Raw genomic sequence first — 288,358 nt, 5'->3', positions numbered from 1 at the left:
TAAAACACGTTCAGGCAGCAGCTTTCCTGGTGTGTTAATTTCCGCCTGGGTCCACTTTACATTGAGCACCTATTGATCTGCTTGGACACGCATTTAAATCTCTAAAGCTCTGTTAAGACAAGACTAAATGTCTGCTACATATTGATGGTGTGTAGATCATGCAGTGGTTCACACCGTATAATTTCGAACCTCTCAAAGGTGGCAAAACACGTCAGTAACACGGTAACACATCTGTTCCCATGACAATAAGGGTAATCCACTGCTACTCTCAGCTCTACTGTTAATTGGAGCCCTTTACTACCCCGTTATGTCATGGGATACACATATTACAGTGTGACTTTAGGGTTTGTATTTGTACATAAACACAAACCGTGATTTAGTGATGCAGCCTGTAAAGTCTCATTGTTTCTCAATCTGTTTACAGCTCCATTTCTTACCCAGGTATGAGCGGTGACATGAAGATGATTTGCCGTCACATGACTTCTACCCCTGAGTGCTTTGTGGCTACTAAATTATGTCAATGAGTAAAAACGCAGCGAGACTAATGATTAGGCATCTTGGCAGGGCTGCAAGGCGCTCTCTAATCAAATGCATTCAGAGTTTATCAGCGATGTTTATCAGGCTCAGCACTCGTGATGTTCCGGGAGGAGGATGTGAGCCGGGATATGAGGCTGATGGTCACAATCAATCACTGATAGCGTCACGAGGGACTAACGAGGTCTCCTAACGAAGGAACCCGGAGAAAGGGATGTAATTGGGGAAAAAAATCACAATTAACTACTTCAGAGATGGATTCAGAGGGAGAAAGAAGGTGAAGCGAAATAAGGTCAATACCAAAACACTGTGAGGCAGTGAAAGGTTTCAAAAGAGCCAAACTCCAGTCGAATCCCCTAGAGACATCTGAAACCCTGTGAGGCGCTGTATCTCTCATGGAGGAATTAAAAAGCAAAAGTTGAAAAAGGCTGATATCCAGTATGGGGAAAAGCAAAGTGTACTTCTGGCTTGACAGGAATGAAAGAAGGTGCAGGATACTAGTAACAATGTGTTTTTATGTAGGCCAAGTTAGCTTGAAGTTAGCTTTGCATGGGCTCCTTCAACAAAAAGCGATGGGATTTTTTCATTGTATTTTGGAAAATTGCAGAAAAAAACTTCTTTAGTAAACGTAATGATTGCTAACAAGTTGTGTTCAGCAGGATCAACCCCACTTAAATTCAATTTTTGAAGCTTAAATGCAATAGCCAGACAGTAAAAAGCTAACGTTAGGCTATGAATGAACCAAATCACAATCACAAGGCTGCGGGTAACCACCGCTAAGCTAAAGGCGGCTAATGTTCGGTGAGGACATTTAGTAGTCTCATTTAGCCCCTGGTTAGCAACCTCCATTTACAAGCTTTGGACTGTCACTGCTTTGGGGTGTTTACTAACGTATTGGATGTCTTAGGACAAAACATGAACAGCTATTAAGCTTGTTTTAACCCTAATTCTTATTTCAGGCTTTTTAAATCAAACATGTTTAAAACCTGTTGACCTGGGAAGACGAGCAGGTCAACACTTAATCATTTCTGGGTTTTAATAATAGTTCCTGCTCTTCTATATTGGATGTCTTCTTAGTTATGTTGCTAGCATTGCTCTGAACAACCCTACCATACCAATACTATACTCCTGATACATCCCATGTTCACCCTCTTGTGTTTTGTGTACATTTTCTTAATAGAGGTTGGGGCATAATCCTAAATGGACAATTCATCTTGTAAAGATATAGCAAAACTACTATTAAAAAGGAAAGGCAACACATTTTTCTTACTCTCTTTTCCCAACTCACGGAGCAGCTCCTCCTGGGAAGAACATATTCAGGCCACTTCAGCTGCTCAGACAGGCCCGACTTTGATCTGGGAATACACACACTCTTCTGTGCTGACAGTTTCTGTAAACAGCAGATCCCAGCCTGTCACTCAGATCAACGTTACTTTGGGGAAAGACAAGAGAAACATGGGTGTAACAAAGCAAGATAAAAAGACACCGACACATGGAGCGTCTCAATTGCATCAGTGGTGGAGATTGGGTATTTCAAACATGACACAACAGTCAGAGTGCAGTGAAGGTCGTGGCAGAGCGGGAGGACTTCCCAATCTTTATGTGCTTCTGCTCTGAAGGGGGAAGTATATAGTGTCCAACTGGAATGACTCCTCTTTCTGAGGACTCATTTGTTAAGAGGTTAATGACTCGAAATGGGAAATTAATTTAACGTCGGATGGAACATTCACTGTAAGTGTGTGTGTGTGTGTTAGGGACGCTCCACCATCGGCCTAATGTTCTTCAAAGTCAAGATGAATGGACCTTTCTTCAGTGAACTCCATTTCTCTTATACCGATCATAGATATGGGCTGTTGCCTTTTTCACGGCCAGATTCAATTTATGGTTTAATTAACATTTGGAGCCAAAAAGGCCCTCTCACGCCTTCAATAGCGCATCTGGCGAGAGATGTATTGATGTATGTAGTGAATTGAAAATGAAAACACGGAGAGATTTCGACTTAGAGATTATTTTATGATTTCACTGTGCAGCGTATGGACTCACCCTTCACAGCTGGTGATGGATTTACGTAGTGTCGGCGTACTGTTACCTAAAAGAAAACCACAATTTCTTTTCTCACTTGGGAGCAATAAAAGCAGATGGCAACTAAGATGATCCATTCCTGCAGCATGATGATGACGTCTGATCATAATTTACCCCGAGCTCATCACGGTAATGTTGTGTTTGCAAAGTGCTTAATTCCCTTTTTGATTCAGTGCCATCGTAAAATGACAGTCTTTGTGGAAGCGAGCACTATTTCAGTTGTCAGGCTGGCTAAAGGCTTACTGTCACTTATATTGGCCCCGGCGCTGATTAAAGCTTTAAATTTTGATCAGTGGTGATTCGGGCTCGCGAAAGTGGTCAACGGAGATTAAGCTGTCACTGCAGGGTGAGGTCATTAAAGCTTCCTGGTAATGATACACATGTTTTTCATACCCAATGGTGATTACACTGGCGAACTCGAAAAGTGCTGGTGTGTCTCGCCTTCTCAACATAGAAAAGTTGAATCTCAAACGGTTTTTCATCAGCTACAAGATGGCAGCAAAGATAACCAAAAGGGGGTTTAATTGATCTCGCATCCTGTTTAACTTATACCTAACGTATGGGGTGTGGAATCAATCTCACAACCAGACAAACAGTTCTACATGTCAGCTTTTTGGGACACAAGGAAAAGATGTGGACTGCAACAGAAAATGTAGGCTTGTTTTTAGTCTAGCCACTTGTCGGAAATTACTTTCTCTACTGAAGCAGTAACAGAAGGTCCTTGAGTCATACAACAAAAATAAATAAATGGGATGAGTCCAAATGTGGTTCAGAATCTTTGCTGAAGGTCCTCCCGTTGCTATCCACCTCTATGAACAAAGAAAGATGAAATGCAATATGAAAACATGATGGCTAATGATACAAAATAAATGGATGTGCCTCATTAGCTAATTAGCAGCTAGCATTGTTCATATTATAGCACAACTTTGTTCAGTTCCTAAGTCTTTAAGGACCTGGCTTGGGAAACAGGTTTAATTGACTAACGTTAAACAAGTCGCAGGTTCAAGTACAAATCGGGTAGCTGGAGAGGTGCCATTTCACCTCATGGGCCTTGAGCATGGCGCCAATTTGAGAGGAGTTTGAGGAGTGATTCTCTCTGATATTACACTGTTCAACACATCACGTTGAACATGAAGTGCTTCCATTATATTTAACCCTATACTGTTGTGCAAGGAATATACAGCAGAATAAAAATAGGTTGCTTTAAGAGGGCATTATAGAAGGCCTTGAGAGATGGCTAAACAAAAGACTACATGACCTCTCACAAGCACTTCATACTTTTTTCAACACGTTTTCTGAAGTATTTATTCTCCTTTACTGACCCTGAATGATGAACTGTGTGACGAAAGTGAAGCACAGCTCTCCGCATTGTATGCCTGAATGCTGGGATGTTATTCATTACTCTCTGAAACATGCTCAAATCACTGTACATCACAATTGTAGCTCACTGGAGACGGGGGGGGACAGGACAGATATAGATTGTTTAGATTTACTACGATGCGGAGGAATAATTAAGTTTCTAATTGCGCCGAGTCGAGCTCTCAAGGGAGCAACACTGCTCCAAAACAAAGAAAGATTAATAATGAGACGGGGACTATCAGAGGATGATGTTCTGGGAGGGGAAGCTATGATTTAAAGATCTGGACAAGCTAAGACTTAATCACTTTATCTGATTGGTATTTGAAGTCATGAATCTCAATTAGCAGGCATTAGGATCTTTGATGGCAGTATTATGCGCCATCCAGCCCCAGGATTGCACCCTGCGTGCCTGTCGATAATGTGCGGTTAATAAGTTGTATGCAGTGGTGGAAAGTAACTCAGTACATTTCATAAAGTACAGAGGGTGTAAAGAGGTGCTGCAGCACAGCCAGTATGAGAAAAGTAAAGAGCGTTTTGAACATTAAAGCATGGAGACATGGAATAGATAGAATCGGAGGATGAAACCCTCTTTATATGTCACATACATGCACACAGCAGAGCACACACAGTGAAATTGGTCCAAGGAAAATCATCTGTGACTTTGTGAGCTGTTGACCAATAGTTGCTGTTAACAGTGCTACTGATGTTTGAGTGCATCAAGCTGCTGTCACATGATCAGAAGAAGAATCGGAGGATGAAACCCTCTTTATTAGTCACACACATGCAAACAGCAGAGCACACACAGTGAAATTTGTCCTCTGCATTTAACCCATCCTAGTACTACGAGCAGTGGGCAGCTATTGTGCAGCGCCCGGGGAGCAATGGGGAGGGGGGATTGGAGGTGTCCGGTGCCTTGCTCAAGGGCACCACAGCAGGGCCTAGGAGGACTGGACCTCTCCGAGTAGCAGTCCACTTTCCATATTTTCTCAAGTCTGTTCAGATGGGAATACCTCTTCCACCTCTGACTTCATGGATGGAAAACCTTTGAAAAGAGCCAGAGAAATATGTCACAAGATGTTGATTTAGATTCAAAAATACCAAATCTGCCTTTTATTCACCTTCATTGTTGAAGGGCTTTTTGTCAGCTGCTGTTTTGTCTTATAATGAATGATTTCCCATCTTTTGCTGCTTTGTCATGAAGCTTTGTCTCTCCATGCGAGCCACTGTGTACTATATCCTCTCGCCTTTGTGCGCCTTAATTACGACTGAATTGGAGACAATGAGCCTTTTAACTGATCGGCCTTCTTCCAGGTCCTCTATCAATCCTCGCCACAGGTCCTCAAAAATGGCTTCCTCCAAACCTTAATTATTAACCAAACTGTCGCCTTGGTTACCTGCAGATAAGCAGCCAGGCTAATTCCGTTATCTTATCAGTCGGAAAGATGCTGGGAAATCACATAATTAGCCACTTTGATGTATTGTCCCTTTGCAGGACAATACACAATCAGCTCAATAGATTAGCTCGCTGCTTACTCCACCACTGAACATCAATGTGCTTTTTTTTTGTATTTTCTTTTTAATATTCACATTCTGATCCCCCATTTTTTTTCCTTTCTAGGCGCACAAACATTCACCAGCTTCCGCGGAGCCTCTGTAACATCACCTGGGGTGATTTGGAAGGAATGCTCATCTAGGATTCAGTTTGATAATACATCTATGAAATATTCACTCTTCTCCCGCCGTTCATTTTTTTTTGCATCCTACAGTAAGCTGCGAGCTTCCTCTTTGCGGCGGCGTGTGTCTGATATTGGCAGTGGCTCTCGGGGAAATATGCTCGCATGACATCGGGGGAATCGCTCAGACGAGTATGCTACTTGACAGTTGCTCGCTGCCATTGAACGCCTCTCACCTGAGGCACAGGCACCAACGTCCTTCAGAACCATCTGCCTTGTCTTTCACTGCTAATTGAGTTGTCCTTGGATGGAGATTTCTAGGAATGCTCTCGGGGAAATATGTTGGTTTTTTTTGACAGATGTGTGCTGTTCACGAAAAAGGGTGTGGCCTTAAAGATGCTTTTCAAGGCCTGGAGGTGAATTACTTGTCCTTGTGATGCGTTGAGTTGCTTAAAGAAAGCGGCAGGCAGCATGAATGGCTTCCCGTCTAAGAAATGCTGCAGTCTGTTTTGTTTTTAAAGCACATTGAACTCTGCAGTACTTCTCTTTTGCTCTCTGTGAGCTCCTCAACTAAGCCAGCACTTCTCGCAAGTCTTTAGGGATTCATGCCTTAATGCAATAAACACTTACACAGAAGGGGGTGGCCTCCATGTCTTTTAGATCCAGCTTCCGAAACACTTTCCCATCACCAATGCCAGAGGCACTAAAATCAATGGCATTGTGTTTTTTGACACATCATCATGATAGCCCACCCTTGGGGCGAGGAACCCTTTTCCCCCAGCAAGACCAGAAAGGCAATAATTAATTCAGGAAGTGAGAATTTATTCAAAAAAGAAAATGCTGCGAGCGAGGGATTCCTCCACATGTGAATTTCTTTGCTTTTTTTGCATAATTGCACACAAAACCTTACTGCTCCCGCCCAACAGATTCTGGAGAAATTTAGTTTATCATCAGCTTGATAAGATATGTGAAACTTTAGGTGGTGAAATTCACAGGTCCTCTCTAAAGGGATTTTAATGAGAAAAAACACATAGACTTATTCATGGTTCATCATTGTCATCTTCCAAAATCCTGAAAATAAACAATACTTATTATGCTGCATTCAAGTGTAATGGACATATTTTAGGGTGAAAAATTAAGTAACTTTACATGTAACTTGATATTTCACCAGTAAGAAGCAGCTTCTCCTGCCACCTTCAATACCATAGACTCCAACATATGTGAGACTCCTTTTCCCCCAGTGTTGGAGTGAGCGCAGATTTGAACTGCCCAACAATAATTGGTAGTCTGGATATTCCCTGGTGCTTATATCGAACACTGGAGCTAATGTATTGGTGTCAGAAAAGGTTAAATGCCTACACCGACATTAAAATGTAATTAAGCTCTTCCCCCAGTATGGAGCACAAACCGGTGTCCCATAAAGGCTTTTAAAAATTACATTTCATACAGTTGTAGAAAACTAAATGAGGACAACATGAAATCCTTAGATAGGTGTAGGAATGAGTCGTAAAACCAGGAAATGAGTTATCATTTTCCACTTCCAGATTTCCTTTTTGCGAAGTTAACGTTTTTTTGAATGTGTTTTTGGTTAGATACCTGAAATAAGGTGCTTCATTTTGTAATACTACATAAAATATGTCAGTAAATACCCCACAAGTCAATGTTTGAGGCATAAAAACAGGGGTTGCCTACAAAAAAATAAATGAGAAGACTAAATGTCATCAGGCCGAGCATTAGCCGCCTTTAGCTTAGCAGCCATGTGACTGTGATGTAGCCGCTAGCTGCCGTTAGCTTTCCACTTCTGGCAATTGAATTTATGCTTCCGAAATCAATCAAGTGGTGTTAATATGTTGAGATTATCCTGCTTGACAAAACATGTTAGTATCTTAATATGCAACGCTAACTTCCTCGTTAATATGCAAATATGCACCACTGTAATTGAATACTCGATTCTAGTCTAGTACAGCACAGTGCGTTCTGTTGTTTCCGTATTGGAGATGGCTGATGTATAAAACAGATGTCCTTCTACGGAAACAGTTCTGATTCAAACTCTGAAGGAGGTCGACAATATCTTTTTAATTACCGAAAACATTTTGAGTCAGGGTTTTTTATTTAGCCGTGTAATAAGCGGGGTGCTATTCACACGGGGGTCCTTTACCATCCGTCAAGGTTCATTTTGCAATAATGACCCTCTCACCATGCATTATCCCTTACATATGCTTTAGTAAAATAATGCTACTTGCACAACAGCATCCCTTGTTGGAGCACAAACATCCAGCAAAAGAGTCCCTTGGCCATTCTCGAGGCACTAGGTTTTAAAAATGCAGGTTTAATTATTTGATCGTACCTGTGATCGCTTCCCTCGCTAACCTAATAACGGTACGAATGTCTGCTGGGGGTGTTCGTCCAATCCTGGGAGGCTGTGGGCTACAGAAGAGACGATTAACCATTTGCATTTAGATTGTGTGTTGACACACAATTTAGACATATGGGCATGTGTTTCAGACATAGGGAGGGAGAGAAGCAGGGCCCCCAAGAGATGGAAGATGTCTATGGGGGCCCTTCTTATGTGTGTGTGTGTGTGTGTGTACATGTGTTTCGATGTACACACACGGTTGAGGTGCTCCGGTGTTAATAGCCATGTCTTTCTCTCTCCCCCTTGGCTTTCCTCAGGTCTTTCCTCTATCAGTGATGAAGGATTGGAGGATTTGTAGCATTAGCTTCACTGTGGCTCGCTGCCCTGAGGAGAACATGTGGGTAAATATAAGGGGGATTTGAGGAGGTTCCATCTAGTGAACGGATGGATTACATGATTATAAAGAGCCCTGCAGGGAGGCCAACATGTTAGGAGACGCAACCAGCTGGGGACAAAAGGCAAAACATGAACATACAGTAAGCAGAGGAGGAGTGATGGGAGGAGGAGGACACCTTGAATGTGCACCGATGTAAAAGGAACTTAATTCTGGGCATTTATTTCAAGTGTCACTGTATCTGTTGTGGTGGTAAATAAGATGCCTTTCAACAATCTGGCCCCTCATTTTTGTAGTTATGGCCTTCATCTCCTCTGATTTACATACAGGGAAGTGGCACCTCTGTTACACACGCAATATGCCGGCTCCACCCACTCCCAATGAACAATATTGGGAGCAGGTGTGGAGAGCAACACACCTGGACCTGATCTCCACAACAAGGGAGGAAAAGGTGAACCGGTTAGCTGTTAGCGACATGGCTAATACGTTTTGTGCTTTAATGACTTTAAATCTGCATAAAATGAAACCCTTTTTACTGATAGTTGGACTCTTTTTTGCTGCATCTCCACTTCTCTTCCTCTGCACAATCCTGCAATACAAAAATGGACATTATGAGTAAATGACATTGATAAATTAGCAAGCAGTTTTTATTTACAAACCCAGAAGACATGGAGCATCCTTCATTCATTCGGAGTTGTATTTCTTGCTAAATGTCCTCTGAGCTTTGTTTTGGTCTCCACGCACTGAATTATTTGAGGCTCTTTATCTAATAAATCCTCCACTATGTTGACCAGATATTTACCAACTTTAAGTGTCTAATACTTAGTTCATTTAAGTACATTTTCTCAATTTACATTTCTTATTTCATCCCTGAATATAAGATTAGATTGCATATATATTTAAATCCATTTCAGAAAGAAAACCCTTGAAAAATGTACCCTTGCTTTGTGTAATACAAAGTGATAGACCTTCTCTTCATCAACAAAAGTAGAACCTGGCTTTGTCCAAAGTGTAGCTCTTGTTCTGGAAATGCATCCCATATTTAATAGGAAAAGGCCTCATTCTCCTATTTCCTATAAAACCACGTAGAATAATTGTCTTACTGTTTGCATCAACTGTGAAAGTTTTGATTACATCTTCCAGATTCAGAAGGATTGTCTTCCTTTATATACTTCACTGTTTCCTGCACAGTGCTTTATCCAGAGACGCTTCTGCAGCTTCACCTCGGCAAACGGCAATTACTTATCAGACTATTACTCCATCAGATCATGAGAGGGCCGCTCTGGCAATTATTGAAATCTGTCGACGCCGTCCGATGGTGATGATTTACGTGACAAATTCTCTCATGATAGTGACTCGATCGATCGGAGCGTGCAGCATGTGTAAGTTTGTGAAGTCAGTGCGGGAGTGCGATGCAACACACAGAATGTAAGACGGTTTGTCTCTATCGATTGGTTGTTCGGGTTGATATTTACAGAGCTCTGCTGTGTGAAACTGTTAATTAGCGTAATCGATCACAAAGCAAACACTTCTTTGTCATGCTGTCAACTAAGCTGCTTTGGTCTAAAGCTGTTTTTATTGATATTCCTCAATGTTTCTAGTGTTCTCTTTTTTATCGACTTACTTTTTTGCTCAGATAAATCTTTAGTTTCACCTTCAAAACCCCGCCTTTCCTTTGCTTCAAACGTCTATAAGTGTTCTGTATTTTGTTAGATTTTATGTGGATTTAAGCCTTACTGACTAACTGCGTCAGATACACTCAGAGTTAGCCTTTCATATCACATTTAGTCTAGAAAGGATCAAAGTTTCTTGGATATCGTAATAGATTTATGATCTGAATGGACGACTGATTGAACGGGACAACACAAAATCAATAGAACCTTCTGATCCTCATCAAACTAGAAAGCACTGGATGCTAACTTTGAGTTTGACTTTAAGACAGTTTTGCTTAAACTTACCATTGTTCATTTTTAATATATTCTCATTCATGTTTCCCAGAGGATGAACCCTACTGACTTGTGTGATACCCATAGCTCTTCCTCTTGTTTCATGTTACATTTCAAGTATGATATCTGTATCAACGTCCCACCAGCTACACCAGAGATAGCCATGAAATTCGGTACAGACATTCATGCTCCTCAGAAGATTATTAGGTGCCACAAATGTCCCTTTAAGTGCCATCATAAAGTCAACATTGTTTTGGTTTATGTCCAAAATAACTGCAAAACTAAAGGAATTCCCATCAGTGCTAATGCTAGTAATGTTAGCTTGCTAATATGCTGAACGGAGAGGATGAAAATGATTAACGTTCTCAACATCGTTGTGTTAGCATTGTCTTTGGAAGAACATTAGCATAGGTACGTTAGCATGGAGCTCACCTGTGTCTCAGACCCACAGAGCTGCCAGCTTTTCGATCACACCTGATGTTACAAAAGAAGAGATTTAAAGTCCTGTCTTTATCAAACAACGTGTCCAGCAATGAAGATGGCCTACATTTATCTAATTTTTGCACAAATAAATAAAGCAAAGAAAACCTTTAAGATATTTCTAATGACTTTTTTTTATGGTAAACAAACCATAAAATAGTCAGCCACCTACGCTACCCTTTTTCTACATGACAAAATAAATCCAAACAATAATGAGATAAAACTGCTGTTGACTACAAAAGGATAAGTTCATCCACCCTGTAAAAAATGGAGTTTATTAGTTGACATTGTGCTGATGTGGTATCATTGTCTGTTTGTACTGGCATCCTGAGAGAATATGACTTCCTTTTTAGATTAAACAGCTTTCATTGCTTCCCTGTTAATTCACCATGGGGCATTTTTAAGCCTCCTTTCACCTCATTGTTCCCCGCATGATTGGCCCACAGGTCCCAATGAAGTGACTGCAAAATCACACTGCAGCTTCTCATAAAGCCACATCAATTACTCCGAGCAGGACCTGAATCTTGTCTCCTTTACTGTCACAGCTTCACAGGGACTGTAGGGGAAGGGAGCACCATCTGTGCACGTTTCCCCTCCTTCCACTCCTTGAAAAAAGAAAAACACATCCTCTCTGTTTAGGATAATCTCATGGAGGCACTTGTGGAAATCCTCTAGCCACTGGAATCAATTTGCTTTCATCAGGCCTCATAACACTTGCTTAGGGAGCTGTTCGAGGAGGATGAAGTAACTTGTTGAAAACACTTCGGTACCCAATGATCCATATGGTCAAAAGACTTTCCTAAAAGGTTCAAAGAATTGCACCATCTTAGTTTAGCCGTGTGGAACGCTATCTTTTGCCAATTAGCGCTAACACTGAGTACGGCTGAGGCTCATGATAGCACTCGTGGCGTATTAAAACCTGCTATCAATCTAAAACTGATCAGTGATGTCTAAAAATAACTCGAAGTTAATATCCTTTCCTGATTTATTTGTATGAAAACACTATTACTAAGCACACTACCACCATTGTCTCCTGTTATGGCCATGAAATGGAAATAAATCTATTAAAAACAGCTAGTGAAGACGTTCAGCTGTCTCGAAATGTGTGTCAAACAAAGTGTTAAACAGCTTTTTTATTGCAGTTTTTTTCCGTATATTACATGACTTACATCCTAATTGTTAAATGCATATATTAATTGAAACAGTTGAGTTCTTTTGGTGGCAATTAAGAGGTTAAACACAAGCAGTAGCCTGTTGGAAAATCCATCACTTAGTGTCAAGAATACATTCTTTTAGGAAAAGATTAAATGTCTTCTGGCATTATTTGAAATATGAGATTAATGGATATTTAGTTTTTGGTATTGTTGTAATAACCTGATGTTTCTCCACATCTTTAGCTCTGCTCAACAGAGCTTTGAATCCTCGCAGCGTGGGTCACAGATTGTATTCTCAGCACAACACTCGAGACCACTGAGCCACCCAGTGTTCTGCAGTAAAGCCGTAATAACGGGGGGAGATAAGGTGCAGTCAGCCGGATCAATAGTGGAGCACATCACCGCTAATCAAAGCCCTCAACATTCAGGAGAGCCTGACACACAACGGCTCGGTCTTTCAGGATAATCCAGGTGTCAGATCGGCAGGATTATGAAACCAGCTGCAACCAAACGCTACTGAATGACTGTGAAAACAACTGAAATATCCCCAAATGACACGTCTTACTTGTAAAATACAGCAAAATGTTCCCAAAAAATCGGGATTGATCCTTTTTAGTTTTGATTTTGTATGTTTTGTAATCTTTGTTCCTTTTATTTTTGTGAAGTTATCAGTCCCTTTGAATTTGTAATTTAGTACATTTTTTACTTGATACCCAACATGAAATGGACTCCTTATGAATAAAACACATCCTAACTCAATGGGACCTTTCTTGTTGAATAAAAGATTCAATTAAACATTTGACAAAGCAAAAGAATGTAATTACATTTTACTGGAGGTATCGTTTATTTCCCTCAGCTCTTGAAGCTTTTATTAAGACTCTAGGAATTTTAAGATTTTGTTTCAATTAATAAAGGCTTTTATTCTGATTGAAACAGGTTCATCAACCTCACAATATTTCTGGTAAAATACAAAATAAATATTGAAAATCATGAACAAAATTCTCTAAATCATACACCAACTAGTCCTGCCTCAGAAAATGGAAAACCATTGGCTCCTCTCATTTTATATACAACATTTTCACAAATTGCAGACCTTGAAGAAAATCATGACAATGTAGCGTCACAAGAAGAGGAATTTAGTGGTACCAGCAAAGACAATAATACAAGTGTTGAAATGCCTGTGTTTGAAACTGATCCACAGGAGTAGTTAGCTGTCCTTCGTGGGGAAAAGACAGTAAAAAATATCCATGTAGTTAATTGAATCTGAATGAGCCATTACTGCATAATTGAGGCCATGAACGGAAAATGATCAGTCATTACCCTGTCCTAATCAGTCATTTATTCCCTAATAAGACACAACTCTTGATTGTGCTGCGTATTGAAATGTATGACTCGGCGAACAACTTTGATTGATCAAATTTGGCTCGTAAGAGTTTGCATCGCTGATTGTTTTATTTCCCCTTATCGGCTGGGCATGGATGCTTTTCTTCTGCATTGTAGTAAGACACATTCACACCTGGGAGCAAAACAAAATAACCAAAGCTTTACAGTGTTTGGCACTCACTAACTTCACTGGAGCAATACGGGGTTAACTGCCACGGTCATGCCCTGGCAGGTGCCGAGCTAGGAGGGATCATCACTCATTTTAACTGAGGTTTTATCACAAGATTGGTTAAACTGGCACGTTGACAGGTTGAATTTCTGCAATATGAACTAAAGAAACCTTTACAAAAAATCAAAAAACAAGCTCACACCCTTGAGAAAATCGATGAAAAAAAATAAACAGTTTCGACAATGACTTTTTTAGTCAAACATGCATTTTTAGCATTATTTTGCTAGCTGGGTGATAAGCTAATAGCATTTTCCTTGATTGGTTTTCATTTCCAACCTCAAAATTGACAGGATTCACTCGAAATGAGAACCATTCTGTTATTTTCTGTGTGAAATCCATAACGCATAATAAGCTTTCAAAGTAAACCACAGATTTAAAGTGTTCAATCTTCAACCGATTTCCGGTTCCAGCTTATGCACCATGCTCAAACAGATGCAGTATCTAGAACTAAGGTTTCTTCAAATAAATATCATCTAAATCTTGCTTTAAATATTCAAGAAAGATTTAATAATGCCCCGCTAATGGACACACAAACACAGTCAACACACACACACAACGTGTCACCCACATTCCATCACGTCGTCTAAACCGGCGCATCAGCAAAGAACACCTGACTTTGTTCTAGTCCCGCTCATTCGCAGAGGCTTCAAAGGCCCTGTTAGATTAAAGAGAGGCAGGATATGCTGCAGCACTAGGTAGCGCTCAGCTGCTGGAATTTGAATGAGACAGATATAGATGAGAAGAACTGTTGAAGTCAGGATATGTGGATTTCACATATTTGTGTTTTCCTGTTTCGGGGCGAACTCCTGTTGTGTGCAGAATTCATCAAACATTGACCTTAAACTGAGTAAAGAAAAGAAATCCCAGATATCTTTGTCATGTAGTTTCAGTACCTTGACACAAAATCAATAGATGTTACCCGGACTGAACCCGCTTTATTTTCTACATGCTGCTTTATTTCTTCTCTTTTTCCCAGTTTTTCCTCAGTTTGCTAGTTTTCTTCTGGTGAGTTTTTTCAAATAACCCTCAAAGCATCTATGAATGTCGCTTCCATTGAAGAACCCTTTAGACATTTTTTAAAAATACACTTATTCCTTCTCTTGCAGAGAGTTTATACCACCGTCTCACATCTGAATACAAAGCTACAGCAGTTAGCTTAGCTTACCATCAGGAATAAAAACACACTTTATACAAACTTTAGTTCTCATATAGATTCAATTAAATACATGATGTTATATTTTGACCTTTAGTGGCATGTTTGAACTAGCTAAAGTTGTTACCTTTAGGTAACTTTCATCTGGTCTTTGTGCTAAGCTAAGCTAACTGGCTGCTTGCTAGCTTTGTAATCGACTTTTAGAATGAGAGAGCCATTAATCTGCTCGTGTAACTCTTGGCAAGCAATACCATTCTTTAATCTAAAGCTATTCCTAACCCGTATCCACACATTACAACCAAATGTGTGTATGCCTTCGACCAGAGGCATTATTCTTTACAGAGATATTCATACAGCAGTGACTGCGTCCATCCAGCGGTTTCCAATAAAGCGTTTACTATATAGTTCTTAAGTGTCTAGCATAAAGAGTTTTCATTTTTTTCTAGGTTTTGGCGCTCACCTCGTGGTAATGAAATATTGAAGCAAAGGCAGCGATACTTTGAAGAAGGGTATTCCACTTTCACCAGCTGTTTTTATATATTTATATCATATCTTTATGCATGAACCAAAGCCCCTATGCCTTAGCATCAAGCTTTGTATTTTTGGTCATGCCATTGCGCTTCATACTTGTATGAAAATGCCAGCCTATCAGGCCTCAATGCCATACCATCGTAACCTATCAACAGTCAATTATCTTTGCTGTGCACATCGGGATTAATCATTCATCATACTCGGTTGACTGTGAGGAATTTTTCTTCAGTTCTTGTGCCACTTCTGTCACACAGATATAACCAGTTGGATATTATACTGGGAGATGGCTAGCTGTGAGGAACGTGGGTGCAGGGCTTACCTGATTTAATACTATGCATAAATTCCTTGGCGATGCGGATGCCACTGTGATGTCGCTCATTAATTCTTCAGTTCAGTGGGCTGTGGACAGACACAGCAGATTGACAGGGGATGAGGAGACTTCACCGGCGTCTCCTTAATGCCTTGAAATCGGAGTATAGTTTAGCTTTGATGCCTCCTATCACTAAATGGACATGCACCCCCCCCCCTAGACGCACACAGCACCCGTATCCCACCCCCCACACACACAGTGTCAGTCAGTCATCCCACTGTGAATACATGAATACTGTAAACGGAAGCGACAGGGTAAATTACTATGTGTGCTATCAAGCCACAAGACATCAAAAATCCTTTATGACTTCCTGTGAGAGAGGATATGCAGATGAGGGGGCTTCGTGTGGTTCACTTTGGGTTAGTTTTTCAGGTGTGGCATCATCGCAGTTCCCATTTAATTCTCACGTGTTCAGTTGGAAATAATTTTCCTTATAACCACTCAGTTTTGAGAGATTACCTCATTGCACTGTATTGATCAAGATTGACGCAAGATGTCCCTGCAGGTTGTGTTAGATAAATAACCTCTTCTTATGTATTCCAGCCTTGCCTGGCACCACACACAAAAGCACACAGGATCAAATGTGTTGTTCTCTGCAGGAGACAATGCCTTCTTTTCACACGAAAAAACCCCCACATTTTTTGATGAGCAAGAAAGTGTTACAGTTGTGCCTCTGAAATCCAAACATGTCCTGCAGTCCACAGTGTGCATAATGCAGGCTGCGTGTGCCACATTCAAAGTGAATCCCAAGAAACGTAAGAGCTGTGTGTGTTTGACACTCACAGGAGAGATAGCAGAAACATGACATTGCGGATATGGATTTTGTCAGCTAAGTATTTTTATTTCCCAGGGATGTATAAAGAGAACTGCACACAGCGTCAGAGGAGGGGCCTTGTTCATTCTTATGAAAGTTGCTCAGTGATGCATGAAGCCAGAAAAATAGTAACTGGATTAAAAAATGACCCATGGATCATCCTGGGACTTGGGCTCATAGAGCATGCACACTTGAGAAATTAAGCTCCGCATCCGATCTCCCGCTCTCGGCAGCTTTTAGTGCATTTTATATCTTTCAGACCCCTAATGGTTTAAACTAGGGCTATATAAGGGTTCATACTGGTCTACGTCTTTCTCCTTATATCAGTCAAAGGGACCCAATTATGTCACAGATAGACACGACGTTTGGCCACAAGCCCAGTCTCAAACACACACATTTTTAAATCAAAGCTAAACAAAAACACAGCGAAGCTAAAAAAAAGTCATTGTTTGAATTAAATGTTGACATGACACAAACACTATGTTCAAAAAGAGACATTTTGTCTGAACTTTCATCTGAGCATTATTGTTTTATTACAAATATCACCATCAACACATACTGAAGTCAAGGCCTCTTCAATTACCGTTACAGTGAGAAGCAGCAGGTTTGAGATGACAGGCTGCAATCTGACTCCCCTTTCAAGGGCAGTCACTTAATGTGGAACATTTATCAGACGGACCTTAAAAATTAATTTACAATAAATAGAAACAATAACAGTAAACAATATAAATATGAATCTATTTAACATTTGTAACATAATTCACACATGTATGGTTTATAGTAAGGGGTCAGGTTGACTCGAGGGTAAAGTCAACCATTCAATTAAATGGATTCAACCATTTCAGAGTTTGGACTGTACTGTGAGGTAAAGCAGCTCAAGAACAACATGAGCTTTTGAGATACAACTTATACTGTGAGATGAGTTCAGGGGATTCAGAATTTCTCTTTGATGGTCTGGAATACAATGCAAGCGACAGTACAATCACATAGTGTCAACGTGGACCATGATGGTTTCGTGATAAATAAGAAATTTCAATCAAATGTTTACAGTACAATGACATTCAGGGTAAAAAATCGTTTACAAAAAGTTACAGAGTTTACAAAGCGTGAAAAATATCCTAATTTTCCCATTATAAAAAATGCCACCTGGAACGAGGCAAGTGAAGTCGCTTCATATGCAATGAAACACAAGACATAGAGACAAAACATACAGTAGTGTACATGGAGTTATTGTATTGGTTCTGCACTATTATCAGTTCAAACCAATATGCTACAAAAAATCATCTGCTATCAGAAGCAAGTCCATTACCAAGTGACCGAAAAGCCAGTGTAAAAATGGTGAAAGGTTTTAATGGCCGAGGTCTTGAAATGATAGAGATAGAAAACCTTTAAAACATTCTAAGAGAGATACGAAGTTGCCATAGAGATGCTACAGAAGTCCTCAGCAGTGACATTTGTAACTTGTACTTCACTAACTGAACCTTTTTTCACCGAGCATTAGTTCCTGAAATGCAGGATCTTAGAGAACCTACAAATCTGAAGTATCTGCTAGACCGTTGTGACAGAAAGGAATGCACTGTGGTGCACTTTGGAGTCCTCTGGGACTCTAGCCCCATGACTCATGAGCTCCTGGATGGTCATCCAGTTATCCAGGATCTTTTTGTTCCGTTTCTTCAGCATCTTTTTGTGACTGAGCTCCAAGATATTGATTTCCTTCCTGCCCTCAGCTCCACTGGCTGGCCCCTCCTTCAGACAATCGAGGCGGCTCTTTTGCATGAACTCCCTCCTCTTCCTTTGCTCCCTGGCACGCGCCAAGTGCTGCTTCCTCTCCTCTTTGCTCCAGTAGCGGCCCATCTTCATCTCGCTCATGGCATCGTCATCCGTGGTCATGCCTCCGCTCCTCTCCTCTCTTATCCTTAGCGCACGCTCCCTCAGGATGCGGTCGCGAGCAGGCCTCCGCGCCACGTAGCGTGTGCCGTCAGCTCGAACCTTGACCTTCCATTCGAGACGGGGTTCCCCAGGGCGTCCGCTCCGGTGCACGGGATCTCGACAGACACTGAGCAGACTCAACTGGCTCTGGGAATACTCCAGGGACGAGTGCTGTTGTAGCAGCTGCATGTAGCTCTGAAACATAGAGAACACTGTAAGCACAGGATATCTTCGGAGGTGCCTCATTGGTCGACTCTTGATCTACTTGATTACACCTACCTGCAGCTGCCTGGATCCTCCCTGGCCTGGATGTGGGGTTGTCTGATAAGAACCATAGGGAAGCCCCCTCCTGGACTCTCTTGTCCTTCTTTTCTTTTCACACCTCTCATCATCTGCTGGTAGGGCAGGGTCTGACTCGGATCGGGAAGGGTTGCTCTGGTCCGGGCTGCTGGAGATAACAGTGCCTGGATCTGATGGTCTGTTATGACTCGGTGTACCTTGTGGCTTTTGGATCGCAATGGGGCGGGAGGGCGTGGAGGAAGCCAGTCTGAGGTTTTTCTGGTTTGTGAAGCTGATGTGTCTCTGCAGTGAATGATCAGGAGATCTCTCCATACCCAGGGGTGTCGACCGAGCACTCTCAGCTGTGTTGTAGGCACTGGAGCTGTCCTTCTCTCGGATCCTGTCATTGTCCGACCGTTCTGGGTGTTCGTGGATGTCGGCCAACCTGCCGTGCCGCTTGTGTCCCTCCTTCGGGCTCCGTCCCGGTGAGCAGGACGCTGGCTGTGAGAGATTTAGCTGGTTTTGACGGAGTTGGTGCGCTTGCATGATGCTCTGGCATTCAAGCTCAATGCTGCACAGTTCCTCATTCAGCATCCTCAACTCCTGCTCCACTCCATTCCCTCCTCCTCTAACCCGATCTTCGCCATCTCCCTCCACCCCTTGCTCAGTGACACTACACTCTATACTGTGTCGAATGGAGTACACCCCACACTCGCCTCCATTGCGGATTTGACACTTGAGCTCTAGGAGTTGCTGGAAGCGATTTTCTAAACCAAGTATCCCGCCTCCACTATTACGATTATTGATTCCCCCTTCCTGGCTGTGACTTTTGGACCTTGTCCTTGGACCTTTAGTTTCCTGCTGAACACCAATCCCTTGTTTTGCGTGTGGGTGATCTGCCCGCCATCGCTCTCTCAGGCAATGAGCTGGAGACCTCCTGTTGAGTCCAGCCAGGAGGGGTTGGTGCTCTGGACTGTCTGTACTGCGTCCAAACCCACTGTCTTGATTCGTGGAGGAATATGTAGCTGTGTCTGTTGTCATGTCTTCTTCAGCTAGATTCTGGAGAAGGAAGAAAGATATCAATAGTTACTTAATTTTGATCGATTGCTTCCATCATTTGATGCTATTCCTTATTGCTTTGGGAGAATGTACAACCAACGATCTCTCGGAAATACGTCCATATCGGACAATTCCGCACCTCCCAATTTATGCCCAATGCTAATGTTCAGTGCCAGTGCAGGAAGCAGTGTAGAGATGCTGTAGGCTAGGGTGGTTCATAGTCTTAATGAGACTTACTCAACAGCATTAGCATCCAGTCTACCTGCCTTTTTTAAAGTGAGGCTGTCCCTCCCTACCCTGTTACCTTTCCTCCCACTATCCCTGCCATCCTGCCTCTTTTATTTGACGTTTTGTCTCCTGCTTTGATGCATTTCTCAAGTTCACTCTCTCACCTCATCTCCCCTGTCAAAGTTGCGCTCCTTCTGCTTCCTCCTCTCCTCCAGGATCTCTTTCTTCAGCTCCTCCACGAGCTCCTGCTGCTCGTCATCCAGCCATACCTCCTCCTCGAGCTGAAATCACAACATCTTGTCAAGAATCCTGTCTTTGTGTGGATGTGTAGGAACTCAAGACAATCACACTGACAGTTCAGAGAAAAGCAAAAGGCACTTAGCAGGAAGCTTTTTGAAATGACATGGGGTTTTCAAAATAGGGCAGAGGAGCCTGTCTTGGCGTGTAGGAGTGTTTACCTGGATTTCTGGTCTTGTCACCAGGAGTGTGATGCTTCTTGCTTCTTCACTTGATAACAAGGCAACAGCTTTCTCTCTGTCTTGCACTTCAAAGCCATTTATCTGTACACCAAAGACAAGTATAAATGGTCAAGTTAAGAGGAGTGAACTTGTAGAAAGTCCCAACCACACACCTGAGAAAGGACCTTTAATTGTATCACCATCGTCCATTTCACTGTCATGTATGAAATGATGAGTGTAATACAACTTATATTCCTATTCCTGCAAGACACACCTTGAGTAATTACACACTGACACCTTTTTCCTCTCTCTTCTTTCTGCCCATTTTCTACCTTCATTAGTCTATTTTTAAGTCTTTCTTCTTCAGATCACGCCATCAGTCTTTCTGAGTCATTCCCATCACTTCCTCCACTCCACGCAATCCCTAAAAAGCCATGGGTAGGCTTGCACGCCCAGGAGTCAATTGCGAGTGCGTAGTCCGACCTCATAAGAGTGTGCTCTCACCACACATCCAGACACACAATTAACTGGTCTCTGACAGGTGGCGTTCATCTTTTCCTCACTGGAGTAATGGGGCTGTCAGAGGAAGATAATAGGGCCAGCGGTACAGCAGGCCCTGCTCCCCACAATCACTCACACTACTGAGACACAGAAGCACTACGGTGAGAAAAAGAAGGTAATCAGCGGATACTATGTACAGCAAATATGGAGGACAGGTAATGTTGGGACACTGTCGTTCAAACTGGAAGCAAGTGGACATGCAGTAAAATTCCCCTAAACTATATTTTAGCGAGGTGTTTAAATGGGTGTCTTTTTTTCTTGGGGTTTCCAAATAATGGGCCTTCGGAACAGTGGCATCATCAGGGGTGGGCGGCACACCACTTTCGTCACTGTCAGCGGTACACAAGTCATCAAGGAAGAGAAAAATGCCGAAACAATGGGGGACATCCCAGCCGCGATCCTTTTCTCTTTGTAAATGAATAGGCTGACCTTCCCTACGCTGTGCAACATACTTTCATATACTTTCTTCAGGTGGGCTAAAATCAGAGATTACACAATCTATCATTAAGATTTAAAAAGGTAATCTCAGGTTTTTATTCTAATTGAAATGTAATTACTGGATTGGTTGATATATGTGTTGTTTATCAGGTCACAAATAATGTGTCACCAATATTTCAGAAGGTGAAAAAAGCGTTCAAACAATAAAACTGTTAGCATTCGAACTTCCTCCATTATTTGCCAGAGCATAGCTTATTTTCATTCCCATTCGTAGCTAATAAACACATTTGTTTTGTGCTCATCACCTCTCTCTGAAGACATGTTTTCTTACATTGCCATTGAAGTAAAAGCTGTAGAATGTTCTTTTTCAGCGAAGCATGCCTTTTTAATTTAGTAAAACCTACACCAAAACAATACTGTCTAATATAAATGTAGTTCTTTAAAGGTTTTGTCACTGTTCCCTCTCTTCCTAACAAAGCCACCTGGCTAAGTTCTTAACGAGTGAGTGTTCACCTTGGCTACACACACCTGCTGCCAGTAATGGTGCGTCTGGAGTCAGGAGAGCAAAGCTTTACACTTAGTTAATCCTGTATTTCAGTGGGGAAAACACCGGGCACTTAAACTACCTTGTATCTGTAGTAAACGGGATACAGATACAAAGTATGAAAACGAGAAACTGTGACATATATAAGGTTGCAATCTGTTGGTGTTTAGCGAGAACTACTAGGTGTTTTTGGTGAGACAGAGAAAGACTAGGAGGGTTAGAGGTGATCTACTGCTTGGTGTAACTGCCAGCAAGAGCTTTAATTTCCCTAGTAAAACGAGGTAATTAAAAATACATATGCTGGCCCAGACTGGAGACACCAGCTGCTGAGCTATTCTCTAAAAACACTACCTCGGGGGATCTGTCTAGGCATGTTTGTGTGACGCAGAAAAAGCCACAGGAAATGGCAGAACATCCTGCCAGTGATGTAAAAAATATCAAGGATTAAACTAATATCAATCACACTTTATTTATTTAGCACGTTTCACACGAAAGTGCTTCACAAATAATACAAAATAAAGCAATACAACCCTCCTTCCCAGGTAATAACTACCAAATACCACATCAATTGGTTGATAAAATAATATAAATAATAAAATAAATGAACAAATAAAATAAGAGTAAAATGAAAAATACATAAAATACATAAAATAAATAAAAATATGTGTGAGTTTATTCTTGGTCGCTGTGATGAATAAGAAAACGCACCTGTAGAATACGATCTCCTTCCTTGATGCGCCCATCCCTCGCTGCTATGCTGTTTGGCTCCACCTGCACAAAATAACATGAAAATCATTGCTGACAGCCAGTCATTGTGTATCTGTTTACCCCCCCCCCCCCAAAAAAAAACACCTGTGATGCTCCGCTCTCTCCAGTGCTCTCTCATCTCTGCTGTCAGGGGAAAAAAAGTCTTGTTTTTTTCATACAGAAGAAGATGCTTATTTTCTCCCTGACAACATGCTATTTTTTCATTTGACAGGTTGGTTCTTCACAGGTTCTTAGTGCTGACGTGTTTTCGCTTTATCCTGAGTTTATCGACTCACACTGACTGAGGTACATGCACGTTCTTGACACTATACACAAGAACATGTGAGTTATACATGATAAAACCCAGACAAAAACAATAGTTTTTTATCCCACAGAAATGATTCTATTTCAGTTGAATGAATCTCATGTTTTTCAAAATGCATCCCAGTGGATATGCACCGACACTAGAAGCGCTCAATAGCCCTTTTTCTAAACTCTGTTGTTCTTGAAGATCAAGAGCAATAGACACATGTGGGAAACAAATAAAAAAAACCTTAGTGGAAATGGAGAAAAGAATCACGCACTTCCCAAAGTTGCACCGATGCTATCCATAAATACATTTTAATGAGGGAAATTAGCATTTTCCTCCTTTTATCAAACACACAGTCTGTTGTTGGGAGACCGTTTTCACAATCTGTTGCGCTTCGGCGACTTTTGTATTCAGATTATTCGTCTAGTTCAAGAACAGCAGAACACAGGGGAAATAGCTGGCAGAGTTCACACATTGATATACCTGCAATTATTTAAAGACAGCAAGGCGCTAAATACACTGCAATTATGACATTTATATCCTTAAGGCGGCCTTTTTATCCCCATAGCAGCTCATTTTGTTCATAATGGGATTGAAACTGCACCTGCAGTCAGATTTTCTCTTATTCAGTTCATGGTGCCTAAAGCCCACATAATTCTATCATCCATTCGTTTAGTCTTGTCTTTGAAAGTGTCATTTTTCCTGATCCCTAAATGTGCAAGAGGAAGTTTTATTCTAAGCGGCAGATTATTAGAAATGAAAAAATGATCTCTGTAATAAATCCCCTCTTTGTTTGGTATTTAGATGGGCTACAGTAAATGTGTCATTTAACATACTGTGGTGAGAAGGTTGTAGCTAATTAAAACCTTCAATTCTAGCTAGTCAAAGGAGGAGGAAGGAGAATCGCAGGACGGGAATGGCATTTCAAACCTGACTTCCTCTTTGGCCATGCGTGGCTCATTCAGAGTTGATATTTGACTGGCAAACGCTTTTTTTCTCCTTCCTCCCTAATTCAGTTCCACATTCTCCTTGCTGCGGGATGTAATGATGGGAATTCAAATGGGTTTTATGCCATATTTTAATAACTTCCTGCTCTGAAGGAAACTAATGATGGGAGTTTGATTTAACGAACAGGCAGCCCCGTCTCAACCAAACCTCATCAGGGAGTAATTGTGTGACTAACCATTAAATCGTCAAAAGAAAATGGTTAAATGTTTTGACTCTTTTTCAACTATTAATGAAGGGGAAAGAACATCTGTCCCTACCTGGCTGACATAGATGCCGCTGTCCTCCTCATCGTCGGTCCTGTAGCACAGCGTCAAGCCGAGCTTCTCCTGGCTGTTCTGCCTGCACAGCTCCACTTCCTGTATCACACGCACAAACCGTTTCAAACACAATTATTTTTCCATGTTTTCAGCTCGTGTTATTCCCCGGCAGATCTGATGGATTCCAGAACCATGCCATTTCAAACCTGGAGTTTACACATCTGCTGTTCAAAGCAGCTGAAACAACACCACCCATGGGAGATGAGGTCCAGCTTTATTTTCTATGCTCCACGTCCCCGTCACTAATCACTGCACAGTGTTTTGTTGTTCTGCAGAAGTAGTGTGATTGCTTTTGGCTAAATGGAGCTATAGTCCCTAACCCTAACCCTAATCCTATCAATACTAAGTGCACACTAGTACAGAAATATCAATTCAAAAGAGAGCATAGCCATGATGGTGCCATCTCTAAAGTCGTTCTTCCGATAACCATGTGCTCTACAAAGGACATACTGTATATAGTAGACAAAAATCAGCTGACTATCGAGAGCAAAAGTATGTCTATATCCGGCCCAAAGGAGCACATGTTAATCTCACAGAGAGAGAAAATGACTCTCGATGCGGCTTTAAGCACATTTTAAAACTTTTCGGAACATGATGATTTAAATAAGGACCGTTTATATTTCGTACTGAGTAGTTGGTTCATTTTGAAATCTGCTAGACTACATATGTCTTTTTCCCCAATGTAAGTCAATGGGAAAACTTCTTTTTTTGGCCGAATGACGTCAGGGACGTTGTAGCACCTCCGTTGGGCAATTAGGAAAATGAGCTTCAACGTATGGCGCACTTCCTGGGGGTTTGGTTGTCGGTACTTGAGTGACGACAAGGCAAAAATAAACCATGTTCCAAAGTTTTAGCCAATATCACGAGTTGGTTAGGATTGAAGAGCTGTTCAAATGGATTTTCTGGAACTCATTTTGAATGATTACGCAGCACAAATGCGGTAATAATAACAACACATGTTTCCTCTAGGATGTGATTTTTAAGAGATATTATTGACAAACACACACACACACACACACACACACACACACACACACACACACACACACACACACACACACACACACACACACACACACACACACACACACACACACACACACAGAACTATGGACACATCAAACAAATACACAAAGCCCCAGCGTGTGTCCTGTACATCAATGAAACGAAAGCCTGCTAGTATCAGACCGAACCCAGCATGTGGCGGCATAAAGGGGCAGGTCGGTGATGCCTTGAGTGATGAAGGGATTTCATTGGCTGAGCCCTCCCTTTCCCACAGGAAATCTCTCTAAATTTAGCCCGCCTCACTACCCGCTCTTTTTAATCTCTGCTGTGTATAAAAGGTAATCACATGAAGATAACTCAAGGGTTAATCTTTATTAACCCCATGCTGCAAACGTTCATTTGAGTGCTGTGAAGTTGAGGGGAGTGGGGTAAAAAAAGGGGGGGACGAGGGTTCGGGGCATGAATTAAGCCCCAACCATGGGAAACCACGATAGCAGAGATTGACAGGGGAAGTAATTAATTTCTGTGGCATTTAACCCCCTGTGCAAACAGACCTGACCTTCAAAGGTTGGGTTGTGTTATGAGTTTATAATATTGTTACACCACATTTCTCACCAGTTTAGTACGCTGGTTGATTTCAACAAAGCCTGACAGTGAAATAGCAGCAGCATGCAGTGAGATCAGACGGCCTTTATGTCAGTGCACACTGGGAGGTACGCTGGATTACTGGAGTCGGTTATTGTGGCCCACTAGTGAAGATGCAAAATACAGCCGTAGAGAGGCTGTATTAGTGATGATTGGATCCTAAACTGTGCCACTGTGGAGATAAATTACGGCACAGCAGTGCAGTAAATCTAATTTCATGTGGCTTAAAATGCATTGTGAAAATTCATGGGATGCATCTACTTAATTTACACTATGTTGTCGCTCAATTTCAAATGGAAGAGATCACATTTACCACATGCTACTAACATATATAAGACATGTGATAAAAGATGGCGTGCCCCATTAAACATCTGTTGGCAACATTGCAGGCTAATATGAACCCAGCAGCTACCAATGTCTCATTCAAAGGAAATGAATGCTGCTCATTGTTTCATTGTTTCCACATTACAGAAAATAACATCCTTTTCAGCTGACATTTTTACAGCAGTGTTTAAAGGGTATTGAGGATCATTTAATAAGCCGGGGAAAGCTTTGATATGAGAGGTGTCTCATTGATACTCAAGATTTTTTCATCTCATTCAGTGCTTTTTTTGGTCCAAATGAACCACTTTGGTACGACTAAGTAGAGTAAGACAACCTCAACACAAACCATTTAGTGTTGGCAGGGTGGTCGCTCTTTTAAATGTTACCTTAATGGTGTCATCCGGGTCGTCTTGGATTATTTTCAAGTATAACCCTAGTTGGTACCTAGTAGGCCCATACATGAAATGTCCTTGCCTTCCAATAATTACTTTGTTTCTTAGGAATTTTAAAAACCCCAGCTTTCTATGATTGGCATCCATTGTGGATCCATAATTAAGATATCTTGTTTTGAATAATTTGGCTTCTTTCTGGCAGACTGCAACCACTTCATTACGACGTGCTGTGTAACCTGGAGACCAAATAGCTTGTTCATTAAAATCCGTCATTAGGCAACTCCACTTTGCCAAGGGAGTAGACACAAATATCCAAAAGATAGAATCAAACAAATAAAAACAGTTGGCTCTAAAACTCTTTGCACATCCACTGTCTGCTACTTGGCAATATTAAAGTCAGACAGATTTGGCAGAGGTAGCGGCGTAGTGTTTTGACAGCAGGAGTACCCATGTGGACAATCAGCCGGAGTGAAGCTACCTGTCAGAAGTAATGCTTTGAGGAACGGCAGCGCCATTCTGTTCCATCCAGGAGGAAAGCCATTCATGTTTCAGTTAGATACACATGGATGGACAGAGGTAAGTGGACGGCTGATTTGGTGTGTTGTATGTCTGGTGGGAGTGGGGATGGGGGTGTGTGTTATATGTGTGTGAAGCCGACCTTGTTCTGTTACTACTGCTATTACTGCACACAAGCCCTCCACCCCACACACACTGGAAAACTCGTCCATCCACTATAAGGCGAGGCCACAGCTGGCAGCAGAGGAATCCTAATGACCCACAATGCAGTTCACTGAACCAGGAAGTGCCTATTAAACCAGGGAGGAGCATTGAGGGTAGCAAACGTCACCCATCACTGTCACCTAGCATGACCCCGAGGTACTCTGTGTGATGCATCTGTGAGGATTGAGACACCTGTCGGAACAGGGAGTTAGCAAATGTTAGCCTTAGAGTGCTAACATGCTAGAGTAAGATGATTAAGTGGATCAGGTTACCCGCTAGTACAGTAATGTATTAAACATTATCCTAAAACATCGTCTCATGTTCAAAATGTGTGTACTAGGGGAAATGTACGTCTCAATTGATTAAAATATATAATTACATGAATCAAAAGTTCAATTTTTCTGCCCTTTTTGGATTGCATGCCTTGCCCAGCTCTGTTAATACCTGGATGACTTATAATAAAGGAGTTTTCTTTAAAGATACTTTGGTTTCCTACCTGCTATGCTCTCCAGCGTGACAGGGTTCAGGGTTATTATTTAGTCAGTATTTCCAGACTGAAGTCCAAGCATACAATAGATAAGACTCATTTAAGAGATATACTATAGATGGGAGCAGCCACAAATGAACATAATCTAATTTATTATATCAGTGCAAGGTCTTGTACCATTGCTCACCCAAACGAACAGTGCAGTGCTTGCTTTTCACCACATGACATTCACTTTCACATCTTCATCTTCGCTTGAAGTGCCTGTGTGAAAAGTGGACTCGTAATTTCTGAAGGACAGAGCATGATGAAAGGGAAACTAACAGCCTGTGACTGAAACACACTGGTAATGCAACAGGGAGGCTCTACAGAGAGGGATTTTCTTCTGTACGGGTGCAAAAGAGTGGCTCCCGTCTTAAACCCTAGGTCTTTCTTAAGCTCCGCGGAACAAACGTATACCTAGATGCAGCTTTCACTATTATTATAGTGTGCCTTTGTTCCTGTACTTTTGTGGGACTGTGAGAAAAAACGCATTATGGAGAATCTTGGATCAACTCCTGAAATAGTGTACACAACCGTGGCGTTTTGCCTTCAATCTACGTAGAAATAAATAGCCAAACATTTCCATTGCACAAGTATTATACTGTGTGCATCATGGTGCATCATTGGTAAACTGATCATTCTGCAGGACACTATCAGTACATCCTTTCCAACACCCATGTAATGAAGGTAAAATGAAAGCATCAAAGGAAGGATAAAGAATTGTCCAAAATGGTAATGGTTCATCCTCTGGGGAGCCTAAACCTGGTATATTTGGCTGTTAGATTAGAGACATTGTATACCTTCATTGGACATGAACTAGATTAAGCAATCATCCTCTGTGCATCATTACATTGCATACCAATGAAAATATAGTTTTCTGGAACAAAGTTGTGCACAGATTGTCTGAAAAGCAAAAACATGTTGTACTGTCGCTGTAAATTACGCTCATTATGCAGAAAGATGCAAAAGCATACCTCATACTCATAATCTTCAGTCCTCTCCACCTCTGCTGGGATATTGGACAGGTACTCTGGACATTCATAAAACTCATGCTCCATGGTGTGGATGGAGTGACAACTATAGAAAAAAACAAGAAAATAATCATTCAATGTTTGTTCACATTGTCATGGTTAGTATCCATTATTTGAAATGAGACGATAGTGTTCGAATGGCTTTGGCAGTGTGAATATTATGTTCAGACCCAGTTGAAATTCCTTCTCGGAGAAAAAGAAAACACAGACAGCAGACGTAGTCATCTCACCTTACGACAAATCTCTGAACAAGCAATGTAAACATCAACCAATCTCCCCATAAAAGCCATGACCTCTGTACATTGTCACCGTGATAACTGCCTCTCCATAATCATCGACGCAGACTGCCAGACTTGCGGTTTTATCGGACAAATGGATTTCATCTACTGCTCTGCAAAGCCCTATAAATAGCCAACGAACGGACTTAGCGCCAGAATGCTCGCTCTATCAGCCCATTGGCTTTTAATCGCCCGGCAAAAGTGCCCATTAAAGAAAATGAATGTTGCACAAAGAAGCAATTATTGCACGCGGGTTGGGCTCCGCATAATGATATCACAGGGACAAAAGTACTTAGCTAGTCTGGGGGTTTCCACAGTATGATACAACTACTCAATTACTGCCATGAAATGAGACAACACAAAGGGATGCTTGACGTTCATCTGGGGTGGAAAACATTTCTTTCCTGATTCCAGTCAACAAAATATGTGGGAATAGTTGTCAACCTGTCCATAATATTTCAGGATGTACCAATAACATTGTTGGTTCCACACCTGAACAGTAATTGTTTCCCCTCACCTGTCGGACAAAAGGAAAGGACAGATGTCAGGAACGGGCGGAGTCGCAGGCCGTAGCTTCGCCAGCGCCATAATGTGCTCGAAGGTGATGTCCGTTTGCGTGCATACATCCACCACACACACATCCTGCTGCATGCAGTTGTGGTTGTGTCCGACAGCGGCCGTGGCTCTTGTGGGTGTATGCCGGAGAACCTGGACAACGATGGGGTCTCGCCTGATGGCCTCCACCACTGCCTCCTCATGTTCCACCTTGGAGAAGTTGCGCCCGTTCACCTGTGGGATAGGGAGACCAAAATCTTTAGGAACCCTGTCTGTCTTCATGTGGTAAAAGGAAGCATACAATATCATATTCCAATGTCTGAATTCCCTGGTGATTGCCAATCGACTGATATAGAAAGTCTCCTTAAAAAGTTTAAAGGGCACACATATTATACCCTCATTTATCCAAGCATTATCTGACAGGGAGACATGCTCTTTTCAGAATCAACCTGTTTCTCTTTCACACCTGGGAGCCTCACGATACTATTACATGTCTCCACAGTTAGGTGGTTAACAGCTTCCAGTAAAGCAACTACGAGTGAAGAGCTTTTTCTAAAGGGCACTTTGTCAGTGAATCTTGATGGAGGTAGCACCTTGCATGTTCTCCTTGTTTTTCATCCACATGGGTTCAGACATTTTAACTGCTAACCAGCTACTCACAAATGTGCTTTTCCAACCTTTTTCCAAGGGACTGTATAGTGTAATTGATTGCAGCATTTGCTGACGGAGAAAAACTCTTTAATGAGGTAGTTTTATCTCAGTCTGTTTTGCACCATCATTCTCGTCCAAATAACTCAAATCCATTATTTACATTGCATCCTCACGATCAAGCCCATTAAACCAGTTTTTAGAAATAAAACTGATTTAAGCAAATGAGCAGCAGTGAGGAGGTTGGGGATGGGGGTATACACTGCTCCATTGGGAATGTTAGTTTTAGCAAGCAGGGCTTCTTAATTTGCAACCAGAAAAGGTTCTGCCAAGTGGGAATCAGTGGAGAAGAGATGTCACACTGACAGCTGTCAATGTGAGAGCACACACACCATGTGTTTAAGTGAAACCCAATTAGTTTAACCTCGATATGCCAAGGGTGTGAAGTTCATTTTCATCCTGAAATTGATTGTCCGCATTGATTTCAGATGTCTTAGAGTGTCAGAGAATTTGTCAAGGGCTTGAAATGTGAACGCATATGCCGAATGTCAGGATCATTATTGGGAGAACAAATTAGAAATATGCAGAGGAATGGTGTCATATATTCTAGCCTCGTTGAAGGGCTTTGTAGCAACAAATTGAATGCAGCATTATTTAGTTTTTTGCTCTATGTATAGGCCTTCTAGACCTTGCATGGTAAACAGATATTCCAAATGTTCCAAAGGCTTAAAGTGCCCATCAATCCCCATGTGCCGCCATATGCAGCTATGATGGCAATTAACCAGTGGCTGCATCCAACCTGTGACTTTCCTTGTGTTTCCGGCACAACAAAGTTCTCCTCCACCCATCATCCTATGTCGCTGACAGAGAAATGATGGAGAAAGTCTCACAACCTTTTCAAATTGTAATGAGGTCCAGATGGACACATTAATCTCCAATCAGAGGGAGCGCTCTGGAAAGCAGGAAGTGATTGCGCGGGTACACCTGCCCGCGTGTTTACCTGCTGTTCTTCCATTCAAACTGCCTGTTGACGAGATAACTGGGGGCTGATTAATAGCCGGCAGATGTGACAAGGACTGGGGATAATTGCTCAGAGTGTTTATGTGTGTGTGTACGTGTTTGTGCGCTACACACATTTTCTACATCTTATGGAAAATGTGCTCTAAATGAGGATACAAAGAGGATGTTAAAGAAGGGTAGTTAAAGAAAAATGAGGAGTGAATGAATCAAAAATGGTTACAAATCCAAATCTTTTACATATTTTCATTGTTTAAATGAAATACCCTATTTTGCAGATGTCTCCAAGAGCTTACCCTAACCCTAACCCTAACCCGGTTTACCCATAGTGCTTATAGTAAAGATTTCCCGCTCTATCTTCACATATTTGAGTGGGCAAGCATGCACAGATGCTACTTGCCATTTCTATATCCATACTGAGACGTGTAGGTGTGCGGATCACATCAATATCTAACGGTAATTCCATTTTGATTGCAAGTTCCCCTTCTCATTACTCACCTGTGCTTATGTGACCAAGCTGACGGAGAGACAATATCGAGTCATTACTGTACATCACCTGGTGTAACACGGGATAGCTGCCCAGAGAACACTAAAAATAGTAGAGTTCACGTCGGTCCGTTGGGACAACTGTAATAAACCAACAATGCAGCCTCCATATCCCTCTCAAGTTAAAGGTTACTATTGCCAATAAAAATGGGTTCCCAGTAGCCCTAAACTACAGCTTCTTGTCTGCTAACACTCTTCTTTTAAAGGTCGAGGTTCACAGTGGTGAGATACAGTTTGGGAGGGCAGAATAAACTACGTGTGTGTGTGTTTCTTCTTTATATGTTTGGTAAGCTCAGTGTGTCATCATCGATCTACAGCCTTTACTGAAAATGTCATTTGCTGGTTATCGACCCATTGTATGTTTGCTTTCTTTGTTTTTTTAATCCATCCATACGAGGGGTTTGTTCAACAGCAGCAGTTCATTGAAAACTGTGTAGAAAGAAGCAGGCACTGATTGCATGAACCTTCACAGTCTGACTTAAACCTGAACCAAGCCATGGCTATATTCACCATGCCTGTAGCTGCAAACAGCTCCTTACATAACATGTTGGAACCAAACCACTGAAACCCTTCGCATGAAGCCTGACAAGATGGATTTTAAAGTGAGGTAAGGTCTAAAAGGAAGTACACAGTTTGGCTGGTTAGCTAGGCAAATACTTTTATGTAAAATAAATATTTACCAAGACATAACTAAAGACTTGTCTCATTACATTGATGTCTTCACACCTGTATCGATGTGTTACTTTTGCATGAACGCACATTTGCTATTTATAATTTCACACTCTGACCTTTTGCACTTTCCCTGGATAATATTTTTGTCTTTTGCAGTGTCTAACTTCATATTGCTTTAGCTGTTTGGTCTTTGTAGCCAATGAATTGAGCTTTTATAACAAAGAAATAGAGGTTTTCTAAGTACTGTTTAGCCTCATTTTATATAGAAGACTGGAAATAGGTTAACTTTGGCTTTGTAAGGCAAAAATATGGTTCACCACCTTCATTTGTGACTCCATATTTTTTTGTATTTCCACTTCTTGACACCACTCTACATAGACTATTCAGGTCACACAGATAGCAAACAGCAGGGCTCCACTACATTTTGCTGCCTGTGATTTACCAATTACATACATCATCGACTATGAGGGGTTACTACAAGCCCAAGGTGTGGAAATGGATGGTAGACAACATGTGTTGGGACCTGGTTGAAAGTAACAATCACCTGAGCCTGGGCCTGAGGCTTTCAATATGCTTAAGAAAGTCAACCTTTAAATGTGTCACAGGGTTGAATGAGATGGCCACAAAGATGGCTAAATGCTGTTTTCACTCTTGAATACGAGCGATAACGGAAGCCAGGAGATAAGACTTTGTTTGTTTGTTTGTGTGTGTGTGTGTGTGTGTGTGTGTGTGTGTGTGTGTGTGTGTGTGTGTGTGTGTGTGTGTGTGTGTGTGTGTGTGTGTGTGTGTGTGTGTGTGTGTGTGTGTGTGTGTGTGTGTGTGTGAGACCGGATGTGTTTGCTACAAAGAGATAAGAGGGTGTGATGGAAACCACTCAACGTCACAGCTAAATCGGATAGATTCAGTGTCATTGTGAACAAATGCAAGCACACACACACACACATACACACACACACACAAACCCAATTTACATCAACTCCCCACAGGCTTACAACAGCTCTACAATGTGGTTGTTTGCATTATGTTCGACTATACAATGGCAGTTTTTCAGACTGAATAGGCTTACAATGGGCAACGAAACAATCAGCTGCGAGAGACCCTAGCTCCATTCAACAAACACCTCGTCTGCCTCTGAAAAGACACCAGCTACCTTCCATAAATCCCCCAGATCATGATTTTTTGTGAACTTCAGCTCAATAGACGTCAGATTACATTGAAATTGGCATTACGGGATGCGAGAGGAAGCGCAGGTGGCTCGCACCAATCATCTGTCAAATCTCATTTCTCTTCCTCCTTCAGCGGCATTGAGATGCTTCAGGAGCAGGCTCTCATGTGACAAGCGCTCACTGTCATAAATGTCTCATTTCAATAATAACAGACGTGCAATATCACCGGTGGCACAGAAGATGATGGTTTTATACATTTGAGTGGCAGGCTGTGCAACCGGTGGGTCATGCTCGGTCAACCGAATCACGTTGACCCCTCGCCTCGTGCGGGATGAGAATACTATGATGCTTTTGATGCTTGTGTGACAAACTGCACAGTGATGGGGTTGAAATAATCCTTTTTTTTTGCCCCCTTCTTTGTCTCCATACTTATACTTTATCTGATGTGAGCAATACGTTAAGTGTAATATTATTTCATAGATATAAACTATTTGAAAATGCTCAATTAAGGGTTTGGGGAGAAATTAAGCCGTTGTGACGAAAAGAGAGCTGAGTCAGAAGGCAAAGCTCTCTGTCTACCGGGCCATCTTCGTTCCTACCCTCACCTATGGTCATGAAGGATGGGTCATGACCGAAAGAACGAGATCGCGGATACAAGCGGCCGAAATGGGATTTCTCCGCAGGGTGGCTGGCATCTCCCTTAGGATAAGGTGAGAAGTTCAGTCATCCGGGAGGGACTCGGAGTAGAACCGCTGCTCCTTCGCGTTGAAAGGAGCCAGTTGAGGTGGTTCGGGCACCTGGTGAGGATGCCACCTGGGCGCCTCCCTAGGGAGTTGTTCCAGGCATGTCCAGCTGGGAAGAGACCGAGGGGTAGACCTAGGACCAGGTGGAGGGATTATATCTCTTCGCTGGCCTGGGAGCGCCTTGGAATCCCCCAGTCAGAGCTGGTTGATGTGGCCAGGGAAAGGAAAGTTTGGGGCTCTCTGCTGGAGCTGTTACCTCCGCGACCCTGACGGAAAAGCGGGAGAAGATGGATGGATGGATGGAGAAATTAAGCTAGCTAGTTTGGTTAGCAAGATGCCCTGTATGCTAAATAGTTCCCTTGTAATTGGTTAGAGTCAGGTGCTAAATCAGGAGGCTCACGTTTTGTCGGACTTAGAGATTAGTTTTGAACTTCTTAAGTAAACTTAAATTCCTTTGTGAAGAGTTTGATTTTTTTCTCTCGACCTTTAGCACTCCAACGTTAGCGCTCCTTGGGTTAGCTCAAATGTCTCTTTGTCACAGAACTTTTGTTATCAAGGTGTTGGTGTATTACATCATGCTTCCTCAACTAGAAGACATCACTGAAGTTTAGTTTTTCTAATTTGTGCTCAGCAGTCAAAAAGTGAAAAGACCCCTCTATGATAACCCCTCTCACTTTCCTGTCCAATTACAGCACCTGTCATTTCAAAGGATATAGAGAACCCAATTGCTTTGTGTAAGATGTGGCCGCGAGTGGCTAAAGTATATAATTCACCACAATTATAGCCAATTTACAAGCAGACTATGATTACTCTGTGGGGTAAAAGGCTGCTGTTATGCTGTAATGTGATACATTTGAGCCAGGGGAGACACATTTTGAGGCGCAAGGATGGTTCATCAGTTCCTCAGTGCATACATCTACACGTGTCACTATGTCACAATGTCACATTTCAACCTCACGTAACTCTCCCAACTGTGCCTTTTTCTTCAGGAATCAAAAAACCCTGAGTCAACTTTTAAAAGTTTGAGAAATCTCACCTCTGTTTTGCATTTTTTAGCCTGGCTCCTCGTCGTTCCCAATCAGAAACTGTTCACTATGCATTGTAACGCTCTGCTGTTTTACATTTCTGTATCACGCCAATTAATCAAAGTGACAAGGTATTTAATGAGAGGCAATTAGAGTGTTAACCAAAATGCAAATAAGATGGAGATCGAGCGTGGAAGCGAGTGCGAGAGATGTGTGTTTGTGTTGCTAGCAGTAGTAGCGGCGTTGGCTCTCGTATATGTGTGTGTGTGTGTGTGTGTGTGTGTGTGTGTGTGTGTGTGTGTGTGAGTGTGTCTGTGTGTGTGGTAAACTTTGGCACAGGGTTCAAGGAGATTTCGCTCAGTGCTCTTATTAGGTCCCTTATTTACCAGATAGAGTTCAGTGTTTATGTGCTCGCCTGCATCCATGATTGCATTGCCTACGAGTGTCTTTACAAGTTGTAATGAGTGTCCTTCACAGTTTTTCACAGACATGGGCTCCCGCACAACAGGCAAAAACAACCAATTAGTTCTGCGTGGAGGGACGACCGCGTGACAACATGAAACGTGGATTAAATTGCGGCTGTCGGTGCGGATGTTAAGTAGCCCGCTCGGGTCAATCCCTTGTACATCACACAGTATCTGTGCGCGGTAGATTAGACTGTGTTTTCTCCTGGAATCGCTCTTCACAGGGCTCGCTTGTTTTAGGTTTTTAGATCTGAGCTTCAGAGGGAGCCTTAAAAATGTTTAAACCTTTACCAATAGAGTGTCTTCAAATACATTGTCACTGTCTCACAGCAACAGCAGAGACCAGTGCTTCTCTCAAGTCCCTCTAAAAGCATGTCTGCTAAAAGTAACAGGATATTGTACTGTCCTTCAGCTGGTTATCCTGCGTTTAAGCCCTTCATCATGGAGTATCTGCACTGCTGAAGCGTCCATCAACAAGATCGGCTTTGCTGCCTTGCATCATAATCTATTACCTTCCAATGGAGGGCTAAAACACAAAATCATTTCTCAGAATTATATCTTTATTCAGCCAGAATTTGCACCAACGATCCCTTTCAATTTATTCAATATCTCTACACTTCAACATCCCTACGCCCCTATGTCCAGCATGTTGTTGGTATAACTACCAAATTACAAAATGTATTAGTTACAAAGTTGTCTGGTAATAGAGAATGAAACATGCAAAACCTTCTCATTTAGAATTATGGAAACGCTACGAAGACCAACAGAACAATAAGTCAGTCGTTCAATTAAATGTATATAGTAGAAAATAAACACTATTTTTATGCTGTGATTGCATTCAAATCTCATCGGCCGTTGATCTTTTGAGCCAGTTTGTGCGGAAATATTATGAACCCCTCATTCTCTATTCTTTGTCTTACTGGGTTTATTTCTGCTTGTGTCTATCATTGTCCCTCTAAATCAGCCCATTTATTTGAGTTTCAGTGGTTTAAAACACTGCATATTGTCACAGCACTCTAAAAACAGACGGCTTTCTCTTTCAACCTATGTGTTTTGTGTGTCTCGGGGGTGTTTTCTGCTCCAGCTCTTCTCGCATGTCTGTCTTCCCAACCCCAGCGTGACAACAGCAGCGGTAGAAACAGGCTGGCAGACATCAGAGACCGTTGACTTGTGACTGTCATTCCAAGCAGCCATTTCTGATGTAAGTGAGTGAAATCAAAGGTTATCATCCACCAGTGAGAGCCATCTCATTTCCTGCTCTTTGTGCCACTTCCACATGCAAGGCGGGCTTCCTTTCAATTATGTTTCATGACTACAGAAACTCCCCACTGGTAAAACCTTGAAATGAAATAGGATTTGTCTTGTATTCTGCTTTTATGGAATGACAATATGAGTATTTACTTTTATTCAAATGGCAATCATGTGCTACTATGTGATAGGGATACATCAGGGATGACAAATGCCTTCTGCTTGGCGCGCACATACATCATGGCCGGGCCAATGTGTCTGTGTTTAACTAATAGGCTCTGTGTCCTCAAGCAGCCGCGGATGGCACGGGTTATGACAAACTGCATCAACAAGACATTCATTACACTCAACATCCTAGCAACCAAATCACAATTACCCCGATCCACGAGTGGAGCATCCAGCCACGCTCTTGTTCCTCGCACACCATGTCGGGTGATGCATAAATTATCCTTCTTTTGTCACATTGGGGGGTTGGCCAGTTTGTGAATTAGCTCAGTTTGTTTTCCTTGAGAGGATCAAGGTTGCGCCGATAGCAGACGACTGCAAAACTCCTTCGCTGACAAATCTTTTGTTTTCAATCTGCATTCATCCGCACATGAACGATGTTCTACATTTTATGCATTGTGAGTACCGATGCAGTCCTGACTGACTAATGTACTTGGCCTGTGCTGTGCCAGGTCTCTATTGTTGCGCTGTGTCCTCCCTACAGTCGTTAGATTGCCATTAATCTCTCATCTGCCATTAAAACAACAGCCACTGAGCTGGGCCGAACAATACAGAGGCCCTTCCTCCAACCCCTCGACATATACTTGCAATGAGTTTGAATTAGATCCACATTATTCATCCAGACCGCTGAGTTCACAAGGAGGTTATGTGTTGTATGGTAAAGCTGAACATACATTTTCCATCCAAGCATTTCGAAAACAAGACTGGAGTTATTCTTAAAGTCAACAAAACCAATGATGGAAGAGGTGTAGTAGACTGACGTTCCCTTTGTGTTATAAGATCTCCATTATCTTCCAGAAAATAACTCACAAAGCTCATCAATGACCCTTTACTTAATTACCAACTGTGCCTAGACCTGTTGTTGTTTTTTTGCCAATCCAACACATTTCAAGTGAAATAAATGCCTTACAGTGCAGACACAATGGCCCAGGTTTAAGAAGAGCCATGAAAGTGACAGCTCATGCAGCCCAGAGAGATAGAATTAAGTCTAAATGAATGCTGACTGAATACATTTGAAATTTGCATAGCCTCTCAACGCTTGCAGCCTTTTGTAGACTCATAACTATGTAACAGAAAAACATCGCCACGTTTTGTTATTCCCTCTTGAATTAAGACCAGATTCCAAAGGGAAAGTCTTTGGAAGTTGGGCCCAAAGTTATTCAGTATTGAGTTATTTACACCATTAATCAGTGAGATAAGGGTTAATGTAAAATTCAGAAAAAAGGGGGGCCTCCGTTTTGGTTCAAGGCAAAAAGAGCGAGCTCCGGATGCAGGGGCATAATTAGCAAAACATGCTAAAGCTTGGAAAGTGAAAACATTTTATTGTGCAAAAAAAAGATTTATGTGCTGCTTTTTGCATAAAATTATATTTTTTAAAGACGCCTGGAGTGTGAACTCTGCTTTTTTTCTCTCCTCCTACCAAACCTTCGCCTTTTTCCTTTTAAAGTGACGCATGTTTATGTTCACTTGAAGAACCTCATGCATTAGCATTATTCATAACGTGAAGCTTTCCCAGTCCTCCCCTTTGCTGGAGAAGAAAAACGACCTCACACTGTGTGTGCCGAGAAGAGCTCATCTAGGAATGAAAAATACCTTCAAGTGCACGGTTGGTTTGTTAGGTGAAAGACACTCTGGTGCAATTTACCTTTGATTCGACACCGTCTCAATCAAGACTCAAAATATATTCACAGTTCCAGGAAGTCTACAATATGACGGAGTGAAGGGCTAATCACATCCGCCACCAACAGTTATCAGTCGTATGATTAGTGACTGCGTTCAGTCTGTGTCACAGATTGACTCTAAATCAAACCACTGTAGTGATCAGGTAGAGATGCATTTTGTATTGATGATGACTGACTGAAGAAGGTTTGCATACGGGAAGATTAGACCGACCTCTTTTTATAAAAAAATAATCAACCATAGGGTCAGACGAAGAAAATACTGTCAGGGTCAGGGTTATGCATTTAGACCAGAGTTTCCAGACTATGCTACGAGCTTAGCCACCACCCTTACCTCCCTGCCTCTTGCTTTACTGATGAATCATCCATGGGAAAGTACCGCCTAGGACTACTGACCTAGAACAATCTGTGCAGATTTGGACAAAGAGGGAAAAAAGACTGTATCATGGGAGAAACAAAGCATAGGTTGTGTGTTTGATTACCTTAACTTAAAGCAAAACTAGAAACATTGTTTTTGGAAAACTTCTTAGAGAAATAAGTGTTGATCCGTTTGAATTTAAACTCACAGTCCAATCCTCAAACTTACTACAATCTTTTCCCTTTGCGTTGACAAGACAATCTCCAAGGTCCACTTACTCACTTGTTTTGACGTTAGAACTGAACTGTCAAGCTAAACTCCTAATACTACGATGGGTTAAATGCAGAGGACCAATTTCACTGTGTGTGCTCTGCTGTGTGCATGTATGTGACTAATAAAGAGGGTTTCATCCTCCGATTCTATAAACCTGAGCGCTAACAATAACAGCAAGAAGAAGTTTTGAAAGTGCCAGGAATGATGGATGTTCAAATGTCTGCAGTTTTGTAAAAAAAAAAGTGGAAGCTGTTGAAGACTTGAAAGCACTAGAGACACAGCTGTGCCTTCAGTGTATATTGTTTGTTAAATTCTACACCTGCCAGAACTTTAACCATAGCTTTGGCAGATGTGAAAACAGTCATTTTTCCCAAAGGGCCATCAGATCAGGGAGAACATATTGGTCCAACCGGTCAGACTCAATTACTTTTGCTGCAGAAAGCTGTGTTTTTTAGTTCCGTCTTCTTACTTTCATACTTCTTTCATTAGGGCAGAAGAATGAACACAGTGTTGGATTGTTCTTCAGGGTTTATTTTCACTGAAATACATTTCTCTGGAGGATTTCAGCTTGAACAACTCTTGACATGTTGTGAATTTCTTTCGACGTGTTGCTCTGTGCGTTGGGGAAAACAGGCAACACACCAAGACTGGATTAGTTAGAGATATCCCTCCACCAACGTTTGTGAAATGTACAACAGAGAAGCATGTGGTCGTGGTGATATGTAGATATTATAGCCATAATTTACATCCAACGCCTTGTAAGATTTAAGGAGACTGCACCACAGACGAGACAATCTAATAGCTTTCCTCAAACCAACAACAACAAAGAGAGCTTCCTCGATCCTGAGGGCATTTTCCCATATCAACACAAGGCTTGGTTACACCCTTTGCTAAATGTAATCATCCCCCCTACTATGCAGATGGTTTAGTGTCATTCTATCTGTAACTGGACTCGATTCCAGGCTCTGAGTGGGCCTAATGACTCCAAAACCCAAGTTGGTTAAGTGGGAATTCAAAACCATCGCCCTGCTGTAACCTAATCTCCCTTTGGACCACCTGGACCCAGCATCCACCCTGTGGGTTCAGAGCACACTCGGCAGTGGCGGTGCAACAGTGCATTAGCATTTTTAAGCATTTAGCTAACAGCCTTATCAAGACTCATACAAATTATGATGCCTTGACAATATGTCGTAGAGCAGATGTCACGGTGGCTTTCCGGGCAAACATCATCAATGCAACATGCTTTAAATGTTAACGATGCTGTGTAACTGTTCCGGTATCAAAGACCCTGTCTCCCCCCCATGTGTGATTCTTGGCAAACAGGAGAAAAAGCAGCACAAAAAAAAGAGGTGCAAGTTTTCTTTTTATAGTTTAACGCACGTTCAGTCTCAGATGCACCTTCGCTGGTAAAGAACTCAAACAAATATCTGCCGGAGAGAAAATGTATGCTAATTTTTAGGATGTTTTTATGTCTCAGAAGAAGAGTTTTAGCATTTCTCCCCATGAAACGGCTAAATATCTAGGGGAAAGTTTTGTGCACTTTTTTGTAGGGAGCATTTTTCTAGCAGCAACATATCCATAACCTCTCCAGATGGTTCTCGGTAACATCTGTCTAACCTGACAAAACATAGCCTGCAGCGTGTGCCATGAGGTGCATTATTGGGTTAATCCGGCACAAGGTTGGCTTCAGACCGTATAACAATCACTGGCTTAGAGCACACACACCGAGGCATGGACTCCCTCCCAGACATGACTGTCTCTGAGACCTCCATCTCTATATTTTTCTACAAGGGATAATTTGAGGCACCTCAGAGGGCGGGGTCACGTATTAATGAGTCGAATAGACAGGCAGCAAGCAGCAAGACACACAGGGGCAGTCGGATGGAACGGACTTGAAACTGTGTTTGGCGACTGATAAGTGACAGCAGGGGGAGGGGGGCGAGACTTTTGGAAAGAGGCGAGGTTAAGAGGGAGAATGGGGGGATTTAAAGGAGTTATTGATGTCTCCTCTTCACCGGCTTTGCTTCTTTCATCTCGTGCTTTACTACCACAGAATCTTCCCATTATTTTCTTTCTTCGTCACACCTTTTTCCCCTCATCTACCTTTCCATTTTCCCCCCACCCTTCTCTTTGCCCCCTTCTCCCTGTCCCTACCTCCTATCATCTTGGCCAGGCCACTTGGCCGGTTGGTGAGTATGGTAATCGGCTAGAGGCTGATAACAACTGATAAGTCCTCTTGTCAGGCGCTGAGAGCTTGAATGACATTTTTACACAGTCGTAAAAAAGAAAAAACGCGCCGTAAAACTGATAGATGGACGGACCCTGTGAGATCTCCCTTCTGTGTGGTATATGAATGTACACAGGAGGAGCAAATAGCCATATCTGCCACTGGACAATGCCATGTAGTTGTGTAAACATGCATCATGTCAGTGGGAGACAGGAGGGGGGTGGGTGAGGAGTGTCACTGCCCACAGAAAGGGCTTTCATCATGGGCTTATCAGAGCCAACGCAGGGGGAGATCGTTGGCTGCTGGAGCAGAGCGGCGATTGTTACTGTGTCCCGCTACATGCCGGACCCAGGTTTTTTTTGTTCTTGACTTTGGTGATTCCGCACCCACATCCCAACCCCACACACATGCACTCAGGATGAAAGTGGCTTGAACGTCACCCACTGCAAGGAAACACACACATGCAACAATTCATTTACAGTAAGATAAAATAACCAATCGTTTCCATATTTCTAATAAGTAAACACACACACAACTACACAAAGGTGCTGTTTCCTCCTTTAAGTGTTGCATTAACCTGTCTGTCACCCATTTCCTGTTTCCAATTTTGGCCGGTCACCAGAAGACGTGTTACCCACAGTGCTGGTGACAGGGGCATATGAACCTCTAAATCATGCGCCATGGTGCGCTCCAACGAGCAACTGTAACCATGATGGAAGACACCACATGATCTTAGTTCAACAGCACGCTTCATTTGCATAACACTAACATTTTACAGGGGGGAAATTATGACTCAAAGTTTATAATTTAGTAACTCTAAGCTGTGAAAGTGTGATCGTTTTTCTCCTTTGTGATTGATTTAGATGAAACAAGACCGACCACATGAATCAAATGCGAGTTAAGAGAGAGAAATGTGTTCCACTTTCTGACAGGCACTACAAAACCGCCACTCAAAATCACACAATCCAAGCACCAGTGAAAGAAGAGAGAGAGACTTGTCAAGTGGAATTACAATCACAGGTGAAAAGGTCAAACTCAATGACCCCGACAGACAGGAAGACAAGCTCGGGAAGAAAAATTGAAAAGGTCACTTCATTCTTCGCTTTCGGAAACAGCTCAAATCTCAGCAGAGAGAGAGAGTGAGAGAAAGTGAGGAGACCAGGGTTGAGAATCTGATAAGTGAGCAGCTAATGAATCAGGTAATACCACCTCCCTTCACACCCTGCTTGTCATCGAAAGCAACTTTTAGAAACCAAAAATTGAGAGCTCTGGGAGCAGAAGAGTATATTCATCCCAGATTTCTGTCGTGCTCTGATCTCATTATAATCCGCTGAGAACTTTGGAGATTTTTTCCAACACCACTTCCTTAGCCTACATCTCTTCCAAACTATGTCATCTTAGTCTACAAAGAAAATACCACATCATTTTTCAGGGGATTTCTGGATTAGGTTTGGTTTTTGACACAGAAATACATGTGTTATCATCGTGGACATTGGACCTCTGAGGAAGGTTTGAAGGATGGGTGTAAAAACACCACAACTCTCACCCAGAATACGACTGCTTGTGTCCTGTTCACTTATTCTGATTTATGCTTGTAGAAATGTTACAAACGTACCTATTTCAAATCAGCTTGTGTTTTACTTGACATAACCAAGTCAACGGAAAAAGGGTTTTTCCAAAGCAACCCACATATTCCACATCCCTCTCTGGATGTAGTTGTGGTCGAGGACCGGTGGCCATATGGAGGTGACGGCTGTGCGGGTCTGACTGCAGCTTCCCCTGCTCTGTGTGCCACTCTCTGGCCACCATAGGAGGTGGGATGTAGAGGTGACTGTCTAGCCCCCTCCATGCTGTCTACCAGGCTGGACATGTGGCACAGCACCTGTCTCCGGAGGACAGAATCACGCCCTGTTTGGGCCTGGGTCACAACCGTATATTATTTACATAAGGGTGAAAAAAAGAAGGTAATATCCTTGTAAATGTGGTACATATGAAATGCATGTTTTGTCTTTCTAGTGAAGTCCAATATTCTCATTCAACCGTTTCATATGAATTCCTTGTGCAAGGCTTTGGAAATGATTCCCAGTAACACTGAAAACATAAATAAGTTGGAAGATTTCTGGTTATACATTAATAATACAGGCTTCAATATAATGAATGCCTCAAGTATAATAAAACAGAGGTTACCTGCAACATGCAGAAGCAACATGCAGAAGCCACAGAATGAAAATGAACCAGATCGAACTTAATTGCCATAAAAAATGTTATGCTTTTGTTTAGTTTCATATATTTTAATCAGGAAAACTGCATTAATATCTCCAGTAGCAGAAAGAGGTTTATCTACAGAGGAATTGGTGGCTAGTTGTGTTATTGTTTGATACAATAGGGCTGACTTTGGTACAACTAAAAGGACAGAACACACAGGTCCACTGAGGCTCTGTAGGACAATTTGACACAATCAAAATACATGGAATGGCAATCGCTGCATCCAGAATAAACCCCCCGAGGTGCGAGTGTGCAGAGACACACACACACATACACAACATCACAAATGAAATGTTGAATGTAAATTGTCCGACAAGAGTCATAAATCTCTCAGTAGCCACTGGGCAGCAGGGGTTGGGCAGCCAGCGCTCCTGTCACAAACGTGCAGCTGTGTGAACAGAGATAGCCACTGTAGTGCTGGAGACACCGAGGCAGGCCTGCAGGCTCAACACTGGAATTGGCCTCTGAAATGCTCTATTAGTTTTACCAATGGGTGGGGATGCTGGACATGTCTGTTCCACACATATAACCATTTTGAGGAGGGGAGCTCATTAAAACATGTCCAAAATAGCCGCTCTCCCTACCATAGAAGCTTCTTTGTGGTTGTTAAAATAAAAATCCCCCCTTAAAGCCTCGCCCACCTGCATTTCTTTAAAAAAAAATGTGGTTAGAGAAGCTTTAGTCAAGTTGAAGTCAGGGTATCAGAGCTGGGAATGACGTCACATCTGAGTTGAACTGAGTTTGTTGCAGGACAGGGGAAATAAAATGAAAAATAAAGAAAATACAGCAATATTCATCGCTGACATTAAAGGGGAGTGGCTAAACGAGCCACACCTGAGAGGTGGAGGAAGCTCATCAAGACAATGAGTCACACCTGTGAGGAGGAAACACAGATCTCACTGGACTACAGAGGAAGAAAGAGGTTATTGAACCTAATTGGATTTCTTGGGGCTTTTTCTGACCACTGAACCCAGGAGCTGGTGGGGTGAAACAATTCACCTTCAACACCGTCCGTTAACCTGCTTTCTCTGTGAGCTTGATGGGATTGAACCCTCAGAAGTTTTCTCTGCCTCTTTTCAGAATTCCACGTTCCAGTACTACAAGTCAGAAAATCGTTAGCCTTGTAGCCTTTGTTAGCATTAGCACCAATAGCTAGCCAGACCGCACAAAAAAAAAGAAACCTTTACTTGGCAAATAGCTTAGTCGCTGTCAATAAGTAATCGTGTTACTGTAGTTGTGTGGATCAAAGTTCACCATCTACAATTATTGAATTGTACCATAACATATATCCAATTGAATGATGCTGTGACCAGGCATTAATCAACATTATGCTCGTCTTAAAATATTGGACAGTTCAATTGGGTCTCAGGCAGAATTAATAGAACACTAAACAAGAGAGCTGCATCACATCTAGTATCCAGGGACGAGTGGAAGAATTATCCCAACAGTTCGTCCAAAAAGCTCCCGAAAGTGCCATGATGCACCTGCTGTACCCCTGCTTCAGCTACAGTATCATCCTTTGCTTTACCACTGGTTTAATGAGCAGGTGGTGTCCTAGTGTGTAGCACTGTTGGAAGTACGACGGGGGGAAAAAAAACAGTTTTAGAGTCTGTAGTGTTGTGTGAGCGCTAAAATAAAATCAAAGAGGGGAGAAACAGATTGCTGAGAGCCAGAGAGCCAGAGCGGGAGGAAGACTAATGAAGGTTATAGAGAAGGAGAAAGTGTGAAAAAGGATAGGAGAAGAAATGTGTCTGGATTTATAAAAGAGACATGAGACAGAGGGATGGTTGAGGAGTCTCCCTGGACTTGCAGAATCCCCTCCGCATCAAGTTTCAGGACAGAGTCACACTGACACACTTACTGCCTGATGCGCTGTCTGTCCTTTCTATTTCTTCCTCTCACACTGGTAATGAGAACTGTAGGTGTTTGCCGACTGTCGCATGCACACAGCAGTGTGTTTAACAGCTGCCTGCTAACCTACCCTAACTAAACCAGGGTTTCGCCCAAGAATGTGATGATTCAGGATGTGTGCACTTGCATTTTGTCTCCAAAAGGAAGGCGAGTCACCACTGTTTGACAGTAAAAACTATCCCCTCTACACGAGTATTACAAACCACTACAGACAAACAAACATAGTATTTTTGGACAGAGTGCTAGGATATCTACAGTTTGATGCAACGATAGGAAGAAACCATAGGCTATTTTTCATGTTCTCCTTAAAACCACCTTTCTTTATGATACAATCTGTTATGCCAATAAAAGATGGCCTCATTTACAGATGCTCGATATACAGTATTTCTATATTCTAATGCCACATGTGCAGTGTAGTTCAGTCCAAGCAAACACAGTACAGTACTTTATCTACATGCTAGTTCTTTAACATAGGAAAGAATGCAAATGTATTTCATGATGATGATGATGATGATGATGATGATGATGATGATGTATCATTATAACTAAGTCATCCATACCCTTTTTAAATAGGCACTCAATTGTTCCTATACTTATCCCTTTGTTCTAGCTAGGGTTTTCAATTTACATCAACGGTATTAAAGGAGCACGACCTCCTAGGATTTCCTTTAACTGACAAGGTTAATTTTCTAGCACTCCACCCACCACAGACATCCACCATCTCATTAAAGCACGGGCCATTTAGCCGGAGAGCGTAATGAGCTTGAGACTCTGGTGCTGTGAGTAACGTTCATAAAAGCAGCGTGCGGCAGCGATGGACCTGTGGGGTCGTGATAATGTATTTTCTTAAAGAAGAAACCATACTTTCATTATTATTGGAAACAGTGTGAGTTGATTTCCCACAAGTGTATGCTTTACATTTCCAAACTAACGAACAAGAGAGCTCATTATACCGTATACAGTTTCCCCGCTGTCTGTAACCATGCAAGGTACTAAATGATGAATGAATCGTGGCGTCGTATTCGCCCCGTACTGTACTTCAACAACAGAGCAAACCCAGAGCACGTGTTTCCCCACTATCAGCTCCACACGCTGCTGTAAAAATACGAACCAACACTTCAGGTTTATCTCCCTCTGTGTTTAAATTTAAAGCAATCAGGGAGAACAAACACTTTTTCGTCCACATTGGAAAGGACTCCTTTTCAGTCGCAGTTGACACTTCCCTATCTAATCAACACATACCAGACAAGCCCGGTACCATATGACAAGTTACACATTCACAGGCTTATAATGACAATATGAGACGTGACAGCAAGAGTGTCAGGGCAAACATCTTCTCTTTCCCTTCTGCTTGTATATTGTTGTCATGCAGCACAACATGTGATGTAGTTTATTGTATTTCTTTGGCAAAAAAAACAAGTCCAGTTCTGACAGACTACAAAGCAGAATGGATTTGCTGGTCTCTCTTTCTACTGTATTGCTTCTAGACAGTCACAGGCAAGAGGAGATGTGATGAATTCCCCTGGAGCCAGAGCAGGGAAAAAGAGCTGAACTTGTTCTCACATCTGCTGCTGCTGAGGAGAAATAACTAGCTCCTCTCACTTTGATGGAGAAAGGAATACACACACACACACACACACACACACACACACACACACACACTGGCTCTCCGCCTGGCTGCCTAGAAGTAACTCATTTTTGTACATTTCCCTTTTCCATTTCTTCCCTCGCCCTTCTCAAAAGGACTTTTTTCCTCACTTTTTTCCTCTCCTTGGAGGGAAATCAGTCCTGCCATCATTACCACCATTGCCTCTGGTGTTAAGTTTATCACGGTGATAATTCCCATCATCACCCGCACCAAACCTCCTCCTGAAGTCTCACTTACCTGTGCAATCTCATACAGCAGTTTGTAGTGTTCCTCCCGTTTCTGCAAGGTGCACAAATTGCAGCCCATTCTAGTTGTCAGGGAAACAGTGCAGAGTGCCTGCTGGCGTGTGTGTGCTGTCTGCGGTGTGTGTGAGCTCCCCCCGGGGCGAAACACACTCGGGCTCCTCTTCCTTGGCTTCCCCCACTCCTCTTTCTCATCCGTGTATCCTCAGAGATCCCCTCTGTTGCCTCCGAGCGCACACACACACACACTGACACACACCCACGTGTATCAGCTCACTGCTCTAGTAGAGTTCCTTCAGAGTGTGTGTGTGTGTGTGTGTTTGTGGGGAGTGTATCAGTGGTAAGATGAGTATAAAGCACCTGGCTCCTCTTTCCCTCTTGCCTGTCACTCCTTCTCTTGATTCTCACTTGCATGCCTACATACACCCTCTCTTCTCCACCACCTCTTCTCTCAATGTGAGCTCATGCTGGTACACACACACACTTTTGGCTCACGGAGACACACCTCCTCCTGTGGCAGGCTGCCTACACTTGCCTCATCCTACTCCGGCTCATGAATAGACACTGTTCTCATTGGCTGTTTGGAAAAAAAGGGGATGGAGGAAGAAGGAGGGGACTTGTCTTATCTTGGCCAGGTTTACCATCTGAACATCAGTGTTGTTGCCTGCAAGGGAAGAGAAGAGAAGGGCCATGTGTGTTTGTGGATCTGTGTGTGTGAGTGCATCTGTTTGCGTATACACAACACAATCCATTCCAATGCTAGAAATTCAATACAAAAAAAAGGACCTAAAATGCCATCCCTGCAGGTAATGAAGTTACTGAGAGGGCTATTCGTCTGCACCCACATTTGACAACTGGATTTGGCATGGCAATCAATCTCATTTAGATTCAATCAGATAGACTTTTGCACTCAGTACAATGCTTGTTAAAGTGGGTAGTGATTAGTGGCCGCCATGGATTTACAGTCAGAGAGTGACGGTCACCAAACAGATGCTCCCTCTCCCTCTCTGCCGGCAGGGAGACAAGGGCACCGGACTGCGCTGACACAAACAGGAAGGAACACAGACCCGTATTGATTGGCTTCAAATTAGCTTCCAGCCCAACTGGTCTCTCTCTCCACAGGGGTGAGGGAGCAGAGGAGGGAGTGAAGGAAGAGCAGAGAGAAGAAGATGCGATGCTGTTAAGATGGATTGAGAGAGCAGTGTTGCCGTCACATTAGCAGTTATGCTGATTTGCCATCGCAAATGTGTTCGGACCGAAACGTAATTATTGCCAGATAACAGCGTGTCAATTTCAATAGCACTTAATTTAGGACTAATATTTGCATTTTATTATAAGGAAATCCAAATAATACTGCAGTTATTCTGCATATCATTCACTTATTTAAGAGAGGTCCCATTGTTTGTGGACCTATAGTCTTCAGGTTGGTATTTTCCATGGCAGTGTTTGGAGATGCGTTATCATCTTTCATAGCCCTTTAGCCGATAGCCTTCAATCATTGATCAGATATAGCATATTCCATATTTAACAAACCTACAAACAGTAACATTGGAAATGCTGCCTCTATACAACATTTCATAGGACTGCTTTAGTCTGCATTGCACTCTGAATGTGTTGCAAACAAAAGAACAATCAGCTAGGTTTGGAAAAAGATAAGTGCGTTTGATTCGTTATATACTCAATTTCTATTATGGGTTGAAATCAGTCGCCTCTTTGTTTCAACGGGACACAAACAACGGGTAAAATCTTTATGTTTGTTCGACATATCAACTCCAACATCCTCCAACTCTGCTATATTTCTGTTATGTTTTGTCTTTATTACTGAAGCACATTTGGCATTTAACAGTGGGACTCTCTTTCGAACGAGAGGATGAAGCATGGGGATTGATGAAGTGCAGAATACCCTGAGACAATCACCACATGTGGCCTATTTTGTGAGCGAGGGGTTAGCCCAGCAATGGGAGAATAGAGATCACAGTCTTTACAGAGACCTGCTTCCAACGTGGCGTTCCTGATCAAGCGTCTACGCGTGGACCACATGGCAGAGAGCAGGACTCCAGTTGGAAGTGAGGTTGAATGAGTATCAATGACACTTGGTGCTCAGACTTAAAAACTGGTGGGCAATGCGTCCCTGATGTTGAATTTTTAATGGTAAAGATGCCAGTCACATTATCTGCGCTCAGAGAAATCACCATTATTCATTTGCTGATGCGTATTACTCCTGGCGCAAAATCAAAATGCACCACCGGGACTGTTTGTCTGCAGCATAAATGGAATAAGCTACAACTGTAAGTGGATCTTGCAGCTTCCAGCGGGAAACGTGGAATATTTCTATCTATTATACTGTGTTTCCAAACTCCAAAGTACAAGTTCAACGAACATAAACTCTGTTAACTTCCACCCAAAAGGCATACACCCTGTCTGCATGACGAACAGCCGTCACTGCTAAGACTATGAGCGACCGCGCAGATGTGTCATCCTCCTTATCACCAGTCATGCAGGTACAAGGACCATAGCGGTTCAGTCAAGGGCGTCAGAGCAGATCCAGATACAGCCCCCCAGATAACACTTAACCCTTTCTCTCCGACCATACTTGTCCATCTCTGATGAGGTCAGCGCCTACCCCGTCGACCCCTGAAGGTGACTTCTCGAGGATGACATCACTGCCCTGATGAACTTAAGCATTTATTTGATTTCTTTTCGTTCTATTTCCATCAGTCTCTCCCTGTTTACCAGTGTGGATGTGTGCAGCAGGGATTAGCAATTCTACAAGACTCTGGTTTTACTGCCACTGTGATCATCCCTAAACTCATATTTGCTGACACAGAGAGCTTAATCCGTGTCTAGACTCAACAAAAACATGAAAACTGTATCACTCCACTTCTCACTGAAAGAAAATCTTGGATGCACAATGTTCTACGGGAGGTGACATCAGCATCGAAGCCATTTATGGCCTCTCACCAACCTTTTTAGTGTTAATTTAATTCTATCACCTTTTATTTCTCTCCATTTCATCACTCTTTTTTATACCATGTGTAAACTGGACAATCTCAGAAGTTATATGAAGGACATTGCACAGACTAAATGCGCTTTAATCGACTTTGATGTCTGACAACTGGACTGTATGTGTAGGTTTTGCATGTTCAATAAATTCTTTAACGTGTAGTTAACGTGAGAGTAACCATGTCCGAGGTGGGTTCAAAAAGCTGTACCGCTAGTCATTTCATATTCTATGCTAAAGTATGTCAGTGTGATCTGCCAGTCAGTCAAAGGTTAACCAAAAATAGCTTGCTGCAGGGAGAAAGTGTTGCACTTCAAAGGAAGTCTCAGACGCCAGATTAGCATAATGTCCTATATGGCTGTGATTGAAAGAAAATTGGCCGGTCCGAACGTTCCTGTCTGAAAATACAAACTTGTTAGATAAGCTCTGAACCATTTCAGTGTTGAATCTACAGAAAAACGATATAATTTGAACTTTGAAAAAGAAAATGCTATAAAAAAGTTCTGGGTATAGCAGGTGATTACAGCTCCCCGACATGTTCAAAGGCCACAGCATCTTTGATGACACACGGAGCGGTGCGTCACGGGTGGAGAGAGCAGATCTAATCAGGAACGATGATCACGTATTTGTTCTGTGATCAAAGGCCTGCCCTTCAGAATACCAACAACCTGCTCCAAAATAAGTTACTAATGCAAACTTTTTCCTGTAAAGCACATCGACATAGACACATCCCAAACATTATCGCATAAAACACCTCCAGGAGTCCATACATCTTGATCCTACAATGATTTGAGAGTGTCCTTCATGCAATGTCATTTATGATCATTTTAGTCTAAGCTGTTGATGTCGAAAACAGCGCTAGATTCTGTCTGAAATAAAGCACGAAGAACATCTCTGATTGGTTAGCTGGCTACCTTTGTTGTGATTGGTCCATCGCCTGGAGATCTGTCGGAAATGTCCCGCCCTTAGCCTATCACGTACAATGTGTCGGAGCGCTAGCCAATCGAAGTGTCACATAGTGATGTCATGAAAGTAAACAACGGAATCCAGAAACTTTGGGATTTTAGCTTTTGCAGACCCTTTACATGCACTTAAACCTATGTTATACTATACAGGAAAGGGAAAACCCCAAAAGGCATAACAGGACCCCTTTAACAGTAGTGTGTATTTCAATTTCCAGTTTCCCTGGTGGATATGAAATGGCTTTTGTAAAAGATTCAATCGATCTCAATCACCTGTGGAGATAAAGTTTGCTTCCACTGTGACTTTTAGATATCCCGCCGTTTATGGAAAGATCAATACTAAACAGAAGCATTTCTGGTGCTAGACAGCTGGGCGTCTCAAAGCCAATGGCGTGAGAAGAGCCTGAGGGCGACCCACACACGGCTCTCAATAGCCATAACGCATACATTATTTAACGCTCTGAACCATTCATCTAGGTAAAAACACGATTAGAGTGCTACTTACAGCACAGAGCTAAAGGCCGAGGGGAAATGATGGTACGTGATGGTAATTGAAAAGCGGCATCCTTTGCTGTTTTTTTGTTCTCGTAATTACATTGTAACTATTCATTACTGTCTAATTACTTTGCAGGAGGCCAGCGTTCAGATCCAATCCTCATAATGACTGTCTCCTCCACTCATTGTCTCCTGATCCCGATTGTTGAAACAAAAATGACTGACTCGGTACAAAAAAAAAAGGCGCCTTGAGTGACTTCACTCATTTAATTATCAAATAATGAGCAGAGTAAGAAACAAAAGACAACCAATGTAAAAAAAAATTAAAGAGAAATCTGGGATCCATTCAACCCAACACACAGGGACCTTTTGTTCATAATTTGCACAGTGCCAGTTAAGCAAAAATAATTCATCAGTGAGTTGTTGTAGAAACAATATGTTTAAAGCCCAATCTTAGTTATGTCTCCTTTGTGCTGCCAGGCGAGGCGAGGTAGACACACACACATTTACACTTAGACACCGGCGGACAGTGTGTGATAATGGAACCGCTAAGAGCTTGGCAACAGACGAACCGTGACCGACATTAAAACGAGTCCTATCGCTGTCGAATCAGTCGCTAACACATTCGTTGCCGTTGCTCCATTAAACAAGGCTATTTAGAAATGGTAACAGTTCTCGAACCACATACCCTGAGGCTGTGTTTCCCCCTTCTCTTGCCCACTATTCCATACATACAACAACTTAACCACCACAGTGCAACATGACCGGGGGGAATATGAGACCCTGATCGCCTCTTTACTCAATAAGTAAGCAGCCAAACTGGCGTCTGACCAGCTGACCTCACACCAAGTTGTCTCAAGAGGGTCAAGTAGCCCATAAGGAGGGAGTTGTCCTCAGGCACTGGGACACAGGTTCAGATTTCCCGCCACAGCTTTTGAGCAGCTAGAATGAACTAAAATGGGAGCTGCGAAGCATGGAAGACCTTTGTTCCAGTGAAAGCATTTACATCCAGAATGAAGTATCAATTACTCCGTCAAAATGATTGGAAAACTAAATTATTTTGACTTTGTGTCTTTGCTCTACTTTTTCTTAAGTAAAGAGCTCGATTTTTGCACCCGCTTTTGTTTTAGTCATACTTTGGGGGTTTCTGTGCTTGATCTGTAACAGCTTTGGTTCATTGATTTAAAAAAATAAAGATTGAGCATTATAGAGACATCACTATCTTAGCTATAGCTTCAGGGTGTAAATAAATACAGTTAGTCCCTGTAGGCGTACATACACATTTACACAGGAGTGTTGCTGGCCTTTGGGCCTGACCCTGATGTGTTAACCCAATAGTGTAGCTCCAATAAAAGTGATTAGAGAAGTCTTCCCCTGCTGCTCCCAGGTCCTGCTGCTGGACTAATGGCACAATCGGGCCTCTTAATCTTTCTACAACATCTGTGCCAGTATTGAACCATAGGAAGAGATGGAGAACCGGGGCTACGAAAGCATCTGTAGCAACCCACAGGAGGGAGGAAGACAGAAGCAGAGGATAGAGCAATAGATGTGTTTCTATTTGAAGTTGCTGTGCACATCATCCTATCCTTCACTCAATGCAGAGTGCAGGAAGGCCAAGTCAGCTGTTCCTCCATTGTCCAGGTGCTTAACAGGATTACAAGGAGGCACAAGGCCAGCCTCCTCCTCCACACACACATATGCAGACACTTCTATACGCAGACTTAATCTAAAACTTCCAAGGCAAACAGAGAAGCACAAGGGCACATCATACCTCGACTTTATGAATAAAAAATGGCCTCATGCTTGGGCTAGCATGCATATGTTGCAGATATTTAGTCATAAACCGCAGCAAAGATATCTTTGAATAGATGATGGAACTAGCTTAAACTTCAAGGGGGTCACCAAAGTTATTACAATTCGTCACGACGGGGATATAAGTGTCTCTACCAAATGTCATGGCAATCCATCCAATGGTTGTTGCGACATTTCCCGAAAAAAAAGCCACAAATGTCAACTACATGAGGAACAATCAGTGGATCCCCAAAGTCATTAGGATTTATCATGTGTGCAGCATGGATAGCTGTGCAGAATCTCCAGGAAATCTATCCAATAGATATTTCAGTCGGGATCAAAGCGATGGACCCACCGTCGGGCTGAATGACATTGCCATCGTTAAACCTCTATCATGGGAGATGAATCTAGATAGAATAGATAGAACCGGAGGATGAAACCCTCTTTATTAGTCACATACATGCACACAGCAGAGCACACACAGTGAAATTGGTCCTCTGCATTTAACCCATCCTAGTACTAGGAGCAGTGGGCAGCTATTGTGCAGCGCCCGGGGAAGGATCTACAATATGATCTCTAGTGGTTTCCTCACACAGTAATGCTCATCCCTGCTTTTTGTCTCTTTCTGTTATTTGTGTTATATTGGAAGTCGTGCCTGCCTGGAGCACTTTTGATCTGTATGACTGGCTCTGTTTGGTTTTAAAAAGACCCTTTATACACTTTATATTGATTTTCTGGCTGATCTACAGTATCTTCTCGCCCTCTAACCTGTTTCTTTACTTGGTTTTAACAGCAGTATAACAGTTGAAGTAAGTGTTTGCAAAAAACCTTTCACAATTACCTTGATGCATTTGTATCTTCTTTACAACTGGGATGCGCTGGTTTCCTTTTTCCAAATGTATAACTCCCTTTCTGCCTGCCACTCTTATTCCATTCCATCTTTCCAATGAACATCCTCCCATGGCGGAGCATGGCCCTTTCGATTTCTATCAGTGCACCGGCTGGGTTTAAAAGGGCTTCCCCGTTGTGAATTAATGTGGCCTTAATCTGGACCCCCACACAGGGTGATAAAGCAGAGTAAGAGACGGAGCGTTTGGTAAGAGGACACAAGATTAGTCATACGCCACTGAGCTCAAATTGGGGCCTGCAATGTCGCATGCCGTCTCACTTCCTGGTTCCAGCTGCTAGTGGCCCCTTTTCCTGTCTAATTCTTACTAAGGACAAGTGTCCATTGTCTCCCCCACCCACCTCATGTCTGTATTTTACGGTGCTTCTTGTGTCAAAGTGGCAACCTGAGGTGTGGTCCTGGTAGAAAAGCAATGGGCACAATAGATCCATCTGGATGCCAAATAAAAAATCATTTAAAAACCACATGTTGTCATTGTACACAAACACTTTAACCTTCCATTTTTTCCAAGATGGTCTTGTATTCATACACACAAATGATTGGTTCACGTCAATTCCTTTACAAGGCAGGAGGAGCCCACCTTGGGTTTACATTTGAATGCTTCGAGTGTGCTACATTGCGTCCATAACAACAGGGGCCCCGAGCCCATGCGGTGAATAAGCGCACGGTATTGATTTGGGGCCCTCTGTGGCTTAGGGTGTGGCTGTCTAACTGGCAGCGGTTGGCCTTACAGTCAATATGCTCAATAAAGTGCAGATTGTAGAACATACAGTAATTTGGCAAATCCCAAGAAACACAGATCTATATTGGGTAGATCTATACAGCAGGTCAGTGGGGGCATTACTGTTACGCAGACACACGTCTCCTTTAACCAATTATTGGTTCAGTTCTTTAATCACAGTGGGTCTTATCCCCAGTGTGCATTGTTTTTGTTGACATAGGAGCCATTTTACTACAGTTATGTATAATCTTGGGATTCCTCCTACAAATGTGGAGCAATACTGGACTGACAAGATGTACAAGTCTTTGAAATGCTACACACACTGTTTGAGTTGAAGGGTAAACTGGTATTTGAGAAATGTCTATTATGGGAAAGGCCTTTGCTAGGATTCTCTCTCTCATTGAAAAATGTAACCGTTGCTCTTTCTCATTCACCTCAAAGGTATTGTTCGTTGTAAGAGCAATTCATCTCAGAAAATATGACCCAAAGAGGAGGGAAAATATCTTTTAAAATATGTGATACATTTCTACAGTGAAAGGATGAAAGACATAAAATAGATTAATAAATATGCTTTAGAAATTATTTGTAGAGCAGTAAGGGTTAAGGAGTCAATAGAATAATTGAATGACCTGTAAAAGTAGTTTTATCTTTAAATGGTTTGGGGGTGTTATTGGTGAATGAAGCCTTTCAAATAAAACCAAACAAATAGTCCAGGTTGTTGCTGCAACATTAGTGCGATAAAAACCAACAGATTTACAAATCCAAGCAGCCGTGTATTTCACCGAGCTGTTCCCCGATCAATCCCACAGTGCGTTTTATTTTACGTGTTACATCTGCTGACGAGCCACAGGGCGTCCGGGTCTACAAATTGTCCATGTTGCTGTTGCTCTACAATATTGCCAGATTTTTTTTTGTCTTAAAAAAGATAGAGACACAAATAAATGTGATTGATTGCTTGATTGACTGGGCGTGCCGAGCACCCTGCTGGTCCCAATCGTCGGCAAAAGTGACCAATAAAAAAATTAACTATCCCCACGATGGCCATTCAACGGAGGAAAAAAAATGGCTTTACGAGGAGAAGATGGCCCATCACAGTCCAATTGTATGGTTTCCTTTCCTTCTGTAATACTGTGTATATAGTATGAGTTAAAAGAAAGCATTTTGATCTTTAAAAGCTCAAAATTACCAACTTGAACAGAGAGACTAAGCGCATTCGTTTTGGTTTAATTCTAGGATGAACCTTACAGATTTCATTTAATCTACAAATAAAGGAAGACGCCTAAAATTAAAATGTATACAAAAAGACAAGTACGTAATTAGCAAGGTCTTTTGTAAGAAACACCAACCATCTGTTTAGCATTGACATTCAAAAGATTTCCTAGATTATACACTGCTACATGGTTCAAAGCAGCCTGAACACAGAAGGCACACAGCTTTGACACCAGCTCAGTTATGACCCCAGAGGTCAAAGGGATGCAGGGATCAGATGGCCTCAGTCTTTACAATGCTAATGAGGATAGCAGAGGACCCCTTTTTAGTAGGCTACTGGGTATAGCAAACCAGACACACCATTCTGTAGCTCTTCCACATTAGTTTCCTGACCCTTAAATGCTCTAAATGTAAAACTCTGAAAGAGAGTCTGAATTCTCACTAGTACAGTCAAGTTATCGTTTGCGTTTCAGCGAAGCATTCCAGTCTAGAAGAAAGGTGGTATACGGCAGTGATTACGCAAGTTAGTTTGTGCTAACTCGCAAGCTAGCTGGGCCTGAGCGAGGCAGTCACTGGTCTATTTACTCACCCCTAAATTTTGTTTACCATTGAACACCATTTACCCAATAAAAAGGTTATTGGAGTTGGCAAAGTGATTAAAGCTTAAACAAGTATGCTAATGTTAAGCTAGCAAACAGACAGCTGACTCAAACAGAGGAGGTTAAAATAAAAATGGTGGCTGCAGAACCGCTAATAAATAACAATATCTTCCACCAAATAGCCTCTGGCTCACCTGTCTTCACATGGATGTAAATGACCTATTTGCTCTGCTAGGTATGGCGTTGAGCTTTGCATTAGCAGATTGTTGGTTTTGTTTCTACGGTTAGCTTCATTGATTGTGTTGTTTCTGGATACATCTAATACAGCTGTCATCTCCCTGGTTGGGAGTCCAAAGATCAAGGACAAAGTTGACATGAATTGAGATCTGAGTGCAGTGTTCATTAGCAATTTTGAGCTATCGCTACGCCAAGGGTGAGACTCCGAGCTAGTTATGGGAGAACAACGGCACTGCTAGCACAAAGCAGTTCTGCTGCTGATCCATCCAGCAGTGGCTCAGTCAGTAGGGGCTTGGACTGGGAATCGTAGGGTCGCCGGTTCAAGTCCCCGAACAGACTTGAAAAAATATGGAAAGTGGACTGCTACTTGGAGAGGTCCCAGTTCACCTCCTAGGCCCTGCTGTGGTGCCCCTTGAGCAAGGCACCAGACACCTCCAATCCCCCCTCCCCATTGCTCCCCGGGCGCTGCACAACAGCTGCCCACTGCTCCTAGCATTGGGATGGGTTAAATGCAGAGGACACATTTCACTGTGTGTGCTCTGCTGTGTGCATGTGTGTGACTAATAAAGAAGGTTTCATCCTCCGATTCTTCTTCTGATCATGTGACAGCAGCTTGATGCACTCAAACATCAGTAGCACTGTTAACAGTAACTATTGGTCAACAGCTCACAAAGTCACAGATGATTTTCCTTAATAAACTGAGTTAATTCTATTGTAGTGAAATGATTTAAACAGCACTGGATATGTATGCCTCGACACTCACAAGGGCAGAGCTGCAAGAATGTTTACACGCTGATGTTTACGGCTCTCCTTCCACCTTATAAACCTCCTGTTTTTCTAATACAACCTCAGCCTTGTCGGTTGTTTATGATCCAATATGAAGCCATTCTTTTTACAGCCTCAATGGACAGTGAAAAAGCACAGAAGGTCAGAGTGAAGGTTTTTATTGGTAGCCTACATACCAGTGGTGTGCGTCATAATGCTGTCAAAAGCTTTTCACTGCACTTTAACTGCTTGTTAAAGACGAATAAGCGTGTCGGATATGATTTCCCATATTGATGAATTAAGTCGCACACGTGTCATTTAATTTTATCAAATCAATCTCTCGTAGTAAGGGGGGCTTGGCACAATAGGGCCTTATTTGTTTCCTCCATCGCTCGACTTGACATTGTGCCGTGGTTGTCATAGTAACGGTGCAATATGACAGCGCTGAAGACGGAGGAGCGCTAAGCAAAGATCTGTCAATGAAATGGCCTCATATGGTGGAGCCATGCTATAATGATGGTCGTACGTGTGTGTGTGTGTGTGTGTGTGTGTGTGTGTGTGTGTGTGTGTGTGTGTGTGTGTGTGTGTGTGTGTGTGTGTGAATCCACTACTACTTCTGCTGCCGCCACAGAAAAGCCAAATGAGAAACAGCGTTCTTCTCTGTCCACAAACATGACAAAGAGGAGATGTCAAGTGTGTTTGGAGATGGTGACATACTGTATATTGATGGAACACAAAAACTAATAAGGTCTATGTGGATGTACTGAGAGGAAGGGTAGAGGAGTGATAGTAGCCAGCACAAAGACAGACATCTGACAAACAGTGTCTAAGGAAACTAATTTTGTTGTCTAATCAGGTTGTTTTTCAACCAAAAAGCCCATTGATGTCTCTTCTTGATTAAAAATGCAACTACTGTTAGAACTCAGGTAAAAGAAATGATATTTGATCTGTTTTTTGTATCAAAAATGCAACGTACAAGCACAACGAGCATCATATTCTAGCCTTCTCCAGGAGGTCTCTCTTTCATAATGGAGATTGCAGAAAAATAAAGTTTGCCCGCTAACATTTCAGCATAAAAATCTATTCGTTCTGGCAACCATTAGATATTTGTGACAGATGCAACACTTATTTAATAAACGGTTTGACTAGATAAGCGTAGACCGAGGACCAGGAGCAGCATGAATTTTTTAATCGTATCGTGTGAACTCGAGCACCCTGTGGTAAACTTTGTGCAGTGTATTTTCACGGCTCTTACTGTGAAGGTAAAACAGAATATTGGATCTTTTATTTTTTGTATCTTGGTTTAGACAGTGAGGCCTTGGAAAAGAGACTTACAATATGTGTGTTCTTTGTGAACAACTTTTCTAAAAAATATCCTCTTCTGCAAGGCCTTTTCTTTGGTTGCAATTTTTAAATGTTGAGTTGGACTTCATAAATCACTATGAAAGACCCGAGACCAGAGATAAAGATGCATCACATCATGGCAGATGATTTCTCACTTCAATCTACAACACCCTGGCCAAGAAGAGTCACTTTCTTCATTGTTGACCTTCAGTGGTCAATTCGTCAAAACGGAGCATAAGGGCATGTTCCGGTCACCCTGTGTCCCAGTGGGGGTCCTCTCCGGTCAAAAAGATCAAAAATGGTTAAGAGGCTTAATCTCATGAGAGGGGAGCTTGTTTAATAGATCCGAGGTGACACAAGGTCAGGAGAGTGTCAGAGTTCAAAAGGCACCACTCAACCTTTGATTCTTCTTCCTCTCTTTTCTGTGAATTTTGGGGAAAACCACCCGACCGAGGGTCTCTTTCTGAGAGTTACTACGAACAAAACAGGTTAAAACATGCTTGCGGCACAAAGGAAAAATTGGGAATGGTTTAAAAAAATCTTGAGGAGGGTTTATGAAAGTTTGACCAGTTATGGAAACAGGGGAAACACAGATGGTGATATGGGGGATTTGAAACTAGATTGTAAAAAGTGAATCATAATATAAATAATGTCTTGCAGATCTAATATCGATTTATATTACAGGTATTATTTAACATTGAGGAATCTGTATGCATGGTTACAGGTCTGATCCCATCAGCCATCAATCTTTCATATCTCTGTAACATTTTATAACATCCTGCTGTGTTGGAGCAACCATGGTGCATTGCATCACATTTTCCCATGTCCTTTAGCAGTTCATTATTGTAACACATCCAGATTTATTGGGATATGCATTTTCGTAGGGCAGCTGTACTTCTGTATGTTTGTGTAAAATAACATTTGAACTCACTATTATTCATCTTGGCCCTTTCCCACAGATACTACTTAGAGAAACTGCTTTTAGATTTTTGATTGTTATGCTTTTTGTGCGATTTAACAACATATATAGTTATACCTGTGCATTCAATATGATGGAGCTAATTACACAAATGAAAAAAGTGGAAAGCATACAGACAAAATTGTGCAAAACACATCCCTAAGTATCTGGTGTTTGAGTGGTTACTTAATCCAAGATGGTTTTATGATAATGTCAGCTTGGTCAGGGTTCACAGCATCATGAGTGCCTTCAAGACCACTCAAAGCTTTTAAAACATGTGGGATAAACAAAGTGCAGGGCCCTCTGAAAGAGCCCAGCATCCAACCAGGCCTAGCAAGGGGTCTTAATGGGAGAATATTCTGTGAAATGAGCACACCTCTTTAATGGTCAGGTCTATTTGCTTCACCAAGCCATTACTTTTCCATCACTTTGCAGGCATTTTCAGTATTAGTCATTCATCCATTCCCCAGAAACTATTACAGTGTTGACACAGAGAGAGAAGGACTGGGAGGAAGAATGGCCACAAATAAAACGTAATTGAAAAACCAGCGAAAAGTTAGTCTGTGAGGTGAACCGTGAGATTTCATATCATACGTTGACAGCCAAAATAATAACATTTCTTCGCCCTTGATTAAATATTATTTCATTGTCATCAGGACCCGAGCACAGAGCTGTAACATGATCACATTGATTGTTATATTCAGTAATGTAATCCTGCCACTGGGGCCCAAGATAGAACACATTCACAGACTGCCAGTCAGGGTTGGGAGGGTTGGAGACCAGTTAACCTGTTAAAAATGTAAACTGAGTATCAACATATTAAAGTAATGTAACCTGATTACTTTCCATTACTTTTGGATTAGCTCTTATCAAATGCTATTCAAATAAATAAATAATGTGTTTTTTACCTAAGTGTATCTTTCCATGCTTTAATGTTCAGAAAGCTCTTTATGTTTCTCATACTGCCTGTGCTGCAGCACGTCTTTTCACCCTCTGTCTGAAACCAGAGCCCAGTCTGCTCTGATTTATAAGCTGGCCGGCTGTTCTGTTGTGATTGGTCAACCGCTTAGAGATGTCCCGCCCCTTAGCCCTTTCACGTAAAGTGTGTTGGAGCCCTAGCCAATAGAAGCAGAGTGTTACATAGTGATGTCGCCATGTTACAAAGAGTCTAATGGAGGCATTTCAGGCAGTGGGGTCGAGTGTGAGAGAGAAACTCACTCTGGACGGAACACCGGGATTTCAGCCTTTGCAGACCATTCACATGCATCAAAACCTATAGCAACACACTACAGCAAAGGGAAAACCCAGAAAAACAAAATAGGGCCTGTGCACAAAGTAGTTGTAAATCCTAATTCCAACTAGGCAAACATCCTTGAAGATTTTCTAAAATTCCCTAGCATACATAAAGAATTACCATAGTAAACCTTCCGTAATGGATCATCTAATGGATCCCAATCTATGAATAATAATTATGCCTTTTCCTCTCGTCACACCCTTTGTTCTGTTGTGTGGCTCTACATACTGTATGACTGACATCTGAACAAAGGATTAGTGCGATAGAAAATAGCTTGACCGTTAAAATCTTGATTTAGAAGGTTATATGATGTACTTAACAACCTTACTGACCACTATGGCTCACTTAATAGCCAGCATAAACGCTGCCTTGTCTGAGGGTTTTTATGTACGGGGGGCCATAAAAAAGGAAAAGTATATTGGGATGAATTGCAGAAAGAGAGAGCAGAGAGAGAGGAATGAATAGGGGAGATATGATAAAGGGGAGAGACGTTAAGCAAGAAGGATGGACGGGTGAAAAATTCCATTCATCAAAACAAAGGGTTGACTTGTCCCGCTCTGGTTGAGACAAATAGCAATGGCTCTTTCAGTATCAAGTTCAGTGTATATATATGTGTCTGCCCGTCATGCTCCCCGGCTTCCAATGCATGACAATTATCCCACTCCACACTGTGTGACAGTAAAAAAAAACAAGATGATACTCTGCCGGGGTTGTTGCACAAAACTTTCTGTCAACAAGTGTGCGCCTGGTGCCCGAAACAATTCTTCTTTAGGGCTTTCCTGCTGGTTTGTGTATGGCATGACTTCATCTCTAAAGCTCTCAAGCAACAACACCGTCCTATTGGAAATACAATGGAATTATTCACATTGTTCTAGACAATGAATTGCAGTTTGGCGGGCCTAGACATGTTCCTATCCGCAATTTTTTTTGACGCACAAAATTCAGACATGGTGTCAATTTAAGGGAGATAGACGTCTTGTGAAATGGGCGTGGCAAAATGGCTCAACAGTGCCACATAGAGTACAGCCATTTAGAGACAATCGATACGAAACATAACGCCAAACACAAAACATTTGTTACTTTGGAGTACCCTTTTCATCCTGCTCCAAACTTCGCATGAACGATAAGCGACTTTCTGACACAAGCGGACAACTCTGTTTTACCTTTCCCAGGAACATGTCGTCACTGATAGCTGAGTTTAAGTTGAGTTGAATTTAGGGTTAGGGTTAGATATCTTAACCCAGGCTCCATCTTCAGTGACCTTAGACACCAAATGGGTATGGATGTAAGGAAGCAAGGAAAATACAGATGAACTGCATATCCATTTATTTTCTAAAGCTCCACCCCGGCTAATATATGTCAATGGAAAAGCAATTTGTCCTGGCCATTGGTAACTGTCAAATATAAAACATAGCACCTCAAAAAACATTCAATAATAAATAATGGGGTTGCTCCAATTATCCCCGTCACATTGTCTAATATGGATTTATGGCTTTGGTCAGAAGCCTTTGTATCCTTTCACAGGTCATAAACTGTGAGCTCCGATATCACTGAGGTCACCTCGAGACACATCCAGTCCACCTTCTGCAGCTCAGACTCATACAGACAAATTTGGGAGAATTAAGATACATAAAATTGGTAAAAATACCTTAAATAAGAAACTTTTGTAACTTATTGCAATGAAAAAGCAGTTGCAGAGATTTCATAACCTCTAGTGACCTGTTCAGAAGCTATGCTAAAAACTCAGAGCTGTAAAAAGAATTGGACTGTTTCTCAATTAAAAAGCTTTAAAGGCGGCGCTGCACGGAATTAGAAATGAGATATTGGATTTCCCCACTGATGAAAAAGAGAAGAAGAGCATTATAAATGGATTTGTTGTATTATTTAACGTGTTTTTCGGCTTCACTTTATATGATTTAATGTTTTTACTTTCCTTTTATTGGACAAATGAAAGTTGGGAAGGGTTATTTAAGTGGCAACATAAATTACAATTACTGATTCCAATTATCTGGGATTGGTTTCACCTCCATCTCACAAACAATGACACAATAAAACGAGCTCCATTAACTCCCACACACACTCTCTGGCTTCACACGGCATACACAAGCAGAGTGGCGGCATAGGACTGATATAATCTTACAAATTGAAGTAATTATTACAAATACTAAATAATACAAAGCAATTTGGAGGCAATAATGAGAAGCTCATGTTAATTAAACAACACGGTGAGGGTGGGTACATTTTACATCGTCTGAGGAGAAGTAACAGGAACCCCATTGAAGACTTGCTCTCGAAATGTTATTAATATGATGTTGACGGTCATTTTAAATGTGTTGATATGTAATAAATGTGTTAGATCAATCACTGCAATCCTGTTTGCACCTGACTTTCCTAAAAATGTCTGTATTTTCATTTAAATCGCACAAAAGACAACGAAAATATTGTCATTTTTGCTGTCTGACCACACAGCAGTATTCTATGGCAGAGGTTCATTCAATAGTATAAACGGGTTTGGACTTAAATTGGGATTTACTCATTTAGATTTATACATTCAAAACCCACAAACTCCAAAACTAAATACCTATTTGGAATACTGATTGTAGCGTCTAGAAAAGCAATTACAAGGAATTAAACCGAACGGATATTATTTATGAAATATTTGTAAAGGAACGACTCACTTCTTTGTCGAGGCTTCGGGAGAATACATTTGAAGAGTCTCGGAAGCGACATACTTCCTTAGATTGAATATGCTTTACTCCCTGCTGAATTTCCTTTCTCTCCAAAAATAACCATTGTTTTGTTTTTATATTTACTGGAAAAAAGTAAGTAGAAGATGGATCACTGTATTGATTGAACTGAAGATGGATGTGCAAACTTTAACAAATACGAAGAGACTCCAAACAAAAAATGCAGTCCTGAATCTTTCCTTTTAACTTCCTGTAATGTTTCATTAGGAAACCTATTTAGAAGAATCATTCTGGAGCTGAGTAGTGCACTCATGCACTTCAAAGGGCAATACAATGAATAATGACTGAACCAAAACACTGATTTTTACACTTTGCTTTGATGTATTCTCTTGAATAATTTTCCAATATTTCCCCCTCAGGTTAATCTTAAAAGCTAGCCTTTTTGCACCAAAATCTTGAGTTTTCCACATTTGTAAATTTTGTAATTTATTATTCCCTTGGACACTTTTTGAAAGCACTCGGTTACCTTCATTCTTGCAGTCACATTAGCATACATGGTAAAGGCACATAGGAGACACAGGGAATCCAGTCTGAAATTGCACAATGAAATCCATGCCTTATGTAGGGCACATAAGAAAACTCCTACACACACACACAGACACACACACACACAGACACACACACACACAGAAACTGATCGATAGCACAGTTATGGTGTGCTGGTCTGAAGGTAACCTTGTTTGCACAACTACAGAGCGGTGGAGGCTGACAGAGAATCGTATTATTTGTTTCGCTTCATCCTTGCACAGAGGACCTGTTGACCCTTCCGTTGAGCTGCTGATTATCTTTTCACTGGCAGAGAAAAATATGTTTCTCATTACAAGGATTGGGGATTGATTACGGTCTTCTTGCTTCTGTGCGGTGTGTCTGATTGGCCTGCTGTGGAGATAATTGCAAAAGTTGCCTTCTGAAGAACTGGGTGTCGGAAGCAGGCTTGTCAGTCTAGCTGCTCAAAAACAGAGCGTGGTACTTTCATCCGTCTCAGGGGTCTTCAGGTTATGGTTTGATTGTTCACTGCACATGCAAATATGTCACCTATGAACAGTACTTCCTATCTTAGTTGAAATAAGGGCTACAAAAATACCAGTCATCATAGAGTGAAAGGTTGGATGGTGGTTCGGCCTGCTAGCTGGTGCTAGCCGTCAACCGCTGTCTTCTCTTTTTCCCTCCTTGATATTCATTTTTAAATACTTCACTCTCCTATTTATCTGCTTTATTACTTACTATGTGCTAAGTCATATCTATTTATATATATATATATTATATTAAAAATGTCCATGTTTCTATCTTTAAAGATGGTCTTAGTGTTCAGTTAGCTTAGCATAGGGCAGCCTAGCCTATTAGCTTTGCAGGGGGATACTTCCTGTTGCCCTTCTTTAAGTTCCTACAATGTTTTAAAGTTTGGCTTTGGAAGTTTTTCATCATCAGAATCCAGGGCGTTGTTGGTGAACAGATTGTATAGCTACATAAATTACATTTAAATTAAATTAACTAAATGGTAAACAAAGTGGTTGTTCTCCATGAATGCACCCAAAACAAAACATCTGTCTTGTGAGCAAAACTTTTTTTAATGTTTAACGTCATAACTTCCTGACATTTCAATTTTTTCAGGCTAGTTCAGTCCAGATGCTACATCTAATTAACAACTGTTTCAAAAAGCTCCACACGCACCGCAACAGCTTTACCTATCAGCCCCCAAATTGTGATCTATCAGACATGTCAGCCATTTTCAGTGAAAAGCTCTGCATGCAGCACCTGGCAGATTACACTGTTATCTCCAAATGATGTGACAATGTGCAGCGATCTGTGAAGTCAGGTTGTGTTTGCTATTTTGCAATTTGGGATAATTAATTAATTTATCCTGAAAGTTTGGGTGTGCTATGCCAACAGATTCAAGCCCAGACAGTATGTAATATGTAATAAGGAACTTATAAAACCTGGAAGAATTGGTGATCCTGCGACTTGGCGACTTGGTTGGTGGAATAAGGTGCTGGAAGAAAAGAAAAATTGGGCATAATTCCAAATAATTCATATAAATTCACATTAAAAAAAAAGTGCCCAATAAATGATTATTAGGAATAATACATTGTGCATTTTACCATCCCTTTTTTGAATCCTTTACCCTCCACTGACCAGGTGTCTCCTGCTCGCTAACAGCCATAATTACTCATTATCGTTCGTTGTTCCTCAGACTCATGTGTGATTAGGGTCATTCTAAAGGTTAAAGGTCACTAAATAAACTCCCTGCTCCACTGGTATTTCTTTCTAGGAGCATCTTTAATCAAGGGGATACTGTGACAGAAGCATGCCCCCTTAAATGAATCATTTCAAAAGCTATAGAGTGAACAACATAAATTGACTATGATGTCATACTGAATGAACAGTATTGAATGATAAACAGATCAAAGTTTAGAAAACCTAAAAGATCTCGATTGTCTGACTAATCCCTGACCTTTATCTCTTAAGATAATATTGGTCCGCTGCTCTTCTTTGGTTTTCCAACAGTTCCTCAAGAGTTGTTTGCACTTAGGCTACAGTAATGTATCACTGTCTGACCCTATTACCTCAAAGCTCCTGCCCTCTGACCTTTAACCTCATCCTGACGTTCCCAAACTCACCCGGGTCACGCCCTCTGTCCCCGATTGTCACTTCTCTAACCCTTTGAAACGGACAAGAAACTGTATTGGTCACAAGAGGTTGACAAGCCCCACTTGTTAACCTTCATTTACGGTGAAGTACTAGGAGTGTTTCTTGGGGTTTTTCTTTCAATGTTTCTCTAAAACGATGGTCATCAACCCATCACTTCCAAGCACACAATGTGTTGCCCTAGTCTTATCACCAGAGCGGACACTGTACATTTTAAGGAAAGTGAGAAATGGGTTCAGGAATCAAACCTGACAAAAGTAAATCTAGAAATCGATGGGCGAGGCCTCACTGTCCGAGGGGTTAATGGTTAATGGGATCGTACACATCATGCTTTTGGGGATTTTCTTCTTCTCTCATCGTGAACAGGGGGGAATGACACTAGAGGTATGACAAAAACACGGTGTCATGTGCCCCCAATCATGGACCAAACTCAAAAGTTGAGTCCTTTTCCATTTTAAGAAGCGTACATTTGAAAAACCTAATAAATGTGTCCTTGTGAAGTGCCTGTAAGTAAGACAGTAAATCCCTACACACTTCTTCAGGGTGACAGCTAAATTCCAGATCTAAAAAGTAAAGAAATCCCCTCCCTTGGACGACTTCGCAGCCTACAATCTTTTATCCAAACAGAGCAATCCAAAAGTGGAACTGTATATCGCTCCTCAAAGAAGAGGCTTACTCCTTCAAACAGTGGCTAATCTCTCGCAGAGGAGGCCTGGTGACATAAGCAGGGAGGGAGCTTAGAGACTCAGCTAATTTGGGGGGTGTTCAGGAACAATGGAAAGCGGGGCTTCACTGTGTCATCCGTCAGTGAGTAATGCAAGGCTGTAGAGTCATCTCTCCTAGGAATTCATAATGGGCATGGTTCCTATTGTCTGAGCTGCGTTCTTCTACGATGAGGCGGTGAAGTCATACTGGGTGCATGCGTCTCAAAGCTGTCAAACATTTTCTTTCTGGCATCTTTCTTCGTTATCCTCCTACTCTCGCTTTAGCATTTTAGCGTCTTTTAGCTCATTCTTTTATATACCGCCTGCAACTTTAATGTTTTGGTTTGCTCCCAGAATTGTAATCAATCACGTTACAGATGCTGCAGACAGCTGTTTTGAGCAAAAAGCTCATTTGAACACATCGTACTGGTCGCCCCAATGTGGCCCATACAGCACCAAAAAGCCGACTGACAAAGCTAGCTCCATTTAGTATAGAGTATTTAGCATTTCAAGAACCAGACGTCACCCTCAGGAGTTGGAGACTTAAACAGAGCTGGGAATAGAGAAAAAATCTGACTTCATTTATTTTCAGGTGACTAGAAACATACCTCCAAATCAATATGGTTAATGATCTATGTGTAAAAAGGCAAATGTTAGCTAACAGGTGTGCTACTTTCTGTGTATCTGTTGAGCTGCGCCCCAAAAAAGAAAATGATGCAGCCAGTTTGACACTTGTTTTGGACTTGGTGGTCTTTGGTGTGGGACAAGATAATAAATATCTCACATTTTTATGGATCAGAATCGACATTTCTATTTATTTAGTTTGTTAAAATATAATATAACAGATAAACAATCACTATAATAAACATCTAATTATAATCAGGTGTAGAAAATAAATTTTGTTGGTGCATTCACCCCTGCTGGGTTATTTTCTGTAGGTCTTGACATCACTTTCTTCAGCCTATGCATCCCATCACTCACGAAGACATGCATAAACGGAGCACAGATGTTTCTACCACCAGTTTGCGGGGATGTCATTAAATAAGTGACATTATTGCATGACAGGAGCACAGTAAGCATCCTTGTGCGGAGCCAAACTGGCAGGATTCTCTTGGAGTTTGGTATAGGAACTAACTAAAAAGCAACCCAAGCATCTGTTATGCTGTTCGTTTTAGCACCCAACTGTGGCACAGTCTGCAACCTACTGTAACTCCCCTGAGGCTTCCCTTTTACAGCTGACAGATGGCAGCGGAGGAAATCAGTCTATTTGTGTGTGTGTGTGTGTGTGTGTGTGTGTGTGTGTGTGTGTGTGTGTGTGTGTGTGTGTGTGTGTGTGTGTGTGTGTGTGTGTGTGTGTGTGTGTGTGTGTGTGTGTGTCCGATCATTTGCCCGTCTGTGTGTGCATATGTGCAAACACATTTGTGTACTTGTGTTTGCATCCCTATGTTGTGTGTTTGACACAGTGGTCCCTGAAACACTGAAATGTCTCTGCTTTGATGAGGCTGATTCTCTCTAGGTGTAAACTCAGAAAAACACACCTGACACACATGATGGGAAATAATGTTTTACTTGGTGATGAGTTTTATTTTCTAAGTCATTAACAGTCTGTATTTCCGAAATGCTTTAAACGTTAACAAATGTGGGTGTGATACAAACCACACTAGCATTGTCTGAATTAGAAATGAACCTTTCCAGCTTTTTAGGAATAAAACTAAGGCAGGTTAAAATATTTCACCAAGGGGGAAGCACATTAAAAATCAGCAAAGTCCGTATTCAGCAGCAGCGCCATAACCATTAGCATTTCCCCTTACTTAGCATAATGTGATGCCTCTCTTGCTTTAAGCAACACAGATGCATTAAAAATGCATCCATCTCAATTAACTCTTTACAACACATGGCATTTTTCACCTCTCGTGAAAAAAGAATCCTAGGTGCATCACAGGTGTTCAGCTTGTAGCTTAATTGAGGTTTTATGCGATCATAATGGAGAGTGAATTAGGATTACTTTAAGTGTGACTCCACTGATTGTAATGTCAAAGCCAATCGAGATTTGTCACAGAGATACTACACAGCCTGTGGAGATAACATATTTTATCCTCATAATGTATTTTATTAAGTTATTTAATTTAAGTTGGCCTTCCATAAAGGGAATAATTTTAGTAAAACACTGGGAAATTACGCCGCAAAGAATAGAATAGAATCGGAGGATGAAACCCTCTTTATTAGTCACATACATGCACACAGCAGAGCACACACAGTGAAATTTGTCCTCTGCATTTAACCCATCCTAGTACTAGGAGCAGTGGGCCGCTATTGTGCACCACAGCAGGGCCTAGGAGGTGAACTGGGATCTCTCCAAGTAGCAGTCCACTTTCCATATTTCAAGTCTGTTCGGGGACTTGAACCGGCGACCCTACGATTCCCAGTCCAAGCCCCTACTGACTGAGCCACTGCTGGATACGAACAACGCCTAAGGGCAGGGTTTGTACCAGGAACCCCCTTTACAGTCACTTTCTTTTTTTAAAACATGTGCATTTATACATAGACAGTGGGAGTTGTCATTTTAGCTTTTAATAGAAGTGGTTGTGTGTATTGTTGTACTGTATGAACATTGTTAGCATTTTGGCGAACCAAACTTAAGGAGGTAAATGGACTGAATTAACATACCGCTTTTTCTTGTCTTAGTCTCTTTTTTGTCTGATTGTATAATTTAAAATCATTCTGTTGTAATATTTATTTGCTGTTGTATGATTTTTGCCTTTTAAATGTATTTTCTCTTTGTGTCTTGTCTGGTTTTACTTGCTGTCTTTTTGTTTTCCCACCTGACTTCTCTAATTGTGTTTACTTGCCGCCTCTGTGTTTCACCTCCTCTCTCCAGCTCTGTCTGTGACTAGTCTTGTGTGTATCAATGAAACAACTACTGTAAAACAGTAACAGTTGTTTTACCTGGTTCCCCTGTTTTTGTGTCAAACTGTCCCTATCAGCTTTTGATAAATAAAAGCTTGCGTCGTGGGACTAATAAAGGAAAAACCTATCATATCTTAGCAACCACACAGTGCCCTGTACAACACAAGTCACCTCTCAAACGCACACGTTCAATCACAGAGGCTACAATAGAAGGTGTTGTCATTCATCTCACAGAAACACTCTCAATCACTCCAGCTTTAGGGTTCAGTATCTGGTCCAAGGACACATCAACATGTAAACTGCAGGGCTCAGGAACGAACCACTTTCTGATCAGCTGACGTATTTAGTACACATTTTGCAAAAAAACATAAATACTCACATTTATCAGCCAATCATCAGTGTTACATACTCAGACAAAGAAGGGGGAACCATCGTTAAAGCTCACAAGGTCAAAGGTTTGTTACTATTTCTGGAGAGTCATCATTTGTAGAGGGTGACACATTTACTGCTGTGTTGTTTTTTCAGTGGTAATCAAATTTATGACACTTTCTTGTTAGGACAGTGTGTGCTGTGTTACGGATGCGTGTAACACAACACGACACAATGGGTCTGTCACCTTTCTTAACAATGCCACACCGCTAATGACTGTTTATATAACCGCTGTGTTGACAATAGAGCCTGTCTCCTTGGCTGAACCTGAGACACATGATGCAATCCGCCAGCTTACCAATGGAGTCTGTTTGTGAAAAGGATTTTAGATTGCTGTCGCAGAAAAAAGTGACTTTGAATTGTATTTTAGTTGTATGCTTGAAATCTGTTTCTGAATTGCGTGATAAATCCTGTCATTATTCCGCGGTTGTGAGGAGAGACTGAAGAGGTGATGATGTGGCCTAAAGTGCACTGAGTGATGCCACATTATTTTGCGGTGTCTTTCAAAGGATCTTCTTTCCCTTTTCTCAAATATCTATCGCCTGCTTTTTTTTCTGCCAGCGTGTTTCCTGTCTCCGTCTGCTTCCAGCTTTCCCTTCCTGACAGCACAGGTATCACATTCCTCTTTCATAAGGCTGACATGCATCCGTCACTTCATGGCCTCCTGTGTGACAGCTGAGAACGCACAACACTAATGGCTAAGGCCTTTCTTTCCTGTCTACACCTGATACCAGGGCAGATTTTACGCTGAGCAGGTAGAAAAGAGCTTGTGCAAAAAAAACAAAAAATGTTATATATTAAACCAAAGTAAGTTGAAAACTGTCACAATATATTTATAAACCTAACCTGAAAATTGAAAATAAAATCATACTATAGTGTGTATTTATAAATGCCATAGAATAAAAAATATATATATATTTTAACATGTTTAATTATAAAAAAAAGTTGTAGTAAAATACATTAAAAATTCAGGAATAATGATTGAAATGAATTCATTTTAAAGCATGTCGAAACAATTGGAAAAAAAGGCATATTTTAGTATATTGTTAAAAAAAGGAATTGTATAGTTTGTCAAACATATCAGAAATGAATACAAAGTGTAGTTTGTCTAAAATAACACCAAGCAGAGAAAAAACATACAAATTCAATAATATAGTGAACAATGTGAAAACGAGTCATAGTATAGTATGACATTTTGAAATATGACATAGTTGTGTTTCGTATGGACTGCCCATTTCCCAATTTCAGTAATCAAACTGAATAAACCTCCCAAAATGCTATAAGGTGTTCCCAGCAATAAAGGCTCCTGGCTCCAGACATACTGCTGGTAATCTTTAATTTGACTCAAAGAGGATTGGAAGCAGTTTTTCTGGCATCAGCAATACCAAGGGATGGGTCTGCCAGCACAGAACAGGGAGGAAGAGAGAGGATTTGCCAGAGCAGACTGGGGGGTCCTGGTGCAGGGAGAACACAAACTTGGCAGCATGCTGGTGATCCACACAACCAAGTCACACAACAATACAACCTGCCTGTCTTTATTTCCGAGTTTAGACAGAACTGTGTATCCAGGGAATATTTAAACAATGAGGTTTCCCAATTTAGCCAATGGACGGGAAAAGCCTCTTCTGTGAGAGAAGACAATGCTCAGTAAGCAATCAATTAGCCCTTAGTGCCACACAATGCGGCTAAAACGGTTCCCTTCAGCCTCAAGGTACGGTCTGCCCACCATCAGCCTGATAAAGCACCGCCACCAGAGAGAGGGGTATGCGAAGGAGCTATTCTTCACAGGGTAAACTAGGTGATAAACTATCCATAGAAGAAGCAATTACTTCCTGTTCTGACACCGCAGCCCATTTCAGCCAATCGACCAGCAGGAGGGGCCTCCAACTGCGCTCTTAAAGGCTGCTAACCTGGTTAACTGAGCTGCTAACACGGGCCAACTCTGCCACGCCAAATTGGCCTGGGAGATTTAGTGTGGCTCTTTCCAAACCTGGAGCCATCTTGATGTTGCTCACTAGGCTCTCCGCACGGTTGGACCAGCAGGAGTGGCGTCTCCAGTCTGGGCTAACGAGCTAGCAAGCCAGGGGCCCCAGCCAAATGTATGTGATTTATAGGCCAATGCAAAGGCTTTGCATATGTCCTGGTTTGGCTGTTCACTGGCTTTATTTTGAACTTTCCCCTATATTTGTGCATGTAGTATTCATAGCATTCCCCTTGGTGCTGCAGCGCCAATTATAGAAAATTGAAATTGATAGCATGGCGCTATGCAAAAACAAAGCCCCTTGTATATGGATAAGGATAGGAATGATTCAGAGAGCGGAAATTGGGTCGAGAGGGTTTGATAAAAATGCAATGAGTGCCTGTGAGAGGTAGGAAAATCGCACAGACTCCACTCCCTTTGAGCACCTAGGTCTATTATTAAATCTATTTATGTGCTCCCACCATCACAGGTCCAACCTTACAGCCAGAGAGCGTCTTCTGATCAAATGGAAAGCAGCAAAGGGAATATCTAACAGGTAAATAATAAGCTGCATGCCACTGCATCGTGGGACTTCATCTGCTGCATCCGACACCTGGGAATAGTAGACGCTGGAGTACAAAAGTAAAGTCATTGGTAAAGAACATGAAGAATTAATAATGTAGAATGGTTATTGAGTAATGGATGTAGCCTGTCAAAGTTGATCCTATTTTAAATATGTATGTTAGAAAATGTAGTTTAAGGGTTAGGGTTAGTGTCACACTATTGCATTTTTAATTACACAATTATCAAAGCAAAGAAAACACACAATACCATTATTATAAGCATATCTGTAAAACACACACAAATATGTTATTGTGTGTGTTCTTGTTAAGCTATTAAATCAGAGGAATTAAACACAATTTTTCCATGGGACATTTGGGGAGTCATATTTGGGGAGTCATATTTTTAGAATATTACAGTTATTGCCAACCAGTATTTGGGACAACAACATATTTCATAACAATGTAATTCCTTTTGTTTGTAAAAGTCAATCTGTAGAGTAACTAGACACTAAATCTGTGGAATAAATGGAGTAAAAAAAGAATAGAATACTTAAAAAGAAGCCAAAAATAGGTCAAACACAAGTATGTGAACACTGTGCTGTACAGTAGATTAATTGAATTGAATTAGCTCTGTATTTAAACCCCATCTGCCCAACGATGCAGCGTTGGCACGTCCACACAGTGTGCTGCAAACCACAGGGTGAGCACCACTCTGTGCCGATGCATTTTATTCCGACAGTGAAGCTAAATACAGACTTCAGTTTGCATAAGCATCCTTCATCAGGGGAGTTAACCCATCACCTTTCTTATTTACGGTAATGGCTATGGGAGTGTTGCGCTTCCTTCACATATCTTAGCTCAATATCAGCCAGAGCCACCACAAATCCACTCTAATGACACATAAGCAGCATTTCAAGTGTTGCATGCGACTGTGTTGACCAATGTAAATGTCCAATTTAGCAAACTACATGGGGTTAAGTGCCTTGCTCAGTGGCAACTCACACAGGAATGGTCCTTTTGAAGTCACAGGGGCAAAATAACATTTCTGAGATGCAACATTCAAAACATTTCAAGCCAACGAAAAGCTGATTCTGTCTAAAGGAATACTAATTCCCCTGCAGAGGAGGACTCACCTTAGTGCGTGTGCTTTGATTGCCTGTAAATGACGGCAGCATTAGCCCCACATGGGATATTTGTCTGTGTCTCGGTAATCTGTTTTAAGGACAGGAGGTAAGATGAGGGAATTGCCGGAAATGGAGGAGAGAAAAGGAGAGATAAAAGCCTCCCACACAGAAACAATCAAGCCTGCTTCAAAGCACAAAGGCATACAGAGATAATGAAAAAATAAAACACTCATCTTCATTTTTCCTGAACAGCATTACAGAGGAATAATGGATATGCACACTTCCTTATTTACAGGGAATAAGAAGAAGCAGAGTATGTGAAACAACATGATGATGACAGCAGATGTGAATAATGCTTTCATTCATTTTTAATTAATGCAGTGATGCAAACATTCATATAAAAAAAACTATTAAGGATAAGATGCATGTCACAATGACTATTTTTAACGTGAGATCATGCCAAATGATACAGGGAACGGTGTTTAATCGCATGTAGACATACTGCCATCTGCTGATTGAAATCACACATCACATTTCAGTTTGCAGGCATGACATTAAAGTACTTCCTGAACTCCAAACACTGGATTGGATAAATTGCAGTTGCCTCAAAAAGGTGGATTTTCCAACATATTTGAAGTTCAATCTTTTCTTTTTAATCTGAGATCATGTTGAAGGGAACACCTGTAATTGGCTAATTAAAAATGGCTCAACCAATGACACGATACAGATTGTTGTACTCTGTTTAATGGTTTTGCAGCCTGACATAAAGTAAAGTAGCATACATATACAGTGTGTGTGATATACAGCTATTCTTCCAACCATGGCTTCATTTACCATCATCAAAGTGATATGGGCTTTCATCGTTGCAGCTCATAACTCTTGTTGTATATGCATATGATACTAGGGAGGATGGAGATTTAAATGAACAATTTAGCAAGCATCGTCTCTACCTGTAATACAGCACCATGGAACAAGTAGAAACGAAAGGGATTTTGAAGAATCAGCTTGTGGGTGATGCTCAAAAAAAGGGAGAACAACATGAAATCCTGCTCATTCCGAACCAAATGCAGTGATTATCATACAGCTCTTTAAATAATTGTCACTGCTTGACCCTGTGAGAGATATTCTACCTGCTTTCCAGTTTCAACTCCCACAGGAAACAGTGATAAACATAAAGGAAGTCGAATAAGAAGAACAGGACGTATAGTATTGGTGATAGGACAGTTCAATTGAAAACAACTGGTTCCTGAATGCCTTATTTTCTATCTGAACACACTGTGTGTAGAGCTTAATCACAATATCTAACAAATAATTATCGGTTTCATTCATTTTAGCGTTTATCTTGAGACATATCAACCAGTCCAGAAGTCTTACTCAGTTAAATACACACAGTTTTGTTCATTTAGAAGATGAAGCAGGTCCTTACCAGAGCTTTCTTTGTGAAAAACAACTTCCTGTTGCAACAGAACAGATGCGTGATTTTAACCAGTGTGACAAGTGTTTGGAAGTGAAAACTGGATCCCTTCTATTCAAATGTACTTCCCAGAGTCTGTTATATACATGTCGCTTGAGGCAGGGCTTATATTTCCAATCCCATAATGCCGAGCGCCAGCAGCACCATAGATGCCAGGCTTAGAGCGGGTGTGATGATTGGTGCCCCACCTGAGGAAGAAGACTAAATGAGACAAATGGACCCAAGAGGAGATAAAGTATTATCTATATTTATGTTTTTAGCCTTACCCTTAATACTAATCATCCTGACGGGGCCATCCCCTCCTTCATAACGTCCGCGTACCAACAGCTCAAAGTCTCCCATCTGAGGCATGGGGAAGTCCATGAAGTGCCAGCCAGTCATGTAGACTTTCCCATAGATGTATCCTGTCTTTCTGAACATAACCTTGAACACAAAAAGTAGTTTGGGTTTCAACTTTTCCATTTAGACTCTGGAGTTTGTATTAAACCCAATGGAAAAATGTATTTTCATAGACTTGAGAGATAAAAAGAAGCATTCCACACTCACCTTATAGTAAAGAGGGAAGGAAATATTGCCAAACCAGTCATACTGGATATGATCCCACCACACATACAACCACTGTCCTGTCCAGGTAACGTAGCGCCACATCCTGGGAGGGTCTGGTGGTGCTGGAGACAAAACACAATCATAAGCTAGGACCATATCTATACCATCACTGTCATTGTAGGTGTTTAGAGTCCATATTTCCTCTTACGTGCTCTCTTTGTGAACATCTCACAGTGTTCACCAGGAGGTCCGAGGCCCGCTCCATTGAAGGCACGGACCTCGATTAGGTAGTGAGAGTCTGGCAGCATGTTCTCCAACCGGGTCTGGTTGGTTGAGGCTGAAACAAATATACGGTGTGCTCCCGGCTCCGGATCATCGTACTTTCTCCAGTATTTCACCTGGAGAGCAAGAAACCCAATGATTTGTTAAAATAAAATGTTAGTAACGTAATGTCGTCATAACTGGATAAAGAGTGAAACTCGCAGCTACGATGTTCTCGATACTCGGCTAGCTAGGAAGTCGATGCAATAACATGTAGAATGCAGGATAACTAACAAGACAATCAGAAATGTAAACTGGTTATGATACTTCTTAAAAGGGCACTATCTGTCCTGTAAACTCCAAATTTCTGGTTTCTGCGACCAGAAGTAAGTTTGAGTTTGTTGCATTTAGCAATCGCTATTAGCACTGCAGTTTTTGTTCATTTAATTTCACTATGAGAAGGCTAAACAAGGCAGCTATATCAGCAGTTTGAGCATAAAGTGTTGCAAAGGATAGCTTAACTTCTGGCTAACTTAAGGATTTGACTTACTTTTATTCCTAATTACCCAATATGTTAACTATTCAAATGTTCTTCTGACAAAACAGCTAATGCTAGCTAGCTAATGTAAACAATCTATAACAAATGTGTCTCCTTTACTGTATTGGAATTTAATTTCCCTGGTTCTGTACTGATAAAGTTGTACCGTAATTAAAAACGTTTGGTACAATTTGATAGCTTTCAGATCTGTTATCATAATCATTTCATTTGTATTAGGACTACACATTTCAAGTTTAATGGTTGCTTCAAGTAAATCGCTTCAAATGTGAACTGTTTTTACAACCTAAATCCAAAGTTTAAAGTGTTTACTATTAATAAAATGTGCCAGTATGTCTCTACTTAAACCTCAGATTATTTATTGTACGTCTTTGAGACCGAAAGCTTAAGTTGGTGCATAAAACGTATACCAGTAAAAGCCGTGTACCTGGTATCCCTCAATGTACTGCTGTAGACCTGTACCAGTGTCCACCACAGGCAACCACCAGACCAGAGCTTCAGTGGAGGATACCGGCCTGGCATAGATATCTGTTGGAGACTCTATGGGTTCTGGAGACAGACAAATGGAAGAGAAACATTTGAGTCAACCCCTCTTAGTTTAATGTCATCCCTTTCTTTTTATAAAGGATTACACCATACGGAAACTAAATCCTCACCCTTTCTTGGGTAGTAGATGACCTTGGTGAGGCTGTACGGTCCATCTCCCTTCACGTTAAACGACTTGACCTTCACCTGGAACTCTTTGACCTGGAAATCCTGTTCTGTGGGTTTGAAGTAAGTGTCCTTGTGAATGTATCGCCTCGTCTCGGGGTCCGAAATGGTCTGGTACCACCAGTCGTAAGCATCATGAGGCTTGAACGCCACGATGTAGCCAAATTTTTTGCCGGAGAAAAACCAAGGCTCCACGGGCTAAGGGGTCAGGAGAGGAAAGAGTATAGGAAAGGAAAAACAACTTAGACTTTGTAAAGCAAGTCTTTTGAAGTCACATACGCAGGGTGCTTACTTACAGTCCATGTGATGACGATCTCACCATTTTTAATGCCATAACCATCAACATCAGTGGGAGAAACCACTGGTTCTGAGAAGGAAGAAAAGCCTTTTTAATATTCTTTCTTGACTTAAAATAAAATGTCAGATATAGGTATTCTCTTCTTACGAGCATCCCATGTTTTGATCTTGAGGGAGGGGATGCTGGCCTCTCCGGAGCCGTGCTCGTTGGTGGCGATGATCCTGAACTGATACTCCAACCAGGGGTACAGGTCGGTCACTTCTGCCCTCTCAGTATGGCCATCCAGAAAGGTTGGAGCTGAAGGAAACAATAAATGTCTTTAATTTTCTGTCTCTAGTTAGATGCAAGTAGATTTCATTTGCAGGTAAAGCAGTCAGAAGGCTGGATTTAGCGCAAGTCTGCCCCCTGCTGGCAGTGAGCAGTACTCACAGGTGTTGGCGTCCTTCCAGTCGTCTTCATTCAGGGACCAGAAGTGTCTGGTCTGAATGGTGTAGGAGAGAATAGGGCTGTTATGCTCTGATCCTTTAGTCCACAACAGCTTCACCCATGTGTCCCCAATCTCTTCCACTCGGATCACCCCGGGGGGTCCAGGAACACCTGGATCAGAGAGGGAATACACATGGATTATTCTTTTTTTGCTCCGGATAAAAATATCTACCGAACAATGATGACTGGCGTGATAAATAGAACAAAATAACTTCCTTTTGATATAAACTACACATCTGTAAAGTTTTGTGACTTTATTTTGTAAGGTTTCAAAGTTATGGGGCCAAACTAATCTAAGGACACACACACACGCACATTTTCAAGGTGAAAATAATGCCAACATGGCTGACGCTGCTGGTAAATATTAGCTATGATCCTTTTAGGCAAAGCATGCTGGGACGTACCAACAATCTTGAGGTCGGCGTACGCAGAGTCGCTGTCCACCACTGTCTGAGTGGTGCAGGCGTAGCGACCTTCGTGCCAAATCTGGACATTCTTAATTCTCAGATCACCGCTGCCATCGTCACTCTGAACCCCAGGAAGCAAAAACATGGAGATGAGAGGGGAGGGAAAGAGTGAGTGCAGGAGAAAGTATATCTGGCATCAGCTGGGAGACGTTAAAGAAATGAGGCTACCTACCAACACGCGTTCGTAGTGTTCCCACTCGGAGTGAAAGTCGATGACCCTGAAGTCGATGGTCCAGATGAATGTGATGTCCAGCATGGGGTCGTAGGAAGCGGCGCAACTCAGGATGATTTCATCACCTACCATGGCCTCAGTGTCCTCCGGTGGTAATGTGATGCTGGTAGCCTCTAGGTAAACAAACAAGAAAACAGTAAAGATTTTCATATGACATTTTGTTTTATACGTTATGTTTAAACTTTGTAGCCAAAATACAGACACTAATACCCTTTAAGAACAAAAATATCCCATTGATCCCACGGCCATTACAGCACAATGTAAAGGTTTCTATTATATCAGGATTACAATCTAAAGCCTTGGTTTTAAAACTGTACGTATACTTTTTTCCAACACACTTTTTTCTCATCTGTGCCCCATGAGGCAAAACCATGCTTTTTCCTTTGTTCACACTAGGGTTCTGCTGGTGTAAAATGGAGCACAGCAGTGCATAGCAACTAATTATTGACCCATGACCCAGACTGTGAGAAAAACAATCCCCCTGATTTAGTGTAGAGAAAAGAAGTAAATTCTTCATTAAACAGCGACATTATATAATCAAACTGGCACTTAAAGAGTTGAAATGTAATACATCATTTAATGGCATTCTTTTTTCCACATTCAGTACTAGTTTTTTTTTTAAGTTACCACCAGGTTGCATAGTATGTCCACAGACCTGTGATAGTGAGATAGCCGGAGCTGTTGGCCTTTCCCTTGTCGTTCTCTGCCAGGCAGGTGTAGAGTCCTGCATCATTTTCCGTGGCGTTCTTGATCTCCAGACTCCCATCGAACATGATGGAAATCCTGACGATGAACACAATGAGTTAAGCTACGCAGCGGGCATCGACGAGTGGATCTGGGATACATACTTTAAACACTGTTAATGGAGGGTTTACCTTGAATTGTTGTATAGGAGCTCCTTGCCTTTTGTCCAGGTGAACCGAGCTCTCGGAGCAGCTCGGGGTTTACACTCGATCACCACGAGGCCATCTTTAGCTCCGAGAAGCTGCTTCCTCACGGGGTTAAACTCGAAGGTAGGAGCACACGCTGTGGGAAACCATAAGGGGGTCGTTTAGTGATAACTTCTGATGTGTAACATACAAATGTGCTTCCTGATATTAAGTCATTCATAAAAGGTTTCCACAAAGGTCTCACTGATGACCCGCAGCTCGGCGTTGGCGTATTTGATGCCCCAGTAGTTCTCGGCGAGACACTGGTACATTCCTGAGTCAGCAAAAGTGAGGCTGGAAAACTTCAACTCCCCTTTCCCATACTGGAAAACACACAAACCCCTAAGTCAATACCATGTACTCTGAATTTCTTTAATGTATGACAAAGTGTAGGACTCTTCTCTGACCATGTATCCGTCTTTGTACCAGCGGATGAACGGGAAAGGCTTCCCCGATGCCACGCAGCGCATGGTGTGCTCGGAGCCGATGTCGATCTGAGTGTTGTTGATGGTTTCCGCCCACTCCGGAGCAGCTGAACAAATAACAGGGATATAAAAATGATAGATGAACCCCGATATTCAAACACATGGACCATACAGTGTTGAGTGGTCAGCTACTTTTTAAAAAATTATTTCTAAATCCTAGTCAAAGGTCAAATTTCCTTGTTAGATTTTAGATGGATGGATGAATTTCATATGAACAAAATGTAGTGTTTTTATAGTCATCGAGATATCAAGTGTTTTAATTTAATCTTAAATGTGCTTACATTTGTAAAATAAAAAAAGGGGTTTCTTGACCAACATATACCATCATTTTGGTTAAGGTAAGAACCCTGGCATCTACGTTTCTGTGTTCAACCAACCACATCTCCGTACTGCAGTAAGTCTACGCTCTAGAGTCGACTCTAAACTTTATAGTATCGTACGCCTCGAATGAAATCACTTACACTCCACATACAGCCAGGCCTTGTGCCAGTCCTTCCCTTTGGTGTTGATGGCTTCACACTCGTACCCCCCCACGTCCTCGTACTGCACGTTGTACAGGTGAAGCACGGCTCCTGATTCGCTGATCTCATGGTTGGGCGGCAGGTCCGTGTGGTCCACCTTCCTCCAAACAATGTCAGGGATGGGGCTGACAGGGGTGGGGCAAAGGAAGTGAACAGGTGCCAGTATATTAATCATGAGCCCTCAGACCTCGTTATTTCAGTCCATTGAGGAAACAAAGGAACATACTTTCCCAGAGCGAAGCACTCCAAAGTTATATTAGAGGCCAGCATGGCAGTCGTGTCTGGAAACTTCACCCTGATGTCCGCTGGGTATTTTCTCTCCTCACCTAAGGAACAAAAAGATAGTTTGCAGAGGTGTAATGCAACTAAGTGCCTTTACTCAAGTACTGTTCTTAAGCATTTGAGCTACTACCTCAGAGGAAAAACCATGCTTTTTACACCACATTTATTTGACACTATTGTGGTCATATGAAATGTATTGTTTTTACTTGTAATTGAAGTATATATTTAGAGAAATTGAACGAGTAAGAATCTTAAATAAGGTGATGATAGACCACAAGTTCCCTGAGTATAAATAAAGTACACGGAAAGATAATAGCAACATTGTGGAGCTGCATTTAACAATTATGACGCATTTTCTCCTAAAATAATCAATTGTTTTGTCAATAAAATCTCGTTTTATGGAGTAAGTAGAGCTAGTATGTGCTCACCATCCTCGGGCGGTAAGGGGATGAGGGGGATGAACTTGGAGAAGACGCTCTTCCCAGTGACGGGGCTGGACACGAAGCAGGAGTAGTTTCCCGCATCCTGAGCTTCCACTTTGGAGATGTACAGGTTCCCGTTCTTCTGGGAGACGAAGCGGCGGCGGTCCGTGTACAGGAACACCGGGAACTCGTTGTAGATCCAGCGGTAGGTCACCTCCACTGGGAAAGGGAAGCACAGAGGTCGTTATTGTCATCTCATCTCCACAAGACGGTTTTAACTGAAGGAGACGTGAAGACATGAACGTACGTGGCCAGACTTTGGGAGGGGCACACAGGAGGACGGCGCCCTGTCCTTCCTTCACATGAACCGGGTCTCTTTCCTCCTGTGGAAACTCCTCCACGACTAGGAAGAGGAGAAAATAAGAAAGGCATCAGACGATATCATTTTGATTCCCAAAGTTAATGACAATCATCATTTTTTCTTCAAATGGTCCGAAAATATTCTGGAATCACTCATATCTTTTTTTAACAAACAACGCTTAATATGCTCACATCCAAACTTGACCCTGGCCTCCTTGCTGATCACGGTGCCGTAGGTGTTCCTGGCGACGCAGATGTACGTCCCAGCGTGTTTCTTCTGTTTGGGGTTGGTGATCACCAGGTTCCCCCCCACCAGGCTATAGTGCTCGTCCGGCTGCTCCATCAGCTTGATCTCCCAGTTATCCCGGCGCCACCTAGCAGCAGGGGCAGAAGAAACATTGAGATATTAGTAAAATAGCAATACTACGATGTAAAAATACTTGAATGTCAAAGTCTCCAAAATGTTTCTTAAGTGCACAACACAAACAAATAAGTGTGTGTGTAACCTGTATGTAGCAGCTGGGTTCGCCCGGGCTCTACAGTTCATGGAGATCCTGCCATCGGGGGAGTCCTCAGTGTACACCACATCCACCGGCTCCTCCTCAAAGATGGGGCCGTATCCAGTAGCATCCTCTGACAAAGTGTACATAAACAGTGAGCTGACACACTCTGATTTAAAAAGTCACCCTGAAACGTCTGCTCAGAAACTGAAGGAAACTCACCTCCGTAAATTCTAGGCTCATTAAAAAGGACCGCCACTGCAAAGCAAAACATAAAGTCATGTCAGCCAACCACAAGTGTTTAAGGGGATTTATTTTAAAAGCATCTCGGTGCCTCCTACCTGTGAGGGAGACTGATGAGGAGAGAGCCAGGAGTAGTACGGCGGCGGCGGCAGCCATCACGGTTGTCAATCAGACTTATTGCAGCAGCGTGATATATAGGAGGATGAGCAGAGGGACGCAAAGAAGAAGATGATGGACAGGACATGAACTGGAGAGGGCTGAGGAGACACAAAGAACAGATTGGAGAAACAATTTAAAACACTCTGAGATATAACACCACACTGATGACTGTGCAGGATTTTCCACACACTGCAGATGGAATCTTCCCTGCTGCATATAAATGATTAAACATGTGAGTGACTCAGCAGAACACTGCACATGCATCTGCAGAGACACAAAGCGTGTGTGTGTGTGTGTGTGTGTGTATGTGTGTGTGTGTGCACAACACGCAGGGGAACACTGCAGTACGTAGACAGCTCCTGCTGCTGCGTCACACATGCTTACACATCACTTCTGCAGGATGAATAGCAGCCCTGCTGAGAGCGACTGCAGTATTTCAGTCTCGCTGTCAGACAGCAGCACAGGGACAGATGTTTAGAGACATGAGGAATATGGAGATACAAAGCAGGATGATCCACATGTGTGGGAGCCTAACATGTGGGGGGAAACCATGGTTTAATGCCATCAAACACAGTGATATTTTTGAGTTAGGCATGCACAGACTTAGCAAGAGGGGCAGAGGTATGGTCTTGACTCACATGACTTGGTCTTGATTTGACAAAATACAAAAAATGTTGCCACTCAACTTGGACGATAACAACAATAACATCACCTGGACTCGAACCTTTAAAAAGGAACACCTTCCCCCCATCCTAAATAGGAAAAGTATGTCATTTTAAAAGTATAGCACAAATCCATACATTTCCCTCCACTTCCTGATTCAACTAGTGGTAAAACTATTCTATCAAGTCAACACTGATTCCCAGATCGGGTCAAATGTGTTGAATTAGGTCAACTATAACATCAGCTGTCAAATTACCCCTATGATACAAAGTGCTCGTGAAATAAGACCATAAAACAGTAAAAGACACAACAACAAAATCAACAGACCTTAAAAAAACACAAGAATTACAAACCCCTCGAGGAGAGACAAATGGCACTTCACATAAAAAAGTTTTCAGCTGCTTTTTACACGTGTCAACAGAAAAAAACACTCTGGCAATTTGGATATTTCATTGATCAATTTCGACTTCGATATTCCGATTAATTGTGCTTGGGACTAAACCGTTAAGCTTAACAGTCAGCTCAAAGCTCAGCCTTGATCTGAAAATAATCTAACAACAAAGTCAGAGGTTAAGGTCGATCAGAGACGCTGAATCGAGAAGAAAAACAGCTTCCCTTTAGATGATTTTATTATAATAAAGGAAAGAAAACATGCTTGTGAAAGGATCCCCATTAGCAGTAGCATGAGCATTAGCTATTCTTCCTGGGGTCTGCACACACACAGTCAAACATACATATAACAGCTCACATTTCATGTAAATAACAATTCAGTATGAAGTAAAAACAAAAAAGATGTATAACCATCATTGGGCCAAATATAAAATAATGCAATCAGTTGTAAATGTTAGTATTCATTTCAAGAAAAAGCTAGTTGTTGAGCTAACCATTGTAGCCCTGTGTATCCTACAGCACATTTAGCCTTGATAGGCATCTTTGCAGTTGCTGAGTCATTGTGGATATGAGAAACAGAAAGGGGCAGACAGACTTCCCATGAGCCTCAGCATGCCTCAACCAGAGAGTACCCAGTGTACAGCACATCCACACACACTGCAGCACTGACTCCATAGTGCACTCGTGATATACGACAGTATTGCAAGTGAAACATATTTCAAAAATCAATAGTGCACAAGCTTCCGTGACACTTTCATATGCGGCTTTTGCTTCTTAGATTAACACTGCAGCAATCTGTCCCACCACTAACTCTGATCAATTGATCGGAGTGTGTTTTCATGCGTTTCCCCAGAGATAATCCCATCACAGATCCTCTTTGGACAGAAATTTAGGTCAGCTCATGTATTAAGCAGTGTCTCAGTGACCGTCCGAACAACAATGTTATGTGGGTTTGGTGGCCGCACACACAAGCACATTCAAAGCCACGTTTGGATTCAACAAAAGCATATCCCATGATGCCTTTTTAATCTGAAGTTTTCTAAATGTGGGGCTACAGTAGTTGATTGAAGTATAGGCAGGGATTCCTGTTATAAAAGCTTAAATGTGTTATAATAAAGGCATGATTGAAGATGTGATAGAGGGGGGTGGCTAGGTTAGTTTTGGACTCCTATACATGTTGTTTCTGCTATGATTCATAGAACAGGGGGAAGGCAAATTATATATATATATTTATGCAACTACATCATCATTTGCACTATTGATCTTTAAAACTCAATAGCTGCATATTTAATTCAAACACAGTACAGAAACTATATTCAAACAGGATTTGAAGGGAGTTGCCCCCTCGCCCTTGAAGGACAGTTTGCCCTTTACCAAAAAACACATGCATGATCCATCATCTCTCTGCACCCTTGACGCATGCCGTGTGCACACTTTCACCTTGCCTCTGCATTAACAGACATTAGGGAAGCTAAATGCAAACCTTTGCTCAAACAGCGCAGTTATTCGGCCTGTAAAAGTAGCTGCGCAGCTGCTTACATCACTTCAGCCTAATGGCGAGAGTGAGCGGCACCGGTAATGCACTGCTCTGCATTGCGGTACTCCTGAGCCGGTCCATTTCACCTCTCCATCTACATCCCACCTTTCCCCCACTCAGCCCGGACAACGAGAGGCAGTTTTAGGTCATGCACGCTCACTCGCATGTGGTGTCGTTTCTTACCTTTGAGGCAGAATGGGAAATCTCAGTTCTCGGTCCGCATGGCACACCTGGATCCAGAACCGCAGCGCCCCGCAGCCCACCCGCCCGAGCTGTCCCGTTCAGATCGAACTTTTCTATTGGAGGAGAGCGGCTGAGTGACACCTCCGTGTGGCAGCGAAAGCGAGGCTGTGATTGGTCCTCTGCAGGGAGGAGGGATGGGAAGGATGCGGGCATCATGCTGCTGCGCATCCCAGACATGCAGATAAATCCTTACATGGAAAATCATTTAGGTTGCATGTGCACGTCATAGAAGAGTATTGGATTTCTTTAATACCACAACAGGAAGAACCAGTCTATCCAAACCTAGATGAGAACTAAGGAATATTAAGGTTGGATATAATAGTAGGGATAGTAATGATTTTGTCACCCCTAAAATGTCATACACAAAAACACAAAATGAAAATCCTCTTAAACACTGGGCAATCACACACATTTAAGTCACAGTAATTGCAAAATGTTATGTTTTGTAACATTCTCATGACTATTATTTCATATGAGTTAATATCCATCCCACTAATTGTTTACCTGTAAGTCACAATTTTTTTTTTTAAAGGAGAAAATTCCCTCACAAAAGGATGCTTCATGAAAACCATATGTTATTGCGACCGCGTGCTGTGCATCATAAATGACCTCCAGAGCCATCTATTATTAATGACACATTCAACACCAGTTATATCAGTGACCGCTTTTTCCCCATGAAAGCCACATTGTGAGGAAGAAGATGAAGAGGAAGAGGAGGGGGAAGAAGAACAAGATAGAGTGCAGGATAAACAGGCGTATACTAATATTATTTGAATGATTTATCTTTAAAATGTCTTCTCTTCAGTTATTTCAGATAATTAATGAAGCATTATTTATTGCACAAGTGATATGAATAGGAGGCAAATAATACCTTTGATTTATGGATCTTACATTTATAATGTGAATCATCAATGTTTGCAGATTTAATCAGTTGTCTTCTTGGAAATAAACCATCCCAGACAATGAAAGACAAACGCACAGATCAAGATTAATCCAGGGATTAATTGTTGCTGGTTTAGCTCTGTGTTTTTTTTCAGATAAAATCATTCCCAATTTCGTACACTAGATGGTGCTACACACACACTCTTACATGTTGACCTGCATGCATGACCCTAAAAGAAAACCAGATTTGAAATCCTGAAACCAACATTTATTTCATTTTTTTTAAACTTCATTTAAAATACAAAATATTTTGCAATATTATACTGTTGAGTAAACCATTTCGACAGCCTTTCATGCTTCTCATGTAGCTTCAACATTAACCAGAATGTCATATTATATCATATCATATACTGTATATTCTACTGTATGTCCACCAGTCACTAGAACATTGTTTCCATGGGGATTCACACTCCGATGTGCCGGTCCGCATAAGCGTCCTCCTTCAAATCACAGTTTTGTTTTTAGTTTTTTTTTAAATGCACACTCTTAAAAAGGATGTTGTGTAATTTGGAACGACAGTTTTCCAGCGTCGTAGGACTAGATGCTCAGATGTGTTCGAAATGACACATCCTGTTTAAGCGAGTGCCTTTTTATAAAAAATACAGAAAAGGTGCATGAGCTGTCTGAGACAGAAACAATACAGGTGCCACAAGAGCTCATTCACAAGTTAAACAATCTCCTTTTGTACCTGATAGGCTAAACATTTGCAAATTCACCTGACAAGTAAAAAAAAAAAGTGAAGAAATGAAAAGAAATTCCACAGCAAATGAAGAGTGAAAAGTGTAAATAGTCTCGTCTCACACACCGCCACCCTAACCCATAATGCACCAGGGCTGATTGAGGTCAAGCTCTCACCTTTGACCGCAACACCTCCACTCTCAAGTCAAGCCGTTATTTACAAGATACAACAGAAATATCTACACGAGGAAAGCTGACACATCGTAAAAACTTGATGCAAGTTATGATTAACCTAAGAAGTGAAAATCTGGAAGGAGAAAAAAAAAAAAAAGCTCTTGGATTTCCTGTTGAGTAGACATCAGAATAATAGACCATCCTCCGTGGAAAAGCGATATTATACATCACGCACGCCTAACACAGTAGCATGCATGTGCTGCACACACACACACACACACACACACACACACACACACACACACACACACACACACACACACACACACACACACACACACACACACACACACACTCGTGCACCCAAGCATTCACACATTCATTTACAGGAATAGAAAAACTCACCGAGTGCTGCGCTCAGAACGTGACGACACACAGATATAAGGTTAAATGCATGAACCAAAGTCACCAGTGTGTTGCAGTGAAACAAGCAATATTTTCATTCATATAAACACGTACACTTTTTTCCACATTCAGCATCATTTTTCCCACCCCTGCGTTTTTCTAAGTGCTACCAGTGACAGTTCGCCCCGCTCTTAAGAGGAGTCTGCTTCCTGTTGGCAGTTACCTGGTGAGTGTGTTGGCAGTAGTTCAGTGCTGTTGGAGCGACATGACGAGGAGATGACGGCTTCTCATGAGGTGTCCATGATCTGACTCTGCTTCATTTGATCCTTCCAGACATTTCCTTAAATTCTCAGCTGCATGGTGTGATTTGGTGGTACGATAAGGGTGTTTGATTGTCAACAAGATCATAATAATCTAGAGCTGAAAATTAATCCTTGCAACTAATGCCAGTGTATGACCGCCACTTTTTAAATCTTATATGAAGATGTAAGAGATAGACATATTTGGATATTGTTATATGGTATTAGAAGTGTTTCAAAGGCTGCATAACAGAAGAGTAGAATCTTATTGGTTCAGTATTTTGTAATAGCACCAATAGTCAACCCTATGTCATCGACACAATATCGGATTTGAACTAATTGGTAAAAACAACGTAATGATATTTGATATTCTCCATTCTACGGTGGCCAACAGCAGTAAACACGTAACAGCGTCCCCAAACACTTACATTAGGAGGAACACGCTGAAGTCTCATATGCTTTATACTGACTAAACACATACAACTGTGAAACAGACTATCTGAGCGAGAGTATGCATGTATTCGCATGTTTCATCAAGTTGGTGAATATTTTCTAAATGCTCTTCCACATTTGCATGTGGTTTGGCATATTTGGGTTTTTCTATTTGCATTGTTCTTGCAGCTGCTGCACGTCTCTCCTTATGCAAGTGTTTTGGGTCGCTGTAGCGTGTTTGCACCTGTTGCCCACATGAACTTTACTTACTCGTTGACCATAGCTCAAAATAAAGGATGTAATCAGCATTTTATTCCCAAGTTGTCTTTTGAGTGGGTTGGTATTGTGTATGCAAAGTATTAATGGACTCCTAAGAGCACTACTGATCCCAGGTCAGTGTGGTGTTTGGAAAGTGATGTAACTCTATGGATCTACGAAGGCACTAGAAACCGTGCTGAGAGGTTCTCAAAATCTAAACATCCCAAAGTGCGTACCACTCAACCCTGTTCAGGTGCATTTATCATATGTAACTGTGTCCTTTTTTCTGCCATTACAGAAAGTCGGGGGGAAATCGTTGCTCTGGCAGTACCACGATACCAGGGGTGGAAGCGCTTGACACGACACTGGCCAATCACAGCTCGGCTTGTGTTCAACAAGTGCTCGGTAGCAAAGGTGCAAAGAAACAGATTGGAAGAGGAAACAAAAGCAAGCAAACGTTGAAAAATCATGAGGCTGAAAGCGGGAATAAGTGTGGGAGTACTAGTTGTCTGGCTGGTGACCGAAGTGTTTGAGCCAGGTTTCCAATGAATACAAATGGACAACCCCGACTTTGAAATATAATTTTCTTCTTATTCTATTACATATGTACAAACAGTTCATCCGTCTCAAAAAGACTAGCTACTTAGTGTCACACTGTTCCGCAGCGCTGTCAGACAACGCCGCCGTTTTTTCTCTTATTATATCATACGCCATTTAACACTTTGACTGAAGAAACGAAACAATAATACCCAGTCGCTAGTAGGCGTGCACCATATACAGTCTCAACAAGCGGCTCGACTCTGCATAAGGGGGAGGGAGGGGGGAAAATGCTTAATAGAATCATGATTTACTCCATGCAGATGTTTTGACTCGATGCCTGCCTGCGGGTCATGTGGTGTACTTTGATAAAATATATATTTGGATACATCGTGTTTGAAAAGGAAATGGCACTAACACACACTTCTGCCGAGTCTCTGGTACATTCCTTCTGCTTTTCTATATTGCTTCTTCCTCTTCTTCCTCTCCTTCCCTCCTCACGTCCCTCGCTTCACACCTTCTTTTAACGCTTATCATGTGGGATGTGTTTGCTTTGTTGAGTGTGTGTGTTTCGAGGAGGTCACAGTGTGACAGACAGGGGCTGGCAGGGGGTGTGGGGGGGGGGGGCAACTGTCACCACAGGGATGGTCACATTTGCCAAGGTGACAAGGTGTATCGCAGCCAGGCCCGCCGGGGGCCCTTCGGTTAGACGAAGGAGTTCATGGCGTTGACAGGCGACGGGGCCTCCGAACTCTCGTTCCCTTCGTGTGTGTCTTTCTCTTTCTTGCCGCTGTACTGGCCGATGAAGGAGCCGTCCTCGTTGAACTGTCCGTCCCCGCCCTCCCCGTAGTCCACCAGGCTGTCGTCGCTCTCGTCCCGCCGCACCGTCCCGTTGGACGGCGTCCGGCTGCCCTTCAGCGGCTTGTGGTCCTCCGTGTCGCTGTGAAAGGGATGGAAGAGGGTTAGTGAGAACATCATTTGTGGGACATGGTTTGATCTTTCTGCAGTGGTCAGAAACCCTGATGCCTCAAAGAGTAATCTGGCTTTTCCACTGCACGAATACCCCATTTACCGTACGTCACTACAGCATATTTATTGCTGATGCGTGCACAGTTTGCTGCAACGTCAATGAAATGAGGAAGTAATATCTATAATTGACTACAATTGATATCAATACTGAATCTCACTAAATACTATAAAGGCTTACTATACTGCACAGTAACTATGGGATGCGTGGAACATCACTCTGCAGGGAGCCTGTACAGAGGAGCAGCTCAGCCACATCTATAGCATGGTATTATCTACACTATAGTGTTAGTGCTGCTTTCAGTCTGGGTTAGAGTTGGTGACCACTGCTAGAGAGGGTTTCCCAATGCGTGCTGTTCAGTCTCTTGCAATACTTTACCTTCAAATCAACCAATATGCTTTCAGTTGACATGCAATCATCCAAAATGCACTTATTTTTCAATCCTCCCCCCCCTCAAAAATCCCTTTTGGTTAATACTCGGCAAGCTCTACAATCTAAATTCTAATATATTTCAACTTCATTTTCAAGCTCAATGCATTTGTATTCAATTAATTAAATGGAAGACGCTAAGGAAGTAGAATTTGTTCATGTTAAGTGTTAATGATATAACTGTGGTTATGGTGTTGACTATCAGTCAGTATGATGACAGATCGGTTGCTTTTAGTCACATTGCTTGAGGTTTTATAGAATTGCATGCTGGTTTTACCACATCTTGCCTTACCTCTCCATAGACCTAAACCCGGCAACAAAACAGAGATAAGAATGGAAGGACACATGAAAAGCAATTCATGAGCCACAATGAGAATCTGTTTTATGAACAGACAAGACACAAGCTTGCGTATGGGGAACATTTAAAGCACAATGACATCCATGACAAGTTAAAGAGGACATATTCTGCTCATTTCCAGGGTCATATTAGTATGTAGTTCCTCTCCTGGGACATGTCTCCGTGCTTTAATGTTCAAAAAGCTCTTTATTTTTCTCATACTGCCTGTGCTGCAGCACCTCTTTTCACCCTCTGTCTGAAACCAGAGTCTGCTCTGATTGGTTAGCTGGCCGGCTCTGTTGTGATTTGTGTGTGGAACTTTTGGATTTTAGCCTCTGCAGACCATTTACATGCACACACACCTATATAGCACACTACAGGAAAGGGAAAACCCCCCAAAAAGCACAATAGGGCCTTTTTACTCACAGAAACTACTGTATGTTATCTTTTAGGGTTTTACAATCCTGGAGAAGCCTGGGGCTCTAGTTTGATAGCATGGTTTAATAAAATGCATAATAAAAGGGAACGATTTTTAAGATTTTGGCTGCAATTTCCGGTTTCTGGAGTCCCAAGGTCTGAGTGTCTTGTGTTTTGGCTGCACAGTTTACTATAGACTTTTAGCAGCTGAGGTTTCAATAAAGTCTAAATTGTCCCTGTAAAGCTCGAGTGAGGAAGAACCTGAAACTCTCACGCAGTTGTATTATGGGACATATTTGGCATTGCACTAAAAGCCTTTGTTGATGATTTCCAGTGTGTTTTGGTCAGAAAAGAACACAGTAGTGCAGAGTCCCTGCCTCTATGGAGTGTTTAGTAATAGAGTCTGGTAGGAACCGTGTCCTTGTAGCTGGGGAAATGTTCTTCATGCAAAAAAGTCGAGTCAGGTCTCAAAGAATGAGCAAAGAAAATAATCCTCGTAAACCATTTCTAATCTTTGCTGTATTTCAGTGTTCTCTTTCCTCACCTGTACTCTCCAAATGTCCCATCATCCTCCTTCATTGGCTGGATCTCTGGGTCTTGGTGAGCGTCTTCTTTCTCTTTCACTGTGGATTACACACATGTTTGATGAGTTTCTCTCAAATGTGCATACATCCATTTCTTAATAAGGTAATTGTAGGAAGATATAATATTTACTTCACTTAATAGTCCAAATCTACTAAAAAATACTGTTAAACATTTCTTTTAAACCAGAAATTATCCAAATTTGCATCAAAAATATCAATAAGCATGAAGTTCCAGTACATGCTGATAATATGTGCAGTACCTGGATATTTGCCACCCTTGTTTCTCTTGATGAAGCACACTATGAGCAGGACCAGGATCAGGAGAGCGATGGCACACATCAGGCCAATGAACCAGCCCTGGGTGGCAATGTCTACCTGCCGACTGGGTACAGCTACACACACACACACACACACACACACACACACACACACACACACACACACACACACACACACACACACACACACACACACACACACACACACACACACACACACACACACACACACACGGACACACAGGGGAGGGGGGAATGGAGACAAACAGGAAGCAGAGCCGTCAGTCCAGATCTTAATCTCGGCTGCTATAAATGATGACTCAGCCTGTTTTTCATGCGGAGCCACACTGAGATTAAAGGAAGCTGTAAAGGAAGAAATTAAAATGATTACAAAATGGGTTAAAATGCAATGATGAGGTCATCTATTACCACAGAAAAATGGTGTTTAGTGGTGATTTTAAAGGGTCAGTACGACTTTCGGACGTGCTTGTACACTAACACTAACGGATGTCGGATAATGAGAACAGAAAGAGGGATGGAAAAATGTTTAAACACAACGATGGTGGATCCCGAGGCATGCCGCCTCACCTGGCACCGCCACCAACACCTCGTCCGTGCTGTGGACCGTCGGGTCGCTCGGGTCTCTAGCTACCACTCGCACCTTATAGGACGTCCCTGGCTTTAACCCCTTTATCATATGCCAGTGGGAGCCGTTTACCAACTCCTTTTTCCAGTCGTCTTTACCTGATATCGGTGGAGCGGATGGAGAGGAATCGGATTCAAGGGGAAGAAAAAGAATAACTTCAATGGTGGCATTTAAACGACTTATACAACAGCCGTTTAACGCATGCACTCATGTCTTTGAGGTACAAATGGAAGCCTTACTGTTTTCCACAATATATTCCACATAAACATTCTTATGGTGTCCAAAGTAATCCCAACTGATCACCGCACCGTCCTCCGACATGGACGTGTTAACTTTGCCGAACGCAGGGCCGACAGGCGGCGCTGAGCACACAGGAGATGGAGAGAGAGAGAGAGTCGTAATTTAAATGGAAAGTGTATCAACTTTACAAAACCCTTAATATGAAATTCAACTTTTCAAATACTGCTATTGAGGACAGGAGGGAGTAGAAATACCATTTGAAGAATACATTCAATATGCCAGTTTTTAGGGTAAATCTGCTATAACCTGAGGTCTACCAGTAAACTCAGTTTCTGCTCACAGCTTTGAGGTTTTTCTAAACTGTGCGACTGACCAGAGCCTCAATTTACACAATAATAGTATACAATACACTGCTGAAGAGGATGAGTGCCACACCTGAAATATTTTGAGATCCGATCAAAAGAGGGTGACGTTATTGTTCACTTTTGGTCAGATCTCATAGGGGTTTTCACACATGGCCCAAACACCATGGCATAAGAGCTGTGATTGCAGTTTTACGTCGAGTCAAAACATCAAAACAGTTCAGTTTTATAGCTGCAAAAAATGGCCATCTCACTGAGGACTTCTATTAATCCTCCTAAAATAACTCGAAGAAGTACCAGTTAGAGAAAAATCCAACAGAAATCCAAACATTTCTTGATAAAACTAATATTTAAAACACTTTCTTTTGCTGAGATGGACCATTTTTTGACGTGAACACATTCTGGGAGTTAGAAGGGGAAATACAGGGAGTGCTTATACCCTTGTGAAACGGGGGAGGCGGAGGCTGAGTGACGGGGGAGGTTGGGTGAGGGGGCTCTGTAGGGCCTGAAAGGACATTGAAAAGAGTGAGACAACACGCATACAAAACACAGGCGACAGCAAAGAGTGGACTGCAGAGGCACTGATTTCACAGGGAGAAGCTGCTACTGACATGCCCAGTTAAAACCTCCTCACAGTCAACTTCAGAGAGGCACTGCAGCATGCATATCATCTAAATCCAATGCTAGTATTTATATACAAAATGATCCGTTTGTAGCATTAGCAGGTCAATAATGTGTTAGTACTGTGAGGCATTCATAAGCGTCATGCGTGAGGCTTCCAACGAACACAATGGAAGAGGTAAAAACTGCAAGCACAACTAGAACGAGCTAACGTTTTTAAACCTATGATTTCTCAGAAGAGGAAACGAGCATGGTTTGCCTGCAGATGCCATGGAAGTCTGTCTCTCAAATCCTATTTCTTCATGCTATTATGAGTAACATGCATGGGTCATTTAACTATAGGCTATGCTAAGCTCTTATTCTGCGGTGTGAGTAACATGCAGGTGCTTCCAGTGGCAAACTCTGGTTACCTTTGCCTGTCTCTACAGTGGGCTGAGTACGAGCTTCAGAGAGAAAAAGAGAAAGACAGGGTAAAGGGTGTGAAAAGCAGTGTGGGTTTTAAGCTCACAGGAAGCCTTAATATCTGTCAGGGCACTGTGACTCTAACCCTCCCTATTGTGTTTCCATAAACACCACTGATCCAGGACATTGAACGCCTCCTGCTCGTGTTATAAGCTATAGATAACTCACTTGTGTCCATGACTGTGAAGGCCTCCCCTGTGATGATGGGGCCAGAGCCTTTGATTGTCTTTGCGCTTAGGTAGAACTTGTAGAGCATGCTGGAGTTCAGGTTGCCCAGGGTGAAGGTGGTCTCGTTGGCCGGGAACGACATGATCTTCACCGGCCCCAGCTCCTTAGTGGTGTTGACTGCAGACACAGAGTCACAGGAGCCATATTGTTAGGATTAAAACGTAAAAGGTGCACACATATTTTTGTTTGCCTCGTAGCTGGAGGGCCGACCTGGGTGGTATTTCAGTGTGTATCCAGCGAGGCGTCCATTGTTGTTCATCGGTGGGCCCCATTCCAGAGTGAGAGAGTCCAAACTGGGGTGAACGACATTCAGAAAGGATGGAGGCCCCGGGACTGAAAGCACAAACAGATCCACAGTCAGGGTCTGGATATTGACCATTCATGAGCATTTATATTGAAGGTGAGACGGTGGTTGTGTAGCAGAACATGTGATTGCTTTTCCACGCAATCTTTAAGTTGTTATACCTCCTTCAGGGGTCTCAAACTTCTTGCTGGGGCTCGGAGGCCCTTCTCCTTTGCTGTTGAGGACCCTGATGGTGAGGTTGTAGAGGCTGTACGGCTGCAGGCCCGGCAGGCGTCCCTCGCTACGATTCCCGCTGAACGTCAGGACCTGCTCATTCTGATCTGAGGCCTCCTCTGTGTCCTGAAGGCTGTGCTCCCGCCGGTAGTAAACCTACAGGAAACACATGAGGAGTTACTTCTTCTTAGCTTGATTTATGGGCCTCATGCTCGTAATTTGAAAACAAGGTACTAATAAAGCTATCCCCTTTAAAGGGAAACACATAAAACACCCAGAATTATTAGGTTATTTTATATTGGAAGCTAATTAACGGTTGCCATTCGTCTGGCTCATCATCCTAAGAGGCTAAACAAGATGCATTTATTACGCCTCATTGGATAATTTTTGAGTCGTCATCTATTTTCTGAAGTGAATACACAGCTTATGCATCATTTAAATGGTAAGAACAATACCTTGTATCCCTGCAGTTTCCCTCTGACAGAGGGGAAGTCGACGGGCTCCCAGTGCACTTCTGCCAGAGTGCTGTTGTGAACCATGACCTGCACTATTTCTGGAGCAGACAGAGGCACTGCATAGAGGAGGAAGGTTTAGATTAAAGTCTCTCGACTATTAGCATGAAGGTAATGGAACATGGAGCTAAAAAGGATCAGTCAATGTTCGAGAGTAGTAAGTATGATTTATACGGATTAAAATCTGAGGTACAACGGGAAGAAGATCCTTTCAAGAGGATCTCTGCTCAATCTACGCCCTAACCTGTATAGCATTGTTTTGGAAAAAGGCTCAAAGTGATCTTTAAAAATCCTCTGTATAGCTCTGTGTTCACTCACAGTCTTCTCCAGAGAATCCAAACACTGTTTCCGGCTCGGGGGCGGAGCCATAGTCATTGAACGCTTGAACCTTGATCTCGTAGGACACGTAGGTGGGAGTTCCAGTCACCACAAACTGGGAAACGTTGGCCACGTTCTTTGAGCTCCAATCGTCGTCCACGTCCTTCTGTCTCCACTGAACCCTGTACTCCAAGTCGGGCCCGTTAGCCTGGAATCCGGTCAGCGGCTGAGGAGAGAATTATTCTGTCATTTGCCTAAAACCTTTAGATATTTGAGAAGAAGTTTTTGTGATAAAAGCAATCTTACCATCCAGGATATGACTAAGTTCCCAGGCTCTGACCCTTCTCCACGCACATCTGATGGATTGTCATCAGGAGCTACGAAAACCCAAACAAATATAGTTTAATTATTGGATATTTTTGAATATTTAAATACAGCAAGGTATTGTTAATCACCTGCAGGGCTGGTTCTGTATTGGCTGGAGGGCTGGCTCGGCTGGCTGTATCCGACGCGGTTCACAGCCAGCACTCTGAACGAGTAGTAGACGTACGGAGAGAGCTTCAACTGCGCCGTGGTGCTCGGTACAGAAACATCCGTCAGGTTGATCCACACTCCCGGCTGGTGGAGCAGATCCTCGTACTGGATCAGAAACTCTGGGGGTTGAGGAAAGATTGAATTACAGACGCTGACTTCAAATAAATGGCTTGAAAAAAAAGAGTATATACCATTTTTATTTATTTTTTTAGGAAATCTAAAATTTATTGGAACTTTGGATTCTGAATAGTTTTTGGACGTCAGTGAATATAGCGTTCATCAGTGGTGTAACAGTGAAGTCGTACTCTCTGTGGGACTGTTGTGTTCGTCTCCGGGCGTCCAGGTGAGCTGAACGCTCCTGCCTGTCTGGTCCGTCAGCTCCAGGTCTGACGGGGGATCAGGTTTCTCTGCAACAACAAGGAGCCCACAGAAAAGTGAAAAGTCTTTCCCTGGTTTTTGATGAGAGCAAGGCATTGTTTAGCTCCACAATTTGACCATACAAATAAATGATATGCAGGGTAATTTAATCAGATGCACCATGAAACTTTTTGGGTCAAAAATGACCATCAAATAAAGCTGAGCAATGGAAAAAATGTGATGTCTGACCCTGGATTCAATAATAACCAGCAGGAAATTGGTATTTTTTAAAGAATTGTATCAATAAACTTGTGTTTGTTTGTTGTTTTTAAAAAGTGCATTCTTTTTTTTCAATTCAACATTTTATGACCATGCAAACCAACACAGGTGTTTCCACTTCTCGCTGATTAGACCTCTGCACATGCTCACAAACACCTGAGAAGGGTCTAATCAGGCAGGTGAAGTGAGCCATTTTATAAGAACATACGAGAGAAAATAAGAGAAAATGAGAAATCAAAGTAAATTGTAAAATGCATTCATATCAAATGCTACAATATGGATTAAAGAGAGGGAAAAATACAACGTAAATGCAATATCCAATCAGAACTTGATGGTTGGGTGGAGATAATGAAAGCTACGTATCCTTATTGCTGGACATTGTTTACCGTAGACAATAGCTGGAGTAGGGGTAGCCTCTGAGACAGCGACAAGCAAGAGTGAAGTACAAGGAGAAGATGTTAGTGAGAGATATTAGAAAAACAGCAGACAAGCAGGGAAAACACTGACGTTATTACTGAAGACAATCAGCTGCTGTAATGTTGAAGTGGTGAAAAGTGGTTTTAGTGCATTTCAATAAAGACTTCTGGAGGAGAAAAGCAGTATTGTGTGATTTTACTCTGGTGTTGAGTCGAAGCCACTACCAATATTTGTCTAAAGAGGTCATTCATCATGTTCACTTCAATTGCAAATCATTTAAAAACATATATGCAGGCCAATGCAGGATTTACATTGTGTGATTTCACTCTCTCTGCATTCATATGGGATCGTTTTATAGGCCTGGAGGAAGAACGCCCCCCCCCCTAATGTGGTATTAACGACCGTAAGTGGAAATGTTCTGAAAGCCATGTGTGCTAATGTCAGAAATTGCAACAGAGGCCATGGAAGTTCATTTTTCAGTGTCTATAATCTCAATGTATTGTCATTTTAGCGCTTTATGTCTTCGCTTTCCTTTGCGTTGGGTTAGCCGCTTGCCAGCTAGCTAAATTGTTAGCCTTATTTGCATGTAGGCAACAACAGCAACGATTCCCTAACCTCTGCTAACGGACCCTTGAATGCATCGTGAACGTACCTACGACCGTCAGCATGGCACTGGCCGAGTCTTGATCCAGGGTGGTGTTCATGACGCAGGTGTAGGTGCCCTCATCTTCATCTTCCACGTCTCTGATGGTCAGACTGTCCACGTCCACCTGAAACCTGAGGGTCGTACGGAGGGTTATATTCCTGTTTTTAAATGGGATTACACACATCTGTCTTTATGTCTTTGTACCTGTCATCTTTAGACACTTCTGTATTGTCTTTGAGCCAGGTCATGGTGGGGATGAGGGTGGGGTCGTGTTTGACTTTACACTCGAACACAGCGCTCATTCCTCTCTGCACCACCTTGTACTCCGGCTGCTTCAGGATGCGAGTGGGCTCTAGAAGACGGAAGAGTTAATACTACTAAATAATATATTGTTTGATGTGGTTATAGAGGCATAACATTTCATTTATCAAAACTATCTGACCTTTAACCTCCAGGAAGACATGGTTCTCTTTGATCCCCAGGATGTTGGTCGCTATGCAGGTGAACTTCCCGCTGTTCAACGGTTGGGCCACATGGATTTCCAATGTGCCGTTCTCATGGATCACATAAGGGTCTCCATTCTTAATGCTGGTCTGACTGTCTTTGAACCTGGAAGGAAAGGACGGAGCATTTAATGGGAGGGTGGAAAAATCAACAAGAATTTGAATGAAATGAATGGAAACCTGATCTGAATCGTACCACGTGATGGTTGGTATTGGCGAACCAAAGGAGGCGCAGTGAAGTAACGCAGGGTTGTTGGTGATGACCTGGTACACTCGGTTGGGTGGAGTGAGCACCCTCGGTGGCTCGGCTGTGGGAAGACGTTAAGTACATCAGCATCTCTACAGGACTGTAAATCTAAAATGTACTTTTATTCGCTTCACTCACCAAGAACGTTCACAAAAGCGTTTGCCATCAGGTAACCAAACTCATTGGATGCGTTACACTGGTACACAGCGCTGGACCCTGATTGGACGTTGCTAAGAATCACAGTGTCATCGTCTACCTTCCTACTGTGGTCCTCAGGTGCGTCTGTTATAAGACAAAATAAAGGATTTAAGGTTCAAATCATAGAAATATGAATCAATTCAACTGAACCATTAAAGTTGAAACATATAAATTCTGGCAAATTTACAGAATAATGAATGAAAAAGCATGGTCTCATTTTACTCACTCTCTAAGGGGACTCCGTTGACGAACCAGCTGATCTTGGGTTTGGGTTCTCCGTTCACTCGACAGGTCAGGATGCCGGTCTCGTTCGGGGCGAGGACCAGGTTCCTGGGGGCGCTGACCCAGAAAGGAGCGGCTGTGGAGGACACGAAGCGAGAGTTTTGAGAGTGACAAAAACAAATGTTGAGCCTTTTGTTTATGATATAGCTAAATGATGTAGCCACATGAGAAACATTAGCATCTTTGTACAGTACATGTTACATTAGCATTGTTTTGCCAGCTTGGTTGATTGATTGAAAAAAGTAAAAGTCCAGGTTAAGGTGCGTACCTTTGACGGTGACTTTGATGATGTGGTGAGCGGTGCCCAGGTTGTTTGTGGCGGTACAGCGGTAATCCCCCCCGTCGGCTTCGTTCACCTCAGAAACCTTGAGGGTTCTCTTAAAGTTATAGAAAGACGTCCTGGTGCTGGGCAGCTCTCCTCCGTCCTTCTGCCAGGAGATCTCTGGAGTGGGCCTGTCACAGAAAACACAGGATGTTTGTTTTGGTGCTATTTCTGCATTCTGTGCGGTCAAATACATTTAGATATTTCAGTGGTGTTCCAAAGTCTCCACGTTATTGATAGATTTTGACTTACAGCCCCTCAGCGATGCATTCCAGCTCCAGGGTCTCTCCTCTCAGAACCATCTTTGTGCTGGTGGCGCCCAAAGGCGTCATGAACTCGGGGCGGCGCTCCCCCTCTGGGCTGTCTGAACACATGGGGACACACAACCACATCAGAACCACACACATGATACACAAACTATGGGTGAAGCCAAGAGCTCAGACGGCCAGTTTTATTCTCATGAAGGATAGAAGGGATAGAAGATGAGATGACTCAACATGATTCATTTTCAGTAAAGGCTTATCATATTCTATACAAGCAGGATCCCTCAGAATCAGAGAGCAGGGGGAATCGCCCTGAGAGGAGTAGCCCTCGCTTTGTTGCTATGGCAACATTGGGGTTTTATCTCGGCTCTCCATCCACACATACAAGCCTCAGAAGTTCCTCATAGAAGGATCTGGACTTCTCTAACATCTCCTCGGCTGAAAAGGTCAGAAAGTACAGATAATGATTCCCCTTCCTCTAATAGTAATAACATGCTTCACATCTTGGGTTTGCTTGATGGAGCAGGTCATGTGATCAGTCCCGAGTGCGTTGATGATTCCTGGGGAGATGCAGTTAGTGGATATTAAATGTTGCATGCTTACAACCCCCCTGGCTTTTTATCTGCATGAAGAGGAGATATGTGTTTTGCCATGTAATAAACATTGGGTAATGCAATACAGGACCAAGATCTTCATCATTAAACCCTAATCTGCATGAACAAAATACACCGATGATATGAGCAGATAATGAGCTAACGTTTATTAGCATGTAACAGATATTAGAGTTAGGACGCAAATAATATATGTCAATAAATATACAAATAAATGGAAATGTATATTATATGATAATGAAATGATAAGAGATAAAGAGTCTTTATTTTTGTTACTAATTGTTAATTGAGTAAAAGCTGAGGATTCAATATTTTTTCGTAAATCTCAGCCTTTTTTCCTCCTTATTAAGAGGCCGGTTACTATTAGTTGCATGTATTGTGTATCCCTTAGTAAAGTGCACACAGTTCTGCCTCTCTGCTGCTTTTAGTATGGCTAACATACACAAATTAAACTTTGAAGTGATGCCACAAATACAAAATATACCATAATCTCTTTCAACTAACTCAAAAACCTCCCTTAATGTGCACTTTAGCTGTCTTTAAAAACCTGATCACGCAGAATTGGACATTGCAATGAGGATAAACACTCAATTTATTGTGCAGGCGTACTACGCAGGCATAGAGATGAGGGAGACCCGAGGAAGAGTGTGTTAATAGAGTTGAAGGTGAGCGTGTATGTTGGGCACGGTGAGGTAAAAGCAGGGCTGGGTTCACGGTGAGGGGGCTGAATGGGAAGAAACCAGCAGCACTCACCACTATAGAAATCAGTGACATTGTATAAAGCAGCCACAGTCTCATTCATTGTTTCCACTGTAATATAACAAAAAAGCATAAGCATGCAAAGCTAGGAAAGAAAACAGGAAGTGTGTTATTTTACAATTTACCAATGCATTAGCTTGTGTAAAATGCATTGTGGGAGGGGCGATATAGAACATTTTTTGACAAATTACGGGTATAGCACTAGAGTAACACTATTGTTATACCACTAAAAGCACGCTATAAAGCCTAGGAAATGTAGAATACAGGGAAACACTGCGAAACTAATAGTAATTAATCATTCTTTTGATCAGAAAATGTGAGAAAATGCATATAAATGTGCAATTAAGTGGGAAATCTGTGCAATATTAACAAGAAAAGAATGACAATACACAATCAGAAAGCTTGAATGTGCCAGTATAAAAACATATTGGGTCAAAAGTATTTGAATATACATTTTTGTTTGAATTCTGCAGTAAAATCAGTGTCTTGGCTTACTGTTCAGCACGGTGACGGAGATGGGCTGCTTCTGCTGGATGGTTTGTGTGTGAGGGAAGCGCGCATAGCAGATGTAGTCGCTCCTGGTGTCTTCTGGGAGAACGTTTGAGAAGTACAGGTCTCCATTCAGAGCCTGGGACACACGCTTATCCAGCTGCAGCCTCTGGAAGTCTGAAGGATGGGGAGACAAAGAGAGTCAGACATGGAAAATAACTTGGTCAATAAAACTAGCTTTTTTTTATTTAGTTTTTTTTTTAAAATACATCTTTGCTTTTCGATAGGGTCAGTAAAAGCTATATATGCTATAGTGGCTTAATGGTGAATTCATATTTCCAGTATGCATTCCTTTGTCTTTGTATTCTATAGGGTGTGGGAATTTTCCCTCCTTGGAGCATGTGTTCATATATGTATGAATGCAAATGACTCACTGTTATCCATCCAGAAGATGACCGGAGGGGGCAGCCCTGCAGGGGGTCGGCAGTACAGCACCAGGGAGACCCCCATCTGCACCACGATGGCCTCATTTGTCTCCTTCGACCACAAGGGGGACCCTGCGAGTCACACAAACGTCAAACAAAAGGCACTGGAGGCTTCCCGTAGCTTCACAAATAGTCTGGATTACATGACTTCATAGATACAAAAGTGGTGGGGTTTTTTAGGAAGTTAGATATTAAGGAACAACGTTTGAATCCACGCATTTCGGAAAATGGTAAAAGCAACTTATCTGTTTTAATAAACGTATAAATAAATGAAGATTTTGGATTCCAAGCCTTTAAGATCTTTCCTGTTTTTACAGAAAGCAAAACTAAACCTTGTATGTTTGTTCATTCCTTAATCCGTTCCAAAATGTAATGGATTCTTCATTGGTCGATGCCACAGATGTACAACCCTAACCCTATTACCAAGTTTCAACTGAACACAGTCTGAGTTCTTACTGGACTGCCGGATGACGATGCTGTTGGACACCGCGGTGCCGTGCTCGTTGTGCGCCGTGCACTGGTACGTTCCCTCGTAGGCCTCGGCTTTCTCCCCGCTGATGTCGATGACCAGAGTTCCTGAGCCGGGCTTCATCAGGACTTTGGAGTCTTTCTCTACATCAAAGTGGGTCCCGTTTCTTGTCCATGAAAAGCTAGGGATCAACAAGGAAGGTCATTATCGCTTGATTATCTCGGCTAGAAACCCACGGGCAAACACGAAAGAGAGGATACGACGACTTTGGGGGATTCTAACTGGATTCAGGAGCTGGTGGCAAACCGAAACTGTGCCAGGTGTTTCTCAAGTGGTGTCCATGACAACAGTCGCCATGGTGATTCATACAGTATTTCCCCAATGCTCCAGAGATGCCCTCAAAAATACATCTTTAATTTCACACATAAAACTGAATGGAAACAGATGGCTCTTAATTGCTGAAACTCTCAGGCTGATTCTTTGGCAGGACATCATTCCACAAGCTTTTGCCCATGAATGATGCTGCTGTAAAATTATTCATCGACTTGGATTTGTCTTTCAAGTACTCTTTTGCATCTAGAAGTACCGAGGAGTGAGTGTCTCACCTGGGATGAGGCTTCCCTTTGGCCTCACAGTGGATGACGATGTTCTCCCGCGGATCAAAGATGTAATCCTTCGGGGACTGTAGCGTTATAGTGGGGGGTTGTGGCACTGGAGAAACATGAAAGGAAGCAAACTTCATCCAGGGAAATGTATACACCACTCACTGGGGGCGGGGTTATAGAAACAAAGATATGCATGCGACAAGCATTCAATCACATTGTAACACGGTCTGCAAACAGCTATCTGATCTGATGGTAAACTCACCAGTGCATGAACTGACATAAAACAAGCATCACTCCAAAGAAACAAGCAAGTCACTTCACACTGTTGAGAAAACGGCATGCATCTAACATTGCTAGAACACACCAAAGCAAGTTTCTAGTGCAGAAAACTCAGTGTTCGAGGCAACTTACATCCTTCCAGCACTTTAGCTTTTTGTCCACCATGACACGCCGTACCACAGTGACAGAATATTGAGGAAAGGTGTTAGTTTTGGAAAGGAGTAAAGCACAGGTTCAGGTGACAGAGTCGCACGTTCAAGTAATTTTAAGCATTTTGTTGAGCCTGCCTGAAGCTCGGGAGAGATTTCCCCATCTTATGTTGTGAATACTTCAATTGGGCAGGTACAAGTAATGCAAGAAAAGTAGTTGAAGACATCATAATGTCACACAGGAGACGTGAAATAGGGAGACTGAATTCTTAAAAACGTAATTTGAGTCCATGCCGAAACATGCAAAGCTGAAACACAATAAAAACTGCTGCATTTTGACATTGTTACGCAATAAAAAGAGCTGAATGGGATTTAAATAACAGTTCTCAGAGCTTTAAGTTTTGATGCTAGCGGAACAGTTAATGCAAAACTTGACTATTTTGGTAATCATAGTAAAGGTTATATCTATAAAGACAATGCTTACGATCAAGAGGCACTTCCAGCGCTGAGGTCATGTGACTCAAGAGTGTCAATAACACTGCTCCGAAACCCGGTACCCACTTCCAGCTCCTGTCCATGGTTGACTCTGTCGCGATGGAAATTCAACGGCTCAATCAGGGAGGTCTGGATCCACACTACAGAGAGGAACAGAAATATAACAATTACCTCATGGGTCACTTAAATAATACTGTTGATTTTAGTTTATTTTTGGTAAATATTGGAGAATATACAAGTCTTAATGCATACAAGATCAGTGCTTTAAAGAGGCTCTATTGTGCTTTTGGGGTTTCCCCTTTCCTCTACTGTGTTAAGTAGGTTTTTATGCATGTAGGTGCTGCAGCACAGGCAGTATGAGCACTTTTTGAACATTAAAGCATGGCAAAATGTCTTAGTAGAGGCACAAAACCAAACTAGGAACCTGAAAATATGCAGCACAGGGCCCCTTTAAAATTGAAGATGCAGGGGTATGATGAATATTTTCATTACATCATAAAGAATAGGTTACTTTGCTGCAAGTTCATTGACATTCTCAAAGCACAACAACCAACTAGGGTGAGTAAGTCATGGATCACAAGACATCCTTGCAGCGTAATAAGTCAAACCAAAGTTGATTCCAGCCCTAAAACCTCAACAACTTAAGGACATGTCCGTCGCTTATCTACATTTAGACACTCACTCATACAATTTTATGGAGTTTTTAGTACTTGCTGCATCCGCATTGCATTGCACTGCATACTAGGACATCCCATGTGCATCACTGAGAGGCCACGCGTTTGCCTGTAAACATATGGCATGTGAGTGCGCTCGGTCGGAACAATCACAACTCTGCCGCGGAGATACAGCCGAACACAGCTTGGCACATGCATGCACCAACACACCACATTAGTGAAAGCAACTTTTCACAGTGCGTCATACGGATGAGGTTCCACATGAGAGCACGCCCGCGAACGCTAGCTTCTGTTGCGTGGTTTGTTAAAAGGAGACACAGATTGCTACGTACTGCCGTCACAAACACATAGAACCGTGTTGGCCTTAATGGGCTCCTGTGAGCGTTACCGTAGGGAGTGGAGAATGTGTGTGTGTGTGTGTGTGTGTGTGTGTGTGTGTGTGTGTGTGTGTGTGTGTGTGTGTGTGTGTGTGTGTGTGTGTTTACCCCTTTTATGTGCTCTGTCTTGCAGTAAGTGAGCCTCTGTCACATGTGCTTTAGCCGGCATTGATTTATTAGCAAATTGGTGATATGTCACTGCACCAATGGCACCAAGATACTGCTATGCATTTAATATGTTTGATGAATGTCTCGGTCTTTTAGACAATAGGGTCCATTAATAAACCGTCGAAGGACATTTATTTCCATTGCATGATCGGGTTGGACTATACCAAGTAGTTTAAAGCTTTGACGCCACGTTAATAACGATGACATTCCAATTCTAAATCAACATCTTTGCATCTCAGATCTTTCTGTTCAAGCCTTTCTACAGTAAACAAATAGGCTTTGCTATACTATTCAAGTGCAGGCTCTGGATTGAAATGCTTTTTTTGGTATTGCCTGGAGCGAACAACACAGGCTGGGGACGTCATAGGGAAGGTTGTTAGGTTATGATGTGAGAATAAACAGAGGCCATTTTCCTGTTACTCCAACACAACACATGAGAAGAGCGAGCAAGTGGGAGAAAGTTCGACAAACATCTAGAGAGAAAATAGTCCTGAAGCAAAGGGCAAAGACACTCAAATGTATAAATACGTTTAAAGAAATCTGCCGAACAATTCTACTTCGGTCCATATTTGTTGCCACATTTTTGGTTGTCCAATTAAATGTATACAACACATTTTAAAGAAAGAGAAATTCCCCATTTTTTAGAGGTTGATGACGTTACAAAATATGACAGCAGACATTTAGGCTTCATTAAAAAATCCTCAACAGAAGCTTTGAATATATTGATCACATTGAGTGCAGGCCTGGCTGAATCACAGCAGCCGGAGGGAGACAGTAACTCCTGGATTTGGAGGTGGAGCAGTGTGCTGCTGTCAGGTGAATGGCTCAGTCCATCCTCAGTCTCCATTATTCATGACGAGCACATGCATCCTTGCACATATATTATAGATCCACAAACACGTGTGGTTACACGGTAAAAACACGGGGGCTTTAGGTCTTCATTTGAAGGTAAAACTGTAGAAGTTACTGTGACGCCTCCAATCTGCTGGAGAGGAATGTAGCTTGTCTGATGACATAGGGAGAGTATAAAGAACACACACACAGGAAGTAGTGTGTCAGATTTTATCTAGCTGAGCTAGGCAGTGTGAGCTAATACATCCCCGGGACACGGCTAATTACGCGGACACGTCTTATTGGATATCACTCTCACTAGTTAATCGAGAGGGAAGTCCACACACAGACAGAGAGAGAGAGACAGAGAGAGAGAGAGAGCAACACAATGTTGTGCGCTGAATGCATTAAATGCAGGCCAGGCATGCTAAGTCTTCTAACCTCATTGTGGAAAAAAGGCAATGTGATATCATGCAAATGTAATAGCCCATCTTCAGATTAATTACTATAATGCCCCATGCTGCTGCAGCAGAAATGACCTCCCCCACAGCAGCACACACATTATACTGTGCTGGACCTCTGGCCGTGTTCTCCCAGATAGATCAGCCCATTCACATTCATGTAGGACTCTAAAAGGTAATGGGTGGCAAAAAGAGAAGGGTTGACGGACGATGGAAACTGAGGAATAGACTGTTCATGTGGGTAAAAATGAAGAGGACTTTCTGTCGCCTTAGGGAAGAGTTTGATAGGAGGCATGTGAAAAATGAAGGTCTGCATCAATTGCGTTCCTGGTCTCCGTTTGAAGGAGTGTCGGGCCAGAGTTTTAAAACCAGTTCAATTATTTTAGAATATTTTTTTAAATGCAGCCAACACTTTTACCTTCCATTAAACGTTATTATCAGAAATGTTTAAAGAGAAAAGAGGTCAGGAGTTTGCAAACCGTGTTCATTCTGTTTGTTTTGGTGTTTGCACTGTGATTTGTGTCAAGCAAGCAGTGTGGTTAAAATCATCGGTTAGTAAATAGAAAAACAACAACCTAGAAACAAGAGATTTTGAGGAATGTGTTTATTCCCATTGGAGCAGAGAGAAGCAACCATTACTCTCAGGTTTTTTCTATATTTAACACAAAATAAATAACAGTTTGTTCAATGCGTTTCTAGTAGGCAGATTTATGATTATTTCTCAGCTAATGGCTTCTCCTCAAACAGTGTTCAAATAAGCGACTACATGTCCTTACAATAAGCTAAGCTCAGGTAGTTATTTCTAGGAAGAAAATCCCCCACCATGAAATATAATAACTCTCCCTGTGTGTCTGTCTGTTTTAAGTCTGACCTCAGTCACATCTCCAGAGACAGAGATTACAACACAGATTATACTCCCACAAACAGAAAACACACACGTATAAAATTAGCCTCAATGTGCAAATGTCAACATGTCCATATTCCAGCAGCCAGAGTGTCAGCTGGCATAAAATTGCTTAGACATTAACTTTGGGAATTCCTCAGTCTTGGATTTGCATGATCATGCACTATACAACTGAACTTCCGACCTTGTTATATGAAGAGGACACACATGAACCTGTTTGACTGTACTTAATCGTGCAGCGTTGAGTGAATTTTTCATAGGCTTTACCACAAGGCTTTATGGTGGAAGACATTTCTCTAGAGGCTATATTGCTCAACGAATCACCGGCAGAATCACACATATATAGTTCACTTTTGAGGAGTGAAAGGATGAGTGTGATGACATTAGTTTGTAGGCAGGTCATTTCTCATCCTCCTCCTTCCCTCTCTTCTCTGACAGAGGGCAAAGAGTTGCCCTCCAGCTGTAGCTCTCCCTCTTCATCACTTTATCCTTGTCTCTCTGTTTCTTTCACTTCCTGTCTTCCTTCCTCTATTTCAACTCTTCCCTAGTGTTTCCGATTTCCAAGCCTTGCACCACCAACAACACGGGACACACTGCACCTTTGTACACATGTTTTATTCCATGGTTTCTTTAGTGAATCAATTGCCTACCATTTTTCAGGACTAGGATCGTTAATGCAAAGAACCTACGATGATAAACTGCTACCACAGAAAAAAGGTGCTCTTTTCTCCAGTTTTGGTCGCACAAATTAGCGATACACTCCTTTTTTGGCATACATCAAGGCTTAACTTCACCAGGGAGATTGTACCCGCTGGAACAGCTGAACAAATTGGAGAAAAAGACGTACATTGTTATGATAGATTGCAATTTGATGCCATATCTTGGAGGGAATGAACGGTGTTCATTGGACGTTTTGAAAGGACATTGTAATGGGTGATAAAGGCAGTCCCCACTAGCCAATCTGCCCACAAACAGTCAAACCCTTAACCTTACACAACCTCCTAAATCATGTCCGCCTTCTGTCTCACGTTTGAAGCCTAACACTGAGCATTTGCATTGATACACCTGGAGTCTGTTCATTAAAGGATGAGTCAACATTACCCATTACAATACAGAACGCTATTAAACTGCACCACTCGGCCATTATATTATATAAGTGCTTATGAAAATGTAATTCACTGGTAAGGTCATTCAGCAGCCATACCTCTGAGTTAATCCACTCTCTATTTGCATTTCACCACATATTGACTTGTTCTAACCTCAATCTATAACCTCTTCTGCTTTGAGCATGTGTACTGAAGCTCTCAATGGACTATTGAAACTAAATGGCTGTATTTAGGGCTTGTATCGTGTTTAACATTATCTAGCAGACACAATGTCAATAAATGTATGTTACATTTTTACTTTAATTGGTTTCTTTGTTACCTCATGCACACACCTGCTCTCTAAAGTAAAAATAAAAAAGCGTCTTAGAAGCCATTTCAGGCTAATTGCTTCCAGTCTTTATGCTAAGCTAAGCTAACATGCTGCTGGTGGTAGCTTCATGATTAGCATAAAGGTATAAGAGTGGTAGTATTCTTCTCATCTAACATTAGGAAACTAGATCGTTAAGCATTTATTCCAGAATGTCAGGTTTCTTCTTGGAGTAGCCTAGTTTTTACACCAGAATTGTGTTGCATTTACTTGAATAACTTTGCTAAAATGTCAATATGTGGAAGACTGTGTGATATAACACATTACACCAGCATATCTAATAAACTGTGTTGTGTTCAGTGTCTTTAAAGAAGATATTCAACCTTTATTTGCTTTTAAGGAAATGATTAATAATTAAAAGTAATCCCTAAATGTTGAATACAGAGGAAACTTTGAATATATTGCACGCTCAATATACTGTATGCCCAGAAGCTAACGATCCTCAACAACAGAGTATGACGTGAAGCCTGCTGACACAAACTCAACATTCTTCCTGCCTCTCAGTTTGCAAACCCTGAAGCTACGAGCTAAGTTGGTCACTACGCAGCCTTCAGTCAAACTGAGAGACACTGAGGCACGGCAGCCTGACTGAACAGATGAGGGGGGGAGGCAAACGCGAGGCAGGGAGCGCATTATAAAACACAGTCATCTGCAGTCACATCAGATGAAGTCAGAAGAGTCTACTTTGTTCTCAGGCTGAGATTTCACTCCTTTGGGTATAAAAATTAGCACATGCATCACAACACACTAACCACTCTACACACAGCTAAATGGCCTTTATGGAGTGTGAGTGTCTCCAGTAACCAGGTAACTAAAGGAGCTGTGAGCCCCCCAAAAAGAGAAGGAGGGATATAGCCTGGATGAGAAGCCACTGTAACTGCCACTGACATTTCAGAGTACTGACTTCTACATTTTCAAAAACAACACCCGTACCTTAAGAGCTAAACCCCCTTAAACTAAACAGATGGTGGGAAAGGAAAAGCGGACAACTTATTCTAAAAAACACAAGCAACACAGACCATTGCTTTACACCAAACAACGCCTCTGTGAAGCTAACGCCTGAGGTGACAACTTATCGCACTTTTTTGCAAAACCAATCCTGCTTTCATGTGTTAAGAATATGTGCTTGCATGTCCAGCAGGGAATATTTCCATTTCTTTCTCTTGTGTAGATAGCATAATGCTTCCTTGTTTAGAGAATAAAAAGAACTGATTCAATTGAATAAAGTCCATATTTGGCTCAAAGAGGTTTCTTTGAGCTTTGGTTTCTGTCCTCACCAACTACTGAAGTAAGTCTAGTGTCTTCAGCTACCAAATAATACACTATATTCACAAGTAACAGTGGGTTTAGTAGAGTGTTTTCACTTCCTATTGTCCTGAGTGATGGGAGGGTGAACCCAAACAGTAGCAATAACATCAATAAAACCATAATGCTATAAAGCAAACCCTTTCACATACAAGTAGTCAAGTGATGAAGATCTACTTTCATTAATCCCCGTGGAAATTCGATCTTCTGCATTTGACCCATCCCAGTGTTAGGAGCAGTGGGCTGCCATATGTACGGCGCCCGGGGAGCAGTGTAGGGAACGGTGGCTTGCTCAGGGCCACCACGGTAGCACTCGGTCTGTCGGGGACTTGAACTGGTGACCTTCCAGTTCCCAGACCAAGCCCCTAACCACGATATTGATTTTAGGAGACCTGTATTAATATATACCCTTTCCTCATTCAATAAAGTTCCATTATTGTAAAAAGTGTGGTTTTTTTTATGGTTGGGGGTTGTACATACTTCCAGTGACTGAACAGCAGATTGAACAGCAATGCAAGATCACAATGTCTTTGACACCAGGAGACACAAAAACATGCTAACATACCAGTACTTTGTGTGAACACATAGAGAACAGGCTGACCTTGAGTAGAAAAACTCCAACTTGCTCTCAGTCCTTGCCTGAAGAAGAAGACATACTTTATTAATCCCTTGCTATTCAGGAAATTGCTTTCTCTACTCTGTTGTGTTGACACACATTAAACACACAGAGGAAATACATGCACACACAACCACATGCAGAGGAGAGGATGCAGAGCAGAGAGGCAGCCAGGTACCCGGCGCCAAGGGAGCAGATAGAGGTTAGGAGGAGAACTGGCACCTCTCCAGCTACCAGCTCACTCCATATTTCTTTTTGGTCCGATCGGGACGTGAACCGGCGACCTCAGTCCCTACTGACTGAGCCACTGCCGCCCCTACTTCTGTCAATTTAATAACTTTATTAGCCGACTAGACCGTTTCTTGTTCCCCTTATCCTTCTTCCTGTCTTCCTCCAAACAAACCCCCATCAAGCAACCGGTCTGCCATGAAGAAAGCCCATTGTAAGGTGAGAAAAAACCCTACTTCTTCAGGGCAAAGCTTTGACTGGACATTTTGATTAAAAGGAAAAGAAGGGGTTTTGATAGATGGGTTGCTATTCATGCATGTTTCATATCTTTTCTGCTGAGTTAAGTATTATTTACTAAATCACATTTGTGCTACAGACAAAAGGAGGATAATGTTACACTGTTTTTTCTCTTGGAAAATAAGGAGAGACATTATATGAGGGATGGGAATAAAGCGCTCATACTAAGTGAGGCTACGACGGGTGTTATGAAAGGTGTATTTTCACTTAGAAAACACCTGACACTCCAACAGAGGTAAAGTGTGGAAAGTATATTTAAAAAAGACAATAACTTCTAGTGAGGCTCAGGTAACAGGATAGGCTAAGGGGCGGGACATCTCTAAGCAGTTGACCAATCACAACATAGCCGGCCAGCTAACCAATCAGAGCAGACTGGGCTCTGGTTTCAGACAGAGGGTGAAAAGAGGTGCTGCAGCACAGGCAGTATGAGAAAAATAAAGAGCTTTTTGAACTTTAAAGCATGGAGACATGTCCCAGTAGAGACATAAAATACAACAATGAATCTAATAACAAGAATAATACTCCCTCTTTAGGAGACTGCTGATTTTAGGAAGCTACATTGGAAGTTATTGTAAGAGGAGCCTTCATTACACTAACACCACTTCCTTGTAGTGAAAGGAGAAAACCGACAGCCTCTTTGTCTCCATAAGCCCCCAAACCGGATCACACACAGCCACCAAAATCAAAACAAACCATCAACACACACACACACACACACACACACACACACACACACAGATACACCGAGGGTTTTCCCTTTTGGTGGATCAGTTTTTCTAGCACCATCCGCAGAATCCCCCGGCAGCACCTGCTATTCTCCGAGGCTTTGTGGACTGCTGATGGTCAGCATGCCAGCACCCTCTCCCCCCCGCCCCATCCGCACCTCTACAACCGACCCACGGGGGCTATTGTCCTTCACGTTGTTTACCACTGTGATAACGCTGAAACGGCAGATGTGTTCTAGGGCACAACATGATGCCTTCAGCGATCAAAAAAGGCTGCTATATTTCAAGTGCGTATACTTCTTCACTGTATCACAGAGCTCAGGAATGATAGTAAGGGAAATGCACTCAGACATGATGGGGAAATACGCATTTTACATAGTTTTGAAATAAACTTCTAACCAATTTTGCCAAGTCTAAAAAACAAGATGAATTAAAAAGGTAAGGAGCAGTGTCGTCTGCATACAGGAATCTTTCCTGATTCATCCTGATTAAAATATAGTTCTTGTGCCTTCTTTTCAAGGACACTTTTGACTGCATACCACTACATATACAAGAGAACATATACAACATATGAAGTAAATACGATAAGACATCTTAATGGTCGTTTTATTGCAGTGCAAAATACCAATACAGCATTACTGCTATGCTATGGTGCTCCGTGATATTAAAAACGTGATGAAATAATCACAACAACATGAACAAGGTCATAAGATAAAGAGGGTCAACCATAAAAAGAAGGTTCAAAAATATCAAATGAGGTCGAGTACGAGCACTACTCAAGGTGTTTCTGATAGACGGATAATAATCAGCAACAGCAGCCTACAATCTAGCAACTGAATGTTAACAGGTAACTGAATGATCCTTTATGAAAAGGTAAAAGACACAAAGGCTCCACAATGTGTATTAAATCACCTCACACCTGTATCACATCCCTCGTCTGATAGAGAACACAAACTGCAGTGTTTACCTTTCAAATAAAAACAATTTCCTTGACAAAATTACAAAAACGCATTGAAATATAGACAATGAACATTCTTAAATAATTCAAACTACTGTCAATAGTTCCAAGAGTAAAGCATTAAAGGAAATGGTTTTAAAATATGATTATTACTCAAAAGCTAAGCACTGGATTGAACCACGCCCAACCCATCTGAAGCCACTGACAGTTGCCATTAAAATTTGCTTCATCTGACATCCAATCATAACGCTGGGATATTTTGACAATAGCACATTGCATTTTTCACACGCCGAAATTGCATTTCGCCGGGCGTATGGACCTATTTGTGGTTTGCCGGGGGGGGGGGGGGGGTGTGTGTGCCCACGTGTGCGTGTGTGTGTGTGTGTTTGTGAGTGCATGTCACGCCTGTCTAAGGTCATCACATCAAAAGCAGTGGGCTCAGCCGGAGCAAAGGGTCATGCTGGTTGTGTGTGTGGGGTTGGGTTTGTGATCGTGTGTGTGTGTGTGTGTGTGTGTGTGTGTGTGTGTGTAGGGTTAGGGTAGTTGTTGTGTTACTAATTTTATATGTACCATTAAAATAACTGTCCCTTCATTTTCCAGTCAATACTCTCAATTATAAAAACCACCTTCCTTACATTCCTTCCCCAATTCCTCACCTATCTGTTTCTGAAATGCAGCTTCTGACAACAAAGATTTCTTCCCCAGGTAGTCGCTCCCCATTGGACATCTAATTCAACGCTACACATATTTTATCTAATCGTGTATCATCATTATTTCCCTTTAAAATAAATGTAAACAACATCACCATCTATTGGTCTGATGCTCCCACCATGCTCCATTACATCCAGTTATCCTACACCAGGGGGAAAACACATCTGCACAAACACACAGGTTTAAAATTGCTAAACCCTAGTATGTTAAAGAGGAAACATAGGCTGTCATAACAAAGACATCAATCTAAAAACTTGGTATAGAAACGTTGATGATATTCAGAAGTGACGTATACAAAAAGAAAAAAAACCTACAGCTGAAATATTGGAAATACAATCAATGAAAGAACCTGAAATCAATAGCAGGTCTCATTCTAACACAGTGTGTCAGTATGACCGTGGCCACATAAATCCAGCCGGGCTTGTAAAGCATCCAAGTCTCATTGGTATTCCTGGGTGCTATTGCTACGTTAAAGGTATTGATGAGCAGATAGATGCACGTGGCCTTGGTACGTGACTCTGGGTGGACATGAGTTACAGTGTGTGTGTCTCTTCATAAGTATGACTGTTTATGTGTCCTTCAGAGGAGGACTGTTTATGGCGGAGCGTCCTATACATCTTTCCCATTTTACGAGGACTGATGAAGCTCTAAAGAATCATTTGTAGTGGCTTCATCACGTCCTTCTGGAGCATGTACAGGATGGTCATTCTAGGGCCTGTTGTTGGGATAAAAACGTCCAATTTTGTTACGTTTTGTTGCCTGGGGTGCAAGAAAGTGAAGTCTGGTTGAAGGTGAAACAGATGGTGATCAGTGGACTGGTAACATCAGGGGTAGCGGAGCAAATATAAGGGATGTAATGATAGGAGATAGAAGTGCATGATGGGATAGGGACGAGGTGGGAGGTGAGAGGGGGGAAGGGCCTGATTGACACGGTATGGCAAGGCAACAAGCTGGCATGCCCCTTTTATTTTCTCCTCCGCCCATCTGTTCATCAGGATTACTCATATAGAGAGGGGTGGAGGAGGAGAGGGGGAGCGGTGGGAGGGCAAAGACCGGGCGAGCAGAGAGGGATCCATCAACACAACCTGCAATAACTGAACTCAAACCACTTTTCCATGACATCTTTCCAGTCAAAGAAACTGCTGCGATAATGGCTCACTGTTAAAATTATGGATCAGTGCAATAGGCTGGCGAGCTCTCACAGGGCTATTCAGGTACTGATAGTAAGGGGAGGTGGAAACATTGTAGTGGTGCGTTATATAATACTGCGATAGCTCCCTACTGATGAATATCTTTTATGGGATGTGCACGAGGCAGATGTAGCGTGCTTTGTACTGCTCGCTTGTTATATGTGGAGTGTTTCATTGTCATGCATCAAAATGAATGTTTTTTTATATAACATTCAAAAAGGCAACATACAGCATGTTTGGACTACAGGAAACAGGTGTATGTTCTAAAAAACTGATGCAAAATGTGCCTTCTGTTTCATGTATGATGCCTAATAGTGTTAAAAAGCACCTGCAATGTCTCTGTTTGTGTCCGGTGTGTACTGTATTTGCACGAGAGTGTGTCATGTGTCAGCAGGTGAGCAGCAGGTAACACAGGGACATGTGGCTCCTGTGTTTCCAGTCGCGTTCAAACAAAATCCTCGTCCAATACGTGCTGGGGATTCATATTGCATGTTTGTTTTTCATACGAGATGTTCATCTGAATGAGACTGTCTGCTTCAATAATGATGAAATCAAAAGTATGAATCCAAGCAAAAGTGCAGTGAGCCTCTCGGGCTTATACTTGAAAAAGCCCACATCACTGGGAAGGGTGCACAAGGCCAGACATGCCATGGGATGTTTAAGAGACGCTGATTCCCACATAGAGACATCAGTGCTCATACAGTAGCATCAGTGTGTACACACCATGTTGGAGCAGAGGAAAAACAGCATCACAAGACAACAGGGGTTACCAAGAACCAACTCATGGATATAAAAGTAAAGCAAGGAGAAGATGTTTTAATTTGTAATTTGACTTACCAGTGAGGATGTGATCTCAGCCGCAGTCTGTCTTCAGTGGGTGGTTCAAACCTGCAACAATGAGAAGGAGAACATTAGAATACATTAAAAAAAATCCCCTCTGTTTGGACCAAACCTGCAAACATGCATACCACCGTGCACCATCTAAAATGTGCAATTACATCTATACAAAAGTCCTGCAGAGCTAATATTTGTGCTAATGGATCCTCCCATTACCTAATCAGCACCAGCACATAAAAGCGCAACTTCATAGTGATGTAATTTACATGCACAAAACCTACACACTACACTATAGGAAAGAGAAAACCCCAAAAAGCAGAATAGGGCCTCTATAATAGAGAACACCATTGAGGCCAAATGTAGTAAACAAAACAAAATTGAGCCAAAGGAACATAAATCTCAAAGCTAACAGACTTGAATCCATTCATCAATACAAGCCAGTGTCACACAAACACACAAAAACACACACATACACACACACAGCGCTCCATGAATACATGGGCACATCCTCCGAGCTCTCCAGGGAACACCCCGTAACTGGCTGTGTCTTGCTGAACACAAGGACCGGCAATCAATAACCAAAATGTCTCCAGTCATTTTTATTACTTTTTACCTCCAGCAGGACACACACACAAATTACACGGTGCCCCCCACCTCCCTCCAACATGCTTCCCCTTCGTGAGCGTGAATGCATTATCATAATCTCCAGAGAGACTTTCCATTCATCTCACATTAGCAAAACGAAACGTGACAGACTTAGAACAGCCCCCAAAATTAGACGCGATCCGTTAAAACGGGGGTTAGTTCAGTGGAGAAAGGCAGGTGGATTATATGAGTAGTTATTAAATAAGCCGGGGTCGATCTGTTTGAACTCATCGGGTAATATAGGAGGTATGGAAGTCGTCTTTGAACTCCCATGCGATGATACGGGTGAGTAGCTGCTGTCACTGAGGAAAAAGAGATTGGAGCGACGCCAGCGACCCAACCCAACCCCAAGCCACGACCCGTCACCATGGAAACAGAAGGATGTACAAAGAGAGAGGCAAACGGGAAAACAAGTTATTTTAGGACACTGGACTCAAACTGAACCTGATTAAATGGGAAGCAAAAGCGTTGGATGTACCGAGTTGGATTTAATGAATTAAGTCACCTGGACTGAGCCAAAACTGAGAGCAAAAGGGCAGAGACAGATGAGGGGGGGAGGTTAATGAACAGAGACAGGGACGCACCGTGACATCAGAAAGGAGATGCAAAGCAAGGATAACGGTGAAAGGGAGAAAGAGAGAGACAGAGAATAAGAGAGAGAGAGAGAGAAAACACATGAAAGGTAAATGGGAATCAGAAACATCAATTATTAAAAGGCAAATCTAAAAGCGCTTCATCATCAGAGTGCAAGGGAGGGGGGTTGAGAGAGACAGAGCTGCGGTGGCAGAGCAGGCCTGATACTATAAACTCTGGCACATTGCCAAGGAGACGAAAAGACGAGAGACCATATGACAAGACAGAACGCCATTTCATTTTAAAGGACAAGTTGGACTTTTTCGGAAATGTGCATATAGACTTTCTTCAGGTAGCTAAATGCTAAATGCTAAGATGGAAGGGAATCAGTGACTTCAAAGACGGTCCGCTGGTTACCTCGCAAACTAGTGGTGACAACAAGACTCCAAGAAGTGAAACGTAAAACCCGATGACTTAGCAAGCTCTAAATGTGCTAGGCTAGCTGTTTCACACTGTTTTCATGCTAAGCTAAGCTATCTGGTTGCTGGTGGTAGCTTCTATTTAACAGACAATCAAGACTAGAGTGTGGGATCAATCTTCTCATGTAGGAGCCTAGATTTCCAACAATGTGTCAAATGTGGTAATTATAGTGCGCAGATTCCATTTTGAACAAACTTTATTGGTATTATTTGCCAACTAGAACAGGTACAGGAGCGACATGACAAGAAAAGTGTTCCACATGTATATTACAAAGTACGTAAATGTTCTAAATCTGTGTGTTGAGCCTTTCAGCAGAAATCATGAAGCAAAAATAGATCTGATTCCTTGCCCTCATTTTTAGTGCAGAACTAAAATATCTCTATGACAACTGTGTGTGTGTGTGTGTGTGTGTGTGTGTGTGTGTGTGTGTGTGTGTGTGTGTGTGTGTGTGTGTGTGTGTGTGTGTGTGTGTGTGTGTGAAATGTAAGCTCTGTGAATACTTAAACATTCCCTGAAGATATGCCAGTGTAGCTCTGACTGTCCTCATGCCAACTACAGTGAGATCACCGATTGACTTGCTTTTTGAGTCATAGTATCCACTCCAATTTACCATCTCTGTCCAGGTTCAATTAGCTGCCCGAGTTTATGGGTCCACTGGGAAACAGTGTATGAATGCTTGTCGTGTGTGTGTGTGTGTGTGTGTGTGTGTGTGTGTGTGTGTGTGTGTGTGTGTGTGTGTGTGTGTGTGTGTGAGAGATACATGAGGGGGGATTTTTTGCAGACTGTGATAAATAACTGACCCAAGGCATGAATAGAAATTATGGTGTGTGTGTGTGTGTGTGTGTGTGTGTGTGTGTCCTAATCCCCTAGACTGAGGGGCCTCAGCAATCAGCGACAACAGCAGCAGCTGCCCAAAAAAATCACACTTAACACACCCCGACTGCCTCGCCTCCACTTTCATCTGATCCACCATTAAGGGGTTAATACACACCCTTATAAACCCATATAGTGGCAGACATTACTTTAATGTAGGTTGTTCCCTTTACTCGATGAAAAATGTGTTTCCAAGTTTCTTTATATATAGTTGAAGAGAAAATATTAGCTTGAAAGTCAACCTCAAATATGAATACCTCAATATTCCCAATATAAAAGATTAGCTTGTATGCAATAGAAATGTATCCACCATTGTGTACTATTCAGCCATGTTTTCCTTTTACTCGGGCTGTTAGAGCCATCTTACTCCCCAAAAAAGCATGTGTAAGCTGCCATACAATTGGATCGGTCCTCATTTCCCTGCACATCCTCACATATAACAAATATCTATATTGCTTAAAGCCTAATGCCCAGACTGCCTTCAATGTAGTCTGACTTCCTCAGTCTGAGAACATGTTCCAGACACCAGTTGCCCTGGAGCTGGCCAGTGCAAACGGCAGAAAACACAATTGCTCTTTTAAACAAATAAAGGGTATCAGGAGCACGAAGACAAAGGGAAGAGGCTGAAGGCATTTGCAATTGCCTATTCAAAGGTTTTTTCAAATTGCCAAGCCACGCAACGTTAAGTACAGTATATTATGCCTCGTCGTCAAGCAGGAGTTCCTGCACAGGGAATGTTTGTCTGGAGACTGAGTGTTGTGTGTTCATTAGGTATCAGACATACCATCTGTTTGTGAGGAGATTTTGGTTAAGGCCTTGGGTATATATGTGTGTGTGTGTGTGTGTGTGTGTGGGTGGGTGTTTTGTTCCAATATACATCTGTCTACATGTACCTAATAGTCACCAAAAATGACAAATGACCTAATTAAGGTAGTTTTTAGGTTGCGTTCAGTGCACCGTGTCATTGTATACAGAGACAACGTTCCATTTATTAAATCCCCTGGGACGTTGATATTAAAATTGGAAAAGTGTGACGTGTTCCAGGTTTTATTGAGACATACAGTTGTAATGAAAATCAATGTCATGTTTATGCATGATTTGCCGCAGGGAAAACATGTATATATTAAACAGAAGGGGACCCCGAATCGACCTCTGCGGGGCACCAGAGAAGAGAGGTTCACCCTTCACAGTTTAGAGTGGCAAAAAGGTGAAGTAGTATAACATTTATAAATGTTTAACGGTTCTCAATAGCATGATCTTTAAGGTTAGAATAATTCATTTCACTTGCATGTGTCAGGAGGGCCTTTACATCTACATTCACCACCAGACTTCAAACCCCCTCACATTGGTTTGTAATGTTTGTAGATGTGTGCGTTTTGGACACAGAGTCTGAGAGACGGGAGGGGGGTTCGTTACCATAGCTATTTGAAGGTTTTTTAATTTCAACAGTCTGTGAGCATCCTCCAGAGGACAGACAACACACACAGTCCATTCCTGCAGTCAGAGAGAGCTGGGTTTAATCACAGAGATTTACGGCCGCCTGAAAGTTTTTGTTTTCTTTCCTCCTCGAGGTCAAAGGGACAATTCTCCCATCCCCACTGTTACCACTCGACACCACGCAATGCGCCAATGTAGTCATCAAGAATGTCTCGCATTCATACACACAGGGATGGTAAGAGCAAGAAAGATAAATCCAGATTAAGGAACAGTAGGAAGTAGCATTCCTCTGCTGCTGATCCTTTGCTATACTTTCTGCAACTGAAGGGGAGCATATTGTAAAAGTGTCCAGGTGTGGAAGCTCTCTGGGGATTGGATCCAATCATCAGAATCCTTTTACAGCCCCAACAAGAGGGAGTGTATGAAAACTGAGGTTGAAAGGAAACATGAGAATGACAAACAGTAGAGTGGGAGGTCCAGAGCAACAGTATGATGAAACAGACTGTAGAAAAACATGATTTGTAAGCAGACTGTAAAAACACGGGCAGTGGCCACCATCGATGCAGATGAAATACCTCGGCCCCATTAAATCAGTCAAAGAAAGAGAGTGGCTTGGCATGGAGTTTGATTTGTATGTTACTGCAGTGTTTCTGCACTGCAGTGGCTTTACTTATGGAAATACTTTATGTTGCATTTCCTGCTTTCTGAATAAATCATCAGACATTTTGATTCGGTGTATTTTTTAGCTTCTCCAATTTCAATTTGTTGTTCAAAGGACCCGGTTCTCTCAAAGAAACACAACAGCATTGTCAGCGAAGAACCATTTTACCACCAATCATGCATCTTTACAGTACTATGGATGATGGTATTAGCATCATTGGTGCTTTTCCTACTGTAACAAGTCACGAAAAAAGGCTTTTAAACCATGATGCAAACACATATTTTGCATTAAAGGAGGACAGTGGATTTGATCCTTCATCTCTTACTGATATACTGGACTATATATATACTTACATGGTTTGCAACAACTAAAAACTACATCAATGTACACATGGGCACGGGAGTAATATTTCAAGATAGACTTGAAACAAATATGGAGCATTGCCTCAGCATACTTGAGCAGAAAAGCAATTCAGCCACTGTGTCATGATTTACTGCCATCATTTCAGAATAATATGAAGCTTGACAAAAGATTCCTAGGGTAGAAAGACACATTTGAGAGGATGTAACCAGCATCACCATGGAGAGACTCAAGCACAATAACATCAAGAGTGCTAAACCGAGCAGATTTCGGCCTTCAATGACGTGTCAGAAAACGCGTTCGAAAAATGCCCATGCAGCAAGCACCCTAGAGACCATCTTATCTAAAGTAGCAACACAAAGGGGAGGCAAGGGAAAGACAAAGGTGGAGACAGATGTAGAGTAAAAGAAATGAGTGGAGGGCAAATGGGAACGTGGAAATGAGAGAGTGAGGGAACAAAGGGGCAGTTGACAAGGGAGGGCAAACAGTGGAGGGTATAGACCTATAGGATGCCTGGGAGACGTCTAATATTGACTGCATATCTCCCACCTAACACAGAGAGAGGCAGAAGACGAAGGACTGAGGCCTCCTAATATTAGTAACACCAGTAGAGAGGGATTTCTCCAGTCTATGTGATCTCATTAATGCAGGATTCCTCACAAAAACCTTGTTCTCAGGCTTAAAGCTGTAATGAGTGAAGTGTAGATATTACACTTGCTACGTTCTGTTGGCAGTGCAGCTGTTACCATGTGAGATTGCTGTAAACGGGATATCACTAGTTTCTTTGAATGGTTCGACAAAGCCTAAGCGTGGAGAGTGACGCCAGATTGTAGGCTTATCATACGGAGACTATGCATGCTTCTTCTGCTAGTCTCACACCACACAAACAAAGCCCCACACAGCCGTGTAATCGGAGGGTCTTGCAGCGATCGTGCGATGCAAGACCCTTTGAAGAAAGATCAAAACTGGAGTTGAGTGATTGCAGGCGATGACATTACTGAATTTGCTATTTTAGAAAAGATCAAGGGGCAGTGGGGACTGGTAATTTATATTGCGTTTAAATTTCAAGTATGCCTCCCCCTGGGGTTTCTGTGTGTATGTAAATCAGGGTATGGATCAGGCTATGTTCTGCTGACAGCATATCAACCGTGATATTTCATTAGTCAGTTTTGACTCTGGATTTTGATGGACCTTAGAGGGATGCTCTGACCAACGGTTCACATATATTACCCAAAGGTGAAGCCCAGCCATTTGGGATTAGCGGGATGATTTTTAAGTAATGACCTCTCTACATGGACGAATGATCAAACTGACATACTGGACACTGGCCTAGGGGTTGAGGCTTCAGAGGCTCTCTAAGCCAGAGCCTCTGTTTGAAGTCAATTCCATTTACATATCTTATGATGTTAGCTTGCAAGCACGGCAAACTAAAATGGTGAACATGTTTCATATTATACCTTAGCTTGTTACCATCATTGTGAGCGTACTTGCATGACGACATTAGCCTTTATCTTGAGAAATGTTTGCCCCTTGCCTTCATATCAATTCTTGAGTTCTTCCTTTTGAGGAGTGGAGTGATCAAAAATACACTCAAGTTCCTGAACCTTTGGAAAGTAGCCCAAGTCAATTGAAACAAATGTTGTACACTCGCAGCGTGTGTCCAGCTTGTCCCTGTCACTTTTTACTCAGCCATCCCTAAACATTAGAGGAGGGGCAAGACAAATATCAGGACTAACCCCCACATCATATACTGTAAGTGGAAGGAAAATCCATCCACCTAGGCTGCGGTTGACTAGTTATTGCTTAGGACTGAGTGAAATGACCCGGAAGGATCTAAATGGCAGCCTGGATAAACCTGGTTGATTCCTCTAAATGCTGAGAAAAGGTGTTTCAATGTCTCCTTTTTATCTCCAGGGTACGCTGGACAATCCTTACCAAAGGAATTTTGTTTTGAACGAGAACCCTTACTTGAGTTTTACAGCATGGAGTGTGTCACCAAACTTTTCTTCTCTATGCTTTATCGATAAAATGGCTGAGGAAGGAGACATAGGGCATATTGTGTTAGACTTTTCAGTCAATGACATTGACCGCTGGGTCTGTCTTCTTTCCCAAGGCCTTTAATATGGATGAACTCAAAGATAAGATAAGAATTACTTTATTAATCCCAAACTGGGACATTTTTGTACATTTCCCAGTGTTAATACACACAGCACAGCATTTGGGCACCCTGAGATTTTAACGAGAATGCCAGTGGGGTGGCCTTCTCTGTGTGGCTAACACAAAGTGACAAATTACACGTAACACTTAGCAGTTCCTCTAGATTAACGTGAAAGCTCTAAAAACACACTCCACTAGATCAGCCAGACTTCACATTAACAGTCCACTTCTGAAACAGGATTTTGAGCTATGAACAAGCACTAACTCATCAGCCGCGTTAAGCACTAGCAAGGGCTCTCGTGTTCGCTGAATGAACGTGCAAGTGTGTATTGCAGTTTTGCATGCAAGTACTGTATTTGTTTATGCCCCTTGAGGTAAAAAAAAATTGCATGGCTTCCTCAACTGAAGCTCTCTGCGTTGTTAATTGAGAGCTATAGAGCCTACATTTTGTGGGCCAACAACAAGATGACTTCAAAAAGCAAAAGAAGCCACATGCAAATGTTCCATGATTCATGACCCCCACCTGAGCAGCAAAAAAAGCTTGGTTGGACTTATTTGGTTGCCGCCATGGTCCAGTGAAGCAGTAATGTCGTTGCTTCCTAGCTGTGGTAGGCAGGATCAGCGTAGCACGAATCGGACACGCATGCATCTGTTTGTTGCGATTCATACACATGAACCCAATGAGACACTTACTTTGTTTGCTTTCCAAATTCGTCCTGAATTTCTTTAAACAAATGTACAATGACAAAGAGCTGCAGTCAAATTCAATGCAGTAGACAAAGTACAGACTCGACCACGCCCGTCTGAGAGGCTCATGCATCATACTCAAGGGAAATTCTTTGGATGAAAATGTCTGATCACGAGAACTAATTAGGAAAAAAAGGCTCTGACTGTATCCTCATTATTTTTGCACAATTCTTGAAATGGACTACAACCGCCTAACACCCTCACAAGGCTTTCAGAGCAGAATAATCAATATTTCAAGAGAGGATTTAATTCCCACCTGCCACACTCTGAACTTTCTACATGACTATAATCAATACTTCTTTATCCTATCTGGAAAGTAGACTCAAAAACACCAGGTGTCTTAGAGCACCTCAATCTCAATGTCTAAAGCTGGAATGACCCCGAACACTGGATCAACCTCAACATGTTGGATTTAAAGTGAGTTAAAATGAATACAACTTATAATAAATAAAGCTTTCAATGCTGAAGCGTTGTTATTGGTTGGCATGCCTATAGCTCATGTAGACTATAAAATGTCGATTTCACATTATAACGGGTTCCTGATACACGTACTTGCTGAAAAGCATCTAAATGACTCCAGCTATTGCTTGTGAAGGACCTAACAAAGTAGCAGACCTTAGCAGCTTGCTATCTTATCTCTGGTTGTGCTCATACAAACAGGATATTCAACTGCTGCCCACAGGGCTCTCTACAGCTTTGTTGGCCAGCGAGGCTGAGCTCATGGCGGGCCAGACAACACACACACACCCAGCTGTGAAAGAGAGGCTGTAGCTATCTCTATACAAAGACCCCAGTCAGCACTATGGTACTCTAAAAACAGATGCTGTCTGAGCTGATGAGTGTACCTCAGGGTGCAGGGTTTACATTGGGACGATCCACAACTGAAAGTGTGCAAATGCATATAGCTGTGCATTTTTATTGTCTGAAGTGGTATCTTTTGTTGCTTTGCTTTGTCTAAAGATGAAGTGGTGGATGAGATTCAGCAACAACATAACGGATATAGAGTTCCTGAAAAGAAGACGTCGTTTTTGAAGGCCAACCCGGAAGTTAGCATCGCCCGGGTTACCTCGACTGAAGCCAGTGGTATTTTCATTGGATTTTGAATTAATGCAGAGAACAGGTTTTGTCGCAACATAATCTTCACAAATTAATTAGTTTGAAGCATTGAGAGAATCACAATAAGTAAAAAGCTAGCATAAGGCTTTAAAAGAAAAGACTTCACAGTTGCATGCTCCACGTTCTTTGTCTATTGCACATTAAAATAGGACTGACCATGAACCGGCTTCTCTCCGGACTGCTGGGATTTGAACTGAGATAAGCGAGTTAACCCACTACAGCCCGTGTTAATGAGCTTGTAAAAGATCACACAGCCTGACTCTGAAAACAGTGGCCTCGGCTTTCAGCTACACTGATGCCCTCCGGGTTCCTGTTCCTAATCCCTGGATCAATTATTTTGTTGTCAATACAACCCCGTGTCCTGATACCTGACGCACTATTAATCACTGTGGGTAATGTGAATGCTCTCGAGTGGGTCTGGAGTGAGAACACTTTTAATTCCATAACATAGAAAAGGCAGAGTGAGAGCAAATTCACGACAACCCCAAACAAATCCTAAACCTGATGTTCAAACTGTTTCCCTCTCCCTTTTCTCTGACAGAACAAGGACACATCTCCAAAGCACTCAATATTTCATCACTGTTGTATTTTGTGGCCTGGCTTTGATACACCAAAGCAGCGGCAGTGCTTCTAAGCCAGAAGATAAGAGACATAGTTTTGCATATTTAAGAGGTTATCAATTATTCACCTACACTCAACCCCTATAGCCGGTCTTCCTGGGAAGCTAGCAGCACAGTCACAGTGAATACAGCTTGAATAGCAGTTTGTTTTTTAAAGCAATGTCATGTGGCAAAACAATAATCCTATAATAATCACAGAACACTGGATTATTAAAGTACAATGATGGACAATAGTGTAATGACATACTTTTTAACAACAGGGCAAGTAAAGACTATTTTCATAATTCAATTAATAATCATTTGGTCTATAACAAGTCTGAAAACAGGGTTATTTGTCTCATACATATTGCTTGTTTTGTTTGACTAACAGTCCAAAGTTACAAACGTATACAATTAATATAATAATTATAATAGAGTGTTAAACAAATCAGCAATTTTTTCAATTTTGAGACAATAAAACCATGCATTTTTGCATTAATTCAATGTCACACTTGAGCCTGCTCTTAGCTGTTTCTTCATGAAATTATAATATGCCTAAAGAACTAAAGAGAAGGATTTAACGAATGTTTTTAGAGCAGGCTCGTTGCTTCTACAACATTTTGAGGGAATGATGGTGTGCAAATGTTATATACTATATTCCCTTTGTTGTATTGTCCAAAGCAGAGTCCAGAAACCATCAGCCTGTGAGGAGATTGATGTATGAATATATAGATAATTGATAGAGAGGCAGCCACCAAGTGCATTAGACCTGACCTCAAAGCTAAGCTATATATAACAGCATTACAATATAATAAAATAGGCAAGTACTGAACAGATAAACCAAAGGAAACAGTTAGTAAAGTAAGTCACACATACAGCTATATCCTCCCAAGGGACAGGTCATGTGATCCAACAGATGTGGGTCACTCCCTGGACACCTGATAGCGGGTGCTACCTGGTTATGTGAGTGTTTACAGGGAAGAAATCAGTGTGGGAAAAGTATGCGATACCCATTTTAGAAAAATAGCTGCTCTTCCACTTATTAATGGGCCTTTTGTCGAGTAAATATCTTGCAGGTAATATATCACATCGCTGTAATGGATGACTGGCTTGAATGAATATATGACAGAGTGAAGGTGCTTTATAAAAGACACACTGATACAATGCAGTGGCTGTTACCAGTGGTATTTAAGACGGTTTTCTCCACTTTCTTTTATTCTCCAGGTCAATATTCATTGGTTAAATGACATTTAGGATGTCTTAGACACAAAAATAGGCTGCCTCGATTTGAAAAACAACCAAATGTCAGCACAGACAGCTATATTCCCCAACAATTCCATAAAAACTAAGCACTACAAAAAAGAAATCTAAATTTGCTGCTTGCGGCAAGTGGGGTATAGCAACCGAGCGCTGGGTAAAGGTTAAATGGGCTTTGTGAGTCATGGATCAGAGCAGAGAGTGGAGGAGAGAAAGAGTGGGTTGAGAGTCAATACTGCCAGTGTGTAGCTTATATGGTGGGAAAATTCTGGGAGGACACTCGGGGTGGGGGGGGGGGGGGGAAGCTGGGCAAACATGAGTAGTGCTGAGCCATGCAGCCCTACCATGCATTAAAGTACATTACAACTTAACCAATGTACTGCAGAGGAGTTTAAATGTCATATTTCATGGTACAAAAAGGTTGCATTTCCAGTGGATAACGTTACACTCTACAAGAATCTGTTTTATATCATGTCACAGAGATTGGCTAATCATATTGATATTAGCTTAAAGAAAGGAAAAGTCCACATAGCTTATCCAACTCAGTTATGCTGACACTCAAATTCTGCACGGAAATATGCTAACACAAATATACAATATTTGATCTCATTGTTTTGGATTTATGCCAAGCAACTATACTGCCTCAATTCCTCATGCAGGTTTCTTCTGTGTCTTTTGTTTTTTGGTGATAACTTCCTGTTTAACAGACATGTATGCTAGGCTACCTACCAAACAGCAAACAGACACATTTAGCAGTTAGCATGGAGCATTTAGCAGCTACATAGCTAGCTATTTTCCTTAGGAGTTGGTGGGATGAAAACCAAACCACAGCTTAATGGAAGGAGTGGATACCAGTCTTAAATTTGTCATGTTTCAAGGAACACTACACTACATACTGTAAATGCTAATGTTGCATTGAATGTTAGCTAACTTGTGCGCTACGCTATAGCTAGGCTACAGTATGTTGCGCCAATAGCGTAAGTCAGTTTTGTGTTTAAAATGTTTTGCTCTGCTCCCCAGTTGCCAAAACAATCTAATAATATATGTTTATGTTCATTTTTCTTACATATAAACCTAGTTTTTTACGTGTCACTACAGATAATTTCACCCTCCACTTCATGCCCTGCCACATGATGTGGAAGGACAAAAAAAGGACATCACAGACCTTCATTAGTAATTTGGCAATCTTGCTAAAACTATAGCTCCTGGCTCCCAGCCACGTCGTTAAAACAGTTAATTATCTGTGTCTCCCAGAAAACTGTGAGGAAAATAAGCAGAATTGTATTTTGGAGGAGAGGGAGTTAATTTGGCTGTACAAATGGAAGAATTACGTTCCTGCTTCCTGCTGATAAATGGTTCATCTTTGACCAAAATACAGTATTGTAATTGACGAACCAAAATATTACAATTTAGAGCATCTGCTGTGTGTCTTATGGGCCAAGAGCAAATAAATGATGTTTGCCTGTTATCAGATGGAGTGTTTCTTTTAGCATTTGTACAATTATTAATAGCAAACACAATCTAAAGGATAGAAAGTAGCTGACGAGATAATAACTCATGTCGTTGTGATGATTCAAGATTCAAGATTCAAGAAGCTTTATTTATCCCGAGGGATGAGTGAATATACAAGTTGGAAATCAAATCTCTCTCGAATGTAAAGGCCCTACATGCCTATACATTCCTGTAAGGTAGTGTGTCTGATTTCAATCTGTCAGTATCATCACTGTGTCTCTGCAGCCTGATCGGGGGCATCATGGTTATCTCTTCTCCACAGATCAGACATCAGGAAACCATAAGTAGAACCTAATTCAGGAGAAAATGCTCCGATAACAATGTTCATGTTTTTTGTGATTTTTTTTATCACAACCACACTCAGGGCTTCAGAGAACAGATCACAGAAAGATGGTTTCATGCTAAAACGATATCTACAAATGAAACGGCTCATATCTCACGTCCAATAAGCTAAAGTGCTAAAACAGCAGTGGTGGGTGCCAAAAGGGAAGGTGAGTAAAGCAGCCTGGCTCTAAGAGGACAATGCAGGATATCTGGGCAGGCCCAAAAAAACAGCCAGCGCAGCAGATTCAAGTGTGAAAGAGAGAGAGAGAGTGAGGATAGAGTGGCAGGGTGGGGCATTATCACTGATGTGAAACGCCATTGACTTTTATGGGCCAACATCCAGAGGCATCAAATGATGCTGAGCAAGAACAAACAGGGAATGACTTACTCTTACAGTAAGTCATAGCACCCACAGCCTGCAATGCATCGGGTCTCTTGACAGGAAACAAGCACTCACTGTTTATTAATATGGGTTTGTGTACTGTGAACCTGATCTGGCTTCTAAATCAATGAACCAAAAACTCTTATTCGCTGTCATTTTTCAGATATATTTCAGTCATTCTGGACGCAAAAACATTACAGTATTGGTTGAAAAAGTTAATATTGGACCTTTCCTTTTTAAATATATGATGAACATAATCAAGATAAGTTGGTGTCCCTTGATTTGTTGATGTGCATGCTGCAAATATGAGTGAGTGGGGGTTTGAATACTCTATATTTCAAAAAGAAATGTGTGTTTTATGTTCTTTCTATGTCTATCTCCATTATTGTAAAACACATTGTAGTGCATTTCTTGTATTGAAAGGTGCTTTAAACAATACTGCATTATTTTATATGTTTTCTAGGAGCTTCTGATCCACTGTGGCAGTTGTGTGTGATACAATGTCACAACCAATGGAACATTGAGTCATAATTCAATGGTTTAGCCCTGTATATACCTCCGTGATGTCATATGGGGGTTTCCATTGACCCTGCAGCACACAGTGTGAGCATGTGGTTTATAAAAAGTTGTAATAAACAAATCATGTTTAACAAGACAGGTCTAAGATGACTCCCTCTGTCTCTCTTCAAAGCCCACAGAGACGGGGGTCTGTCCGTCTTTAATTGGTTTACCCGTTAACAGACACAACTTAAGCTGATGGATGACTTTTCCACTGCCTCTCTGCTCCATCCTCTTCTTCTGCTCTCTGGACAGTTTATCTTTTTCTACAAAGACATTCTTTCAGTGAGACTAGAAGGGCACTGACTGAAGGGGGTCTGGCCTCATAAAGGCCTCCTCTCCGGGGTCAGACAAGTAGGATCGAGGACACATCCATTCAATCGGACCTGCTTTTTCCCACCACACACACATTGACGATTAACAGATGCTTAATTTAAAGTGTCCACCGAACATTTCAGTTGTATTTTTGAACTACTAGGAACGTCACCAGAAGGCCAACATTCAGAAATGCTGCTCAAAGCAACATTTAGTAAAAAAGGGGAAGAGATATTTGGTGAAATGTGAAAGAATATTCTGCAGCTATTATTGTACTCTTTATGCATTCTGGGGATTTCCCTTTTCTGTAGGTTTTTTGGCCATGTACATGTTCTGCAAAGGCTAAAATAATTACATTAATACGCGCTTAAACACGCTGTACTTGATAGGCTAAGGGGCGGGACATCTCTAAGCGGTTGACCAATCACAACAGAGCTGGCCAGAGCAGACTGGGCTCTGGTTTCAGACAGAGGGTGAAAAGAGAAGCTGCAGCACAGGCAGTATGAGAAAAATAAAGAGCTTTGAAACGCCTCAAAAAGCAAAACATAATTACACACTCTACAAATCAAGAGTAAAGACTCTAAGATACGTTTCCAGTCAAACTAATCTCTCCTGATGACTGGAGGTAAAAATATCCCTACCTATGCTACAGAAGAACATGAAAGAAGGTGCAGTTTGCTGACGGATTCAATGAAACATCTTTGGCTCACACACACTTACACACACACACACACACACACACGCCGGCGCCTTGAACTAACTGGGTGTGTGTTGTGATAAGAAGAGCTCTTTAATGGCTTCTTTGACCCAAATCTGCACTAATCATTTTAGAGCTGTGACAAAGATTCTGGTGGATGGGGGGGTAAAATTAGTTTTAAGCCTACAGTACAATGAAGTAAGCTCCCACTGCTGGGATTTAAACATTCTTCCATTGTCCCCCTTAAAGCTGGAGAAAGATATACAGTACTCCATACTGTATATATACCATTTGCCTTAGATATAGCTATACATATTGGGATTTTCAATCTCCTTCCTGTTAAATCTTTAGTGAAACATCATTTGAATAATCTGCAATGCTAAAAACAAGTAATATTTGCCCGCATATGGCTCAGTATATAAAATTAAGTCAGACGGATATTGCTGGTGTGTTTTCACACTCCACTACTACCAGTCTGGCAGCTCCTGTGCTCTCACCCACTGTCCCATCTGTCGTCCACCTGATCCACACAAACAACTCCCGTCAGACCCAAGCCTCCTGATACATATTACAACACGAAATAACAATATCTATTCCAAAGAGCCTTACAGGACGAATCACGTATTAATGAGTGACCTTTTGAGTGTATTTACAGTGAGGGACTACCAGTATATGTGTGGCAGAATGAGTGTATGGGCTGAGGGCTGTGTGTGTGTGTGTGTGTGTGTGTGTGTGTGTGTGTGTGTGTGTGTGTGTGTGTGTGTGTGTGTGTGTGTGTGTGTGTGTGTGTGTGTGTGTGTGTGTGTCATGATATGTCACCTTATATTAATCTCCAGTCCCTTGCTCTACTTTAGAGGTGGCCTGGCACAGCTGGTGATCGCAGCAGGACTCTTCTCCTCACAATCACTTTTACTTTCTCCTCCTCTTCCTCAGTCGTTACACACATGTTATTCTCACTTTTTTCCCCCCAATACTCGGCTTTTGTTTTTCTCTTCTCGTCTTTCTTTGTTCCTGTATCAATTACCCTTATTAGTTTCTTTCCTCTCCTCATTTGTCCTCTTTCTCTACTCTCCCTATTTTCTCTAATCTCCTCTTATCTGTTCTCTCTTATTTCCTCTCCTGACCTTGCCTTCTCCTTTCCTCTCCCTTTCTCCCGTCTCCTATCTCATTCCTTGTCTATTTTTGAATCATCTCCACTCCCTTGCTTCCCTTACTTAACTTCAATGTCTCTCCTTTCCTCTTCTCTTTACCCCAACCTCTTTCCTCTTCTCTCCTCCTCTGTCCTAACCCCTCCTTCCGATTGACTAATTGATTAATCAATTAACCGCCAGCTTAGTTTAGTGTGCACAAATGACACTGCTATTCTCAAAATGCCATGTATTAACAAAATCACATTGGTGGGGAAACACCAGCATAGCTTTCCTTTGCTAAAGCCTGTCTAACACACTCCTCATAGGCCTTATTGTACAGAAACTTGGTCTTCCCCATCTCCAAGCAAGAACATCATCTTCCATAAAAACAACAAACAAAAACCATCTGTCTTTCATGGGAGGCAGAACAGCATCTGCTCATTCAGAAACAGAGCAGCAGAGAGCCGGCTCTAACCGTCCCCAGTTTACCAATTCATCACTCTTCAGCCAGTCATGCTAATTTAATGTGTCCTGGTCACTTAATGAAAACAGCAAACCAAACATCTCCAGCTGAGAGCCAAGGGTGTGGGGGGGTTGAGTTACCTCCCTCCCATGCACCATCACTGCTGCTGGGGGCTCAGGCTATCAACCCAAAGCAAACTGAAGAATCTATGATGCTCATGATAATCATTTGGCTGCAGCCTCCACGCACAGTGGTCTCATAGACGTCACAGGGGTTAATAAAACCTCAGTGAGACAGAACAAAAACAGGATGACTTCATTTACATCCTCAGTGGAGGTTGCTAATATAGTTTAACAATCCTTAGGGATTCATTAAAACAAATGTTTCCCAGTTGCAGCGGCAGCTGAAGTGGTGCAGTGCTGCAAATGCACACAACACCAGCAGCATAACACAGCTGGAAAATGCAGATGTGGAAAACACAGCTTGGGACAGTAGTACATCAGGGATGGTGTGGGCTCATAAAAACTAAAGAAGTCTGACGTATATAAACTGATTTGGATGCTAATATGAAAGTTTATGAAATGGGTTTTTCCTTTAGGCTGGTCTTCCAATGTGAAGGTAAAACATGGTTCAATTACCCAGGAAGAAAAGCAAACCTTGCTGTTGTTTTGTATGTTTTCTACAAAAACTATCCCCTAAATTCAATATCCTTCAGTTTTGGACTACGAAGTCAGAAAAAAATTGCATTTAAGTTGATTTAAGAAATTGATTTGGGAATTCTTCATTACTTTTTATATTATATGTCAAAGGGTAAATTAATATTGTGGACCGAGCTGAAACAACAAAACTAGTAATAGAAAAACTCAAGGGTGAGCAATTTGCATTCTTCTTTGCTTTATATAATTATCTTATTCATATTTTGGATTTGCAACTGATTGTACAAAATAAGCCATATCAAAATGCATCAAAATGGGCATTAGGAAACTGTTTAACACTACTTCTTTTAATTTGACGGACCGAAACTTAACGGTTTATTCAAGAATCAAGAATAGAAGAAGAAGAAAAGTGAGTAAAAGTTTGCCAGTGTATCAAAATTGCAATAGACAAGAGGTTTAATAGAGTAAAACTTCTTTCCTGCGACTGAAGTGTTTTCTTCGGTCCAATCTTCTGGCGATGTAAAATCTAGTTTCAATGTCACCTGAGGACTAAGTCGACCCGGACCCTATAATCCCCAAAACAGCCAGCCAAGCAATCTTGCACATCGCCCGCGTCTGAACATTGTGTCATCACTTAAGGCGACAGAATGAGAATGAAACCTCACCGTAAGCTCCGTCACCTGACTTTGTCTCTAATGGGCCGTGGATAAATGGGAGAGCTGGGAGAGTGAGGAGGACACTGCGTCTGCCCTGAGTAATGGCTCAGTGCTGGCTCTGCACTCACAGGACTGGGAAGTTGTCAAAGGAGACTGACGTGATGTCTTGTGATGGGAAGGTTGGGGTGAGGGTGAGGGTGGGGGGGGGGGGGGGATGGGGGGGAGGGAATGGTGATTGTAGTGCCAACGCTCGATACCTGCCATGACATGCCACATCATCCCTTGAGTTTCATTCTGAAATGGAGATGTACTCCCACTGGTACTAATTGATTAATAGCCCAGATACATTAAGATAAATGGTGTTGTTCACTATCTAGGGGGGGGGGGGGGGGGGCACTGTGTCTAGTAACCGTAGCTCTCCTTGTGTTAAACTCCCACATATAGATATGCAATTTAGGCATTTTGTTCTAATTTGCTTAGATTTCTGAAAAATAATTGTTGAAAAAAAGAGTCCAAGATTTGTTTTTATATGGAATTTTCGATAGTTCTTTTTTTATGACTACATCAATCCAAAAAAAACATATCTTTAGAAATAAAATGCTTTAAAAACAAGGTTATTGATGATGTATGAACTAAGCTTTTGTCAAAAGTATATCTAAGACTTCAGTGTATGCCAGTGCTAAGTGGAGCTTTCTGAATGACTAGAAAAGAGTTACTGTATATTCAGAAAAAAACATCCATGAAAAATCATATATATCATATATTAGGCTAAATAGTTTTGAATTACAAAGGTCCCTCGTTATAACTTAAATAAGGACAGTTATTTTTGTATTCCAACAAGTTTATGGATTTGTTTAGTTTAAATATGCAAATGAGTCATTTAATAGTACATCTTGTTAAAGAAGGAGAACTATACAGACGCAAATACACAGTTTTTCAAATACACCTATATGTGTATTTCGGGTCTTTCCTCTAATATTAAAGTTATGTTATAGAAGCAAAATTACCAGTACATCTCACTGGTTACAGTGTGAAAAGCACAGGTGTTAACGAGGGCTGCGCTCTATTCAAGTGTCTTAATGGAATTCACCCACTCGTTATGTGATTGTTCACACCTGTGCTTTCTCCTTCTGTGACATATCACTGTCTGCGGTTAAACAACTGCAAATCCAGCTGTTTGTGTATCTTTGAGCCTCATCTTCCTATGTTCCTGAGTATAAGAGTACAGGATGAGATGCTGACAGGAACTTTGCGAATGTAGGTTAGCGGGCTAATGTTAGCATTGTGGAGCAGCAGGTTTGAGCAACAAAACAGAGGGATTCCCAGCCACTGCAACTGAGCAGGATAAACAGAGGAGATGCAAATGGGTGCCTTTATTAAAGCAATTGCCTTATTATGGGCACCAATTTACCACCAATCACCTATTTGGATATACTATTAATTTTCACTTATGCTAATTGATATATTTATTCCACTACATTTTTAAAGGAACCTATAGTACATTTTACAACATTGGCTTGACACTGAAAAAGGTGATATAATAGGAGTACTGCACTTCAAATGTACTACCACTAACCTACCCGACATATCCTCATGCATGCTTTTGTTAGTGATTGAAACAGAATAATATAATATTTGAAAATGTGAACTTGGCCTACTTTTAGTACATCTTGCTGATACTACTTTAGTGCTTTTACTCAAGTGCCATTTTGAAATGTTACTTGTACTTACTGAGGCATTCCTTTGTTTAATTAAGAGTATTTCTTTCAATACTGCCTGTAGCCGATGGACACTATGGTGGAGGGTCATAAATCACATTTTGTCCATATAGTGTCTGAAAATAGTCACACTGTCAATAGGATCATCAAATATCTCAAGGAAAAACAGCGAATCATCACATTTAAGAAGCTCAAACCAGACAGGGCGTCCATTTTTGCTTGAATTTACTGAATTGAGTGATCTCTTAATTGAATAATCCTTTTTAGCAACAATACAGGATCCAAAGACTTCATAATTCCTTAAGTGGGGATATCCGAACCAAAAGAGGAATCCCCTTTGATTGACCGATCCAATGTCAAGTCCCAACTGCAGAGTAGATCTTCAATGCTACCCTCTCATTTCTCTTTCTTCTTTTAGGCACAAGAAAAATGCTCAAGACACCATAAATAATGTTCCTTCATGGTGCCCTCTTGTTTATTTTATGGCAGAATCAATGAAAAAGGTTGATCAATAATAATAAAAGAGGCCCCCACCCCCCATGATGATCAATAGACACCTGCTGACTATTCATATATCTCTGAATCTAATATGGGCCTGTGTGTCTTAAAGTCACAACAGTTGGATTGACAGCTTGAGGAGCTGAGCTACATCTGGCAGCATCACTGGCAGACATCAAATAATCCTCTCAGCCTGCGGGCCTGCACCGGCCGGCAGCAACAATGAGCACAAACCCTCCTGCTGCTGCTACTGCTGCAACACTGAACACATCCATGCAGCACAACAGCAGATCAACCCATTGCCTCTTCAAGATGCATGCAGTGCAGTGCTGCTTTGATGCTCAGCAGATTTTTTATTTATTTATTTAACACGACAATTGGCGTCCATTATATTTGCACCTGGTCATCCCAGTCAAGCAGCATCACCAAAAAACCGACTTTGACACATCCACTGCACCATAAATCTCTGTCGACATATGTTGATATTGCAGACAACGGGGGAGCAAAATCTCCATCTTCAAAGAAAGAAAAAAGATGTCCCAACTCACCGTCGGCTGCAAACCGGCTCCCGTTTCCTCCCCCGGCAGTGAGTGTGTGATAATGCTGTACAAAATGATGATGTGTGAGTGTGTGTATATGCGTGTGGCCGGCCAGTGTGTGTGTGTGTGTGTCCGTCCCCCTTCAGCCGCTGCAGCAGCAAGCTGTGGTCCACACGGATCCTCGCTCTCCTCCTCACCAGCTCAGAAACCAGCAACAAAGATCGTATATGCTTTAGCGAAGACGACGCACTCGTGAGCGAAAAACCTAACCCACTTTCCAGACCAATACAGCATAAAGGGGCGTCGTGGTTTATTTATTACATACTACTTTTTTGTAGCTCAAGTAAATCTAGCACCAGATGTAAATGTATATCTGTCTAATACGCATGGCAGAGCTATAACACTTAAATCTTTACATGTTACTTATGGAAGAGGGAGAATATGTCAGAGTGAGACCTCATCAATACCTTCTACTATCTGTGAGTCGGTGCCAATTAGGTGCAGAAAGAAAGAGGGGAAAATGGCAGCTACAGCGACCCCGCTGCACGGAGCGGCAGGAGAGGAACCTGCAGACAGATATGAGTGAAACAAACAATAACCCTGCAATTCTGTTATTGTATCAAACACAAAATCCTCTATATTCCTGAAATAAAGTCACTCTTGTACAGTTGTGATTTCTAGAAGAGTGAATCATTTGGTTTACTTCGGTTTTTCTCCTGATTGTTTTTTGTCATACAGGTCTGCCCTTCAATACAAATATTAAAGGGCAAGTATGAGATGGGATTGCTAGATTTTGAAATGATATAATTCAGCACATTAATATCTGGCTTTTCTAGTATCTTTACTGACTGAATTTGAAAAAATACACATAGAATCGGAGGATGAAACCCTCTTTATTTGTCACATACATGCACACAGCAGAGCACACACAGTGAAATTGGTCCTCTGCATTTAACCCATCCTAGTACTAGGAGCAGTGGGCAGCTATTGTGAGATATCACTCATAGTGATATCTAATGATGTGAGTTGCCAAATGTTGGAGATATTAGCTGTAGAGATGCCTAGCTTCTCTTGAATAAAGATGGAAGTAGATCTTGTGGTGCTCAAAATGTCACAAAAAAATTAATAAAACATTTAAAAAAGTAACAGCAATGTTTCCTTGGAGAAATCATGACCTGGTAATAGTGAAGACCCTGTTGTGAGCAATATAATGAAGAACTATTTTCTTTCTACCAGGTAACACTGCAAAATGTGTAACCCTGCCAAAGGAAGTGCACATTTATTCATGACTGAGAGACTTGCTCTGTGTTTGGCCACCTTCCTTGTCTTTAATTAATCGTCAACTCTACATAATGCCCCCAAAAAGAGACATTTGAACAGGGCAGACTAAGAAAAACAGCTGTGAAAATACGAGTATGAAATAAAATCAATATAAGGTTCTGATCCTGGATGTCAAATATGAAAAATAAGTATTCCTCCGCCATCGACACAGGACAGGTTGCCCATTTCAGAAACTGACACGGTGTCAAACGCCCCGCTGCACATTACATTATCATTACTGGCCCACCTATTCACATCACATTTTTTACTGCACAACTCACATGGCAGCTGTGTGTGTGAACACCCCTCGACCCTCCCACATCACTCAACTCCATTGCGGGACAGACCAAGCATGTCTCACACACATTAGGACCCCTGTCATTATCACCCATCAATACCATAGTCTCACTCTCTTTGTCTAGCAGTCAGATGAACGCTGGAAAGATTATACCTGACATCTGTTTAAAAGGGCACATGTCCACCCTCATTTATTATGAAACATATAGAGAATCAAACCTGTGAGCTGGGCTTTTACTGCCGAGGAGTATTCACGTGTAGATCCCCGTGAGGCATGCCCGCTCTATGTGGGAAAAAAGAGTAAACATGTGGAGTTTCCTCACATGATAAATGCATGTTACACTCATCCAGGCCGAGGGGCATTAGCATTCACATACCATTGCTACTACTAATGGTGACAAGTCCTGAGGGGAAGGCCGGGACCAACACAAAGAGGATGAGAAAAACAATGTGAATGTGCGTTTGTAAATGACTAACCTCGGAAATGTGTGCACCCTGATTCAAAAGCAGAATATGCAATTTTATGCCACTAGCAAAATAACAGATGAGCTTCTACTGTTGGTTTGTCAGGTAACTCAAGATACAGATGTTCAGGAGTTCATTAGTGTTAGCCTAATAATCCACACAGGCTTCATCCTCTCCAACAACAAATGGACCTGTTCAGTAAAACTGCTGTAAACACACAAAAATCAATTCCATGTTAAATAATCAGGTTTTTCTGACGCTGTTTGGTGGACTTAGGATGGAGGGGCTACAAGCTAACTGCTAACGTTTGATTCTCCTGTAACATCTACTTGTTCAGGAGGTTTTTTACATGGATTCAAATTATCTGCAACAATCATTTGACACTTAAGTTATGTGATATGATGCACTACAAATCTACTATTACCCAATGTAAGCTGTGTCGTGTTAAAAATCATTGTTTCTGCTGCACTGATTTTCTCAGCTTTTATCCTGATAACTTTAGATTTAGACGTACAATGACTAAAATCCTTCATCCAGTTAATACATGTAGTTAAAAAAGACCAACATCTGGCTTTAAACTTGATAAAAAGTACAGTTACTGCCACTTATAGTTGATCATTTGTAATGATAAATTACCTTAAATGAATTATGGATCGCCAAATTGTTGGAATCTTTTTGAATAATCAACTTTATTGAGAAGTACACAGATCAATAAAAACATTGAACAGACATTAAGACATTTTAAGCTTGAAAAACGTAGAAAATGCCAGAAGATTTGCACCGTACAGAAGTGGCAACAGTGGGCACAGACAGTGCTGTTTGACATTCATGCAAGCCTCTTGGACGAGTAGTGTGTGTGTGTGTGTGTGTGTGTGTGTGTGTGTGTGTGTGTGTGTGTGTGTGTGTGTGTGTGTGTGTGTCCACATAACCGACTGGCAGAGATCTGTTGAGAGCCACACCACTGTGTAAACCGTTCGGCCGTTTCTTGTCAATGAGGACACGTGACGACGTGACAGATTTGTTTTGGTTTTACTCTGTGACATTACGGACATACCGCTGTGAAGTGTGAAATACTCAGAGGCGCTAAAACTGAAAACTATGTGTGTGAATAAGTCCGTTATACTTTATGCGGATGTTTCATTTATCAGGATCCTTGCCAGGCCTTCTCTAAATGGCACTGTAAAACAGTTTGGACAGGCCAGGGATATACTGTATATAATATTACAAAACTGTGTCGTTGTCGACAGCCACCAGACACTAACTTCTACAAATGTGTCGTCCACACAACAGCTGTCCTTACTTGGTCAGAGAGCTACATCATTGGCAAACAATGATGTGAAGCAGCTGAGCTTTACATAATGAGATGACCCCGGTGACAAGACAGGGATCAGAGGAAGGAAACTGGAGCAACTGTATGCACATGAGTTAGGATCCCCTATTTAAGGAGGCTCCTGTTACTTTATATTGTTGCATCTACAGCCCATTGGGTGATGTTTTACTGCAGGGCATTAAGAAACGAAAGCAGAGCCAAGACGAAACAAGGTAAGACGGCTTGCACCGGCACTTGCTGGAAGACTAAGGAAAAGCTGGAGTAAAAGTATTGATGATCACTGTCAAAAACAACACACGACGGCAAAACAAAAAGAGGATGATTGTGTAACACGTTTCCGCCAGATCAGGGACAATTTTAGGAAACCGTGGGCACACATACATTGAGAAGATTGTAAATGAGAAGGGAACTATAACGGTTGCTAGGGAACACCATAAGACCAGACAATCCAATGCCTGTGGAGGAGGAGAGACGGACAGCCTCTGCCACAAAGAGCAACTAGTAGTGCAGTGCTGTGAACTATATACAGTATATATATAAATAATGGATACGTTTCCCACTCCTTCATGTAAACATGGCCTGGCAGACTTCACTTTGACTTGGCACTTTGGCCTTTTCACGCTGGAGGAGATGCCAACAGCAGGAACATGGCAACAGAGTGTTAATCTCATGTTCACCTCATTTGTCTGTCTTGACTGTGCATGTCAGAGACACTCAGTCTCCACACCGCTGGACTTAAAGGGTATTTATTTCCTGCTGTTTGACATTGGAATTCATCAGCAACCATTACTAACTGTATTAAAAAAATATCTTTAAAAAAGGGCATGGTTACGCAAATCACTCCATCAGGTGGTTTCTAATCTAAGTAGTTTTACTCAGGCTCTGGACTTAAGGTTCATTTTGAAGTATTTTACTTACCATTTCCTGCTAAGTTATACTTTTACTCCACTACAGTTCAGAGGCAAATGCTGCGTTTGAACTACATTATGAAGTGCCTCCATACACCTGTACTAAAAACATACATTTATACAAACCTCATCAACCCACAATAAGTCCTTATTTACTTACACAATCAGGAGGTCCACTACTTACCCAGAAGGCAACACAGGTTCTGGTCTGAGTCATCTCACATCTGGATTACTGAAACTCCTTCCTGGCTTGTTGACCTGCAAGTGCCATCCGACCTGTGCAGCTCAAGCAGAACGCAGCAGCTCCACTGGTCTTCATCCTACCCATGTTCTCCCACAATGCACTGCTCCTCCGCTGCCAGAAACCACTTCAAGACACAGGTACTGTCCTACCGTGCTGTGAATGGAATGGGTCTTTCCTGCATCAGGACATGGTTAAATCATACACTGAAGTTTGTGCACTACGCTCTGCATCGGCTAGTTAGCTCGCCACTCCGTCACTGCATGTGGAACCCAGGTATCCCTCAACAAAAACACACCTGTTTGCTATCCTGGATCCAAAATTGTATCATAGATGTCAGGACGGCCGAAAGTTTACACACCTTGTCACTCACTAACGCTGAAAACCCACCTGTTTTGACTGCCCTTGACTATTAAACCACACACAAAATAAACACACCAGCACTTATTTCAAGCAAATGTACCCACATGTTTCTTGCTGTTCTGAGTTTCTATCTTCATGGTTTATTGCACTTGTTGTTAGTCATTTTGGATTAAGAGTGACAGCTAAATGAAAATGTAACTTCCATGCAAATATCTGCACATTTTCTGCCAGGTTGCCAGCTTTCACTCAGTTTACTCCGGTAAGATCTGTCCCCCTAGTATAAACTGTTACCTATGGAACAGATCCAAAGCAAAGCCAAGTGTGTAGGCAACACAGCCATAAATCAGAGCTTGACGTTGAGGTGCCGCTCAAGCTGGCATTGGAAGAAAGGACCATCAATCAATCAGTCAAGCCAGTTACAACTTTGATGGTTTTAAACCGTGATTGATGCATCAGTCAAGTGAAAGGCCTGACGGGTCATTCTATGTCTTTCTGACATGTGTCTTTGATGTGGAGGTTTGCCTCTTTGTTCCCGTTGATTGGGGTAACAACAGTTTGACTGGAGGAATGACGCTGTGGAATTTCAGGGGATTCTTCAACGGGGATCTGAACAATAAAGCTGAAAATCAACGTGTGCGATTGGGAAACAAAGGCAATTCGTCATAGCGAGACACTTAGCATTCCTTTGTGACAGCGCTATTGTGACGTGTTTGTGTTATGAGTGTCAGGAAAATAAATAATCATTTTTAAAAACGGGGCTTTTTGGGGTTTCCCCTGTCCTGTAGTGTGTTATATAGATGTGTGTGCGTGTAAATGGTCCGTAACATTTGCGCTTCTATGGGCTAGCGCTCCAAAACATTGTACGTGATCGGGGGCAACACATCCAGCCAGCTAACCAATCAGAGCAGACGGGGCTCTGGTTTCAGACATAGGTATGAGAAGAGCTTTTTGAACATTAAAGCATGAAGATAAGTCCCAGGTGAGGCACAACAGACAAAAATGAAACCTTTAAATAACATGACAAACATACAGTATATTCTCAATCCACTGATGTTTAAGTGGGATTGAAAGAAATCATACAGAGGTCAGAAGAGAATTTCTATCAACATTTTTGAAAACCCAAGTTTTATTTTTTCATGGCATTTCTTATCGCATTCAACCAAGCCATAAATTAGGGGAGGTATCAGGGGGATTAGACTTCTCACAATGTAAATATTGTGTACATTTTTGGGGAGGAAGAGGAATTAAAGGAAGGTTAAAGGCAACAGCTTCATGGGCCACAATGGAGAACATGCTTTTTAACCATGAGGAGAACATTAAATCTCATTCTGATATATTGTCCTCAGAACAGATTCCACGAAAATAAAAATCAGCAGTATTTTTTTTTTGCTGTATTCCTAAATTCTTGTAACCCCATTTAAGTATTTCATAATTACTTCAAGTATTTACATTTTCTTGGTTAAGAATTCTATTTTACAAAGTGCATGAGGTGTTTCTCCTGTAGAAATAGGCAGTCGTGTTAATGGTGCAACCATGTGTTCATTACATCTTAATGTATTCAAGTCAGTCCATTTCTAAATATCCTCAGTGATCATATTATCATCAATTCTTCATCACATGGTCATTGCAACACTGCTGTCCTTGTGCGTTCAGTCGACCCACACTTTGAGCCAGTTCAAATTCATACATTTAGGTACAGAGAGCAATTCCTTTCTGTGATTGTTCAAGTAAATGATTTCATTAAATCTCATCAAAGTGAATACTCCGTCTCCATCCAAGACATATTCGCTCCAGATAAAAACACACCATATTTGTAATTTCACACTATTATTTACAGTACAGTATCGTCTTTTTAAGTAATCATCTTAATTATAGTCATTTTAGTGGAGATGATGATTAAAAAAAAGTTACCATGCTGCTTAAAAATATAGGTCCAGTTTGGCCCGAATCAATCAGGTCTTGGGAGATTTAACACTCCACGTCTTCTTACCTTAAAAACCCACACTGTTGCCAGGCAGATAACTACAGCTTGGAGCTGAACGGGAGCCCCTCGTACATTTCGGCCTTGAGCTTGGCCCACTCGGCCACCCTCTGGATGGTGCTCTTCTCCTGGCAGAGCACGCTGGCCGCCTTCCTCAGTTTGGCCTGGTTGCGCTCCAGGTAGCGCTCGCCCTCGCCCTTGAGGAAGTTCAGCTTCTCGGGGCGGCTCTCGTTCAGCGGGATGTCCTCGCTCATGTAGGGGTTGAAGCGGAAGTAAGTGTCAGGGGGGAGGAGGGCGTCCAGCATGGTGTGCACCTCTGGAATAAGTACAGAAGAGCAGGCGGACATATTAAGAGTTGGACACTGGTTTATATTTCACGATGCACTGGAGCGGAGAAATCCTAAGTCGTCACACTGCCTGCGCCTCTGAGCTGTGGTTTATAAATAAACGCGAGTGACGTCAAGCATCGGTCTTACCCTCCGTATCCGTGGCACTGCTGATGACGTGTGTGAGCTTGGTCTTGAGGCTCGTGTAGGTCGTGCTGTTCTTGTCCGCCGTCTCGTACCGTCCCGTGCCCAGAGACAACACACACTGCAGCGGTGTGTTAGGCCACAGACACTTGCACTCGTGGATGGCCAGCGCTGTGGGGTTGTTGATGAGGAGGCCTCCATCCTAAAAGGAGAGGACGGGTAAGAGAGGGAAATGAAAAGGGGAAGGAGAATCACCATGAAGTGAAAGAAGGGGCCCCAAAGTAATCACGGTGGCATGTTTTACATCTTATCGCCACTGTAGACAATTTGCTTCTCAAACCAACAGCCACTGTCGTTGATGGGTGCAAAATCTGCAAAGTCACCTTCAGCTTTTCATCAGTCAAATATGCTCACTAGGCGAGGTTAATGCCCCGAGAGGACACTTTGTATGCATAGAATGTGCCTCAGGTTTTAATATATTTGTTGTGACAGCCTGCAGGGGACAAATGAGGTGAAGTGGACACGCTGTCCCGGAGCTACAGAGCTCCCTGCCTCGAGATGTGCTGTGTGTGCAAACAGCCCTGCTTATTCAGAAATAAACAAGTGGGAATGTCTGTCTTTTTAAGCAGCTTTCCGAGGATAAAATAAGTCCTTTCTTTGAATAATTTGATCGAAAGCTAAAGGATCTAGTTCATCACTCTGAATTGAGCGTTGTTGATACAGCATTGCATTCTAATCCTGACTGATTGAATTGACCTAATCTCAAATAACTTGCTAGTTGCTCTAAATAATGTCACAGGATTGGTGCTGATCTAAGTGATGCCAACAATGCCAGAGAGAGGACAATGGAGCTAGATGGATGCCTGGACCTATTTAGAGCTAAACACTCTCCCTCAGTCTTTCCCCGAGTCCAGTTCTGGAGCACATCCAGACACTGAGGAGCTTTTGGATCGGATTAATAGAAATGGAGAGTGTGCTTCACAAGAGGTGAGACCTTCCCCAGTGGAGCGGGGGTAAAGGTCTTTACACGTCTCTACAAGGGGTGGGCAATAGAGCAGTATCCAAAAAGCTTGAATCCCCTTCTTGTTCTGCAAGAAAGCACAAATAATTAATTGATTTAATTTGAATATATAATATATTGTGTCTACTCTATTGATATATATGTTCTCCAAGGTGGATATTTATAGATTTACTGTTTATTTTGATCTTTTATTCTATTGTTTTATCGGATTTAAAGTCATGTGTAATACCTGTTCGCTTTCTGCTGCTGTGGCGAAAACATTTGGGATGAATAAAGTATATTTACTTAATATCTAATCTAATCTAAAACAGACAGACCAAATAAACATATGTCTGGCAAATACTGTAAGAAAAAATAGAGACATCCACCAGTAAGTTCTTTATATAATTGCTTTTCTCACTCAGAAAAGTTTAAAACATTTATTTTTAAACTTATTTTGAATGAATATTCCGGCCTTTGGTCCACTCCGCTGCCCTGGTGTTATTATTGTCTGAAACATGTTATTCTTATACTAATTATAAGCCCGTTTAACCTCAGGTGTAAGCTACTGAAACAGAGGTTAATTACACAGCTGCTCCTCAGCTCTGACCCTCAACCTTTCCCCCCCCCCCGAGGTCTCCCCACGCTGAATGACATCCAACCAACACCCAAACCAGACGCTGCATCCTCAAGCGGGAAAGTGAATGACCTAATGAGACTCTTCTGCTGTGATGAAGAGCCGCAGCTCAGGGAGAGACAATAATATTTGACCTCTACATTGAGTCTGTGGAGGTGTGTTTCCCCCCACTGTGTTTGTGAGTGTGAATGTATTTCTGATGGCGGAAGTCTCCTGAGAAATACCGCTGCTAGTGCTGAAAACTAGAGTAGGAGTGAGACCGTTGGGTGGCGACGGTAGCTCAAACTGTCGGTGAGACACTACGCAGCTCCCAGTGGAATGTGGAACAACACACAGACACACACACACACCCATTCACTCTCCATCTTTCCATCCCAGTGCATGGGAAACAACTCAAAGCAGACATGTGAATGTGAAACAAAATGCACAATACAACACACACTATACCTAAATCAACATTTACACAATACAGACGCTCATACTTCAGGAGTCTTGCAAAAAACAGCTACATAGCAACTATATTCTATGCTATTTCATTGCTCCTCTAGAAAAACATGAAGGGAGACTGGTCAATCTCAGAAAAGATCATGTTATTAAACACGCTAATATCAAATATAATGGCATTTCTGTCTTGGTAATTCAGTAGTAGGAATACTAGCAAACATCAGATGAGTGTTCAAGGTTAGAGGTTTCACTTACATTAGTTACTTTGCTTGATTAGAGGCTGGAAAGGCCTGGGCTAAATGACTAATAGGCCATTTGTTTTCATTCAAAATGCTTAGAGCAATCAAGGCTTAGGTCTGTAAGCATGCAGAGTGGGCCTGGGGATTAGGATTTCTTATTGACTAAAACGTTGTAAAGGGCCGTCTACCAGGACCCTCGCATTAGGAAAAGGCAGGGGAGAGAAGTGCTTGTTGGAAGCCGGGACAAGGCTAAATCTGCCTAAGTAGGTTGTCAAAGCCTTGAGCATAATTGCTGCCTGCAGACCATCTAAAGATATCTGGCCTATAATCAAACGCTATGAAATAACAGGCGCTCTGTGATATGGGTCCAAGAAAAGATATTTCCACAGCTGGATTTATATTCAACGACCTCCTACTTAAAGGTTATCTACTGCTCTTGAACCTTAGCATCCATCCCCTAATGCACCTGAAACATGCGCTCGGGCCTGACAGACAGCAGCTCTGATATTTACTTTCTTTCATAGGTAATCAGAGCTTTTCATTTCCCTGCGAAAGGAGCAGGCTAAGAGGACGAGGACTTTAATGTTTAGGGGGAAGACGACTCTCTCTTTACCTCAATCTCCACCTCATTCTCTCCACTTCCTCTCTCACACTCTTAAAAGCAGGGACATGAATGCCTTCAAGGTTATGGGGTTGGATGAGTGAAACAAATTTACACATACCCCTTGATGTGTACATTCATGGAGAGAGTGCTGTGTATTGCTCATTGCTTTTGTCCTTGGCACAATGCAGCACTTTAACGTAAGTGTATTGATTTCTAACAATTCCAGGAAATTACTCTCACTCGGGACTAGGGCTCTCAGAGAAATGTGACTTACACAACTATAGATGTGTACCACATTCATTAATCATGAAAGGTTGACGAAAAATCCTCTCCAAAGACAGGGAAACTGTGTGACAAAGAGCATCTCCCAGCCCTTCTCTGTTGTGTGTCGTACCTGATGGAGGTCTTTTCCAAGGACGAATTCCTGGAAGTATCCCGGCGCGGCAGACGAGGCCCTGATCGCCTGCCACATTTTGTGGTTGCAGTCTCCGAGGTAGTGGGATCTCACTCCTGGCATGAGTCTGTAGTTCCTAAAGGTGTAGGCCTTCAGAGGTAAACCCCTGTTCACAATGGTGCTCACTGCTGACACCTGGTGGACAAACAAGGGCACACCAAGTCAGCTTTATGACTTCATCATATCTTTAAGAGCTGGTGTTTCTGCTGTACAATTGACAACTAAATCATAGGTAAATAAATGTTTTCTATAAAATAATCTGTTTGAAGTAAAAGTTATGCAATCAGTATCTTACTTAAGTAATTTTACAAAAGTATTTGCATCAAAATATACTTAAAGTACCAAAAGTAAAAGCACTTATTGTACGTAATGGCCCATATCAGGACAATATTAAATATAACATTCTATTATTTGATAAACTACTGCTGGATATCCTAACTTATATTAATATATCAATGTTTATTTTTTAATTAAATTATATCTTTTATAGCTAATAATCTAAATATGTTAGGTAACTAAAGCTGCCAAGTCATTATAAAAAGAAAAATAAGTACATTATTGTCTTTCAAAATCTAGTAGAGTAAAAGTAATAAAGTGGTATATATTGAAAAGTACAAGTACCTCAAACGGCACAGTACTCCAGTAAATGTGCTTTACTACATTGCACCACTGCAACGTTCCCAAGCACAAATTGAGTCCATATAAATCAGCTGAAAAACCATGTGACTTACTTTAGGGCAGTGAGGGTCCCTGGCACTCTCAATCATACGCCCCTCACCCATCCGTTCCCTAAGGGAAAAGCAAACAGATTCAAATGAAACACAACTCTAAATATAGATGAACTTTATGTCTTCGAAATCAAGTACGGAAGTGAGGAGAAAAATCATGTAAAGACTGAGAGAAAATAGGAGGGATGAAAGAGTCCTGCAGACTGACTTGAGGATGTTCTCCCAGATTTCACTGTCGTAGAAAGCGTGGCTCCAGCCCATCTTCATGGTTCCCACGATGACGTTCTGTTTGAAGACGTCCGAGCCCAGCTTCCTGTACATCTCCTCGCATTCGTCCAGCGGGATCTGAAAAATACCCAGCATGAAGGCCAAAATAGCACCTAAAGCAGAGAGAGGGACAAGAGTGATGTGCCAGTGAGCAAGGGACTTCAGAAGCAGTGATATGAAAGCAATACAAACGATGAACAGTCACGACAGCGTACCGGTGCTGACTCCACAGATGTAGTCGAACAGCTGGTGGATGGGCTTGCCGGTCATGTTCTGCAGTTTATACAGAGTCTGCAGGGCCAGCAGTCCCCTGTAAAAAAGACACAATTCACACACCTGGACTAAGGAAAGGCAGCTTTAACATTCGATCTATCTATACTTTGAATTTAGATGTCTTCAGAGAAACACTTTCCTAAATGGCTTTACCTTGTTCCGCCTCCGTCTATGGTCAGGACCCGGATTCCTCTGCCTTTGACTGGTTCGGCGTAGCCAATCAGAGCCAGTGCTTCTCTCACAGAGGCCTGAAGGGGGAGGTCTCTGGCCTGCCGCAGTCTCAGCAGGCAGGGCAGCACGCTTTCCTAAAAAGGTCACAATTTCCCTCTTACAAACAGATGTGACATCTAACTGAGCTGCAGGGTTTGTGACGGTGATACACGCGTACCTTGATGGCAACACCTCGCGTCTCGGGGTACTCCAGGATGTGATAGCTGAGCTCCTCCACTCGTTGGGTAAGGAGCTTGACATCAGTCACTCTCTGCAGGCCTTTCACCAGAGACCGGGTCTGGTTGTCTACACTCACCCTGGCTTTTATCTGTAACACAAATAATACATACCATACATTCTTGATATCATTGGCCATTTTTAACCTACCAATTAATATCAAATCATTGAAAACCTTATAAATAATCGTTTGCCTTTGTTTGTTTTAAATTAACCTAAGCATTCAACTCTTGTTAGTACTGATCCCCTTACCTTCTCTCTTTGAATCAACAGCTGTTGCTTCACTTTCTCCTCTTCACTGTTTGCTTTCTTTGCTGCCTTGTCCGGAGTGGGCTCCTCCACAGCGACTGCAGAAGGCTTGTCTTTTTCAGCTGCGATGCTTTTGGTATCACCTCTGAACTTTGGGACCAGGGGTGCGATGTAGCTGCCGACGAACGCCTGAACGCTGGGCCGAGGGTAGGAGAGGTAGTGGGTGAAGCCTTTTTTAGTGGAGGCAGCGGGCACAGGGAGGGACTGAGCTTCACTTTCAGTAGCAGGGATGGCAGGAGAGGACTTCCCTGCTGGAGGACTGAGCTTGTCTTGGGGAGATGGAGAGGGGATGGGAGGAGAGGTAGTGGGTGCTTCAATACTTTTAACCTTTGCCACTGGAGACAAAATAGGAATGTGGTCCTTAGTTGTAAGAGCGCTGAGAGTGGGCTCTGAAACAGGAGCATCACCTTCTCGGCACGGCTGCTGCTGCTGGAGTTGCTTGTTGTCTACTTCTTGCTCTTGTACGCTGCTGCCAAAGTAAGTATTGATGTGCTGAGCTAGAGTTTTGTACGTCTCATCGATGTTGCTGGACAGACCTGCTGGGTGAAACGGCTGGGAAGTTTGTTTTGCCACAGTCAAGGAAGAGCTTAATCCCGATGAGGACTTCTTTGAGGCAACAAAGGGATTGTCTGTAACCTGCTGCTGCTGCTTGTCTGGCTCTTCCTCAGCTGTTTTACCGTCGCCTAATTCCTCCTCTGCTGCTTCCTTCATGGTGGTTTTAGGTGGTGGATCTGCAGCTGTGTTGTTAGAGGTTAATGTCTCGGCTTTGGTCAGAACTTTTTCCACATGGGTGCTGCTGTCCACTGAGGCACTGGTAGGCTTGAAGCGGGAAAACTTGGAGATGAAGTCCGTGCTGCCTACTGCCTTGGTGACACTGTCCAATGTAGTCCTGATTCGAGACATGCGTTTGCTCACTCAGTACAGCAGTGGAGAACTAATAAGAGTTTATCAGGCAACTGGATGATGCTTAAAGTCAGTTTTAAAATGATGCAGCATTCTGGCACACTTCCTGCCATCAGCTACACTGGTTTAGTAGAAATTCCATCTGAGAGGGAGAATTTCACAGCTTGCTTTATTTTCAGTTTCCTGAAATAAAAGAATGAAAAAAGGTTATTTTAAAACAGGTTTTTATAGGAGCCAGCTTAACTAGCCTACAACTGGAAAGTAGGCCAACAGAGGGCTCCATTTTCCACCCTACACAACCTGGTAACCAAGGAAACCATTGTCCCAGCAACAAAAACATACTGTAAACAGCTTTCAAAAACTAAGAACTTAAACCCTCTAGATCCCAGATTTCTCTTATAGGTTTTCACTGTAGCAAAGAGAAGATCGAAGAGGGCCAGCTTTCACTGAGGATGAATTTAACAACAGAGTCAGCTCAACTTGTGAAAACCTTGCTGGAGAAACACCGCCACCCAGTCTCTCCTCCCAGTGAGATGAAGACTATTACCTGGGTTGCTATCAGAGACTTCACAGTGGAAGTGGGAATAAGGCAGATTGAGGAGTATATTCAGACATGGGAGCTGCAGCCCTGCTGGCTCCATAGCCTGGACTTCATCTGCTCATCCGAGGAGGAGCATTACACCTTCTACCACTACCGGGCCCGCTTCAGTACCCTGACCTGGAGGAAGCCGATTCAGGGGACAGCTAGCGTGTATTTCGCCGTGGACATCCCTAAAGTTAAACCTCAAACTCTGCCAGTGGAGGTGCACTTCGTGTTGGAGTCAAACCGGCTAATGCACACCCCCGGGAGGACTACGTTCAGGGAGCAGTGGCTGGTGGATGTTATTGAGAGCAAGACCTTGCTCCGAAGAGCGGTCAACCTTTGAACCATCTGGTATTGGACACTAGCGAACCACTGAAAAATAAACTATGTAAAATAAACTACTATAAATAATCAATGGCAAAGTTTATGATTTAAAGATGTTGACACAGTTGTCCTGGCAGATTAAATGTATACTTAGAAAGTATCTACTGCCCACACGTACTGTCACAGGTGTTTCTATTATGCTATATGATGCACACTTTATAAAGTATCAAGAAAATAAATAAAGATACACTTTGACGGAGAGTAGTGCAGTGGATTATTTGGGTATTGGTTTATGTAGTGGAGCCACTAATGATTCCCCACCACTTATATACAACCTGTTTCCCAACCTTTTTTCTCCCCCTTTTCTATTTTCGATTAAATTAAGTTGTATATTATTGATGTTTAATATCTTCTGGTATTGTAATTTCTGCATTATTCCCAAAATACTAACCGAAGTTAACGGTATATCCAACTGGCTAACTGCTAGCATTTAACTTGCAAAAGGTGGCTCGAATTCTCAGCCACCCGAAATGAGTAAGGTTGTAAACCCACATTGAACAAAGTTAGGAGAGACCATAAACACCAACTGTTAGCCAACTAGCATAGTGACCTATCATGTTTCCCTCTTATTTATCTCAGAATTGCCCGTTTTGTTGACCTTACCTGTGACTGCAACGGTAATATAACGCTATCTTTAGTCAAGATTAAGAGACGTATACAAAACAACAAAGCTGTTTGTTTTTACCATTTTAAAAGGTAAAACACGGTATGTTTAAAGCTAGTGTTAGCTTGCCTAACAAACACTTGAAGCCGTTAGCCTAACGTTCGCTTATTAAGACAGACTATTTAGTTATGGTGTAGAATTGTAGGCAATGTCACACAATTAAACAAAGACTTTCTTACCATAAGAAGCAAATACCGTTATATTGTCAAAGATGTCTTTCAATAAACTGTTCTACATGTAGTTGTGTTTAGTGTTGAATGGAAAAAATAAACAGGAAGAGGAGAGGAAGTGACGCACGTTTTTAGTGCAATGCCTTGTTTATGCCACTAGATGTCGACAAAACCTCCCTGGGATTAAAAACGTTTTTACCGCAACAAAAGGAATTACAATTTTAAGATATAAAGAATCAACAGCAAAGGTTATAATTTACAGATTGAGACACAGTTGTCTTCGCAGAGTAAACGTTTGTCTAGTGCAACCCTCTGTTGCTTTGTTTCTTTATGCAAAAAAAACACAAGGGAAACATACGTAGGTACATTTGCCATTGACAAGAAGGAAGCTTAATAGAGAACGTGTAGAATTGAAGTGCATACATGTTTGCTGTACAGCATAAAGATGTAGCTTTTGGGTTCAGCAGCTAAATGGAGGCTGGTAATGATAGCTTCAAGGTTTAATATGCAGTTAAGCACACAAAGTCTTTGAAGTAATGGAAGTCCTTGTATTCAGAGCAGAGGAGACGTTGGGAGTCAAACAATGATTTGTGCTGCTTGTTTAATGACTATTTTCTCATACAGGCTCTTAATCTTCCCTCCTGTTACCCTCATTATGCTGCATGTAAGTCTGTATTTAATGATGCTGACTTTGATCTGGACGCTCACTCCATACAGCCGCAATCCCCTTTCGGTTTGTGACTTATGGAAGACCATCATCTCTTGTTGGAAATGCATCTTTAAAGACATAGCCTATATTTAACTGGCTCTTTACAGGAATCATCTCCTTTTGTTCATAAAGGCCTTTAGGCCAAAAGGTTATGGACAAATGAACTTTTCTTTAGAATTCAAAAGTGGTTGTACTAGTGCTTTATAATTCAAGCTTAAAACCGATGTGCCTGCTGAAAATGATAATTATATGTCTACAATCAGAAAGAAAAGCAGAAAAATGTCTGCCATGGTAATCATGTGGAGATGCCTTTTTAAAAGCATCTAGTGAGAAAGGAAACAGCCATCTGTGCTTAGTCAAATATTTCAGTATCACAGGGGTAGCCATTGTAGCATACTATATTAATTTACTGTTATCCATCGAGGGATACAAAATTAATAGCATTCTGACTTTTTTTCTTTGGAAGCAGCTTAATGTACAATAAGAGCTCTTGTAAAGGACAAACAGCTGGGGTCCACAGGCAGCAGAAGGCAAAGGGCATGATGGAGGCTGGAAGAGGAGTGTTGAAATACTATAATAATGTTCTGATTCATGAATCATGCCCACGCCACCTTTGTGCAATATTATATTATTATTTTTGTAATGCATTTGGACAATCATACATTAGTCTTCTTTGCACATTCACTTGTGTCCTATTTGTAATGCACTTATCTAGTGGGTTGTTTAATACCGAAGAGGATTAGGGCCACATGAAAATCAAATGTGGGGATATGAAAAAAGTCCGAATTCTGACTTAAAGAATGTGCTCCACTCTTTAAACCCTCCCACACAGCCGTCACTTGCAATAAGCGCGCAAAAGAAGACACATGTCGACATGCCTCTGTGCACAAACCGCAATTTTCCAAACCACTGGAGAAGGTTAATGGAACCCAAGAAGTTTCATGCGTGAAAACATCAGGACATCAGTAAATGAAATGGGTTTGAGCAGCAACACCTCAGAAAAATCACCGGCTGATGGTGGAGCGGTGTATTCGCGTTTTGCGCTCATCAGAGCCGGAGTTTTGGGTCTGGTTTTTGTGCTTGCAACTTATGGCAACCTCTTCTTCGTAAGCACACTTTGGAAGAAGCGGAAGAGAAACACAAGGACTCAGCTGTTCCTGTTGCACCTGTGCTTGGCGGATCTGGTGGTGGCTTTTTTCCAAGTCCTGCCGCAGTTTATCATGGAAATTACGCACAGGTTCCAAGGCACAGACTTCCTGTGCCGGGCCGTGAAATACCTGCAGGTGGTCGGGATGTTTGCCTCTCGTACATGATAGTGGCCATGACTATAGACCGGTACCACGCAGTGTGTAAGCCCATGGTTTCCTTCATGAAGAGCTCGTTTAGAAGATACCTCTCCATAGGCGCAGCGTGGCTCATCTCTCTCGCCCTCAGCTCTCCTCAGATCTCCATATTCTCTCTGCAGGAGGTGGCGGACAACCAGTACGAGTGCTGGGCTACATTCATTGAACCGTGGGGGAACAGCATCTACATCACCTGGATCACTGTGGCAGTGCTTGCCCTGCCTGCAGCCATTGTGCTCTATTGCCAAATAAGAATAAGCACCACCATCTACTTCAACATGAAGAGGAAGGCTCTGCAGGCAGGGCGCGCGGGAACAAAAGGGGTGTCCAACGCCATGCTGAAGACTGTGAAAATGACTTTTGTTATTATAATGACATACACAGTGTGTTGGAGTCCTTTCTTTGTAGTCCATTTATGGTCCGCATGGATCCCCAGCAGTGCGCCAACTCAAGGTGTGTCTTCAAGATTAAATATGGCTCTAAATTTAAATGTAATAATCCAACAGGTTATATTTTTATAACTCACAAGAAATGTCAGTGTGTGTGCTCCTCAGATCAGTTTGACACAATGGTATTGTCTCTCTTCCTCTCACAGGTCCGGTGTTTGCCATCATCATGTTGCTAGCCAGCCTCAACAGCTGCACCAACCCCTGGATTTACCTCTACTACAGCTAAAAGGAAAAGTAGAAATGCAATGATACAGATGTTCACACCCCACTGAGATCTGGGGGAAAAGGGTTTAACATAAAAACAAACAGGATGTTAGAAGCATATCACAAAGATCACTTATGTTTCTTTTAAGTTGTATTAAGAGTCCCTTTTCGACAATTTGGTAAGAACAAAACATTTCCTTTAAATTCTTTTGATCAATATTGGAAACAAAAATGAAACCTGTTCTATTCCTTGTTTTCTGAATTATGGGGAATAAGATACAATTCAGTATAAGCAAAGATTAAAAAAGTGAGTTTATCAAGGTTTAAAATCAACACACACTTCTAAATGTCTCTCGTGAACAAATAAAACAATGTCCTTGTGAAGAACGGAAGGATAGAGCTACAATCATCTTACATCCTGTGTTTAAATCTGTGGTGAATTGAACCGGATTACTCTCAGCAGTGCTGTATATCTGTTGTCATTTGACAGCATTTTGTCAATTAATGTTTCATTGTTGGGAAAATAATATATGTTTATGTTTTCTGTGAAAAAAGGGAATACATGGAACAATAACTTTGCACAGACCCCAAGACTTTCAAAAACAATCAGCATCAAAGCCAAGAAAACTGTAGAGAAAAGCAGAATTCCCCGCTGTTACAGAGAAATATTGAATGTTCTGATGTTCTGTAAAAGTATTATTTTGTGTAATTAAAGTGGAAACTGCACCCTGGCTATTTGCATCTCATCCTTCCTTCACCAAGTATTTTCCTTTTAAATTTGTAAGGGTTAATATGGACTTTTTTCAAGACACCTGGCTTAAGTCTTCTGCTGCCCAGTCAGTTTACTACATTTAATTCCTTAGTGCTTTATCATATTTGTAATTTCCCTCACTTTGTAACTCTGTTCATGTTGCCCATTTCCACCAAAAAAGATGTGTATCCTTTCTGTACCCACTTGAGATCAAGACCTGCTGTTCTCTCTACGGGATTTGGTTCTTGAGGAACAGAAAGAATGTCCTCACAGTGCATTAACGGGGACTAATGCACTGTGATGACGTTCTGTTTGTCCGCCGGGATTCCGAGCAACATGATTACACCAATTTCATTTCATTACAGATTAATGAGAATCTATGGGCCCTTGGTCACTCTTGGCCAGGGAAATGCATCATCTCCTAACCTTGCAATGTAAAACCCCTTCGCATGGGCAGGTGACGTATCCTTTCACATGGGTAAACAATCATTTAGTTTCAAAACCAATTAAGCTTCCCACCTCCCCCCACAGCATTAGATATTAGAGTAATGCCGTGACAACTCCATCGTGCCTCCATCATGAGACTCTTTATGCAGAGCGGTGACGTGATGCTTGCTTAATTAAAAGCACAATAAAAAATCAAAACAAGCACCAGGGGCATAGGGGAACAGGGGAGGCTTTAAGAAACACATTTATCAGCACACTTCCACAGATTGCTCTCTGAAGCAGAATATCCTGAGCATATTTTAGGGGGAGATTGCACAGAAAAGGAATGATTCACAGCTCTGAAATGCAATGAAGCTCTGGCTTTAGGGACATGATTGCTAGTAATTTAAGGACAGTGTGAACACGGCTGTTTGGAGCATAGCCAGAGCAATTGTTCTCATGTGTGTTAACACAGCAAACTTGCTAGGCATTTTTTTTAATTGTAAAACCAGGAAATGAATATGTACTTATAAGTATAATGATTGTTATTAAATGGGCCTGAAAACATTTTCAAAGGGTTAAACATATTTGGACTATTTTTTGTGATTTTTTAAAGCAATTTTTACATTTTTATTTTCAGTTTTGGCGGGTGCATATATATTTAAGGTCCAAATAAAAATAGATTTTAGCACTTCAGCTTTTTTTTTTCAGATAAACACCAAAGCATAAGAGCAATTATTATTTTCCAGTTGTGTACCAAGGTGTTAAAAAGGTTCCAGACGTGATTCACGGTGGGTCAATAAGTTAGGAATATGTATTTATCACAACTGAGATACAATCAAACTGTAAACATGTAACAGATCATAAATCTACACCCACTGTGAAGACGGTCCAACAGGGCCACCATGTGGACAAAAGCAGGATCAAATAAACAATCCATTTACACAGCTGTCATTTAGACTTTTCAAAGCAGGAAAATGAGAACCTCAGTATCAAAGGAAGTTAGTAGTAACACCCTTCAACCCTGCCTTCAAAGTCCAACTTATGTAAAAGCAGAAAAGTATTAGCATCAAAGCGTACAATACAAAAGTATGCATTGTGCATATCTGAAATAAATAGTATACCATTTAATATGCAATTATGGGTTATAATTGTTGATGAAATATGTTGAAAGCATCACTGATGTTGTAGTTGGGAAGTGTTATACTTAAAAGGCAGCTCAATATATAAGAATTCCCCATCATGCACTACTTGATTCATATTTAAGGTCGTATAAGGTATCAGAAAATGGAAATACTCAAGTAAAGTACAAGTATCTCAAACTTGTGCTAAAGTACAGAACTTGAGTATGTGTGCTAAGTTTGATTCCACCACTGAATGGGAGCATGGGTAACATAGCAGCAAAAGTGAGTCATGGCAACAAATCAAATCTATGCAATCTATGATCAGAGCAGCATGGATGAGATGTAATCTTCTAAAATGTTCTGCTTCTCTTTAAAAACACCCCCGTCTTTCTTCAGGAGGGCTACTTCGGTCTCCAGAGCACGGATCTTGTCCACGGTGATCTCCTCCCGACGGTCCAATTCCAAAATCTTTGAATGCAAACTCAAGATCTTACGCCAAAGCTGATCATTGTCCGTATCCGGTCTGCAGTACGAGTGCTCGTAAACGGAAATGTGCTCCAAATCACAGAGTCTGTCCTCTGAAAAGCAAGCAGTGGTTTGGTCCTTGAATATTTCCACAGGGACGAAGCTAAAAGCCTGGCCCAGTGCGGTTTGGAGGGCAGCTGCACCCACATTTTCCTCTCCCTCTGAGAAAGGGCCCAATGACTCACAGCACAACACAGTCACGATCGAGGGAGCCTGCTCTTCAGGATGGGGCTCATCGCATCGGGACAGTGTGAGGCAGGACGCTTTCGGAACGCTACTGTCACCTAGCAATTCACCAGGAGCAGTTTGTGTCCCTGATTGATTTGAAAGACAGGAGATGCCAGTGTCCGACACCAGAGGTGATTCAAATATCATCCCAGTTTGCTCTGCATCAATGCTGTCTGTTGTATTTGACTGGACCTTTTTGCATGTTCGACTCAAAATCAGTGGCCTAGTGTTGAGAGGAGAGTAAAATCCTTTAGGCTCAATGTCAATATCCAAAGTCCTGTGCTTGGCCTTCGGGCTTCTTTTAATGGTGCTAAACTTTTTGTCTACATCCTGGGATAAAAGAAGATAAGTCTGGTCAATCACAGGCAATACACAATAACAGAAAACGAAGAAGAGCTTTGTTGCACACCAAAAACTCTTGAGAAAAATGTCTTTCTGTAAGTGATCGCACTCTACTTGCATCCTACATTTTGCAGGAAATGTTCAGCCACCATTAAGTTGGATCAGGGCCAGGTTTGTGATGTGCAGCGAGCCCTTACTTCATTTTAGAACTATAAAGGATACTGACACAGGGAAACAAAGACAGATACGTACATCTTCATTGGAGGGAAATACAGTCGGGATGGCTGTGTTCTTCAGGTAGCGGATGCCCCATCGGATATCGAAGCAGTCCTCTGTAAAATGCTCGCTGCACAGGTACTGATGTCGACTCGGGGCCCATTCTTCCCGCTTCATGTTGTCCACCCATTTTTGCAGCCTGGTCTTGTCTTGTAAGGGAAACCTTAGTGGGAAGAAGTAACAAAAAAAGCCTGGTTTGAAATTGATAGTATTCATGGTTACAGTATTAGTCATTTATAAGGGTATCATTACCCCACATTCACTTCCAACAGTCTCCTTTGAAGTGGGTAATATAAACACATTACATATCATAGACATGCCATTTCTTGTAATTTTTCACTGTGATTATCTTTGACCAAAGATGCTAAGGATGGCAGAAAATAATCACTTGCAGCTGCACCAAAAACCCATTTAAACTCAGAGAAATACAAGAAAGAAAACAACCAACATACGGGTAGAAGCTGATTCTCTTGTTGTCGGTTCTGGGTGTAGTTCCCCCGCGGTTTCTGCACACCTTCACGGCGCAGTAACGGGGCATATCTGCAGAGAAACAACATGAAAACGCTTCACGGACGAGACACGTTTGTTGCTAACATATTTGAAAACACAAACCAGCTTGTGAACTGCCACTTCCGGGTTGTAAGCACTCAGCGGAGCTGACGTTTTTTCCGTTCTGTCATCAAGATAGTTATCGCACCATTTATGATTACAAACGGTTGCATAACAAAGTGGAATAAATCAATTACAACAAAATATGAAGGTACATTCATCACGTGTTTCATAGAACTATTTATAAAGTAAAGATATACACTAATTAATGTATTTCCAGGGCTGAAAACATGTTTGAGTGCCACACCTTGATCGAAAATACCAGAACATCACCACAAAGCGAAGACGGAAGTACGAGCAGATGACCCTCTTTCTTTGCTTGTTTTCTTTTCGGACTATCCCCAAGCTCCACGTGCGCACTGTTTCCACCAATCACAGAGCCCCGAGTCACTCTGTTAAGAAATGGACCAATGGCGTTGCGAGTCGTGGTGTTACCGCTCAGGAATGCAGCTCGTCAACAACCGCTAGCTTTTGTTGCGCATCAGCTGGAGCTGTCCGCGGCAGATAGAAGTATCCCCAGGCTGTTTGTCACCTCTTCTCCAGGTAATCCTTCTTTTTTTAAATACACATTACCTATTACTAGTCGTGGGTAGTTTATCTGCAAATGAGAAGAACAGTGGAGTATTATTAACAAGTGGGTTTTATGTCAAAACTGCTTTACATTCCTGTGTTATTCCACAAAAACAGTTTCGTGTTCTTGGGCACCAACGCCTTTCTGTTGAAACTAGCTATGTTTTTAGGTCATAAAAGATCAATTCATGTTCTTATTTGAAGCTAGTAAGTGCAAATTAGAGTTTAAATGTATGTCAAAACTGGGTTACATTGCTGTGTTGCTCCACATAAACAGTTTCATGTTCCTGGGAACCAACGCCTTACTGTTGAAACGAGCTGTCAAAGTAATGTGTTTACGTCATAAAAGGCTATAGGTTTCATAGCTTATGCTTCATGTGTGCTTAGGGGTTTTAACATCTGGCCTGACGTACAGTTGTTAAAGCATTGGTGTATGCACAGTGCTATATAAAAAAAAGGCTTCTTCTTCTTCTTATTAAGTCCTATATTCAGGTTTGTATTTAAAGCTAGTATGCGAACATAAGAGTTTTACAGTGTTTCTGAGAGTCTTTCCTGTGTGGGAACTGCGGTTAACCGAGCTGTCAAACGGTTCTCTTCACAGAAAGGTGCCAGAAGCAGCAGTATGGCCACAGCGCAGTGTGTGTTGCTGCTCGCGGTGCATATCCTGCTGATCTCAGAGTTCATCCTGGCCAAGGGGGACTACTACGAGATACTGGGGGTGCCGAAAGAGGCCACGGAACGCCAGATTAAGAAGGCCTTCCACAAGCTGGCCCTGAAGTACCATCCTGACAGAAACAAGGGCCCCAACGCGGAGGCCAAGTTCAGGGAGATAGCAGAGGGTAAGCCAGCCTCTGTGACTACAGCTAAAACTACATCATCTTTATTGAAATGTCATAACGGTATCTCATGATGAAGTCTACAATCCATGAAAGACACTCTTAAAATGAATAATAATAGCTATCCTTGTTTCTGTAATTATCATGACGTGACATAAGCTATCATGATGACAGCTGGGTGTTAATTGGCACACCCTCTCTTCTTTAATGGGCCTTATAAAAGAATATAGCGCTGGAGATTTCCACCGTTTAATCTATTTTCTACTACCGGTGACTAAGTAGGTAATCTCCAAAAAGACAACATCGCCTTCTCTTGTTTTTACAGCGACAGCAAGCAATTATTTCCATCATTAATTAATCTCCTGATTATTTTGTGGATGAAATGTCAGAAAAAGGTGAAACAAAACTTCCTATTTTCCTAAATTCAATGTCATGTTTTTAAATGTCTTGTTTAGTAAGTCCAAAACCAACAAATATTCAGTTTGAAATAAATCTAATCTAATCTAAATATACAAACACATGAATACAAGTACATTTAGAGGCTGAAAATGTTGATCTTTATGATTAAAAAATGAGAGACAATGGATGAATTAAAATAGTTGTCGACTTGTCTTTTGCAGCAGTACTGGTTTTCAATTAATACACATATCTCTACATGGATTAAGATTGAACTTAAAGTGTTAAAAGGGTCTAAAATCTCTGAAAAGTGAAGTAATGCGTCTTTGTCCCCGCAGCATACGAGACGCTATCGGACGAGAAGAGGAGGAGAGAGTACGACCAGTTTGGCCACGGCCCGTCACCAGGAGGGGGCCATCAAGGAGGAGGAGGCGCCTACAACTTCAACCAGCACTACCAATCCTTCAACTTTGACGACATCTTCAAAGACTTTGACACTTTTGGTCAGCGACACCAACACCACTTCCACTCCCAAAACCAAGCCCACCAAAAGAGACACTTTGACAGCCACTTCCAGGCGCACCGGGAGGCTGCCAGCAGACAGAAGAGACAGTTTCAACAGGGGGGCTTCGGGGGGGGACTCTTTGATGACATGTTTGAGGACTTGGAGAAGATGTTCTCCTTTAACACACACACTTCCAGGACTGAGAGCAGGTTCCAGGGCTCGGGGAAGCAGCACTGCAGGACAGTGACTCAGCGCCGGGGAAACATGGTGACCACCTTCACCGACTGCTCCTGAGACCAGCAGCCCGACAGAGGACCGCCTCCCGGGACGCCGCTGGCTTTGTGGTTTTGAAATTGAATGCTAATTTATGACTTTGTGGAATAGAGAATTGGTTTGTGTGGCTTTGTATGTAATATCCTCTCGGAACAAATAACAAGCTGACCTGACGAAGGGCTACTTCTAAGCAATAACTCGCTCATTATTGCTCCTCGCACAATCCATTATTTAGTTTTCGAGGTTCATTATGTTTACTTATGAAGGTATAATCTATTAGACTCAGGTATGGCCTAAGGTTTGACTATTGCTTTTCTTTTTGAGAGCAATAAGGTAATAAGTTATGATTAAGCGCCACAGAAACCTTAATTCTGCAGCTATTCAGGCCATACTATTCTACTACTCAGCATAGTGTACTCTGAGCTACATTTTCTTTTAGTTTCCATTTATAATCTTAACATTTTTGATTTATGTCACTTGCATCAAATATTTCTGTGAAAATGGAGCTTCACATCCTGAATGGTGTCGTCCATTATCAACTGTTACCTCGTCTTAGGTTCTTCCTACAGAGATGCATCTACCTTCCCTTCAGTAGGAAGATCAGTCACATGACTAATGCTGGTAAACTTTGCAACAGGCAACGTGTGTGTCCTCTCTCAGCTGTGGTAACCAGTTGCTGGGATGGTTCCACAAACCTGGGCTCATTTACCGGTGAAGCTGAACGGTCTGAAAAGTTTCCTAAACTGATCATAACGTGCAATATTTAAGCACCTTTGCTCTTCATGTTGCCTATCTGTCATAGACATGTCATTGTCTTATGTCCGCACTTTGTATACGTGTGGTGTGTGTGTGTGTGTGTGTGTGTGTGTGTGTGTGTGTGTGTGTGTGTGTGTGTGTGTGTGTGTGTGTGTGGCCCACCGAAAGTGGCCTGAATGTTGATTGGTTGCATAATGTTTGAAGAATGAATAAATAAGTTTAAAGAGAAAATGTCTGTTTTGTATTTGGGGAGGAAAAATGGGAGAACTGTGTTGAAAGTAAACGTTGCTCTTAAGAATGTATTGTTTCTGTTATATTACAGAAATGTTCATCTCTATAAATATCGTTTTACCTTTTCAATCGAACACTGTTGCCATAGATTTTCCTAATGCACTTTTGCATAACTTTATCTTTACTGGGTTGGTGGAGGTTTGAATACTTAACATTTCAGTGTTAGAAAGTTTAATTTCTTCCAAACAAAAACATTTAAAATATACATAACAAAAATGTAACAAAATAATAGATAATTAAATTAAAATGTGTCATCTCATAATATTGCATCCCCCACTCATCCTTGCAAAACAAACACACTTTTTCTCAGGATTAACTTTATATAAACTCATAACGGATAAAGGATTTTCCATCCAGTTGCGTATCTTAATTTTCCAGTATTTTGAAAGAGGCGGATTGTTGGAGAACAATTGCAAGTTGAAACCCAGCTTTCTTTATCCCCACCCCAAGTCTTTTGAAATGTATAAAAGGCATGTATGTGGGAGTCGCTCTGAGGACAGCATCTTAATTGACTAGTTGGCGTCACACTTGTGTATTTCATCCCTACTGTAATACATTCCTGTCTTTAGTTTATCAATTAAACGTAGATTTTCATTTTGGGAATTTGTACAGGTCAGTTGTAAACATTCCTTCCCTTTTTCCTTTTGCACAGATGCTTCTTCTTCTTCTTCTTAAATGCTATCAAGCTTTTGAACTACACTGTGTAAAATATTGTGTTTGCAGAAAGTGAGTTACCGTTCAGTGCTTTCTGCAGACTGGCTGTTTCAGATCAACTCCAGTAGAGAGCGTACTGTGACAACAGGAAGGCAGCTGTGAGTGGGATTGGCAGCTGCCTCAGATATGCTTACCATTTATTTCCACTAGTCATGGGAGCAGAGGCGGCTGGCCCATAGGGGGCGCTGGGGCTCTGCCCCACCAGCTGTTGAGGGGAAAAAATATTTTTTGCATATTTTTTTTTAAATCAATGTCAGTTTTACTTAATAGTGTGTGTGCCTACATGCAATTTAAATCATTTAAACAACATTTCCACCAACTAACACTCATTAAACAGTGAATTTCCACTGACAGACAGTGTATCATTCTCTCATGGGGCGATTTAACGCCGGTGGGGCGCTGGAAATTTAGCCCCAACTGCTACGTAAAATGCGTGAAGGTTTAGGATTGCCGTAGCTACATAAGGAGCCAGCGATAGTTTTTTTTCGTAGTGCGACTCCCAGACTCTGTCCTACGCTACGTGGGGAAAAAATACGCGCGACGACGCTTTGTTGTTTCTCTCAGGCTGTGTCATGCAATGACAACTGTATGGCACTGATGCTGTTTTCTCCAAGTAAATGCATTTTTCCTTGAGAGAGGGTATTAAAATAATCTGTTTATGTAAAATTGTTTGAAAATAACTTGGTTCTAAATTCTTTGTATATGTTACATTTTAATAGGAAAGTTCTGTTTCATTCTCTCTTCTCAACCCACACTCACTCATTCACTCACTCACTGTTGATTTGTATAGATTCAGCTGAAATCATACCCTTGTTGTTAATTTATCCCTTGATTGTATTGTATAGTATTTGATAGCATAAAGTCTAATATAGCTGTAAATTGTTACTTTTTCTGTGAAGCTGGAAACTGAAATTAAATTATTATTGTGGAACTGTAGTCATTTTCCGACTGTTCATTTGAATGCTTATGCTAGATTAGGCAGGGAAATCTGTTGGCACACTAGCCCCACCAAGATTTTTTTTCACCAGCCGCCACTGCATGGGAGGTATTCTTTTATAAATGGGACCAGCACAGGATAAATTGCAGGAATCTTTTTTGCCTCAAAGCGATCCAGCTGTTCATGAGATCTGGCACGAACTAATCAAAGACAATCTGGAGAAACTGCACGACAATCCTTTTCAACTTCTCAAGCCTGATCACCACAACTGTAGCATGTCCAATAATAGTAAACTTACTAAAAATCGTCTCCACGCCTCATTGCAGTGACATTTACAGAACAGACGAGAGCTGTTTGCTGGTCGAAAGTGCACTGTGACGATGCTCATCATAAAACTACTCACTGCATTGTCAGGCTTTTTCGGTATCACAAATGTATAAACCACACATTCAATCAAAAGAGCTACCCACACAAATGGTATGCGTCAGCAGGAAGCCCTTAAGCACTTGATTTTTGCCACACGAGTCACAGATATTGGTCCTGATTGTATCTCTTCAACTCATGATCTCATTGACGGTATCTACTGAGCTTGTGAACTTTTATATTTTTGGGTCAAATATGTTTGGAGTAGCCAGCAGCAAGTTGAGTACTGTTACCGGTATCAACTATTATTCATCCTACTTAAACGGAGCACACGTTTAATTCCAGCATACTGCCATAGATAGCTTTAATTCATGAGCTGCAATAAACTACATTTAAAGCTCTACTTTTGCGGCTATTTTGTTGAAAGTAACTCAAAGTAACGCAAAAGTAGTAGACAGTAATATTGTAATGTAACTTATTACTTTAAAAAGACAGTAATAAGTCATATGTACTGTATTACATTTGGAAAGTAGCCCATCACTGTTCATATTCGGATGCTATAGCAGCGGTGTCCCCGCTTCGTTCTTCACGCAATTACCCCACCATGTTTCAGGGTTTCCTGCAGAAAATGAGTTAGTCGCCTGAGCACCCACCGGCAGGCACATACATCGGCGCCTATTGTTGCGACATATATATAACAATATAGCATCCAATTCTTTAGTAATAATAAATTACAGTAGCCTAAAAACGATGAAAGCACTCATGACTTTACCCCAGAGTTCGTGCTGTTGGCTTATCACACTAATCTTGCAGTAGCACATTTTCTGCTGACTCATTCTGAATTACGATTAGTGGCAGGCTATCACACACATAGGACCACCTTCTTACTGCTCATGAACTCCACCCCCCCCCGTTCGCTGACTTGTGAACAGAAGTCCCCCTCCTCTGTGGGGGCACTGTGCATGCAAGAACAGTCTGATCCTGCCAGAACCGCCGCAGAACAGCCAGCATGATCCCTTCAGTTACTCTCAACAATGGAGCTAAGATGCCTATAGTGGGTCTGGGAACATGGAGGGTAAGGCTGATACTTTTTTACAATTCTTTTAGGAAACAGATAGAGCTGTTGGACTTGCTGTTTTTATCAGTAGATTGCCTAATACATTTCAGGGTTTCTATGTTCTGTATTGTTCATGTTTTTCATGCTACTGCCTTGTTAGCTGCAGCTAATGCAAACTAGGTTCAAGAGCAAAATGTAATGACAGAATATTGTGCTAATATATAAGCTATTTCTGTAATAGATGTAAGCAATCCCAGTGCTCTCTTTATACCTCCATGCTAACAACACAGAATCGGAGGATGAAACCCTCTTTATCTGTCACATACATGCACACAGCAGAGCACACACAGTGAAATTGGTTCTCTGCATTTAACCCATCCTAGTACTAGGAGCAGTGGGCAGCTATTGTGCAGTGCCATGACAGGTAGTATACAGGAAGTGTTACAGTGAAATAACATAACAAATAAAGACCCCAATAAAATGTAAATAGGTTTGGTAAAATATTAATCATGATAATTCAACACATGTAATGAATCTATGTCACTGTAACCTCATTGTTTAAGCAAAAACCTGCTGCATGCTTTTATTTTGAAATCCACAAATGGCCTCATGCTAGACTGAAAATTCTAAGAAGTATTTATAAAGATTTTACTGCATAATAGTGATACCTTCTATGACTACATGCCCTAAATGAACTCCTCCACTGTTTTGTATCACCCTCCATCTCTAGTCAGACCCAGGAAAGGTCTGTGAGGCCGTAAAGGCGGCGATAGATGCCGGCTACAGGCACATCGATGGTGCTTATGTCTACCAGAATGAAGGAGAAGTTGGGGAAGGAATTCGCGCCATGATTGACAAAGGAGTGGTGAAGAGGGAGGATCTGTTCATCGTCAGTAAGGTACAATATTAACATAATATTGTCATATTGTCTAATCATATACTTGCTTTCCAAGGAAAAACAAGCGTTTCACAAACATAAATGATTTATACTGCAGTTATAGCTAAACCAAAGGCTTTTTAATAGGGCAAATTTGGAAACTTGCTCTAGGGCAGCTTTACTCTTTCGATAATTATGATTCCCTCTTTTTCATCAGCTGGTCAGAGGGATGACAACGTTTTGAAAGACCATGCTTCATTTGTAAAAAGGCATGACAACATGTAAAATGTGTTATTAAGCACAGTTCCCTCCAATGTCCCATATGTTGTTTTTCCTAGTTGTGGTGCACCTTCCACATCCCCTCTCTGGTGAGGAAGGCCTGTGAGAACACGCTCTCTGACCTGAAGCTGGACTACCTGGACCTTTACCTCATGCATTTCCCTATGGGAGCTAAGGTATGCTGCTGTTCCACTGTCCTGTCCTGGCTTTAGAAAACCACCAGCACGGTTTAGGGTTCTGGTCCAGCTCAACCTCATATTTCTCGTTTCTAATTTTAGAAATTATAATATTTTCATTACACAGAATCTAAGACCTCAAGATAAGAAATGAAAAAGGAAGTTGGCCGTTTGAGACCAAAAGACCTGTTTATAATTTGGTTCAGGCTAAAACAGTTACTAGTAGAAGATACTGGACAACACCAAAACAATCATTACCTTGAAACTTGGGGCTTCTGTAGAGGGCCAAATGGACAGTGGACTCTTGGATAAGAATCACTGACTCCACCTTTAATAGGATACCTTAAAAAAACAAGAAATAAAGAATTAAACACATATTACCCAACTTTAAGTTTGGACTTTTCTTTCCACTGCAGCCTGGGGAGGATGTTTTCCCCCTTGATGCCAATAACCAGCTCATTCCTGATGGCAGCGACTTCTTGGAAACCTGGGAGGTAATTACTGTGGCACACTGACAGTCCAGCTGACTCAGCTTAAATCAAACACACATAGGATGCAAAACTGGAAGTATACTGACAACCAGTGTGCAATGTGTCTCAAAGGCCATGGAGAAGCTGGTGGACGCTGGGCTGGTGAAGGCTATCGGCATCTCCAACTTCAACAAAGACCAGATTGAATCCCTCCTCAACAAGCCAGGCCTCAAACACAAGCCTGCCAACCACCAGGTACCAAACGAGAGCGTGATAGCACAACATAATGTGAGATGAAGAGAGTAAATCTAAAGTATTCTGGTGTTCCTGCAGATTGAGAGCCACCCGTACCTGCCCCAAGAGAAGCTGATCAACTACTGCAAATCAAAGGGGATCTCAGTGACCGCCTACAGCCCCCTGGGCTCCCCCGACAGACCCTGGTGAGAGGCAGGGGCTCGTAACATACACTCAGAGAAAGAATATCAAGTCATTCGCTTCTGTTTTTACTTACCAAAGGGTTTCATCTGATGATCCCTCTCTGCTGGACGAGCCTCGAATCAAGGAAATCGCGAAAAAGCACAACAAGACTCCAGCACAGGTGGGAAAAATAAGAAATGTCTACCAAAAGTGTATTGTTCCCTTGGGCAAAGCAAGGCCTTATAACGTTTTGATATTCTGTTGATTGTGGAATTCTATTAGTTGTGCTTATCCAGGATTTTTTCTTCTTCTAAGAGTTCATTGATACAACTTCATTGATTGTTCTGCTTAATGAGATACAGCCAGATGTAGCATGATATAGTCAGCCTTTGGGTATGTGGGGCTACTGTTTTTTCCTAAAATACAATTCAATATAAAGAAATGTATGAAGGATATCAGGGTAACCATTTCAAAACCATGTAACCCAAAAATTAGAGAGAATTAAAACTCACGTTTCGGCCAAACTCATTTTGACATATCCATATTTTCTGCTTAGGCAAGAGGATGCTTGTGCAATTATGCTTTGTAAAATATGATGTAATGATTCATACGATAAGTCGGCCAGGAGAAGGATGTCAAATGGGGGATGAAAAGGTTTGCAAATATGTCTGAGTAATTGTCATATAATGCTGTTTTTACCCCAGATTCTCATCCGGTTCAGCATCGAGAGGAACGTGGTTGTTGTCCCTAAGTCAGTAACGCCTCATCGGATCAAGGAGAACTTCCAGGTACACGCCAACGGCTGTTTGTTTTAATCTCTAGGAATAAAAGGTGGAGTCAACACAGTAGAGAGATCCGCCCTGCTCATGCCCTGTATTTTGTGAGAGGAGTTTGGGTTATAAATCCTCTGCTTTGTCCTTCAGCTGTTTGACTTCCAGTTGAGTGATGAAGACATGAAGACCATGATGAGCTTCAAAGAGAGTCGAGCATTCCAACTAAAATGGTGAGTAGACAGGGATCAATATGCAGTGATATATTTACTCAAGTATTTCCATTATGATTACCTTAAACAGAATATAAATACACAAGATAACTGTGATATATATCATGCTAGGTTAATACATCCAGCATCAGAATATAGAGTCATTCAAACAAAGAATGCTCTTATTTTGAAATCCGCTAATGAAATCAACATGTGCTATCCTGAAAATGCCAAGAAGTGCAATTGCAACACAATAAACCTCGATCTGTGAAATGAACAACAAAGATATAAACATTCTACTGCATTAGCTATTACAGAATAGCATACTCATTAATAAACTACGATATATTATGCCAAGTTAACTTAGTATATAACAAATATTCACAATCCAGTCATTTCATCTAAAAATGGTACTTTTGGTGTTTAAGTTATATTTTGATGCCAATAGATTTATTGATACAGAGAATCTGACAGTTTGGTATTGCTACTTTAGTAAAAAGTCTGAGTAGTTCTTCCCCCACTGAGGATATGATAACAGATGTAGGCTATATGATGTAACTGGACCCATTATCCCTTTCTTATGTAACCAGTGTTCCTTCTTCTTCTCTCCACAGGGCGACAGAACACAAAGACTTCCCCCTGAATACAGAATACTAGACACCGTGCTGCACCGCTGAGCTATCTGTTGGTGTAAAATCTACGCCCCGCGCTGACTCATCACCATTCTTAAACATAACAGCTTTGAGGATTCATTTGACATATGATTAATCCCTTACTATGTATACATGCCATAACCTTTGGGTCGGATACCCGGATCAATATCAATGCTGTGCAGAGGGGAAAGAAGTACTCGGAGTAAAGGTTGTGATATACCTGTGTATAAATACCCTGTCCTGCATTTAAAATGTTCCTCAAGTAGAAACTATTATTATATATCGTGCACAATGGACCATCTCAGAATAACGCTTTATAGGAATATAACTCCATACTCAACTGTGATGTTGCAGCTTGTAAAGAAGCTTTCACTAACGGATCAATGAAGCATAATAACTTGTTTATTGTATTTTAAATCTGAATCTTTAAATAAATAAAGTTCTTAAAACACTTTGTAAGGAGTTAATGTCACCCTAACCCTAACCCAGCACACAGCAGTTAATGAATAATCAGCAGGCAATAAAATAGGAGTAACTAAGAATCAATTTAGTAGTCCTTCCGGAATATGGCCCAACATGACACACACTATGTGACTGATTCAATATTGACGTTTGGGATAAACGCTTCTCTGCTTAACCGCCCTCTAAGAATCACACACATGAGCTCGGCTGCTTTCTCATTTCTGCTGAGTCACTCTGAGAAGGCTGAACTTTTCTCCTCGTTGGCAGCCTCAGTTCGCTGCAATCCAGGAGGAGAAGACACTCTTTGTGTCAACAGTCCTACTGTTACTTCTGTCCCCTTTAAAATACAAACTAGTAGAACAACAGCTAAATGACACTCCCATAACTACATCTTAAAGAGCATTATATATGAGAATACACGTGTTGCTGTGTTGTGTGTGTGTGTGGATTTTTGACTCACTGTTAGGGTTTCTGACCCCTAGAGGTCACAGAGAGGAACAAACTTCCCCTGAGAGTTTTCTTCTCAGCCGTGCAGATACACAATGCAGCAACTTGTTTTATTGTCTCCCACAGGACTTTATTTCAACGCCGTACAAAAGCAAGCGGGAAGTGAAAGCAAAGATTTGGTTAGAGGGTTTTAAAATAGTGCCATATGACTCACGAGTAAAAGTAAACAAATACTTTGTCATCGCAAGACGAGTCTGTGTATTAAATGCTGAATTTCAAACATAACAGCGCTTTTAATTTGGCGGTCAGACTTAAATTCAAAGGCACTAATGCGTCTCTCTGGTAGAAATAGGTTAGGACACATGAGGAGTGTTTAGATTTAAAACAGGAATGAATACTGGGTACTATACATGTGCTACATCATGCAAATCTACATATGCAAAGGTCCATGATTTTGTAGATTGCTATTCCCGTTTCAAAAACAAATCAGAGCAGTTATTCACTTTGAAAATACAACATTTTGTTTGTGCATATTTAGGTTGTTCAGTAACATAACATGACACACAAATAAAAACTCATGTTAAAGCCAGCTAAGAAAAAGCATATTTATGAAAAAATACCAGTACCCTAATGATGTATAAGAGGTCTCAGGAGGGTGCAATCAATGGGTCAACTGTTTTCAGTTAGACAAAAAGGGATAGCTAAAGCATTCAACCTTTATCCTGAGGGCAACACATGTATAAGTCTAGATAAGGCTGTACTAAATATCTAAACTGCCCTAAAGAAGAAACAAGCAATCTGCACCGAGGCTTTCTCCAGCTCCATCTGTAAACCTGTGGAAATTCATCCATTCCAGAATTAAGCTCGGAATGGATGGTCCTTGTGCTTCAAGCTCCTATTAGGGAAAAGAAATGGGAGTTTTATTTGACATCTTCTCAACAATTTGTCAGAAAAAAACACAATATAAATACAAGTTCTCACCATTGCATCGGGCAGACTCTCCAGTTCCTGTTAAACCCGACTATAGTCTTTATTTCCTCCTCAGTCAGAGCAAAATCAAACACCTGCAAAGATTAAATCAGTGATGTTTACACACCACCCAACAAACTGAGGCCCACAGAGGGCTCACCCTGGGAAGCATCTGAAATATTCCTCAGCTCAGTACCTGGAAGTTCTCCTGAATGCGCTGAGGTGTAATGGACTTAGGGATTACGATCACGTTCCTCTGGATGTGGAAGCGGATCAGCACCTGCAATAGACATGTGAACGTGATCAGGGGTCAGAACCGCAAGAGTCAGAACAGCGAGGGCCACGTGCACGCACGAGGAAAAGAGGAACAGGCACAATCCCCTTTTAAAGCCTTAGCTGGTGCATTTTCCTGACTTATTAATTGGAGTCAGTGTTGTACCTGAGCAGGAGTCTTGTTGTGCTTGGCAGCGATGGCTTTAATGTTGGGGTCTTCCAGCAGAGAGGGTTCTCCAGGTTTAGCCCTGAAATAGAAATGCTGTTTAATATACAGGACCTGCACAACTAGCATAATTTTCCTGTAATTCACTTTAAGAGAAACCACCCCCATCAAAAACATGTCATTTCTATGGTTTAAGACGCTCCAAAGATACATGGAAACATAGATAACTCTTTGCCAAATCCAAAAACTCAAGTGTTCAAACTCAAATTTGTGATGTCATTGAGCCAAAAGTCCATAATGGCTATGAATTGGAAAAGATAAAGGCGGTGCATGTTGTGGGTGTATGTGTGATTCTTTAAATTTCATAACTTTAAACACAGCAATGGAATAAAGATCATTTCTGCAAAGTAAATCGCTCTCCCGTGCATTGTTCATGTAGCAGCAGCTCAAGACTTCATAACCCATCATCACATGTTAGAGACTTCCTTCTTTATTTTCTGACTCTGAAAGAAAATATCTAATGTTCAGAAACATTGATTGAAGTTTTCCAGGTTGTAAAATAACATAATGGAGTGTTAAATACGGTGGTATTTCCTTTAGGCAAAATCAAACACTACTACCAAGCATATCAGAGGAATAGGACAGCTTTAAAGACCAAATAATCTTTAACAGTAAAAATGTCAAAGCAGAAAGAAAGGTAGTTTCCCAAATCTGGAAATGATCTGCTCGAACAGATAAAGAGGAAGGGCAATCAGTCACAAGTTAAAGCTAACCCAAGGGACATGACATAATAGTGACTCGATCAAATCTGACCCACTTTCCAGTGTGGTGAGGTGGAGGGGTTTCGTGTTACTTTGATACTCAACTGACCAGGGTCTGTCGGGGGAGCCCAGGGGGCTGTAGGCGGTCACTGAGATGCCCTGAGAGTGGCAGAAGGCGATCAGCTGATCCTGGGTCAGGTAGGGGTGGCACTCCACCTAGTGGGACAAACACACAACACTGCTGTGGAAATGTGTCACACATATGGGTTTCACAGTGGCGTCAAACTGCCTACTGTACTCATTCTATGGGATCTCTTATTTGGGATATGAGAGTGCTTTTACTTGATGGCAGACCGAGAATGGGGCTGTAATTGAGTATAAAACAAAACAGTGATGGCTAATGGTAGCTGTGATAAGCAGCACAAATGTAAGGTCAGCTCAGCTAATTGTTCCAGCCTCAGGGGAAGCTGCCATGGCCCATTAGGAGTTAACAGGACATTTATTCCTCAAACCGGATTGGAGGAGACGGATGATGCCATTATAGCCCCTTGCGCTTTCAGGGGGGATGCAACAAAAAGCACGGTTCAGATCATATCACGGTTTTGAGTCACAGGTTGGATCAAGTAGAAAAATAAACATGTTACTCTTGTACCACTATGATGATTATTTGCAAAGAAAATATGCTTTTCTTTCACAATGAAGGGTTCGATATCTCTATTTGAATTTGAGATTTTTCCCTGAATATGACTGGTTGAACACCTGTCTTAGCGTACTTGGTTGTTGGCCGGCTTGTATTTGAGGCCCGGCTTGTTGAGAATGGCTTCAATCTGCTCCTGGTTGAAGTTGGACACCCCGATAGCTTTCACCAAACCAGCATCCACCAGCTCCTCCATCCCCTGAGAATTAAACAAAAGAAACGTCCTAAGATGACTTTTGTTCTAGAGACTGAAAACAGAGATGGGGGACTCGAGTCTAGTGACTTGACTCGAGTCAGACTTAAGTCGCCAGATTGAGGACTTGTGACTTGCTTGATCAACAGTGAGAAAAGACTCGACTTGACTTGGACTTGCTACTCATGACTTGAGACTTGACTTAGACTTGCATGCAATGACTCGACAAGTCATTGCTGTCTTGGTTAATTGGTGAATAATAATAATAAAAAATATTTTCGATTGGATGTTTCCTGTTGCATGTGGGCGAACCTGGCAACCAGTAATCTCTACTAGGTGATGCGCCCGCCATCTACAGTAGAGCGGTCGGGGTTTGGAAGATGGAAGGTGCTACCAGTTCTGCTGCTACTGCAGCCAGTGTTCCCAAAATCATAAAATTTGGATTTAAAGACTATTCAACTCAACAAAAGAAACGATTCGCCGTGTGCAAGGTGTGTAGCGCAAAGAAAAGTACTACACAAAGAAAAGTAAGTAATGTCTCTAGCTAATTTCACATTATTGTTAATCTAACGTTAGCTGGCAGCTAACATCCCATCTCCATCAGTCAAACGTGACAAGAGCTTACTGTTTGCATCACATTAAGTTTTAATCATGTTGACTTAGTTTCACATTGATCCCGCCTATCAAATAACAGACAATTTGACTGAAATACGGCAGTTTATCTGAAATTGCCAGATTGATTCACTTGGCAGATCAGGCCTAGCTAGCGCTAGTTGCTAGTCCAAAGTCTACCACATCAATGTAGCTGTTAGCTTGTTAGCGCTAGCTGCTTTTTATTTGTTAAATCATATATAAAGTATAACAGCCAAACAACATGCACAAACCCTATTACTGTAAATGTATGTATAAGTATATGATATATGAGAGATGTATGACATAAATGAGAAATGGGCCACTTTCAAGAGTAAATCGTAGTGTCTCCATTTCATTTCCGTATGGTATTTATTAATGGAATATTATGCAATGAAAGCATGAGCTAAAAGTAGTTTTTTTGCACTTCTCCCCTCTGTCTAGATTTGACGAGTACATCACTACTAAGGACACATTTGACACCAATAACAATGATATCGCAGTTTATGACTTCAAGAACTCCAAGCAATACCTACAGCTTTAATCATCCACAGCAGAGTGAGAGAGTGAGGCCTTTTTGAAGGAGTAGTGGACATAGAAGTTGTATTTGTTCAAGTTCATTCCTTCTTGCACTTCTTTGTCTTCTGTCTTTTGCAACACATTAAAAAAAAGGACTGTCTTTTGCAACATATTGAAAAAATGGTTGTAAATAAAAGGAAGTGGTGTGCTGCTGTTCCCAAGATAAACTACTGTGTTGAGTACTCTGTCTGGTAATTATTGTTTGGTACACCAGGCCCTGTAGTCGTTCCTAGTAATTCTGATCCTGCTGGTCCTAGTGAGTATTTATAATTATTCTTTAGCCTTATATCCCCTTCCTCTATTTGTTAGCCCTTTTTTTGCAAATGAGGGCTACATAAAACTTAGGCTGCAGTCTCTTAAAGTTTTAAGATGGTTGTCTTCCAGCTTATTATATTTCTATGACTTGACTTGTGACTTGCTTGACCTAAGCTATGACTTGACTTGACTTGACTCGACTCTCACAAAAATGACTTGAGACTTGCTTGAGACTTGAAGGTTAAGACTTGAGACTTGCTTGAGACTTGCATATGTGTGACTTACTCCCATCTCTGACTGAAAACCATACATAAAACTGTCTGTGTGTTTTCAAAAAGCCTTAGCTATACTTTTTCTCCTCGCCCACATGTCAGTTATTTTGTCTCATTGTCCCTCATGAACAATTAAATCTTGACAGTAACAAATTGGTCTTTAAACAAATTCAATGATTGTGGTTCCATATCATGAATCAGATAGCTTTGTTATGCTTATACCCAACAAGTTTAACCAGTTTGAATCTAAAGGTTGAAACGAGGGAGGGGTTTTATTTGTGTAACATACCTCCCATGTCTCCAGGAAATGAGTGTTATCATTGATTGTTTCTCCGGCGCTGTCCAACGGAAAAAGCTCATCCCCAGCCTGTAAAATGACACAACATTACCCTTACATCGAGGCTTTGTCCAAAACTTTATTGACACCTGAATTTTGAGCACACTTATGTTTCTGAACACTTCTGACAATACCTTGAAACCCATGGGCCAGTGAACCAGATAGAGATCAAGGTAGTCCAGTTTAAGATCACTCAGAGTCTTCTCGAAACCTTTCCTCACCATGGACTTCTCGTGGAACGTGCTCCACAGCTGTGAAAGTCAATGAAATCCATTCAAATACAGTTTAAATACAGCCAGTAGTTAAGAAACATCAGTTTGTGCAGGAAATAATACAAAGGACATTTGTGTGTACATTATTCAGTCAAACCTCACCTTGCTAACAATGAAAAGGTCCTCTCGCTTGACAACGCCATCCTTGATCATGGTGTTAATGCCCTCTCCCACTTCTGACTCGTTCTGGTACACGAACGCTCCGTCAATGTGCCTGTAGCCCGCCGAGATGGCTGCTTTCACCGCCTCGGTCACCTTGCCCGGGGGAGACTGGAAAAGACAGGGATGGTTTGTGGTATACAAAGTGAAACTACTACCCATCAACACATATGATGCTATTATAGAACCAGGGTACATACTAATGTTTAAGGTGACATTGTTTCTCATCTAAAAAGGGAGTTTGAGTTCCTTATCCCCCCTCCCCGGCACTATTTGGATAAGATTACACGAGAAAGACTTTAATAATGACCTCACGGCCCCTTGGGACCAAATTCAATTCTTATTTTAGAACATTCATAATACACAACATATGTATTATGTAAAAGAGGAAAACCATGTCATAATTCTGGATTCTAATTACCCCATATGTTCTGTTTTATGCTATTCTAAACAAAAGCTGGCCTTACAGGTAATAAACAAAGGAAATTGGTTGTTTGAAAGTAAACAAAGCCCTTTAAGGATTTAGTAACATGAATATCGGTGTCTGAAACAGCCCTTGTATTGACTTTTGTTGGTTATGCTGAATAAAAAATAAAGCCTGCTTGCATTGCAAACAGGTCAGTCTGGACAGAGTAACTTGACCAATGACAGGTTTGCACACGGGGATATTTCTAGAAACCTGCAGCTGTAGTACATTAGCCACGGTTTGTATCAGCATGACTCTACAAAGTGCATAGAAAGAGGAGCCACAGCTACTTTTAAAATACAATGCAATGCACTGTCGATCTTATGTGGGTAAAATTGGTATGGATGCCAAGAAACGCACCTTTTAACGACTCATTACGCACCATTTACAGCGTCTATTCATGCTTTCTGTTGGAACCTGGCTTCCTTAATAGCTAAACTATTAACGCTGGGTAGGACGATGTAGCATTTAAATAATAAACCCACCTTCCATGTTCCAAGTCCCACTATGGGCATTTGGGCACCGGTGTTCAGTTTTACGGTTGTTGCCATTTCTCCAAGAGGACGAGCAGACCCTGAAAGCAGCTGTGGCTGTCAAGTACAGAAAGCGAGTGCAGATAGCGCAGACAGGAGCAGCAGAACAATGGCGGCGTCGATCGATTAGTAATGCCTTTTTAATCCATTTCCTCGCGGGCAGACCATGAAACAACCTAACTCCTGCTAATCTGTTTTATTAGCCAACACCAATTCTGCACATATTCGTATTTTGGGAATCAATGGTTGTAGGAGATGGTTAATGAGTCCAACCAAAATCCAAACACCACAACTTTATGAAGATACACACACAACCACACACAAAAACAGATATGTATGTATGTTGTTGTCGTCGTCATCATCCGCTGGTATAGTTATAAAATACAAGGATCTTCAGAAGGTTTTAAGAAATACTAAATCCAAAGTGCAGTGACCTAATTTATCATGGTGACAAAGTACCCTTGAACAATGGTGAAAGAACTACTGATTAAAAGTAGGAAAGTGTCCTAAGTGTAGAAATACTCACTGGGGATTGCATTCATATTCAAACCGTAAAAGTATATAGGATCAATGTATTCCTAAAGTAAGTAACAGTACACAGAATAACCCATTTCAGTGTATGATATCATTGGATAATAATTGCTGATGCTGTATCTACAGTATGTTTCAGCTGGTAAAAGTGAGGCTTAATATAATTATTGCTGAGTAGGTTCATCTCTCAATAGTACAAGTTATTTTATACAACACAAAAAGTATAAAAACCTCAAAACACAAGTAGCTAAATGTAATATTTAGTACTAACTTTCCACCACTGGCTTGTAAACCCAATAAACCATACATCTAAAATATACAGATTAGAACATTGATTGTGGATAAACGTTTTTTTGATTTGGTGTGCTTTTTGATAGAAGAGCAAAAGGAAAATGGGAACAACCATACCCGAGGACATTAGAGAAAAGGGTTGCTGAACTAGAAAGGGAGAATTCCTCTCTCAGGAATGCTTTGAGCATTGTTGAAGGTATGTATTGCAACAGTAATGTATATTTGAGCCCCTCTAGCAGCATGAAGCTCTATGGAGGGACATTTACAGAATGTTTGTCTCCCTGTCAGTTAGCTATTCCATCACTTCACTCTGGACTGAAATGTATCAACAACTATTGGATAGATGGCCATACACTTTTGCACAGACCTTTATGGTCACCGGACGAATCCAATTTCCGATTGTTGAATCCTAACCTTTTTCGGTTTTAAGTGAAATGTCTCTACAATTGCTGGCTGGATTGTATTTGTTTTAAACAGATATCAATATATCCCTCAAAGCAAATCAAAACCTGAACATTTTTGTAGTATCCTTACGCTCTATCTGGCACCTTATGTAAAAATAACCAGACGGCAGCAGACAGAACAGATTGTTGCTGGGGTGATGGAGGTCCTTTATTATCCTTATTAGCACATGTATTTACCATGGTTATTGTTATGGTGCCAGGGGTAGAGGGTTATCAAGCAATCCAACAGCCCCATAATAAATGCTACCTTAGTACTCGTACCATAGTATCACAGTATTTTTTGACGGATAGTACCATGCTATATTTAATAATATGGTATTGTTCCATAGCACATATAGTAGTGTACTATAGTACATACCATGGTTTGTACCATCTGTCAAATATACCATGGTACTATGGTTCAAGTACTATGGTAAAATTGATTATGGGATAAAGGCAATGCACATCATTTAAAAAATACAAATAAAGTAGAAAATGATCTTAAAATTTGAAAATAAAACATAAAGTTGTCTGTGAAAGATACACATTTGTAGACTAACAAATGAACACTATGAAGCTAACACAGTTGAAAAGTAGGATATTATTTACATAAATGTGCAAGGAATGGGATGAAATGGAAAACACAAGCTCTAACGATAGTGGGATTACATGGAATAATAAATATGCTCTCATGTTATAAAAAAATCATAATTATTTTTACTTTATACTTAAAAATAAGCTGCTACAAGTCCCACATTCAAATTTGTAATCCAGCAAATGACTAATCAATTTTGAATGAACTGTTACTAACTTATTTACAGCTTTAATCAGATTTGCTTTTGTGTGTGTGTCTCTGTGTGTAAAATCATAGTTCCTCACAATTCCACCTTTCTACATAGATCTGTCAGATAAATACATATGCATATTGCAGGCTATAAGGTAGAATTAAATAGAGATATTTAAACAAAGAAGGAGTGTATTTACTTCACTAGAGGTACTTAAAAATAAAAACTTGGGTAAATATAATTACTTTCTACGTAACACTGGTAATAAGGAGGCTGAACGCAAAGGATCATTTAGTCCAGCCAGTGAAAAACACAATAATACAATGAAAAGGAAAATGTGAAAGCCCTTTCCACAGCAATATACCGCATGTATACATTTTCCAGTATTGCCAGGTATCTCTATGTAGTAAATGTGTAAACACACATATAATATAGTACAAAGTAATGATCAAAAATGTTTACACATACACACAGAACGCATGATTTTGCTTCTGACTTCTTGTAAGGGGCATTTATTTTATAGTCGACCTAATGGCCAAGTAACACCTGCCCCAAAATAAAGGGAAAAAATAGGAGTGCATTTTAGTTCTGTGATTATACCACTAGAGGGCACCATTACCAAACACGTGGGACTTTTTTCCTCAAATCACCTCACTGAGGCTCGTGACCAAAATAGTCACATCATTTCATACATTAGCTAATATGGCCAGTAATTACAGTGAGTGAAATCATTGATCAATACCACTCATTTCACTTAATCATCTCAAAAACCTCATGCACACATGCAATACTTGATTTAACTTCAGGGGAATATGCTCTGGGAATAAGCTTTAGGCACGTTTAATGTCTAGAAATCATGTAATGCGGAAGATAATACTCTCTATGATTAGTCTCCATTATATTGACTACAGCTTATATTGCAAAGGAGAAGTGCACCATTGTGTATGAGGGCACACACACACACACACACACACACACACACACACACACACACACACACACACACACACACACACACACACACACACACACACACACACACACACACACACACACACACACACAGAGACCAGCCTTTAAACCCCATGAGGCAGCTGAAAGAGGGAACAAATACAAGGTGTCTTTTTTCGTCAGAATCAGATAAAACCTCACAGACCTTTAACTGAACCATTCAACACTCTGAGCAGAAGATAAGAGTCGGAGCGGATATAAAAAACACACAAAGGGGAAAGTTATGGAGCCAGCCGCCGCTGTGTACCTCACAATGGCTCTTGCTAAAGTTTGTGTCTCTTCTGATCTTCTCCCAGCTGGACGCCTGCTTTTCAGGGGCCCCGTCTCCTCTGATCTGACTTCAGACACTGTAGGGCCTTTTGCCAGCCTGCAAACTGTCAAAGTACCCCAGGAATCAAACACCGTCGCATGCTGTCATGATCAAAGAAGCACAGGTAAACCACACGAAGACACAGCTACATACAATGTAAGAGGGGGGAAAGTTTTCATTTCAGAGGCTCTTTTTTTGCGTCTGCAGGCGGATCCCTTTCCACTGTTCTGAGCGCTGCGATTAGAATAAAGGAAAACAGGCATTTGAAGATACTACAGAAGCTCGTGGTAAAAACCAAGGGCCTCTCAAGGAAACTTTTGGACAGAGAGTGTAGACTTAGGTGACATTTCAGTGAGTGTGTTGCTCAAAGACTTCCTGGAGAAAAAGGAACATTCACACACTAATGGAATTGACAGAGAAAAGTGTGACAATTTAATACATAGATCTGTCTGTCTTCCCAATTTTTTGGATGCTCAGTGCAGCTCCATTCTATAATAGGCTCTCCATCAGATCAGACACTCCACCGGTAAGAGCCGACCGGTCCCGCGGAGATCAAACACCTCATTTCATTTCATGGCCTTTGCCCCATTCTCCCCACCTCTGGTGTCTCCCGTTGGCCTTGGCTTTGCTTGCTTTTCTTCTCTGTTTCTGCCAGAGTGCCCAGGGTCATAATCTCCTCCTGTGAATCTAATGTCGAGTGTCAGCTCCTGCTGAGTTCTCTCACACACTCGCATACCGCACATTCCGTCTATCGAACAATAACAGGATCGGGGAGAGAAATTTTGATGTCATCAGTAAATCATGGTCATTTGGCAAGTGCTTTAAATGTTCTCGGACACACTGGAGGTTATTGAACCTGATCTGAGACACTGAGAGAATAAGAAGAAGAACATCTTTCTTTAAATGCACCGTTATTCCACTGGATTAGGTAGACAGTCAGAATTAGTAGATATAATATAGAGATGAATTTTTGACAAAAATATTAGAATATTTTCTGGTTGTTTCTTGTCTTTTAGGATAGTACATTTTATATTTTTCGGGTTAATGGTGTATCGGACAAACTCAAAAATCAATTTAAATATGTGTCTGATAATATGTGTTGCCCATATGTCTCTATTTTGTATAATTTTAAATACCAAACTACAATTACCGCCTCAAAGTTGTACGCCTCCACCAAACGGGGAAGCTGCAGTCCACATTTACGTCTTTCAAAATGTCATTATTCAGTATTATAAGATCTGTATGAAATTGGTATAAGTAGCATAGGAAATGTTTTTTTATGGCCAAGGTGTTCCTCTGTTTTGACGTCAAAGTGATTTAATTCATGGCTTTATTTCAGAAAGTTACAAAAAAGCAATGAGATAGAAAAAAATCACAACTGCACAAAGTTGCATATGTGTTACAAATTACACTTACAATGTAAGAAAAACAATCCATGAGAAACACAATTGGTCTCATACTGATACCATGCTATTTTGCTGCACAGGGTTATGTGTGAAAATCAGTCACGGCAATTTGGACAATGTGAGGTCACTGCTGATGTCCCCTACCGGCCTTACAGCACAACACCAGCACTGTGCGACATAAAACACATCTAATTCCAACAGCAGAGGACTCAAATCGTGTTAGAGGCCTTGGTTATGTTACCTAAAGAAGCTGCTCCCTCTACTAGAATAGTTTAGGCAATTTATTCGGCTAATGTGACGGAATCTATGTGAAAGAGCCTCTATACTATCTCCAGCATGTTGTGAGTTTCTGCTGATTCCCCGTAATGCTTTCAGCCCTGTACTTTTACGTAAACAAACCCTGCAAATAGAAATGACAGCAACACACAATCATGCCTTATATTCTTTTAATTATCTGGTTTTGGTTAGTCCCAAGTGCATGTGACAGACATCCATCCATCCATCTTGTCCCACTTATCCGTCAGGGTAGGTAACAGCTCCAGCAGAGAGCCCCGAACTTTCCTCTCCCTGGCCACATCAATCAGCTCTGACTGGGGGATTCCAAGGCGCTCCCAGGCCAGCGAAGAGATACAATCCCTCCACCTGGTCCTAGGTCTACCCCTCGGTCTTTTCCCAGCTGGACGTGCCTGGAACTCCTCCCCAGGGAGACGCTCAGGTGGCATCCTCACTAGGTGCTCGAACCACCTCAACTGGCTCCTTTCAACGCGAAGGAGCAGCGGTGACAGACAGAGTTAACGTAATAGGCAGATTTCTAAGGATGATGTGCAAATGATGTCCAATGAAATGCTAACATGTTAAACTAAAATGAGCTAAAATAGCATTGAGCTATAAGCATGGTTAAAGACGTATAGCTTGTTCATGGCAAATACCAATGACTTTTTTAGAAGTTTTTTTGGACATTAAACTTGTTTTTTTCACACAGTTCTTCCCCCTTTTGGTCACAGTGACAGCGCTCACAATCATCTTTAACTTCCCGTTCTTGCAAATCCATAAAACCCAGTAGTGTAAAGCACATTTACTCAAGTACTGTAATTAATTACAGTTTTATAGATAGATAGATACTGTTCTCGTCCTTTGGTATTTCCATTTCCTGCTACTTTGTACTTTTACCCCACTACAATTCAGGAGGTAAATTGTGTACTTTTACTCTACTACATTTATTTAGTACAGATTTGGGATAAATAATGTGAAATATAATCAACACTTAAATCAGACTTTAGTTATACCCTTCTGCTTTTACTCAAGTACAAGATCTGAGTACTTCTTCCACCTCTGGATAACCCTTTGAATGGTCCAAAATTGATACAGAACACAACGAGAAGTTACTGTACCTATCTGGTCTGGTATTTTCACGTGCCCTTCTAGACTTATTGTGGACACGCAGCCGTGGCCTTGTCAGTGAGCAGAGGTGTGTCCACTCCGGCCCCTCAGACACGCTTTGGTTTTTGGCTTGATTAACTACTTAGTTCAGTCTCTCAGACACAAGATTGCAGGGAAAAAGCAAGTAATGAAGTGCTTTTGAATTTGCATTCCTGAGAGCTTTCACAGACGCCTTGATTTCAGTCTGCTTTCGCTGTTTGTTCTCCGTCAAGAGATGTCTGCTATTTTAACGGTAACGCGTAACAAGTGTCCATCCAACCTCCTCCATATTGCTCCCTCATCAACCTAACTGCCATGAACAAACACAATCAACATGCATCTGAAGGGGAATTTGGAGGCTTTTTCTCTCAAATGGTCCCTGATGGGTTGTTCAACGCCGTCATTATGCAGATTACAGTGTGACCGTGAAGCAGTATCGGAGCCCTTTCCCTCTGGATTGAAATGTCACCGTTCCGTAAAGCTGACCAAAAACACTTGTGTGTTTGGTTCTTAGGAGTCGAGCAGCACTGATCAGTTATGGACAAACCGTCTCAAGAATATGAAATTAACAGCATTGAGTCGTCACTCCACAGTCAAGCCTTTGTCTTTAGTTTCGACCTTGACAACAATAGCAGTGTGCTCGCTTAAGAATCAGCTTGTTTTTACCAGGTAAGAACCAGTTGAGAATTTCCAGAAGTCTCCACAACCAGTCATATCCATCTAACAGCATCATAAGCCTTTTCTTGTGGCTTATTTTTAGTTGGGTTTTATTCATTTATGAGCCACTGTGGTTATGTCACACGATGACTTGCCAATTTCTGTGATTATTTCTGTCTTATATGTTGGGCAGTCCACAGTGAAGCTTCCCTTTGCACCCCGCTCTCCGGGTGCAAGAAAAGAGGAAACATATTTTGGTTTAAATCTGGGGCCTTTTAACTGGTCCATGCTTCCAGGAATGATCAAACATCAGAAGGCAGAAACAAAAGCAAGTTATTTTGGCTCAGTTCAAGTTGGACTCTGATTTAGATAAGCAGACACACAGTTTACCACAGGCACCTGTCTTCTATAGTCTTCAGAGTAAAAGGTAATCCATTTCAAATTCTATTCTTTATACAATGTACATAATATTCTCCTGCAATTTTAAATGTATTGTTATATGACTTGATGTGTGGTTAAAAATCTATGAAGTGAGCGGGGAAAAAAGGGATTGCCTTTTCCAAGAGCAACATCCTGTTTGACAGGAAGTTCGTTGCTGTCAGGCGGGAATGTTGTCGGGAATAAAAAAATACATCTATGATTCTTGAATCCTTATACATTTACTATTCATAGATAAGTAGATATGGCACTAAATGTAGGAATGTATACAATCTGATACATCTAATAATGACAAGTGAATAATGATGGTAAATAGATAAGAATGGCTGAATTAATAGGATGTGTTAAAGTAAGACAGACTGGTTTTAAGAGTTATCTTTATATCGATGTAAACCCATATTGGGTGATGCAAATTAGGCTATTTGTTATTGGACTTAATAGTAAATGTTTACTATTAAAACATGTCCCCTGCTAAAGGTATAAAAAAAGAAGATTTGTCATTTATACTTTGAGTTTTTCTGCTCAAACATGATTTTATTTCAAGTAGTTTGAAAAATCAATGCCATGTGATTACAATCAAATGTGTACACAATATAGAAACACGTACACACATTGAAAATAAATCAAAAGTAGTGTATAATGAATAATAGTGTAGGCTATGCTATGCCGTTAGTAGGATTAAAAAAAAGGTTACATCATTTTTTATGTATAATTTGTGATTAAATTGCTATTTATTTTACCTCTAAAGTCTTATCTTTATGCATCATTCTTTATTTTCATATTTTGTATTACTAATCTAAATCTGCAAGGTAATTAAGGGTATCAAATGGATTTAATGGAGAAATATAAAAAGTGAAATATTTGTCTTTTGAGTTAACAGAATTATACTTAAATGAAGTATTTAACTTTCCGCCATGAAAAGCTTACTCTCACATCTGTCCCTGCCTTTACATCTACAATTTCAGTAAATGCCTTTGTTAAAGTATCTGCATCCTTTGTGTGGTCAGAATGACACAGCGGGAAAATCTTTAAAGTTCCTCATGGGGTTACTTCTTCATTTCATTAGTCACCTGATATTATTTACAAAACGTAAAGAAAAAACCCTCTGCACTTCTCCAATCTTGCATCATGGGAATGTTGTTCTCAGGAGTTGTGGGTTGGGAGGGAAATGAGATATAAGACAAACATGGTGTAAGTGTGTAAAGGGACTCACGGCACGATGAGTCACAACCAAGATGACTAAGTAACATTTATTCTAAAAGAGCTTTGAACAAAACATCTGTCACAATTAATCCTGGAAGTGTTAGATACAGTAGATCAGATACATTTAAGGATTAAGACGTTCAAAGGTTTATTAAAACTCCAAGCAAACTTTTCTTAATATCAAAGATGAGCCCAATTGATTGAATTTGTGTGTAGCTGTGTAGTGTGCACAGATGTGTGCAGTGCCACATCTGAGGATGGGGTGCAAACTCAGAGAAGTGTGCAGCAGGATGGAAGTGTGCACTGGTACTTTGACATTTATGCACAGGGCACTCCAGGTGTTTTGCAAGCGGTCACTTGTGTCTGACTCATAACTTGACAGTAATGTCATATCGCACAGTTTACGACACACGCCTACTGAAATGTTAGAGGATTTTTTTTGGTTTAATTATAGTTTGAAGGGTGTAAGTTGCAGTTTCAAAAGGGAAATACAAGTATGAACAATCTTTTCTTCTTTGGAGATGTTGAAAGGATTCCTACACCACCATCTTGTGGTCAATGTGGAAATGACAGCTTGGATTGTGCATTGCATTTATTAAGGCCCTGTCTGTAATTGTTTGAGCTTTTTGCTGTAAAATAATTCAATGATTATGTGGGCAAAATTAAATTAAATCTAAATCAAAATTGACTAAAAAATAAAGCAAAAGTGTATCAAAAATAATAAAATGTCAATAAAAAATTACAATAGATAAAATAAATCAGTGTCACCCTTTACATCTATTATTAGCCGTAATAGTATTTTAGGTAAGGTTAACTTGGCGTTCAGTGTGGTAGAGAGATGTGTAGAAGAAGAAGCAGAAGAAGAAGAAGAAGAAGGAGAAGAAGAAGAAGAAGAAGTAGAGGTGGGCTGCAGGGACTAATGTGCTGGAAGAACGTAAACATGTCTGCTCTGAGGGCCGACTTCAAAGTGAGACTGCTAACCTCCTCTCAGCGGTGGCGCACACCCCTGATGGATGGAAAGCGAAGGTGAATGTTCATCCACGGTCTACAGCCCCTTCCTGAAACCACTCTTTGAAGTCACAAAAGGGATCTGATTGACCTGTGAAGTAGGCACATATATGGAGTAGTATTCAGCAACGCACGTGCACATGCTGCCTTTGTTTCTCCCACAGACGGGTTTCCCATAATGCAATGGGACTGCAAATATGCTTTTGGTCATGCTAGCAATTTTAGTATGCAGGGTCATGCAGACTTGTATCTTAGAGTAGAGGTGGGACACTTCCATATTTGTATTGTAATAAAATTGTTGAAGGATAGTGGAACATTTCAATGGAAAATGACAAAGTAAGTCTTTCTCTATATTTTTAGGGATGAAACACGTCTTATAAAAAGTGTTTTTCAGTTTTTAATTGATCTTAAAAGTTGATTATTAATTTTCTTTCCTGCAGAAACTCTTAAAGAGGCCCTTTTATGGTCATTTTTAGCTTTCATAATTACATTTTAATTCCTTCTACTTGCATAGTGCTTCTTCCCACACTTGCGTGTCCGTCGTTATTTCCATTGTCTTATAAGCAGTGGGCCTTCCTGATTAAAATTCGGTTTAGGCCTCAAAGATAATCCAATATATGAGATTAGATGCCATAATATCATTACAACACGCCCAGATGGAAAGATCGGTAAATGTTAGCAACACTTTTAATTGTGTTAATTCTCAAAATAGCAAGTCTAATGCGGTTACAGTCGCACAGAGGTGACAGTTTAGTCGTACACTTGAGTTGGACGTGTCTGAATAAGCACTATAGTCTATGTATTATGTCTAATCCCTGCATCTTTGACTCCTGGAAAATGGTGTTTATTATACTAAAATAACATGCAAAACTAGCGTTATAATGGAATATTAAATAACCTTTTTCCTATACATAGTTTGCATGGCTTATCTCACAAGTATTTAAGTGATTTGAATCATGAAATCAAATTGAACAGACTCTGTATAAACCTTTTTTGAGGGGTGCATGTTAAAGAGACAAGCAGTGTGATCATTGATAGAGGCTGGATCTCCTGTCTGTCTGAGCTCTTCATCATTATCTTGGCTCGCTGACTCATGTCTTGAGCACAGAGAACAAAACTCTCGCGGCGGCCTTGTTCCCGGCGCAATGGGGAGCCGGGAGGGACAATAAGAGAGAATTAGCTGTGAAAAAAGCAAATAAATAGGTGCTTCAATACATGACAGCCCAGCAACAAAGCCCACTGTGGATGAGAGGAAGAGCGAGAGGAAGAGCAAGAGCAAGAGAGAGAGAGAGAGAGAGAGAGAGGGACGAGAGGCCTTGATGAAAAATAAATAGTGGAGCTCAAAGAGGCAAAAGGTTGAGCGGATTGGAGGTGATGATGAGTGGAGAGCTGTACAAAGTAGTATATCTATGGGAGAGGTTTTAATGAGGCAGACGTCCATGTGTGTGTGTGTGTGTTTTCTCATCTGTGACACAGACACTCAGAAAATCCTCAGCAATGATACTCCAAACTTCCTGCCTCCATGTGGGTGGGTGAGGATTTGTGTAAGTGTGGAACACAGACAGACATACTTCAAGGAACTTCCTTCAAAAGGTGCTGGACTTGTTAGAAAGCAATACCAGGTGAAATGTTAAACCCCAAAGTGGAAGTTTCCCCCTCATAACACTATTATTAAGCACCATAATTCCTGCAGAAATCCAAAGAAAGAACTAGGTATTCAAGCAATAAATAAAATATTATTGTGAACTACAAATATAAAAACGTGTGGCTATTGAACACATCGCCAGACGACTTCAAAAGCTATACCAAAGCAAATAAACCTTTTGCTCCCTATATGATTAGACTGAATTTATTGAAAGGTAATTGATTACTTTTCAATACAATTGTTGGGCTAATTATTGCAGCTCTAGTCATACTGTTACAAGTCTCATCTATATGTTCAAAAAACAATATCCTACTGGTTTTGCTGAAGATAAAAGCTTGGAAATCATTGGTTGTTTTTGTGTTGTTGAAAAGGACTGCTTGTTGTTGTTAGCATCTCTGCGACCTGACGTGATTTAGCTGCTGCTAGATAGTTCTGTTAAAGCTGGTAGTTTGGTCTTAGCGTAAGCCTCTGGATAGCTAACTGGAACAGACAGCCCCTGGACAACCCTTGGTGGCCTTATCAACGTATTTCTTACTATTTCAGGAGTCACTGACACATACAAGTTGGTTACTCTGTCTGGAAGGTTAGCTAGCTGTTAGCGCTGGCACAGTTAGCCTAGCAAGGTGCGATAATCACCTGCAGTGGAAAATGGGTGCTCAGTTATTGAGTGTGTACCGCTCCTGTAAATCCATTTCATTATATGATAAAGTTCCTCATCTACTAAATTGCTGATTTAGATTAAATTGATGAATAATCATTGACCAACAGATAGACAGTGGCCCAAAACCTGTGAGTAACTGTTCTAGGTAGAGTTTTGTCAAACGTGACGAAAAAACAAATGAGATCAGAGACTGTGATGCAGGCCTGCAGCCGGATGTAAAGCAGCGGGAGCATCGCAGCACCTCCAAGGCTTTCTATATCTGCTTCTCCTCTGAGCAGCAGGAGGCTTTTAGTTCTACTGTCAGTTCTCAGTTGGATTAAAAGCAAGTCAAAACAAACTCTAACAGGGGGTAACGCTTGTAAAACAACCAGGTAATGATACGGTGGTGGCATCATGAGTTCAGGACATCACAGTCACACACTGTTATAGCGTTCAAGAGACAGTCAAGTTAGCCACGTTAGCTGAGTTAAGCTAATGTGAGGCCTGTAACTCTTCACCAGCTAGACTTCCTGGTTAGGAATTAAAGTAAACAAGATGTAAGTCCTAACCTAGTATAGTCCTTGCACATCCTAAACTTGACTTTAGATAAACAGACATAAGTGACCTATGACAAAGCAACAATTCCAAAGTCCCAAATAATTGTTGGTTTTGCCGAATGACAATTGGAAGGCAGCTGCCTCGACCAGGGCTGCCAACAGTGGATTAGCATTCCTCTGTTGTAACACTTTCACACACAAACCATGTGTGTGATGTGAGATAATGCACACTGGTTGAATGAAAGATCTGAATTTAATTGTTCATACCAGAAAGCTGGATTTAGCTAAATACTTTAGTGGTTTTTCACTGGAGATGCTGATTGATTAACTGTTCAAACTTGATCCTGAACTTAGTTTGGAAACAAGGTATTAGTCAAGTAATAAACCATAACGTATTTCAATAAGGATGTCTTACTCCAATGAAAGTCCTGTTCTCTGGAAAATTAGAAAATATAACAGAATTTGGGAAACGTAGAGAAGGAAAATGAGGGAAATGTATCCAGCATTAATCTCATTCTTCTTCTGGCTGCGGCTATCACATAATATTCTCCTGAATTGACCCAAACAAAAGTCGAAAGTGCTGTCTGGGCTTGGCAATGGGGCAGGAGTAACTGGGTGACAAAAGCCTAGTTGAGTGGCCAGTCAATTGTTACGTGAGAAAGATGCCTTGCTCACGGACTAACAGAGAAGCTCAGAAACCACAGACAAAGACTCACACAAACAAGCAACTTGCTCCAAATGGCCAGTCTTGGAGGAATGCAGCTAGGTGGACAAAAAAAAACCTCCCCACGATAACACTGCGCCTAGGACTGCCTGGCAAGTAATGTGGCAAAAGTTTTTCTGCAATGTTGGCGACAGAATAAAGGCAATTAAAAACAGTTTGTGCCGTGCTTGGACAGCCAGGCAGTCGTGTGGCTTGCCAATTAACCTCCCACATAAGGAGAGAGAAGAGATTTCTGAGATTATAATCACACACATTCTCTTTGTGTTCAATCAGTTCTGCATTGTAGCAAATGTTCGAGTCTCCTTTATTATGTATTCTCCATTAGTACTCCAGTGCCAGTGACAGCTAATTTGCACTCAAATATTGTAATTTAGATATGAAGTACTGACTTACTTTCACACTTCAGCCCTTGACTCCCCCCCCTGGGACCATCGGCTGATGACGACTCCCCACTTCTGGCCAAGATTCTGTAGTGGATCCCAGCTGGGGCCCATTACCTTTATTTCTGTCGTCAAAACAAAAAGAAGAAATTAAGTGGTATGTTTTCATCTGTATAAATGGCACCAGTGATGCTCAATGCTGGACATTTCAACGCATCTTTCGTGGACTGGAAAAATATGGGAAAGGAAGTCTGAATTTCTCGAGTTAATTAAAAGTACCAAGAACAGCAGTGCATGTGATGCATGCAATATTCAATTTTCAATTTTTATTCCTCTATTTCTCAGACTTCAGCCTCCATTTTCCAGGATTGTGTTGGAAAAGATCATACCTTAGTCCCATATTTAGCTGAATGGGTTACTTTATTGGTTGGCAGGGATGCTTTTCAATCTAATTGACTTTTGATTATATATTATATCAACTGATTCTGGTTATGTCACAGCCTCAAAGATGCTTTGATCAGGGACATGCTGCTTGTTGTTACGAACAATCAGCCTGGTCCATCTATTCACTCCATAATGGAAATACTAACATTTAATAGAATAAAATCAATTGATGAGTCCCTAATTCATTTCATAAATAAAAGCCAGCATAATACTATTGTCAGAGGACTAAATAGATTCAAGAGAAAAGAAAGTGGATCATTTCTCAGACACTGAAATACCTGGAAGGGAGATATAAGAAATACAGTTCTACAAATTCAGATGAAGACAGTGAGGCTCCACGGCAGAAAGCTATCAAATGTTAGCCATCGTATTTCGGTTCATTGGCAAAGTGGGACGGTGTGGATGAATGCCAATTTGTATACATAAAACTCTTAATTTCCGGCTGTAAAGCGATTAAATGATTGACTGAGATCCTATTCGTAACACGTTATATATGCTACTGCTAAAACTAACATATCTCTGTAGCGTTTCTCCACCAATATTGGAGGTTAAATACGTCAGCTTAGGGTGAATCCTCTATAAATGGCTGCACTTACTTACTATCAGTGATCTTTTAAAGACAATTTCAGATGGGGACAGATTGTAATCAGCGCTACTGAACATGTCTCTTTCAAAACTGAACTTTTAAACTAATACACCACACAACACAGCCTCATCTATTTATTGCCCCCTCGTTTCCTATTCCTTAACCAGATATTCACAGAAGACTAAATCTAGATTTAATAAGGATAATAAAACAATTTCATACATAATCTTTCATTCACTGACAACATGTTATGTCCTTTTCTTGTTGCTTAGATCCAGTTATCAGAAATGTTCCAATCGGGCTCAGACAACCAGTGGGTTCTGAGTCAGGGAGATGACCCATTGGGTTTTTATGGACCTGAACGACATCCACATAGCTGGCCTCAGGTCTGCCCTCCTCAGCCCAGCAGCACCGCTCAGTATTCCTGCTCTCAGCTAGTCTCTGGTGGATCCTACAGCCGATCAAACGTCCCAGTTTGGTACCAAGACACATGGAAGGTAGGTGACAACAGAATGTAACGGTAAAAGGTGATCATAAAAGCACTCGTACGTCAGTTACAGTGGTGGCTGCTGGTCTTTCAAAGAGGGGAAGCTCATTGTTGGCCTACATCATAAAAGTTTCAATTTATTTATACCTAAATTCTGCCCTCCGTTGCTTTTCAAGGAAATGGTCTGTGATCCTGTCGTACCAAGTAGGTGTCTTTTCCAGGGACTTGACCAGTGTCCTCTCAATGGCCAGCAGAGCTAGGCTGCTTAGACGGTCTTGGCCCGTTGTGGTGCGGGTGTAAGATTTAAGCCTTTTTAAACAGGAGAAGCTCCTTTCTACACTCGCAGATGTAACTCCAATTGTTGCCACTAATGATAGCAGTTTGTACAGCTGTGGCGTTGCACTGTCCAAAAAACCAAGAAATCCCACAGCTTTCCCCTCTTACCCTGCACGTCCTGATTTGAATACAGGTCTTGAAGTTCAGACCTCAGTCTACCTGAATCAAAGTATTGGCCATAACTTTCCATGACACTCTGGAATGCCTCCTCTAGAAACACTTCTCGCATCTCATCAAACTTCCCTGGATTGACTAATTCTAAGAGCCACAAACTTTACAAATTTGATCTGCTCCATGAGATTATCAAGGATGGTCATGTACAGATTTCTGTAGCGCTCCTGGGGATCCTGGAGTTGGGAGAGACGGCGCTTTCTCATGGGTTCTTTTCGTGGGTTCGGATGTGAGACTTGCTGCTTTGTCATAAACAGCTTGGAAATCCCCCTCTGACCTCTTCTGTTTGACAAAAGCAAGAAGAGACTCAATTCTTTTCTTGCAGTACAGAACGTCCATGGCCCTCTGCTAGACGATATCAAAGACCACATCAGACTCGGAGAAGATTTGTTCAAATGTGTACAACATGAACACACACTCAAAATCCTCCAGTTCCATTACAAAACCTTTGGCACAATCCAATGTGTCATCATCCATTGTCTTATCTGCAATGATGTTATCAAAAGTCTGCAGGAGGCCATCATAGTTGTTTGCCACAGTGTTCACTATCCGTGAGGTGAAGTTCCATCGAGTAGGAGCGTTTCTGGGCAACCTTGAACAGCCTGCAGACTCAAGAAAATGTGTCCTCTTTGTGGATTTGGAGAAAAATGTGGCAAACCCGTAGAGTGATGCAAAAATATTCTGCACTCAGACAAGCATTTAGCCCCTTGTGACAGCACCAGATTAAGCCTGTGTGCATAGCAAAGCACAAACATAGCCTTCACTTTGGCCTGCAGACCATTGAGGGCTGAAGCCATGACAGCAGCCCCATCGTATGTCTGTGCCACAAGTTTATCCCTAAAATTGTAGCCCTGCATGTTTCCATTTAATACTTCAAAAAGAGACTGAGCATCTCAGCCCCCAGAAACATTTAAAAAACCAATAATGCGCTCCCGAATTTTACCTGCAGTATGGATGAATGAACGAACTAACGAAACGATATTAAACTCAAACAAGGATATGTGGGAATTATGTTAAACTGAAACAAGGAAATACAAGAAATGAACAATGGAAATGGTCAAGCAATTTCGCCAAGCAAATATCAAGTAATGGGTTGCTGTTTGTCTTTTGACTTCACTTGCAAAATCCGCGATGGGACTGAGCTGCCAAATGCTCAAGTGACGGTGTATCTCAAAATAGCTGTCAATCAAAAAGTGATTCAGCCTTTCGACTGATCCTCCAATCATCATGCGGGAGCCCAGTGTCCAGGCTAGCCGAGGCCAGCCCACTGCTCCATCCACCCCCAGAGACGCTGAGTCTGAGACAAAATCGTGACATTTATCCAATGACCGTCGAGTTTCGAGGCAATGAAAAAAACTGTTCCATGCAGTCTCATTGAAGCGGATGGACGCTCGGCTTCTACGGGCAAATGCATTGACATTACGGTAATGTAGGAGAAGTTAACAAAATCGAGTCAGTCGACTTGTGATAAGTAGCTGATTCTGAACGTTGGGAAAGAGACGTGTGTGAATCAGCTTTTCTAATTAGCTGAATAAAAGTTTTTAACTTCCAGTTTTCTTAAAGGCACTAAACAGTTTTGGAAGTAGTCCTACTTGGTCTCAAACCAACCCAAAAACACCAAAAATGTAGGAAAAGTTAGGGAGAAAATCTTAGGAAATATCAGAACAAATTGAGAGAGACATGCAAATTGCAGGGTCATCAACCAAGAAGATGTCAAAGATATTTCAGTGTGGATCAAAGTGATGGACTGAGCTAGAAAATGACTATCCATAGATCAGATATCATGAGCATTTCAAAAAAATATAATATTTAAAAAGAGTTTGAATGCGCATTTCGGAAACTCACTAATTAATAAATCATATTATAAATACATTTTAAGACACAATATCTAAGAAACAGTTGTATTTAATGACCATAATCCATTATGTATTTACATTAAGGTGTTAAAAGACAAGCTTTGTAAGAGTCAGTTATCCTTTTCCACCATTATAAACATGTAATGTGTCTCCTATAATGTGCATTACTCCACCTCTGCTCCTCCCAACCTCTTTACCTCTCATTGCTTTATACGGCGTCCAGACAAAGAGCTGTGATCACAATGCAAACAACTAATTGAGTTTCTAAGCTCCGCCGTCAATGTGAGTTTTCCTTATCCACACCACCCTTATTGAGCCGTATATCACCACAGGTATATCATTAGTGAACCGACAGGTGAAAAAAACGTCACATGTTTAATTACGGAGCTTCATCGCATGCATGAGCTGTTATAAATATGAAGCCCAGCCAGGTCGTAAACACAGCGGGCCTCCTCTGGTGAACCTCCTCCTGCCTGCTGCATGTAAACAACATCAATGACACATTGTTGACTCACCACAGCCGCTTAGAGGCCTTAGCATATAAAGAATGAATGAAACGGGTCTATTACAGTAAAGATCCCTGCTTCAGAAAGGCTATACCTACTGTATTTTAGAGTGAGTTGCCTCCATTGCTGCGAATGTGTGATTTTCAACTAACCTAATACAGTTGTGTGAAATCTGAAGTCAACATTTCTGTTTTTGCAGTGTATCTGAACCTGATTGAGACTATACGGCTGTTGTCAACACAGAATATTTGACTGAATGTGTTTTTTAAGCGGGCATTTCTATGGAATTTCTCTGGGGATTGTAGCAGCATTGTCCACTCCACACAATGTGCTGACAGATCACTGAGCCATAACGAGCTACAGCAATTACTGTATGCCATTCAATGCATGCACTCTCTGTGTATTCATCCACTCTTGCATACATGTGCATTTCTTCAAGGTTGCAAGAAGATTGCAGACCCCGTTTGGGACTTTATCTATTTTCCTGCTTTGATGCAAAAGTAGGACTGAATTTTGGATGCTTGGGATGCGCTTGATGCTATCGTGAAAAGCAGCCAAATGACTCCCAAATCGGCTGTGGTTGTCTCCTAGGCTTTAGGGAGGGAATTCCTGGAAGGGAGATATGAATCAGACTATCAGAGGAGGAGGAACAGAAAACATCCCTACATTAGATGGATGAGTGAATACTTCAAAGCATTGTTGCAGTATGTTTTCTCTCTTCTGTAGGAGGCCTTTCATGTGCTAAAGTTGCTCTGGTGTGTGATGTGTGTGTTTGTGAGTCCATACCGGCCCCAAGGTACGTGCTGCCCCCCCTTTAGAAAGCTGATGAGGAGAGATCAGGTAGATGCAGGTGGACATGGAGGAGGGGGAAGATCCTTTAATATTTATTCTCCAAATAAAAAAAGAACGGAATTGGCTCCATGATGCTTAAAGAGGCCTACTAACATGTTGCTGTGAATGAAAAGTAGTGCCTTTTAAATCATCCAGATCTATTAATCAAATCAAATCTCTGGAAAAATAGAGATACCACAATCTCCTAGGTAATATGAAACTACTTACAGTATGTTCTATCATGGTTGTAACAGTATGTCCTAACAGTTTGTCCAGTGTGACGATGACACTGCTTAGAAACCCGTCTGTATGGTCATGAACAATAGCAGCGTTTGATATATACTGTATGTCGGCTTTATCAGGATATTCTGATCTGTTCTGTATAATAAGAACTGCTCGGTGTATAGTATTCTGAGTCTACTGTATTTAATTGCTTTACAGTCCCATTGTCAGACCAGCAGTTTTGTTCCAAAATCAGATCTGATGTGTTCTGGAAAAGCTGTGAAATACTGCATCCTGAATTTTGGAGACATATCATTCTGGTGTACGTGTTTGGTTTAAATGTCCATACATTCTGTTGCCCTGCTTGTACACACTCTGGCAATCAAACACAAGTGCAAACACACTCAGATTAATCTTACCACTAAACATAAAGACATAAAAAGAGGGGAGGAAATAAGAGGAATGCACGAGACAGAAACAGGGTGTCCGGGCAGCAGGGACACTAGCAGAGCATGGGATTGGTTTTGGACCACCCATCTGGACTGGCTCAGCGCCTGGGCTCTCTGGACTGCTGTCTGCCTGCCGGACTGCCTGCACGGATGAGTGAGTTTTGGGATAGAGACGGACAGAAGTCCCGTGTAATGATTCAGCAAGAGGGAACAATGTGCTGGAAACATTAAAACATGTCAATGGGAAACACACATGCTATCACCGGCACGTAATTACACTTCATTGCATTTAGTAAATCAATTCAGTGAGGATAAGTTCATATTCATGTGTTGCTTAACATAACAATATGTAGGTTTACCATTCTTCAACTCAGGGACGCAGGTTAGGGTTGTTTTCGGTTACAGAAAAACTACAGGCTTCATTTTCATATCCTTTTTTTGGAAAGGTGAAGCATCGGCCAAAAAGAGACATCTCATTTTTGTACAACTCAACAAATTATCCTTCACTTTCATTGCTAAATTTGACCTTGGCAGAGGTCTGTGCTCTCAGAATGACCTTATAGTTGTAACTTGTAAATGAATTAGACAAAACATTGGAAATCTTGAATAGAAATGTAAAAAAAAACTGAAGCAATATTATTAATATTCTGTGTATTTTATCTCGTTACAGTCCAGTTAAACTCATTTGCTAATTCGAACTGTCTATTAAAGATTACTGAACACTTTTTGACAGACTGACTGCACTTAACCTGTGATTTGACCCTCTCTGCTTGCTCAATTGCCAGCTTTATTCACACGTCATACGGTGAATTCAATTAACTAATCAAATGGAGCCTCAGACTTTAATTGTGTTTTCTGTGTGACCTGAGAAAATAATCCCTAAATGGGACAACAGCCTCACTTGTTTCTCCAGTTAGCAGATTTACAGGTTTCTATGTCATTATCCAGCCTAAATATGGAGCCTGGCCTCATACATACTTAAATATCTTATTTTAGTTCAGCGGCAACTAATATATCACCAAAAAGAACAGTATCAACAACTTTTTGGTGTTGGCAAAGCTACGTTTCTCTTGTTTATTACATGATTGTTATGAAATTGCTCTCTTTTGGGGAGATTTACCAGAAAAGGGTCTTTCCCCCGACCCTTTCTGCTGTTCCAGGGTTAGACACTAATAGGATTAGACAGTATGGCCCTTTAAATGTCCCATGTTTGGTTCTTGAGTGTCTCACACTGGTCATAACTTCATCCTAACAACACACACTGCCACCACTCCAGCTCACGCTTGACCTCCTCTTATGCTGATCGTTCGTACAAAAAAAGGCAGAGATCAGGCCGTCAGACTGTCCCGATAATTGACACGCAGTACAAAAACACAGGGCACTTCTGGATAAAACATATCATAATCCCTCAAGGTGGGGCAGCGGGGGGGTTTCGAGGCCACCAGGATAGCTATTCACAGCATCCAGAGACATGGAGGGACCTCCGGGAAGGACATTGTGAGGTGTTGGTATGAGACTGGGCATGACACCCCTGGGAAGAATGGTGATTAGTAACGAAGAGGATTGACTACTCTCTCTGGGGCATTTCTGAATCATACAGGTGGCACTGACTAATGCCTGTTAAATGCTATGGTAGGAAAGATGTCTTATTCTAACACATACAAAACTTGGCTGATTTACACAGTGATGGGTCAATTCTCAGTTAAAGCATTGTGTTGCCACCACAGGTATATCAACTGTCTGTCAGGAAGTGTTTCTTTAAAACTAGGGGAATGTCATAGAATATCACCTGTGCAGAGGTTGACGATGACAGGAAGAAGCCTAAATGAATAACAGGAAGTAAATGTCCTCTTCTCTACCAGTGTATTGTGTCAAAGACTGTATGCTTAGGTATCTGTTTAAAACAAATATCATACAACGCAAACTGGTTAATCATACTACACAACAGTACATCCTTTATACTTATTTACACCGTGTTACACACATAAAGCGAACAACTGCGGTTGCCATTTGTGATAGTTTAGTACCGATACACCGAGGTAGTGAGGTAGGAAGTCTTTGTCTTTTCACTGCAATGCAATTTAAAGTAGAGACCCCCGTGAAATGATGGCAGGAATTCTGGGTTAACTTGGTAATGGGATTCATTTGATTCTCCTTAAGGCTTCCAGATACATGGTTTGACCCCATCAGTTGAAGGTAGATACTAGCTTCACACTGGCCCCTAATTGATAATTGTTAAGCTAGAAAACATGACGTTTTTGTCCTGTTTAGCGGTGAAATTGTTAGCACAATCACAATCATTTGCATTACAGCACTCAAATATGTCTTTATGTCTGACATAAGTGGAATGGATACATGATCTGGTTTGATGTGGATAAGATGAAGCTGTAAAGCGATAAGTGGCATGGTAAAAAGCCATTGTTCTCAGTGTATTTAGAGACAATGACTGTTAGTATTTATCCTAACAGCAGGGGGCCTTACCAAACACCCCACTCTTTACTCCCTCTCTCTTATCCACTCTCATCTGTTTACATTTACGCCTTGCTTCCCCTTGACATCCATCCCAAACATCCCCAGAAGGGTTTTCGCCCTCTGGCAGTGGTTTTGACCGCAGTCCTTTAGGCGTTAGAGGGGTTATTGGTTACTTGGATGGCCTGATTTAGAATTTGACAGTAATAGATAAAGTTGCTGAAGAGGAATATCAAAAATAAATCTGCAGTTTATCCAAATCACCATCCAATCCAAATCCTCAAATCCCTTATTGAACCTTATTAGAGTAATCCTTTAATATTTGCAAGTAAAAACGTTTATTTTTTCATGTTGTTTTGTATGTCCCAAAGATGCTGAATCAGCTTTTGTTGGACGATGATGAAAAAGGTGATTATAAGCATACAACATGTTAATTAAATACACAGTATGTGCCTGATTTCTCCTACTGTACTTCATACTCCCAATAGTTATGCTATAAAATCGATAATTTCTCAAGAAAAGTGGACAAAAAAGTCACATTGATGAGTCAAAGTCAGAAGAAGTCCAGTGATATGATCATTTGTTTCTGATAAATAGCACTTAAAAGTTCCTACACATCTACGCCTTCAGGACATATCACTGTAGATAAAATAAGAGGTACTTTATTAATCCCAAACTGGGATTGTTTTTTGCGTTGCTGCAGCATAAGACAAAACAAGGCATTGCACATAATTAGAAATGAAAAGAGAAGCAAATGATTCATTCTAAAAATATATAAGCATCTCAAAATAGAAATAGGAATAAACCAGCGTTAGAGAGTAAAACTGAATATATACAGTCGAGGTTGCTTCCTTTGTATCCTAGTAGACATAAAGGGAATGGGTATTCAAGCACATTGAGAGCTTGGCTCAACAGCATGCATTGACCTCCTGTACGTTCACCACGGGCCTCTGGTACTGACGCCAGCAGGCCTTAAAAAACCGATGCACCCAATACAGCCACTCATCCAACCGTTCCACCCTGGGCATCACAGGGGCCCCTGCATACTACATGGGCCTTTATAAGATTAATGCAATGGATGGAGCAGGTGTCTGCCAAAATTCCATTCCTATTTAAACCTCCAGGCCCATACCAGCAACCTAATCCTATTAGGCCTAATTGAGTGAAGTCGACAGTCTTTTTCAGTTAAACTAAGTTCACGCACTAATAGGATTCAAAAGGGGGCAAAAAAAAGGTACAATGTGGAGAGAGTAGTAGTAGTGTGAGTGTGTGGCTGGGGAAGTGGACAGTGTGAGCGGGGTGTGTGTGTGTTGGGACCAGCAGAGGCTTCCCGCTGGGTTCAGGGATCTGTGTTTAAGGGAGAGGGAGGGAGAGGGCTGGAGGTCTCCCTGGAGGCTAGATAAGCGAGGGGGGAACAAGAACAACGTAATTGGTATTCGGGAACCCCTAGTGTGTTTGTGTGTGTGTGTGTGTGTGACTGTATCTGTGTGATTGATAAAGTGTCGTGTAGGAGGAAAAGTTGATCAAAAGCAAAGATTGAAGTGTTTTCTGAGTTATTGCACAAACACAGTCACAGTAACTACGCCGTGAAAGGAAAAAGGGAAGTGAAAAAGGGACTTCATTTGTGAGATTTAGCAACCATTTATCTGGATGGCAAAATGAGACGCATTGTAATCACTCCCAATTAAGCAATTCACAAAATAAGTGTGATTTTTCTCCCATAAAACCTTCACTATTCAGCCATTAGTGTTTATACCGTAGACACACATAGACAGAACATAGACAATAGTATGCATGGCAAATAAAAACACACTCCTTTGACTTTTTATAGGGTGGAATTAAATCCAAATTGACTTTGTGTCTTAGTAACTTTCACTTCATTTATATTAGGATACACACTTGCATCAAAAAACATCCTGATAAGAAAGCTACAAGATATGATCTACAGAGGCACGTCCTCGGGGCAAAGGACAGTAGGAAACAACAGGCTATGCTTTGAAAACACAAAAAACCTAGTCACCTCATTGAGTCCTTCTTGTTTTTGGCTTGTGGCTACATGATCTTATCAGGTCCCTTTGTTAACACCCCCCTCTCCCCCTTTGTCCCCTGCTGAAAGACATGTTTCCCTCTGAGGCAGACTGTACAACTTCTAGTAGCAACCCTTTTTTCCACTGAGGGAATAAAACTGAAGCAAGCATTAAAAGTTGACATGTTGTATATTCAGCATCTGATCCCGGATAAGTGCAATATATTTCTTTAAAATGTACAAACACTGATGCAGTCGCTCCTCTTCATCCTAAACTGAGTAATGCGTTGCCAATGGTGCGTTAAAAGTGCCTCAGACTGTGACAAACTCTTTTCAGCACTTATGGGAAACGTTGCAAACAAGCCTTCATTCAGTTCGCACAAGCTGCACAAAAATCATAGTGTCGAAACCACTGTGTGTGGTTTCATGGCGGTTATGTGCGGAACTATTTCTAAGCCAACCAGCTGCTGGCGGTCGCTTTATATCGAGCCCACAGAACTGAAAATGGTATCAGTTTTCTCTCCATCAACAAAGTGCATTTATGAATTAGACTGACTAAGTAGACCTGATGAAAAGCTGGGGGAAGATCGTCTTGAAACCCTGAAATTAGCAATTGAAGCTACTTATTTGAACCCTGTTTCATGAGACGCCTAAAATAAGGTCTGTGGTTTTTACAAGCCGAAGAGATGTTCATGTTTCTTCCTCAAAATAAAATAGGCCAGTAAATACCCCACAGAGTAAAAACACATGTCGACACGCGGAACATTAGCAGTCTTTAGCTTAGCGGTTTGGACGTGCAACCGTAGTTTGCTTATAGCCTAATGTTAGCTTTTGATTTATGGCGATAGCATTTCACTTCAAAGGTTACCAAGTGGTGTTTATGTGTGGACATTATCCCGCTGAACAAAACAATCATGAACGTGTGTCTGTCACAGATATTACTTTCGGCAATATTCCAAAATCCAAAGGAAAAATCCCGATGCTTTTTGTCGAAGGAGTCCTAACGTCTTGGTGGATCTACAAGAAGATGCACCACTCTGTTGGTCAATACATTAAACCAGGACCCAATGGTTTTAGTAGATGTTGCCTTGAGTGACTCAAAACAGTTGGCATATAGGCAAGGACACACACACACACACACTCACTAAATTAGGGAGGTCAGAGTGGGACCCGGTGTTTAGCCAGTGGCGTCAGTGGCGCAGCCGCGGCCCGAGGACGTAGCCCTCCGTGGCCGCCCACACCAAGAGATGCTGCTCGGGAATCCCTTTGAAGAAAACATATCCAAAAGGACGAGAGACAAAAGGTTAGCGTCGGCTTTCAGTGACCTTACGAGGCGTTCTTTCATCAAGGACAAATAAGCAACAAAGGGACTGAGGGGATAGTTGACATCTAAGGGAAATGAAAAAGGCAGATGTTATCTAGGGGTTTAAAGACATATGAGTGGGTTAACAGTTTAGTAATGGTTTTATTATTTAATAATACAGATTCCTCACAACACGGTTCCTTCTGGCACCTCATTTAGTTGGTACTATTATTAATTGCATTAGTCCTATTCCGTTAATTTGATTATTGTAAGTGTAAGTCAATTGAAGCTAATTTCAGCCTTTTTTCAATTGAACGATTGATTCCGTTCATTTCATGTCTTTTAAAACCTTGTACGTTTACATGTTAGCACGGTTCTAGTCAATAATGAAGTTAGGGGAAAAGGCAGCGTTTCGTGACACAGTTGGAGGACACGGATTCAATAGTCGAGAGAATACAAGTGCAATTCAGCGTATATCTACAGACACATCCGCCAATATCCTGCAAGTCCAGCCTGATGTTATCATTATTCTTTTGAATGTCTTCAGCCTTAATCAGCTGCACGTTTAGAATCTCAGATCTGTGGATCTAAGAACCCTGTTAGAGAAACTACTCTAAAGTAACTTGAGAGACTGCAGATAAAACACTTTTTAGAAAAGCTGACCGGGAGACATATAGAGTGTAAATATTGATCTTTTTAAAATGCAAAAAATAGGATCTGATTCAAGAAAATTAGCCCTAATTTGATTTGGACATTTGAATTCATTGATATTTGAATGGTTAATTATCCCAACTTTTACAACACGTGACCTTTTGAAGACAATACATTTGTTATATAACTCTCCATAGTCACGGTTCAGATTAAAGGAATTCGAAATGTCGGACAGATAATTACACCATTAAATCCCGTCTATGCTCCTAATCATGTTAAAGAGGGATTGCCTTCACAGGAGTTTCATAATGTGATTACATCAGATATCACTTGCAGAATGGCATTGCCTTTGTTTCTTTTCTGGAAGCCCGTGTCCTGAATCGTAAATGTCAAAAATGTTTGTCCTTCTCTTTATCTTTCTAAAACAAAGGAGAACCAAAACTGAAACATGAGGATTATGTATGCCCCTGAATTAAAAGTGCCACAGAGTTTCTTTAAATTGTAGAAAAAGTGACTCAGTCCTCATCCTAAACTGAGTAATGCGTTTCCAATGTCCCAGTAAAAGCAGCATAGACTGTGAAAAATCAACAGGAACAAACTCCTTTTTTCCAACACTTATGGGAACTTTTCAAACAAGATGTCATTCAGCTGAAGACCTACGTTAAAAGAAGGCTTTTATTCAGATTTCTTACATTTATTTTGTTGATACTAAACCATTACAACCCGTTAGTAATTGGCAAAATAGACAGTGGGTTTTAACATTACGTTACACACTTTCTTTTGCATAATTTGACATCATGGGAAGATATGCTTTCTGAATGACGACTACATAAGTTATACAGACAGAGTTCACAAACTATATTTGATGAGCAGCTGATATGCAATAGTTCAGCTTAGCACAATGAGTGGATGTCTATGGAATTGAGAAGCAAAAAATGGAACAAAATACACACCCTTTCTAACTGAGCTACACATATATGACGTCAACAATGTAAATGTTAGATTAAGATTAAGTCTGCAAATATGTTTATTTACAATACAATATAACTTTATTGTCCATTACGAAATGTGTCTTTTTCAACCCCTGAGAAAAAAAACACCTACATTTCAAAGAGCTGTGTTAATGAACTGAGGGGGTCATCGCTTAATTTGTAGAGTTTATTTCTAAAAAGCCTTGTAATAAGGAGTCAATAAAATCAGAATAAGCTGTTTTAATGTTTGAGAAGCTTCATTAAAAGACTGCAAAGTGACACGCATGGTAATTCATATAGTAGAGTAAAGGTCAACAGAGATTAACATCAGTTTAACCTCAGAAGACCTAAAGTATCCCGAGTCCACCACGAAGATCCTCACAAACACACAATGTATTTATTTGTGTGTGTGTGTGTGTGTGTGTGTGTGTGTGTGTGTGTGTGTGTGTGTGTGTGTGTGTGTGTGTAGTAGAGAGAAACAGTCCAGTGATGGAGACTTCAGTCAGAAGGGAGAGGGGGGAAAAGACACACAGCTTAATGCAATGATAGAACAGAGAGAAGAAGGGAGGGGGGGGGGGGGAATCAAAGAATTGGAATAATTGGCATAATTCAAGGTGACTGGGCACAGTCGGGGGGTAGTGTCAGTGTTGGGCGAATCTTTTGCCATCCTCAAAGAGAGACGGTCTGCACAATTAGCCACACGAACCTTGACCCCGCTCAGAATAATTAATGAATAACAGAGGGAATAAAGACAAAACGGCGCAGAGCGGTCTGCTTGAGTGGTGAGCGAGGGTAATACATCAAAGAATGCCGTTAATTGGCCCTGTGGCTTTCATTCTTTGCCCTATTTCTTTCAATTCATTGACTCAAAATAATGGGTTCAGGTTCATTATCAACATGTCGTAAGCCCTGGGAGTGCCAAAATTCAGCAAGGGGAGTGTGTGTGAGTGAGTGTGTGCATGCTTGCCAGTGCATGTGTACAAAAATGTGTGTGTGTGATGGCTTGGTTTTTACGCCTGGCCCCCCAAAGTCCTGACGACATCAATCCCACACAGGGGAGAGTTGTACAGTCGGGTTGAGAGGAGAGCAACAGGCCGCAGTCGCTACATTTTTTTTTTACAGTTTTTATCGCGTGTTTGTGAAAGTGTCGTCACAATGCTGGAATATAACTGGTACGGACAGGTAAGTGGAAATGACACACCTACTCTGGAGGTCTTCTTATATGGCCAAAGTCAAATAATAATTATTCATAAATTGTATTTCATGTAGCATATCGTGAGACTTGTTCATAGCGTCCATTTTTTTGTGTTGAGCACCCATGTTTGCACGCTCCATAAAGAGCCTTGTTTCCGATAGCTGTAAAAGGACTCTGTTAGATGTGAAATCAAAATAAAAAAAGCACCCATGTCAAATGTAGGCCTGAGTTATGTGCATTTCAAATGGCACCAGACCCACTTGAAATAATCCGAGCCTGAAATCCAAGCTGGGATGATAATACCAAACTTAATAGAATTAAAGCACAGCACGTTACTGAAAATCTCACAATAATAAAACTTGATTAAAAGCAGCTGAGGCTCTGAGGGTGATGACGTAAAGAGCGGAGGAAAAAAAAGGACTGTATCTTATACAGCGCCCACCAACATAAACCAATAATAATACAATTAAAAATGTAATGATAAAAAACAAGAATTGAAATGCAACAAATAATATGAATACATTAAAAATGATTACACATTAAATAATAAAAAAATACAATAAATAATAATAATGATTATTAATCAAACTTCTTTTGTTTGCCTAAAACTATTTAATTTATTATTTGTGTCATTTCTTACATTTGTGAAATTTATGGAGAAACACCAAATACTGAATTAAAAAAAACTGACAAACAGTTGTTAGACCTTTTTGGGAATATTTTACTCAAATATGAATGACATTTGTGGTCTTCTATTCACTTTGAATGTAGCACAAAGTAGAACATTCAATAGAACTTTGTCATAAAAGCACATTACATTTCACATGATGTTCTTTGTATTGACTATTGACCTATTTCCTCCAGTTCCTTTCAGGTTATCAGGTAATGGGCCCAGGTGTTGTCATGCTATATTCTCCTCCATGTCAGTTTAATAACAGCAAAACGTCTGTTTATTATCAGTGTGTGGCTCTTACTCTTTGTCTCTCTATTTAGTAGTAAAGGGCAAAGAAGTGTGCAGCTTTGGGACAAAAGTCCCACTCACGCACAGAAGCAGACACACCATGAAAGAGCGCGGGGCAGGAGGAGTGGTTAACTCAATTACCTTAACTTTTCCTGCTCTCGGCACGTGATTTTGTGAGGAATAACTCGGCGCTTGTTACACACTCTGAGGTATTTCAGCTTGCATCCTCTTGGCCGACCACAGCACAGCTTTTTTATTCCCTACTAGTTTTTTCCATTGGCATACCAAAAGGTTCCCATACCTGGGTGAGCTATGTCAAGCAATTAATACCCTGAAATACGCCTTTTAAGTGAGTCTTTGGTCTCTGGGGCTCCCCATTGTGATGAAACGATCGGTGTCGTCTCATGTTAGCCTTGCAAAGGTGCCTCCTCTGCCTGCACGTCAGATCATTAACATAACCACAGATAGAGAGGGAATGATGGAGATAAAGACATAGAGAGACAGAGCAAGACAAGGGACGGATCGAGGGAGAAAGCAAAAGAGTGAAAAGGATAAAGTATAAATTAAGATGAAGTGCTTTAAGTCAGAATGCCCCTCTATATATTTCAATATGCATACAGAAATACTCATAAAGAGGGCTGTATAATGTGAGATTATAAAGTAGATTATCCTCATGTTGTACTTCATGGCTGGATTACTGAATTGTTCTACTAGGGACAGGCCTAAGGGCCCAAAGTGTTCGAGGCCCCTCTTGCCTTCGCCTACAACAATCCACTCTAAGAGACAAAAAATGACTACACAGAGATGCCTTACAACTCCAACATTTCCAAAACAATAAAAAATGAGACAGAATAACTACAAAGAGTAACCAAATGACCAAAAAGAGAGACACATCAGATGCGTAACGACGACAAAGAGACACAAAACGACTATAAAGAGACACAAAACAACTATAAAGAGACACAAAACGACTATAAAGAGACACAAAACGACTATAAAGAGACACAAAACGACATTAAAGAGACACAAAACAACTATAAAGAGACACAAAACAACTATAAAGAGACACAAAACGACTATAAAGAGACACAAAACAACTATAAAGAGACACAAAACAACTATAAAACAACTATAAAGGGACACAAAACAACTATAAAGGGACACAAAACAACTATAAAGGGACACAAAACAACTATAAAGAGACACAAAACAACTATAAAGAGACACAAAACAACTATAAAGAGACACAAAACAACTATAAAGAGACACAAAACAACTATAAAGAGACACAAAACAACTATAAAGAGACACAAAACAACTATAAAGAGACACAAAACAACATTAAAGGGACACAAAACAACTATAAAGAGACACAAAACAACTATAAAGAGACACAAAACAACTATAAAGAGACACAAAACAACTATAAAGAGACACAAAACAACTATAAAGGGACACAAAACGACATTAAAGAGACACAAAACAACTATAAAGAGACACAAAACACTACAAAAGGACAGGAAATTACATTTTCAGATCCATGATTTAATTTCCACATTCATAAGCTACAGTATTTTTACATCCCTATTTCCTCATGAAGAAAACACAACAGTGAGATAGACGGACCAAACAGACAGCTGAAGTGCTCTGTGTGATGGATTACCTATGTTAACTTGAGTTTGTGTAAGATGATTTGTAGAACATACTGAAATGAAGCGGGACGGATGGCCCTTTACACCGTAGGATATCAATCTGACAACGTATAGGAAGCTTCAGAACATGTTCAGTAAAGAACATACATGTGCATGTAAAGGGCTAAAACACGCACAGCCACAACCTTTAATCCCTAACGCATTTGGACAGCTGCAGCCGCTCAATTACACTGAGATGAAAGTGATCAGACGGGATTATTAATTATGGAATCCCGACACATGTTGATAGTGACTCACTGATGAGATGTGTCGTTGTGAAAACTTCACAGACGGCAGGAAAAAGAGAAAGTAAAGGAACATTCGTTTCACTTCATGCATGCATTATCAACGCATAAGTGGGATGAATGCAACGCATGCCTGAGAAGTTTATCAGTTGTTGTTTTTTGACGCTGGTGGAAGCAGAGAAGGGAGAGCAATGTGCGGAGGTTTAGTCAGAAATATTAGGATTGTAATTTAGTGAAGTAAGACATTGTGGGACGGGCATAGAATTGATCAAATGTATATATTATTTGCATATTTATGGATTCAGATTCATTCAATGAGAGAAAAAAAGAGTTTTAAAATTATTTTATTACATTTTTTTGGGTATATTTTAACTTATTGGTGTACTTACTTTGCATCCTTAATAAAAAAGCATATTTAAAGTCTTATTATGGTACATTTTTTTAGAATAAATAGTCCTTTCTTGTTAAGGGAATTAGCAAATAATGAGGATTTATTCTTGATTTTCTGACCTGGAATTTCATGGATTTAGGCAATTAAAACCGATAATTTCCTTGCGTAGGGGATATCAATTCTGGGTCAACTCATTCAAGTCCCACGTGCAAAGCTTGCAAAGGAACAGGTTTGAGTGGATTCGTGCAGCTGTTGAGTTTCAGTGAACCTTATTTGGTGCAAAGAAGCAGCTAGCATGTGCATCTGAGGAGGCGCTTGGTAGTCCAAAGCGGAGGAGGAATTGGCAGTCACAGAAACGTTGTAACACACTTGGAACTGGCAGAGACTAAATGATGGGAGAAAGTAAATTGAACTCAGGCACAGCTTGTTACCCAATTTACCCGAGCATGGCAATTGGGGTGATGAGAGAGGACGACTGGCGGAGTAGCAAGATCCAATAAAGAAACCGGAAAATAAATAGACAAATTCTGAAAATAATGATTATATTAACTAAAAGGAGATTAATGTGCCCTACTATTCTGAATTGGGATGGATGGAGATGCATTTTCTGAGAGCTTAGGTGGAGATTTCTTCACAGGCTTAGTAAAACAACCTTTAAACTGCATTTTTGAGATGATCATAGTAGGCCGGTGCAGGAATGAGTCCTAAAACCAGGAAATGAGTCAGCATTTAACCACTTCGGGTTCCCTTGTCTTCCTGTCAACAGTTTCTTAACGTGTTTCAGGTCGAGCCCTAAAATAAGTGGCTAACACATATTACAACATAAAACACGTCAGAAGCTTCTATGCGTCATCACACCCTACATTAGCCACCTTTAGCTTAGCGGTGGTGACGTGAAGCCATGCGACCGTGATCTAGTTTGTTTATAGCCTAAACATTAGCTTTTTACTTCTGCTGGACTCATTTACGCTTCAGAAATCACAAGAACGGTGGGAATATGTTGAGTGTATCCTGCGGAACAAAACGTGTGTTTGCTACGGATCTTATTTTCTTTGATCATCCAATAGTAAACTCCCATAGCTTTTTGCCTAGGCTGCCCCTTTGCGATGCTAAATTGTGGGTAAGCCTACACAAAATGTTTTCACTGCACCACTCTTGTGATGTGAAGTGGGATGTAGCAGCAACACCTTAGTATAAGTAAGCAGCTCAGTCTAAAAACTGACCAGGCCTGCATATGATTAAACCTCCACTGGCCTTTACCTCTAACTCCCCTCACTTTCATCCACGGGTTTTCATCTCTTGCACCGCCTGGCCCTCCTCCCCTTCGTCACTCATTCAAACGGCAGAGGCACAAAGATAGCCAAACACGGCAGACAAACAGACCTTTGTCCACAGCACTATCTATATATGACTAGTTCTGGTAAGGTCAACGTTGATTTAATTTTCTGCTTAGTTCTCATTAAAGGGATTGCATTATTTCATTTCCCACAATCAAGTTAAAGGAGGAGGGGTAATCAATATATCTCCACCAAAAGCTTTTGAACAGTGGCTGGCAAATTTAGCCCAAAAATGCACTTCATGTTGGTAAGGCGGGTTAGAATCCTCTTTCTCCATGCTATGTTGGAGCTGACAAGGTTCAGAATGGAACTGAGGCTCTCGGATTACAACACATTTAGAGCGTCTGACTTTTATTTGTTATGCTTTGATCAGTTGAATCCTAATCAGTTATATGTTTCTCTGTAGAAGATTTATATTCACTTTGATTCTCATGAATGGAGTAATTTAATTATTCTCGAAAGAATATGATTTATGATTTGGTTATATAATATTTCCATGTATTTAGTCAGGTGTAACACATGAGCACTATGTGGCAGCTGGGAGTGCATTTAGAGCACCAAACAGAAGAAAGCAATGATTTAAATGTAGAGGTAAATTAAAAGTAACGTCGTGAGCAAAAAATAAAGTCAGACGCCCTAAATGTGTTGTAATCCGAGCCTCAGTTCCACTCTGAACCTTTAACGGAATTGATCAGAATCACATCAGAGTTATTGTACATATTTCTTTATATTTATCTATATAGAAAGAAATGTGTACAAGAAATACACTGCCTGACCCAAAAAAAAGGTCACAAGCCTGGGGGGGGGGGCAGTGCTATGATCTGGGGTTGCTGCAGTGGGTCTGGTCTACGTTCAGCAACGTGTCCAAAGAATGAGGTCAGCTGACTACCTGAATATACTGAAGGACCAGGTTATTCCATCCATGGATTTGTTCTTCCCTGATGGCACGGGCATGTTCCAAGTGGACAATGCCAGGAATAAATGTTGTGACGTTGCAGAAGCTCGTGGAAACGATGCCACAGCGAATGCGTGCCGTAATCAAAGCTAAAGGCGGTCCAACGAGTATCAGAGTGTGTGACCTTTTTTTTTGCCAGGCAGTGTGACAAATAAAATCAGGCGACATACCTTCAAAAAGAAAACTAGCTAGACGTTGAAATTGAAGTTGAAGTAGTGAAAAAATGTCCATTGAAGGCTTTTACTTTGGTGAGCAGGGGCTGTCTCACAATCAATCATGTGCATAGTTTTAATAAGACCTCATCTTCATAGTTAAAGTTGGAGCCCACCGGGGGCTTCTTTTCAGTGTCTGCCAAAGGGAGAGATTAAAGTTGTCTACAGTACATCTTCTGACACCATGCTTTTTTACGCTCACTGGACGGTGAGGGTCAAGGATGAGGTTCCCCTTTCAGGAACCAGAACCACTACAGTGCAGTTTACCCACAATCCTCTGCTCCATATTGCTCAGCACCTCTGCGGCTGTGGCTTGAACCGGTCTTTGAGATTAGGAAACAGGTTAGGATAAGGGTTACCTTTGTTTGTTTACTTCTGTGTGTTTTTTTACCACTGTGAACAACACTTTCAGTTGAAGAATTACATGCAAAACCTTTTATGTGTTTAATGCTTTAGTATCTATCATAGCTGTATGACTTCTTTAATTCCTGAATGAAAAACTTGAATGCGACCTGCATCGTTTTGGGGGGAATTGCTCTAAGGCCCAGTCTAGGTCGTGCACATGTTAAGAGGTTATCAACTGATGCTAACTTCATTAGCTTGACTTAGCTAACGAGCCTTGCATGTCTGGCATGATTTTATTTGAAAGCTACGCAAAGATGGGAATGATTCAATTATAACTGATAAAGTACGTCGAGAATATTTGAAAGTCAGCAATGGACTTGAACTTGTGAGGGACAGGGATACACACATAAACAAACACACTAGCTCAGGTGCCATACACAAGCAAAACTTTCATCAGGACATTCAAGAGTCCTCCGATCTCCCAGGTGCCCCTGTGAACAGAGTCCTTTCACTACTCGCAGAGAATAATGTGCTCCGACTGATTTAGCAGCAAAAATTGTATTATACCATTTCCACTAATCACATGTCCTGTGCACCGACGGAGAGGACAGACTGAACCTCATCATTCCCGTCCTCTGTGTACTTCCTTTCTGGCTCTGCTCTACAGTGACTGGAACTGTTGTATTTGTAAAAATGGAAGACATTTAGGCAGTAACAAAATCAAAACACTTTGTTTGTGCACTTTAGTATGCTGTTAAAGATGCGTCTACTCGGAGTAAATCTTATATGTATATTTCCTGATAACTTTTATGTCACTTTCTTCAAAAGCAACAACATTTAAGCACTCATACGATCATTTCAGTTGAACGACACTTTGCCCACCGCTCTCACTTCAGTAGCATCCTGTTTCCTTTTCTTACAATCAAATTCATTGTGTGGTTAATTTGCTGTCCTTTTTTATTCTACGTGCGATTATTTTTCATACCACCTTCAAGGCATACCCTTTTCATAATTTTAATATTTCATCAAGGTAGCACACACATGCACACGCACACACACACACACACAGTTTCACGTGTAATCCAGTTAAAATAGCTATAATATTTAATTCATATGAGAATCATTAAAAGTGCAGTGGTGCCGTGTCCATTATGCATTCCTTTTCTAGCAGGATAAAACAGTCCTCAGATGTGGGAGCTGCACTTTGAAGTGTTGTCTCAGAAGCAGACCAACTCTTACAGGAAGTCCCTGATGTTTAAAACATGCCATGCAGGGGGACTAACAAAGGTGAGCACTTGTGGCTTACCCCAAAGATGAGGCAAAAATGGCCAGCCAGGAATATGGCTAGATCTGATGGATAGTGTGCACACAGCGGACATCAAATAAACAAAAAGCAGACAAATATACACGTGGGTAATGTTGGAATATACCCACAGATACACACCAACAAACACAGAGCTGAGAATGTGTTGACCTTCAAATAGCATCGACCTCCTTTGGGCATAAATAAAGCTGTGATCCAGCTAACTGAGGCTTTATGGGTTATTATACTGCTTGGTTGAGATGGGAAGTCCTTTCTCTGTACACATAGGATCAACACAGGCATTCTCTATGTAATTAAATCATCCCACCGAGGACACGAGCTGGACAAATCGCAATTAAACAGCTGAGAGCAGACATTAGCTTATAGTGCAGTACAGCGTTCAACTGACTCCTTAGAAAACATCCTCCGCACCACTGTGATTCAGCTGGACCATTGTGATTGGATTGTCCGTGTCACATTCAACTAAAATGTTGGTCTGTTTACAGTGTAAGTGCATCAAAAAAACAAAACAGAACCCTTTTATTAATGGCAATACTCCTGACCTGAGACAGGGAGGCATTCATGTTTTTTAAAGAGGCCCTATCACGCTTTTTGGGGGTTTCCCTATTCCTGTAGTGAGTTATATGGGGTTTCGTGCATGTACTGTAAATGGTCTGCAAAGGGTACAATTCCAAAGTTCCCTCCAGACGGAGTTTCTGTCCCACACCCCGATTGTAGTCCTTTGTTCACTTCTGTATCATAGTGACATCACTATGTAACACTTAAGCTTCTTTTGTACGTGATACAAGGGGGAGGGATATCTGTAGTCATTCTGGGAAGGCTTGTATTGACCCTTTTCGTGGCCTGACAGTAACTAGGACAGGATAACAACTCTGTGTGAGCCCACATCTGTGTGTTGTTGTATTTGTTCACACACACACACACACACACACACACACACACACACACACACACACACACACACACACACACACACACACACACACACACACACACACACACACACACACACACACACACACACACACACACACACACACACACACACACACACACACACACACACACATTTCTGTGCGTTCCTCTAGTTGAATCTGCAGTTTGATGAGCCTTGCAAGGGAAGTGGGTGTCATGAAGATAACCTGGGAGAATGTGCTGAGTGGGGCTGGATGTACGGCAGGAAGGAAAGTTTGGTGATCAACAAGCAGGAACTCACATTCTGTCAACCCATTACACCCCTGCACATGCACACTCCAACCCCCCTAACTGCCATCCGTATTTCTGCCTCTGTCAGGCTTTTTTCCTGACCAAAAACACACACTCAGGAAGCGGCCCGTGCGGCTCACAAATAAGCTGATTTGTCATGCCCTCCTTTCGGATATTTCTGCGAAAGCACAGGAAGGACGATGCAGCACCTCTCTTCTTCTTCCTCTTCCCCCCCCCCCCCAGTCTCACAGCTGTAGCCGTGACAGTTCTTCAGTTAGAAGTTTTGCAGCTCCTATATGGTGGGGGACGCAGGCACTCTGGGAGCCATGAGTCGCTGTTGTGTGGTCAAAGTGATCACATTGACTGAGATCCAACTTCTACAGGTAGGGGGGGGGGGAGCGCCTCAGAAACAGCACGGGCAAATCAGCTGCAGGAAAGCCCATGTGTGTGACTTTGTGTGCAGTATGCATATGAAAGATATTGTCCACGCTTTATAAAAGGCATGCACTTACAACCAGAATAAGTGAATAGCCGCCGTGGAATGCAGATTTTGTGATCTGTTTGCTATCCCGGTCTTATCTTCCCTCACATTTCACAACCTAGGGTGCGTGGTTACAGCTATTTACTGGTAAGCAGCCTCAGCGAAACCCCTGAGAGCGAGTCTGAGAAGGTTTCTTCTTCTTCTTCCACTTTCATCTTATCTCTGTAGATAGGGATATTTCAGCATTGCTCCTGTCAATTTGACATAAAATACGCACATTTAGCAGAAATGATTCCTGGACCTCCACTTAGGTTTTGTCCATAATTTGTTCAGTTAGTTAATGTCACCACAGCCCACTGTTTCATAAGTCTTTTGATTTTTCTGAAGTGAAAGGAGAACTTGGGCAAGACTGAAACTGAGTTAGGCAAGAGCTATCCATTTTTCGAAGGGAACACCTGTGAGTGTGTAACAATTGCTGTGTGGGTGCAGCACTTTCATTGGGACTAAAGAGATGCACCTTTGAACTCAGAGGTAAACTCACCGCTATTACATCTTGCTAGCACTAATACGCCTTAGAGTTGCAGCTGCTTGCATAAATCAGATACATATTCCATGTTATTACTGGAAATAATGTGTGTGATGCTCTTCACAGCCGAGCAGAGTGGAGCATTTGTTCGATTTGATCAACCTGCTGCATTCATGTTTAGTTAAGATCCCTGCAAGAACACAAATTGTGTTAGTGAGAGAGTTAGGAGAAGATTGATTAGGACAGAAAGAGAGGAATAGGCTGTGCATGTTGAGCTTGTCTGGTTCTGACATCTTTATTTTACTGGTTTAAATGTCTCTAATGAGGATAATGAAGTTAGGGAGATGCAGCTGATCTCCTAATCAAAGTCAAGTTTGTATATTTTTACTGCAGGAAGGAAGTTTGAACCCAAAACAAGACACATATAACATTATTTGTCAAAGGTTGTAAAATTATAATAAAGCAAACTATGCAAACGTGCTAGAAATTACACACAAAAACCAAAATGCATTGACTGATTTCATTGCTTTGGCATCAGTGAATGGTTGTCTGTAGAGTCAGCTCAAGGTTTGCATGTCAGGAATAACTGTGCAAATGTGTGTAAATTGAAAGTGAACCTGTGACTTCTTCTCCAGCAGAAACCTCGAACACTGTCTGGATTGTTGGAGCAGGTGGCAGTATTGAGAAGGAGAAAAAATACATCAGAATAGTCACTACAATCCCAAACTTGATCCTTGATTGATTAGATTCTTATCTTATTCCGCGCCCCATGTGTACGGTTGGCATTGATAATTTTTCAGCATGTCCTCTTCACACATACACAGGCCCGCCATTGTGGATGTTGGCCTCGGTGACTGAAGCACCATTACCTCTCAAATCTAATCAGATTCCCTTAAGTGGATAACAAGCGTGTCTCCGGCGTTTACAGTAGTGAGAAAGCTGAAGTGAAACCAGGACAAACCGCTGTCACACAAAGCAGATGTGGTGTGTAGCAGTGCTGGAATCCCTGCTGCAGCTCTCCGTAGTGGAAAGAAATGTTGATTGGCTAACAACTAGCATCTTGTTTGGCCTGGAGAAGCCAGATAAGAGCTCTCAGTCACTGCCGACAAGTTGAGTACTGTGACTGTTCTTAGTTTAGCGGATGAGCGGTGAATAGAGGCATCCAGTGTATAGCTAAGTAGAATTTATTGCTGAGTTTCAGTACAAATCCACACTAAAAGTCCCTACGGTTTAGCTGTGTTGGGCTAACCCTTAAAAAAAAACTAGCAATCTGAAACTTCAAAATGCTACTAGCTAGCATGCCATAAACACATTCTAACTCTTGGAAACTTTAAATCTAAATCACGAGCAATAAACTGTTTCTTTATTAAATTCACTCTGCGGTTTTTTATTGCAGAAGCCTTATTTGACCCAATATGAGCAGAAGCTAATCGTGGCTCATTTTAGCAAACACAAGGCTACTATATCTTGACTTTATAACTCTTCTCCACTTGTACTACTGTAACGGTAGCTTAGCATTTGACCTAACTGTTTAGCACTTAGCATACTCCAATAACTGTCACCAAGCAGTTGCACTTGCCTTTCAGCAGAGTTTTGCTTTTCTATGCTTTCATTATTGGTGTTTTTACTATAAATACAACTTGGTCTAGTAAGATGTTGGTGCTCTGAACATGACATTGTGATTTAGGAGCAGGGAGGGTTGACATAAGAAAAAAGAGGGGTTTCTTCCTTAATATCACATTTACAAATCAGTTACAAATATCAGGTTAAATCTGTCCTCACAATCTGCTAGTAAGACACCAGCATTGTTGCTTATCTGACCGTCTAAGCCTTGTAATTGGTTAGCTGAGGTCAAGCAAGGGAAGGAAAAAATTAGCCATAACAAAGTTCAGACAAGCCCATAAAGCACACTATTTTGAAATACTTTTTAGGGGAAGTTCTGAAAGAAATCTGGGTTAAAGACACGGATAAGGCTAATATCAAGAACTGACAAGACTAACAACATAATACCACTGCTAACAATGCATTATTATGATTAAGTACAACTCTACAGGGGATAAACTAATAACAAATGACGTCTTTGTGAGTTCTAAACCAGGAAATATATTAGATGTTTTTTCTCTAAAGACTTAACAAATATTGCAGTTATTGTTTGGGAGTCTGATATTACTGAAATATCTACAATGAAACCAGTGAATGAATGAAAAGGCTTGGTTAAAAATGGCATTAGAGTTATTTAAATCGCCCATTGGGGAACAAGGGTCAATTGTGCTGCCACAACCCCTGGAGCTGGCAGGAGAGGAGGTTGGGAGCTGATCACCGATTGGTCAGTCAGACAGAAAAGGGCGGTCTGCATGAATTAGTGACAGACACTAAAGGCAGATATCCTGCAGTGATCAAACCCTGGGTGATCTGACAGTCCAGTGTTTGAAGTGATTGTCATGCTACGCAACATAAAGGCTTACCCCCAGCTTTGGGCCAATTAGTTCACTTAGGACCCTTTAAAAGCCTTTGGTAGGAGACTGGGAAGTAGAGACACTCACTGAGAAGTCAGCAGCTCAACAGGATAGCAGCAGTACATCTGGATCCTTAAAGTTGACCTGCTGCTACAACCAAAACAAACCAATCTGAAGAATATCAGGTTTTTCTGAGAATGCCACACTTAACTGACTGCAGTTACTTCACGATGCGGGACGCGACCAGAGCTTCAAATGTAAGAATATCAAAATGTAAAAACTGGTTGAAATTTTGTAGCATTTGTAGGGCTTTTATTACTGGTTTGGAAATCTTGACTGCTGTCTGCTGGCTGTATGTATCTGTAGGTACTTTTGTAGATAATAGAATATATGAAAGTATGCATTTTTTGGCAACTTAAGTTCAGCTCTTTGGGAAAATCCTTCGCGATTGAACGAGATTTCAGTCACAAAATGTTCGTATATTAACATTTAAAAGATTCTACTTAATAAACGGCCTTCATGGAATCAGTCCTACCTCTCACAAAGAAACTTTAATTGTCTTCTACAAAACAGTACTGCTGCAAGTCTGTAAATGTGCTGCATAAGTGACTCATAATGGGAAATACCTACTCATCACAGACAACAGTTACTGTAAAAACATCTGGAGTGTGTGCTCATAGTCAGCGCAGTTTCGGGAATGATCAACAGACTTTCTGAACATTTCGTTTGTTTTTGCTACAGGTACAGAGCCACCTGGAGAACTCAAAGTACCACCTCCACCAGAGCCAGAACCAGCCAGTCAAGCAGTACCTGACGCTGGGCTCCAAGCTGGCCTCCTCGACCGGGCAGGGGCACGCTATTCCACACCCACACGCTCAGAGCCAGTCGCTGGCCACCGGTGCCCATCATGAGGAATGGGCACATGCCCTCGGTCAGCGACGGCAGTAACCCCAACAGCCCCGTTACCCTCCTCAATATGGCCAATCACGACAGCGAGGTGAGTGGGGAAAGAAAGTGTCTGAATGTGAACTGTGATGTTTCTTAATACATGGAACTGAAATTGAGAAAAGCCTAGAATGAAATTGCAACAAAAAAAAAATGTAACCACAGACTGGGTGATGGAAAACGTGTCAGTCATCATTTCTGGAAGATGTCGTAACAGTCTTCACACGTTTTCCTGTTACCACTCCCTATATATTTAGAATATTTGTTTTCTGTTCTGTTTGGGATGTTTCTTAGTTCCTCTTGTGTGAGATAGAGACTAATGTTTGGACAGAGAGTCAACCTGTAAAATAATTCACAAGTAACCTTCTAAATTCATTGTCTTGAGCAAATCCAAATGATTGATATCCTTTTCTCTCTTATGTGTTCATCAATAACTTCAGACAGCCTGTGATGAGAGAACCCTTTCAAAGGAAGACACTACTTAGATAACACACACTTTCCCGCCAAACCTGCTAATTAACTTAAGACTAGTCGGTGGGGAACTTGTCTGTTATTGGATTAGTCTCTGGACAGTTCCCCCTCTTCCTTGTGTCTATTTTGGTTTGAATGTTTCGGGTACAAACATCATGAGCCTGTCCTCGAGTAAACTGACTTTACCGTTTTCTTTTAGTTTCCAATGGATGAAGTTATTGATGACCTAATCAGTCTTGAATCCGGCTTCAATGACGGAGGCTTGGATTGCATGGAGTCTAACCTTATGATGCAAAGCAATGTAAGTATGAATCCCATCAACAGCTATGTAGTAACACTTTTTTAAATGCTCGTTTGTTTTGATTCCTGCACAATCCTTTCGTTTTGTCTACCTCGTTGGCTCACGTTATTGCAGCTCATGTTAAGATAAGTTGCCCAGCTAATGACGTCTGTGTTTTGAAGTTGAATGGGGACTTGAAAGTGAAATTTCCTCAACCCAATCGTTTGGGCGCAGGCTTGACTTGCTTGGGAAAAAGGGGACCTGCCTTAGTTTGGGGTCAGATTAAGTCTGGAAATGAGTCAAAGTTCATTTGGGCTTAGCAACATTTCTCACATAACTGAAGAAGATCAACAATGCAGATTAAGTAGAAAAGAGGATGTTTTTGCAAAAAAAGCTGGGACAAAAGAAGACGTTAAATGTATAGTGACTGCTTAACTGCACCACAGACAAGCCCAATCAGTAGCATTCATGGCCAGGAAGGAATTCGAAAACTCTGGGGGGAAAATGTGGGACAAGGGGTCCATTTGACCGGAAAACATAGCAACACCTGAGAGTTTGTGGGATGGGAACCCTGGGAATCTGGCCTAACTCCTTAAATACAGAGGAAGACAGATTGCTGGACAAAAGAATCATACACACTGATAAAGTGACACACATCCGAACACAACAGATACTGTGACAGCGTAGGAATGAGAGGGGGGAGGAAAAGATAATGCTTAGGAGGGGTGAGAGATTTTTCTGGAGAGAGTCACTGAGCCATTGGATTGGGCTAATGCATACACTCCCTATGGGCTTGTTCAGAAATGATACCATGCTTAAATGGATCAATTCATCCTAATTAGTCATACAGTATGATGCATCACGTAGTTTCGCAGTGTCAACACATCCAGGAACACGGACAGGAGAGGGACTGAAGTGATTACCAAAGGAGTAGTAGGGGAATGGTTGCAATCTCTCATTTTGATAAGCACTTGTGTGTCCCCTCCTCCTTCTACTCTTCTCCTCCAATATTGGTGAGATAATGAGAAAAAAAAACACCAAACGAAAACCAACTGCCGATATCTGAAAGGTCTGCAGTTCCTTCTGTTTTGTTTCTTCTGCTTTTGCTTTCCATCTGTGACTTCCCATGCAGCCTTATCACGTTCACCAGTCTGGCAGTCAGATTTGACACACAAGACTTGGATAAAATTGGCTGTGCGCATCGTGGAATGCATGGTGGCTTCTGTAGACTTTTCCCATAAATACACAAATGCGAATTAGACACACATGTGTGTCAGCACGCTATATCTTGACATCTCCCCAGTCCGTGAAAAGACGTCATTATCGCAGAACCGATGCACGCTTTCCCAGACAAGAAGGGACCCGTAGGAAAACAGTTTTGCCTCTGTTCAAGCAGTTGACCTAGCTAGCCTTTTCATCCAATGGGAGGCTATTTTCAACACAGAGGACATCTCTGTGTTAGGAGGACTTTCAAGTGGAGGGGTTTTGAAAAGGGTGAAAGGGTGGCATTAGCAGATCAAGGCACGATGTCTGGACAAACCAAGCCTCAGACGACTGCCAGCCTCGGTTGGAGGTTAGGCTTAGATGGGGTAACGCTTGAGATCAACCCCTTCATTGACCTGGTTCCAGCTAGGTTAAGTTCTTGTTAGTCTTTTTTCACTCTTTGTTATACAAGATGAGCAGGCAATTTGAACACGGAAAAGGCCCTGTCCTGCTGAGGGACACATGCAGATACTACAACCCCCTGCTGGGAGGGCCGAAGCCAGAGGCCTGGGGGCTGACAACCTTTCTCTGATCAGTCCTCTTGCCTCTTTGCCAATGACAAACAAAGCCACACAGCAGCTAAAAACAACTATTTGTGCTGGGGCTTTTGTTAGAGTGTGAAATGCAAAAGCTTTTACATGCATCCCCTGGGACTGACAACTTCTCTTTCTCTCCCCCCCCCCCCTCCTCTCTGTCCTTAGGTGTCCCTCAGTGGCAGCATGCTGGATATCTATGGGGGTGAACAAGGTATGAACGCCCTTAATGTTGGAATGAGTCCCACATCTAACCCCACAAAGCTCACTGTAAAAAAGGAATACACAGGTATGAAATAATGCCATAGCTTTAACCTAAGCACAAAGCATTTAAGGACATGCTCACATTGATGTTAAACACACACACATTTTGCTTGTTGGTTTAAGACATTTAGGAAACAAAAAAAGGCATATTTCTATCTATTATGTTGGGTGCTGCAAAGTAAGGCAAAGGTGTTCCTTCTTTTTTAAATCCAGTCCAATCAAGACAACAGAGAAATGTCTAAGGCGATTTGTGTTTTTTTTGAGAAACAGTGTCCTTTTTGTCAGTGGTTCCACTAATAGACTGAAGAAACGTGTAGACTTTTCGTCACAGTGCAAAAAAAGAAAAGAAAATACAAACAAAGGGCCCTTTAAGACATTTCTTATTAATGTCATGCATCAAGCAAAGTAGCCTAATTGATTTAGCAAATAGAAAGGATGCCAGAAGAACCCTTTACTCTCCACGGGTAAATAAGTAAATTGCCATCTGTTACGTTCGAGCGTGGGCAGAGAGGACAATGGGCTGTTACACAGACTGTAAATTGTCCTGATTGAATCAACAGAGACAAATTGGGAAATCCAATCTCAGGTCCCCAATTATATAATTTGGAAGAATGCGAATACAAATATGGATGCACTGGCATTTTTGTCCCCCCTCCAGTGAATTTGCTAAACTGTCCTTATTATGGTAGTTAAAAAGTGATCCCCATTTTTGCGTCCACAATGATCTTCAGACATGCTGGAGGGGAAAGATTGGGCTCATTCAGTGTGTGTGTGTGTGTGTGTGTGTGTGTGTGTGTGTGTAAGGAGGTCAAACTAGTGTCTGGGGTGTGGGCTAATGCACTGGAATTCCGGATTCTGGCTGACCCTGCCTCTGAACTCCCTCAAAACAACTGGTTGTGTGTCTCCTGACTGGACCTTTTGTGGCGTTCGTTGTCTTACGGTTTCAAAATGCGTTGCTAATAAATTTGTTCCCCCTTATCTACACAGAACTTGACACGAGAGTGATGGCAAAAGAGAGACAGAAAAAAGACAACCATAATCTGAGTAAGTGTCTGCCGCCGCCCTTTCAAGTCCTTCACAGTACATCATCTTAAATGAGTTATAGCTAGCCTTTAGCACAGCAGCCGACAATGTCTTAATTAACGTGCTCCTTTTGTTTTCATCTGCTTTTTTTAGTTGAAAGAAGGCGACGATACAACATCAACTACAGGATCAAGGAGCTGGGGACGCTCATACCAAAGTCAAATGACCCGTAAGTAGCTAAATCTGAATGTATTTATTGAAACAACAACCCTTCTTCGATGCACTTGTCACGGAAATGACTGCACGACCATTCCTGGCGAGGAAGCATATTCAATTATGAGCACAAGGACATTCTAAACGTTGTTCATTGAATTCAAATGAGTACTCAAGCACATTTCAGTCATATTTCAAGGGTGCACTTGAACTTCCATTGTAGTCGTCGCTCCACGAGCCGTACCTACTCTCGCTGGGTCCCGGCAGTTCAGCGCAAAAGCATGAATGATGAGGAGAGGGGTCAAATGCAAAGAAGCGGGCCACAGCATTTGGAATCAAAGTTTGAAGCACAATTGGAACATGGAGATGGAGAGTGGCGCTGAATTGAAATCCACCGGCCATCTTGTTCGCAAATTGAACTATGCTTTAAATTTAAATGGAAGGTTACCGTTGTCATGGCGCCATTAACACGAGATAAAGGAGATTATTAACGCTGATCACACCGACGTCTCATTCCTTTGGAAAGGACGATTTTACTACGGCTCCCCTTTACTTAAAAAGGAAAAAGCAATAATATCTGCAAAAGAATTACTTGCACTCTAGCACCTCGAGTCCCATACTCCATTTTCTCCTCCGTCTTCATACTTAACTCTCACCTATTTTTACTCCAGGATTAATTTTACCGAACAAGGAGGTACAAGAATGGACTTTCCACATAGCTACTTAACTATTCTATTAAAATTCCCATTCCCATGTAATGTCCAAGGATGAATAATTGCCCCATGTAAAGCACCTTTTCTTATTCATATCATAAAAGCCGAAAAAACCTCTGTGTTAAAACTTTTCCCCCTCGTTTTTTTCTCCTCTTTTTTACGGAGGATATTCTGCAGACATCAGGGGGTTCGAATTAAAGGTTATCTTTTACATTTCTCCTTCCTGCAGAGACATGCGCTGGAACAAAGGCACCATCCTGAAGGCCTCGGTGGAGTACATAAAGTGGCTGCAGAAGGAGCAGCATCACGCTCGGGAGCTGGAGAGCCGTCAGAAGAAGCTGGAGCAAGCCAACAGGAGACTCCTGCTGAGGATCCAGGTAATAACACGGAAACGGTCAACGATCGGGTTTATTTCACATCCAAAGAGTCAACTAGATTATGTCAATTACACTAGCTAGGATATGCTGAGTTTGCAAATAATGGATAATGACACAGACATGATGTCTCTTTACGTTCCTCTGACGCAAAAAACCTAAGAATTATAACTCTACTCAGACCCACAGCAGTCTTGTTATTGATCTATTATAAACAGCGTCCTCAAGGCGTGTTTCATTATGCCAAAGGTTAAGGGATTCTGACAATCCACCTGACTCATTCATCCCTCATTTCCACAGCCAAAGCTTTACAACACCCTCCTGCTGTTGTTTGTAGAGAGGGTCCTTCCACTCCTCCCCCCACCCCTTGTTGCTCAGTGCTAATTACCTGATGAATAAACACAATAACCCCAGCTCTTTTCAGTGGGAAATAACCCAGGTTAGAAATAGATGATGAGCAGTAATAGAACAGCTCTTTAATGAAAACACACCCACACACACACACACAAACCCACACACACACCACACAGAGGGCAACTTGCAAACTTAAACAAGTTTTAGTTTCAATCCAACACAACTTCTGTTATCATCTTTAAAGATGACCAAGCCATCCGAGAAACACTGACTACAACTGACGTCAAAGGGACAGCTAACAAAGGTCAAACAGTCAACAGGATGAGTCGTGTCCATTTGTGTTAAAGGTGTGTGGGAGTGGGACAAATTTCCAAGTGTGGCTTAATCCAAACTCATAAGGCGGGGGAATTTTCTCCAAACTAGAACATATGTAAGTAATCTCTTACTCATGGTTTCTTTTCCCTTTACTTTACAGGAACTTGAGATCCAAGCACGAGCACATGGCCTCCCAAACATGGCCTCCGCCTTGGGGACAGTGGAGCTGTCCTCTCATCTCCTCAAGCAGCAGCAGCAGCAGCAGCAGCAGCAGCAGCAGCAGCAGCCGCAGACGTCTCCCCAGGCCCAGCAACCCCAGCAGCCCCCCATCTACCAGGAGGACCCTAACAGCGACTACCTCCAGAGGCTAGGCGGCGTCCCGGCCACCATCCCCAGTGCCGCCGGGCCGCAGGATCACATCCAGGGCGCAGAAGGCTGCTCCACGTTCTCCGACCCGCTGTCCCACTTCACAGACTTCTTCAGCTCCACACTCAAGGAGGAGCACCGGCTGGACGAGATCCTGATGGACGACCCCCTGTCCCCCTTTGGCACTGACCCCCTCCTCTCCGCCGGATCGCCTGGAGCCGGGTCCAAAGACAGCAGAAGCAGCTTCAGCTCAGCGGAGGATGAAGACCTATAGGTGCCCCTCTTCACGAACTCTTCACACACTGCTGTAATCCCCGGTGGGAGAGGCCACTAAAAGACAATACTAACCTCTCACTGGGTTGCAAGTCCTTTAAAAAACAGCTAAAACCTCCTCTAAAGTGCCACTTGTAAATAGAATGTGTTGTTTTTGTTCATCAAGAGCTCGATTGGTCCCAAAGATTGCGTCCCCCAAAGCTCGGCGGAGCCCCAACTCCTGCTCCTCCATCAGCTCTTTTTTTATACTTTGTACAGACAATGTTTCTCTGCCTCCCACACAGAGCTGGAACAGACTCACAAGAAAAAGGGAGACATGTATCAGCCTTTAATGTAAATAACTACTACTGTGGTAGCTGTACACTGTAAATATGCAAAGTAACCACTGGAAAACCTGCCAAGCTGTCCTTTACAAAAAAGCAAAATACTACTGCTTCCCAAAAGGATCGTATGCACATGTGCCTTATCATGATCGTCTTAGAAAAGATATGACCATGTGACTGATACTCACCACGATGCCTAACCTTCGTAAGTCCTGTGTCCGTCTCTTTTCAGTGTTTTTGTTAATATGTATTTATGTGTTTTAATCCATGTATTCCTGAAAAATATATATATTATTATCTAACATGTTACCTTTTTTTATTCTTAGTAGGGGTGGGAAAAATATAATAAACCCCTTTTTTGGTATACCTGATTTTCACTTATTGTCATCTCACAGAAGGAATCATTTAATTGAAGTGTGTATTAACACACTTCAATTAAATGATATACAACACACTAACACTTCCATACCAAAATAATACATTAACAAAAAATCACTTTAATAATAATAAAAAGAAAAGTAGAAGAAGAAATGTCTAGAATTCAAAACAGCATTATGATGTTATGTTATAAAAGTATTTAACAAAATTCATAAAATAGAATTTTTATTCCAAAATACGCCTCAAATTCAAAGGAGAAAAAATGGAAAGAATAAAAATTACAGAAATAATAACAATAATTATACAACAAACTACTAATAATGTATACTATAATACTATTTTTAAAAATATTGTAATAATAATAATAATAGAAAAAAGGGGGGAAAAGTTAAATTAAAATGAAAGAAAAGGAGAATATAAGAAGAAATATCTAGATTTCAAAACTGCATTATTATGTTATATTATTGCAGTTGTTTGTGTTTTAATTTACTTTTTTCAGCATTGTACCAATGAGCAACATCTCACATACAATCGCTCACTAAACTCAACACATGATGGCAGAAATATGATACAGAAATGTGACCAGCGATTGACTGAGTGTAAAAAACCTCTTGCTGGACGGCAGACGGGCTGAAAGAGTGAACAAAGCCTGAAAAGTTTCACAGGGGAAGGTGAAGGGCCGGCTTACAAGGTGGCTGATTGGCAATGAGTGGCAGAGAGAGGAGGGAAATTGGATAATAAAGACAAGTAGAGGAGGAGTAATAATTCTTACGAGCCTACTGTGAGCTGATGAGCCCTCGAGGATGAATAACGGCGAGGCTTGAAGAGCTGCTGTGAGAGCTGAAAGTCTCCTGCGAGGTAAGACGCATCAACAGATCCACACTGTTGCTATCATTAATAAAGTTTGCTGAGGAAAGTTTGTTTGTGACACCAAACTTTGACCTCATTACGATCATGAATCTGTTTTGTGTATGCATTCAAAAATCATGCATTAATAATACAACACACGCCGATACTTCCCAAATAGATTTTTCTCCAAATCAAAGCCTCTCTGAATTAATGTTTAAGGGTGTTATTAGTGTGTGTTTCTCTGTAATGAAATCAAAACATTCCAAGCTCCTTTTCCCCCAGCAAATAAGGCCGAAGCAATCAATCGTGCTCCACAGAGAACAGTCCCAACTACAAAGTGGTGAGTGATGTTTACGGGTAATTGGCCAAAGCAGTTATGGAAGGTAAATATGGATTTTCAGGAAGGGTATCTAAAAAAGAGTCAGCATGATTAACATTTCAAAAGGCTCAATTTACATTTTGTAATTCAATGATTTTTTTTTCTCATCTTACCAAACTTGGGAAAAATACACAAATCCAATTAGCTGGATGAAAGTCAGGGGTAGATGAATACAAATACTCTGTACCTTAATGGGAGTATTGACAGAAATACAGTGTTTTTAAGGCTTACCTCAAGAGATAAAGGCCTGAAAAAAAAGTCAGATTACACTTCCTAACACATTAATTCTTCCCCATATCAAAGGCTATCATGGGCAAAGTTCAAGGCCGGTTATGCGCAGGCTTCAAAAGGAAATGTGGTCGGATGAGGCAACGGTGACATCAGAACAAGCGACTTTTTATTTGGAATATCGCAGCTCATCAACCCACGCTTTCGGAGACTCACAGGAAAAGTGTCTACAGTGGACTCAGAAAGGTATCAGATAGCGCTGTTATGTTAGAGACATTAGCCGAGAGGAATTGAAACATGTAAAGAAAATTTGGGATCGTTTGTAATCCTTCTCACTCCTTCGGAATATGAAACAGATTCCAGCCAAAAAAGTGAGCACCTTGTAAAATGTTTTTTTCGGTGTGTTACTAATGCATGCACAGCAAAATGGAATGACCTCACTCTCAGGATAACAAGCTGGCCGCTGTGTCATGTTTCAAACAGCAGGTGGCAGCAGTGGGCTGTGCTTTTTCATCAACAATAAAAACAGTGGTACAACATGTGTGGTGGATTATTTCAAACAAAACACAATCAAGTTAAATAAGAAGTGCTTAACAACAGCACTCGCACATATGGCGTAAGTTCCTCTGCAGTGTAAGCTAAAGTCTGTAGGTAGTTCCTATACTTCCTGGTGTCGACTGACAAATCTAAAGAAGGCAAGTGCTGTTGTGAAGCTCACAGCGGAGTCGTTCTGTCACCAAAACAACGTTGTCAGGCCTCCTGCCACCCACCAACACTGACACCGGCACTGAGCAGGAGAAGCTGTCACCTGTGCACATGCCACAGCTGCCAGCGTGCTACAATGCACTCACCTGTCGAGCCTGCCATTGGCAACTCTTAATCACCTCCCGCTGAGGAGGTGACTCACTTTGCAGCACGCACATACACACACACACACACACACACACACACACACACACACACACACACACACACACACACACACACACACACACACACACACACACACACACACACACACACACACACACACACACACACACACACACACACACACACACACACACACACACACACACACACACACACAAACAAGCCCAATCAAATGTGCAAACACGCACACATATGCATACACACACGGGCACACAGGTGTGTATCTCACACATAGGAAGGGGAAGCTAACGGGAAGGGGAAAAAAAATACCCACCTAAAAGCCCTCATCAGGATCTCGGACTGTGACAAGACTTGTGCGCAAATTAGGTGAAATTTGAGTGGGAATAACAATATGACAGGCGGCAGAGAGGCACCAAACATCAAGTGTCATATCTATTTTCAGCCAGGATTCGGAGCGGTGTGACAAACAACACCGTCTCTGCTTCTCAATCAGTCAGCCCTGCTCCAGGAAATGTGGCAAACTAGGCCTCAGTTTGAGTTTTTACTTCCAGGAGAAAATAGGAAATGATCTGAGGTGGAGGTCAAAGCTAAAATAAAAATAGAAGAGGACAACATTCAATGATAAGGAGCAATGTTAGTGTTTTATCCCATGATTCTTTGGGGCATTATCCTCCATGCTGCTTTTATTAAAGACCACACCCTGACCGGTGCTCCACAAACTCCCAAGTCACGAGACGAGGCCCCACGTGCATTAACGATGGAACACAAGAGAGATGAAAAAACGAGTGGCCGGGCCTTCTCGAGATGCTATAAAATTAATGCGATTCCCAGAGTTTTTATGAATCGAGCCAGATGCCAAATACATAACTTCAAACAAATTGACTTCCAATTATTGGTGAGGCACACCACTTCCAGATGTGCAACAGATGGGGGGCCGGGGCGACCAAAGGTGTCTCAACCCCGCGCTTTGTGTTATTCCGCAGTAAAACGGCAGTACAGTTGTATGTGTTTTAAATCACCGTGGGCTGTGGGCTGGAGGTGAGGGGAAGGACAGGGGGATAGGCGCGGGCAAAAAGAAAAATGAAAGCACATCATTAGGAAAATGTAAATGTACGCAGCACAGACAGTGGAGCTCCGTATGTAGCATTAATGCGGCCTGATATTATGTAAAGGCAGATGAGATGCTGAGGCTGAAAGCTGGAGCTGTATCAAGGAGGAGGGGGATTCACAAATGTAAATGTTAATGTGATCTCTGCTGTATCTCACAGTGCTGGGATTAACTGGTAAAAAGGAACAATTATGGGTCTCGCTTTTTTTTGTGCATATGTTAATAGCTTACAATATCCTTGCATGCATAAAGTACATTAGATATGATTAGAAGATATCCACAATACGTAGCTTTATAAACTAGAAGGTTTTACAATAAGTAGCATTGCACTCTGTTCAATTGTTCTTAAAGTCTCCGCCTGAAAACTTCCCATAATTTGATTAGTCGCTGTGAAAGCTACATAAAAGTAAATCAAATGTGAGAAAAGTAGCTGAGCACGGACTTCTTTTCACCGTGCCGGAAACTAATAGAATATCCAATAGTGCTACGGTGTCCTGGGAGGGTCATGGCTCTGATCCCATTATTACCACAGACTCGGGCCCCTGAGGGATCCCAAATGGCTGTGTATTTTTCCCAGAGCCCATACTGAAGCGGTCTACTGGGGCCCTATCTACTTAACTAGCAGTCTGCCTGAGCACCACAGGTCCCCCCCCTCTGATCCTGGGGGCCAAAGAGCCTCTCCTCGCCGCCTCCACGTATCTCAGACTGTCTATTCAAATACAGCGGAGAGCGGGGGGGACCGTTTTGCTCGGCCACCGTACCTCAGTGCTACCTTTAATTCCCCCCCCCCCCCCCCCCCCGCTCCGGCTGAGTTGTATGCTAATCCAACTAGCGTCCCTCTGCATGCACACACACTCCAACACACACTTTAACCTTGTGTAATCTGGGTAACCTTGGACTGAATGGAAGCTGAGGTCCCCAAATGGTTTCAAATTCTAAAATAGGAGCGATGGCTACTGTCCCCAAACGGCAGGAAACCCCCTTTGCTGCCACTACAAAATAAAAGAGTTGCTTCCTAGGCTTGTTTTCCTCTGTGTTTCGGGATGCAGCTGGGTAAATGTTTGAGCACGGGGGTGTAGGGTGTTGGGGGAGTGCATCATGATGATCATCATTAGCAGGGGGAGATAATTGGCGCCGCGTGGGCCCCTGCGTTTGGGTGCTCTGATGGGCATCTCGTCTGCATTATTCATTCGTTTTACCTCACTCCTATTCTCCCTCCCCTGTTCCCTCTCTCGACCCAGGCCTTTGGAGCCGGACTCATCTATTATAGATGGGTAATTGTTTATTAAATGCAGGCCTGACCCTATTATGCCTATTACCTATGTGCTGCACATCATTGCTGCTGTGTGTTTCTTCCATATTCCAGAAGATCTGACAATCCCCTGTTGAGGACGTGAGTCCGCTTTGGCAAGTGTCAGCATTCATGGCTGAAGACGGAGGAATAGATAGAGATAGGAAAAGAAGGGGAGCGCCGGCAGGGAGGAGAGGATGATGAAAAATAAAGCCAATGCCCGGGCGGCTGCCACTGGCCAGAGAAGTATCTCTCTCCTTCTCCTCCAAGGCTCGGTGGATGGAGGCAAAGACAAAGGGTGAGCTAAAGAGACGCTTTGCTTCTCATTACACTGACTCCTAATCTACCTCTGCCCTATCCTGGGCAATCCCCGCTCAGGGCGTTTGGAGGCTAAAGCTTCAAACCAGGCAGTTTGTCCAAAGCGGATTCATTACCTTAGATAGGACTAGCAATGAGCCTGCTAAAATGTCACATTTAAAAAACTCACACACAGGAGCAGGGACGAGCGGACACTAGAGGTCAGTGTTGTAACAGAGTTCAGACGCTCCTCTGTTCAGCGGCAGACAACAGCGAGCAGACATTACAAAGGATGGGAGCAAAATAATTCAGGTAATGGAAATGAATTGAAATGATTAAGTTCAGTTAATTACTCGGTAGCTTAGGCAAATCAGCTTAACTTATATCAAAATCATCATTTCAGCCAGAACGGCAGATTCACTGGGAAAAGATACTCGGCCAACATGTACTTACACCACTGCATGTAAAGCAGGATCAGGCTAACGGATAAGATCTAACACACGTGGCACCGACAAAAATAAATGTGCTATGAGGATTCAGTGCTGGGGGAAACACGCAGGGTCCATTTAGAGCCACAGATGGTTCGGGTGCATGGTGACATGTTTCTTTGTCAAGTATTCATATCACCTCGGTATCACTTGGCAGTCCTGCTAAATGCCAACTTCCTGTTCGGGGGAAAACTGTTAAAAGTGTGTGCTCTCGTACTGTCAAATAAATCAAAATACTCAGTGAGACATCTGTACAACACAACACGGAGGAGAAAGGGAAAACATGGCCCGGGTTGGGTGTACTGCTGTGCTGCGGTATGATGTAGTGATCTGCATGATGGCATGTCACTGGTTATTGGCTGGGTTGAGAGTGATTAACATGGGGTGTTAATTAGTGGGTCGTCAGGAGTGGGTGTGTGGCTAACGACACGGCTCCGAACAGCTCGGTCACACATAAACACACGGCGCAGCTCAGGCCTTCTCTCACAATTAAAATGAATTTCACAATTAGTGCCGAAGAGAATAATTTAAATTACATCTCTTAATATGTTAGGTTTAATCAAGTGCTAGGAAAGAAGATACTGGAAATTAAATCAATCCAATGGAAATGCAGAAATTCTAAGAGCATTATGGGAATACTTATATATAAAGAGGAAATTAACAGAAATATGTCATTACAGATTTGTGTCAAATTATGGCTTTTGAGCAACAGATACTGATCAGTAAAATTAAACTCAAATATTAAAATCATACACTTCATTTTTAAGCCTTCATTATGTGTTGTTTACTGATTGAGTGTTACCATTTATAATTACTGGATAAAAACATCCAAAATATTATTGCACTTTTGTATTGAGTGGACTACAAAAAACCCCCAAAATCTGAAATGAATTACAAATAAAAATAAAAGTAATGGATTTTCATGAAGTGCAAATCAGTGACGCATTATTAACAATATTTGTCTTCATTTAGCAGCACTCGTTCAGAAGCAGACGCAGCCAGCAGGATCTCCAGCAGCCGATTTGCCGTGATGCTGTTGAGTTGATTGGGAGAGTGAGAGTGAGTGAGGGAGGAAGAAGAGAGGAGGGGAGTGAGTGAGCCGCCTCCTCTTCCCAAAGCTTTATTTATTCCTCCAGCATCCAACCCACTGATTAGGCTAGCTACACACACACCCTCAAAGCCTTACCCCACAATGAGCTGCTGCACTTTACAACGGGCTTATCTGTTGTGCTGCGTTCAGTAAATAACGCCTCGCCTGTCAGTGAAGGCATCATCCACGTAGCTTATGCTATATCGGGATTAGCGATGAAGTCACCGAGCATGGGAAACAGTTTACAGGACCCTCCGCCCCGAGAGGAACAAATAGGATGTAATTAAGGAGACATGAGGAGGTGTACACACACAAACACATGCTTTCACTTTAACTCCGAATGCCTCTTTGTTAGTGCCTTTTTAACACCCAGAGAGACCCCCCCCCCCCATCTACATTATGGAATTTGTCATGTTCAGTTGCAGCTGTCATAGCTAGAACAGTGTGCACTAATGTGTGTAATCTGCTTTGCAACACATCAATTATGATGGATATTGCTCCAGCGCCATGCTTCCAAGGTTTTTATACAAGCCTGCAGGGGAATCAGTCTTTTCCTGTTAGGCAACCTGTTTAGTAAATAATGATCCACTTTGAGCGCGGCTGACGGCGAATAATGCGCTCTGCGTGTGTGTGTGAGTGTTTGTACACATGCAGTGTAGAGTGTGTGTGGTGCGCAAGGATCAAGCCGACTAGATCAAAAAACACTTACGCGCAGGCTGGAATTCAATCATGCTGTGTGTGTGTGTGAAAACCCTATGCCATGTGGAAACTGAACGAGCTCACATGTAGAAACTATAAATATTATCAGTGACTTGTTAAAAGTATTTCCAGAGCTGTGTGAGCTAACAAAGAGGAAGAAAGTTAAATATTTAGATTTTACACTGTGTCAAACTAAATTGAATTTTCTCCAAATCAGGTTTTACCATTTTCTTTCTTGAAGGGATGCTTCGGGGGTTTCTCCTCCTCCTTCTCCTCCTCTCACCTTGAATAAAATCTCTGCTATGTATCTGTTGTGCTTCCTTTATCTCCTTACTTTCCACTCTTTTCTTAGCTAAGTGAATCCTGCTCTGTCTTTCGGCTCGTGTACTCCCTCCGCTCGTGAAATAAATGATGTTTCTCCACCTTGCTGTTTCCAGGACAGGGCAGCAGACGCCATGGAGAGAGTGGCACTGATTTAATCTTGTACTTGCTCTGAATCCATTTGTTGCACTCCATCTCTAACAAAGCTTGGTTTTCTCAGTCGACCACAAAGGCTCTTCAAACTTTTGCTTTGAGTCATTCACCTCCTGCTTTTCCCACCTTCACAGCTGATCCAGAGCAACCTCCAACGACAGAAACAGTAGTGGGGAAAGGGTGTTTCTTTCACTGATTTCGACAAAACACACGTTCTTCTGACTTTTCAGTGAGTGGATGGAGCTTGGGGCCCACCCTGCAAGCTGGTTCCTCTCAGATGGAGTAGTTTTTGGCTTGGGGAAGGGCTTTAGGGCCTTTTGGGAACTGAAAAGAGATCCCTGTCAGACTCCTACTCCACTTCACTGTCGCACACATCTGTAGGTCAGTCTGTGAGCAGAGAGGCAGGTAACAGACCTTTCACTCATAGATGAACACATTCTTTAGTGTCAGCATAAAACCCCTTAGCTGCACTGGGACCCACTCACACACACACACACACGCTGCATGCTCTTTTATTTTGTCTGTTATTGTACAGTGTCTTCCCAAAAGCGTAGAGATTTCGGTGGCTTACTCCGAGATTGGGACAGACACCCCTGGATATTCTATTTACTCCATGCAGGCTGCTCCCCGATGTCCCATAAAGCCCCTCGCCTTTTGAACTAAGCTGGTCCGGGTTAAAGCTCCCCAGCGACACGAGTACCTGCCCAGAGTGTGTGCGTGTGTTTATGTTCATCTGTGGATGTCTCTCTGCAGTTGTAATGGCTTTATTTATGAAGTGGCAGCAGCAGATAAAGGAGGAGATGGTGCAGTATGCCGTGCCCCTGCAGCCATGCTATCCTTGTGGCTTTAAAAATTGATACTGTTTAATGTTGTGGTTCCATCATGCGAGGAAGAGGAGACATGAGATAAATACTGCTGAGGAAGAGGCAGGACAGGGTTTGTTACCTTTACCACTGAGAGTTAAAGGATCCACGTCTATAAGCATGGAAAAAGAAATGAAATGCAGGAAACTATTTACTTATTTGACGCTCATTTAATATAAGCTGTGAGTCATTCTGCAGATTTTTCATGCTTTTGGTCTATTAGTCTTATATTTCATGTGACAGAATTTGGAAAATCTCTTTCGTTGATCCCTAAACTTGGGCTACGGGGCAGAAAAATTGTCCCTCAGTAATTGCTGTTATAGAAAGTGGAAATGGTTGTCAATTTGTTCAAATTGAGCACAAGAAATGGACGAGTTTCAACTTTCTTTCCACTGACATATGATTAGAAAATGCTGGATGTGAACAGCACCTTTTTTACGGGAATAAAAAACGCAGGAATGATTGTGTCTTGCCACTACTGATAGGTAAGAAAATCAAACCACAATCATTGAAAATAAGACATAAACACCAACAAATTAAAAAATCCCCAAGGTTTTCATGTAATCATTTAAATGTATCTGTTAGTCTTCTTTAAATTATTAAGAAAATTCAGGTAAATTCATTGTAAACAAGGCAACACATATCAAAAAATCACTAATGTTTCTACACAATCATGTAAACATCTGTTAATCTTGTTTACAATCGAGCTTGGATGCTTTTTCTCGTGAATGAGTGATTCTGTAGACGCCCCACCTGCACCTGGAGCGCACACACTCGTACACACCAACAGACAGAGCCTCTGAAAACAGAAAATGAGGACATTTCCTCAGTATTCCCCAAGGCAGCATCACGCTGGCCAATGAGAGCGGCAGGTTTCCTGGAGATGCAGAAACCTGTTGGAACACACAGAGGTTATTCAAACTCTTCTGCCTGTTCTCTTCCTCTCTTTCCAAACCCTGTCCCCCTCCTCTACTTAAAGTGTGAGGGTATTAGCCTCTGCTCCGACGCACCTGTGTGCCTGGCAAACCCGTCATTAAAATTAACATACGACTTGCCGTCAGATACACTCGACCGTGTTTTTCTTTCTCGTGCCATGGCTCTCCTGGGTATCGTTCCTCACTTGTTTACCTGAACGTGATTTACTATTTCCTGCAGACCCAGCGACAGGGAATTGATGGCGTCTGACTGCAACCGACGGAGCGGGACGGCACAAACAGAGATGCATTCACACGCAGGATGGAAGCACGGTTTAACCCGGCGCGGACACGAGCTGACCAAAATATCTCCCTGAAAAATAGATTTGCTATCATCAGTGTGTGTGTGTGTGTGTGTATTCGAAAAGACAGACGGAGAGTAAAGAGAAGAGGAGGTGAGGACACTTTGTCTCTGCTCCTGACTCCCCAACACTAAATATAGTGTCTGGATTTTTGTAGCCTCCGTCAGATCCCATATTTCAGTCTGACCCTAACTGAAGCTCAATCTCGTTTGTCTTTTGACTCTGCGACCCCCGCCTCTTTCACCGACAGAGTTTTGCCCAAATTTACAGCTAAGACAACAGAGCGTGGGCCTTTCAGATGTGTCATCTCAGTAAACTGCTCGTTTGTTAGCAGAGATGTTATACTCGCTGTCACGCCAGCGTCCCATCTTGTTTTGCCAGGTGGACGGGGGGGCCCTTCCCGCCAGCTCCAGCTGCCTGTTTGATCCAAAGCAGCTGGGAGGACGCGATACCCGTTTAGTCTAAGAAATCAGCTTGTACAAACAAACACCTCGCTTTCTCTGTGGCCCGTGCATCTGCCAAGCATTATAACTGAATATCTGCCTCGTATCAGCCTGTTCTTCCAAAATATAAACCAGATCCTGTTTCCACGCCAAATAAACAAAACAGGCGCTCAGGCATCATTATTCTTTATTAAAGATGATATGGCTGAAGCAGAGGCGGTTTACAAAGTACACCTGCACCGACCCGGTCTGCGTAACCCGTCTCTCAATGCCACTCACAGGTGTGGTGGGATATACTCATCTGACAAGGAGGTCTTTAAAATATGTTGGAATTCTGACATTTTTAATAATTTATTCACCTTTTCATGGAACACAAAAGCCAATTAAAAGTAAGTCTAACAACCCGTGAAACTTATGGATAACCCGTGTAGTCTCCCTGACACATACAACGTACAAACATGCAGCCAATGGCAGGCTGTTGTCAGTCATTCCAACACAAAACTGCCAGGCGGATGGAAAAAGTGCAGAGGTAAGCAGCACTGGAGTGTCACGGTGGTTGAAGTTAACTTGTAGGCCTGCTGAGCACTTCTCCCCAAAGTACAAACTTGTGACAAAGTGAGGAAGCGCTTTTGTGTATGATGGAGGGAAACCGAACGCCACTGTAGTTGGCTACAAGGACTCGAAGCATGGAGACACCTTGCCGCTCTGAAAGAGAGACGGGAGGAAGGAGGGAAGAAGAAAGAGAGAATGAGGGGGAATTTTAAGGTAAGGAAAAGTTAAGGGAAATAGGCGGATCATAGGAGATGGAGTCGGGAGTGCAGTGCAAATTAATGCGGGTAGTTTTGGCTTGTTTTCTTTGGCGAAGCAGCCCGGAGAAGCAGGAAGGTCTTAAAGTTAATTATATCAGCTGTTCGAGCCAAAACAAATGTCAGCTCCTGATGGGCGCTGCAACACCTCCTCGCCTCTCAACAGGCACTTCACCTGCATTAAGTTAAATACCTGAGCGTCAATGACCTGGATACGAAATAAACTGAAATACAAACATTGGGTTTGGTATTTTTTGGAATTGAATTACCTTTGGAGGACTGAAACTTCAGGAGGAACCCATTTTGACTCTGCAAACGTCAACATTTCTGGGTATGTTTAGGAATGTTTTCGTCCACCTGTGTCCCTGAAAGCCTCGCTGCTTCTGACTCTCATTTCCCATTGAGCAAGACCTGTTCCAAAGCCCTCACCCCCCAGTCATTCTTTCCTTCCTTAATTTCACAAGACACCTAAGGGTGCATTTCCTCACCCAGTGCTCCTACCAATCCATCCCCTCTGGCCTCCCCTCTAACCTCGTCCAGCCTCAGCTACTCAAGCACCCCCAAAAGGCCGGCGATAGCCAACCAACCGCAAGCCTCAACGCCATTTAACCTCTAAGCAATGTGGAGTTTAAAACACGTTATCTCCCAGTACACCCTGATGATCCCTGCAACATTAGCATAACTTAACTGGCACCTCTGGTCAGACTTTATGAGCCTGGACTCTTGGAAAAATATAAAATCCTATACTATGGGGTCATACGTTTCAGGCAAATGTCTAAAAGGTTGAACCTTGCACACCTTTTATTGCAAATTCTCTGGCAACACAACGTTCAACCAATTGAATACATGAATGCAGACCGAAAATGAATTAGCAGGGGTGTAAAATTGATCATTCATCAAAAACATTGGGTAATCTATGATTTTCTCAACTCTTTCATATTGTATGACAGTATGTGCTCAGGCACCACCATCTACAACCAAACACCTCACATCCGTATACAATCAGGCTCTGAAAATAATGGATAAAAAGCCAGTCCAGTGGCATCATTGTCGCATACCAAAAAGACACAATCTGCTCAGCTTTGAGAGCTTTACTCTTTTATGTTTTCTTAAATTCCCTTTCCACATATATCCAAAGACAAGATGGAAACAGAGTAACTCGGAGCATGGTGAACGGCAACTGTGAAATATCACGTCGTACTGTAGATCTAAATTTGGACAATGAGCTTTCTCCACTAAAGGGCTGTCAACTCTGGAACACACTACTAACTGAAATCTAATTCATTCCAGATATAAAATCCTTCTCATCAAAGGTTAAGTGCTGGCTGAAAACAAACCAGAGCTGTACCCATTTTTAACAAAGCAAATGACTAAGGAGTTTTTGTATTATGTGATGTGTACTTTATTATATTTCTATATTCATAGTGTTTTGTGGTTTGATGATATTGAAAGCATACATTTTAACTACACCGCACATGTAAAAGTCCAACTAGGGACAAGTGTTGAAAATTAGCAACAGCTATAAACTCTCTGTGCAGCACATCAGTTTTCATGCTTTGTATTTGAACTATGTTAAATTGCATCGTCCCTATCAAATAAAAGAAATAGCCTTGTAGCCTATTATTGGTACGAACTACTGTTGTGACTAAGCGAAAAAGTGTGCTCCACTTTATTTCTTTAACAGACAGCAGCGGACGATTCCAACGGTAGCAAAAAAAAAGTTCAATTGTGTAGAAGACTATGACAAAATCAGCCAACTTTTGATTTGTTTCATCAGTCAACATTTTTCGAATGAGTTTATGGTCTCAATCACTAGTTTCAAGCTTTCTTCAATACCTCACGATGTTCCTTTTGTATATTATGGTCTAATTTAGACCATAAACCAGCAGTTTAGGCTTTATGGCAGGACGCTACCACACAATATCGTCCACTATGGGTGCCCTTTCTGTTTTTGACTTCAACTTTAACCCTTTCAATGTTTTTTCAGTTAAAATGTAGACTAAATATGTCCTGTTCAGAGTTGAGTTGTAGCTTGCTCCAACATCTCGGGTTACTCGATGGCAACGACAAAGAACCAAACGGCCAAATATGTCTGACTCAAGGCTTCATAACCGTAGTCCACAAACCAATTGATGACTCACGTCGACTACAACCAGCAAAACACCAGCAGCACCTAAAAAATCAACTCAGATCATATCCTGTTGTTAGCATGTATGCTACCTTAATGATTCATATGCTCCCCTTCTTTTCTTTCTAACTTACATTCAACTGCATTTTTTCTGCTAAAGGTAGCTTGAATCGGTTACATTAGCTTGTGTGCTAATCAGATATGCTTACATCAAATGGATAATTACACCTGAAAGCCCTCCGGATGCTCGGATATATTGCTGTGATGAAATACAGCATTGCTTTTGCATCTGATGAAGGAAGGAAAAACATCTTGCATCCTCTCCTCCCTCGTCTCCTCTCCCCTTTCCACTCATGGCGGGAGCAGTGCGTGGGAGTTGCTCAGGAGACATCATCATGAGCCACTTCACTCGAGTGCTGCCTTCAATCAGCCCTCAAATTAATATTAATCATTCCTCCATCCCCCACACAACAACCCCTTTTCGCCTCCACGCTGCTGCTGATAAATACTGATGCGAGGAAAAGCAGCGAGGAAAGCATTCACAGATTTATATGGACGTATGTCAATGACCACACCTTGCTGACGGGCATCTCTTTCTGTCCTCGTCTTTCTGTCTCAGTGGCTTCACGGTTCAAACTGCCACTCAAGACTTAATTGTCCCTAATCACTGCTGAAGGTCACGGCTACTCAACAATACATCTCTCTTCGCCTGCCCATCTCTCCCCCTTTCTCTTTCTCTCCTCAGCATCTATATGTAAGCGGAAGAAGACACTGAACTGTCCATTAGAAATCTTCAAAAGAAAAGGGTAAAAACAAAAGAGTGAAAATGGGAGCTTCATTTACTGACTTTACTCCCAGCTTGGAAACATCTACTGCCTAGCTACTACAGGCAATGCTGCCAAGTGGAGATCGGTAGAAAATATGAGCCTTAAAATCAGAAGTGATCAAACCAGAGGAGTGTTTGTGTGTGAAAAAGATGGCGCTGAAGGTCAGGGAGACATTGAGGCAATCACACTAATGAAAACAAATGAGGGATACAGTCAGAGGGAGAGAAGGACAAAAAGGAAGGGACATAGACACAAAATGGACGAGTGTGTGTGTGGAGATAGTCTGCCTTGCTTCAGACTAATCAAACCAAACAGCGCTATAAATGGCTGCTGAGAATGCACAGATACATAAGCGAGTGCTCACAGCCTGCCATGTACTGTTCTTTTATTTACATGCCCTCCTAACCTTTAGTGAGACTCGAGGCACACACACACACACTGTACTCTACATGTACACAAGGCAGTAGCAATATGTGAAGGTTATTCCTGCAGAGGGATGACAGTGTTTATTCAGGGCTAGCAGGCAGACTCTGTGACATTCAGCCTGGAGAAAATGATTAATGCTACAATATACGTAGGCACGAGGAGAGAAGAAGAAGTAGAAGAAGAAGACGAAGAAGAAGGAGAAGAAGAGGGAGAAGGAGAAGAAGACGAAGGAGAAGGAGAAGGAGAAGGAGAAGAAGAAGAAGACGAAGGAGAAGGAGAAGGAGAAGGAGAAGAAGAAGAAGACGAAGGAGAAGGAGAAGGAGACGAAGAAGAGGAAGAAAGTGTGGCACTGGTCCTTCCCAGAGCAGAGGCCTCGGTTAAGCTCTACATTGGGTTACATTACACACACGTGATCATGACTCTGATGCTTGGTCAGAATTCATATCAAAAACCTCAACATGTTTTAATGTGAAATGACAAAGAGGCGGAAATAAAGAACGACACAAAAGTTTCGTAGAGAAAGGCGAGGGCGGGCGGGAAGAGGAGCTGACATGAGATATAAGTGAATAAAACCTCCATTACCACACTGAATGTAAAGGAAGTGGGTTTTTAATTAACATGGCCGCTAATTAACCAGTGCTTATAGATCAGAGAGAGATACAGAGGCAATCGGATATGTTCTGCACACACACACACACACACACACACGGCTCAAATTGCCACAAAACACTTGTGTGGTAATTGTGGAATCTTTTATAGATCATTTTCAGATTAAATGTGAATGTGAATAACCTTTTATTAACCACCCACTGTTTTTCCCACGGGATGCTTACATTATGTACAACTTTCACAGCCTGCTAGTACTCTCAAACATTCAGAATAATATCATCATGTATTAAATGTAGGGTGAGGAAAGCAAGAAAGGTTAAATGGCCGGTTTAGAGGGCGACTTTTAGCAGTACAAAGACGAAGAGGGTTTGGTATATGGGGGGTTGAAAGGGTCTAAATAAGATGAGCAAAAGTAAGTCATTTTAATACTCAAAACATTGCATTTAAATCCCTTATATATTGCTCAGCCTGGCATGAGGTTTATCTAAACTGTTACAAATCTGCTTTTATATTAACTGCCTTCACAGGAAAAGTGCAGTTTCAGTATGTGTTGGTTAATTTCCTAACACTATCGCCAATACCACAACATGATTAATTACTATTAATTACGTAAGAATGCATGTGCAGTTCTTTTTACACTGTGCAGCCGTACAAACACACATGGTTGTGTTTAGTTAAATACACTCCTTTGATAGGTTGGGGAAGAAAATGTGGTTAGGGTTACAATAAGTTTGTTATGCAACTTAAAATAACTCATCGTTGAGTTTCCTTTTTAAAGCAGAACAGAAACAGTGTTCAGCTGTGTTTATAAACCCCTCCATTCACATACCGTCCTCCCTGCATTGAATTCTGGCTCCTCTAAGAGCACAAAGAGCACCAAAGGGGTGGAGCCGGCTCCTCAATAATATCAGGACAACCCAAACTAAGACTTCTTCTGCCGCAGACTGAGTACCTGCCTGCACCTTGGCCAATACAAAAATAAAAAATCTTCTAATTTCTGTACGTTACACCTAAAAAGGTTTGTCTAATTGAACATTTTGCTGGTTTTTTTTATCTTCTGGGTTTGTATCTCCAGGGTTTAATGCACCTATTGCAAGTTGCTTTGGATAAAAGCATCAGCTGAATGAAATGTAATGTGAAACCAGTTGCTTTTAATTGGAAATGACTGTCAGTCAAACATACTTATTGTTATAAAAGCTCAAATGTAAGGCTCTAAATGAATAATAAAGGACGATATGGATTCATTTGGCTGAGTCACACAACTACCCAAGCTGTCAGTCAATCTGCCAGTCAGCAAAGTGTTAAACCACCCGGCGAGCCAGCCAAACAAACTGACTCGGCATCTTTCAGACAGCATCCTGAGCTGCTCTACGCCGGCCTATTCCACTTCAGAGGAAGCCCTCTGGTTTATTTTTTCATTGGAAAGGGATTTGGCTGCTATCAAGCGGTAGCAGCCCAGTATCAAACGCACGTCTGGCTTGTAAACAGGCAGCTGGCAGCTCTCCAAGCTCCCCACAGCGTGCAGCGCGGCCGAGCCCGGCGCAGTGCAGCGGTGACACTGATCCCACCCCTATCACTCCCCGACAGCCCGCGCTAATAGACCCTTCAAACACTCTCACCTCTATCTATATTTTATTTGAGACATGCCAAGTCTGTTGTGTGTACACGTGTTTGTGTGTGTGTGTTTGTGTGCATGTCTCTCTGGATGGAGCATCTTCTTTATTGCTTGTTGTTGACATGGATCCCTTTAGCCCTTAACAGGAGTCAGCGGGAGGGCTAAGCTGCTAACCAGCCACTCTGAGACACACACACACACACACACACACACACACACACACACACACACACACACACACACACACACACACACACACACACACACACACACACACACACACACACACACACACACACACACACACACACACACACACACACACACACACACACACACACACACACACACACACACACACTGCTTCCAGTCGAAAAGCATTATTCAGCAGGTCAACAGCCCCTCTCACAGCGAGTGTGTTTGTGTGTACAGTACGTGCGTGTCTGCTGGATGTGTGTGTGCTCGCGCTCAACGCTTCAGGCTAAGGCACTCAGAGTGAAATTATGTTCTCAGACTGGCTCCGTGTTGCCCTCTTTATCCTGACAGGCGAGGAAACAGCCACAAATAAATAAGCAGAGAGCTCTCTCCCCAGACGTGACCGCCATGGCATACTAGCACTCCAGAAGGCGGCGTGAAGAAAACAGAATTGTATTTTATTGTAAGGGGCGGCGGGGGACTGTGACTCGATAAGCATGTTGTATTTGTGCCACTTAAAGTAGAGCTGCTTGTGTGGGGAGGGATGTTACAGGGGCGTGTGAGGACACAACAAGCGTGGAGGAATCGTTTTCTGGGGCAAAGGGCCATTTACAGTTAAAGGGTGTATCTTTTCCTGATAAAATATGCAATAAAAGTGACTGCATATTATAAAAATGATAAAACTAGAGGTAATTTGGTATTTTTGGGAGGAAAAAAGCCAGGAAAATATGCATGTTTTCACTTTTTACAGAAGGATTGTTTCATCTAGGTATGCTGTTTATTTTAAATAACGTTTAATAAATTGGATTTATGTCCACCTAAAGCAATACGACACTATAACCGCAGCTGTTTTTAATTCATCTGCTAGTTAGTAATGCATAAACTGGGAGTCTTGTGAGGTGAGGATGATAAAAGTGTAACTTCTCCAACATGATAGGTCAGAGAGCTGTCAATCAATCAAGCGCAGTCCTGAGAAGATGTGTCGTTAAGCTCCTTCACCCAACATAACAATATGAGAAGTATATAGTTATTCATAGTGTATGCCATTGTGTACTTCAAAGTATTACATACTGTATGTTGGTTGAAAAGAGAATGGACGAAAAAGCATTTCATTACATTTTTAAAACATCTATGTCGTCTTTTTTTCCAGAAGGAGATTCACGAAGGCGTAACTGGTTTAAGGTATTTTAGGAATTTGCATGATCAGATGTGGAAATGAAAACACAATCTAGCAGGGATGTAGAGACAAAAAATGTGTGAAAGTCTTAGACCAGGGTTGTCCAAACTACGGCCCGGGGGCCAAATGCGACCTATGGGCTATTTTAAATTGGCCCTCAGCGAATTCAAAAGGATAATGTCATAAGGCCCACAAATGAAACGTGTGCTTGTCTTATATTGTACTGAAATATAAAGAGGAAGACATACCTTATTCATCCCTCACAGGGACCCCCCTCTGTAGTGTTTACACACATTACACACAGAGACGATACATGCACTCACACACACACACACACACACACATACACACACACACACACAGGCAGAGGTGGCAGAGCAGGGAGGTACCTTGCTCAAGGGCACCTGGGCAGTGGCTCAGGAGGAGAACTGGCACCTCTCCAGCTACCAGCTCATTGTTCTGGTCCAATCAGATCGAGAACAAGTCCAAGCCCTTACACACTGAGCCACTGCCGCCCTTACTAAGTCGCGCACGATACGATATGTAAACATATATTACTCTTTCATGAGTTAATGAGCCTCCTGTTCGAATGAATTCAGTCAATTAAAGTTGGAAACATTTTCTAACAAATCAATCAAGAAAAGCCCAATAACTGATTTACATAAGAAGCTTGAAATATACCCTCCATTTTCCCCCTTATTATAAGCACTCTGAGCGAGCCCTACGGAGAGCTGTGATGTAGGCTGTCTTTTTCTTAAAGCGTAACTTACCTACATTAGATTGATATTGCTGACTTACAACCTCACTTATGACGCAATATACTTCACCTCTAGTGAGGGGCCCAGACCTCCGTATATTTTTCTGTATGTGACCCTCGGGGAAAAAGTTTGGACACCCCTGTCTTAGACAAATGGGTAGAATTGAACCACAACCTTCAATCAGACTGATTTGAGATTTGCAACACTGTGTTATTTAGATCTTGCCAAATATTCAGATATTCCCCTGCATACTGCAAACAAACATATCTCTTACTTACTCTTAAACTAAAAGTTTTGATAGGGATTGGTAAGCCTAACCTCCTATAGTTGAGTTGTTTAGCCTCCAGTCAAATCCACATCTGATCCAGTCTTCATTATAATGACTTGAGCATACATAGCCCTGGAAAATATTAAGAGACCACTTCAGCATTATCAGTTTCTCTTGTTTTAATTTTTAAAGGTTTGTTTTTTGAGTTAAATGTGTTTTTTATTTTAATCTATAAACTACTGGCATTTCTTCTCTGTTTTGGAATTCAACACACACTGGAATGGCTGCCATACATGTAGAGATAAATATTTCAGAAAACATTTGAGTGGTTTCTTTCCACGGCTGTATACCAGTCATCAGACGTCAAAACAAAAGCATGTTTAAAGTCACGTTTAACAGTACATTTAAACCCAAATCCATCCGTTTAAACATCATACTAAAGTCAAACCTACTCTGACCTTATCCTCCTTGCAATAAGCGATGTGATGTGTGTATCCGTCTAACAAACTGCCTTTTTGTTTTGCTTTTTCAGCCAGAGGGATTGGTATCGATTTTTTCTGTTGACAGCGGTCTTATTTAAATACCCACAGCTATAGACCAAATAAATAAACTAGTAAAAAGTGAGTTTTCAAATGGTGGCTGATGATAATGAAAAGAAACCCCTCCCCAGCTGGCCTATAAAAGACTTGCAGAGAGACATCTTTGAAGGTTCTCCTTCAAAGCCCCGGCTTGCCTCTACCGCCGCATCAGGGGATTTCTGTTATTAATTGAAGTTAATTTTCTGGGATATCAGTTTGCTGGGCACGTGGGAAAGATTGATAGCCCCCACGCGTCTCCCGAGTGTTGGGATGTGGAGGGGGACGGGCGAGAGGACAGAGAAATGACACTGTTCCCTCACCATCCCAGAACCCGGCTTTCACTTTTATCATCGCCAAATCAAATTACAAACATCGGAGGCCAACCTTGGCTGGAGGAGATTTCCATAAGATTAATTAGGCTGGCTCGCCAAAGACAGAGTGGGCAGGGAAAATATGAAATAATAAATACAGGAGGGGGTGGGGTTCGTGATGAGCATGGGGGGTTGGTCGGGATGAAATGTGTGTGTGAATGGGCAAGTCAAACGGACAATGGGTAATTAGTGCGAGCAGCAGATTCTCAAAGGCGCGGGGAGGACAGTCGAGCGTTGGCCCCGTGATGTGGAGGGGCCGTACGGCGGGGCCCACATTTAATTAGCGCCACTTTGATACCCACAGGAGTGCCAGGGGCCCGGGGGCAACCTAAACAGTGACTGACAACCCCACACCTCCGGACGCTCCCTGCTCTCCAATTATAGATGCACCAAGCTGAGAGGGCCCCGGTGTAAACCCCTCACACAGAGGAGGCGCACACACACACACACACACACACACACACACACACACACACACACACACACACACACACACACACACACACACACACACACACACACACACACACACACACCTTTGTACTATATGTGCACAAAATGCCCAAACAAGCCAGCCAGCCAACCAGGCAGCCGGCTGCAGCCTCTTCCTATTTGTGTGCTACAAATTGGCATTTGGATTAAATGGAGCTTGAGATGCCCTGAAGGCGGGAAGAGGAGACAATCTCTCACCTGGCCTGATCTGCTACCACAGCGCACGTTTAAAATGAGGATTAATTTTTTTATTTTACTGGGGGGAAAGAAGGGAAAGGAGCACGAGAGAAATCCTCTGTTTTCGGAGACAAGGCGCATTAGCAAACAGAGGGTAAAAACAGACACATGCAAGCGTGCACACACACAGCCTCCGCGTGCCAGTGCACAATCTGCAATATTAATGTGCGGAAGAGAGTTATGAATAAGTGACTGGAAAACAGAGGCGTTTGCTGTGTTGCACTAGTGTATTTTTAATGCGCAGGGATGTGCCTGACACCACAACATTTTACAGCGCTTGAGCTACGTGAACAAACAACGCCTGGCTCCATGAATTATGCAACCGCGGTGTTTTCATGCAACCCCAAAACACATATTTAGTAAACAAACTGCTTACTCTTTAGCTAACAAGATGTTTGTGTAAATAATAGATATACAAATCTGTTCTCTTGACGTAGAGGAAGAAAGACGCCGTGTAATTTGTTGCATTATTTAACACGTTCTCTTTTTTGCCTCCTGCTCGACGACTCCCTCGCTGGCGCCACGTCGACAAACACGAAAATGAAAACATCAACAGCAACACGGTTGTTGTTCTTTCACCGTATGTGCCGTGAAAACACGTCTCTTTTCAACCGCCGCCTGTCAAAAATGAATTACCAGACTTCGAAATATTAATCCGCACGACATGAATCCCTCACAAAAGGAGGGAAACAAGTGATGCTTAGATTTTTGAATCAAAGGAAATGAATAGAATAAATATGATATGTAAAAGATGGCATCGCAAACAATAGGGCATCTAATCACATCCGTTTGCTCGTGCTGTCAGAGATAATTCCTCCACAAGTCTCTAATGGGAAACCACAGCAGTGCGCTCACTCATGATGAAATGGGAACTTTTCTGGAGTCGTTGCCCCCGACAACGGTAGCGGTACACAACGGGCCGCAATGTGTTTATCCAGGGAATGGGAGGCTGTGTTGTTTCATCAATAGAGCTTGTTTGATAGGGGATTGGCTTTAATCGATGGGAGGAAATCAAACAAACAGAGGCTGGTAATGGCTGGATAATCTGTGACAGATCTGAAATCCAACCAGATGCCCCCCCCCCCTCCCCTTGATCCACAGGGGAGTGGGGGGGGGGCATGGAACAGATGATTGTTACTATTGCTCGTAAACACAACAGCATGCCAACACGTTAATGAATGTGCAAATTCAGCGAGCCCACAGGGAAACCACACGGAAAACCCACATTTCTCTGGTATCCCAATAACTGAACTTTGATTAAAGTGGATTTGAAGTTAATTTGGTTGAGAATAAGTTATTACTCTTATTTAAAGATACTTTTCTGAGTCATTCTGTCTGAAATCAAACTTGGGGCCTTGATTTTAATTGAAATAAATAAAGGAAACAAGAGACATTAATATACTTCAGCATTTGAATGTGTTCCTGTTTAGCGACATAATCTACAACAGTGAGTAAATGTTGTATTTAAACAAACATTTGAACATACCTTTTGTCCTTTTTAAAGCTTTCCTAGATATTTATCAGCTATCTACCATTTGAAGCGGACCGCAGAGCCACATTTCCTTAGGTAAACTGCTCTTCTTTTTAAAAACATTTTCAAGTTTGGGGACACATTTCTTCTTTTTTTGTACCAACCCCAAAGCTTATGTATAATCATGCTCACTTCACACAACTTCAGACCAGGCACACACACACACACACACACACACACACCACACTACCCCATTTGTCACACTCCAGGCCCCCCGCGGTGGTCCATAGAGGCGACCCTCCTGACCCAGACTCTCTCACCCACACTGTCACCAGAGCCTGGGGTGTCCCTCTGGTAACCAACAACACCCCCACCAGCCTCACATACTACCCCCCCTCCGCCATCCTCCTCTCGGTCTACACATGCAGCCTGGGGAACCTAAAGCAGAGCCAGATGGGGCCCCTTGTTGCCACAACAGGCAGTCATGCATTTGTAGTAAAGCGGCCTCCCTCTGCCCTCTCGGCCTCCCTCGTTCTCCTTCTACATACTGATGTACAGAAACTTGGCGTGGCACGCAGAAGTTGACTCTATTCGGTGTAGACCCCCGACAGCTGTCAGACATTACATCCAATCAGTTTGGCTCTAACCAGCTATTGGGCAACGCGCCCAGACTGTTGAGCACCAATGGCCTTTATTGGAGACGACAAATTGGGCCCTCTGAAAAACTCGGCCTTTTGCTCTGTGTTGCAATTTGTCACCGATTTGCCGACATTTTCCGGTGGTCACCGCGCAGTATATCAGCTTTCTGAGCGGACACGTTTCCCCGCACATTAGAGGAGGAATCCCAATCCCCCCACCATCCCCAAACTTCTCTTTTACGTCACAGTCTTTACCCTAAATACGATTTATTTTTCATGCATCACAGCGGCTCCATTTGCAACATCAAACAAGGAAACATTTGACCTGTATCACTGTCTGTATAAATAAATGTAAATATATTTAACAACCCAGAGACAAAAATGTAGTTGTGTTTATTTAATTCCTTAATTCCTTTTTTGTTTTAACAGTTACTTACCTGTACTTTATTTTCATTGAATTGTATTCCCCTGTGTGGAACCATACTGTCCGTGCTGTAAAGGTGCATCTGCATATCTTAAATATAAAGGAACATCTAACATAGCTTTACAATCACTGAAGACAACATGTTCAAGACCCGCTAACATGCATTTGACCTGGGATTTAACTCTGTATTTAATTTCAGGATTGATTGGTGCACAAAAGAGCGCTTCAGTCGAACCTTATTAAATTAGGAGACCCTGTATCTCGGATTTGACGGTAACAATTCATACCATCAAATGAATGAAAGCACCTCTCACCCAGTGATTGACGGAGGAAGTTGCAAGCATCTGCTGTTTATCATCCCTCCTTAACATCCCGATATCGCGCCTGATGAGATGTCACATCACAAAAACAAGTTCTATATTCATATAAAACCAGTGATCAGGAGGTTAACAGCTGTTCCGAACGTATCACCAGTCATCTAGGAAATGCTTTCATTTTTGTTGTGATGTGAGTCAGTCACAAACCGGTAGGTATAATTAAAGATCTGGGCTTTTCAAAATCAATCTCAGTGCATTGATATGCAAGATCGAATCGATATGCCAGTAGGAAACAATTTAAAAGACACTATGTGCTTCGTTACTTCACTTATCATCAATTTAAACATCAACATGGGATTGCTTAGACTTTACAGTTCCAGGTTGCTAAGCTCCTTCACACACTATTTCCAAACTCCCCGATACTGTAGTTCCATCTGCCATTTCACTCACACAAATAGAAGTATGAAGGAGTCATAAAATCCACATTAAGACAGGTATTGTTGGGCGGCGAGCTACATTAGGATAGGGGCACGCAGCTCATGCTGAAGCCATCAGCCGACGCCGCGTCCCACAGCTGCAATCCATTATCATTTGTTATAGATTCTGTATATCAACAAGGAAAACTTTACATAAAGGCTTCCATATGGTCAAGAAAAAAACGTCATTTTGCGCGTTGGACACTAAACGGTTCGGAGTAATTTAACATGGTCCCTTTGGAGAAGGAATCTTGCCTCCTTCCAGCGAAATTTCTGACAAAAGACACAGAAAACATATGGTGTTGATGCATGAGAGTGCAATAACATTTACTCTGCAAATCACTGCCACATTGGGCTGCGCTGTAGCAGGTCAGTTGACTTAACAAAATCCATTCATATAGAAAATTGGACCCTATGTTTCCACTAATGAAGGAATAGTACATCTTTTTTTTTAAAGCAAATTAATAGGAAAAAGGTTGCAGACGTTTCCTGTTCCAGTCAATAATAAATCTGGCATTCAAGGAGTCAAATTTCCCCAATATGCATGCATGAATTGAGTCAGAAATTGCGCCTGTTGATTGAATTTGTTTGCTGGCATGTCTCAGACCTGTTGTCTGTTGGCTGCTGGTGTTGGCTGTGGCCCAATAATTCCAATTAAGGAGACATGCCAACAACACGCTGGCTGCTGCATCACGGCGTGTGCCAGGGAAAACAGCGGCGTCGTTGCTCTGTGCGACATTAACGTTATAATGGCAGTTAGTCACTTCACTGCTGTAAACACCCCCCCCCCCCCCCCCCCCCCTGTCAGTGAACTGTGAGCAGTGCACGGCAATCTGTTGGTAAATTAATGAGAAGGGCATTCCCGCCCAGCGCTGGCACCATGCCAGGCCTCAGCTGAAGAAGCAACAGGCTGGTATAGAGATGGAAACATTGAGGGCGCAGGGAGGGAGAGTTTGGGAAGAAGTAGGGACATTTGAAAAAGATTGAATAAATTGTTATTGCACCAATGCTGAGCGATGTACGCACATATTATCCCCATCAAATTGTAGAGAACATCCCATCTCCTGTAGGGGAATTAACTAATTATTCTGGGTACCGTCTGGGCCCATGGCAGATGCAGACATATAATACAATACATTTAAAAACTGCACACCTTCAGAAGGCAAAATCAGAGCATTTCTTTACATTTGTATGTTAAAAATGTCCTATTAATTCCAATGTAAAATGCTCAAACTCAACTGGAAATGTCATCCTACTTTTCTTCAGGATTGGATTGTTCTGTCCCTGAGACAATTTCTCAATGTTTCAGTTTTTTTGTAGTTTATTTGGCAAACCAGTGCCTTTATGTAAGTGACAATGTTGAAAAAAGGGGAGAGACAAGAGGGGATGACATGCTCTGACAACTGAGCTACATGGCGGCCCAATCGGTTTTATTTTTTAAACAAAGTGAAAACAAATCAAATAGGTAAAACCTTCGCTCCAGACGTCTTCGACAATAAGCGGCACTCTTGCATACAAGCCATCTTACCTTTTCCATAAAGCACCCCTAGGAGGAAGGAAAGGGAGAAAGTGAAGAAGTAGGAAAAGAAAATATGGAAGCAAATGAATAGGAAAATAGTTAGAGGATATAAATGGAAGATACTTGTTCTTCATTAAATAACTCTAGTTGACATTCACGACGTGATGAGGCTGTTTGTTGTCCCTTCATAAAAAACATTAACTTTACTCATCCATAAAAATGTAGAAAGCTGATGTGCATCAAACAAAAACGCTGAAAACCGAATAATTCCTATACTGCTCTGTAGATGATCACTATAGCTGTACGGGGGGGGGGGGTTCAGACACTGAACAGGGTCCCAGCCTTCACCAGCGATGCTCCGGCTGAGCTAATTCACTAAATAGTCTGTGTGAACAACCCCTGGCCCCTCTCCCCCCTCCTCCCTCACTTCAAAGTAACTTTATTAGGGGAGAGATTAGACTGCACTTAACCTCTACTGATGCCGTATGAGAGGCTGAAGGACCAGCTTTCTGCACAACGCTGTTTTATTTGATAGTTTCAATATGAAGGAAAAGAGGAGGGGGGGGGGAGCATGACAGCTCCGTATCTGACTCCTACCCCACCCTCTCTGACGACGTACAGCTGTTTTGCCCTCCCTCTCCCCTTCACCCTTTTCTTTCTCTCTAACCTCCCACAATCCCTTTTTTTCCCCTCCTCCTCCTCTTGGCTTATTTCCCCCTTCACAAAAAAAATAGGCCAAGGTAACTTGCCCACACCTCCCGTCCCCCCTCCCCGGGGGTTTGTGTGATATTTAACTACGGCTACAGTGGCATTTACTAATTTTATATGTGCAGAATTTATGTCAGATTCTTATTCAGCGAGAACAGGGGAGTGGAGCAAAGGTGGCTTGCTCCGTGTCCGCTGTGTATACACTGGTATTATCTGAACTATTCACAACACGTCCGCTGACACCAGCACCGCTATTTTGTCTATAACGCCGCTGCTTCCCAACCCAGGTGCCACAATTAAAGCCTAACCTTAGCATTTGGAGAGGCAGACATGGAGGAGCCAATTTGTTGTCCACCACGCACCCTGACTTCGATACAGAGTGGCCAGCAGAGGGACGCTTCTCCTCCTCGCAGCCCGTGGGGCCACAGCTTGTTGACAGGGGAGCGAGGTCAATCAGATACTACCGATACAGCGACACAGACACAAGACAAGGACAAGCCGGCACACACGCAAACACACAGAGGCATGAGCACACACACAGACACACACTATAGGCCTGCCTTGAATCACTTCTTCTTAAAAATAGTAAATCTTTACATTATTGAATTTATTATGAGTGATGACATGCTCACACATTGACACATGTACTTTTGTTTATGCAAAGGGACATGTGGAGTATTTCTTTTACTGCAGTCAGACTAAGGGCAGGTATCTAGCTTCAGCATCAACTGTACTGATGATTTTTAACCACCGAATATTTTTAGGAATTGTCTTTGACTGTCATTTTGTTTTTTTCCATGTGACGCACTTTGGATTGCCTTTCTGAGTGAAATTTGCATTTAAAATAAACTTAACTGACCCAGGTAGTTAGTTTTCAAGTGTTAAATGTATAAAATACAATACCAAACGACTCCTGTCCAATATACAAGTAAACAGGTCAATGACTGTGTGGATTCTTTCATGAATTTCAAATTCAAAGCTACTGAAGCCCTCAGCGGCAAGTTAGAAAAATACTTACATGTTCATCCAAAATATATTTTGTCCAGTTTATGACTTAAGAACACAACGGCATTTTTTATGCCACAAAAAAAAGGTAAATTATTTACTGTTTCTTTATTATTTTTTTGCCTGGGTGACAAACGAGATCTTCCAGGTTTCGTTTTTTAATCGGTGAAATCAGGTGATCAATTTAGCATTTTTTATGATTATTAGCACCTCACTTTGGCCACAAGAGGCTGGACCACTACCCCATGTTCTTAATAGGACTTCTCATAGATCAGTAACTTATTATGTCATAACCTATTCTCTATATCTATACTATTTCATATTCCACACCTTCACACTCATTCTACATCTGTCTGTCTGTCTGTCTGTCTGTCTGTCTGTCTGTCTGTCTGTCTGTCTGTCTGTCTGTCTGTCTGTCTGTCTGTCTGTCTGTCTGTCTGTCTGTCTGTCTGTCTGTCTGTCTGTCTGTCTGTCTGTCTGTCTGTCTGTCAAAGAAAACAATTTAGATTGGACATCAAACAATGGATAACCAAATAAAAATCTAATTGCAAATTATGGATAGTAATTGATGGCCGGTAACCTAAACAAATCAAATGCATTTGTAGTAAGCGATACATGTTACACCCATCGCTGACCGCCTTCGACCAGGAATGAAAGAGTCATGACACTCCCTACGAAGAATAGAACCACAGGAACAGTTAAGCACAGAGCAAGAGAGTGATAACGACAGTGAGTTAGAGCAGAAAGCTAAAGAGAGTGAGGGAGATACTCGAAAGCGAAAAAGAGTTGAGATGGAGAAACAGAATGATAAAAGGAACTGCCTGAAAAAGAGGTTCAGGAGATTGACCTGTGGGGCTTAAAATCAAATTGCAACGGTATTGTATTCCCTCCCATTTCCAGTACGGCAAGTAAGCTCCTTATTGATAGAGGGGAGATGAGACCACCCATACCTGGGGCTCATCCTGCTGTCACCGGCAGGACGGGCACCGGGAGGAGGGAGGAATCACACAACACATGTGGGGCCCTTTTCTATTTTGCTGCCAAAGCCAAAGCCAAAGCCAAATCCCCGGGGTGGGATCCCGCCTCGTCCCACAACTCAATAAAATAATTAGCTTTTGGACGGCCCGGCCGTTAATCAAGCTGCTCTAACATATGCAAAGGCGAAAGGAGAAGAAAAAGAAAGATATTCATTTTTTTTATCCGTCTTTTCACTTGGCGAACCGTGGCGCTTTTATCTGTGAAAGTCGCTGATGTGAGATCTTTTTTTTCTCTTTCTATTTCTATAAAACATACGGTGCAGTCAGATTGCTTTTTAATTTTATGTTTAGTCTACAGGAAGCCAGATTATTGCTCCCCGGACGGAGGGGGTTGAGGAGTAAATGAGAGAATCAGCACAAACTGTTTCGTTTCAAATAAATCTGCTAGGTGCTGCGGAGAGGGCACGTCATGTGAAGATTTTGTTTAAATAAACTTGGGGGTGTTTCCCTCCTCCTCCTCCTCTCCCTGAGATTCCTCTGTGTGTGATTGTTAGTTGTAAATGAAACATCTGTTTTGCTGTGGCGTCGCTGTGAAAGAATGCCTCGACAAGTACAGCAGACCTCAGACAAATAAGCAACCGCCAACGAGACGCATTAAAAAGCTCAAAACAGATTTTCTAGTAGCACACTTACAAAAGGCTTTGTAAATAATCCAATCGCTGTGCAAACACCAGCATTAACTTGCTAGTTTGAGATCACTTTGGGGCTGAATTCATGTGCGATTCACTCAAAACTAAAGAAAAATGGAGGGGAAATATTCCAATATGCAACTCAATGGATGTCACAGAAACAAAATCGTATGCAAATGCAGGAAAGGTGCTGCAGAGGTGAGAGGGGGCTGTCTGACAACAAGTGAGATGCCTCTTGTCTGTGGAAGCCTTTGCAAACGCGACACTGTTGGAAGCGGCACTAAAATATGGAGCGCTAATTTAAGGCCTGACACATTTCACAGTTTAATTTTCCTATTGCTACACATTACAATCAGGAGGTTGCAGATATGTGTTTTACACTCAACCCTTCGTGGGATTAATCAGTATTTTCACACCTACTGTATATGAAGGGCAATTGGGCTTAACCTTAGATATGCAAATAGCCCTTTTCTATAGCATGCCGTACTCCAGACTGTGTTCAGATGAAAGCTAAAGGTCACGCAGATGACTCAGAATGTCAGCAGGTACAAATACTGTCACGTTTTCTCGAGCTGAAACGTCATGACGGGATAAAGCAACAGGGGTAGAAAGTAAGTGGAATGAAACGAAGTACATTTACTCAAGTACTGTACATGAGTTTAGTTATTTTTGCTACTTTACTTGAGTATTTCCATTCTCTGCCACTCTATACTTCACTTTACTACATCTCAGAGGGAATTGTTGTACCTTTTACTACATTATATAAATGTGTATTTTGTATATATTGAGTATTGTTCTTTTATTTATGCCTTTTCATGTGTATATGTGTATATACGTTCGGGTATGCAGTTTGTATGTATATACTTATTTTTATATATATTTGTATTTTTTTTTAACTGTAACTCTTTTAAACCTCGGGATTGTGGGAGAGGGTATTTGGATCTTTCTGTCTGTACACACAAACTGAAGCTGACTTTGATAAATATAGACTACAATCAATATAAGACATGTATATGTATTTGTTAGTGATAAGAACTGAATTATTGTGTAATAATACAACACTATTACAAGAGATATTCTGCACATTGAGGACTATCTTTCCGAAGTAAACAAAGGAGTCCAATGGAGGTGTGTAGGAGAGAAACTCCCTCTGGTGGGAACGCAGGGATTTGAGCCTTTGCAGACCATTTACATGCACAAAAACCTATATAACACACTAGAGTAGAGGGAAAACCCAAACAAGTATAATAGGGCCCCTTAAAGGATCAGAGTACTGTTTCCACTACTGGGTACTGCCAGAATCTCTGAACTCCTGGTGGTCAGATATCTCACACTGTCAAAACTGAGCAGAGTTTCAAGGAATAGCTTGAAAAACAATACCATGGACACCCCCGCTGAGAGGAAAAACAAGTCAATGTGCAACAGTGAGATACTCCGAGGACTCGTACAGCTCTTATCCTTGAGAGGGAATCTGTGAACGCGCTCATGGATTTTCCTTTGCAGCGAGCAGAAACTTATACCCAAATGCTAAATAAGAACGACTCCTATACGGTGCACCAAAACAGAGGGAAAAACACGCTGCCCCCTCATCTTTTATTTTTTCTTTCCATCCTCCTCCGGCCCCTCTCCGTCCAAAGCTCACATCTCTAATGCATGAGCCCATCGCCAGGCATTGTGGAGGAATCCAGCATCAACCAACAAAGTGTTCAATAAAATATGGAGGCATGGCGTTCAAAGCCATGCTAAACGTACCTGACATGGGGGAGAGAGGGGAGGACGTGCAGCTTTTGTCAGATAGAGGGGGGGAGAGACTGAGGCGCACATGAGAGAGGTTGAGAGGAACTGTTGGGAGGAATATTGTAACTTTCAGATCACAACTCTTCCACCGCGGCTCGGGAGCGATGCTGGTGGACTGGTGGCTCACACAGATCTGGCCTGTAGTTGTGTGTGTGTGTTCAGGATGTTCACTTTCGTACGCCATATCGTGTGGTTTGATAGGGAGGTTAAATACGATCCATATCAGCTTCCTCATCAATAAATGGATTTAATACAGCCTAGTTTAAGTATAAAAACCTGATAGTGATAAGGTAACATTCAAATGTTATATTAACCTGTAAATGCTTTGTACATTTATTGTGTTGAAATGTGGACTTTTGGTACAGGAAATATGAAGCTAAACTAATATTATTTGTATAATATTAGCCTACAGTATTTGTAGAATTTGATTGTATCATAATCATAAGTGACCACCACAGGACCCACATCGTTGGATCACTATCATACTAAATACTCAGGTTTAATTCCTATTTGTGTATTTAACCTTACAGACACAACATCTACTCTACATCTAACAAAGGGAGACACACACAGCAAAGATATAAATAAATACCCTGAATACAAACTTCTATCATTTCCTAATGTTTATTTAAACATTAGGAAATGATAGTCAGCTATTATAGTACACATATTTGAAGTTTGAAGACTTTCCACTGTTTGATTGACAAATAAATGATAATCTAATGGCAGATTTATGCGGTGTTGCTACTGTTGCTAGCTGAAAATCCTGTCTACACGGAGAGGGTATTATCAGCAGTGGGAAATAAAAAGGGCCTGCTAGAAGTGAGTTGAGTCATGTTGAGCTGAACCACACTGTGAACATGAGGCTGTAAAGGTGCTGGTGTCTGGGTTTTGTTACGTTTAGACAGAGCCAGGCTAGCTGTTTCTATGTGTCTGCCCTTTAAGCTAAGCTAAGCTAAGCTAAGCTAAGCAGCTACTAGATCCAGGTACATTAACCAAGTAGATATGAGAGTGGTGGACCTATCAATCTTCTCATCTCACTCTGATATGCATTTTCCTCCATATGTTATACTTTTATTTAAAAAAAGCAATTTGTTCACGAAAGGAAATACTGCAATAACATAGTTTTCCATATTCCCATTGCTTAATTACAACGCCTCACCGCTTTCTGACTTGTATGGAAGTGAGTGTCTGTTTGGTGTGTGTATGTGAGTGGGTTACTGAGGGTAGATGGAGAGCAAGAGAGACAGCTAGAGCCGGGTAGATTGAACACAGCAGACTGTGTGGCCAATGATGTCTGCAGATCATCATGTATCATAATTACCCGCAGCAGAAATTAGAGTAGGGATGTTGAAATTTCCATCATGTCTGTTTTCTTTGGGCCTCGCGCACCTAATCACCTCTAACGGAATGCGGCTGTCAATCATCGCATGACTCCTGTCCTCAATCCATAATTCCGGGGTCCCCCGAGTGGCGCAGCCTGCCGGACCAAGCCGCCTCACTCACACACACACACACACACACACACACACACACACACACACACACACACACACACACACACACACACACACACACACACACACACACACACACACACACACACACACACACACACACACACACACACACACACACACACACACACACGACAGGTATTCTCGTATTTACACACCCAAACACGCCTGTGCAGTACACACACTCGGCGAGATTAGTTAAGAAAAAGAGGCTGAAGCGGCCAAATGAAATAAATAAATAAATAGATAAATAAATAAAATACAAGCTGGTGTTCTCATAAATTTTAGATGACAGGCTGATATTGATTGGGGTGTGTTTGAAACTAAACAAGTTATATCCATGGCCCAGAGCGCTGAACATGCACCCTGTAATAATTATTTATGATATATTTGGAGACGGGTCCAGTGATGTTCTGGCATAATAAACTGGAGCAGACTCCAGACTATAATCACCTGGGCTGTCTTTCCGTACCAAGGCCAGACAGAAAGCTTGTTTGATTAGCAACACAAACTCTTGTGTTTTCTTAGGAGCTGACAGACACAATCAACATTTCCTTCACGTATTAGTAGTAAATATTAGCAATCATTGAAATATTATCACAAGGGCTGTCGACCATTACGCTTGTGATTAATCTGGAAACCCCCCCAAAAAAAGAAGGTAAATTAATCACATCACCCAGTTTGACCCTAACTTCTTCCCTTAACTCCAGCCTGGAACGTTACCATGAATCGCATGGCATTAAAAAGGCAAAAAATTGGAGAAATCTGCAGAAAAGAAATGAAATGCACCGACTGGAGACCACTGACATCAGTCAAAGAACATCAGTACCTGATCCATGATAAATTGTCAACAGCACCTGTTTGTTTAAGGTGTGGTCAAAATGTAGCGTTTATATCTCCGTGAACTAATGATTTATTTCAGAATGAATGAAAGCCACAACTTGCTAACTCCTCCAGTAACCACACCCGAAAATAACACGTAAATACTATGGTTCCTATGATTCGGTGCAGACTGCGTTCACACCAGCATTGAACTGCTCCAGAGTTTACTAGCAAGCGGTCCGGACTGCGTTCACAACAACCCAAACGAACCGCTCCTAGGGCTGAAACACTCCAGGGTTCAATTCAACCGTTAGATAGCGGACAGGGTGTGTGAACAGGACGGTGGCTCTCTGTGATACGTAGATGCTTTAGTGTCAGAAGATTGTCAAACTGCATGCCATCGTCATAGATCATGTTGTAATATAGCAAAGAAAACCTCTGATTTCTCTGAACAGTATCTCATGTATTTCTCTTCCACAACACACCATGTGTATTTGTTTTCTCTCCCCGGAAAATACAAGTAAATCCAAATATTTTTATCTTGTGATGAATGGTGATTTATTACACGATATCGATGAACGAGCACTGGATTGAAATTTGACAAGAATGTAATCTTGACTTGTAAATACAGGCAGTAGACACCACCCATACATACCCACAATCCTGCTGCTGTGTCTCTCGGACGCCCAGAAGGAAAATGACAGGTGCATGATCACCCTAATTATTCTGCTTTGTGACACCCACCAGTTTTGTGTTCAAACAACAACAGAGATATCATAGATGGGACCCTGATACCGCCAGCCGTGTCAGAGGACGGTGCACCGCACGCGGTATCTATTTCTGAATTTCCAAACGGCCCACTGTGTGTATGTTTATGTGCTGATAAGCCCCGGGAAGATGAGGCGGGGACGTGCCGGTGACAAGTGATGCACTTCACATTTAACAGGCTTACACTCCAGTGTGTCCGTACATACAAACAGGGCGTAAGTAGCTTGGAAATCAATGGCCTTTGAGGGGGAAGAGCAGTGCCCCCCCTTCCCTATCTGCACTGCTTCATGTCTGTACAACGAGATCTTAGACATTGCTAATCCATGTTTAATATCAAAGAACTGTGTCATACGAGGAAAGGAGGGGGGCAAAAACACAGCGTCCTCAGATTTCCAATTTGGAACAAATAAAAAATTGAACAGTAATGTCACACTAATCACGAGCAGTTGTTTACAGAGCCATGATCTCTGACTCCATGTGTGAGGATTTTTTCCCATGGGGCCTCGGTGTGTGTGGATGTTTGTGTACACATGTGTAGATTACACCGGGCCTTTTTTCTTCTAGATTGTTGACCGGTTGCCTCCATCCAAACACAGATCACTTTCACATGCATTAAAACGATGTGGCCACCAAGGTCAGAAAAATAAAGCCACTGGGCCTTAAACCTGCCTTTTCATGGCCAGCAGAGGGCGCCACTTGTTTCCGAAATCAGTCTGATTCTATAGCAGTCTAGGAAAACATTTATGTATTTCTAACTTCATTTATTATCTCAGAACACATTTTCCTGATGAGTTTATGGTCTTACTTGTTCGTCTTGTGTCCTTCCAAGTACAACCTGATGTTGATTATGTAATATCAGGCTTACTTTCAAATAAAATAACCAGATAAACAGAGTATGCTTCAGTGTTGACAGGTTGCTACCCCGTTGTCGAAACAAAATCCCAAACTCTGGGCTCATTACTGTAGTTCACAAAGCAACGGGTGAGGTCATGGTGACTATGTCCACTTCTTTAAAGAGTCTCAGTCTATGATTAAAACAAACAGGTTGTCTCGTACAAAAGCGGTCTCAGCAGAGATGTGTTCCCACATGTTTAATTTCCAATGTCATTTCTTAGTCATCCACATTATGTAAGATGTCCTTTGAACAACTTTTGGATTACGGAGCTTCAGAAATCACACAGACAATGTTTCCCACATGTGGGAAGAATTATTAGCTGAACATCATCTCTGACATCTGTAAATATGATCAGTCATTAATCCAGGCCTCAAAACACATGTGCGTCATCCTTCAAATGCTTCCCCCTTCAAGCGCCTCTGAGTAACTTGTTTCTGATTAGGCACGCAATTCAAATCCAATAATAAGATTTGGGAATCAGTCTCAAAACGTGTTCCCTCTTGTCTCTAATGAAGATGTGAATCGTCAACAAGTTTTCGGAGGAATATTCAATCAGTAGATTTCGTAATGTCCGTGTTTGTCCACCGCATGACTCACTACTGTGGTTTTAATGTATACTAAACCAAGACTCACGGTTACCATCTTGAATGGTATTGTTTTTGTATCTGGACTAATACACACACACACACACACATTCCACACAGCAGTTATGCTAGGCCACACACACACACACACACACACACACACACACACACACACACACACACACACACACACACAGCACACACACACACACACACACACACACACACACACACACACACACACACACACACACACACACACACACACACACACACACACACACACACACACACACACACACACACACACACACACACACACACACACACACCAGAGAGCTGGGGGGGAATCCTGCAGAGGTCAGTAAAGCAACACCAAAGATCAAAGACTTCTTTGACTTCACAGGTGTGTGTGCGTGTGTGTGGGTGTGTCTGTGTGTGTGTGTGATGGTGGACTTGTGTGTTGCCCAGCGCTGTAAAACTTAACCTAGTTGGGCAGCGGAAGACTCTCCTCAAGTTGGCATAAGTCTCACTTTCTTTTATTGCTTTTATCATTGTGTTCGCCACGACCGCCTTCACCTGCCATCACAAGAGCGCCAAACTAAAAAGCAGAAATTATCCACCTCCATGGAAAGCAGCGGTGAGATTTCCTGTGTTAATTAATTCCACGCTTGCCATTCTCGTAAACTCTGGATTTCTAACACGTATCGTGTACATATGTATCGCACATATGAGAGAAAAAAAACGATTAAAAAAGAATCTTTAAAGGTTGTGATGCAGATAGGTGGCTGCTGGAGGAGGAGGGGGAGAGGAGGAGAGGTGGAGGGGGGGTATAAGAGTATTCTTCTCCTCCGCCTCTCCACTGGTTTTAATTGCACGGCGCAAAAGTGAAATGGCTGTGCTACATGATAGTGTTAAAGGAAACAGGGGTGTCAATGGGTGAGGGAGGTGGCGGTGGGGCGGGGAAGGGGATGATGGGCAGACCCCAGAGTGGCAGATCGGTGTGTGTGTGTGTGTGTGTGTGTGTTTGTGTGTGTGTGTGGAGGTGACAGACAGGAGAGCAAGTCCCCAAGGTGCTCTCTGAGGAGCAATAGATAAAGATTCTCTGGGGAAATTTCTCTCATTAGTCCTCAGACACAGTTCAGTAATTCAGCCGTGTCAGGTTACCGTTTGTCATGAAACAAAAAAAGAGAAAAAGGTAAATAAATCAGAACGAGCAATAATTCTGGAAAAGCACCCGTTAGACTCTCTTTAAAAATCAGAATCAGAAACAGGTTTATTGTCAAGTAGGTTCACAGACGAGGAATTTGCTTTGGTGTGTATGGTGCATACATAGACACAGTAAGAGGAGTTCAATTGTAAGGAAAAAACAAAGACACAATACTAATATATGCAGCATTTGAATTTAGAGAGCTGTGCAGAGTTGAAAAAGGTAGTGTTGGGATATTTCACTTCAAAGCTTCGTCTGATTCTAAACTCCATTGAAGTAGCAAACAGTGAAAGATGCTTATCATCCAAATACCAAGATAAGTAAACATCTGTTCATGAAAGGGGCCTTATAATGCTTAATTTCAGGTTCATATTTGTACTTAGTGCCTCTACTGGGACATGTCTCCATGCTATAATGTCCAAAAAGCTCTTTATTGATCTCATACCGCCTCTTTTCACCCTCTGTCTGAAACCAGAGCCCAGTCTGCTCTGATTGGTTAGCTAGCCGGCTCTGTTGTGACCTGTCAACCGCTTAGAGATGAGCGCAAGCCAATAGATGGTCTGAGTGTTACAGTGATGTCACTAAGTTACGAAAGTTTTTTGCCTTTGCAGACCATTTACATGCACACAATCCACAAGAGGAAAGGGAAAACCTTTTGTGCCTCTTTAAATGAGGTAACCCTGTCGCAGTGGAGTATATCAAACCCGATGGCAGCGGTATCATTTAGCACCCAAGAAGGCGACAGCAAAGATAAATACGCTATCTGTCCCCACTGTGTTCTGTTTACCGGTTCAGGAGAATGAGTGCAATCAAGGGGGCTGAATTCAAAGTGAGGGAACACAAAGGAAGAGCTATGATGTTGACACCAGAGATATAGCGGGAGTAAGAAAACACCGCGGTCTAACTGGGTAACATATTAATCTTCCCACCAACACAACCTGCAGTTATCTCCTCGGTACAAGAGCTTCTCCAGGAACAAAAGGAGCTCTTCCTCAAACAGCGTTGGAAGTTTTTGGACATTTTTATTACACTGTTAGCGGCATCAATTTTGAGCAACAAAAGGAGCGCCGGCTTGTGTGTCACCTCCGAGACAAAGCCAAACCAAGACAAATGAATTCCTCGGGCATGTGATTGTTTAAAAATGTGTGGGTGGGGTGGATGGTGGGGGGGGGGAGAAGGGGATCGTCTTGACACAACAGCACAGAGACAACGAATGTGCCCTTTCAGAGACAGAGACACCGGGGCGAGACAGTGGTGACAGTTAAAAGAGAGGGGGGGGGGGGGGGGGAAATGTATGAGGAAAACTCAATCCTCATTTCTAGTTCATTATATTTTCAGCATTGTAATCAATAATTCTTCCTCCTCTTTCTCTGCTTCTGTCTGGGAATTAATGAATAATAGAAACATCATGGAATTCATTGTGGAGATCATAATTCTCAAACCTGTGAGGGCCATTAGTCTGAGAGTAGATGTTGGCCTTTGTCACCCTCTCCTGCTTCCTGTAACTCTCAGGCCGTCTGCATGCCTAAGCAAGGAGGCCGAGGCCTTTCTATCGCATTGTCAAATGGAAATGGAAGTCTGCTTCTCGGCCGTAATTGCTCCTCTGTGTCTGCATCATCTTTACCAATGAGAAAAAAGCAACGACGAGACGGAGCATGAGAGGCCCGCTTGCCCTCTGCTATATGCTATCAACCCCGACAGTCCATTATACCTGGCGCTCCTCATCTCACTCATTATCCCCGCGGTTCAGAGGTCATCCCGTACCCATCCCAAGTGGTCATTTAACTCGTCTTAACACAACAAAGAATGCAGATGACACCGCTGTTGCATAAAAAGGTTAGGTGCAGCACAACCTGTGGAAAGACTCTGCTGGCTCTCTCGTTGCATATTAAAACAATATAAAAAGAGGAAAGAAATAAGACCCTCATCTCCATCTGCTGGAATGACCGGTGGTTCGCCCCTCGTCGTGCGCGGGGAGAATAACAGTTCAGCCTTGGCGACCTTGGATGTATCCCGGGCCAGTGCTGTTTTAATACAAGCACATTGCTCCCACTTTATGGAGGCTTTTGTATTATTAATACCATGAGAAATGAGAGGAGAGAGGTGAGAGACTGTAGGGCCGGGTTTATGGAGACTGTAGTGCCCAGCAGCGTGGCGCGGCCATGGAAGGAGGAGGAGTGAAATTATTCTTAAAACCACATAAACGTAACACTGAATAACAGAAGGACTGTTCTGTGCTCAGGGCCACACAGCAACAGCGTTACAATTAACAAGGGTTCATTTTTAATGCATTTCATCGTCCTTTTGGGATTAACACACCAATGCTAATATATCACATCCTTCCTTTCCCAATTCCTGTGCCAACATCGAGCGTAATGAAACTGGAAGTGCCTGTAAATGTAATTCCTTGTGCAGGTGAAAAATAGTGGTGTTCTTCAAGCATTGTGGACCCTAAAAAATAGAATTATTACACACCAAGATGTCAGTCATGCGTAGTCCTGCCTATGTCTGTGATGGCACATTGATCAACTACGTCCTCGGGCACAAGCAGAGGGGCAGGAAGAGCTTATAAAACACTTTTAACCAAACTTCAGGGCAGGAGATAAGTGTGTTTCAGACAAGGGGGTTTTGTGAGATTCTGTTTGCTCGAAAGTCTGCAGATCTGTGTGTTTGAGCTCAAAGGAAGCTCTGTCAAGGCTCCTCGAGGCCAATCTCAGAAAAGCCAAGTGTTTGAAAGTGGGACAACCCCCAGCCAACTGTACCACACAACAACATAAGTCATCTGCGTAGAGGGTGATTCTTGCAAGGGAACAACAAACTAATCGTCTCGTTTAGAACAAAAATGGGGTGATTGTGAGAGCCATAACAATCCCAATAGAAATACACAAAGAGTGGATATAGTGAGGGTTGTGTGGAGAGCTATGAGACAAAGATACAACACTGTAAGAGATTATGACTTCTCCATTCATTTGGACTCGCGCTCAAGTTGAATAACGCTATTTATAGAAGTGTCTTTGGAGCTGCTCTGAGAATTATGTAAATTCAAATAACATATTCTTTATATCGGAGGGGAAATAATGAAGGGGCCTATAATGCGTTCCTTGTAACAATGAGCGGGTTTTGAAGAAATTTCTTCCAGACCCTGATCTAGCAGAACAATGCCTTGTTCATGGACAATTAAAACAAAGAGCAATGGGGTTCTGCTGGGACACGGCGATGAGCATAAATGTCCTTTATGGGCCGTGTAAATTGTCCCTTTTTTTACGACGACTGAGCTCGACCTTAAGGAGGAAAAATCATACAAACCCCCCTCTTCATCGCTCTTATTTTCTATGTCTTTTCATGTACAGTGCCCGACGTCTCTCACTCACCCGTCCAACTTTCTACCCCTCTACCTTTTTCAGCTCTACATGATAGCTGATGGAATGAAACACCATCCCACTCTTTGATCTTCTGCTACCCCATTCTCACTTTGCACGTCTCTGTCTGTTCTTTACTGGCTTGTAAGGGCGATTCATTTCACGTTTATTTGAGATGATATCTGGCGTATCAACGGGAAAAATCGATAGGGCCTGTAACATCTTCGACTATCCATGTAGTTTTTCAGAAGCGTTCAGAGTTCCTACGTTTCAATTCCAAACCGCCATAAGCCACAGCAACAGGTGGACAAAACTTGAATAAAAACATCAAGTCAACTATATTTTACTTACTTATACACAATTTAAAACTACGACTAAGATGCCTTTATAGTATGTACTACACATATCCTTAGACTTTATTAAAAGATAAAGACATGGCCCCGGCCGTGGCGCAACTGGCTGGGGCACCTGAACCATACGCCGGCGACCCGGGCTCGATTCCCGACCCGTGGTCCTTTCCGGATCCCATCCCAACTCTCTCTCTCCCACTTTCCTGTCACTCTCCACTGTCCTATCCGATTAAAGGCAAAAAGCCCCCCAAAAAATATCTTAAAAAAGATAAAGACATGAATAAAAATAAACAAGCTGCAAAGAAGACTTTAGTAAATACTTTTTCCAAGTCATTTTAAAATGTATTTAAAAGCAGAGATCAGACGTTTCCAGACTTTGGGCCGCTTACAGAAACACATACAAAGGGCTGGGCCACCCACTGGAGGAAGCTAAGTTAAGAAAAATCTATCAAATGTAGATCAATTATGCTTGATACTTGAATATGTTTTGAACAGCCTACATCACAGCTCTCCGTAGGGGTTCATTCATGTGTTGGCAGCCTTAAAACAGAGCTTCAGTTTGCTTATTATAAGGGAAATATGAAGGGGTTTTTTTTCAAGGTAATTATGTAAATAAGTTATTGGTTTGTTAGAAAATGTTTCCAAATTTAATTGACTACATTTATTTAAAAAGTGGGCTTATTAACACATGAATACTACTGTGTAATATGTGGGCCATATTTCATTATACATTTTGAATTTGTTGACGGCTAAGTTTACACACAACTGTGGTGGAAACTTCTGAAGCAATGGAGACGAAACTCAGAGAGACACGGGAGAGCAGGAACTTGATGGCAAAACACTGTTGGATTTATTCTGAGTTACGGCCGGAGAATTGACAAAACATTTACTGCAGACGAGAGTTGCCACAGCGGTTGCCAAACCAAATTCTGAAGATCTCCAAAATAGGAAGAGGTTTTAACTAGTTCCGAATGGGTAATCAACATTCTTCAAGCACCAGACTAAACAAGCTCGGACAATACGTCTAACTTAAACTGTCATCTAGGTCACAGATAAGGTGTTTACCGGAGCGTCTGGGTCCCTAAACAATAAAGCCAATCTTAGGTCAGCATGAGCTTGTACCCACTGTGGGAGCAACAAGGCTTCGGAAGCCCAAGCTGCCCCTCCTACATGAAGATAACAGCACCTGCAAGGCTGGAAACTATGCCAGAGGAGGACAGGAGAGGAAGGACACAACATGTTGGAGGGAGGAGAAAGCACACCTGTGTATCTAATATTTAGAATCAAAATGCTTAGAAACATTGATATTTTCTCACCAATGCAGTAGTACTCTTATGCAATGTTTGTAGTGATTGTTATACCTGCAGATGGAAATCAGCCAGTAGCTTAAATCTGGCATAAATCATCTCTCATCTTTCCTGAGATTAATGTATTTGTATTCATGGTCCTTGTTTAAATAAACACTGGAAATACAAGACACAATCTGCTGTTCAAATGTACCTAATATATATATTTCCTCGCAGTCAGAAGTTGTTTTTTTTAACCACCATACCACACAGTTTGCATTCATTGTACAAATACATACTCATTGTACGCGCAGAATAGACACTAATTAAAAATGCTTTAATGAGAACACCTTTTGACATTTAAGATAAGGCAAGTAGAACGAAGGCAGCGGTTGTTTTTTTTAATGAGTGTTTACTCCCGGTGAACGTTGTGCATCTATGCATGCATGTGTGTGTTCAGAGAAGAGATGAAGAGGTTAATCCAGATGTGCATGCAGGGATGACAGAGGTTTAGTGCAGGAGAGGAAGAAGCCCGAGACTTTTCCTTCTCCAGCCGTGTGACCTGCGAAGGCCCTGGAAGTCGTCTTTCCCCCTCGGATGGCGGTTAATTAACGACAGCGGCGTTTAGGCTGTTTTTCTTTTTTTGCTAAACAGCTAGAAAGTGTAATCAAACAGCACCATCTGACAGGCCGCGAGATACAAGCTGCTAAGCAAAGAAAAACCATTTGCTTGCTCAGAAAAATAATTACGTTCAGCCTGGCCAATCCGGTGTGTGTGTGTGTGTGTGTGTGTGTGTGTGTGTGTGTGTGTGTGTGTGTGTGTGTGTGTGTGTGTGTGTGTGTGTGTGTGTGTGAGATAAAGAGGAAGAGAAACACTATTAGGGTCAAATCAATTGTTCCCAGTACGGGAGAGAGAGGGATAAATATAGAGGGAAATAAAATGTCAGACTGACCAAGAGACAAAAAGCAAGGACAGTGTGTGACCTTTCCCCTCAGACCCCCCCCCCCCCCCCACCCCCACCCCTCACTACACATCTCTTAATTGTTCCTATTGACGATCAACACCCCTGAAAGGTTACAAGAGGCCTCCATAATCATTCTTTCATCCGAACAGCTTTCCTTTTCTTCTCCAGCCAGCCTTTATATCACTCCAGAGGAAGAATGAGAAAGGAAAAAGGAGTGGCGAAAAATATAATATGGCAATTTAGCTAAGTAATTACAGCATTTTACTCTCAACTACCATCCACCTACCCGCGGCTCTGTTGGCAGAGAAAGCTAATAATTCAATTTCCCGGTGACAGTAATTGTCAGCCGGTGTACCTAAAGGTCATATCAGTCACCCGGGAAAAAGGGAAAGGGAGAGCCCAGTGACACAATCACACGAGAGCGATTTAACATGAGAGCTAATGGGAGGAGTGCAGCGGTGATGGACAGGGAGAAGAGCAGAGGAGCAGAGGAGCTGATCTAATGACAGGACGCTCACATGGTGGTCCGAAGACAACGTGTCCAAGTGGGATAAACTTTTAAAAGCGGGGATTTTTTCCTGTTTACGTGAATTGTTTCTTTTAGGAACAGAATATATGATTATTTGCTGTGTAGGGATAATCATCAGGGTGTTAACGTTTGACGGAAAATATGGAAAATTGTTGGAATATCCCATGTTTTCACATCAATCAGGAAGGTTTTCCGCAATGTATTCCTCCATAAACTGTCTTAGCTTTTTCTACTTGTCAAAACTTGAATTACCTGCAACAATTTACACATTTATTGCCAAAAATAAAGCAAAAATTGACTTTTTGCGTCACAAAACTTTTCAAAGGAGGGATTTTTTCTTTTTAAAACACAATATATGATCAAGTGTTATGTATGAAACATCTACAGGGTGTTAACTTGTAATCATGTGTGCTGCAAATTGCGAAAAACATGGAAAATTGTTGAAAAATTCCCATGTTTTCACATCAGTCAGGGAGCTATTACGCAATGTATTCCTCCATTAACATCCAAACTGCCTCAGCTTTTGTTTACAGGCCACAAAATGAATTACCTGCAACCATTCACACACTCTGACACAAATAAAGCATGATTTCTCTTTTTGGTCCTTAGTCCTAAAAGCATATTTCTAAGGTATTTTCCTCCCTATCACAGATATATCCTGTATAAATAAAGAGAAATCAATAATAGATGCTGTAAAAAAGCCGATGCTTCAGAAGGTTTGGAGTGAGGGAGAGGTAACGAGAGGGCAGCCTAGCCTTTGAAGTAATTGACTAATACAGTAGCGGGTATTAAAGTCATTGAGTGCCAAAAGGGAGCAGGCAGCCGCTTGACCCTGAGCCACTTTGGACTAATCTAGCATTCAATCCAGCGTGTAATGACTGCTAGAGCTGTCAATCCTCTGGGCTCTCTTTCTGTCTCACACAGACTTGCGTGACTCCTAAACGCACACCAATGTGCACACACCCTCACATGCATATATATATATAAGCTCTCTTTCTCTGTGTGCATTGGACAATGTAAGGAGAGGCTGCTGGACAGTGAGGTTTCAGTGGATAGAGCCGGGGATCAGAGGCTATCCAGGCCATCTGCAGACATCATACCAAGGGAGCTTTCTGCGAGGCCAGAGGAATCTCTCTCTCTGCCTCGGTGACTGAGTGTTTAATATCAAAACGTCTGCAGGAAGCAAAAGGTGTGAGAGGGAAGTTTCTCTGAGTTGATAATGAGTGGCACGGGATAAGCAATTTCTTTAAACTCTCCACCCGGATAGATGAAGGGGATCAATTGGTTTCATGCTCATAAGAGTCGGGAAGCAGACTGGATTGGAGAAAGGGAGGAGGACCCTCAAAGTTAAAGTAATCAATTACAGTATGTCCCCTTTCATTTCTTCCATTGTGCAATGCTCCGGACTGTGGTTTAGTTGTTTCTGTACTTTTGTTCAATGAAGATCATTTATAGATATGTAAAGTACAGTACATGTTGAGTCTAACAGCACATTCCAGCTGCTTTACCTATTTTCTAATGCTTTTTGGCTCTATATACTTCCCTAATTCAAGTGTCTGTATTTGACTCAATGACAGGTATTGAAAAACAGTTTGGATTTATGGATATCAGATCATTCATTACACTTTTTCTCTCTTGCAGGTAGCAGAGCGTTACCAATACCGACTTTTGGATTGACGGACCTATAACTTAAAGCATTTAAAATATATTGTTTGGCAATAGAAGGAACAAAATGCATTTACTTGACTGCTGAAGTTTGAAGTATTAGTTGTCTTATTTTCTACTTTACTATATTTTTTCAAAGGGAAATATTGTACTTTTTACATCAGTACAATGTGACGCTAGTACAGCTACAAGGTACTTTTCAAATGTATATTTTAAATAGTGCACAGGACATGAGCAACCTATAAAATATGCCGAATAAAATCTGTTAAAATAAGCTAAGCCTTAGCCTGTCAGCACTTAAGTACTAAATGAATAAACACATTAATGCATTGGAGCGTATTGTTAGTGAAAAGGTTCAATTATATAGAACGAGAGCTTTCATTTCTTAGATTTTATGTTCTCTTTGCTGACAATATTTCGCTTTTTTACTTGAAAAACTAATCATTTTGAATGTGGGACTTTTTACTTGTTACTGTTTTATATTCACAGTGTTTTATACTGTATTAAGGATATGAGTACATCCACCACTGTCTTGTGTAAAAATGGATACATAGCAAAAATCAACAGTCCTTGCAGCTGCTTCTTCAAACATGTCACACTTTATGGCCCTAAAACTGTAAAAGAATGGTCTTACATTGCACTGTGTCTGGAAGTTTGTTTTTAATCCACTATGCAATACTTAAAACATCTGAACGTTCCAAAATAATACGTTATAATCCAGTTTTAGCCATCACGTTGGATATTCTCTACAGAACGGATGAACACACAATACCAACAACTCCTTGTGACTGTGTTCTGGTGCACATCAGTGGAGCAGGGTGCGATAAGATGTTTAATGAACACCCTGCTACACTAGGACTGCCTATAAGGAGTCCGTCAACCGTCCACTGCAGTGTCTGCGGCCCTATCACCACACAGAGCCGCAACTGTCACACCGCCTGAGCAGCAGCTTAAAAAAAAGAGAGAGAAAGAAAGCCGGAGAAACAGAGGCACTTCACAACACTGTCATTGCCATTCATAATACGCATTGGCGTATAAAGAGGGCCATTAGGGGCCCCAACCTGGGAGCCATTAAATCATTTTAAATCGTTGTAACATCCCATTAGTGTCAGTAGTGGGACCACATAATAGTCTGTATTAGAGGGATAACCACAAGGCGCTCCATTTGGACGGAGTCACTCGGGTCCTCTCTCCTGTCCTCGTCCCCTGATCCTCACCTCCATCCTCAGGAAGTGAAGGCTGCAAGTGGCAGTCCAGACATTTGGGACGTTAGTGGGGGCTTTTTATCACAAGTATGAGGAGGCTGCTGAATAAGGAACACTGCAAAACCGCCCCGATGAATTAGGCATGATGCAGGTAGCCTGTAATAGGCCCATTATGCTGCCTGTAGCTGTGTCAATAGGAAACAGAGTATTAAACCTTGGGTTGTTTTGTCTTTAAGGAAGGAAGTCCGTGCCTGTTTTTGCTATGTGTGTTTTCAAAATTCATGCTGAATAAATACTCTGTAAACTAGCTGAGGGGAGCAATTCTCTTTTTCAACAAACAAATAGTTCTTAAAGGAGTAGCTCAGCAGTTCAGGAAATGTTCTTTCTGGCAGAGAGTTGGATAAAGCAAGAGCCATAAGGTGCTTAGCTTAGCATAAGACATGTTCCAGCAGATAGATCCTCATGAAACCACAACTTGTTGCTTGGTATGGTAGTTTTTGACCGAGCCCAGCGGGACGTTTGCTACTGCTTCCAGTCTTTATGCTAAGCTAAGCTAATGAGCTTAGATCCACATACAGGACAACACGGTATTAACCTGTACTGTGTTTTTCCAATATAATCAATAGTCCAGAAGGAAAAGCGTTATTGTAGTTTAACGTGATGGCTGTATAAATCTCACAGCCGACAGGGACACCTCTGACAATACAATCCTAACCTGAGGATCTGTCATGCTATTGTGAGAAAAACTATGTAAAATATGCATCCCTCCACTTCCTTCTCAATTTTTCTCTGCTGGATGATAAATAGCTGGTTGTGCAGACCCTTGGTGTGCCCTCAGAGTTCTTAAAGGAACAAAGCCATGATGAATGGATCAATGCCAGCGGACCAGGAAAACAGCTCTTCCGGCCGATAAAAAAGATTTGCCAATGACAATTGGGGGACAGCGGTGACCCGGAGAGTGGGTCTTTGGGGTACGGCCCCCCCAGAGGGGCCCTGGTGATGGAGCTAGGATCACCATTAGGGGGAAGATTAAGTGGCCCCGGCTTCCTCTCTCACTTAATTATACATGCAAGCCCCCTCTGTAGCGCCCGCCGCAGCACCTCAGAAAAAGGCAGAGTGCTCCTTTGTCTCAGCCACTGGCCGCCACTTTGATTGCTTATTGGCTGTCTCTCCTGACAACCGCCGGGCACAGAAACAACTCCCATTGGCCAAGGTGTCAGGAAACAGAGAGGGAAGGATAAAAAAGAAAGGGAGTGAGAGTAAAGAGAAAAGAGAGTTGGATAAGAGACAGGGAGCGAGGGGAAGATGTGCGTATTTAGTTTTCATTACACCGGGAGCTTGAAGAGGATGGGGGAGGAAAAAAAATGTCCTTGTCAGAATGGGAGTCTCTGGAGGTGCGGGGAGGCGTGCTGGTGCCATCCACCGACACTCAGCTGACAAATATGGAACCCCTCAAAATAGAGCAGTTCAAGCTTGAAAACAATGGCTTATGAATAAACAACAGGACCCAGGAATCCTGCTAATAAACAAAATGATACCACTAGGGGCTGAGAGGGGCGGGAGAGGAGTGAGAGGAAAGCCTGTTTTATGCTAACAACATGCAGCAGAACATGACCACTAATGCCCAATAGGCCTAGCTGGACTGCACTCAAACTGTGATTTCACCGGTCAAATCTCCTCGACTCATATCTAGCTGCAAGAAAATAACAACCAATTGCTACAAACTGAGGTCTAATCTCTTCGCCAGATTGTTGCGCGCGCTTTAAAGTCGCTGATCAGAGGCGAGGCGAGGCTACGACGTGGATGCTAAAGCGCCTAAGTGACTCGCAATGATGATGACTTCCATCCATAGCCTTTATGCGGTTTCAATTCCCAATCCACGCCACATGCATCCAAAGTGTTCCAACATGTTGCATGTTGTAACACAGGAAACATATTTTTTTAATATAAGAGGACAAAAAGCAGAACACACTTAAGATCGGGTTGGGCAAAGGACAGTGTCAATAATTCATCTTGCAGGCAACTCAGCTTCAGTGTACTCATCATGTTTTAAGAACATAACTGGGGATGTTGTTAATATGTAATAGGACTGCAGAGAAGCCCCCCCCCCCCTCGTGAGTTTTCACACGAAAACAGAAATCAAAGTTTATGTCCTGAGGCAACCTGGAATCAAACGTGGATTGGGACTCGGCAAATCAGGGAACGTTTAAAATGGATTATTTGGTGTTAGCGGGTTAATAGCTAATCAATACGTGTTCTACTGAAGTCCCAAAGGTCTAATCCACATAATCACACACAGCACAAGACACCTACGGGGGGGGGGCATGAAGATTTTAATAAGACAGGCCCCCCAGTAAAGGTAGAATAGCATTAATATTGGGGAGTTAAAGCTTTTTATGAACTTTAATTAAGAACGCCTTAGTTTTTAGATCAACGGTTTATAGCTAGCCATAATGTTTGGCCATGTTCTAGGTTTTTGAAAAAGGAAAATACCGTTGTTGTGATGGGGAAAGCATATAAAGAAACACTCAATGTCCACAATGTTGTCGCAATATCAGTGGGTTCTTAAAAAGGAAAGTTAGTCTGAGGGATAAACCACATAAATACATGTTTTTACACATTTCTGAAAGTATGGGAGTGTATGTTTGTGCATGTACTGCCTACTTTTGGATCATGACTTATTTATTGTATAACTTTATTATCATACCCATTAGCTGCCTGTGTTTCATTTATTGGTATATTATTATTATTACTTGGTATATAGGGTTTACCTGAAATGAATGTCTTGTTCTTTGTTTTAATTTGTGATTTGTGCCGTGTTGTTAAAGCACTCTGAAGTATGAAAAGGGCTATATGAATACAACTCTATTATTATCTGAAGTACATTTGTTATTGTGTAGATATATCTTTATACAGTATTAAGTCAATATGTATAGCTATAGGTGTGTTTGTACGTATTAACAAGCATATTTAGTTTTATATTGTTGGTAACTTTAAGCTTTCTGTCACCTTTTTGATATATTCTTAATTAAAAAAACAACAAAAACTACTTATTCCATTTCTTTGTTGGTGGTTTTCCTGTTTGTTAGTTATGATAGTATGGTGAGTAGGTATCTTATTGTGAGTGTTTATGTTTATATACTACCTTAACCTTAAAAGCCTAAGTCATGAAATCAACATTCTTCCTAAAACCTCTCCAGTGAACGTCATATCACATGCGTCACCCACCGTCACATAACACACTCTGACATGGAAACCCTAACGCTGACTTTCCCTGTTGGGAAATGGCTCGCATCAAAGCTGACTGGGAATCAATGCTGACATGTTATTTTAGCCACATTAACTAAAATTGCTTTTAGCGGTAAAATCAATAATCAAAGCAACGGTTTACTATTCAAGCAGCACGCTCGCAGCTCAGAGTTAAGGGGATGTTTGGTTAAGAGGAAAGTTTGCAGAGAAAGTTATGATTCACTTATTAGGGTTTTTTTTTTGGCATTTGCATGGAAGTGGAGCAGCTCTCTAAATATTGAGAGGTTAACTTAGGCATGTCATTTTCGGAACATAAAATTCTATGCAATTCTGCATTAACATTTATGCCCAAAAGCTATCTATTATTAAATATAATTTGAGAATGATGAGCTGAAAGTGACATTAATGGCAGTAAAAAGATTGATATACTTGGACCTAAAACCAAGACACTACCGGGCAGGCACATTCACGCACCCGTGCACACACACACACACACAACCACACACACACACACACACACACACAAATTGCAATACTTCCGTCTATACCCTTATCGTCAACGCTCCAATGTAAAGCAGGCAATTTATGCATTATAATTTAGTATTCAAATTCAAAGTGAAGTACAAAGAACGGCATTCAAATAACTACTTTTAGATGATTGAGGAAACGTGATTTACGAGCATAATTGTTTACATAATTCATAGGATGATTATCACATTACAGCGCATAAATTAAACCTTCACGATAATTCAAAGCCGGCACACAGATGTCTGAGGTTTATTTAATATGCATTATAATCATAAATCAAAGTATGCAACACTAATTTCGACACGCCGCACGACTAATCACTGTCTGGATTCTATCATCAAATACAACATACATGTTCCCATCTTAACCAGAGCGGCCGAGGCACTGGTGGAATCAATAGGAGAAAATCAATTAGAATGTGTTTGCATGTATGGATTGACATCTTGAATCATCAGTCCTATTGATCCTCTCCACTGTGATCTTCATAAAACCCATTTGTTCCATCCAAAGTTTGCTCATCCAGCCAATACGTTGTTCTTTCTCCTCCCCCTCTGGTTTGCATAAACAATGGTGGAAGCGCCATAACGACTACATTGTAGGATTTAGAGGGACACATCTGCAGTTTATCCCAAAAATGCAAGGAAAGGACTGATGGGAAAAACACTGCAAGTGGAAAAAAAGTGTTGACAAATTGGTCTAAAAACCGACGCATTCAGACAAATTAAATGATGATCCAGTTCTACGCTGCCAACCACCCAATCCTAAAACAAAAAAGCGCTGATGAACATCCTTGTGACTGAACTGATTGCAGTTAATTATAAATTATGCAGTCATTGTGGGCCCACAAAAGAAGACATCCCCACTCTGCAGTCAGATGTAATTACCAAAGTCAGGCGCACTCCACTGTGTGTGATCCATCCCTGACAGCCAGCACTGACTGATGACCTTCCCCCGGTGACGACTCCCTCAGTGGGGTCGGTGAACGCGAGACACACCCCCTCCTCCTTTCCTTCTAAACTTCCTCCCTCCGACTAAACATCTCTATACCTGCTCAGACCCCCGCGTGACCCCCTAGGTGTGGGCGCTATTTGAGGCGTCATGGCTAGTCTTTCCTATCATTCACAATCAAGGGTTTATCACTCTATGTAGGGCAAGGAAATATGACTCCCCGTCAGCGGGTGGCGGGAAGGGTTGGCCCTCGGAGGATGGAGGAAGGGGAGGAGAGGGGCTAATTTGACACAGCTCGCTTGGCTTGCCATAATTGCTCCGTCACTGTCAGTCCTTGAGAGGCCTTCTCGCCGTACAATTTGGACACAATTACCAGCCGTTTACCAGTGGCCGTTATGCCCGTCCCCCCCCCCGCCGAAAACCCCGCCTGCTCCCTGCGTTCGGCCGGTGGCTAGGATGTGCCATGCCTCATCAAACGCGGATGCGGCCCATTAATGAACACTGTTAGCATTTCTCTTAAACTTCTCCTGCCTCTAATAAACATGCAGTGTTCCATGAAGGAGCATTGCCATCCTCGTGACATGATATTTATTGTCTGCGCTGGCGGGAGGGGGGAGCAGGGATGGGAGGACAGAGGTGAGGGGAGGGGCGGTGCGAGAGTGGAGAGAGATATATCAGCGATGAGTAGGGGAATGAGGGAGGGGAGGTGAACAAAGACAGATGAAGAGGAAGGGAAACAGACTGGAACATCTCTCTCTGTGGCGACCACTGCATATACATATGAATTCACCTCAGGCCTCTATCACTGTTTCACAAATCTGAATTTCTACAAAAGAGACGTGCAGTGTCAGCGCTTCGTCAGAGCTGATGAAGACCTCATGTGCACTGCTCAAATCTGATTTTAAGGCTAATGCAAACAGCTGCTTTACTGTGAAAACAGATGACTTGATTTGTCAGCAAACAGTAGGCGGTGTAGGAGCTGCAGCATAGGCAGTATGAGAAAAATAAAGAGCTTTTTGAACATTAAAGCATGGAGACATGTCACAGTAGAGGCAGAAGGAACCTGAAAATGAGCAAAATATGTCTAATAACTCATCTCCAGCGTCTCATGGAACATATTTCCTCGTACATGCACCCACACACAGTCACACACAGGTTGATGCTCACACAACGATGTCACACTCAGCAGGAACGTGATATCATTCCTGTGCACTTTGACACGTGTTATAGCGCCACTGCCAAACACAAGCAGCGAGAGAAACAGAGAAAGCAGAGGCTGAAAGAGAGAGGGGGGGAGATAAACAGCAGGCGGGACACCTGTGGTGACCTAATGACGCCTGTGTCCTCTAAAGAGCCTCTCATTTCCTCCTCTGGCCCCGGGGCGGCCCCGTGTGTCGCGGCGAGGGCCATCGTTACTGAACAAGGAGTGCGCGGGAGGTGGTGGGGGGGGGGTCATTATTTATCATTGTGTGGCTGCTTCTATTTCCTATTCTGAATTAAACACACACCCAATACATAGAGAGGGGGTGGTGTCACGTGAACACACTCTCCCTCTCTCCTTGACTCTCAGACCTGTAAAAATTAATGAAGCAACTGCAGTCAATGGCACAAAATGGCCGCTTATTAACAGCCTGCTGTCAGAGCGGCCATTATGACGCAGGTATTAGAGATCATCATTTTCCCAGATGCTGAAAAAATGTAGAAATTGCTGTTAATGTTGCATTTTCTAAGAGTAAACAGTAAAATAAAGGCTTTAAACATGTCATCTTCTTGAAGTGCGACTTTATTTGCATTTCTTTTTGTTTTTTTTACCTGCACAATGCTTTTCTGCTAGGCTGTCTGATGCAAAGAACTGTACAAATGGACGAAATATAAAGCAAAGGGATGCTTACTCAGACAATAATAATGATATCAATAATCACGCATGCACAAACTCACAGCACAAACAACCGCGGTGAAAAAAGTGCAACTTTCCGTGCCTCTGTGCGGATAGGAGCTGGAATCACACAGTGTTTGGTCGCTCACCGCATAAACTCATTAATTCGCTTAATTATGAAACTCCGTATCAATTTCCCCTTGCTGGGAAATGTTCAGTGAATGCAACAACATAACACATTTGGAGGCTGTGTTCTCACTATCACATAATAAACAAACAGCAAATACACCAGGGCCTGATTAAAGGGGCCTTTACACTACAGAGGAGCAGTGGAAGTGCGAGAGAGGAGACGCTGTTTGTTTCCCTGCTCACAGATGAAATTGTTTCAGCTTGTTTTTGACAGCTACAGCTACAGACGTGTCGGCTATTATTGGGAGAGGGGAGAAAAGCTGGTAGTAATAATTAAAGGGATCCACTAACCTGAATAAATTAATGCTTCCTTTGTGTGTGCGTGCGTGGAAATGCGTGGCGAGCGCTAATGTGCAACCGCAGACAGGCTTTGTTCGTCCTGATTAATTTTTTTGTTTCTTGTACTGTTTGTATGCTTGTGCATGCATTCGTGTGTGTGTGTGTGTGTGTATGTGTGTGTGTGTAGTCGAGTGTATGATAAAAGGGATGCATGCTGTATTGGTGTGGGGGAGCTGTTTGCTTCTTCTTGCGCCTCACAATTCTTATCTCATGAATACAAATTAAAAGTGTTTAAGCTTTTTACTTCTCTTTCCTACTTTCCGTTGTAATTACTAAAAAAATATGGGTAAAGACGAAAGCAGAGCGTTTCATTAGACATGCTGCAACTTACTTTGAGTTTTTTTTTTAAAAACTGGTCCTGTAGTTTAAATAACATGCCTCACATGTTGAACCAAACACAGAGCCATTCACTGCTCATCCCTTTAACCCACAAATGTGGAGTAGCAGCACATTTAGCCCTGATGTTGACAAAAACACCTGAAGTAATAAAAGCAAATATGCTAACACGCATTCACACCTATGCGTATTTTAATGTATGCATGCATGGACGCACACACACATACCAGCAAAGTCAGTTGTATATATGAGATACACACAGACACACAGGAAGGAAAAGGGAGAGGTGGGAGGCTCTCATCAGACAGGCTAAATCCCATTATTTGGCCCTCATCCCAGAGAGTGAATTGGGAGTCAAGTAGGATGCATGTGGTAACCACAATGAAATTACAGCTGCGGCGAGGCCGGGCGCTGCTAATGCACCCCCATTGTGTCCTCGAGTGCATCTGAATAAGCAGGGGTAAAAGGCAGTCTGTGCCGGGGCTGCCAGGGTTACAGGGTGTGTGTGTGGAGGTAAATGGAGGCCATGATGGAGGGCTGTATTTAGGCTGGATGATGGGTAACCTGTGGCTACCACCTGATGCCGCTTTGTTGTCTGTGGGTTTAAGAGGTTGAGTGTAAGTGCAGGTGTTTATGTGCAGGATATTTTCCCTGTCGCACTTATAAAGGGAATGATTCACTGTCACCGTAGCCGGCTTGACAGCGATCCCAGACAAATGGAGACCTTTGTGATACTTGTACCCGTAATAAACCTGGATGTGGTTTATCATTTCCGGCATTTGTAGAAAAAGTAGGCTGTAGATCAGAGGCGTTTGCTCTAAGACAGAGGCCCCTGGATCAAACACAGCCTCTAAAGTGCAGCAACGAGGACATCAGGCTCCCAAAAAAAGTAAAACACTCCACTAAAACTGTCAACGTCGAAGATGCGAAACAGAGATCCGGATCCATCCATTATGAATGAGATCTATTTGAAAGGTGGAGTATGAAAAGTTAAGAGGAGGAGGAGGAGGACACTCACTTACCCGACCATACCCGGCATTGCTTAACCCTCGCACAACCCCGAACCCCCCCCCCCCAACTCCCCTCGCTCCAGTTCATCAACAAAAGCCTTTGTACAGTCAACAGCGCTGTTTTTATTCATGTAACATTTATCTTCAGAGCCGTCCGTCAGGCGTGGCGGGGACGGCTGATCTAAAACAGAGCCGCGCTCTCGTGACAGGAGGATAGAGCCGTTACTCTGGAATGCTAACCTCCGCTGTTATTTGGCCCGCAGAGGGGGAGCGATGAAAAAAAGGGAGATGGAGGGGGAAAAAGAGAGGGAGATACACAGCCTAATGACAGCTACAAACACACACGTACCTTTGTTCCAAACCCACAGAACAGCACACATCAGTGGGATTGCTTTAGCTTCCGTGGGCCTAATCAAACTTGTGTTATTTAGACTTCAAACATCACGGCCTCCGAAGAGAGACGGGGAGCGAGGCTAGGTATGTGTCTCTTGCTAATAGCTGCTAGCATGATTCGGTTAAGCTGCTTATTTCCGACATAAATAATGCATCCAGGCAGATGCGCTTGACTTTAGTTGAATATGAATCGCTCGCGTGATTGACACCGAGGTTTGTTGAGCGCCGAGTTGATTCTACAGCCTCACCTTTGGAAATAGGCCTGTCTCATTTAATATCCCCTGTGTTAACATAATTATGACAACCAGCACTGATTCATGCATGTGTCTGTGTAATATCCATGACAAAATTAGGCTACTATTTTTTTTAGGGGGGGTGCGGAGCAGGCAGGATAGATTTTAGTAAGGTATCAAAGGCAACTAGATTTGCCTGCCTGTTTAGAAGCTTAGCCAAATCAAATCATAAATAAGAGGACTATCTGGGGTTTAATTCTGGATACTTTCACAAGACACCCTACTTACCCACCCACAAACCCTGCCCCCTCTTCAACCCCCCCTCCCCCTTTTTTTAATACAGTCATTGATTCCAATCAATCAAGGCTAATTAAGCGGGCACCTATACCCATATATGTCACATGCTAATAGGGTAATGATATGGGCTTTTAGTTGGTGCTTTAATCTTATGCTACTTGCAGCTAACACATAATGACACTCTCTACCCAGCCATGGGAATATTTATAAGAGACCCTGAGAGCATGTGGACACACACACACACACACCCACACACACACACACAGGCTCAGTGTATTAAACCTTATTTACAAGCGAACAGCTATAACCATTACAGATACGGTGGCGGGGAAACCACATTAGGTTCAATGGGCCAACAGCGTGTAATCCAAAACAATAAAATGTAAATTTGTGTCAGCAGCCGCAGACACTAAAAGAAGCACATCTGCAAACAGATGAACATCTCTGTGATACAACATGTTTCCCCCCCGCTTTCCATCTCTTTTAAGACCTTGGCGAATCAAGGAAGGAATATTTCTCATTTCCTTTTAATCCCCTCTCAGTGTTAAGGTGCTGTGGATAAATACATTGCAGACAGTTTCCCTCGCCTAACCCGCAGCCCTCCCCCTCCATATCAAAATGAGGGAGTGAAACGGCTCACAGTCGATACAGCATTTAAGAGAACTTGTATTCATAACTGGCCGATGCTGTTAATGTTTATTCAGGGTCTTTAATGTGGCCCTAAAGTGACCTTCAAACACATTTAACCACTTGGATTTTTCCTTGGCATCTTGCAGTACAAATTCAATGACTATCCAAGTCAATAGAGTCCTGCAGGGATGATATATGATTTTAGGAAGACAGCCCAAACCATTCCATGAGCATCTGGTCCCCAATGACAAGTAAACAACGGCATATTCTCCAAAAATGTAGGATTATTGCAGAAAAATGATAGATTCCAGATTGCAGGCACAACACGGCTGTACAGGTGTGTAGGGATAACTGACAACCTCTGTAGTCCCATATAGTCAGTTGTTAGTTGTTTAAAGTGGACTCATTATGATAAACATGCTTTTTTCAGTGCTTGTTTTCATATCTGTGTGTATCTGGAGTGCTTATCAAACCACAAACTGTGAAATAAGAGGACCCAGGCGGATTTTCTTTGTGGAATGGCTTGGTCATAAAACACAGGATTCAATATTGGCTCTACTTTCTATGTCAAAAGGTCCTGTGTTCCTATGTATAATATTGTGCGGCTTCCCATATGAGTATCTTCTCTAATAGCTTGAGAGGAACCTCTGCCAGGTTCGCCTCATTTTTCTCCCAAGCCAATCAGAGCACTCTGGAGTTCTTCAGGAAACTGGCTTAAAGAGACAGGCGCCCAGACAGAGCGTTTCAGACAGATGTTGAATAGAAGAGAAGATATATGAGATATATCAAGTGTGTTTTGAACATACAGTCCCGGAAAAAATTAAGAGACCACTTCAACATTATCATTTTTGTCTTTTGAGTTAAAACATTTTTATTTTTTTTAATGTTTATTGTATTTTATAAACTACTGACAATTTTTCTCTGTGTTGAAATTTAACAGACACTGAAATGGCTGCCATACATGTAGAGATACAGATGTAAGAACAATTTGGAGTGGTCTCTTAATTTTTTTCTGGAGCTGTATATGCGTGTCATGTTTTAGTAGAAACACAAAATGCTGGTGTAAACTGGAAAATTGGCATAATATATCCCCTTTAATACACGTATGCTCCAAAAATTGCAAATCCAATGGTGTAGAACAACACAAGGAAGACAACTTCAGCTTCTGTCAACCACAGAACAAAAACAAGCCAATTCACAACTAATTACAATGCAACGCAAGGAGCAAAAACTGATCTCATATTCAGGTTTTAAGACTGATTCCTGCTGCTCCAACCAGACGTTACAGTACAGTGGCAAACTAGTGGCTTCACTTTATGTCCCTAGTTGCTTTCATCGCATATTCGTTTATTAGAAGGAGTCAAAAGTCAGGAGTTGGATTCAAACTGACGTCACACAAATGCACGGTACGCTCATTCCCCTGCTGAGCCAGCAGGATGCCCGGGGCCGCTGTACTTTCTCCATGACAATACTGTGGAGAGGTGCAGGAGGGGAAAGCCAGCCGGAATCTGTTCCAACAGGAAGCACTTCACTGAGAGTGCTGACTTGTTATGACTGACCGTGTATGGAGGAGGATTTGACGTACAAGAGTTCAGATTTACTTCAATTAAAATTCATAGCTCCACTCAAATCTTCACTGTGATGACACAGGATGTTATAAATTGTATAAAAAGCTCTCCTTTCTGATTGTTACCAAAAAGATTCACCACTGTTTTTCCTTTAGTAATGACCTCACTGATGATCCAAGGACCATTTATCCTCTTAGATTTACATAAGGTTTTATTTGTACTGTCTGTTAAATGATGTATTGGTATATTATTGTCCTGTTTGGTAGTTGAGCTTTTAATAACCATAGGGAAGGGTAAACCTACCTTTACAGGGGAGCTTCAGGAGTAGCGCGGATGGCATTCCTCCTCAGCTTATTCTGAAACACAGTCAAGGTGAAGGACGAGCAAATGTAAGATCGTCGGTTGACAAGCTATATCATAATCAGAACAGACATGCAGAAAAGTTTCCGGGACTTTGCAAACACTAAAACAAGCTCTGTCCTTGCAAGCCCTCACTTTGCTGGCTCTTTGTTGCCACTCTGTTGTGTGATATGCTAGAAGAAGCGGAGGTAAACTCGGTGGTGTTTGTAAGGGAGTTCTGTCTGCTGCTCCCGAGTGATCATTATTTGATCTTGTTTGGTTCATTATTCATCTTGAGGGAGCTGCTTGTGACTTGTGGATAAATGCCATATGAAAGGCATTGTGCGCCGAGGATGCATCCTCACTTTTATCCTGGCTCCCAAAACAGATCAATTAGTAAAACTAAACAGTAAATTATTAATCACATTGCTTTGTGTCCCCGTTCCATCACCGGAAGAAAACAGTTCATTAGAGGCAGAGAAGCAAAGGGGCTGGAGGAGGAGGAGGGGGAGGCTGTGATTGAGAGGGGCTTTAAACCGAGCTGATGCTGTGTGAACATTTGAAGAAAAAAGAGGCAAGAATTATCAAGCATGTCCATCATTCCAGGTAACTTTCAACCCCCCTGCAATCTCCCAGGTCCCCCTTAAAGTGACGTGCACTCGTAAAATGGGGTCAAGCAGTGGAGGAGTTCAATGTCACAGCCATCGTATACGTTGCCCGTCGGGGTGCGCGTGTGATTAAAATAACACACAGGGATGTTTCATGTCATGGCGAGCAATCAGACCATATTTGCAAAAAATATTCAGATCAGATGAATTTTAACGAGGTGTACACTCGAGGGGGATACCGCTGCCGGAGCGCTGGGGATAGAAGGTGGAAGCAGGAGCCCGGCCCCTTATTTGCCAGAAGACAGCAAGGTACATAAACTTTTTTTCTCCCTTTACCCTTAGATGAAATGAAAAAAAAGAGAGAGAGATTCACAAATTCAGGGGTCCACTCAGTGTTCAGATTGCTCTGCTGTTCTGAGTTGGGCAATTTGAATAAATTATTTCCGAATAAGAAAGGGAAAAAAAAATCGCTCAGTGGGGTTCATTTTGTGAGAAATTATATTTTCGCAGGAAAGGTTAATTTTGAAGGGAGCTTGAATGACTGGAAACTGGGGGGCTGCAGAGCGAGGGAAGGTAGGGAAGAGAGAGAAAGAGAAATAGAGGGGTGGGGGGGTGCACGAGGAGCACTGGGCGTCGAGGAAGAGAAGGGATGGAGGGAGGGAGCAAGGGAGGGAGGCAGTTATTAAAAGCGATTGCATTGCCTCCCGGATGTCTCAGGAGAGCAGAATCAGTGGAGATGTTAAACCTTGCTTGACACCCCAGTTGGATAATTGTGGGTGTGGGAGCTAATCAGCGGAAGATGTCTCCTCAATTTAAATCTTGTCAGTTAGTGAAGATTAGGCCCTCCTGTCCCGGCCACCATTGGCTTTGTTGCATGTCAATGCGCCGGTGAGGGCGTCCGCCTGGTCCGGCTGCAAGGGTAAAAAGGCGAACGTGACGGAGAAAAGCTGCAGGTTTATTCCAGCTAAAACCAGAATGGCATTTTCAACAAAACCCATATGAGGGTGGGGAGAGAAGGGGGGGATTTATGCAGGCTTTTTGAAAATGTATTTGTTACTACTGACCTAACAGGGGGACGCTGTGGGATAAGAAATATAGTGCGGGGAGGCGCTCCAGATTTTTTTTCTGCAAAACCGGCGGGGTAGTTAAAGATGGTGTCGTACACAGACTACAGGCCAAGGAAATCAGTGCTTAAAATATAAGGAAATTATTTTCATTATGCCCGGACCAATCAGTCATTAAATGTATAACCACCCTGTACACATGCTGTAAGCTGTGTTTAAATGTGTGTGATGAATTTGGGCAGTAGGGATGCTAACGCTAAGGTTATTAAAAGGCTAATAACCTGTGACAGTGCGATGTCATTAACAAAAATGCAAGGGTATAATTTCACCCCTGTTAAAAGGTGAGGCTAATTCAGAAGTGAATTTTACAGCTTCAGTCTGGCTGCCTGCAGGCCATGGCTTCGCATCCCCCCCCCCCCCCATTGTAAATATTTGTAACAGATTTTCCCTGCAGGACAATGGCTCCTTTCACTACCGCAGGTCCCGTAACCTCGCAGCGAAGGCGAGGTCAGGGCAAATAAACACGGCGGCCGTGCCAAGCTGAGCAGGCTGCACTGGTTCCTGGGCCGGGCCCTCTGCATACCGGGCCCTCTGCTCTCTCTGCGCCTCGCCACTGGAGCCTGAGTGCTGACAGATGTTCCCCCCCAAAAAAGGCAGAGGGGAGCTTTACTCCCTTTCGCTTTAGTGTTTCTGCACATTTCTTACCTCAGTCTGTCTGAGGGTTCCCTCCGGCACCTCGGACACCTACAAGACAAATAAAAATAAATAAGAAAATCATCGTAACAACCTCAGGATGATCCGTTTGAGTAACCTTTGAACCCGGTTATAATTAGCAGTATTTCTTTGTACACAATTATATTGTTTTTTAAATTGTTTGCATTGTTTGAGGAGCGTTGTACTTAAGAACTCCACTTCCATATCTACACTGCAGCTTCTGTGCATATGACAATAAACCTTAGCATTTTATATCAGTTACACAGCCTTGTAGCTTGGGGTCAAGAGACCTGACTGTGTGTGTGTGTGTCATCTTCATGCTCAAGCACATTTAAACACTCCACAATTTGTGGACTTGTCTACAGGTGACACAAATGTCCCAGAAATCGTGATGATTCAACAGCAGCAGCTCCAAACCCCCAGATAACTCCTCTTCTGTCAGAGCTATTAATACTAGCATCCTCAAACAGCGAGCTACCGCCGGCTACCGCAAGGTGAAAGGACTTCAAGGCCCACGTTCAGGCCCGAGGCGGCCAGACGGTAAACAGTTGTTACCGGCGGAGCCTCAGACAAAGCCTCTCTGTGTGAGGAACAACAGCTACAGCTGGGCAGAGCAGAGTGAGACATCGATCCGCGAGCTCGTTCCTTTACACCCCTCCGAGCGCTCTGTCTGGCAGCCAGCAGGAGCAGCAGCGCATGCCTGAGCTGGGCACTGCACTGCAAGAAAAAAAAAAATACTCCTCGTCGTTTAATCTGCTGCTGAGTCTAGAAACCTTATATTAAAAGAAGTAAAGATAACAAAAAATATCTGTCAGCAGTCAGTAGATTTAATTCTAATCG

The 288,358-nt window shown here is 41.9% G+C and overlaps 10 protein-coding genes across 19 annotated transcripts; 4 read left to right on the top strand and 6 right to left on the bottom strand.

Annotated features, from left to right (window-relative positions):
• Positions 1-17,251: 17,251 nt before the first annotated feature.
• pdzrn4 (PDZ domain containing ring finger 4) lies at positions 17,252-48,526 on the bottom strand. The gene is made up of 9 exons (XM_063905759.1): positions 48,165-48,526; positions 29,775-30,046; positions 28,923-29,025; positions 24,277-24,375; positions 22,663-22,725; positions 20,412-20,513; positions 20,118-20,234; positions 18,667-19,725; positions 17,252-18,582 (listed from the first exon to the last, which is right to left on the bottom strand). The coding sequence occupies exons 1-9, from the start codon at positions 48,231-48,233 to the stop codon at positions 18,007-18,009; spliced, it is 2,460 nt and encodes an 819-aa protein (XP_063761829.1). The 5' UTR covers positions 48,234-48,526; the 3' UTR covers positions 17,252-18,006.
• Positions 48,527-76,349: 27,823 nt separating this feature from the next.
• cntn1b (contactin 1b) lies at positions 76,350-87,324 on the bottom strand. Its single transcript, XM_063905659.1, has 24 exons — positions 87,238-87,324; positions 84,404-84,562; positions 84,285-84,320; positions 84,069-84,195; positions 83,755-83,936; positions 83,510-83,605; positions 83,209-83,421; positions 82,725-82,824; positions 82,439-82,623; positions 81,900-82,024; positions 81,698-81,815; positions 81,439-81,589; positions 81,219-81,346; positions 80,504-80,676; positions 80,269-80,392; positions 79,808-79,975; positions 79,526-79,675; positions 79,377-79,447; positions 79,026-79,278; positions 78,797-78,918; positions 77,761-77,950; positions 77,553-77,674; positions 77,273-77,429; positions 76,350-77,194 (listed from the first exon to the last, which is right to left on the bottom strand). The coding sequence occupies exons 2-24, from the start codon at positions 84,459-84,461 to the stop codon at positions 77,112-77,114; spliced, it is 3,132 nt and encodes a 1,043-aa protein (XP_063761729.1). The 5' UTR covers positions 84,462-84,562; positions 87,238-87,324; the 3' UTR covers positions 76,350-77,111.
• A 1,116-nt stretch (positions 87,325-88,440) lies between these two features.
• Positions 88,441-138,686, bottom strand: nrcama (neuronal cell adhesion molecule a). 9 transcript variants are annotated; one of them, XM_063905875.1, is made up of 33 exons: positions 138,507-138,686; positions 118,145-118,195; positions 113,184-113,221; positions 106,379-106,529; positions 105,878-105,895; positions 105,467-105,572; positions 104,849-105,042; positions 104,342-104,464; positions 103,914-104,084; positions 102,038-102,149; positions 101,732-101,916; positions 101,408-101,539; positions 101,122-101,265; positions 100,933-101,044; positions 100,676-100,842; positions 100,438-100,585; positions 100,240-100,364; positions 99,557-99,586; positions 98,840-98,941; positions 98,456-98,653; positions 98,307-98,377; positions 98,001-98,226; positions 97,626-97,741; positions 97,119-97,326; positions 96,864-96,986; positions 96,594-96,770; positions 96,374-96,406; positions 95,782-95,847; positions 94,980-95,102; positions 94,683-94,838; positions 94,077-94,208; positions 93,777-93,855; positions 88,441-91,962 (listed from the first exon to the last, which is right to left on the bottom strand). In XM_063905875.1, exons 4-33 carry the CDS (start codon positions 106,470-106,472, stop codon positions 91,728-91,730), a joined length of 3,906 nt encoding a protein of 1,301 aa, XP_063761945.1. In that variant the 5' UTR covers positions 106,473-106,529; positions 113,184-113,221; positions 118,145-118,195; positions 138,507-138,686; the 3' UTR covers positions 88,441-91,727. The 9 variants fall into 9 exon arrangements, with proteins under 9 accessions (XP_063761945.1, XP_063761944.1, XP_063761949.1 ...); XM_063905874.1 differs by lacking the exon at positions 113,184-113,221 and having other exon boundaries at positions 138,507-138,681; XM_063905879.1 differs by lacking the exons at positions 95,782-95,847; positions 113,184-113,221 and having other exon boundaries at positions 138,507-138,681.
• A 5,827-nt stretch (positions 138,687-144,513) lies between these two features.
• On the bottom strand, positions 144,514-154,106 carry pnpla8 (patatin-like phospholipase domain containing 8). The gene is made up of 10 exons (XM_063906119.1): positions 153,988-154,106; positions 151,218-152,360; positions 150,907-151,056; positions 150,672-150,823; positions 150,461-150,555; positions 150,187-150,358; positions 149,982-150,039; positions 149,191-149,385; positions 145,879-146,074; positions 144,514-145,718 (listed from the first exon to the last, which is right to left on the bottom strand). Exons 2-10 carry the CDS (start codon positions 152,175-152,177, stop codon positions 145,444-145,446), a joined length of 2,253 nt encoding a protein of 750 aa, XP_063762189.1. The 5' UTR covers positions 152,178-152,360; positions 153,988-154,106; the 3' UTR covers positions 144,514-145,443.
• A 1,555-nt stretch (positions 154,107-155,661) lies between these two features.
• On the top strand, positions 155,662-156,705 carry avpr2l (arginine vasopressin receptor 2, like). Its single transcript, XM_063906075.1, is given in 3 exon segments — positions 155,662-155,986; positions 155,989-156,483; positions 156,626-156,705. Coding segments are annotated over 3 exon segments (900 nt in total).
• A 1,388-nt stretch (positions 156,706-158,093) lies between these two features.
• Positions 158,094-169,547, bottom strand: LOC134879373 (THAP domain-containing protein 5-like). 2 transcript variants are annotated; one of them, XM_063905837.1, is made up of 5 exons: positions 169,253-169,547; positions 161,212-161,562; positions 160,808-160,895; positions 160,332-160,518; positions 158,094-160,067 (listed from the first exon to the last, which is right to left on the bottom strand). In XM_063905837.1, the coding sequence occupies exons 3-5, from the start codon at positions 160,891-160,893 to the stop codon at positions 159,306-159,308; spliced, it is 1,035 nt and encodes a 344-aa protein (XP_063761907.1). In that variant the 5' UTR covers positions 160,894-160,895; positions 161,212-161,562; positions 169,253-169,547; the 3' UTR covers positions 158,094-159,305. The 2 variants fall into 2 exon arrangements, with proteins under 2 accessions (XP_063761907.1, XP_063761906.1); XM_063905836.1 differs by lacking the exons at positions 161,212-161,562; positions 169,253-169,547 and having other exon boundaries at positions 160,808-161,198.
• On the top strand, positions 161,372-164,531 carry LOC134879376 (dnaJ homolog subfamily B member 9-like). Its single transcript, XM_063905841.1, has 3 exons — positions 161,372-161,507; positions 162,136-162,373; positions 163,105-164,531. The coding sequence occupies exons 2-3, from the start codon at positions 162,157-162,159 to the stop codon at positions 163,563-163,565; spliced, it is 678 nt and encodes a 225-aa protein (XP_063761911.1). The 5' UTR covers positions 161,372-161,507; positions 162,136-162,156; the 3' UTR covers positions 163,566-164,531.
• akr1b1.1 (aldo-keto reductase family 1, member B1 (aldose reductase), tandem duplicate 1) lies at positions 167,423-171,968 on the top strand. The gene is made up of 10 exons (XM_063905839.1): positions 167,423-167,680; positions 168,393-168,560; positions 168,878-168,994; positions 169,411-169,488; positions 169,597-169,719; positions 169,798-169,904; positions 169,981-170,062; positions 170,586-170,669; positions 170,805-170,884; positions 171,478-171,968. The coding sequence occupies exons 1-10, from the start codon at positions 167,615-167,617 to the stop codon at positions 171,518-171,520; spliced, it is 948 nt and encodes a 315-aa protein (XP_063761909.1). The 5' UTR covers positions 167,423-167,614; the 3' UTR covers positions 171,521-171,968.
• Positions 171,969-172,521: 553 nt separating this feature from the next.
• LOC134879375 (aldo-keto reductase family 1 member B10-like) lies at positions 172,522-179,134 on the bottom strand. The gene is made up of 10 exons (XM_063905840.1): positions 178,940-179,134; positions 177,932-178,099; positions 177,692-177,808; positions 177,510-177,587; positions 175,368-175,490; positions 174,704-174,810; positions 173,834-173,915; positions 173,591-173,674; positions 173,407-173,489; positions 172,522-173,320 (listed from the first exon to the last, which is right to left on the bottom strand). Exons 1-10 carry the CDS (start codon positions 179,003-179,005, stop codon positions 173,284-173,286), a joined length of 945 nt encoding a protein of 314 aa, XP_063761910.1. The 5' UTR covers positions 179,006-179,134; the 3' UTR covers positions 172,522-173,283.
• Positions 179,135-186,139: 7,005 nt separating this feature from the next.
• Positions 186,140-227,132, top strand: tfec (transcription factor EC). Its single transcript, XM_063905106.1, is given in 10 exon segments — positions 186,140-186,267; positions 193,738-193,962; positions 219,810-219,946; positions 219,948-220,065; positions 220,684-220,785; positions 222,729-222,774; positions 223,812-223,868; positions 224,001-224,076; positions 225,003-225,150; positions 225,977-227,132. Coding segments are annotated over 9 exon segments (1,374 nt in total). The 5' UTR covers positions 186,140-186,267; positions 193,738-193,752; the 3' UTR covers positions 226,457-227,132.
• The last annotated feature ends 61,226 nt before the right edge of the window (positions 227,133-288,358 follow it).

Source organism: Eleginops maclovinus, chromosome 17 (assembly GCF_036324505.1).
Source record: "Eleginops maclovinus isolate JMC-PN-2008 ecotype Puerto Natales chromosome 17, JC_Emac_rtc_rv5, whole genome shotgun sequence".
Lineage (NCBI taxonomy): Eukaryota > Metazoa > Chordata > Actinopteri > Perciformes > Eleginopidae > Eleginops > Eleginops maclovinus.
The sequence above is the reverse complement of the archived record's forward strand: the minus strand, read 5'-3'. Positions and strand labels throughout refer to the sequence as shown.

Excerpts from the sequence above, each read along its gene's own strand:
- pdzrn4 (XM_063905759.1), bottom strand. The coding sequence starts at position 48,233 with ATGGGCTGCAATTTGTGCACCTTGCAGAAACGGGAGGAACACTACAAA. Across the intron at positions 30,047-48,164 it reads TGCTGTATGAGATTGCACAG|GTGAACGGGCGCAACTTCTC; the intron begins GTAAGTGAGACT and ends CCTATCCCACAG. Across the intron at positions 22,726-24,276 it reads GCGGCATCTATGTCAGCCAG|GTGGAGCCAAACAGCATAGC; the intron begins GTAGGGACAGAT and ends TATTTTGTGCAG.
- cntn1b (XM_063905659.1), bottom strand. The coding sequence starts at position 84,461 with ATGGCTGCCGCCGCCGCCGTACTACTCCTGGCTCTCTCCTCATCAGTC. Across the intron at positions 84,196-84,284 it reads TGAGCCTAGAATTTACGGAG|AGGATGCTACTGGATACGGC; the intron begins GTGAGTTTCCTT and ends ACACTTTGTCAG. Across the intron at positions 78,919-79,025 it reads CATCTACTACCCAAGAAAGG|AACCCATAGAGTCTCCAACA; the intron begins GTGAGGATTTAG and ends GTCTGTCTCCAG.
- pnpla8 (XM_063906119.1), bottom strand. The coding sequence starts at position 152,177 with ATGTCTCGAATCAGGACTACATTGGACAGTGTCACCAAGGCAGTAGGC. Across the intron at positions 151,057-151,217 it reads TGTTGATTCAAAGAGAGAAG|ATAAAAGCCAGGGTGAGTGT; the intron begins GTAAGGGGATCA and ends TTTGTGTTACAG. Across the intron at positions 150,040-150,186 it reads ATCTGGGAGAACATCCTCAA|GGAACGGATGGGTGAGGGGC; the intron begins GTCAGTCTGCAG and ends CTTTTCCCTTAG.
- akr1b1.1 (XM_063905839.1), top strand. The coding sequence starts at position 167,615 with ATGATCCCTTCAGTTACTCTCAACAATGGAGCTAAGATGCCTATAGTG. Across the intron at positions 169,489-169,596 it reads ACTTCTTGGAAACCTGGGAG|GCCATGGAGAAGCTGGTGGA; the intron begins GTAATTACTGTG and ends TGTGTCTCAAAG. Across the intron at positions 169,905-169,980 it reads GGCTCCCCCGACAGACCCTG|GGTTTCATCTGATGATCCCT; the intron begins GTGAGAGGCAGG and ends TACTTACCAAAG.
- nrcama (XM_063905875.1), bottom strand. The coding sequence starts at position 106,472 with ATGGACAGGAGCTGGAAGTGGGTACCGGGTTTCGGAGCAGTGTTATTG. Across the intron at positions 95,848-96,373 it reads CACTGTAGAGACAGGCAAAG|GCCCTACAGAGCCCCCTCAC; the intron begins GTAACCAGAGTT and ends ATGTCCTTTCAG. Across the intron at positions 91,963-93,776 it reads GGGACATTTGGAGAGTACAG|CGACACGGAGGACCACAAGC; the intron begins GTGAGGAAAGAG and ends TCCCTTTCACAG.
- LOC134879375 (XM_063905840.1), bottom strand. The coding sequence starts at position 179,005 with ATGGCAACAACCGTAAAACTGAACACCGGTGCCCAAATGCCCATAGTG. Across the intron at positions 177,809-177,931 it reads ACCTTTTCATTGTTAGCAAG|CTGTGGAGCACGTTCCACGA; the intron begins GTGAGGTTTGAC and ends TGACTTTCACAG. Across the intron at positions 177,588-177,691 it reads ACTGGCCCATGGGTTTCAAG|GCTGGGGATGAGCTTTTTCC; the intron begins GTATTGTCAGAA and ends GTCATTTTACAG.
- LOC134879376 (XM_063905841.1), top strand. The coding sequence starts at position 162,157 with ATGGCCACAGCGCAGTGTGTGTTGCTGCTCGCGGTGCATATCCTGCTG. Across the intron at positions 162,374-163,104 it reads GTTCAGGGAGATAGCAGAGG|CATACGAGACGCTATCGGAC; the intron begins GTAAGCCAGCCT and ends TTGTCCCCGCAG.
- LOC134879373 (XM_063905837.1), bottom strand. The coding sequence starts at position 160,893 with ATGCCCCGTTACTGCGCCGTGAAGGTGTGCAGAAACCGCGGGGGAACT. Across the intron at positions 160,519-160,807 it reads AAGAGAATCAGCTTCTACCC|GTTTCCCTTACAAGACAAGA; the intron begins GTATGTTGGTTG and ends CTTCCCACTAAG. Across the intron at positions 160,068-160,331 it reads TATTTCCCTCCAATGAAGAT|GATGTAGACAAAAAGTTTAG; the intron begins GTACGTATCTGT and ends CTTTTATCCCAG.